Genomic DNA, 288,099 nt, shown 5'->3' with positions numbered 1-288,099 from the left:
TTATTTCTGCTCACTTACCCAGGAACAGACATACACAACGTAAGGATGGGAGAGCTGGAATCCACATACATGGATCCAATCCATTACACTTTTGCACGGAAGAAAAAACAAACACTTCATACCTCTACTCCTGGTAAAGGGACTGAGAACATGCTTGGATGTTTTCCCTACTTTACACAATCATTGGAGAGAGTTTGTACTGAATGTTATAGCACCATTATGCTGCTAGCATCCAATTCTATCTTCTTTTTCGGAGAATTGAGAATGGGTATTTCCTTTTCTAAAGGGACGCGGTGGCTCAGTGGGTTAGGACGCTGAGCTTGTCGATCAGATGGTCGGCAGTTTGGCAGGTCGAATCCCGAGTGCCACGTAACAGAGTGAGCGCCTGTTACTCGTCCCAGCTTCTGCCAACCTAGCAGTTCGAAAGCACGTAAAAATGCAAGTAGAAAAATAGGGACCACTACGGTGGGAAGGTAACAGCGTTCCGTGCGCCTTTGGCGTCTAGTCATGCCGGCCACATGACCACGGAGACGTCCTCGGACAAGCGCTGGCTCTTCGGCTTTGAAACAGAGATGAGCACCGGCCCCTAGAGTCAGAAACAACTAGCACGCATGTGCGAGGGAACCTTTACCTTTACCTTTTTATTTCCTTTTCTGTGTGTAATACTCTGCGGTTTTAATGGGGTATGACAATGAAAGGAATTGGAATATGTTCTTCATGGAACAACTACACACTCTCAACACACATGCAATCTGGGAGACTCCTGGAGTCATTTTTATTGAAGAGGTTTTCATTTTCAGAAGAAACCAGAGACAACGTATACTATTTCTACTGTTTGCCAAAGACTTTTCCCTGTGACATAAATCTTGCACCGGTAATTTCCCAATTAGATTGGTACAATACATCCTGGGTGGATTTTTAAATTGATCAGAAATTTCAGTAGGTTTCTTGTTAGCTCTATGGCCCAGTCAAACTGATGCTTATGACATTAAATGCTTTATGCAGGGCCTTTCCCCACTTAATGGAGTTACGCATGGCACAAACATGTCCTGGCGACATCTTTTTGTTGTTGTTGTTGTTGCTGCCACTTATGAAATCCTATGATCCTATAAGTGCTTCTGCTGTCCTTAACTGAACCAGTCTTGAAATAATATGTAGTAATATTTCCCCTGGGACGCGGTGGCTCAGTGGGTTAGGACGCTGAGCTTGTTGATCAGAAGGTCAGCAGTTTGGCGGGTCGAATCCCGAGTGCCGCATAACAGAGTTGAGCGCCTGTTACTTGTCCCAGCTTCTGCCAGCCTAGCAGTTCGAAAGCACATAAAAATGCAAGTAGAAAAATAGGGACCACTACGGTGGGAAGGTAACAGCGTTCCGTGTGCCTTTGGCGTCTAGTCATGCTGGCCACATGACCACAGAGACGTCCTCGGACAAGCGCTGGCTCTTCGGCTTTGAAATGGAGATGAGCACCGGCCTCTAGAGTTGGAAACGACTAGCACACATGTGCGGGGGAACCTTTACATTTAATATTTCCCCCACAGACAACCTCTGGAATTTACAATCTGTTACTTTTGCCTTGGAAGGAAATCAGATTATTGTCTGGAAGAAAGACCAGAAGCAAGGAATAAGCAACAGAGACCGTTGCTTTCACATTGATTTAGTGTTCTGCTGCTCAGGACCTGAAAGCTGCTGCAGAGATTTCAAGAGAAGTCTTCATAGGTACCTAATGAAGTTCATCTTACTTCTGCCAAGTTATTTCATTAACCGCCCCTCAAAGGCATATTTTACTAAATAACTTACGTTATTTCCCAAATAACTTCTATAAACCAAGAGGAGCGATTTTCTGCATGAAACACACACATATCAATCAGCAAATCACACTCCTGAAAGTAATCCTGATTTGTATAAACTCTGCCACTGAAGAACTGACAACATTGTGTATTACTGAAAGGAACAAAGATTTATAGAAGGAGACCTCTGGTCGAACAACAGCATTTTAATTATAGACAATCTCTAAGCAGCATGCACAAAAGAGGGGGGGGTTCCCCTTCCCCCCCCCCACCCCAAGGACAATAACAACGATTATTAGCCTGTTCTTTTCCCCTCTTGGTCCGTGGTTTAAAAGGAGGCACCAACAATCTAAACCAAATAAAACTGACCTTTGAACCTTTTCTGCTGTACTTTTTCTCATGCCATGATTTCTTTAGTGTGTTACTGATCTGAAGGTTCGTTCTGGGCTACAGCCACTTTCCCAGACAAGGCTGCCTTTCGTCCCCTGACAAATCACTGCGGAGCTGCTTTTGTCCTGCCCTACTTTGATCTCACCTGCCTGTCAGGATAAAAAAAAGAACTCCTGTACAGTCAGAATGCATTACAAACAAATTGGCAACCATTTCATTCCCATACACACCATTTCAGCAAAGATCAAGACCGAGATAGAAATTGTTAACCCTTTCATTGACCCAGAGGGCCAGGAAGCAACATGGGTGCTAAGACAATGATATTAATCAAACCTTCCTTTGAGAGAGAGAAAGGGGGGGGGGAGAGAAAGCAATTTATAGGCAATGCTGAATCAAAGAAACACAAAATATTAAAACCATTTTGGCACTTGATGGAGCTGCAAGCCTAGCAGAAAATAAATTCCTTCTAATTGGGTGACTACTAGGTAATTGGGCATAAACCACGGAAACATAATAGGTATTCCTCAAGATGAATGAAATTAATCCCATTGTAAATAATCGTCGGTGGATTTAGTATTGCAGCTGAATTCATTCCAAGATTCAACCTTGATGATTTTTTTTTCGTTTTCCTTATGTTTGAGAAAAATGTTAACGATTACACTGTGGTTTAATGGTTTCTGTGCTAAAGAACAAAAACCTCATTTGCAAAGATAAGATTTCCTTCCCAAGATATTTTCAGCAATAATAATAATAATAATAATAATAATAATAATAATAATAATAATAATGATAATGATAATGATGATGATGATGATGATGATGATGATGATGATGATGATGATGAAAGGGACCTTGGAGGTCATCTAGTCCAACCCCCTACTCAGGCAGGAAACCCTATACCATTTCAACTTTTATTCATAAAACATGAAACTCATTCAACTGAACACTCAAATTGACTGGCACTAATGGTTGACACGGGTTGCTGCCAGCATCCTAGGTATCAACCAGGTATCTCCTTAAAATGTAAGATGTTCCGAGTAGCGCAGTTTTTTGTAGCTTTGCTGGAGTTATTGCAGGAAGCTGCAATTTCTTGATGTGTTTTGCAAAGTTTTTGGACATAGTTCCCAGTGCCCCGATGACAATGGGTATCACTGTTACACGTTTCATCCATAATCACGCAGTTTCAATGGCCAGGTATTTTGTAATTTTTTTCCCAGTTCTTTTTCTTCGACTCTGGCTTCTCCTGGTACAGTGATATCAATCAACTGTACGTTTCGGTTCTCTATGACTGCGATATCTGGCATGTTGTGTTCCAAATGGCGATCTGTCTATATTCGGAAGTCTCACAAGATCTTCACCCACTCATTCTCAACAACTTTTTCCACCCTATGTTCCCACGACTTTTCGGAAACAGGCAAGTCGTATTTTTTACACAATGCCCAGTGGACTACTTTAGCAACTCGGTCATGTCTAGCTTTGTAATCAGTTTGTGCGATTTTGCTGCACTCACATATTAAATGTGAAACAGTTTCAACTTTGTCATTGCAAAGTCGGCAATTTAGATTGTCAGTAGATTTTTGTATCTTTGCTTTCATGGCATTAGTTTGTAGTGCTTGTTCTTGAGCAGCCAGTATTAAGCCTTCTGTTTCTTTCTTGATGGTTCCCATCTTAAGCCATGCCCATGTCAAGTTGTTATCACATTTTCCTTCAATGTTTTTCAAATGCTGTCCATGCAAAGCTTTGGTTTTCCATCTATTTAATCTGTCATCCAGCTGTTTTTCCTTATATTCTGCCTTTGTTTCTGTTATTTTTATAATGCTCTCTGTTTTCACAGCCTGCAGCAATTTTTCTGTACTTTGATTTACATAGTCATTCAAACTTCGTCTTTCTTCTACAGTTTTGTGAATTTGCAGTAGCCCTCTGTCCCCTATTCTTCTTGGTAGGTACAGCCTGTCGATGTCACTTTGTGGATGTAGAGTGTGGTGCATATTCAAAAGTTTACGCATTTTCTGGTCTAGGTGTTCCAATTCAGCCAAAGTCCAGTTGATAATTCCAGCTGGGTAGCGTATCACTGGGACTGCACATGTATTAATGGCTTTAATTATATTTCCAGCATTCAGCTTTGATTTTAGTATTTTGCGGACTCTCCTGATGTATTCCTTATAATAATAATAATAAAGTTGGAAGGGACCTTGGAGGTCATCTAGGCCAAACCCCTGCTCAGGCAGGAAACCCTATACCATTTCAGACAAATGGCTGTCCAGTGTCTTCTTAAAAACTTTGAGCATTCACCACTTCTGGAGGCAGGTTGTTCCACTGGTTAATTGTTCTAACTGTCAGGAAGTTTCTCCTTAGTTCTAGGTTGCTTCTCTCCTTGATTAGTTTCCATCCGTTGCTTCTTGTCCTGCTTTCAGGCGCTTTGGAGAATAGCTTGACTCCCTCTTCTTTGTGGCGGCCCCTGAGATATTGGAACACTGCTATCATGTCACCCCTAGTCCTTCTCTTCATTAAACTAGACGTACCCAATTCCAGCAACCGTTCCTTATATGTTTTAGTCTCCAGTCCCCTAATCATCTTTGTTGCTCTTCTCTGTACTCTTTCTAGAGTCTTAACATCTTTTTTACATTGTGGTGACCAAAACTGGATGCAGTATTCCAAGTGTGGCCTTACCAAGGCATTGTAAAGTGGTATTAATACTTCACGTGATCTTGATTCTATCCCTCTGTTAATGGAGCCTCACTGGGCATTGAAATAAGGTCCTTGGAAAAGGTGAGAGGTGAGTTCTTTTTTCCCTATATACATGTTTGTGTTTGTATTAGATTACCTGTTTTCCATACAGGTAGTCCTCAACCTACAGTACAACCACAACTGAGCCCAAAGTTCCATTGCTAAGCAAGACAGTTGTTAAGTGAGTTTTGCCCCTTTTTTATGACCTTTCTTTCCACAGTTGTTAAGTGCATCACTGCAGTTGTTAAGTCAGTAAAGTGGTCGTTAGTGAATCTGGCTTCCCCATTGACTTTGCGTGACAGAAAGTTGCAAAAGAGGATCACGTGACCCTGGGACACTGCAACAGTCATAAATGCATGTTGGTTGCCAAGTTTCTGAATTTTGATCACATTACCTTGGGGATGCTGCTATAGTCATAAGCATGAAATATGGTCATAAATCACTTTTTTCAGTGCCGTTGTAACTTTGAATGGTCACTAAATGAATGGTTGTAAGTCAAGGACTATCTGTATATAAGATCTAAGATTCAGTTTTTGGCATCCAAATATCTGAGTATTATAACACTATTCCTTCAACAGCAGAAGAAATTAGATGTCAATCTTCAAAATATTTTTCAGTTATGAATTTTGGGCTTGACCATAGTTTTATATGCTTTCAAATTAACTTACTTGTTATGAGATAAAATTAACTTTATATGCGTGAGCTCTTTAATGAAAATAATAAGATGTGATAAATAAAAAACCTGTAAAAATCCTTCTTAAGAACAATCCCCCATCAGTTATTTTACATTTCATATATAAAATATATGAAGTATATGTATATTAGGTTTGCTGCCATTTTGAAGACTTTTTGTTGTGAGACCTATATGGAATCATTTGTGTAAAAAAAATACTGTTCTTTGATCGCTCTTTGTTTTAAACTATAACTTCCACTTCAAGCCTTGGTAGAAAACAGTCGTGATTGGCATTCTAGTACTCCAAAATAGAGGAACTTAGCTGGAAAGAAAAATATGCATAAAGGATCAAAAATGTGTTCCCTTGATGAAAAATTACCTTAGCATTCCCATATATGTTTTTATACATTATTTGTATTTCTTTCTCACTGAAGAACGATATTATGAACTGCACAATGCCCTGGAAAATACACACTTTTTCTTGAACTGATTGATCATTTCAAGAAGTGCTATTTTAACATATAATAAATCCATATTCTTAATATGGCTGCAGTGATCCCCTGCCTATGTTTTCTGTGTGCAGTATGTTCATTTCTAACATTGACATGAAATATTCCCATGATTAGATTTTATTTTGCTAGAAAATATCAAAGGCATGTTTCTGGCAGAAACCCTTGCCATGTTAAAATTATTCTGCTAAAAAATTGAAAGCCATAAAGTATAATGTAGACTTAAGCATTTTAAGCCAGGGATAAACCTCCCTGAAGGAGTGTCAGCCATTTGATTTAGCATATTTGTTATTTGATTCGTACCTGCACCTGAATATTTAAATCTATGAAAACAGTCAATTCAAATATTGTACGGCAGGAGTCTCCAAACTTTCTGGCTTTGCAGACTGGGGAGGGAATGGTTTTATACAAGCAGCGGGGCCGCGGGCTCACACACCCAGCTCCATTTACATGAGTGGTGTGTGTGTGTGTGTGTGTGTGTGTGTGTGTGTGTGTGTGTGTGTGCATCCACTGCTCATGCAAATGGAGCTTCCCATGCGAGTTCATGCACTGGCCCGCCACTTGCGTGGCTTGGTTCTGGACAGGCCACAGCCCAGGGGTTGCAGACCCCTGTTGTATGGTATACATTTTTTATTTTTTTATTTTCTATACTGTGTTTTTACTGGTGCCCTGATGGTGCAGTGGTTAGAATGCATACTGCAGGATACTTCTGCTGACTTCTGCTGCTAGCAGTTTGGCAGTTCGAGTCTCACCAGCTCAGGGTTGACTCAGCCTTCCATTCTTCTGAGGTAGGTAAAATGACCCAGATTGTTGGAGGCAATATGCTGATTCTGTAAAAAAGAAAAAAAAAACCACTTAGAGAGGGCTGTAAAGAGAGGGCTGTGAAGCGGTATGTAAGTCTAAGTGCTATTGCTATTGCTACTGCTTGTAAGTCACCTAGAGTCGCTGTGAGCAAGTAGGCAGCCATATAACTATCCCAAATAAATAAATAAATGTTAGTAATTTAACACAGCTATTTTTGTTTTCCCCTTTTCTTATTGTATTTTAGATTAAATTATCTTCAATTTTTTATTGCTAGATGTTCCTATTCCTTTAAAAATGGCCATTAAAAGTGCACAAAATGTTAATAAATGATAATAATGAAAATGTTAATAAATGATAATGATTTAAGCCTCTTGGGATATTTACTTGCAGTCTGATAACAGTTAGGATTTTCTCCAGGTTAATGCATTTGGTAAACATTCATCTGTGCTTTATGATTGTGTAATATTGACAGGCACAATATTAGAGAAGATATATGATATCAAAATGCCATAGGGAAAAGAAATTCATTTCCTTAGTTTTGGGCAGCCTCTTTTACACTACCATTTTGATTTTTGAAGCTGAATGCACAATTGTTGATAATTGGCCAATATATTACTGAAATATAGCCCATCCTACGTGTGCCAACAGAGAGGGCCTATTTCAGATTCAGCCATTGAAAGAACTCCAGTTATCAGGATCCAGAAGAAAAGCCTTCTTTGCCACTGCATCTGGCACATTCTATTCTCTAGAGCAGGGGTGTCAAACTGCTGGCCCATGGGCCAGACACATCATGAGGAAACTGCACCCACCTCATTGCCGGCAATGGGGAAAAAGTTCCGATACGTCATGCGACATCGCAAGTTTGACATGTCTGCTCTAGAGTAAGATATGCCTCCACCCTCCTATCTTTCCACAAAAGCCTGAAGACCTGGCTCTGCCAGTTGGCCTGGGGGATCAAATGGGGGCATTCCATACTGGAGGTGGCTGCTACATTGATGGTAGACTCCTCTTTTCCCACTTCCTCTCTGCTCTCCACCCATCCATCTTTTTAGTTATCTTATTGATGAATTTTGTAGGAGATGACCAAGCTGAGCCTGAGGAAAGGGTTAAATGCGGCATCAGTCTTGAGTCCAGACCACCTTGAATTCATTTCTTAACTCTCATTAATTTCCCTTGACTGTTAGTAGTTCAGATTCTTGTAGAGAGCTTAAGCTTGCGGTAAATCTTTATACACATTTGAGCTGCCCGAATCTCCTGATTTCTTCTTGACATATTTCTCCTTGACATATTTCTTCTCATTGTGTTACTTTGACATTGTTTATTTTATTGTTCTATTATTTTACTTTTGTTTGTTTACACTCCTTTTATTTTTCTTCTTTTTTATTATTGTAAACTGCCTAGAGTAGCCCCAAGGCGTGAAAGTTGACAAATAAATTTAACAAATAAATAAATGAATCAATAAATAAATTATTTTGAGAATATCAGTAGATATACAACTTGCAAAGTACAAAGATATGGTCAATGTATTGGTCAGTGGAACCTCTTTTCAACTTGCTTTTCTGGCTCTGCTTCATTACAGTTATTACTTTTAGCAATGAACAGATCTATTTTATGCACTTATCCAATCCTCTCTCCTCCACAGCCTTAAACCTCCATTATTTTTGACCCAAAGCATGATGTATACGATGATGATGATGAGTGATGATGATATCCATTCAGACCTGTCTGACTCTTGGCGATACTATTGGCCAGGCTTCTCCCCATCTCCCAATCTTGCATTGTTTCTTTAAGTTGTTCGATGCTCTGGCTGGTGTCAGCTTTGATGGTGTCCAGCCACCATGTTCTTTGGCAACCTAATTTCCTTTTTTCACTTCTAAACATAATTGCTTTCTACAATGAATTCCCTGCATGACTTGGCCAAAATAAGGGAGACACAGTTTCATGATTTTGCCTTCCAGTGGCATTTCTGGTGTTTTGCCCTCCAGTACTTGCTTGTTAGTCACCTTTGCTGTCCAAGGACTAGGCAGGAACCTTCTCCAACACTACAGCTCGAACAAATCAATTTTCTTCCTGTCTTGCTTTCACAACCATAGGTAGCTACAAGGAACTGAATAGCTGTGTACTGTGTATGGAGAGTAAACTTGAATCTTCCACTGAAAATAAACAAGTAATACTGTTATGCATTTTTAACCAAGGATCATCTGGGAAGTCAAAACAGAAAAAGGACTGTGTGAACTCTATGTTTATCATTATTTGTATATCTGACATAAGTGTAGGAAGGGACTATGAGTAGTTCTTTAAATGCAGTTGATGAATGGGGAAAAAATAACCTATTGCCTTGGACTGCAATTAAAATACTGTCTATAAAGAGGTGAACAATCAAAATAATGTATGAAGAAAAATGAAACTGTTGTCTTAAAAAAAAACCACTTATTCTCCTGTGTTTACACAAATGTATCCTGACAGAACAAATACTATACATGCATTTTTCTAAAGTTTAAATACAAATGCTGTTCAATAATTGGTTGTTTTCAGAGTCCTGCTTGTCTTGGATATCACAAAAGAATACAACAGTAATTAATGATTTTAAAAAGGCCTCATGGCTGTGGAGATTCTCATAGGCAGAAAGAAAAATGTGGATTTGCGTACTCCATATCAAAGAGTTAATTTGGGCTATTTCACCCAATAAGTTATTTTCACAATCAGATGTTTTAGACGGGTGGTCCTTAGAGTGCCTGCTGAAGGCTCTAATTAGTGATCATTTAAAGTACTTAACTAATGTTAACTCCAGAACGCAAAGGATGCTCTTGAGACTGCCCTCTTCATTCCTTTTCATTTTGGAGCTTTGAAGATAATTGATTTGTGAAGACTGCAGAATTCTCTCACAAACCAGAGGCAAATATAGCAAAGAACTAGATTTAGCCATTTAGGCAACTAATGGAGAAAAACTAACTGTTGTTTTTCCTCTCTTTTCATATACTTTTATCAAGTTTAAAGCAGAAAAGAATATGAGTTTTAAACCTACTTGTATGATCACATTAAGAATTGGGAAAAAGGAAAAAGATCCTAGGATAATTCAATAGTATTATGTGAATATGTCTCATTAAACTTAACAGGGTCTACTGTCAACACTGCTAACATTGGGTGGAAATATACCCATTTTTTCTCTATCGCTTTTAGAGTTTGTTGATGCTGGGAGGGGGAATGTGGATGAGAGTCCAGCTAGTCATAAGAATAATACCTCAGCCACGGGAACCCAAGGTTATTAGGTCCAGAGTTGATAGAAATTTGGTGGGCTGGAGAGCGGGGGAGAAAGCCCACGCTCCAAGTTAATTGGGGAATGTGATTTATGACTGTTAATTGGAGGAGGGAATTGTGCTTTGCTACTTTGTGTCAGGGGAGGAGAATTCAGTGTTTGGCTTCAACTATGTAGCGCCGATACTTTGATTCTCAAATAAAAGATTCCTTAAGGAAAACAATCCCTCCAAGTTCTTTTGAAGAGATTCATCTGTCGGAACCATGACTTTAAGCCAAAAACTCCAATTTTTACCTAACAGTCTTGGGGTCCCAAGCCCCAGTCGCTGTCCCTAGAATTGAGGGAAGACCGACAAAGATTTGGGGAATATCTCAGAATGGAGAAGGAAGGAGTGCCTGAAACCAGCCCCCCGGCAGTGGCTGCTACCTCAGAAGGGGGAGCACAAGCCAGCTTGCTGGTGGAGAAGGAATTTTTTTTAGGCCTCTCAGTTGGGAGCAAGACCCAAGCCACAAGGACAGCTGATCTGGTTGTCAGAATGGACCTTACCCAGTGGAAACTCTAGACACCTTGAGATGGCCTTGCCACAATCAAGTGCTTTGAAGACAGCTGAGGTCGAGTTGCAAAGAGGGGCTTCTCACACGTAGTGTTCCCCAGACCCCCAGACCAGTGGAGAACCATGAAATCGACTACCACTGATGACTCGGGTGAGTGGAAGTACCTGTCCGCAGCCCATAGTCAATCAGTGGAGAAGTTGGAAAGATTTGAGGAACTAGAAATGAGAAGTGGAGAACAACCCTCTCATTCCCCATATGCGAGCGATCATGATAATCGGTGAGGCAGCCACCAACTCATGCCAAGGGGAAGCCCCAGTCCCACCTGTGCAGGTCAGGCAGCTTCCCCATCCCCGAAGCCACCAACCATGGCCTCCAGGGAGAGGCAGCTCCAGTCATCGCCTCTCCAAAAACCCTGATTGCCATTGACAAGATAAGAGCCCGATCCGTCACTGGGACAGCCAAACCCCAGATAGACGCATTTACCAGCCACCCAGCCCGGGGCCCATACAGCAATGGGGGATGTCGCAGTCTCCCCAGATGGGAAGCCAGCAGTTGCTGGTGGTGCAGCAACCAAACTAGGGGTGGCCACAGCCCCTGAATGTGCAGCAGCAGATGGAGGCCTTGCAACAACCGGGGGTGATGCAGCTGCCAGGAAGTCTGCAACCGCTGGGAGTACAACAGCAGCAGTGGGGCTGGCTGCTGCCTCCGGATGTGCAGCAACTGCTGAGGGCCCCGCAGCTGATGGAGAACCAGCAACAACTACCTCCGAGGCTGCAGGAAGCCCCACAACAACTGGGGATACCACAACCACCCGCAGGTCAGCATCAGTGGGGTTGGCAGCAGCCCCCGCACATGCAGCAACCACTGGGAGGCCTGCAGCAACTGGAGGTGCCAACACAGCAGCCACTGAGACTGTTGGGGGTTGTATAGCAATTGGGGATGCTGCAGGCACCAGCAATGCAGCAACAGCCATGGGGGTGGCAACAGCCCCTGACGTGCACAACCACTGGGAGGCTTGCAGCAAGTGGGGATGCAGCAGCCACCATGTGGGGGCAGCAACTGGTAGGGGTGCAACATCCACAGTGAGGAGGCCAGCAACCACTGATGGTGCCACCTCTTAGAGCAAGCTTCGATGAGGATCTGGAGAAGCTGATCTTTTTCCTCAACCAGGTGCATTCTCACTTGAACCACTGTGCCTATTTCTACCTGAACCCAGCTGCTATGGTCGACATGGTTGCTTCCAGCTTGGAAGGGGAAGCATCCAAGTGACTGAACAATCTATATAATGAGCAAGCACCCAAGTAGGAGGACCCCCATCTCTTCCTCCTAGGACTGAGAGCAAGGTTCAAGGATCCATCCATTGCCCTCAAAGTGGAGGAGCAAGCCCACAAGATAAAACAAGACATAGGCCTGCACTGGAATACGTACGAGAGTTTTGCAAGATAGCCAGCTGAATAGAGAGGTGGCCCGAGCAATCCCTAGTCCATCACTTCAAGGAGGGACTAGATGACCACCTCTCCCAGGCTTGTATCTATAGAGCAGTTCCTAATCAACTGCAAGAATGGTACCAGGCAGCAGTAAGACTGGACATTCAGCTTGCCTGCTATAAGAAGCAACCCCCATAAGAAGCCGAGCTGAGACCAGATCAACCCAAACAACAGCCACCACCACCCCGAAAGCCTCCAACCACCACAGATACCGACAATCCCAGCCTACCTGCAGGCCCACCAATCAAGTGCTTCAGATGTGGACAACAGGGACATCGAGCAGTGAGTTGCCCAGTCCCTTACCCTTAGCAGCTGAATAGACCAGGACCACCAGCAAGAAAGAAACCAACCCAGCAGCCAACAAAAGAGAAATCCAGCTGGATCGCGCAGGAACCTGTTGTCCAAGCCATGTGCCCCATGCAGGAGAGTGCTGAAATCCCAGCCGGACCTGCTGCCTCTCTACCCTCCTATGACAGCGACAACGAAGGAGAGAACGACCCAATGGTGAGTCGACATGTTCCACCTTTTTCACTACCTGCTAAACTCATAATCCCTAAGACGGGGGCACAGGTAGATTTGAAAGTACTAGCCGACTTGGATGCTCCCGGTGTGTTATTAGCTTATCACTTGCCCTGAAAATGGGCATATGAGCAAATCTGCTCTCCAAACCCGTGAGGTTTGAACAAGCCAATGGCTCCCTAATGAGAGGAGCTTTACTAATGCAATTGACTGAACCCCTATGCTTAGAAATAGGTGAACACTGGGAGTTCATTTGTTTCATGGTGGCTCCGAAAATGACTGAGGCTGTGATCCTAGGACTAGCCTCGTTAGACAAATGGAAACTGTTTATCTGGTGGGAGAAGGGAATGAGGGCTGTGAGGTTAGCTATAGGACCCAAGCTCCCCCTTAACTCGATGGATGTTACAGGAGAACTTAGCCCACCCAATGAGCTAGCGCACATGGCTGCCTTGTCTCAATCAGGTGAACCACTCATCCCGGCAAATACCGGGACCTAGTAGAGGCGTTTAGTGAGAAAGAATGCAACACTCTGCCTCCCCACCAACCAAATGATTGCTCTATTGAACTGTTACTGGGAGCCAAACTCCCATGACCGAGAATGTATGCTATGTCTCCCCTTGAGATGGAGGAGATGCAACAATATGTAGACAAAAACCTAGTGAGGGGATTTATCGAACGGGCCAAGTCGGCCTTGGGAGCCCCGGTGGAAAACAAATACCTCCTCCCCCTCCTGAAGGACTACTAACTCACCTGGCAAAGGGGAGAGTCTTCACTAAGTTGGACTTAAGAGAGGCTTATTACCGGGTGAGGATAAAGGAGGGAGATGAGTGGAAGACTGCTTTTAACTGTCCCATGGGGAGCTACCAATTTAAAGTCATGCCATTTGGACAACAGGGGGCTCCAGCTGTCTTCATGCAGCTGATTAATCAGATACTACATGACCATTTATACAAAGGCGTTTTGGTGTATCTTGATGACATCCTGATATACAGCACGAATATGGCCGACCACGTAAAACTAGTGAGAGAAGTGCTAAAGAAACTGTTGAATGCCAAACTTTATGTTAAACTATCAAAGTGTGAGTTTCACCAGACCTGACTAGATTATCTTGGCTACAGAATTTCCAGTGAGGGCATTGAAATGGACTTGACCAAAGTGAAAGTCGTAATTGAATGGCAGCCCCTAAAGACTCGCAAACAGCTCCAGAGCTTTCTGGGATTCACCAACTTCTACCATCAGTTCATCCCCTCCTTTGCTGAAATTGCCCTACCCCTTATGGAATTACTAAAAACAGGCAAAGAGGAAGGAAAGCTACATCCGGGCCAACCACTAGCATGGACTATGAACTTTTGAGAATTTAAAAAGGCTATTTGCAGTCGAACCGGTCTTAAAGCATCCTTGCCCAGGGAAGCCCTTTGTGATTTAAACCAATACCAGAGACGTAGCTGTTGGAGCTGTGCTACTGCAAAAGAACTAGAGTGGGACCCTACAACCCTGTGCTATACCTCGGAAAAATTCACTGAGTGCAAGAGGAGGTGGGCTGTGTGGGAAAAAGAAGCCTTCACAATCCGTTGGGCTCTATTAAACCACTATCTAGAAGGGAGCAAGGTGCCTTTCGAGGTATGGACTGATCACAAAAACCTAGAAGCACTAAAAACTCCCCGCAAATTGTCCCCAAAACAAGTACAATGAGCACAATACTTTAACCATTTTAATTTCACCCTAAAGTACATACCGGGAGGAAAATACTTCTTAGCTGATGCTTTTTCCAGACTGCCCCAGTACAAAAGCCAGCATGAAGAGATTAATGAGGCAGTTATCTCCAATCCACAAACTGCTTCTCAACTCACGCCATGCAGAGTCCCACCTTTAAGAGCCCCTAATCCCAATGACCCTGGGGCAAAGAAAATAAAACAAGAGGACAAGGACAATCAAACCTCCCTAACATGCATGGATGGTTTGGCTTACAAGGGGGGAAAGCTATATTTGCCAGAGACTCTCTGCCTTAACGTGCTCCGACATGGCCATGACGTAAAGCAGGCTGGGCACTTTGAATATTTAAAAACACTACACCTCATCCACCGGCAATTCTGGTGGCCAGGATTGAAACGGGATGTGGAAAACTATGTCCAGAGATGTGCTGTATGTGCCACCATGAAAAGAATTCCAGGGGAAAACCCTGGGTTATTGCAACTGATGGTGGACCCTTCCCAACCATAGGAAGAAATTGCTATGGATTTTATAGTAGATCTACCTGAAAGTAGGGGAAATATAGTCATCCAGACTGTGATAGATCTGTTTTTAAAGCAGGCTCACTTAATTGCCTGCAAAGGGCTCCCGTCCACCCAACAACTAACCAAGATGTTCCTGAAACACATCTACAGACTGCATGGCACACCTAAATAAATAATCTCTGACGGGGGTGCAGTTCACAGCTAGGTTTTGGAGGAGTTTTCTTAAACTAATTGGCTCATCTCAAGGACTATCATCGGCCTTTCACCCATCTACCAATGGGGCAGCTGAATCTGCGAACTCAATGGTGGAGCAGTATCTCTGATGCTATGTTAGCTACCAACAAAAAAACTGGACTGACTTCCTCCCTTTCACAGAGGTGACTTACAATAACTCTGTTCACAGCAGCACCAGCTTCATGTCTTTTAAAGTGGCCACAGGAAAAGAGCCCAATGCCCAAATATCCCCAAGCACCCTCAGCTTCCCAGACTCTTGATCAATGGGTGAGGGGGTGGGAGGAAGTCTGGAAAACCACGAAAACTGCTTTGAAAAAGGCTTCCAAGACATATGATAAACAGGCAGATAAAAAAGGGCTCCTCAAAGAACATTCCAAGTTGGGGAAAAGGTTTATCTGTCAACTAAATATTTACAGGTTAAGTTGCCTAGTAAGAACTTAGGACCGAAGTACTTAGGACCCCTCCCCATTGTAAAGATCATTAACCCGGTCATGGTGGAATTAAAACTTCCTAGGCTCTTAGGAAAAGTTCACCCTGTTTTCCATTGCAGTCTGTCGAAACCTTTTCAGGGTTCCACCTTAAGACTCCCCCTAAGAAGGCATTCAGACCCCTCGTAGTGGGAGGACAGACTCACTATGAAGTAAAGCATATTCTTGATTCAAGAATTTTTAAAGGAAATTGCAGTACTTAGTGCATTGGAAGGGATATCCGTTGTCTGAGGCTACCTGGGTGAAACCTAGTGATGTAAAAGCTGACAGATTCATTAATAGTTTCTATAAGAAACACCCTAACAAACCAAGAGGCAATCCCTAACCTGTTTACATTACAGGATTTGTCCTTTTTGTAAGGGGGGCCAGATGTCAATGCTGCTAACATCGGATGTTCTTGCTTTGACAACAGATGGAAATATACCCATTTTTTTCTCTATCATTTTTAGAGTTCGTTGATGCTGGGAGGGGGGAATGTGGATGAGAGTCCAGCTAGTCATAACAATAATAACTCAGCCGTGAGAACCCAAGGTTATTAGGTCAAGAGTTGATAAGAGATTTGTAGGGCTGGAGAGCTGGGGAGAAAGCCCACACTTCAAGTTAATTGGGGAATGTGATTTATGAGTGTTAATTGGAGGAGGGAACTGTGCTTTGCTACTTTGTGCCAGGGGAGGGGAATTCAGTTTTTGGCTTCAACTATGTAGTGCCGATACTTTGCTTCTCGAATAAAAGATTCTTTAAGGAAAACAATGCCACGAAGTTCTTTTGAAGAGATTCATTTGTCGGAACCCTGACATTGACTCCGGAATATCATGGACTATTACACTATAAAATAATATATAGGCATCTGGTCTTTATCAATAATCTAACATTCCATACTTGGTCCAAAGTTAAATCATATTGGCATTTAACTAGATTATTTATAATATTAACATTCTCAAATCCAAAGCATATTTTGCATGATTATTAAGAGATTATTTGGGACATGGAATATTTGCTTAAGAATGTTTAACCTTCTTAACCTGGATAATAGTTCAAGAACACAAGTAAACATTTTGGGAATTATTTTGTATTTCTTATGATAAGTATTTTTGAATCCTCCCCCACTGAATTTCTATAAAACTAAACATGTTAATGTTTTGTACAATTAGAATAAATTCAAGTAATATTTTTTTTACTAGCAGGCCACAGCTAATATACATGATAATAAATGTGCAAACTATAATAGATGGTTAAAAAAGTGGATTAAAAAGTGGTGAGCACAAGAGATAGCAATAATGTTTTGTTTGCAAACAGTTCATCTGCAAACTGACAGCTGATTAATTTTGCTCTTATTCAAAGTAAATTTCCTAGAGAATTAAGAAAGTACTTAGTAGCAGTTATTAATTATGATTATCACTATTCTCACCTGTGTGGCCAGAGGACAGTCAGAAATAATTACTCCTACTAAGCGTGGACATTTTTTTTAACAGTCAGATCAATTAATCAGTGAAATAACTTGCCTCCTGGAGATGTGGGTACTCCACTGCTGGAGGTTTTCAAAAATAGACTGGACAATTATTTGACTGAAATGGCGTAGTAGGGTCTCCTACCTGAGCAGGGGTTTAGACTAGAAGACCTCTAGCCCTATGATTCTCAAGTGAGCCATAGTGAGGACTGTTTTTTGGATTTTAATTTTTTTCCATTTTATTAAAATTTTAGAATAATTTAGCAGATGCCTTAATCATTCAGTTTATGATTGACTAAAGAGAAATATATATTTTTAAAAGTAATGGCTTTGTATCTAAGTATCAATAACATCCAGCATTATCTAAGTAGGGCTATATCTTCCTCAACCCTCCAAAAGGGACTTTTACCTCCTCTTAATGCCCCAGATCACCCTGGAGGGGGAAAAATGTAATCATGGATGGTGGATGTCATTTTATCAAGAGACAGACACCACTGCACGTTTAAGATTCCGAATGATGCAGGCAAGTTGTTGAGAGATGTGGTCTAGCGTTGCATGTAGGGATTTGAAGAACTTTAAAAATATATATCTTCAGTAGATGAGTGTTGATGCACTTGAAGCCCTGCATGCAAGTCGAGAAGCTTCTCTTTTTTATCTTTGAGCCTCTTTGATACTGTATATAAAGTGAAAAATGTATAATAGTGGTGAATGGAGCCCTTAGCTGAATATAAAGGTAAAAGTAAAGGTTCCCCCGCACATGCGTGCTAGTCGTTTCCAACTCTAGGGGCCGGTGCTCACCTCCATTTCAAAGCCGAAGAGCCAGCGCTTGTCCGAGGATGTCTCCGTGGTCATGTGGCCGGCATGACTAGACGCCAAAGGCGCACGGAACGCTGTTACCTTCCCACCATAGTGGTCCCTATTTTTCTACTTGCATTTTTTATGTGCTTTCTAACTGCTAGGTTGGCAGAAGCTGGGACGAGTAACAGGTGCTCACTCTGTTACGCGGCACTCGGGATTCAACCCGCCAAACTGCCGACCATCTGATCGACAAGCTCAGCGTCCTAACCCACTGAGCCACTGCATCCCTTCTAGCTGAATATAGGGGCTAGCAATTGCCTAATTTTGCCTGTTCCATAGGAAGCCTAGGCTGTGGGATATGTTTCATGTTACACTGAGGAAATTAGTTTTTAAAATGCTTTCCCTGCTTAGTATATCATTACCACAGAGACAACAGATGAAGAGTGGCATTACAATCAGGGCACAGAAGCTGTGCAATGCAATATGTCATTCTTCCTTATCTTAATTTAACTTGCACCTTAGGAAGGCAGAGGAGGGAGTGTAGGGCTAAGATATGGGGAGATGATATGCATACATAGTACCCTCTAGTGATGCAAATGAAAAAAGGAAAAAAACAAATCAGCCTGTGATTGAAGTTATAAATGAAATTTTACTTACTGAGCAAGAACAAAAGAAGCTAAACCAAGAGGAGAGACAGCAGGTTCAACTCACCAGTGGAATCCTTACACCGAAATTAAATAGCACTCATGGGAAGGGCCCCTGCTTTCAACAGCTTTGCCTAGGACATTCTGAGCCATTAGCAGGCCTAATATACTGCATTACCTTTCCAGTCACTTGTTGCCCCTTTATTTTGATACCTACTTAAAATATCAAAGCTGTGAGAGGCTCAATGAGATATTGAAAGCTGAGCAATGCAGGTTTTATATGACAGCCCCAACCCTTCCCTCTATCTTTTAAAGAGTCCTCTGCCAATGTCATGAGATGAAAAAGAAATCAAACTTCCATGGATGGGACATCAGTGACTGACAAGCGATGGCCAGATCAAAAAGAAGCCTAGGTTAATAAATCAAAGAGTCCAAACAAAAGGCAGAATAGAAAAAGTATTTTGAATCATGTAACCTAAATGTAGCCTGTCACAACTTGGTGTAATTTAAAGCTCTCTGAATAATTCTCATCCCTTGCAAAGCCTGTTTAAATTTCTTTTTTAAAGCTGCAGTTCTTAAAACGGTTACAAATGCTTGCCCACTGAAAATAGTAGCTTTAAATTCCCTTATAAACCAAAATATTACAAGATAGCTAGAAGATTCCCCAGTCATTTCATTCCTCTGCAGTGGATAGAGTAGGCAACCAGCCTGAAGCCATTTGATTACTGAGATATCACAGAAATATAGTTTTGAGGAGGACATCAATGTTCAGTTGAAAGGACATATTATTGCAGAAAAAGCTGCTACCAACCAGATGGACTGGTTGAAACTTCCTAGTAAGACCACACTTAGAATACTGCATCCAGTTTTAATAGGCCTAATGCAAAAAGATGTTGAGATTTTGGAAAGAGTTCAGAGAAGAGCAACAAAGATGATTAGGGGCCTAGAAGCTATAACATAGGAAGAATGATTGAAGGAACTGGGTATACCTAGTCTAGTGAAATGAAGGACCAGGGGTGACATGATAGCAGTTTTGCAATACTTGAAGGACTGCCACAAGGAAGAGGAGGCCAACTTATTTACCAAAACACCTGAAGGCTAAACAAGAAACAATAGTTGGAAACTAAGAAGAGAAGCAACCTAGAACTAAAGAGAAAAATCCAAACGGTGAGAACAATTCGCCAGTGGAACAAATTGCCTTTGGAAGTTGTGGCTGCCCCATCACTGGAGGCTTTCAAGAAGAGACTGGACAGCATTTTGTCAGAAACAGTATAGGTCTCCTGTGTGACTGGGGGGTTGGACTAGATGATCTCCAAGGTGCCTTCCAACTCTGTTACTGTTACTGTTCCAGCTGATACCCAATCATTTTTTTTTTAGTTTGATGAAATTCTTTGATGGTCCTGACATTTTTTACTTGGGTATCCTATTCTAGAAATTGAAAAACAGGTTACCAAACTTATAATAGCAAAATAACTGAATATACTTTCAAATAAATAATTTATTTTATCCAACAATCATTTTATCAGGTGAACATTCAATATAGCTCTTCCATTTTCATTTCGGGCTTTAGGCTTTATCTCTACATGTAAAGGCAAGTGATCCAGTTTTCAAATGCCTAGCATCCTATTTTGTCAACTGCTTTTAAGAGACCAGTGTTTCATTCTCTTTCATGTGGCATATCTCTTGTTTATTCAAAGCTCTGAAAACTGTATTAAATGAACAGCATCAATAGAAGCTCATTGTACAATTACTGAAACAAATCCCTTGAAGTTTTGCTATTCATTGCTCTTGCATAGATGAAGCAATACATCCGAAAGAAAGTTGGGCTTGCAAGAATTGGGTTTAAACAGCAATATTATACCACATTCACTAGGCAGCAATGAAGAGTTACTGTTGGCTTAATTAGTTGATCAGCAGCACTATATAATATGTATTGCCCTGTTCACTGCCCTGAGGAGAAGGGTGGTATACAAATTAAATTAATAAATAAATAATAATAAATAAATATTAAAATGGAAAGAGTATTCTACTCTTATGTGTTACTTTGAGGAATACACAGGTTAAGCAATTTGTACTGCAAAAAATGGCATTGCAATGAATAACATCCATTCACCTAACGTACAGTACTGGCTGTTTAGATAAATGAACTAATTTGATGATGGGGCTCACCATCTCTGATTCATTTATTAATTTATTCTAAATTAATTTATTCTAAATTAATTAAAGAATCATTTTTTGAAATAAAATCAGCTGTAGTCATAATTCTTGGTCATCAGGAGTAAAGGAATTCTTATATTTGTGTTTAATTTTTAAAACAAAGAAATAAAAGGATGGCTGGATTATTTATACAGGTTTCAAACATAACTGCTATTATACATTCTTTCAAAATAAATATATAAAACATGTACAGTATTTCATACAATCCCAGACTTCTTGATATCAGAAGTCATTGGACAAAGTTATGTGACCTTCTTAAATATATTTTAAACTTCCTCTTATGTTCCATGGGATATTTGATTTAGTCTACTAACCTTCTAAATTACTACTGGTCCCATGAAGTCATAGTAGTTCCTATAATATCCCAATCATTTAAGCTTTAGGTCATTACTACATCCAAGCTCCTTATTCTTCTTTTATCCCTAAGGATCCGGGCAATCCAAGATTTTGTTGCCTGAGGCAAAGCAACAATGATTTCTGCCCCCTCATTCAAGATGAATAGTATCCAAAGCCACTCAAATGTATTCTGACATTTCACAAGCAATTCCTTTCCTAGCAATAAAAATATAACAACAAACTTACTGCTTTGCAAGACAGTGAATGAAATCCCGAAGTTGCTTCCTGGGCAATCATCTTGCTCTGCCTAAGTGTAGGCTGGATTTACTCAAGCGTAACCTAATTATGTTTTTGATTTCTATGACTCTCCACCTACCAATTGCAGGTGGTTCTTATGAGTTATTCACATATCTAGTTACCGGTATATAAAATTGGTCCTGAGTTTGCCTCCTTAAATTGCAGTCACTTCTCTTTAGGACTTCACTACTCTTTTCCAGGGACCAGAATTTAGAACCACCTCTTTTTTCTGTCTTTATGGATGCATCTGTTCATATAGGTTCAGGCTGGCCATTCTCTTATAGAAGTTTGTACTAGAGAAAGAAACTGGTTCTTCAAAAAGCAAAAGGCTGTATAATCTCTGTGCATTCACTTGTAGAAATCAAATCAGGACAAATCAGGACAGACTTTATTATTGTGGCTTTATTAAAATGGCTAGGTCCTGTCTTCAATGCAGTGTGCACATCAAACTTTTTTTCTTTACCATATTATCATAAATACACAATGCAGAACCAGCACAATAATAAAGGCAATCCTGATTATGAAACTGGATCATCTGCGCTCTGTGCAAATTCATCCTGTCCTCCTTCAAATCCTAAGAAACCTGAAAGCTGAATGAAGCCTGATTTCTTTTTTTTGCCACAGGAGCGCCATCTTGTGTCTCCATACTAACTACTCTGCTTTGCTTATAGAAATAGTTGCAAAACCTATTTCCTTATTATAATGGAAAGTTAGAGATCTATAATGGAGTTAGAGATACAGTAACTCCATTTCAGTTACCCAGAGTAGAAGCCTTACTGAAAATTGGATGGACAGCAGCCTGTCTCAGACCCCACATTCATTAACTTACATAAGCACTTGGATCTGAATGTTATTTTTAGGAATATAATATAGCTTTATATTGCCTAAGCTTTGTTACATCCAGGATTACATCCAGACTGAAATACTGCTCCTTGATCTAGTATACTTGAGAAGAAATTTTAGCAAGCCAAGATTTATTGCTCTGCCTAATTGAGTCTACAAACCAGGTAGCCAAGTGAACCGTGGAATTGAAACCCAGAACAGCAAAGAGATGAGTCATTTTCAAATAATAATAATAATAATAATAATAATAATAATAATAATAATAATAATAATAATAATAATAATAATAATAATAATAATAATAAAGTTGGAAGGGACCTTGGAGGTCATCTAGTCCAACCCCCTGCTAAGGCAGGAAACCCTATACCATTTCAGACAAATGGCCGTCCAGTCTCTTCTTAAAAGTGTCCAGTGTTGGAGCATTCACCACCTCTGGAGGCAAGTTGTTCCACTGGTTAATTGTTCTAACTGTCAGGAAGTTTCTCCTTAGTTCTAGGTTGCTTCTCTCCTTGACTAGTTTCCATCCGTTGCTTCTTGTCCTGCTTTCAGGTGCTTTGGAGAATAGCTTGACTCCCTCTTCTTTGTGGTAGCCCCTGAGATATTGGAACACTGCTATCATGTCATCCCTCACTCTTCTCTTCGTTAAACTACACATACCCAATTCCAGCAACCATTCCCTATATGTTTTAGCCTCCAGCCCCCTAATCATCTTTGTTGCTCTTCTCTGTACCCTTTCTAGAGTCTCGACATCTTTTTTACATCGTGGTGACCAAAACTGGATGCAGTATTCCAGGTGTGGCCTTACCAAGGCATTGTAAAGTGGTATTAGTACTTCACTTGATCTTGATTTTATCCCTCTGTTAATGCAGCCTAGCACTGTGTTGGCTTTTTTGGCAGCTGCAGCACACTGCTGGCTCATATTGAAGTGAATCAGAGATGAGATCAATCATATCAATCAGAATAGAGCTGGAAAGGACCTTGGAGGTCATCTAGTCCTGCCTCCCTGTTCAAGCAAGAGACCCTATACCAGGGGTCGGCAACCTCGGCTCTTTTATGACTCGTGGACTTCAACTCCCAGAATTCCTGAGCCAGCTCTGCTGGCTCAGGAATTCTGGGAGTTGAAGTCCACGAGTCATAAAAGAGCCGAGGTTGCCGACCCCTGCCCTATACCAATTCAGACAAGTGGCTGTCCAGTCTCTTCTTAAAAACCTCGAGTGATGAAGTATCCACAACATCTGAAGGCAAGCTGTGCCACTGGTTAATTGTCCTCACTGTTAGGAAGTTTCTCCTTAGTTCTAGCTTGCTTCTCTCCTTGATTAGTTTCCATCCGTTGCTTCTTGTCCTGCTTTCAGGTGCTTTGGAAAATAAATTGACCCCCTCCTCCTTGTGGCAGCCTCTCAAATACTGCTATCATGTCTTGTGAATCTTGTGATTGTCCTGGCTCTAGCTTGCCCAGGCTGAATTCAAGGACAGAGAATGGTTCTCTGGGAAACTCTTTCGGGTCCAAGTGCCCATTCTCTTGTCAAACTTAGCAGGGATGTTTCTACCAGGGGAAGAAACTGCTTCTTCAAAAAGAAAAAGTTTTGATAATTCTACATCTATGTAAATTCATGCAGTGTGGGTAGACTGCTCTTAATTTTTGTCCCTCCCAAAGGATATGATGTGCTCCAAAAGGGCAGATGAATACAATCTGCTTAGGAGTAGTAGGTGCGTTAGCTATTTTCTGTTTCCTGTGAGAATGGAAGGCAGAGAATTGAGCTCTGAACCACTTCATAGCTTTAACTAAACATATCCTTAATGCACTTCCAATCAAATTAATGATATGATTTTCATTATTTAGTGCCCAATGTTGTCATTCCTTCTTAGTTGTTAGTTCCTTGTTATTAATTCTAATTCTTACTGTCTCTTAACTGCCCAAGTCCCAAAAGAGAAGGACAGACTTTTTAATATTTTGTTGCTATGTAACATGATATAAAACAACTTGGGAACATCTCCTTTGAGTGCATGCCACTAGAAGGCGAGTCAAAATCCTTTCTGCTGCAGCTGCTGTCCACTAAATCACAAACCTGCTGCAGAAACCTCCTGCTAAACTATGTCAGAAGTTAGAGAGCTGGATTTGTGTGACTAGTAGAAAGAAATCCCTCCAAGGAATGTGATTACTTCTTAAACGACTTCCACTTTTTAAGTAGGACATTAACTGAAAAGAACAGGCAAAACAAAGAGGTTATTTTTTCCATAGTATATTATTGTATAAGCACAGAGATAGATTATGACAATAAATCCAACATTAATTACATCATGACAGAATGCACAATTACATTATTCAGTTACTGAATTAGGTCTAATTAATAAAGAAATAATGAATCAGTGCTAAGAGAAGGTTGTAAATTTCTTGTTTTAATTAGCCCCTTAATCAAATTTGGTAATCCAAACTGCTACTGAAAAACAACTGAGGAATCATTGGATAATGCTTACGTGTGGCATTGCAAAACACATTTAGCGCATAGAAGAGGATATTTGTAGCTCAGAGTTGAAATAAGAGGTCCTTGATGCTCTGTGAGTACGGTTATTTTCCTGGAGATGTTTCATTACCCAACTAGATAACATCATTGCTAGGTGATGTGCTAGCACTAATGATATTAAGTTAGGTAATGAATTGTCTGAAAGGAAACAACCAAGCTCAGACAGCAGCAAGGACCCCACGTGTTTTTACCATTAATATTTTCTCTGATACCCTGTTTCCCCAAAAGTAAGGCCTATCCCAAAAATAAGCCCTAGCTTGATTTTTGGGGGTGGGCCTAATATAAGCCCTTCCCCAAAAACAAGTCCTAAAAATCAAGCTAGGGTGGGGGTATGGAGGTGCCCCACGCACCCCACACCCACTCACCTAGCAGTCAGGCCTCTCCTTGCTAGCCCACTTCTTCTGTGCCCTCTTCTGCAGCCAGGCCTGCATTTCTCAGTCACAGGCCTTTCCGGAAGGCCACTGCGGCAGAGACCTGAGCTATGGATTGAATCCAAAGCTCAGTACTTGGCTGCATAGGCCTTCCAGAAAGGCCTGACTGCAAAATGCAGGCTGGAATGCAGCTGCAGAATGAAGCTGCTCCTTTGGTCAGAATAAGTGGGCCGGCTGGGCGGGGCTGTCGGTGTCAGAGTTGAGTACAAAAGACACCCCTGAAAATAAAACCTGGTGCCTCTTTTGGAGGGGGAAAAAAAGACCTGGTCTTATTTTTGGGGAAACACGGGTAGCAGTAGCCTGAAAAGGTATTCCAGTGGTGTCAAAAGTTCTCTTGAATCCAGAAGAAGTTTAAACAATCATTTCCCCAAAATATGCACATTGAATGGAGCTGATATAATTACTTTCCAACCCTTGAGGTCAAAGGGAAAGATGGGAAAGGAAAACATACCATCCCTTTCTCCATACCTGTTGTCAGAAAGCCAATAGACCTGAAAAAAAGATCACTACAATTGCCAATTCTCCAATTTAAATTGCTTCATGGGTGCTTTAAAAGTTATAGAGTTATTGGATGATATTTGACATTTCTATACAATCTGCTGTCAGAAGATATGCTTTTGAATAAAAATATAATTTTGTTACACCTGGAAAAGCCATTTCTTAGTGATTTGATCTTTAATCTTTCCCCAAAAGATAAGCATAACTGCTATTGGGATAAATATATTCATGTAGTTTTCTTAGCAACAATACCTATATGGTCTGCCATTGTCTTCTGGGATGCTTCTTTAACTTCTCAGTTTAGGTCATAGTTATAGCTTTTTTATAAAAATACTAATTAGATCCATTCGTGCTCAGCTTTTTACTTTTAGCCAAGATCTGGCTAGGCCTGTGATAAAAGTAGGTTCATTGCTAAAAGACATGTTTGTATTTGGAGTCTCAAAGCAGCTCTAATAACCAGGGTCCCTTTCAGATCAGGTTTTTTTTTTTGCTAAACTTTTACCCACTTTGTCTAATGAATTCTATAGAGGGCCTAAACAAAAATGTCCTCCATCCACTGATACTTCTTCCATATCTTTTCTTTACACACACACACACACACACACACACACAGAGAGAGAGAGAGAGAGAGAGAGAGAGAGAGAGAGAGAGAGAGAGAGGCCATTAAGGGGATCATATTAAAGCTACCACCTAAAAACACCCACCCTGCTATCTAAAACTCTTCAGGGACTGGATACCATTCATCATTCTGGTCAAGGAAATGTTCTTGAAAACTGCTTAGAGAGCAAGAGCTCATAGCATTTTCAAAGGCAATTGTGAATATTTCATTCCTGCTTTTCTGAAAGCCAATGAACATTTGTGCTCCTTACTTATCCTTCTAGAAAGAAAAGCCTACATGCCAAGTATTCATTGGAAACATCTACACAGTGGTTGTGTCAATCACTTTCTTGGCCCTTTTCAAGATACAAACAAAATGTTATCAGCAAGGATTGTTTTCACGTAGATGAAAGAGACAGAAGAAAGAAAGATTCCTTTTTTCCTCCCAAAATGGTTCACAAGAGAAGCAATGTCCTCTCTTTTTTTCCTAACTGATCAGCAGATTCTTCCCTTTTGTATTGGTAAAGCCTCACCATTGTTCAGCCACCCTTTGCCTTGTCATCAGTCTTGTCCAACAAGATGCTTGATTTAGTCAAACTGCATGCAAGAATAACTGTGCTATTCCAGCAGTTGCCAGCGCACCAAAGAAAATGCTTCCCATTTCCCCCTTCCCCTCACCTTCAATTCTTTCAGAAAGGCCCATCAGTTATGAGATGGCAGATTCTTCATGCCTTCCTCTTTGCCAAGTCATTGACAACAATTAAGCATCCTCAGATGCCATAAGATGGGATTTTCTCATCTGCTGCCCTCTGTCTGTGTTGGACCAAAGGCCCAGTCGACTCCAAGCAGCTCCAGTGCACAAGCTGGCTAAGGGTCATTGCAAGTATAGTTCAATATATTTGAAAACTACCAGGTTGGGAAAGGTTGAGCTAGCTTTTTTTCTCTATTCTTAACAATCTGCAGTCTCTGTGTTAGGTCAACTGTGACATATCCTAGAGCTATTTTATATCTGGTGCTTTTCTTACATGACATTTATTAAAGAAGGTTTTGGTTAGCTTTGTTGTTACCACATTTAATACCAATTCACACTCTGGTTATTCGCATTTACATTATTTTGTCCTAGGCCATTGTAAAAAAGATAAAGGAGTCCCTGTGGATTTTACTCGGCTAGTCATTGCCGACTGTAGGGCATGGTGCTCATCTCCATTTCAAGGCCAATCACCCAGTGCTGACTGAAGACATTTCTTTGGTCCTGTGGCCTGCATGACATCACAGAGTGCTGTTACCTTCCCATTGTGGAGGTATCTATTTATCTACTTGCATTTGCATGCTTTCAAACTGCTAGGTGGTCAAGAGCTGAGGCAAGGACAGAAGCTCACCCCATCGTGTGGTGCTCAGGTCCAGCACATGGGCTGCCAGTTTTCCAGCTGACGTCAGCATCTTAACTGCTGAACCACTGTGCCACCCTCCATTGTAGGATTTGTTGTTGTTGTTGTTGTTGTTGTTACTGATCATCGCACAGACTGGATTTGGCATTTTTATTTATTTTATTTATTTTATTAAATTTATATACCACCCTATTCCCGGAGGACTCAGGGCGGTGTACAGGGAAGATTAAAACAAACATACAAAAATTAAAATCAGATTAAAACAATTAATTAAATAAAGTCCCCAAAATTTAAAACTATAGCCTAATAAAAATTAAAACCCCTCAGCCTGGTCCAGACAGCTCAAAGAGCCAAGTTTTCAGGTCCCTGTGGAATGAGCGAAGGTCGGGGGCAGTCCTAAGTTCCATGGGGAGCTGGTTCCATAGGGCCATTTGTCTACCTATCGAGTCCTTACCAAGGACCTGGGTTAGGCAGATGTGGATGTTTGATGATATTACAGATATCGTTGCAGGATGGAAGCAGTTCCTAATAAAGCCGCCTTTTGCAATTGACTAATGGCGAATTTGTCAATGCCAATGGTGTTCAAGTGGTGCTCCAGTTGTTTTGGGATTACACCCAAGGTGCCTATTACTATTGGTATTACCCTTGCTTGCCTTTGCCACAGTCTTTCTATTTCTATTTGTAGGTCTTTGTATTTTGTTATCTTCTCCATCTCTTTCTCGTCTATTCTGCTGTCTCCAGGCACTGCCAAGTCCACTATCCAGACATCATCATCATCATCATCATCATCATCATCATCATCATCATCATCATCATCATCATTATTATTATTATTATTATTATTATTATTATTATTATTATTATTATTATTATTATTATTATTATTATTATTATTATTATTATTATGAAAACTTGCTAAACCTTTCTGGAGCTCCCTGCTTGGTTCCCTACTCAAGAGAATTAAAATTCCTAGGTTCAAATCATAGGCATAATTATCAACAAGACATTTTTAATCCAAAAGTAACTGCAGGAAACCAACTAACATCAAAAATTGGTACATCATAATGTGTTATTTTGCTTCCACCACAGTCTCTCTCTCTCTCACACACACACACATGTCTTTCGTTGCCATAAGGTGATCCACTGCAAATAGCCAAAATCCTACTATTTGCCATAGCAGTAACTAGGCACAGCTCCCAATTTTCATTAAAAAAAAAAGCAGGGGAAAAAGACATACGTAATTGCAAGCCGTGTCTTTCAATTAATTCATAGTCTGAACTAAAATAAGTGAGGGAATGAGTGGCGTCATGTATAAATTACTTAGTCTATTTATTGACATAGCCTACATAGATCATAAGGGACGCGGTGGCTTAGTGGTTTAGGATGCTGAGCTTGTCGATCGGAAGGTCGGCAGTTTGGCGGGTCGAATCCCGAGTGCCGTGTAGCAGAGTGAGCGCCTGTTACTCGTCCCAGCTTCTGCCCACCTAGCAGTTCGAAAGCACGTAAAAATGCAAGTAGAAAAATAGGGACCACTCCGGTGGGAAGGTAACAGCGTTCCGTGCGCCTTTGGCGTCTAGTCATGCCGGCCACATGACCACGGAGACGTCCTCGGACAAGCGCTGGCTCTTCGGCTATGAAACGGAGATGAGCACCGGCCCCTAGAGTCGGAAACGACTAGCACGCATGTGCGGGGGAACCTTTACCTTTACCTTTTACATAGATCATAGTGCTTGTATAGTAAAAATAAGGTTGACACTTAAAATACATACAAATGCAATTGTTTCTAAAACAATCATCTGAATGTATTAGAATCAAAATAGTGAATCTTTGGTTGCCAGGCTGGCTTATTATAGGGCAGATCAAGCAACCGTTCAAGATACAACATGATAACCCTTTCTCACATTCTCTCAGTAGAGAAAGATTGTCCTCTAAACAACTGTGTGTAACCAAGTCTGTGCAATATGTGTGTGTAACCAAATCTGTGCAGCAACAAATTTCTGGATATGTAGCTAATGAGTAGGCTAACCTGCTCGCTCAACAGCAAGTCACTGGTGAAGCGGGCACAGCAGCGCCTGCATTTTCTGCATCGCATGAGAAAAGCACGTCTTCCTTCCCCTGTCCTGACCACTTTATATAGAGGGATGATCGAGAGCATCCTGTCATATAGCTTTACAGTCTAGTTTTGAAGCATCACTGCTTCAGACAGGAAGGTGGTGCAGAGAGTGGTGAGGATGGCCAGAAAGATCATTGGCAGTTCCCTCCCTCCCATCCAGGACGCAGCACATAAGTGTTGCTTGAGCAGGGTCTGCAGGATTGTCTGGGACACTGAACATCCTCTTCATGATCTGTTTTCCTTGTTAGCTTCATGGCTTCATGGTATCGTGGTATCCACAGCAGACCATCCAGATTCAGTCACAGTTTTGTTCCCTATAGTATCAACCTAGTGAACTCTCAAGCTTCCTCTTTCTGTTACATATTCAAGATGGACAGTGATTAATATTTATATGTAAGGATGTAGGTATATATACACACAGTATATAGCATGTCTATATGTGTGTTATATATGTGTACACTTTTGAGAGCCGCAACAGAATTTCATTTTTAATGTGTGCCAGTGTGCCCACAGTAAAAAATGACAATAAAGATAATCTTATCTTAATAGTCATGATCTGAACAATCCAATTCCTCTAAAAGTTGGTTGCCAAGTAATCACATGACGGCGGTGTGTGGGTGTGTGGGTGTGTGGGTGTGTGTGTCCAGTTGTCAGACCTCTGGATTGTAAGTGGTTCTGGGGAGATCCATCAAAACTTTGAATAGTTGCTAAGTGACTCATTGCTAAGGTAGGACTACCTGTAGTTGCTACTAGGAACCAAACACCATGCTTGTATCTTGTCCTCTCCATGTTACAGGTGGTCCTCAACTTACGACCACATTTGAGCCCAAAATTTCTGTTGCTAAGCATGACAGTTGTTAAGTGAGTTTTGCCTCATTTTACAACCTCAAGGTTGACTCAGCCTTCCATCCTTCCGAGGTAGGTAAAATGAGGACCCAGATTGTTGGGGGCAATTAAGCTGACTTTGTAATAATGCCGCTTGGGGTGTGTGTGAAAGCCCTAATAAGCAGGCATATACATAGAATGAAGGCTACTGCTAAGCACATTGGTTTGTGCTTTAAATTGTAAGCCGCCCTGAGTCTTCGGAAAAGGGCGGGATATAAATGGGATTAAAATAAAATAAAATAAATAAATAAAGTGAACCTGGTTGCCCCCTCTACTTTGCTTATCAGAAGGCGGCAAAAGGGGAAAATCACACGACCCTGGGACACTGCAACCATCATAAATATGAGCCAGCTGCCAAGCGTCTGAATTTTGATCACGTGACCCTGGGGATGCTGCAATGGTCATAAGTGTGAAAAACGTTCACAAGTCACTTTTTTCAATGCCTTCGTAACCTCGAACGATCACTAAATGAATGGTTGTAAGTCTACAAGGACTACCTGTACTGTGGAGAAAGAACTCATATTCCAGCAATTCATTTTAATCCCCTGTCCATTCGAGAGCTATGAATTATGTATGATTTCCTCTCTGGTTCATTTATATTAAAGAACCTGTCGCCCTTTCGATATTGCTGACTACAACCCCCAGCGTCTCTCACCAATAGCTGTCCTGAGGACAAAGTTTTCCACTCTAATTTACAGCAAAGTCCATCTAAAAACAAGAGGGAGAAAGAAACTGGCTACTGAATAAGGATATGTACCAGGACTCCAGGATCCACCAGGTCCTGATTGGTATATTGTGTGTGTTTTTTTTCCTTTTCTTTCTTTTTACCTCTGCCTCCAGCCCCTTTTTCCATCTGAAGTTGTCCCTTCTTGCTTAAGGAGTTTTACAAATAAACTCGTTGAATATTGCTAATGGTCTTTTGGAGAATGGGTATTTAATTGCATATTTGGCAATTTTCCTTCCTTCTTCCTACTGATGTGGAGTTGTCTGTTTTGTGGAGTGTTTTCCTGAAGTATGAAGTCTTCAAGCAATTTTTTGAAAAGTCTCCAAAGTGTTTTGGTTCCATTTATCCCCCACCCACCAGCTATTTTTAAGTCTTGTTATGATCAAAAATATTCATCTGCGTAATGAATGAATAAAAACATATTCCTAAAATAGAGCAGAAAACCCCTAAAAACTTTATATTAATAACTTCTATCTTCCATCCCCCCCCTCACAACTGGCAGTGCTAAATTTGCAAATTATGACATGAATCATCAATTTTCCATACTTTGTCCCAAATTAAATTTATGCTGTTAAGCAGGATCAATAAAAATCAGGTGTCCTCAAAGAAAAATCACATACCCTGGAACTTTGTCAATAATGGGCTCAAAAAATCTTCTAAATCTGATGGTGTTTTGTTTTGATATTTTAAGTGTGGACAACATTTATCAGGAGCACTGTTTTTATAAATGTTTCGTCTGGGATTATAGGGAAGAACAGGAAGCTTAGGGGAATTCTTTGATGATCGATAAAAGAATTGGTATTCAAAGTAACAAAACAAAGCAAAAAACATTTCCCAATGCCCCTGGGGGAAATCCTGTGACATTTCTACTGACAACCACTGAAGTAATTGCCTTTGTAGCTTTCCAGTACGAAGGCAATTTGCCACTTCATTCTCAATTTGATTGATGAGAATGGAGTCTTACCATTTCTGCCAACTATTATGATTGTTAAATTGTGAACTCTTCGCTGATTCCAAGCTTCTTTCAAAAGAAACTCTACTATGCATGACAAAATGTTTATTCAACAAGATGACACTTAGAATCTCTGAAAGAAAACTCCTGTTTTTGCAAAAGTCACCAAGGTGTCACCCTCAGTGGTGCTGAGGGTGTCTTCTTCCATCTTTGAATGAAATAAAAATCAAAACCCACTTTATAGAGAAAATGTTTCATTACTAGAATTGCGTGCATTTAAAAGTAGCTAAGCAGGAAGGAAGGAAGTTCCTGCACTCCGCTTCGTGATGTAATAATCATCTTGTGGGTTTTAAAACTTCTAAAGTGTTATCTTGCAGCAGAACTAAGTACTGTAGAACTTAGTTGTGCTGCAAGATAACACTTTAGAAGTTTTAAAACCCACAAGGTGATTATTACTTCATGAAGCGGAATGGCAGACTCAAAATATCACTGTTTCATTCTAGTGCAGTGCAGGACCTCCTGTCCACATTTGCAACCTATTTTTTTAAGAAGTCATCCTAGCTAAAGTGCACTGGAGAAATTGTCCTTCTTGACTCATTCAAGTCAAGAAAGTCAAGAAAAATGGACCTAATTGTTAGCATTTTAAAAGCAACTTATATTAAACAGGCATTCTCAATGAAGTCCTTCTTTCCTTGTTTAATGATGGCAACCCTGGATTTTGTAGCTAAGTAATGTGGCCTGTGACATCTCACTTTACAATGTTTTGCTTAGTGATAGCAGTCCTGGTCTTGACTGCCATCATAACCAAGAGGTTCTCTCTCTCTCTCTCTCTCTCTCTCTCTCTCTCTCTCTCTCTCTCTCTCTCTCTGTCTGTCTCTCTCTCTCTCTCTCTCTCTCACACACACACACACACACACACACACACACACATGTAGCTGGCACATAATGTGATCTATTTCTAGGCATATATGTATTTTTCAATAAATTTGGCACAGCTTTATTCAAGATCCTTTTCTCCTTCTGTTCCTAGAAACCTTCTAACTTACACATTTATTTGCAGGAATGTTGCAGAGTCAAATAAAACCTTTATTATGGTCATTGAGCAGCGTAAGGAGAGTGGGCTACAGTCCATTTAAAAGCATGGGAAATACATAAAAGACCAAAAATATGAAAAGTTAGGCAATATAAAAATATATGTATTAAAACAGAAAGTTTGTATAAAGAAGAGTTTTGAAGAATCTAAAAGGAGCGGTAAAAGGATTAGATGTGTGTCGGGGAGCATAAAGATTAGGATGTGGAAAACTTTATCAAATTACAAAGCACATGAATATAAAGAATAGATGCCCAGTGTAGCACAGGTCATTCATCCAATAATTTTTAATTGCTGCTGTGCAGAACGTGTCAACACAGCATATTGTAGCAGGGCTGGTATCTGACAGCAGTCAGAGAATGTAGAAATGTCCTGTATGCCCTAGGTATTTATGCAGAAATGGTGAGAGAGACTAGTACAAATGTCTCTATAATGCAAGCACTGGAGAAGCACATCTCAGCTATCTCAGAGTGCCCAGAGTGACAGGTACGTAGTGTCTCTGAGTAAGGAATATTTCTGTATTGGCCTGCAGGAAGAGCTGAGAGGAGAGTGTGACATCACACAAAAAGAAAGCTCTTCTAGTGTTTAGGTACTTTGAGTTCAGTTCAGTGTCCTATAGGGGAGGCAGAGTACCTGTTGGATTCCCTGGGAATAAAAGTTGGGGTCCTGGCTAGACCCTATTGGCACTCTGTGGCTGCTACACATAGTTTAATGAGTGCTATGGACTGATCATATCCCATATTGAGTAGAAGATCTGGAAAAAAGCCTAAGGATGAGATTTTAGTCGCACAAGCCTGTTCCCATGTGAATTGAAAATCATCAGAGTTAATGGGGCAAGAAGACCAAAGGAAAAATATGCCCAATGGTTAAGCTTACTACTTCCTATTGGGAACAGATAATGTCTGGGCAACTTTGGTTCTGCATATAAGAAAAATATTTTCTAATAATGTCCCAATTTGGTGCAGCAGTACAGAAAAAATAAATAAATGAAGACACTCGTGTGCTAGAAACAAAATAGCTAATTTGCTGAGAAATGTAAAAAGAGAGGAAATGTAAAAAGAGAAACAGAGGAGAGTTAGCTTCTGCAGATCAAGACTCAGGAGGGATTTGAGATATACAGTAGGATTTCAAATATGGCAATTTGTTCTTATATTATAACAGCAAAACCAACCTGTTGGCTTTCTTGGCAGGATTTTTCTATTGCTTCTAAGACCTATACTATCCTTTCCTAAATGCTAAAAGCTGTGCTTTGCTTCTCCATGTGATGAATTGACAACAATTAAAAACAAAAAAGCTTTCTTTCCATGGGCCGTTACTGAATTTAAAAAATTAAATGCACCCTATGTATGAATACTATTTAACATCATTGTAAACTTACATACTGCCCTTCCTTGAGATTTTCCTCTGTAAATAACCATTACTAAAAATATTTGAAATCATTCAGAAGTTATGGTTACTGATTTCTTATGTAATGTATTACCACATTTAAAAATAAACAAAGATCTTTTCCACACAGGACACCACTGAATTATGTCTTATATCTGGATAGTAATTTTCTGTATTGCAATTATTCTAAATACAGAATCTTTAACTTTTTTTGATGTCAGAACAAGGGCAACTGCATACATTGTGGGGTACTTATAGTCATTACTTGTTAATATTTTACAATGATAATTAGTTCAGTCATCAACATATGTCTCCCCATTAAAGAGGGATGCAAGATAAAAGAAAATTGAAATGAATTATATTATTTTATTATCTTGGAAGTTCAATCTACTCTATTAAAATCAAGGGGTATTTTACTAATTGATTTCAAGGAATGGGCATTGCACTTTTTCATTTTCTCATGGGAAAAATCACAACTTTGCTTAAAACGTAGTAAAGGACGACTAGCATCAAGTGATTGGATGTTTGCAGGTCTCACTTCATTTCTGTTCAAGGCATCCACATCATTATTGAAACAGTCTTGTTTTGTCTCCCAGAGCACAAAAGTAACTGCCCCCCCATACACACACACACACACACACACACACGCTAATTGCCACATCAAATGACCAAAAATGGCCTAGTGGAAACCTTCAAATAGCTGTGAAAAAATTCAGGCCATCCATAAATGCTGGGTAACCTTTGCGAGAAATTTCCCATCCCAGATTAGGTTACTTTGGTTTGAGGATGGGGGTGGGTGGGTTATCACACAGGAAGAGTCTGGACGCAGATTAGTTCTGCACCATTGCAATTTCGTAATGCCAGCTTCATCCTCAGGCTTCAACAACACCTTTATTGTATTTTTTTCCATGATGGCCAAGAACACTGGCCGACCTCTGAGACAAAGACGAAAGCAAAGACTCTAGTGTGTTGCTAAAGTGTAGCTTCCCTTGCTTTGGTCATGCACCAGTGATGTGAGTGCCAGGGCTCGGATTCTGAACTCACAGAGAGCCAGAGAAAAAAAGGCAAGCATTTTCGGCTTGTTCAAAGGCCTCTCCTTTGTAAGGGGAATACTAAAGTGGCACAGTCTATATACCTACCAAAGCATGTCAGGAGTCAAAAAAAATCTTAGTGACCTCCTTTGTAGTGACTGCTATTCAGACTGTCTTCCAGACTTGCTATACAATTCTTACTGCTCTGAATTTGTCTTTTGTCAGGGCACCCTATCAGCTCAACTAACGAATGTCCAATTTGGGTCACGACCTAGTGCCTTCAAACTGTTCAAATATAAGTAACCAATCTCTTATCCTTGTCATTTGCTCTTCCTTTCATGAAAAACCCAAAGGTTAGATCTTTTTAGTAGGCACTACTAAGCCTTCCTCTTTTAGCAGTGACCCATGGAAGTGAACTCCACTGTTCACAGGTAAGTCAAGCTATTAGGATTAACTAGGCTTTGAAGAGAGCTATCTCTAAGAACTGTCTGTTGTAATGGTCTGAGCAACAGTAATTTTTCCATCCATGACTGTTTAGAATAGTTGTTGTTGTTTAGATCTATGGCATGCTATTTATATTATTTTACATATTCTGCCTTTCTTCAGAAAACCAAGTGCACAGTGTTCTTCTTCCAGTTTTACTCCACAATGTCTGAACCTGATACTCCCTCATTATATTTAAGTGCCATCTTATGCACTATAGCCTGGATTCATAGTGGACAAGGGTAATAAAACCTTCCCAAAATATACTATTTGAAAGATGGGTGTTTCCATTCCAGGCAACCGGGTGAGGTTCAAGGTGCTGGTTCTTACCTATAAAGCACTACATGGCTTAGGCCTGGGATATTTACAGGACCGTCTGCTGCCAGGAACGACTTCCCATCGCCCTGTGCGCTCACACAGAGAGGGCCTCCTCAGGGTGCCGTCGGCCAGACAATGTTGGCTGGCGACCTCCAGGGGGAGGGCCTTCTCTGTTGGGGCACCTGCCCTTTAGAACCAGCTCCCCCGAGAACTTCGGATGGCCCCAGATCTCCGGTCCTTTCATCGCGACCTAAAGACATACTTTTCCCAACTGGCTGACCTGGACTGAAGACGGGGGTTTTAATTATGTTTTTAATTTTTATTGGTTTTTAGTGGGGCTTTGTAAATTTAATCTCTTTTAAATATTTGTATTTATTGTTCTATTGTTGTTTTATTGTTGTTAGCCACCCTGAGTCCTTCGGGAGATAGGGCAGCATATAAGTCCCATAATTAAATTAAATTAAATTAAATTAAATTAAATTAAATTAAATTAAATTAAATTAAATTAAATTAAATTAAATTAAATTAAATTAAATTAAATTAAATTAAATTAGGAGACATAAATATTTGTCTGTTGAAGTGATTTCAACATCATGTCATGAAACTTAGCTATAAACAAGCTGCAGTGTATGCCTCCCAGCATACACAAAGGACAGCACAGCAGGAGGCTGATGGTGCAGATCAGCAGAGGGGTTGGACAGCTCCGGGCGATAACTGCTCACTCAGGATAAGCCTAATGAGTTAAGCTGTTGACAGCCCCAGGCATGGTCAGCCTGGTGGGAAGCCAGGATCTACACCCATTGTCACCTGCACTGGCAGGAAGCCCAGTTTTGAACTGATTGGATGCCATCCACCTGGGCAGGTACAAATAGACGCCAGGCTCCCCTGTTTCCCCAGTTCGTTCTGTTCAGAATAAACTCATCTTTACCCCCAGCTCTGTGTCCGTCTCTATGTGAAGCACGCGACTTTACACAAGCCACCCTGAAATACAGAATAAATTGAGCATTACACCACCAAAACAATGCTTTATAGTAGAGACATATCACCTTCCTTAGGAGAATGGCAGGGGCAAAGGCTCACCTTTTCTTTGGCATTTTCAGTTAGATATCTACATTAGGCTAGTGGCTATGAAAAATTTAGTACTGCCAGTTATTATGTATATGACCAAGAGTTTTCTGTTGTAGACTGAATTCCTTACCAACAAAGGAAGCAATGATAAAGTGTTTGCTTAAAAGGCCATCTTTACATCCATTTGCTTTATAACATTTTACTTGGTATTCACTTGTCTATATTTAGCCAAGTGTATCAAGATGGTATGGTGCTGAAGCTTCAGAGTCTTTACATGGATTTGTTTATTTTGATCCCTTCCAAGTTGAATGAGATCCCTAAAGCAACCTTTGATTTTTAAAAAAAAACCAGTTTCTGCAAATATGAATAATAAAACATATGTTGGGAATTCGTTGAGTCATTCCTAGAGAGGTGGACTGTTTTTCTGAAATCTGCAATGCTCTTGTGTTAGTCAGTGCATTATTCATATTTGGCAAGGATCCTGATGTCCTTTAACAGAGAAAATATGGCTGAGAAAGTCAAAGCTGTAGGAGTCTTGACAGAGAATGTCCATGCAATTCATCATATTTCAAGCAAGAAGAACTCTATGTAGTCAGATTATCATTTTTATTTCAAAAGTGGACTGCAATTAGCTAAGGGAAGAACACACAACGAAGTACCTCAAAATCTCTCTTGAGCCCATGTTCTTAAATATTTTTATAAATGCCTTCAGCAAGTAGAAGAGATGCTCATCAAATTTGCAGATGACACAAAACTGAAAGGGATTGTTCATTCCAAGGTAGGGTTAAGATTCAAATGGATCTGGACTTAAACAAGGTGGTCTATCCAGCAAAAGGCTATTGAATAGCAAGAAATGTTAGGCTCCACACATAAGTGGGGGGGGATATTGCAAGTACAAAATAGTCTGTGACTTGACAGTAATACTCTTAAGAAGTATCCAAATGTCCTGAAAGATCACAGATTAAACATGACTGTGCAGTATGCTACAGCCACCAAAAAACCAATGTAGGCATAATTTGATTTATAAGGTTGAGGTCACAGGAAGTGAGAGTCCTACTCTTTGCTACACTAGTCAAATTACACTTGGTGTACTGTGTCCAGCTTTGGACATTACAATTCAAGAATAATACTGATAAACTAAGAAAAGTCCTGATAAGAACAGATACTCTCAGGGATCCAGAGGCTAAATTCTATGAAGAATGATTAAAGAAACTGGGCATATGTAACTTAAAGAAGATAATGATAAGGAGAAATATGATAGCCACCTTATAATATAGTACTCAAAGATCTGTCACAGGGAGGAGAATGTGGATTTATTGTCTGTACTGCTCCAGGATATAATATGAACCAATGGGTGGAAGTTTTATAAAAATCCAACTAAAAATAAGGAGGATTTTTGAATATGAGATCTATTAAGTAGTGGAACAATCTCCTAGATTTATGGATGACTCATCAGCGGAGATTTTCAAGCAAAGGTTGGAGATCCATTTGTTTGGGATGATCTGAGGATCCCTGCCCTGGGTAATGGGAGGGGTTCAAGGTCCTTCCAACCCTATGATTTTCTTTTAGTTCAGAACCTGAATAACCTCCCTGTACAATATGTGGATAAATTTGATCGTATGGTGATACAAAGAGTGATACTTTCTCCAGTTAGCTGCAGAGATGCAACAAGATAATATTAGATATGGATAAAGATATGACTTTTTTGCCATGAAATTAACATTGCAGCTATTAAGAAACTAAGTAGAATCTGATCCATTTATTCAGTAAACATTATATGAAGATTCAGTTGGCAAGCAAGTCCAGTACTTGAGCTAACTGTGGAAACTGTGCATTGTGAGATGCCGTTTAACCTCACAAGCTGTTCTTAATTATTTTGGATAACTGTGGGTAATTTATATGACCACTACAAACGTTTCCTATCAGAATACACCCCTTGTATAAGTTCTAATGTGCTTTAATCCTTTAAAGTGCTTAAATGCTAGCTAAGTAGAGGAAATAAGATGACTTATTTTAGGAAATATAAGGAACAACCTAGTACTTAAGAGTGGACCAATCAACATTCTTTATTTAGCCATTTATTAACTTTGCTTAACCAGAATTAATGGCCGGGCAGCAACACCAGTTTGGGAACATATGCAATCTGGTGGCAACTACAGCAATTTAGACATGATTAAAGGCAGGGAATCGGCCTTCCCACTTAAATATACATGTGTATATATAACAAGATAGATGGTATTTGTTTTAAGATCTGAAGTACAGGGTGTGATCTTACCCCCTTTTTCCCAGCCAGCCTCACAACTGAGTGAAAGATTAGTCTGATGGCAACTTCCGTATGGCTGATGAATCAGATGTGGAAATGCCATGTTCACTGATGCTGCCTGTAATCTCAAACTTTTCATTTGTCTAGTCTTGAATTAGGTATTTTGGCAGGAGCTCTTTGCCATTCAGTTACAATTCCCCCCCACCCTTAACAGTTTGTGCCATTCATGCCCTAAAATTATCAAATGCTTACAAATCAAATTGTCTCTGTGAGATTACTGTTCAACTGGAATATATTTTATTTATTTATTAAATTTCTGCACTACCTATCTCACTTAAGTGAGTCTGGGAAGTTTATGATTTCATTATGTGACATTATTCGTGAACTGATATGACAGTTATCTATCCTTCACAAATTCACAGGCAAAAGCAAATACAGGAAATCATGGGGAGGTGGGAAATGAAGGCACGGGGTAATAGATAACTATTTTTTGTTAAATGTACTTTGACTTAGGGTAATATAGTGTATAGCAGAGGTCCTCAACCTTTTGGGCACCAGGGACCGGTTCTATGGAGAGAGGTTTTTCTGTGGACCGGAGGGGGGCACGCTGCCTGCATCTCACAGATGGGGCTTTGCTTGTTTGTGTGGACCAGAGATGTCAAACTCACGGCATCACATGATGTCATGCAACGTGACGGTTTTGCCATTGCTGGCAATGGGGTGGGCACGGCTTCTGCATGATGCATCTGGCCTGCGGACCAGCAGTTTGACACCCTGGTGCGGACCAGTTGCTGGCATCCCGCAGCCCAGTACTGGTCCATGGACTGGGGTTTGGGCAACATTGCTGGAAGATGCTTGTGAAATGCTAGATGAAAACCAAGGCTTGATCCAGCTACCCATTCATCTCCCAAGGAAGAATATTTTTATTTTATTTTAGAAAATTTATATTGCTGCCTACTCACACATGGCAACTGAAGGCGGCTTACACAGATATAAAAACACATAATAATAATAATAATAATAATAATAATAATAATAATAATAATAATAATAAGAAGAAGAAGAAGAAGAAGAAGAAGAAGAAGAAGAAGAAGAAGAAGAAGAAGAAGATAATCCCCCACAACTCCTTCCCCAGCGACAACACACATTTATAGTAGCCATTTAATGGGCTTCATCCTGCTCTGGGTTCCCAGGCCCGCTGTGTTTATATATGTGTGGATATACAGTATATTATATCTCTGTATTGTATCTCAGGGTAATATTCTGGCTAGTGTATGAAATGGCATAGTCCATGGAAATGCCAGATCTTTGTTTTAAAGGTGCCATAACTCCATCAGTTTCATATAATATAGCTATAATATAAACTTGCTTGACAAAAAAGTGATTATTTTTAAAGCACAATAACTTGCAGAATGAAGTATAAAGTAAAACACAAATGAATCAAATCAACTGCTTCAACTGATGCAGAATGCAGCCACATGAGCCATATGTGTGCCCAAAGAAGGGCACATATAACACGTCTATTCCATGAACTCCACTGTATGACAGTTTGCCTCCAGGTCCAATTCAAGGTGTTGGTTGTTACTTATAAAGCCCTACATGTCCTAGGGGCTGATAATCTACAGAACTGGTTTCTCCTCATTACATCAGCCCATCCCACTCATTCAGATAGGGAAGACATGCTGCAGACCACGTCAAAGAATTTTGACTGGCGGGGTCTACGAAGAAGGCCTTTTCTGCCATGGGCCCTGAATTGTGGAATATCTTGCCCTCAGAACTGAGGAAAACCCCCAATCTCTTGGCCTTCTACAAAGGGGTCAAAACATGACTGGGTGGTCTTGTGTGAGGAACACAGGGGCCCACACAACCATGGGACTAGCTGGCCCCATGAGACCCCTCCCACCTGTATTAACAACTGCTAATCCCCCATCTTGGAATGCCTCATCTTTTAAGATATTTATAATGTTTTATCATTTAAAAATTTTTAAACTTAAATTAACCTGATTTAAATGTTTAATTTGTTGATTAAGTTATACATCACTCAGAGCCCCTCTTTGAGGAATATGGGCTGTTAAGAAGTATGCTATATAAATAAACATCAGGTTTGAGGAGGCCATAAAAATAATCCAGTCCCCTCCCTCTGCTTCTCTTATGTTTATGGGTCCTGAGTGATAGGTAGCTTATTCATAGGATATTCATAGTTGGGAGAAACAGCCATCTCTCATCCCTTCTTCACTGATACCACTTTATCCTTCAGTCAAAAGCTAATCCGTAATCATCCTCATCACCATCAGTCTCAATATACTAGAACAAGGAACAAAGAATGCCAACAATGGCTGCTTTATATCAGTTGTCACAGGTCTTGAAATTAACAAAATCTATCACCTGACCAAAGAGAGAAATAAAATGGTTAGTCCAGATCTCTCCTCACTTGATATTATAAACATTTGTTTGGTTGCCCCTATCCCTGAGTCGGAAACCTTGACCTGCAAAGCCACTCATGCCCATAAATTGTTTACTATGGCAACCAAAACCCAAGAATCATGAGGTAGAAATTGCCTTCACACTTTTGAAATTTCGCAAAAGGAAATCCTACCTTTGTTACCATTTTGACTGAGCCACAGCTGACCAGGAAATAAATTGACATGGTTCTCCAACATTGCTGACCTTGTGCAATAAAAGTGGAGTTGCTGTAGTTTGGGGCTCACTGTGAGGTGTCCTCTGTTTCCTTGTCATAGTCACTTCCCCTCACTCCTCTCCACACAGACAACATTTTACATAGAGGTCACATTTTAAATTCCCTTTCAATTGCGTTGTAACAGCACCCAGCAAAAAAAACTACAAGCATTCTCTTGTCCTTTCCCCCAGAGAATTTGAATGAAACCTTTAGCCTACATTTAAGTAATGTAGATCACAGTCCGAGCCTCTATATCTACTGGCTGCCTTACAAAGATACAAGAAGTAGAATTAAGCACAAATTGTATGCAAGGAAAGGTGTATGGATTGATTGCAAGAGTTTTATCTTAAATTCAAACTAAACATACTGTGTTTGCATATCATTATGAGATAATATTGTCTGGTACAAAAGGCAAATGTCCAAGACACTAACGATAATTATAGACATCTTTGGCAAATAGATATTATTTAGTATGAATCATCAGCAATAGTAACTTAAGCTGTTCCTTTTCAAGAAAAATGTGTAATAGCTCCCAGAACTTTAAATATAGGTTAGAACTGTCCATAATTTTTTTAAAAATCCCAGAGTAAATAACTTTTTAATGATATCAAATAGCTTTAAACTTTATCCATTTGTCATTCATTGAAGTTAGATAAATCATACCCTTTGTTACAAATATGCAGTATATTACTAAGCAAGCACATAATTATGAACATAATACACAAGGATGTTACCAAATATTTCATCAGAACTCATAAAATGAAAGTTGGTATGCCTGTTTCAAAGTGATTTTTAAAAACTGAGATAATTGAGGCTGGCCTTATTTAAAACATTTAAATATTTATATTTAAATATTTATATTTAAATATTTAAAATACAGGAATAGTGTATGTCTAATCTAATGAAAAAAGGACTAGGGGAGATGTGATAGCAGTGGTCCTATATTTCAGGGGCTCCTACAAAGATGTGGGGATCAATCTATTTTCCAAAGCACCTGAAGGCAACCATGAAGAGAAACAACCTAGAGCTAAGGAGACATTTCCAACAGTGAGAGCAATCAACCAATGGAATAGCTTGTGGGTGCTCCATCACTAGAGACTTTCAAAAAAAGACTGGACAGCCATTTGTCTGAAATGGTATAGGATCTCCTGCTCGAACAGAGGATTGGACTAGGAGACTTTGAAGGTCCCTTCCAACTCTAGTATTCTATATTTCTCTGTTCTAAAACAAAATGTTCTAACTCTGAACATTGCATTTCATAGCAGATTCATCCACAGAGAGATATCCATATCTTCCACTAATTATTTCACATTAGTCTACTGAATAACAAAACTTAATATCTCATCTGTGGCCTCTCCAGTCAATGATAACTTCTTACAGTGCAATCTTATGCAAATCCATTCAGAAATAAACTCTATTGTGTGTAATAGGATTTGCTTTAGCAGATGGAAGCTAAACACAATAATTCTGTTAACACAGAAGAATCTGTTTGAACAACTTCTGGCCAGACTTCTACTGATCAAGACAGAAGTGTAGGGAAGACAATTTCATTGTTTTATTTATTTTAAGCATTTATTTAGCTGCCTATCTTATATCAAACTTTTTTTTCTGATTTACCATTTTTGCAAGCTGAAATTGATTTCTAGAATGGTCCTCTATTTGGGCCAGTGAGAGAAAAGCCTTAATAATTTTCCCTTCTAGAAAACATATATATGTATTTGTATGTTTGCTCATAAAAGAAGAGAGACATCGCTGTATTGATTGGATATGCAAAGCATGCATACTAAATGTTGTATATCATTCTTAAACTCTAAGTAAAATGCAAATGAATCAAGGTGGCTGTTCTTGAAGCAATGTGTCAATGCAGAAACATTTCACCATTGAGCTGCAATATGGTTTTTGAAAAACAGTTTTCTTTCATCTTCCAGGTTATATGACTTCACAGGACATATAAATACCTACGTGCTAACAATTAACTTAAATGTTACATTTAATGGCAATAAAAAGTAAGGAGTCTTACCTGTGTGAGAATTAACCTACCTTGTATAACAAGGTTTGATGATGGGGACACATGGTGTCATAAACTGATTTAAGTTACATGACCTGATTCTCAGTTAATTATTTTACAATTCATTTATGTTCACCAAATGTTGGAGACATTATTGTCAAAAGGTGCAGTAAACAAAAATGCTTTGATCAGATAAATGATGTGACAGAGCAATTTCACATAAACATTATAATGATAAAATATCTCTGAAAAATCACTACTTAAGAATGAAATAATTAATAATATAGGATGACTTTTTCAACTTAATGGTTTTTGAGAAACAATTTGCTTTTTTCCCAAACAATATTGCCTTCTCTTTCCCTTCTCTCAGCTTTTTTCATCCACTGGACATTAACTGATTTGAAATATAAGTCAAAATATGATCAAGCTAAACATTGGTATCTTATCTTAAGTTTTTTAAGAAGAGACTGAATAGCCATTTGTCTGAAATGGTATAGGGATTCCTGCCTGAGCAGAGGGTTGGACTAGATGACTATTATTATTATTATTATTATTATTATTATTATTATTATTATTATTATTATTATTATTATCATCATCATCATCATCATCATCATCATCATCATCATCATCATCAATATATTTTTCCTATTGATTCAGCATGTTACCAAATCATCACCATAATTATTAGAAAGCATCCAATATGCAATGGCAAAAAATGAGCACAAAGTATTATTGATCCTTACAATGTTATTATGTTATTGACTTGGAGGTTCAGAAAATCACTCAGATTTGCAGCATTTGCATATTAAAACCTTTCCATCAATGTGATTTCTCAGTGGCAAAATTAGGGTGCAATGAGTTCTGAAGGGGAAAATATCTACCACTTCACCACATGTTGTTGTTAGCTACAAAGTCGTGTCCGACCCAGCGTGACCCCATGGACAACGTTCCTCCAGGCCTTCCTGTCCTCTACCATCTTCTGGAGTCCATTCAAGCTCACACCTACTGCTTCAGTGACTCCATCCAGCCACCTCAGTACCGATCTTAAAAAGAAGAGACTATCAGTCTTCCTAATCAGTATTTTCAAGATTCTTAGGCCTAGTAACAAAACTGCATTTTTTTCTTTACTTACACTTTGTTCTTTTTCCAAATTTAACTCGTAACCTTTCCCTGAGAGAGAAAGGGAAGAAAGCAGGGAGGAAAAGAATGCATATGCTTTGGGCAGGATATAAAATACATGTAGAAGTATATTCATTATGCAGATGATATATACCAACATCCAGTCAGCAAAAATCAATAGTAATACTTTTTTTAGTAGCATCCTAAGCAAATTGGGGGGAAGGGGGGGGGAAATAGTGATTTTTGTTGCAAGAACTTTTCAGAAATCTATAAAAGAAACATACAGTGCCACCTTGTGGCACTGATTACATTCAAGTGAGAAATTATTAAGGTGACAATATTTTTTTAAATGAAGATGACTCAAAGTAGCTATATAAGTATTTTGTAGCAGATCAAACACAGTTTTTAGGATTAGCACTGTTCTTGCTTGCAGCTGGGAACTTTAGTTTTAGTGCTTCTAAATCCCAAGATGGTTTATATTCTTACTATGGACTATGGACTTTACAATTCAATACATTTTCCAGAAATAAGTGAAATAAAGGGTGAATTTATTCAACACAACTTAACTTCTCATCATTATGAGAATCCATATCGGCCTCCTCTGCATGCACATACCCATATGGTATATGCATCTCCCAAAGTGCTTTGCTATTCCAGACAGTTCAGCAAATACTGCCCCATACCCATTCAGAGATATGATACTCTAGGTAGAATAAATAATGTTGGCCCCTGAAAAACAAAATCTCTCTGCTATCTCTCCCTGCACTGAGAAACATAATAAGCATTCCAATAATTAAAAGTTAGAACTATAGCAATTATATTTCTGTTTAACTGAATCTGAGCTGTATTAAATTTTATTGCACAACTTTACAGTACAACATTTAGTAAGGTAATCTAAACAAGATCTTTGTTTTCTTGGAAGTAGCCCAGCATGTATGTTCTTATGAGTCTGATTCACTGGTATTTCTTTAAAGCTTAGTCATCTCAGATAATTTAGTCATCTCAGCTAAGAACAGACTTGCAAATCCTGAAATGCATATACAATTTCTTCCTAATTTCTTCCTTTGTTTACCTTGGGGAGATTATACCATATAGAGCAAATAAAACCATTTAATACAAATAAGAATAAATGGTAATACCTTTATGAATCATGAACTGATAATACATTATCTGGGCAAGAATAATAATAGCATGTGAGCTATGCCATTAACCTGCTTATTTAAATTGCTTCTAGATAATAAAAAAAAATATCCTTCTGAAGCACAGAATGATAAGTTTGTGCCATTATACTTCTGTGAGCTGCCGAATTTGAATCATTCAACTAATTACCTGCATGAGGAATACCTGGTGAGAACTGTCAAAAAGGTACAAAGGTATGTGCAAAGTTTCATTCTCTTAAACTCTTCATAAAGTGAGGAATGAGGAAGTACTAAAATTAGGCATTAGCAATAGAAAAAAAAGAAACTCTAAAAATTAGTCCAAATATATTAGAGGTAGAGTTTAGAGTTTAAAATTGGTCTTTGAACTGGATTGAAAGCACTGAGTCATGCTTCATAGTTACAGGTAGTCGCAGTCTCATTTGAAAGGGATGAGCTATATTAAATGTGCTTAATGCAGCTGTACTAATTATGTAAATTAAAATCAGTAAGCAAAAAACACTGGTGTGATACATTTTGTTTGATTTTGAGTAAGCATATTCCTTTGTTTTTATTTAAAAAATAAGAAAAAAAGGCTTTCCTTTTATAAATTAGCCAAAGCAAAATTTACCCAGCCAGGTAAATGAACCAAACTTAAATGATTCATAAAGCTAAGCAAAACTGGCTCTGTTTAATACCTGAAGGGAATTATTTAGAAGGTCTAGTATTGTAGGCTAGTGGCAAAATGTTCTAGAAGATTAAATCGGTAACTTCTGCTCCGGGTGATGCCTCTGCTTTTTTAAAATTTATGGGTCCTGCATGAAAGGTAGCTTATCCGTCACAAGGATATTCATAGTTGAAGAAAGCAGCTGTCTCTCATCCCTTCTACACTGGTACCACTTTATCTTTCAGGTCCAAGCTAATCAAGAATCATCCTCATCACGAGTTTCCATCTAAATCAATATCATTAATTTCCATCCATTGTTTCTTCTCTTGCCTTATTTCCCAAAGCACCAGAGGGCAGGACAGGAAACAATGGTTGGAAACTGACCAAAGAGAGAAGCAACCTGGAATTAAGGGGAAGCTTCCTAACAGTGAAGATAATTAACCAGTGGAACAGCTGGTTCCACTGGTTAATTATTGTGGGTGCTTCATCATTGGAGGTTTTTAAGAAGAGACTGTACAGCCACTTGTCTGAAATGGTGTAAGGTCTCCTGCTTGAGCAGAGGGCTGGACTAGAAGACCTCCAAGTTCTATTCTGATCGACTATCAATCTCAAAATGCTAACAAGCAACAATGTCAACAATGGCTGCTCTATTCCAGTTTCCAGAGGTCCTAAAGTTAGTGAAAAAAGAGGGCCTCCCTACCACTTGAACTCAATAATAAATGAGGGCTGGAAATTTCTTTAGCAGTTTGTAAGAGTCTATACCTGAACTTTAGTCCTGAAGTCAATAGAATAATCTGCTATGTTTAATCATTATTTGAAATAATTTATATTCTCCAAGTTGTACCCTAGCCAAAAGGCAAGGACTTACTCTGCAAATATGATTGTTTTTGACAACAGCTGGTCAAATGCTGCATCAGTTCCATAACAGTAGGAGGCCTGGTTCACTCTCTGACTCAAGGGGATTCCTGCAACTCTAAGCTGTCACCGGATAGGATATTTACAAAATGCTAATGTGGAATATTTAAAAGAGATGGCATGTCTCTGCAATGGTGATGTGTAGCTCAGCTGTACTGAAGCTGAGCACCAGATCAGTCTGCATAAATCCTTCTAGAGTCAAGTGGGAATATCTTTGATTCCTAAGCATGTCCTTGTGTTGATTTCCTTAGCTACCACAGAGATGTAAAAATGAATAGTTCTTGATAGGTGGGCAAAATAAATGCATGAGTACTTTCATACTTATAAATCCTTCCCTGCGGCCTTCACTTCTTGATCTGAAAACACCCAGTGGGAGAAGTTCCCTCATAATGGCTGCCTGTCAAACTTCCTTCTTAGCAACCTAAAGCAGAAAATTGTTAATCCAAAGAGCAAGTCCTTTAGGGATTTGATCAGTAATATCTATTAGAAGGAAGGCTGAAGAATGTCAGCACGTACTTTAGTTTTTGAATAAGAAACCTACATACATGCAGTGCAACAAAACTCTGCTTCATTTTCTTGCACTTTTTAGATATATAAAGATGAGGGTTATCTATTTTCTGAAGGCTACATCTGTGGATTATTTTGACAACTGCTGCTAGATTGCTTTTTAAAGTGAGAAATTACCCTCACAATACCTTTCCATAGCATTTCATAAGCAAATACGGAAGAATAAATCCATGTTTGGATTGTACGTGTTTGGATTGTACAGTTCATGATTGCAATTTTCTTCCATAACACTCATACATATGTATCCTCTCTAGCAAGATCAATAAATTCTAAATAAGAAAAACACAACCTTTTCATCCAGGATCCAGGGCTGCATGCAACTTGTGAAATCCTTTAAGGAGAGACCCAAAATTGTTACCAAACCATAATTTCTAATATGATAGAAAAATTAAAACTGTTAAATTTATGACTGTAGACTAATTGTACTATACTTATTTAATTATAAAGGAGTAGACCTAATTATGATTAAAGCCAATTTCAGTAATAACCACTAAATAATATCACATTTTCTTTAAAAAACAAACATAATTTCTTCTTGTCATGTAGAAACTGCCACCTTGTATTGAAACAAAGCAGAAACATTTATAATTGTGTTTTCTTTCAATTAATTTAACAATAGAGATTGTATTGCTTATCACAGTTTCCTAGACTTTACGGTGAAGGGTCTGAAATGTTTGTGAGGTCTTATTTCCCTGCTACCATCTATACTCAAGGGACTGAAATTCAATGAAGTTTTGAAGAGTATTTGGAGTATAATGAACCCTAAACCAACTCCACTTTGGGGCATGATGTCAGAATTCCTTTGCTGTCATCTCACCTGAAGATGTAGAGCTTCCAATAAACACTGAACTTTTTTCAGATTATTCCTGTTTGATGGCCTTTGCACCAAAAAGCCACGAGCATTTAAATCCAGAGTGAATGGAAAATATAGTGAAGCTAAAAGATTACTCACGTGCCAGCCTTTTTAAGATCTCTCTCAGCTGGCCAAGGTTTATTCAGGTTCCTAAATGTGTTAAGATTTTGGATGTGATTATCAAATGACAGGCTAGGAATACCAAGGGCTCTGCTATTTGAGATGAATACTACTTTAGGATAATGTCTTGTCAACAATGGAATGAAGTAGACTACAACGAGAAATACTAAAGTAAGCTGTTTTCAAAAGACCCTAGATCAGAAGTCCCCAACCTTTTGGGCACCAGGGACTGGTTCCATGGAGAGGGTGTGTGGTTTTGTGTGTGGCCTGCATCCCACAGATGGGGCTTTGCTTGTTTGTGCAGACCGGTTGCTGGCATGCCACAGCCCAGTACTGGTCCATGGGCCAGGGGTTGGGGACCCTTGCCCTAGATCATTGAACATTCAAATGATAACATTATATCTCTAAAGGTTTTTATGAAACTCTGCCCACACAGAATCTATTTCTAACCACAAACACAGCTAGGAACACCAGCTAAATGAACAACTTCACGTGGTCAGTGGAAATAAATGGGAATAGATCAGTCAGCCACAAAACCTCCAAAGCACCATTTCAAGCAAATTACAAACCATACACAGTTCTTTGATTTTAATTCCCAATTCAATGTCTTTGTTTTCTTTTTTTTTCTTTTCCTCTTAATGAAAAGCAGGTGGAGAGAACTAAATCTGAAATGGTGAAGTAGCAGTTAGAAAAAGTGGTCAGTTCCAGCCTCCTGCCATTTTTCTGTTCTAAACTGCTAAGAGAAAGATGCAGAGATTTATTGTCCAATAAAAAGAAGCAACAGTGAGAACTGGACATGGAACCACTGATTGGTTCAAAATTGGGAAAGGAGTCCGGCAAGGCTGTATACTGTCACCCTGCCTATTTAACTTATATGCAGAGCACATCATGAGAAAGGCAGGGCTAGATGAATCAAAAGTTGGAATTAAGATTGCCGGAAGAAATATCAACAACCTAAGATACGCAGATGATACCACTCTAATGGCAGAAAGTGAAGAAGAACTAAAGAGCCTCTTGTTGCGGGTGAAGAAGGAGAGTGCAAAACTTGGGTTGAAACTTAACATTAAGAAAACCAAGATCATGGCATCTGGCCCTCTCAATTCCTGGCAAATAGATGGGGAAGAAATGGAGGTAGTGACAGATTTTATTTTCCTGGGCTCCAAGATCACTGCAGATGGGGACTGTAGCCAAGAAATTAAAAGACGCTTGCTCCTGGGGAGGAAAGCCATGGCAAATCTAGACAGCACACTAAAAAGCAGAGACATCACCCTGTCAACAAAAGTGCGTATAGTCAAGGCTATGGTCTTCCCAGTTGCAATGTATGGCAGTGAAAGTTGGACCATAAGAAAGGCTGAGCGCCAAAGAATTGAGGCCTTTGAACTATGGTGCTGGAGAAGACTCCTGCGAGTCCCTTGGACTGCAAGGCGATCAAACCGGTCAGTCCTAGAGGAGATCAATCCTGACTGCTCTTTAGAAGGCCAGATCCTGAAGCTAAAACTCAAATACTTTGGCCACCTAATGAGAAGGAAGGACTCACTGGAGAAGAGCCTAATGCTGGGAAAGATCGAGGGCAATAGAAGAAGGGGACGACAGAGAATGAGGTGGCTGGATGGAGTCACTGAAGCAGTAGGCGTGAGCTTAAATGGACTCCAGAAGATGGTAGAGGACAGGAAGGCCTGGAGGAATGTTGTCCATAGGGTTGCGATGGGTCGGACATGACTTCGCAGCTAACAACAACAAAAAGAAGAGTATTGTAATGTATATGTACAAACGTTATTAACAAGTTAGAACCGTTTATTCCGCTTATTTCTATGAGGTAAACACCACTGACAGGGAAACACGCGGGAACTTTGACAGCTGTCAAAGTTCCCCGCCAGGGCGCAGGCGCAGCCATTTGACAGCTCGCGGCTGTCAAAACACCAAGCCGGCTCACCATGCGGGAAGACGAACTGTCAAAGACGCGACGGCGGTGATTGGTCTGGCTAGACGCGGCGCCAAAAGAAACGATCCTGATTGGACCACACTGACAGCTGCCGGCTATAAAAGCCGGACAAGTTATTCTGTTATTTGCCTTGTTCTAAAATAAATCCTAGTTAAGTAACCTGTCGTCCCGAGTGGTCCTTCGGCTACTTCACTGGCGACGAAGGTGGGATCGCTCTGGAGCTGAAGTCACGGCCGAGGAAGGGAATTCCCGGCCAAGAGCTGTCACTGGAAGTTTTAACTTCCAAACGGAGCGAGGCCAGGACCGGACGACATGGCCAACTTCGGGCGTGTGAGGGAATTCGATACCCGCCATCCGGAGAGATGGCAGTCCCACCTGAGACAGGTCGAGGGGTTCCTCCTCATCAGTAAAATTACCGACGACAGAGCAAAGGCCGCCGCCCTCCTGTACATCAGCGGGCCCCCGGTATACGACGACGCCGTCGGCTGTTCAGCCCGGTGCCCATCACGGAAGTCTCCTACGCGGACCTGGTCGACCAGCTCAACAAACATTACATGCCAGCTCGCTCAGAGCTGTACTGGCGAGTACAATTCGCCCAGAAGAAGCAGCGACCAGACGAGCCCGCAAACGACTTCATCACCGGGGTCAGGCATGCCGCTCGCAACTGCAGCTTTCCTGACCTGGAAGACCGCATCCGGGACCAAGTGGTAATAGGCTTAAGGGATGAACATCTCCAGAAAAAACTTACGTCAAAGCCCGACATGAGCCTAGCCGAACTTACCTGAGAAATAATGGCCTATGAATACAACCACAAGAAAAGACCGACCACATCAACACTGGAAAGTCCAGCAACCGTATACCACGGAAACGCAACCCTCAGTGACAGCGACGAGTCAGTAGACTTCACAGACGGAGAGGCCCTACAACGCAGGATGGAGCGACGACAACAGCGAAGAAATGACACATCAGACCGCCAAAGAGCCAGAAACCCCCTGCCACCACGACACGATCAACGGGCTTCCTGCGCCAGCTGCGGGGGCAACCATGCCAGGGGAAGCTGCCGGTTCCGAAACGCAAAATGCCACAATTGCGGTAAAACCGGCCACATCAAGCCCGTGTGCCGAAGCCGGCCCTGCGACAACGTGCATGATCTGGAGGCTAACCCCCCAGGTAGGCGAACCGCCCATGTCAACAGGGAAGGAACACCAGGGGACCTAGTGGAAACGATAGATAAGGTGCACAGCCTAAGCCCGAAAGTAAAGATCAGGGTAAAAATTCAAGGAGTCACCTGCAACATGGAGGTGGACTCCGGGTCAGCAGTCTCCTTAATATCGTTTAAAACGTATCAGGAGATATGCCAACGGAGTAATAGGGAAATTCCCCTTAAAAAAACCCAGGACACCTAGCAGACTTCCAAAAAACCCCCATTCCACTAGAAGGAAAGGCTAAGGTCACAGTAGAATACAAAAAATTCAAGGGACCCTTAGAAGTCTTAGTGACTCCAGGGAACCGCACCAACCTAATCGGGCTGAACTGGTTCAGCCCCCTGGGCATCGCCATTACTGGGGTAAACACAGTACAAGCCTTAAGCCTCGAAGCCGTCTGCAACAAGTATGCAGACGTCTTTGATGGCACACTGGGGAAATAAAACCAGCCCTCCCATCTCCTTAAAATTAAACCCAACCATCCAACCAATAAAAATAAGGGCTAGGAGGGTCCCATTCGCTCTCAAAGAAAAAATAGAGAATGAATTAGAACGCCTCGTAAGACTAGGGGTACTGGAGCCTACCGAAGGGGGAAGCTGGGAGACACCAATAGTCACCCCAATGAAACCTAACGGGGAAATTAGATTATGTGCAGACTATAAGGCAACCCTTAACCTAGCTCTAAGCCCCCATGCTTACCCGGTGCCAGCGGTAAGGGACGTCCTCGCTTCCATCCGCTCCGGCGCCATTTTCGCAAAACTTGATCTGACGCAGGCGTACTTGCAACTGCCTGTCACAAATGACACCGCGGAAGCTCAAACAATTGTCACGCACCGCGGAGCTTTTAAAGTGAAAAGACTTCAATTCGGCATATCGGCAGCCCCGGGTATCTTCCAAGGGATCATGGAAAAAACCTTAAAAGGAATACCCGGGGTCTGCCCCTATTTCGACGATGTTCTCATCGCCGGAGAAAACGAAGCAAACTTAGCTGACAGACTGTCAGCTGTGCTGAGCCGGCTCAGAGAAGCCGGTCTCAAACTAAAACGAGAAAAGTGCTCCATCGGAGTCACTACCACAGAGTTCCTAGGGTACAAAATAGACGCCCAGGGCATCCACCCCACCACAGAAAAATTAAAAGCTATTCAAACAGCTCCCAGTCCGAAAAATAAACAAGAACTCCAAGCCTTTTTGGGATTATTAAACTTCTATCATGCCTTCCTTCCCCACAAAGCCACTATAGCCGAGCCTCTCCACAGGCTCCTGGACAAGGGCACTGCCTGGTCCTGGACCAAAACGCATGAAAATAGCTTCCAGTCATTAAAAAATATTATTTGTAACAGTTCAACTGTCACACTCTTTAGAGAAGACACACCAGTATGCATCGCTTGCGATGCATCTCCCTATGGAATTGGGGCGGTGTTAAGTCACCTATACAAGGATGGCACCCAAAGACCCATAGCCTTTTATTCCCGCACACTTTCAAAAGCTGAAAGAAACTACGCGCAAATCGACAGAGAAGCACTAGCAATAGTCGCAGGGGTAAAAAAGTTCCATGACTATCTCTATGGCAGACCCTTTACTATATTCACGGATCACAAACCCCTGCTAGGGATATTCACCTGGGATAAAACAACCCCACAGATTCTATCACCAAGAATACTGCGCTGGTCCACCTTCTTGTCAGCATATTCATACAAATTAATACACAAACCAGGAAAGGAATTAGGACACGCAGACTGCCTCAGCAGGCTGCCTATTCAAAGCAAGGACACTGACCCAGCACCTGCAGGGCTCATTCTGGCAATTTCTCAACTTCCAGACTGCCCCCTTTCCGCCAAAATCATAGCTAAAAATTCAGCTAAGGACAAAGTACTGAGCAGAATTCTTAGGTGGACAACCACAGGATGGCCAACCAAAAATCCACACCCCCAATTCCAGCCATACTATAACAGGAAAAACGAAATGTCATCACACTTGGGATGCCTTCTGTGGGGAAACAGAGTAGTGATACCAGACAAAAACATAGCACAAACACTAGACACCTTACACGAAGGACATCCAGGCATAGTTAAAATGAAAGCTCTAGCCAGGAGTTATGTGTGGTGGCCAGGCATAGATAAGGATATAGAAAAATACGTGGGAGGGTGCTACCCCTGCCAAACAACAAGAAGCGAACCACCCCAAGCCCCAGTACATAGATGGGAAACAACAAAAAACCCATGGTCACGCATACATCTAGATTTTGCAGGACCAATCCAGGGGCAGAGTTTCCTAATTATAGTTGACAGCTACTCAAAATGGCTAGAAGTAATTCCCCTTAGGAAAACCACTTCAGGAGCCACCATACAAGCCCTTAGAAAGATCTTCGCCACCCACGGCCTCCCAGACACCATGGTTTCAGACAATGGACCACAATTCACCTCTCGTGAATTTCAGATGTTCGCTATGAAGAACTGTATTAGGCTGGTCACGTCTGCACCGTTCCACCCATCGACAAACGGGATGGCTGAAATTATGGTGCGCTCAACTAAAGAAGCATTAAAAAAGTTCGTAAAGGGGAACTGGCAGCGTCGACTCAGCCAGTTCCTGATGGCACAACATACAACTCCCTGTACAACAACCGGCAAAACACCAGCGGAGCTAAGATGGGGAAGGAGACTGATAACGCGGCTCGACAGACTACATCCCGACACTTACATTACGGAGCCGGATCACCCCCCCCCACGCCGTACATTTAAACCTGGGCAAATGATCTGGGCACGATCATACACATCCAAAAACAAATGGGTCCAAGGGACTGTATTACAACAAACAGGACCCATTTCCTATTTAATACACACGCCTACTGAAGGCAACCTACGACGGCACATAGATCAGCTCAGGCCAAGACAACCACAACACCACCCAGACCTTCCCCCACCGGACAGCCAAACCCCACCCCCCCTAGACATTATACCTGCACCAGATCAGGAGGAAGGAGAGCAAGAAAACATACCACCACCAGAACAAGACAACGCGCCACCCCCTAGACGTTCCAATAGAAACAGAAGAGCACCAGCATATTTAAGGGACTACGAATGGGCCGGCTCCAACAACCAACAAGGGGGAGGAAACAATCCAGGGGAGGGGTAAGGGGTGTAATGTATATGTACAAACGTTATTAACAAGTTAGAACCGTTTATTCCGCTTATTTCTATGAGGTAAACACCACTGACAGGGAAACACGCGGGAACTTTGACAGCTGTCAAAGTTCCCCGCCAGGGCGCAGGCGCAGCCATTTGACAGCTCGTGGCTGTCAAAACACCAAGCCGGCTCACCATGCGGGAAGACGAACTGTCAAAGACGCAACAGCGGTGATTGGTCCGGCTAGACGCGGTGCCAAAAGAAACGATCCTGATTGGACCACACTGACAGCTGCCGGCTATAAAAGCCGGACAAGTTATTCTGTTATTTGCCTTGTTCTAAAATAAATCCTAGTTAAGTAACCTGTCGTCCCGAGTGGTCCTTCGGCTACTTCAAGTATTTTGTAGAGGAATGCTTTTAAGTTGCCCCAAGAGTCATTTACTAGTTTCCCACTGCGTGTGAGGAAAAAGTTAGGAAAAGGTTTTGTGAATCTATAGTATTTTATTTATTTATTTATTTATTTATTTATTTATTTATTTATTTATTTATTTATTTATTTATTTAATTTGTATACCGCCCTTCTCCCGAAGGACTCAGGGCGGTGAACAGGGCAATACATAATAAAAAGCAAGATACAAAAATTAAAAAATAATTAAACAGCAATGCCCGTAATAAATTAATACAGATTAAAAAGTTAAGATCAATTTATAAAACCCAACCCCATCCCATCAGGCCAGGCCAGCTTGTTCAAAAAGGTAGGTTTTAAGATCGCGCCGGAAGGAGCGGAGATCAGGCGCCATCCGGAGCTCGACCGGAAGATGGTTCCATAAATCCGGCGCACCCACAGAGAACGCCCTCCCCCTGGGGGCCACCAGTCGGCATTCTTTGACCGGTGGCACCCTGAGGAGGCCCTCTCTGTGGGAGCGTACTGGGCGGAGGGAAGTTGATGCCGGCCACAGGTGCTCCCCAAGGTATTCCGGACCCATGCCATGTAGGGCTTTGTAGGTCATTTTGATACTCTTTTTAAGTTTCCTTGAGAAAATTCAGCTGTAGAAAAACAGGATATAATTCATCAATAATGGATACATAAGCAAAGAAATGAAATCTACATTTCCTATTAATTGGAAGAGATCCTTTCCTTTAGATCAGGGGTGTCAAACTGATGGTCCATGGGCCCGATGCGTCACATGCAGGTCACACCCATCCAGGTTCTGCAAAGGCAAACAACGTCACAATACATTATGATACGTCATGTGACATGATCGAGTTTGACACCCATGCATTAGATAACCTCAGAAGTGATCTTGTTAACCAGCACAGGGTCAAAAATCTTGAGAGATATGGAACTTCCTCATTTTTTTTTCAACTGAACTTTGTTTTTTCCCTTGAAGACATTTCTCTTGTCATCCAAGAAGCTTCTTCAGTTCTGAGTCTTGGATGAGAAGTGAAATGACTTCAAGGGAAAAACAAAGAAAGTCCTTTTGGTATTATCAAAGGACTGCATAAAGGAATGAAAGTGAAATATTTAAAAACAAGAATGCTTCCCATTACAAAGCCCTATATTTGGGGAAAGCTCATCCAAATTCCTTAGAAAAAGGAATTTCTAAACTAGAAATTCTAAACTAGAAATCTAAACTAGAGCATAACCAATTCTCTCTTATCAGTTACATCCAGTTTGCTGCTTTTATTCAACTTTTTATTCAACTTTTGAATAACTGGGAAGGTAGGATCAGCCATTAAATAATTTTCTTATCTCTCATATGACAATGATCACTCTCTCCCTAGCAGTTTGCTATTGTTATTTATCTTTATCTTCTAGAATACTGTGAGACAACACTAAGAAAATCAGAAGAAGCTGCCTAGCAAAATCCAAACAGGAGATCAAGATATCCTTTGTAACTACACTAAACTTCATATATGCCCTGAAACCCAAGATCCTCTTCATATCATTAAAAGTATAACTAGCTTATTTGAAATGATGTTTTACAATTTATTTTAGATTCCATAACTGCCCTAGCTGCTTCCCTGTGTTCTTTCTTTTTTTTTCCTTTTTCAAAGCAAACTTCTTTCTCAATCTAGAGATTTGATCATGTTTCAATAGATGATTGAAACCTTCTCATGTGCAAGACTACTACATTGCATTGCAGCTCTTATTAGTTTCAAGGTTTATTAAGTTTTCCTTCTAGGCCTTAGCAAAGAAGATGCAAATATTTTCCGTTCTTTTTTTTCCTGGAGGCTGGAGGAAAGTGTGAACATATTGTATTGGTAGAACTTTCTTGCAGCATAGATTCAAGGTGAATTCAGAATGTTCCCTGAAGGCCAAAAGTTCAGTGGCAGGCAATTCTGTGTGAGGAATCCTTAAAAGAAAGCATTTGTAAAAACATCAGTTTATCGCAAGATTGAAACTGGGTCTATTATTGGGACCAGAGATTTACTCTGCCAAGCTTTTGGACTCATGCTGGAGCCCATCTTCAAAGAACTTCTGTAAGGACCTGCCTCAACTAGATCTCCCAAGAAAGCAGAACTCTTGAAACAGGCATCCTTTCAAAAGGAACTTTTATTGAGAGTTAGTGATGGCAAGAGAGCAAAGCAAGGTCTGAAGATTTGGAGTGCAAAAGGGTACATCAAAAGACAATTCAAAACTCTTCCCCACAATGTCCAACCATCCAGTTGAAATCCAGCCAATCCACAGGTGCCAGAGAGTTATGAGAGCCTGGAGATTTAAGGTCTCTCTCATTTTTGTTTCCCAACAGTCCAAGGCTATGTTTTCTGGAGATAAGGCAGATGTTTTCAGGTTGCATTCCTCTCACCCAGAGGAGGGCGATCTCGTACAGAGCAGAGCAAAGCAAATAATATTCCCCAGGCAACAATATGGCAAGCCCCGAAAATACATGGGCAAAAGCAAGGAAGGTAGAAATGAGAGGAACGAAGGACTCTGACAACTTCTCTCTACTGGAATACTGGAGTTCAGTTCATCTCCTTGTTGTATAAAAACAATGTTTGGGAGTGCGTAGAAAAGAGAATTTTCAGCTCTTTCATACAGGCCTCAACTATTGTATAGTTGTTTTTAATGGAATCACAGAAAGCACATAATGCTGGTAGGAAATTGTTTTTTGTGTCTTAAAGATTAATCATATCTTGCCGCACTTGTCTGTAAAATGAATGTGTTCCTCAGGGAGACATTGCCTTGCAAACTATGCCTTCTAAAGTCATCTGCATTTAGTATGCTGTTTTCCTTTCCATCAACCCACAAATATTCTAACATTGTGCCTTTGAAACACAAGTAGGAAGAGGTACATAAGAACAATAAAATCAGTTCTATGCCAAGAAAGGAGAGACAGAAAAAGCATACAGGTAGTCCTCAACTTATATCATAACTGGTCATTTCATTTCCAGTCTGAAATGGAAGGAAGTTTCATTTCTGATGCAGTCACTAGCCATTGTAGAGTATTCTTCTATCACTGATAGATAAATAAAATGTATCATGGCAGTCATATCTTGTGCCTCAATTGAAATATGTTTATTGTGATGCAAAATCTATATGACATCAAATTAATAAAAATTGGTGGTTTCTCAAAGAACTTCTTGAAGCCCATAGGCAGATATTTATTTGTTGATTTATGAGATTTATGTGGCCACCTATCTTATATACAATAACCTTGGGCACTTTGCAAAACAGCAATAGAATTGCTGTTATAGAATTTCATGGCATATTTTATTTCCTCCTGCTGACAGTATTGCCTCTTTCCAAATTTTTATTTGTTACCTATTACGATCTTTTACAATATAGTTGGCACTAAAGCAGTTTCCTTCTTACATAAGAAGAGGAATTATTGTTTCTGCAAGATGACTCAGCTCTAAGAATTTATTTGTTTATTAAGGAGTCTGCTTGAAACATATAGCATAGTTGAAAAGATGGACTCTTGGTGAATGAAGAATGACTTTCTCATTTTGCAAATTATGTTTCTTAATCATTCTTGCTTTTTCTACAACTCCCTTTGTCCTTAGTAGCAGAAACATAGAATTAGGGGCAGCTATAGGGGAGGTTACTCTATAGTGACAAAAGAGTCTCATAGCACATAGATTTCATGTATGAGATATTAGAACATAAATTAAATATTTTAAAAGCCTATTTTTATATTTGTAATTTCCTGCTCCTTTCTTTGAAAGAAAATGGGATTCATAATATGTTAACCAGGATTATAGTGATCACAATATCATACTTTAATGTATTGTATGATGTGGATGCATTTGACTGATTTAACTCTTCATTGTCAATTCTGTAACACTCTTGAAATATTGCTAGCATGTCATTTTTATGACCATGCAGCTCACCACTTTCATGGAGCATCTCATTGGCTCTACCTCTTAAATCATGTTAGACTTCACACATGCTTGGTGGGTTTTGTGCAGGTATGTACTGTGTTATTAGGGTGTTAGAATGCAGCTTATATTAAAAACTAAGGACTAGGGTTTGTTAACCATCCCCAATTCAAACTACCGTAAGTTCAATATTTAAAGACAGTAATATTTGTTTTTAATTATTTGAAATTTGATGTGATAAAAGTATCAACCACATACTGTAATATCTGCAACTACATTGAATTGTGGCAGAATGGGATGGCATTGATCCTTTGGATGGATCATGTTATTTTTTGCAAAATATTCCCTTTCCACTTCCTTTAAGACCAAGATAGCGGAGATGAAGAAAGAACAAGCAATGTAGAAGCAATTCAGAATCTGTCTTACTCCAACCTAAAAGTGGACTTATTCAAAAACTGTTTAAAAATTAAGATCTTTTTAAAGATGGCAGAATATATCTGGTCACTTACTTTTCTGACCTGGCAGACGTCTTGGTATGACATAACTTTTTCAGGGTATGATATGCACTGTTTGTGCCAGCCCTTAAAAAAAAAATCTGGACATGTGTGTGTGAGAGGGGGGGAGGGAGAGAGAGGGGGGGAGATGGAGAGGAAGAAGAGAGGAAGAAGGAGAGAGAGGGGAAAATGATGGTTGCTTACAGTACTTTATGCTATAATGGAATTATTGCATTATGATCAGTAATCAAATCGTAGGTATCGGTATCAAACCCACTCATAATGAAGAAGACTCTCTCTCTCTCTCTCTCTTTAGTATATTTTATTGATTTTTTAGAATGACAATCTTTAGTGCTTAGTAAACAATGTGTTGTCTGGGTTCATATATTTAATGTGAATAGTAGTTAATTTCCATACCTTCATAATCAACATATTAACTACAAATTTTTTTCCTTGGTCCTCTCTTTTTCCAATAGGTTCTCCTTTTACCAACATTAAGCAAATATCGTTCTTAATACTATCAATACATACAGATTTAAATATAAGCATTTTTCTAATATTTAACAATAACATCAGTATGTCATGTCTTTTCTAATCAGCTTATTTTATAGTTGCATTTGCAAAAAATCATCTTATGTAAATTACTATAGGTCCTGTTTTCAGAACTCTTATTTAAGCTTAGTTTCCTCTTAGTAGCCAAAACATTTCTTGTCAGTTATTGTTTTCTCAAAATTGATTACATTTAAATATCCAAAATATTTCATACATTTAAATCATCCCAATATTTCCCAATGACATTTCTCTTATCATAAAAAAGAAAGAAAGAAAATACTATACTACTTATAGATCACATTTCTCTTATTGTAAAAACCCTTCATTTCCAAGATTTTTTTCCTTGGTCCTCTCTTTTTCCAATAGGTTCTCCTTTTACCAACATTAAGCAAATATCGTTCTTAATACTATCAATACATACAGATTTAAATATAAGCATTTTTCTAATATTTAACAATAACATCAGTATGTCATGTCTTTTCTAATCAGCTTATTTTATAGTTGCATTTGCAAAAAATCATCTTATGTAAATTACTATAGGTCCTGTTTTCAGAACTCTTATTTAAGCTTAGTTTCCTCTTAGTAGCCAAAACATTTCTTGTCAGTTATTGTTTTCTCAAAATTGATTACATTTAAATATCCAAAATATTTCATACATTTAAATCATCCCAATATTTCCCAATGACATTTCTCTTATCATAAAAAAGAAAGAAAGAAAATACTATACTACTTATAGATCACATTTCTCTTATTGTAAAAACCCTTCATTTCCAAGATTTAACTATTCATTTAACCATATTTAGACAAATGTTTGGTCATATGATATTCCATCTGGTATATCAAGTCATCTCTCTTAAATCTAGTTCTCGCCTGTTCTTATTTAAGCTTAGGTTCCCTTCAGTATTCAGAACATTTTTTATCAGTTATAATTTTCTCCAAGTTGATTACAATTGAATATCCAAAACATTTCATTCATTTAAATCAACTCATTATTTTTATATATCCCATATCATAAAGCAATAGTATACTACTTATAAATCACATCTCTCTTACTATAGAACCCATTCGTATCCAAAATTTAACTATTCTTTTAACCGTATTCAAACAAGTGTTTAGTCATGTAGTATTCCATCTGATAAGTCAAATCATCTATTGAATCTGGCTTTCGCCTTCTTCTCTTGCCTAGCAGCTTTCCAAGTCAGTGTGTTCAGCTTGCCATATAATTCTTCCTGTATTTTTATAGCTGTTGTTAAGAATGGGAAAGACAAATTGAGTAAGATGCTTTTGAGGACGAGTTTCACCCATTTATACTCGTTAAGACACTTCCACTTTTCTTCTCCCTCAATTTCTCTTTCCATTTTTTGTCTCCCAGACTCCAGTGGTTCTCCTAACAGTTCTATTGTCCATTTTGTCAAATCTTCTTTCTTGTCTTCAGGTTTGTTTTGATGCTCTGAAAAATGAAACGTCTTTTCCATTTCCAATATTATAGCAAGATCTTGTAAATTTTTCTTTGTCTGTATTAAGTTGTGGCTTTCTTCATTTGTAGCCTCCATCTTTGAAACATTTTTCTCTAGTTTTTGTTCTATTATCTGATTTGTTTGTTCATTCTTTATCACCATTTTCTGAGAATTTTGTAATTGTAATCTTAGACCAAAAATGTGTTCATTTATATCATCAAAGTTAGTTTTAATCTCATTATGATTTGAATCCATTGTCATTTGAATTAGTTGTAACATAGCTTACATTTCCTCCTGGAAAATATTTGTCTTATCTTCAAGTATTTCTTCTGCAGATCTCTGATGTTCCAGACTGGGAATTTTAGAAAAGAATATTACATGTGGTTTCTTACCACTTTCAGTTCTCTATGCAACCTCCATTTTCATCAAACCAACCAGTCTTAAATTCCAAACACTATAGTCTTATATATCTCTTATCTTTATAAACAATCCAAAATGTTCAGTCATTTAAAAACCATCCAGTAATTTCCCCCCTAGAAAAATAGCCAAAAGTTCAAAGTTTTTCTTTCTCTGCAGACTATTCTTAAACTTAAATATCACAGTTCATTAAGTATTTATAATCCAAGAAGATCAGCAATTTTCATAAACAATTGTATTTCTCATTCTGCAATAGATAGTCCAGTGTGTTTTCTTTCTTCTATTCCCAGCTGTTCTCTGTTTGGCTAAGAGTCCTTGAGGATCAAAGGGATAAAAGTACTCTGTTTCTGGGCATCTTGCCAGTTTTTGAGGCAAGATAGCTATAATTCTATACTCTGTTTCACCACTAGAATGTCTGTTTATTTTCCAGCTTTTAAAACAAAATGATTATTTTCTTGTAATTCCGTCAATATTCTTTTAAGTAGAAAATCTTAACCATTTCCATAATTTTCAGTTTTATCCAAATTATAGCTTCACATTAGTCCATTTCAATGTATTTCTGTCTCCCTTAAAAATTAAATTGCCGCTTCCGTCTATGGAAGGGTGGGGTTATAGTCTCCTTCCTTCTCAATTTCAGAGGATTTTTTGCTTCTTAGGGATCTTTTCCAGGAAATCAGTTTCAGAATAGAGAAGAGAAGATCAATATTCTCATTCAGCTCCAACATGCTGCTCACAGTTGTTCTTGGTGCTTTGGGACTTTGAATGCCAGTAGCTTGGGATAGTCACCAGAGTACAGCTAGCCTTTCTCCTGTCGGGTTGGAGGGCTTCCCCTGGATCAAACAGATTGACTGCCATTTTTCTGCAATCATCAGGGTGCCCCTCCTTCACTGCCTCTCTGGGGCGACATTAGATCCATTTAGGGTCCCCAGGTTGGGCAAAACCAGCTGTGGGGTGCAGAGCTCTGCAATCCCTCGGCCACGTGACTATGATGCAAAACTGGAAGTCCTGAAGAAGACTCTCTTATTCAGAGCAAGACACCAAAGAACTGAAGCTGGTAGTCCCAAGGGCACAGGGTATCTTTGCAGTGGGCTGGGGCTAGGAAAAAGACATCATCTATTCTTGCACTGATGAAGTAGTGAGCATCCTGTACTTGTGACAGGCCGAGTGGAAATTGCAGATCTGCCTAGAGACAAATAGCAAAAAGCAAAACTGGATAAAGAGAATGTTGGTAGTTCTCTGAGCGCACCCTAAGACCCCTCAAACAAAACAATGTTTATTTGGGGAAATAATACTTATCTCAGGTACCCTAGATCCCAATATGCCACTCACTTCTTCTCTCAGTAAAGCTGCAACAATGTTTGAAGCCAGAAAGCAGTAGATAATAAGTCCTTTGGTTTTCAGATCTCTCTGTGAAGCAGTCCAAAGGTATGCCAATCAATAGTCCAGTCACTGTAAAGTTTCCATTTTAAAATGTAAAGGCATGACTCAATAAAACCTTCAAATTGAATTCAATCATCAAAAATTCACAGAAATCTACTAAGGAGAATGTGTGTTTTTTAAAGAAAATTTCCCATGGGCTAAGAAATACTTCCAATTTCTTCCACTGTGGGGAGTATTTCAGTTTCTAAAATGTCTGGGGGGAAAAACGCTTTAAGGCTCTGTAAAGTTTTAGTGCTTTAGAAAGCAAGATTGAAATTGTATTTCAGGCTCTAATCTTAAAGACACTAATAGGAGAAAAAAATCTAGTGGAACTCTTTCCATCTTACATTTGGCTACCACATTAGCATTAGATCACTACAGCCTTGTTGTTAAAGTAGGTGTATTCTGTTAAAGACAAAGCAAAGCAAAATTATGCTACTGGAGGTACGGTATGAAATATATTTCCCTTCAACAAATTAGAGGCTTGAATCTACAGTTATGCAGAACATATTGAATTCAGAATGTCTCAAGTTTATCTATTTATTAAACTTAAATGCTGCCCATCACACCTAGTGGTGACTCTAGTCGGCTTACAATCAATAAAAACAACAATATAAAACATTAAAACAATAGTAACACTAAAACTGATTAAAAATTAACAAAGGTGGGAAGGAAGGGAGCAAGATGCACCTCAGAATGACACACTCTCATTGTGATCCCAGGCCAGTCAGCCAGAGCCAGGTTTTGAGACTGTTATGGAAGGCCAAAAGGATGAGTGTGGATCTAACCTTGGGGGGGGGCACAATGTTCCAAAGGGCAGAAATCACAGCAGAAAAGGCTCTCCTCCTGCATCCCGCCTTGATTGACGGAGTCTGCAGCATGCCCTTCTTCTAGCATGGATGAGGCAGGCCAATCCTATTGGGGTAGGACAAGTTTAATATGAAATGTTCTAGCCAGAGCTGTTAGATGGGCAAAAATGTGAGAGGTTCCTAAGGACCAATTTTGAACTCAGTATCAAAGTCTCAAACTTCAAGTATATTTTGAATATTTTTGCATCCCTTTACTTAATCCCCTACATATGTGTGTGTGTGTGTGTGTGTGTGTGTGTGTGTACATATGTATGTATAAATATAAATTTTATAAATTTATATTTTATAAATTTTATAAATATATAAATTTTCTATTGAACTTTACTCCACTAAATGCAAAGGGAGGGGGGGAATTATGTCATTCTACATATTGAGGAATGTTGTTGTCCAAATCATTTTCTTCTTCGTCTTATATAATGAGACTGCTTTACACAACAAAAATACATTGTTGAACATTCTAAAAATATCGTAATCAAATACTGGCAATAATTGAGTACAAAATAATAATACATGTTTAGCTGTTTCTGCTCCTTGGGGACAGTGGAAGAGTTTGAGCACCAGCAAAATGTGGAAAATGGTCACTTATTTGTGCTTTTTATAAAATAAAAAAAATCCCAAAGACTAAAGAGCAGTCCCCAGGGAAGGTGCAAGTCAATGGAAATGGATATGAGCATTTTTCTACAGATAAAGAAAATACGATGCTGTGGGAATTTATTTACATCTGTATTCCATTAGACTCTCAAACTTTTCTTTTAGATAACATGAAAATACAAATTAATGAGTTGGAGTCTATAAATATGGCTCTGTTGTGATTTTGTACTGCTCATTATATTTCAAAGAAGTTAAAAGGTCCACTGTGTAAACATGTTACACCACAAACGCTATAGTATACATGTTCTGAGTTGTACCACTTCCGACTGTAGATGTCTCCCCATGCAAAATAATTCCTTCACAAAGAACAGAAAAGAAACCTATTACAGATGTGTTTTCCTAGCAAATGATATTTTGGACGGGGGGGGGGGGGGAATGTTATTCAGGCATCAGATTAGCACTAGAGTGAGACCTGTATTGGGCTTTGTCTTTTAAGCATGGAATTTGCCTGTTACAACAGCATCTACATCTTCATATTATATGTCAGTTTCAAATCTTTTTCGTACAAGAACTTAGATAGACTGTGGAGCATTGCAACTTCCAATTTTCTCCAATGAAGCTTATTATTTATGTCTGTTTCTGTTCCCAACTCTGGGTTCAATCCAATTTTGGGAAGGAAACAGTGTTGGTAAATTACTTAGGAGCTGGACTTGAAGTATCTTTTTCTTCTTGCTCTGGACCTCTCAGAGATAATAATAATAAAGTTGGAAGGGACCTTGGAGGTCATCTAGTACAACCCGCTACTCAGGCAGGAAACCCTATACCATTCCAGACAAATGGTTGTCCAGTCTCTTCTTAAAAACTTCCAGTGTTGGAGCATTCACAGCTTCTGGAGGCAAGTTGTTCCACTGCTTAATTATTCTAACTGTCAGGAAATGTTTAACTGTCAGGAAAGATGTTTAATAATATGAATGAGAATATCTGTCTGGGGTATTAGGCTAAAATAGGACTTTAGGATACAATTTTTAGTTCTGCGTTCCTCAATGATGAAACTAGGGGCTATAATTTAGATCAACTTTCTTAGAAGACCATGCTGCCTCTTACACTTTTGTCATCATTATGAAAAAGAGTAGGGAGGTTATTCAAATTTTGGAAGTTAATACCAAGTGCTTCTTCTCTTGTTGAATTGATACCAGTGCCTCACTGCCATTAAACCGGGGGGGGGGGGGAGGAGGTGGAGAACAAATTAAGACTTAGTCCATATAAGGAGATGCAATTGATCAATAAACAAACAAATCCAAGGTTTGACTGAAAATACAATTTGTTCTTTGGATGGAGCAGTGGTCCCTCTGCTGGAAAACATACAAAGTTGAGCGTGCTTTTGGTTTGGGGCAGTTCTTATAAGTTCAGATGTTGTCAGGATATTATTATCTAATATCCAGGATATTATTATCTAATACCCAGATTGTTGGGGGCAATTAAGCTGACTTTGTAATAATGCCGCTTGGGGGGTGTATGAAAGCCCTAATAAGCAGGCATATACATAGAATGAAGGCTACTGCTAAGCTTGTAAGCCGCCCTGAGTCTTCGGAGAAGGGCGGGATATAAATGGAATTAAAATAAAATAAAATAAATAAATAAATAATTTCATCTAATGTTTTTGCTGGAGTTCTCAGTGAATATACAGTACATCTACCTAGAGTTATTCATATCTTTATCACTTATAATCTAGATCAACAGAACCCAACCTTTCAGGCACCTGGAACCGGTTCCGTAAAGGGTGGCTTTTTCAGTGGACTGAGGAGGGCGTGGCTTCACGTTCTGCCTGGATTTCATGCATGTGTGGATGGGGCTTCACTCGTTTGCATGGCCCAATTCCTGGCAGGCTGCAGTCTGGTGGACTGGGGGTTGGGGATATTTGATCTAGATTATTTGTCATGCTTTATGTGGCAGGCACAGCTTTTAAATTAAATATTATCAGCTTTTGGAGTAACTTGTGTTTTTTTAAAAAAAAAAAAGAATTGTTTTCACAACAGTATCTTCAAACCTTCAGGAAGCAAGACCTTGTAAATGGTCTGTTTCTTTCTTTCCCTTGTCTGTCAACAGACTTGACAACCCAGGTTTATGTTATTTAATTTATTTCCTAATTCCAGCAATCGATTTCAATCCAGCCCCCTTCAAGTCTATCATCACTCAAATCTGCAGATTACATGACATCGTATATTTCTCCTTTTTACAATACTGCTTTTTGTATTTTTTTAACAGTAATCAAAGATAAAACAAAAGGAAATTAGAAAAAGGAGAAGGAGAAGAAGGGATAGAAAGTACAGAAAATAAAAGAGATAGAAAGAGAAAAAAACAGAAAAAGATATTTAAAGACGTAACTATGATCAGAGCAGTTACAAGCAAGTTTAGTATCTTTCCTCCCCCTTTGAAGTTATGTTACATTACATAGCACACTTCTTCCCATATCTCAAATCTTTTCCATCAGCAAATTCAAAAATCATTAAGACTTTCATCCACTTTCAGCAAAAAGTCCATAGAGTTTCTAGTATTTATAAGAATATATACAATATTCTGACATTCTTACTCCTTAATCTGACATTAAGATGCTGTTTTAAGGCTAATCTTCATCCATAACTTCTATCCATCTCTTCTTCCTCCCATCCCATAATTTATTTAAAAAAACTTTAGCAGGTCTCTCTTTTAAGTCCTATAATAGGCCATTGTCTGGGTGATTTCTTGAATTAATATTTGTGTTGTTGTTGTTAGCTGCGAAGTCGTGTCCGACCCATCGCGACCCTATGAACAACGTTCCTCTAGGCCTTCCTGTCCTCTATCATCTTCTGGAGTCCATTTAAGCTCACGCCTACTGCTTCAGTGACTCCATCCAGCCACCTCATTCTCTGTCGTCCCCTTCTTCTATTGCCCTCAATCTTTCCCAGCATTAGGCTCTTCTCAAATGAGTCCTTCCTTCTCAATAGGTGGCCAAAGTATTTATTTTATTTTTATTTATTTTATTTTTATTACATTTATATCCCGCCCTTCTCCGAAGACTCAGGGCGGCTTACAAGCTTAGCAGTAGCCTTCATTCTATGTATATGCCTGCTTGTTAGGGCTTTCACACACCCCCTAAGCGGCATTATTACAAAGTCAGCTTAATTGCCCCCAACAATCTGGGTCCTCATTTGAGTTTTAGCTTCAGGATCTGGCCTTCTAAAGAGCAGTCAGGGTTGATCTCCTCTAGGACTGACCGTTGTATTTCCTCTCTAATTTTTATCTGTTTTATTTTCCACAACTTCTATTTTGTTTTCCAGGATTTCTACCTTGACTTTAATTTGGTTTGCTATTCCATTCAGTCAAGTAGAGATTCTCTCAACTTATTTTCCATCTCATTTTTTGACTCTCCTTTGAGATCTCTTTTAAATGATTAATTCACATAAGCAGATACTGATGTTATTGCAGCTGTAAATTTCTTTCCCAGTTCCTTGAAGATCCTTTTAAAAGTCTCAGATATAATACTTTTTCCCATCATTTCATGGATTTCACTGCTTTTCTGGTTAAAAGCCATTTCATCGAACAGAAAATAAAAATAAGATTTTTTTTCTTTTTTCACCTTTCTTTGCTTCCTTCTGATACTCCATATTGCTTTAGAGACCAAATTCTGTGTCTTTATAGGCTCCACTCAGCTGTGAACTTGTTGCCGTTCCTGTGTCTCCTAACACTCAGATGCATAGGTTTACTGCAATTCCTGACATCCTTGTAAGGAGAAGCCATCTGGAGCACAATTGGGAAATCTCTCAGTCTCTCCTTGTCTGCAGAGGCTCCATTGGTCTTGGCTTGTCACCCAGTCATCGGTCTTCACCACTAGATAGTCTCCACTGATTCAGAAACATCATAGTCCACCATAGCAATGCTGGAAAAAGTATTTTCGTGTACAATCTCTGTCTTTCTCTCTGTGTCTCTGTGTATACAGTTTTTTGCTAGAATTTTTGTTGCAGATGCCAAGAAAATTAAACAGTGTGTCCTTGTTTTGTCCTTCTTTTTAATTATCTTTGTCTGGCTTTGCCTATTCGGGCAAAATATCTGGTAGCTCTATCTGTGTGGAGCACATCTTTGAAACTTATCAGACATTCTAACTACAGCAAAATGGAGACTATACTGTTGATCATATGCTTATTGAGCCACCATGAGCCATGGTGATGCAGTGGTTTAGAATGCAGTATTGCAGGCTAACTCTTCCCACAGTCTGGAGTTTGATCCTGACTGGTTCAAAGTTGACTCAGCCTTCCATCCTTCTGAAGTTGATAAAATGAGGACCCAGATTGTTGGGGGCAATATGCTGATATTTGTAAACTGCTCAGAGAGGGCTATAAAGCACCATAGGACAGTATATGTCTAATTGCTATTGTTAGTGCTATTGTATATCACCATTCTTGGATAAACCTATCAGTTGTAGGGTTCTTTTACACAAAGCCGGTCATTCTTACTTGAAGCGCCTAAATGGTCTGAGGCAAAGTACCTGATGAATCTTTCTTCCTGGTGTGAAGAAAGGTGCCTGTGATTTGGGTTACCAGATGCCCTAATATACATCTCATCTTTTAGAAAAGTTGGTTTTATCAAGCCACAACTAAGACCAGAGATCTTTTTTTCACTACATTTCCAGGTCAGAGAAACTGTCTTGCTTCCCATTTACCAGATGCTTATGGCTTAGGGCTGTATGGATAACTACTTATTGCTCCCTTCCCAGACCTACACAGTGAGGCCAAGGGCCAAAATACTTTAGCCAGTGTAAGTCTTATAAATTCTAGTTAGGCAGATTCAGATCAAAACAGCTACAGACTAAACTAATGAAGATTCCACAGTACTTGTAATTTAGCAAGAGATTATGTGGAAGTTATATCTGAATATCAGACTGATCTATGATGTCCTTCAGCAACATCTTTTAAACTCTCTTTCCTGCTTAGCATCAGAAGTTAGAAGCTGCTAATTAAACTCTGTGGGTGGTCAGAACAGCTTGTTACATTGGAAGTGCAATAGACAAGATAGCGGCAGGACAAAGAACAAGTGGATTCATGTAAATAACAGAGCACAGCTTGGCCAACTGGCTACATAAAACAAATCTTCATAGAGATAGATAGGTAAAAACTATCTTTATGTATCACCATCACTCCATGTATTGGACATAACAATATATTCATATGGAGCAAAGCAGGCGCTGGCTGAGAAATCAGCCATCAACAGAAGATCAACACTTGCTGCCAAGTCCCCAACCTGTGGGCTACGGCCCACTACCAGGCCATGGTCTATTTGCAACTGGGCTGCATGAGTGGCAGCCTGGTGCATGCACATGCAGCCCTACTCGCATGAGTGGCACACGCCTGCCGCTCACGCAAATAAAGCTGAGGGTGTGCATGCACGCATCTGCCCCTTACACAGAACCATTCCCTCTTCCCTCCCTCCCCCCACACTGGGTAGCCAACCCAGAAAGGTTGGGGAACGCTGCCCTAAAATATATTTCCCATGTATTGTATTTTTGAGAACACCAAAAATATAAAAATGGTTACTACCCTAATCAAATCAAAACTTGAGACTGTAGGAAAACATGCCAAAACACCTTCCTTCCTGTAAAGCTATCGTTCTCTTGCCAAATGAGATCTCTCAGTGCTTCCACGTTTGTTGTCACTTACATATTTTACAGATTAATCGGATAGCTGTGAGTGAGTCAAGTCTCTCCCTAGCAACAATTTCTTTTCTGTTGTTTGTTTCCCAGAATTATGAGTGGGTGCTTCAATATTATCCTAATTAATGCAAGTCTAGACCCATTGTTTAAGGAGTGGGATACACATGACATAAAAAAATGAGAGAAGATGCACTTGTTCCTAGGGCATGCAGTGACGGATATATCCAATTCTGAATTATTGCTGGGACAGGTTATCTACTTTATCAGGGTGCCACCGGTCAGAGAATGTCGTCTGGTGGCCCCCAGGGGGAGGTCCTTCTCTGTGGGTGCCCCGGATTTATGGAATCGGTTGCCGGTCGAGCTCCGGATGGCGCCCGACCTTCGCTCCTTCCGACGCGATCTGAAGACTCTCTTATTCGAACAAGCCGGCCTGGCCTGATGGGGGATGGGTTGGGATTTTATTGTTGTTTTTAATATATCTATTTATTGTTTTAGTTTGGGCATTGTGTTTAATTCTTTTTTAACTTTTGTACCTTTGTATTTTTATATGTTTGCCCTGTTCACCGCCCTGAGTCCCTCGGGAGAAGGACGGTATACAAATAAAATTATTATTATTATTATTATTATTATTATTATTATTATTATTATTATTATTATTATTATTATTATTATTATTATTATTATTATTATTACTTATGCAAAGCAGAGGTCCAGGATTTGCTACTATGTGCCCACACTGTGTGTCCACTTGTACCTCTTGAAAAAGAGCTCATTCTGAATGTTGAAAGGTGTCCCCAAAAAGGGATGTGCCACCTTAAGCAGCAGAAACATTTTTTCCCCAACTCTTCAGATTCACCATTGGATACAATTCAGAATGTACGGGATATTTAAATAAATTCTAAAATCTAGGACAAATCATGTGCCAGTCAGGGCCACAAATAAAAGTATATGAGACTATATATTCCCCCACCTCTCTCTCTCTCTTTTCCCCTTCCTCCCTCTCTCCCTCCTCCTTTCTTCCTCTTCCTTTCCCTCACCCTTGCATCTTCTCTTCCTCCCGCCCCCAGCAGACTTCTAGGTAAAAGTTATATGAGTTACACTGGAAGCTAGACTTCCCAGAACAGGAATGGTAGTGATGTGTCAGGTCTGAGAAACCCAAAGCAAGATAGAGTAACTGTTAAGCCATGGGAAAGGTGGGGAAAGAAAACACAGGATTTAAATATTGCCTTGATTATAAGAAGGAACTGCAGATTTATATTGACACAGAGCAATCAATTGTTTACAATGGCTTAATCCTAGTATGCAATAAAGAACCTTATTTGGCTTTGTTGTGTCTTGTCTGGGTGGCTTCCGCCAAGTTTGAGCCAGGGAAACTGACAAGTGATCTCTTACCAGAAGCCTGAATTGGTTGCCAGTCCGAGGACTTTAAGATTCCACCCCATATTCAACAAATAAAAATGTATCTCTGAAAGGAAGTAAGTAAATAGGAACTAAGTGAAGGTTAGGATTAGATACATTTAAGTAACAGATACAGTTTGGGGTAGTTTATGGCATCAGGCTAGAAACTGGGAGACTGTGAGTTCTAGTCCCTCCTTGGGCACAAAGCCATCTGGGTGATCTTGGGTAAATCACTTTCTTTTAGCTCAGGCAAGGAGGCAATGGCAAACACTTCTGAAAATCCTTGCCAAGAAAATGGCAAGGATTTTTCCAGGTAATTTCTGAGAATTGGACACAATTGAATGGAAGAAGAAAAAAATTAGTATCACAACTGACTGGTAATGTGAATCCTAAATTTAAAAAAGGTTCATGGATAATTTGTCTTGAATACAAGATAATTGTTCATTCAAAGAAAGCTGCCTTGCCTAACTTGGAAGAGTTGTCTTGCTTTTATTTTTTAGGGATACAGATTTGCCAACTCTTGATTTACAAAAGATGAGCTGCAAGCTTGAAGGTCATATATTGTGCCCTCATGGTTTCTCGTTCTTTAATTATACTAATGGTGAATTGGAAAGGAACCTACTCTCTCATTACAATTTACAGCCAAACCATTTCCAACTGTGCCTCAATTAAATTTGCACTTCAATGAATTTCAAGAGAGCTCTGAGCAATGTTCTCGCCATGGAGCATCGCTAATGAGGTCTCTACTCAGGGCTACCATATCTGGATTGCAAAAATCTGGACAACAAAGGTTAGTGCTACTGGATCTCTTTGTTCCCATCTACCACTCAACTGGATGTTTGCAGCTAAGATATGATAGCCCTAATTTATTCCTAAATCGGAATTGTATAATTAGTTGCTTTTCTAAATTATCAGTTCAAAGGGGCTTCAATCTGTGGCTTGTTCCACCATAGAGAAATAGTGAAAGTACAACTGGAAAGTCAAATGGATCACTGAATGCCCACACATAGGAAGACAAATAAATGACTAAAAAAAGGTGCCAGGCTTTGAACTACCGTGTCAGCAATGGACAATCTTGAATAGGATTTCCACCTTGCACAACACCTGCCAGGATTTCCTGTATAAATGGGGCATAGTATCCTTCCCACCCCACATCAAATTGTAGATCACATATGACCTTCTGTAAGCTGAGGGCATATACCAGTCCAGTATCTGAATTTTTTAAAATATAAACTAGACCATCTAACCATTGTGCTTCAATGGTTAAATGGCCTAGACATGGATATTTGAACCTAGATCTTTTTAGCGTTTATATTGTATTGTGTTTTACTAATCTAGGTGAAATGTTAATATACATTGCTAATCCATGTATGCTATGCCATTCACTAAATAAATAATAGAAGGTTCAACACGTTCCTGAAAAGAATTAACTCATTGTTCACTAGATTTCAAAAGTCTTGTACAGGTCTTTGCAAGTTGTACTGGTTTCCTTTTGGCTTAGCTGCTGCTCCAGAGGAAATATAACAAAGGTTGTTCTTTGCAACATTTATCCTGGAGCTACAGGTTGAGCAGTTTTTGGTCTCCTTGTACCATTCTGTTCCTCAAAATGCCTCCTCTCTCCTGATGTCCTGCAATTTCCCAATTTTTCCAGGCATTCTCAGATTCTAAATCTGCCACTCTTCTACACAGGGACAGGTTGACTTTTAAAATCTCCTGGCAACAAGCAAACACAGCATGGGAAGAACAAAGATGGGGCTGGCTGGCTGTCCTGTTTTTTACATCTTCCCATTGAACAGCTGCAAGGAGTAGTGGTTAGCTCAATGAGAGTATACAGTAAACACAGCAGACTGGGTCATGCAGCTGCACAAAAAATGCTGGACTCTTTATTACTTCCATTATTGTGTATCTTTTAACAGTAACAGAAAATGTGCAGAATTCTGTATGGATTTCCTGTGCAACGGGAAGATAAGAAAAGGGGGTGACTCTAGACTATGTCAAGTTTGGGCATGTGGTTATAAACTATGGGAGTCTCAGTCTAAGGATGATTGGCAGCTTTTCCGAATGTACACAGGAAACAGGGAAGGCTCCTGGGATTTTCAACATACTCCCAAAATAGCCACTACTAAACTACTCCTTGTTGCTCTTCCAGCTGATTGGATCTTGTGGTTTCTTGTGTGCCTATTTATAAAAAAATAGGGTAAAGTTTTATAATATTCAACCCCTTATTTACTAATATCACAGATGTTCCATGATACTTCTTGTTTACGTTACTGCATACATAATTAGGAATACTGTTTTCCATACACCACAGTTTACTCTGAAGTATGAAAATAAAAATGTATTTTAATAAATATTCTGTATCAATAGTAAAAAAAAATATCGGCATGGACCATTTACAACATCATGATTTTTTCCCTCCTGTTGTCAGTGCCTTGTAATGAACAGGGAACTAGTATCTACCAGTAGAATAGATTTTTCTCTCCAAATCTGTTCCAGAGGAATAGAAACTTTTATGACAGATACAGAAGGAAAGTAGCATGAAAGAGAATCAAGGCCCATTCTTTTGGAAATCCAGTTATGCAATGTTTAACACAATAAAATTAATATGCTGCCAATTTACATATAGGAGAAAATCTCTGATTCTTAAAAAAAAATCACACTTTCTACCTGAAATGTAGGCATGATGCAAAACAGATTTGCTTACACAGCATTAAAGGCACGGAAAATACGCCACTGCCAAAAAAAGGGGGAAATATTGATTGCTTTTATGATCTACAATGCTGCAATCTATCTGGTTCTTTCACAATGTTACATATTATAGATTTATGATCTTTGAGAAATTACAGTATGAGTTAAGAAGGTGAAGAAAAATGTTGCTTTGGACCAAATAGGAGACTCATATTCAAACTTCATGTTTATTTATTTATTTATTGGTTTGTTTGTTTGTTTTTTCAATTTCTAAAACCAGCCACTCACCATGATCAGTTCAAACTGAAGACAATATAAAGAAGGGGGGGAAAAGACACAAAGATCATATTTAGAAAAAAATATATAAATGAACTATTTATTGATGCTAAAGTCTCACGTTTAAAATTGTTAAAGGGTAGGAAGCGAGCATCTGTGGACTTGCAGCATTCTTAGAACTTTGGTTGGTTTAGGAGAGGGGATAAGGATGTCTAGAGAGACAAAGCAATAAATCTTAATTTATTTTGGAAAAAAAGAATAGGCAGGATTGACTGCCCAAGTTAAGCACATAGCCTAAGGCAGGGGTCCCCCAACCCCCAGGGCTACAGCCCACTATCAGACCTTGACCCCTTTAGCACATGTGAGCAATGAGCAAGCATGTGTGCGCATACTCCATTTGGGCAAGTGGCGGGCGCAGGCACCCACCGCACATGCAAATGGAGCTGCACACTTGCCCGATGCTCACAAAGTACCATTTCTGTCTTCCCCCTCCCAGCCAGTCCGCAAAGCTGGAAAGATTGGGGAATTCTGGCCTAAGGCAACCTCAAATGCTTTGCCTATGGCCATAGTCTTTCCCAATTCATTTCAAAATCATAAGTTTAAAATTCACAGAGAAAAAATTAAAACTTTGCTGGAGCATACAGAAACTCTTAATTGTAGGCAATATTTGTTAAATGTAAAAATGGTAGTGGGTAGCACTCTTCCTAAGAGACCAAGTACAGCCCATAGACCAAGGGCTGAACTGAAGAAATCCTCCTTATTGCTTTCAGATTATTAGAAAGATTTTTAAAAATAGATTTGAAAAGAGGATGGGTTTATCTTTGCCAGGCCTGATATATCAAATGGTTTCCTGTTTCCAGAATAAGTAAGCTATTGTAAAGAGGTGATATTTCAAGGGGATATTGGTTGCCAACTCTTTGGACAAGAATGTTTGACTGAAAAAAAACCCCCACAGAATATTGCCTATCATAAACTTTGCACAGTACCAGACAATAACTCATAGCAGGATGGCATTTAAGAAGCAACATACAGTAGATCTTACAAGTAAATGCATGAAACAAAGCAGCCTTGAGAAGCTGAAAGTGAGAGAAGAACAACAGAAAAGAGAAGAGAGGCTGCATTTTCAATTATTTTCTCCAACCCTCAAATAATTTCTCAGCAATTTGACCCTTGTTGAAAGTCAGATGGAAGGACTGTACTAACCAAACCCCTTTGGTGTAACAGGTTAGGCGTGATTTTGAGACATCCAATGGTGAAAGTACGAAGAAGGATTATCACCTCCCATGCTTTACTCTACAACCCGATACTGTTTTCCATGCTAAAAGAGACACCCCCAACTGGAGCTTTATTGCTTCCATTGGCATGTAAATGCTGCTTTGCCTCACATTTTCTGTCATATCCACAGTGCACTTTCCTCCCCAAATCATTCCTTATTTCTGATTAGCATCTCCAGGAACCTAAATTTAGAAAATAAAACAATTCTTCAGTCATTCTCAAACAGCAGAATAAACAGAGGGTAAATAACTCTGTTGCTATAATATTTGAGTTAATCCCAAGCATTGCTAGGATATTTTCTACATCAAGAAACAAAGCTAGCCACCAGAAAGGAAAACCGACAGTCCTTATGTTAGGCGACATTTTGCTTTTTCAGTGAATTCCATCTGAGTGTGGTATTTGCCTCTCATGCCTTCCTTCATCACGTTGACTTTGCTTTATGGAAGTCGCTGAAATGGAATGAGAATAAACAAAAGGAAGTACTAGTTTGCATAAGCTATAATTAAGAAATAGCTCACAGCTGTCTTAATGTGCTCTTGGCCAGTCCTTAAAAAGCATGCCAGTATAAATTGTGTTGCACCAACTACTGAGCCCTATTCTGCCTCGGTGAGGCCAGTGAGTGGTGCTGCCTCACAGTTTCATGCAAGACAACTTAAGCGAAGTAATAGGTGGAGTACTCCACCTTTGTTTACATTTCCCCACCAAAACCACATCCGAGGATCAACTGCCAACAGGAAAAACAACCAATTGTTCTCTTTTATATGGGAAGGGCTGGGTAAATGTAGGCAGGTGCTTGGGATGTACAGCTTAGGTTGTCCTAGTAACAGGTGACCAATCTCCCTTGAAGCCCAAGTCAAAATGGCTGTGAAAATAGGGCTAATGAGAAGGGAAGGGTGGTGCCTACGGTAGGCCAAATTACCCAATAGGAGCAGAGAAGAATGCAGCCTATTATTAACCACTCCAACAGCAAAAAATGGCGATATGCTTAGGGATAAAAAAAACTTTGTTTCATTTGCATGCAATATGAAATGTTTGATGTGATTACTGACATATCATTTTAAACCAGCAGTTACTAAACTGTTTGCAAACATATCTCCCATAGTCTTACAGTAGGCATCTCCCCTAAATATCCAACGATCAAAGAGAATAATGAAAACAATACAAATAAACTTTGGGAATGGTGATTTTATTTTAACAATATAACTATGAGGTACACCTCATAGTTGGGGAAACTCTTCTCTAAATGAAGGACACAAGCATTATCATATGCAGAGAAAGTACATACTGGCATAGCTTTGTCTGTCCTAATGTAAATGCATAAATACAGCTTTAGAAATAATTGCTAGAACTGGAAAATACATTCCATCATATCAGGAAAATCTGGGACTTGGCAACTTCCGTGCTTCTTCAATGGGCAACTCTCAATGCCTTCTTATTTTCTTTAAAGATTTTGTTCAAAGGTAAGGCCACACTTGGAATACCGCATCCAGTTTTGGTCACCACGATGTAAAAAAGATGTCGAGACTCTAGAAAGAGTACAGAGAAGAGCAACAAAGATGATTGGGGGACTGGAGGCTAAAACATATAGGGAACGGTTGCTGGAATTGGGTATGTCTAGTTTAACGAAGAGAAGGGTGAGGGGTGACATGATAGCAGTGTTCCAATATCTCAGGGGCTGCCACAAAGAAGAGGGAGTCAAGCTATTCTCCAAAGCGCCTGAAAGCAGGACAAGTAGCAATGGATGGAAACTAATCAAGGAGAGAAGCAACCTAGAACTAAGGAGAAACTTCCTGACAGTTAGAACAATTAACCAGTGGAACAACCTGCCACCAGAAGCAGTAAATGCTCCAACACTGGAAGTTTTTAGAAGAAACTGGAGGACCATTTGTCTGAAATGGCATAGGGTTTCCTGCCTGAGCAGGGTGTTGGATTAGATGACCTCCAAGGTCCCTTCCAACTTTACTATTATGATTAAGTTTCCAAATTGTCAGCTTTCCTAGTCTGTCTCATCTCTATAACCATTGCCTTCTGCTGCCATGTTTCCTGTGACCTATACAAATTGTCCTAGGATTCCAGATCAAACAAAAAAGAAACAATAAAAACTTATTCATTTTGATTAGCCAAAATGTAGTACAGGTAGTCCTCAACTTATGACCACAACTGAGCCCAAAATTTTTGTTGCTAAGTGAAAGGTTTGTTAAGTGAGTTTTATGACTTTTCTCACCATAGTTGTTAAGTGAATCACTGCAGTTGTTAAGTCAGTAATCTGGCTGTTAAGTGAATCTGGCTTCCCGGTTAACTTTGCTTGTCAGAAGGTCACAAGTGGTGATCACATGATTCTGGGATACAGCAACAGTCATAAATATGAACCAGTTGCCAAGCTTCTGAATTTTGATCACATGATCATGGGGATGCTGCAAAGGCTATAGCTCTGAAAAATGATCATAAGTCATATTTTTTCAGTACTGTTGTAACTTTGAACAGTCACTAAATGAACTGTTATAAGTCAAGGACTACCTGTACTCAACTGACCACATAACATATTAAAAAGGCACAAGTAAAAAATATGCACCGTACAGTAAAGTATCTCATAGAGTCAATCATTTGAATTCTGAGTAGTTTTACCAATGAAAGGTTAATCCCATTTATTTGCTCTTCTACTTATTACTAGAACAAATGCATGTCCTTAATGGCCAGCGCTTTCATCCACTATCACAGAGCACTATGAAATGTGACAATACAAAAGTAAACTTCACTTAGCAGGCAGAACAACGTTATGCAAGAGACCCTCTTCTGTTGGCAGGGCTGTCAAAAGTTAGCATTTAATTTGACACTTTCTTCCTTTAAAAGGGCTGCCTGCCCAATCCAAATCCGGTTGAAAGATAAAGAGACCTTAAAAAAGAAAGGTTGGGCCGTAAACTTTGCATTTAAAGAGCAGACGTGGCTTCTGGTCACTGTGTTCAATACTAAGGTAAGATTTATTTTTGCTCTCTTTGTAGAATGTTCTTGAAAACCTGTGTCTCTAATGTCAATCAGTGCATTGCCACTCTCTGCAATTAGATGTCCTTCATGACTGACTTAGAAGAACTTGCAGTTTGAGAGGCAGCATCTTTAAACTAGATGAACCTTAGTTTTATTCTTATTCAGTCTGTCCTTTGTGCAAACCTTGCTTATCACAATTTGGGGCTGGAAATCTTCCCACTAGGCATTTGTTCTTTCTTTTCAGAAGACACTACAGCTACAGTTTCATCTATATCATTTATCATTTGGCAATCATTTTTTGCCAAGGAAAATATCTAACAAACAGCCACCCAGGCAGAAAGAGCATAGTTATGACTGCCAATCTCTCTCTCTCTCTCTCTCTCTCTCTCTCTCTCTCTCTCTCTCTCTCTCACACACACACACACACACACACACACACACACACACACACTCACTCTGTGTGTGTGTGTGTGTGTGTGTGTGTGTGCCTATAAAAGTGTATTCCCCACCTTCACTCTAATGTGCTGAACTGCAGAAAACTAAGGCCATGGCATTATGATGAATAATAATAATAAAGATAATACAAAAATAATACAAGTAACAATAAACATTAGTTCACATCCTCAGGGATGCTTCTTCTAAATAAAATGCACTGGCAATTGCCGCAGGAGAGAGACTCCTCTCCCTTTATCCTATATACCAAATGAAGGAACAATTCTTGCCCCTGGTATGGGAGAATTTTAATTAAAGAACTCACACCAAGAACACTGCGGGAATCATCCTTCTTTTCACCGATAAACCAGGCTGCAAGTGTGGTCTGCCTTTAGAGCACTTTAGAGATTTTTTTTCCCCAATCCAACACAGCCTGACAGATGCTAGGGGGGTGGGGGAAAGCCTGACCCTGTCATGCTGATGTAAGAAAAGTGAGCCACATAGTTGTTCTTGCTTAGCAATTTTTCACAAAAGGGATAGCTAGCAAAGCAAAATATTTTGGTTGCTTTTGTGGAGTCCTTGGTGCTCTCTGAGCTTGGTTGTTTCCTTGCAGGCACTCCATTACCCAGCCAGGTAAGATGATGCATTGATGATGTTAGCTCACTGGGTAATGAAATGACAGCAAACAATCAAGTTCAGAAAGCACCAAGGATTCTCTAGTTCGACTCTGAGCTGCAGATATTCTCTTCCGTTGCAACTAGTTGGTTCAGATTGGGGTACTAGACAGCTAAGGTACCACTCTTACTCTTCATTATGCCCGATGTGCTATTTCCATTTGGCTTTCAAGCAAAATGTAAGGAAACCAGGGACCAATAAACTGTGACATTGAGGTATGACCAAATGAGATCTTTCAAAGAATCTCAAGTTTCAAAAAAAAATCTCAAGCTTTTCCCTTCCCTTTCCTCTAATCAAATTCCTACTCTGCTTGCCTGATTTGAAGCAAAGCTTAGTTTCCCATTTTCAGCCATATTTGTAGGACAAAGGCAAGTCATTGTGGTTTGCACTGCAATGAGAATCTATGAAAGAACAGAGAAAATCCGTATCCGAAAGTAAAGAGAGAGCACAAAGCTCTTAAGGCCATTAAAAGGAGTCCCCAAGAATTATTCTTCCTACCACAACATTTTCTAATGTTTTCCTTTATGGAGACCATTTTGTAGTCACCAAAAGCTTTTGATAACCACCACATGTATTAAAAGGGTGAAGTCTCATGAAATAACCACATTATATACCGTATGTTCTTAAGATGGAACATAAAAGGGGGGGGCGTAAAATCCTGCAAGATTTCAAATGAGAACAACTAAAAACTTATAAAATATGATGAGTTCTTGGTATCGGGGAGCACTGGCATTACTCTAAAAGATTACCAGGAGGGAAAACACTTCTATAGCACCTGTTATGTACTGGGCTCTTGTGAAACACCACGTGGGTTGCTGGAGCAGCTAATGGCTCTCCAGCAACCCAGACTACAAGTCTCCTGTGCTGCAATTGGCTATCTCCAGGCGGCAATGGTTGATTCAAACCTATTGGCTGCCGCCTAGGGGCTAGACTATATATTGCAGCTAGTTGCAGACATTTCCCCAGTACAGTTCCAGCACGAAATAAACTATGAGTTACCCTGTACTCTGTTCCGCGTCTTCATTCCTGCACCAAAGAACCCGCTATTTAACAGCACCAATCTGTAGAAGTGATATAACTTGTTAATCAAGGAAAATATACATTTCCGTCAACAACAAAAATCAGCCTACAATAAGATCTTCATAGGCTGTTTTCTCCTCCACCATCTTGCATAGCAAGAAAGAAAATGCATTGCACTCTCTTCAAGAATTTCACATTAAGGACTTCAGAACATGCTGAAAAAGGTTGGCACGTCTTTACGATTTCCACTTTGCTTTGTAGCATTGCCAGATTCATTTGAGCTGATGCTCAGTTGGGAACAGTCCAAACTTTGTTTTGAGCTGCTGAGAAGTCAGTTGTTCTCTTCCAGCCTCCCTCAGCTGAGAGAATCTATTGCTGAACTGTCCCTTGACTTTGGAAAGGATGAGGATTTTTCATGCCATCACACACCTAAAACCTCCCTTTTAGTAAACAGAATTCTTTTAAAAAAATACAAAATAATTGGAAAGGGTCAGTATTTGTGTCGAAAGGAGGAGGGATTGTATTTCAATTAAAAATGTTTCTTTGTTTATCAAGTTTCAGGGCCGGACTCTCCCTGCAAATTCTTGCTGAGCTAAACTGCGCAACTAGTTCTGCCTTTGCATTGTATTTAACATGTATTAAATATATTGGGGAAAGGCGTGTTACACTGTTTTATAATGTTTGCGTGACCAAGATTGGGATAAGTAAGGTGATTATGTTGTGCAAAGAACTGCTGCATGGAACCTGAGGGTGTTTGCTTCATCTCCTAAGGAAAGATTTATTTTCATATTAATGAAGGAGAATATTTGTAGCTCAGGGTTGAAATGAGGGGGGTCCTTGGTGCTCTCCGAGCTTGCTTGTTTTCCTACATGCAAGAAAGCAAGCAAGCTCACAGAGCACCAAGGACCCCTTATTTTCTTATTGTTTGGTTTTCTGTCACAACACAGCAAGAAATCATGCTTTTCAGCAATTTAGCCTTGAAGTTTGGTTCTATAATTTCAGGTGGCTATAAAGAAAAGTAGTTAACAGCTAAATGTGATCCCTGGACCATGGGTTCTGCAATCTGGTTTTAAATTACTGAGAGCTTCTCTGCATTGAAAAGGAGCGCCAGAGCAATGGTTTATGCAATCTCTATTTAAATAAACAAATAAATTATGTGAACACTTGATTCTCACTTATATCCTTTATTGTACATATAACTAGGCAACAAAATCTTATAATTCTTGATGAGTTGTATCTCAAATTTGTCTTGTTCATGGGGAGGTATTACGTGTCTCTTAAGCATACTTACACAGCTGTTTGCCACGTAAATATCCACATAGTCTTTAAAACCAGCCTAACTTGTTTCCTATTCATTACTGTTCCCCTGGAGGTAGAACCATCTTTTATACCTTTTTCAATAATAAGCTAAGTTTTATTTTCCCTTTTGCTATACCGTTGGTTTCTTTGTTAGGATGAATATACTGTAGGTAGTCCCATTGATACTGCCAGAAACTTCACCTCCATTTTTTACTTTATATTTTGCCTATATTTGAAATTCCTTCCTTGATGCCCTTTTCTGTCAAGATTATGAATAATTATTGGGTTGTTATTGTTGGAAGTATAAGTTAGTTGCACCATTCTCCCAAGGACTTTACAACTAAAACCATCACTTGTAAGTATGATTTTTGTAAGCTGCACTTTTAAAATTTAATAATGAATTTCTAAACAATTTATTGTCTCAATGGACACTTCCTAGCACCCAAATTACATCATGATAGCCTATTTAACTTGAAGAGGGAAATTACTTGAAGCAAATATAAATTTTAGGAAACAATTTCTTCCACAAAGTATTGCTTTTGTAATGTTTTCCTTGTGATAACCTCTTCTAATATAGTTATTAAATAACTATGAATATTCCTAGAAATTTCATTAAATGATTGTGTGGCAGAAGAACAATGTTTGGGAGATTACCAGACATTGCAGCCCCCGGTAGCACTATTGGATATATAATGTTCTTCTAGGCTCTAATTTGCTATCATTAACAGTTATAATCAAGCCTTTAAAAGACTATTCTGATATAGTGAATGGGATCTTAGTAGATTTCTGCAAACACGTTTGAACAATATTAGCAATATTTCCTGATCAAATCAAGCCAACCATAATTTTTTCCTAACAAACAGCATCTTTTGGAAAATATGTTATTTACACTACTACTTCTGTGCTGCTTCAAACAGATTTAAGTCCTATAATATATTATCACTACACTGTAGAACAAGCCAATACAAACTTACAAGTCCAAAACACAACAATTCCATTTTATATATATACCATAACTCTCTTATTGCAACCTACATTCTCCTACAATTCTTAGTCCCCATCTCTAGGGGCAAACTGTTTTCTAAGAGGGAAGCCCCAGTAGATAACCAGTTCTCCCACCCCAGCCTCTGGTAACTTTACTGTAATCGTATATTTCAATGGGTAAGTTATCTATGTGAAATCAATGCTGAAATGAGCTGGAAGCCAAACAATTTCTCATCCAATGTAGGGCTTGTGTTGCAGAAGAAAAAATAATGGCCATCACAATGTGAGGGACAAAACTGTGGCTGCCTATTAAGCCTACCATGGATAATTACAACTTTGATAGAACTGCATTCATGCTGCTAGTTAGGACAAGTGGTAATGAGGGACAGTGGCAATAGAATTCAGGCAGGATGTCAGCTGCTCATATATATAAATTGGTGACACTGCTCCAAAGAAAATGTTCTAAATGAAAGCAATTGCTATAAAATAATGTTGTGCAGATTATTAAGAGAAGCTAATGAGTGATGATTCACCTGGATCTCACCTAATGCAAACACATTGTGCTGTGGTTTGCTTAATCATAGCTTAGTGTGTATGGCTAGCATCACATAACATTCTAAGCTATAATGTGTTTTGAAAGACAGAAACAGTTTGGAGCTCTGAAAACTACCCTTTCTGGGGACTAGTAAATTTCCTGCCTGCTAAGAGCCATTAAGCTGTTTTTACTTCCTCTGTATTTACTGTTTTTTCAGATATCATTATAATACTGCTCCCTCTCCTACAGCTGCGTTCATCCACAGACCACTGTAGCAGGAAGGGGAATCCAAATATGAGGAATTGGAGCCATAATATTATGGCCACATTTTCCCATTTTTGTATTCCGTTTCTACTGCACTTTTTTTTTCATCAGCATGGGAAATTCACTGTGGAAGGATCAGGACAGAACACAGTATTTATTCATTCATTCATTCATTCATCAAACAAAAATTACAAATTCTAACAAAATAAGAAAATCAAAATGTGACAAGGACAATAGGCATGCCAGTACACTTATGCATGCCCCCTTAAAGACCCCTTCAATATGGAGTGAGGTCCACAGAAATTAAGTTAGAAATTAATTAAAACTGTGAAAATTAATGGCTGAGACAACTGAATCAGGTGAGATAGTCCAGACATTGACAATTCTGTTATAAAAATTGAATTTTTCACAACTGAGTTTAGAGCGGTTTCCATTAAATTTAAAGTGGTTGTTCGCACGCATTACATTATGATTAAAACTAAAGTCATTTACAGGCCAAGTCTTACTATGTACAATTTTGTATGCAATATCTAAGTTTGATCCCAAGTGTCGCAGTTCTAAACTATCCAAACCAAGAATTTCAAGCCTAGTAGCATAAGGTATTATATTATGGACAGAAGAATGCAAGACTTTTCTTGTAATGTACTTCTGAACTTGCTCTATTGTATTAAAGAGCCAGGTGGCACAGTAGTTATAATGCAGTACCGCAGGCTAACTCACTGCTCACTCCAGGATTCTGAAAGGGCTCAAGGTTGACTCAGCCTTCCATCCTTCCGAGGTCAGTAAAATGAGGACCCAGATTGTTGGGGGCAATAGACTCTGTAAACCACTTAGAGAGGGCTATAAAGCATTGTGAAGTGGTATGTGTCTAAGCGCTATTGCTACTAATGTTCAGTATGTGGTAAGAATTCCAGACAGTTGAACAATATTCTAGGGTTTCTTCTTTAAGTTTACAATTTTCCCAACTCTTGAACAGGTTCTGGTGAACAGGGGTTGGTATGGACTGTATCCTTCTGTGAAAAAAAAAATCCTAACTAGCAGGACTCAAGAAGTATATCTTCTCTATTACAGAACTTGCCCTTTGGAACAGATGATCTCTATGAGATTCGGCTGGCTTTCTTGAAAACCTATCTTTTTTCACAAGAATCCTGGTATGGGCAGGACATTAGATGAATCCTTTCTATAATATTTGGGAACATTAATATGATCGTAGTTGGCATAAACTGTAGTATAGTGTTGTGATTTTGGGGAATTTTATATCTATTGCCTCTCTTGTCTTGTGTTTTATGTCAGCCAACCAGGACTGCTATTCACAAGTTGAGTGATAAACAAAGGAAGGAAGGAAGGAAGGAAGGAAGGAAGGAAGGAAGGAAGGAAGGAAGGAAGGAAGGAAGGAAGGAAGGAAGAAGGAAGGAGATGGCATAGGCAGAAGTTGTTTGATGGTGTTAAAGTTTTTGTCGCAGAATGCAATCTGTTTCAAGTAAAGGTGCCTTTTGCAATTGACTGATTATTTTTATTATATTTTATTCATTAAACATGAACCTCAGTCAACTGAAATTATTGTTATATTTATTATTATTATTATTATTATTATTATTATTATTATTATTATTATTATTATTATTATTATTATTATTATTATTATTATTATTATTGCATGACTGGGTTTTGTCACGGCTTAAACAGGATGAAATTCTGCACCAGTTTCCACATAATCTTTCTTTGTGTTGTGAGAAATTCAATTAGCTGCCACCCCCATTATCACATGGAGCAAGCAGCGACTTGTTTACTTTAACACCAGTTATTCATGGGTGTAATATGATTTTATTTATTTAATACAAAGATTTTTATTTAGTTTTCTAAATGTCATTATTTTCCCACACACTGGATGAGCAGGCTACTTTTTACTGAAATAACAGCTCGAAGGGAGGTGCACTTTTATTTAGTTGTAGCAGGTGCACCTGCAATGTAGGTAGGAAAACTGAGCTGAATAATATGGAAGTAGGACAAACCAGGCTAGGAAGGACAGGAGGAGAAAAGAGTCAGCTGAAAAGCAGTTAAAGACTTGGGGATTTGCTAGCTGGTGCAGAGGTTCAGCCAGCAATGAACTGATTGTATAAAGTCATTGGACATCCCCTAAAAGGATGTTTGTACAGGTAGGTCCCCGACTTACAATCATGTGTTTAGCAATTCTTCAAAATTACAACAGCACTGAAAAAAGTTACTTACAACCAATTCTCGCACTTATGACTGCCCAAATATCTCCACGGTCATTTCATCAAAATTCAGGCACTTGGCAACTAGCATGTATTGACAATGATTGTAGCATCCTGGCTTTATCTGACCATCATTTGCAACTTTCCCAGCCAGCTTCTGACAAGCAAAGTCAATTGGGGGAAGGGTGATTTTCTTAATAATTGCAGGGTCCATTTAACAGGTGCAGCAAAAAAAAGTTGTAAAATCAGGCATGACTGACTTAACAATGGAAATTCTAGTCTCAATTGTGGTCATAAGTTGAGGACCACCTGTAGTCGGTAGGGGGCTCTCTAGAGTTGATGAAAATAAATGCTATGGCAGTCATATTCACCTTGGCAGAATCCTCCATAACCAAAGAATAACCAAAGAAAGCTGAGGAACAAATCAAAATGTATTATCTACAATAATGAATTCAGAAGACTGAGTGAAGGCAGGACTGGAGCAGAGATGGTTCCTTGAAAAGACAAGAATACATCCACATGCTTACAGAAATGATGTTGAAGAGAAAATTTCTCCTCCCAAATAACAGCTCAGAAGGACAAAGCATGAAGAGTGTCTCTGGAATATAGAATCAAAATTGGAAAAGCAAACATGGAGTGGAGAAACAATGGAATCTCTTAGTTGGGAATGGCTGGTCTGCTTCGTGGCCTGGTTTCTACTCAGCTTCAAAATATGAGCCTGGATTCTGAATGTCAAGAAGGAAGAAAGTTGTCGTTTAGAATAGGGCAGAATTGCATAAAGATTCATTCCATGCCCTGAATTTTGGAATGATTATTCAACATTATTGATCTGGAAGGGCCATAGTTCAGGACTGAAGCACAAGTTTTCTTTGCTGTAGTTGTTGGCAGCTCCAGGGAAAAGGAAGAGAAACCTCAGGCAAGGCCAAACTATGCATTCTGGGGCATGAAAATCAATCTTTTTTTTAAAGAGTGACAGTTGTAGGAAGGAATTCCAATTCTGATCATGACCACAGCATATGGGAGAAGAGATCAATATTTTCCTTTGTATAAAAATCTCTGTTCTACTATCCTCAATTGGATGGCTATGTGGTTCAGAAAAAGTTTCTATTGATACCAACGGGAATGTATTTCTAAGCACTGCAAATGTTAGAAGAAGGGGGGAATGGTTTGATTCATGCCTGAGAGTAGAGAAAAATTTCTCCTCCCTGTTTGTGGCAATCCCATCAGAAATAGTATATGCCAATTCCCCCCACTGCCATTGTCATGCCAAACCACATTTGCAATTAATGAAAGACAAATCTTTAAAACATAACTGTCTTTGGTCTGATGTTGTTTGGTTTGGAAATACTACACAAAGGGTCTATTATTTAGATCAGACATGTCAAACTCGCAAGTCACGTGATGTCGCACAACGTATCGGGAGAGTTTTGCCATTGCTGGCAATGGGGTGGGCGCGGCTTCCAGATGATGTGTCCAGCCTGCGGGCCGGCAGTTTGACATCCCTGATTTAGATCAACCAATAGATCAATTATCTTTACAGTTTGTTAACTCACCATGATTTCTTAATTAGATCCATGTTTTTAAGCATGCAGCCACATTTCAGATCATATTATTATGTCCGACCTATGGCAGTTAAAGTAACTAATGATCTACTCATTAAAAATAAAGTTAGTTTGACTCCTGCTGATTACATGTCATTTTCTTGGCAAAAGCATGGGATTTATTTGCTGTTGTTTTCTTACTGACTTTCCCCCCACTTTCCTAAACTAAGCCCATTGGTGTACTCATCAACATCCTAGTAAGGTTTAGTACATGTTGTCTTGTCATCTTGTATGAATCCAGCTCATTCAATAATAGCTCAGGATATCAGGGATCAACATAATGTGTGAACATAGCTTTTGCAGGATGTTTGTTTCTGTGTCATATTAGCTGCTCTGATCAAAACAATATTCTGCCATTATGCCACAAGACTCACTCCAGGTGTCATGACATTGCACACACGTCCAAAAGTGGTGAAGCCTGTGACACAATACTACATTTGCCATTTTAATTAAAGCAAATGGAATCCATTATATGAACCTAATTTCCTCTGAAAGTATTGGCTTCTTTATTATTTTTTAAAGAACATTAGGAGACATATTTCCAGCCACAAAATCTATGCTTCCACACCTCTTCCTCCAATAAAAGAAAACTCAGAAACTTCACACTTTCTGTTGCAGCACTAAGTTTGTGTAATAAACTGTATTTGTTCTTTTGGGCCTTAAAAATTCAGTATCAGGATTTTCTTAACCAGCTTAGTTCCATTCATATACATATGATTTACTAAACATCAAATCCAATAAATGTAGTGGAGGATTTCAGACAGAGATACTAGTGGATAATTCTTCTGAATTTTTTTTAAAAAGGACAAAATACTGCTCAATCATGATCACAGTAAGGAGACTTGGGGTATAATTAACCACTGATATATTGACCATGCAAGAAAGTAATTAGCTGTATTTTTCTTTTCAGTTTTTTAGTTCACAGCTTGATGTTGATGTTTTATACTGTAGGGTATACTATGTTTAACCTAACCAGGGTTATATCAATTTTTTCCCTACAGAAAAAGTTTTATTACCCATCTTTGCTACATATTGCCAGCTATTTTTACCATCAAGTGTATTGTCAGTGGCAAACCTGGGTATTCCACTTCATAATTTGTGAAATGACTCTCAAGGATATTTGCAATAAAAAAGTGTAAAGAATTATTTCTCACATCAAATTAGTGTCGAAGAGAGACTCAAAGTAAATTTAGATATTCCATATATGAAACTAAAAAAAATCACTGTTAATGTTGAATTGTCTTAGGAGAAATGGATTATGTTTTAACATCCTTTTGTTAAGCATCTGAAGTTTGGGTTACACTGTAAGAAACTCTGTGCCTCTTTTGAAGCAAAACAGAGGTTATGAACTTTATCTATAAACTAATCCTTTCAATATTTAGTTCCAAAAACCAGTAGCATTACTCTGGTGAGAAAACTAGTGTGAAAACTACTTCTAATGCAATTAATAAATATTGTGCAGCTATAACAGAAGAATGGCTGGTTATTCTGTGTTATTTGTTCATAGTAGGGCTTTTTGACCAAATAAGGCAATACAGCTTTCCCTTCTGCTTATAATACAGACATGAAATATGATGTTTCAAATGGTTACAAGAAAACACATTTCATCGTTTCTTGTCCATTTCCAAGGTTCTCCCTCTAAGAAGCTGGCAATGATTCTTGGATAGATTTATAGAGATTCCCCCTTGTCTCAATTAAACAATACTTTAATGGAGATCCAAGAGAAAGAATGAAGAATCAACTCAACAATAATTTGCAGTCAGTGATAAAAAGTGGAATTTATTAAAAGCCCCCAAAAATAGCTACTCTGGGAAAAAAAGATAATGATGTCAGTCATGTTTTAATAGTTATCATTTTGAGGCCCAAATGGAAGAGAACATTTCTTAAGCAGTGTAGCAAAGAAATAACTTTTATTCAACACATACGAAGCCTGGATAGACCTGGGTTCTAATAAGAATTGGGATTAGAACTAGAAACAGGACTTTAAACAAAACGAAGTATCAAGACTTTGCCTGGAGTTTGTTCCACTCCTTATGGAGCAATCTGAAGATTCAGACATGCACTGGCAACTTTTGGATGTAACCAATATTCCCTGATTAATAAATCACCGTTCCCACAATTGATTCCTTTCCACTTAATTAAATTCTCATCTTCAAGATTTTTCTTTACAGAGATGCTTATAGATAAGAATTGGTGTAGTAACCTTTAGAAGGAGAAACCTCTATTTGGTGGACAAGGTAAATTAATAATATTTGTATTTTCCAGTACTTCCATCAAGACCATTGGGTATATTAAAAGAGTCTGTTCCAGACAGAACAGATTCAGTATTAATGGCTCTTCTCCCCTAATGGAGGAAGTACATTCAGACTTGCAAAAATCTGTTTCTTTAATCTTATAATAAAAGTAGTATTAGCTTGTGTGTTTGCAGTTTCCAAGTACGTTCCTCCTTGGAGGGCTGATATCAGTCTTGCAAGTCTGAATGTACTTTCCCAGTCCCTCCATTCATGACAATTATGAAGAGTCATGCCTAAAATGCTTTTTCAAAATATATGTCTGCCTGGGATTCAGATTTCTTTAATCAGACCATTGTCTTGGCTACAGCTCTTCCTCCTGTCCCTAAGTGCTATTCCTTCTGCCCATTAAAATAGTCTAATGCTAGGCTGATTCTAGAACTCTGTCACAGGCCTAAATAGCTGCCATTTTGTCTTTCTAATGCTCATAACGTGCTATAATTGTTAAGCAAATCCCTTGTTTGCTATGGGGCAGTTTTTATCAGAAACCTGAAATAAACAGTTTCTGGCAAAACATAATAAAACGCAGTTATGGAACTGTGGGGAACAGCAAATGACTGTACATGTGAGCTGGTCGCTGAGCGCCCAAAATGCAGTCATGTGACCATGGTGGTGGTGGGTCCAAATGGTGGAACTTTGAAACCAAGTCATAAGTCTCCATTTCAGAGATCATCTTAACATTGAACTGTTATAAAGCGACCAGTCGTAAGCTGAGGACTATGACTACCTGGAGGCATGTCAGTTACTGATGTCAGCACTATATATTAAGTTCTTCCTAATGGGGTGAATAGAATCTCTAAATCAAAGGGATGTGTGTGTTCCTAAATGCATCTGTCTCAGTGAAAGTGAGTATAATAGACAAATTCTTTAGTCTAGATACATAAAGACTCTGGTTGGAGCATTTTACCTTAACATAAAAATCACTGTTACTGGAGGCAGAAGAGAAAAAGGGGGGAAGAGTAAGTGTCCCATGTTGGATAGATAGCATGACCCCAAATTTACAACCAATATGCATTTGCTTTCTGTTTATGAACTAGATCTTGATGAAGAAAAGACTGGTCTATAGTATTCTGTCTGGTCAAATTTTGTTGTTGTTGTTAGCTGCGAAGTCGTGTCCGACCCATCGCGACCCTATGGACAACGTTCCTCCAGGCCTTCCTGTCCTCTACCATCTTCTGGAGTCCATTTAAGCTCACGCCTACTGCTTCAGTGACTCCATCCAGCCACCTCATTCTCTGTCGTCCCCTTCTTCTATTGCCCACAATCTTTCCCAGCATTAGGCTCTTCTCCAGTGAGTCCTTCCTTCTCATCAGGTGGCCAAAGTATTTGAGTTTCAATTTCAGGATCTGGCCTTCTAAAGAGCAGTCAGGATTGATCTCCTCTAGGACTGACCGGTTTGATCGCCTTGCAGTCCAAGGGACTCGCAGGAGTCTTCTCCAGCACCATAGTTCAAAGGCCTCAATTCTTTGGCGCTCAGCCTTTCTTATGGTCCAACTTTCACTGCCATACATTGCAACTGGGAAGACCATAGCCTTGACTATACGCACTTTTGTTGACAGGGTGATGTCTCTGCTTTTTAGTGTGCTGTCTAGATTTGCCATGGCTTTCCTCCCCAGGAGCAAGCGTCTTTTAATTTCTTGGCTACAGTCCCCATCTGCAGTGATCTTGGAGCCCAGGAAAATAAAATCTGTCACTACCTCCATTTCTTCCCCATCTATTTGCCAGGAATTGAGAGGGCCGGATGCCATGATCTTGGTTTTCTTAATGTTAAGTTTCAACCCAAGTTTTGCACTCTCCTTCTTCACCCGCAACAAGAGGCTCTTTAGTTCTTCTTCACTTTCTGCCATTAGAGTGGTATCATCTGCGTATCTTAGGTTGTTGATATTTCTTCCGGCAATCTTAATTCCAACTTTTGATTCATCTAACCCTGCCTTTCTCATGATGTGCTCTGCATATAAGTTAAATAGGCAGGGCGACAGTATACAGCCTTGCCGGACTCCTTTCCCAATTTTGAACCAATCAGTGGTTCCGTGTCCAGTTCTCACTGTTGCTTCTTGGCCTGCATATAGGTTTCTCAAGAGACAAATAAGATGGTCTGGTACTCCCATCTCTTTAAGAACTTGCCACAGTTTGTTATGATCCACACAATCAAAGGCTTTAGCATAGTCAATGAAGCAGAAGTAGATGTTTTTCTGGAACTCCCTAGCTTTCTCCATGATCCAGCGTATGTTGGCAATTTGATCTCTAGTTCCTCTGCCTCTTCGAAATCCAGCCTGTACTTCTGGTAGTTCTCGATCCACATACTGCTGAAGTCTAGCTTGTAGGATTTTAAGCATGACTTTACTAGCATGAGAAATTTTAGTGATGGTTTTAAAAGTAGGCCAAATAAAAATTAGGCTGAATAATTTCCCCTATGTACATCATGGATTTGTATGTTTCCTTTTTTTCTTTCCTTTTCCCCCCTTTCCTTTGTTTTTTTATTATTATTATTTAGATTTCTCCCCTCTTTTTAATGTGCCTAGTAAAGCAATAAAAAGAGGAGTGGATGCATAAGAGGGGTTTAAACAATGTGGCAGATGGTGAAAGTGGACAGACGTTTTTCTTCATCTGTCATAATACTAGAATTCAAAGACAGCTAGTGAAATCTGCTGGCAGCACATTTATGACAGAAGAAAACCCAGTTTGTCACCTTACACATCCTTAACTTCTGGAATTCACTATCATGAGGCATAATAATGGCCATTTACTTGGACAGCTTTAGCAAGATATTAAACAAATTCATAGTGTTACATGCTTAAAAGTCTGTGACCACGAATGGTCAAAATATTTCATGTTCCAAGTTGATAAACAGATAAATATTTTCTGGGATTCATTCCTGCATTACCTGCTTATGGACAACGTCTAGAACAGGGGTAGGCAACCTTGACTCTTTTATGACTTGTGGACTTCAACTCCCAAAATTCCTGAGCCAGCTGGCTCAGGAATTCTGGGAGTTGAAGTCCACGAGTCATAAAAGAGCCAAGGTTGCCTACTCCTGGTCTAGAACTATCTGGTTAAATTAAAAGTATCTTCAGCTAAGGACGAATTGGGGTGAACTAAAGACAATATAATGAGGGTTAGGAGACAAAGAGGGACATCATGGGAGACAGAAGAGGATGCTGGTGCATGTTTGTGGCTCGCTTAATTGCAATGGTGGGGGAGGCCCCAAAAGTTACCTTTACAAACTGGCTAAAGCAATCCATTCCTTGACACCTGTGACTTTAAAGAGGGTATTCTACAATGAGCTGGTACAGAAAAATGGGTACTGCACCACTGAACTGTAGTGCCTTTCTATTTGCAAGGCTGAAAAATTGTCTAGCAACCTGAAACTCAACTTAGGGTTGAAGCAAAGTGAGCTTCCTTTACAAATACTGGCATGTGTCACTGACCAATTATGATTTTAAGTATCTCTAATGGTACAAAGGTGTGCTCTGTTCAGAATTCTGAGCCACACCTTTCCTTCATTTTTTTTAATATTCAACTTTTGTTGTTTCATTTCTGCAATAATCCTGTTTCAGAGAGGATTACTTGGAAAGCAACTAGTCGATTTATGATTCTGGAGAATGCATTTTACTCAGAACAGGTAAGTCAGCAAGACAAGTGACCTATTATAATGTCTTCCATGAGTGAAAGTTGTGCTTTAAAAAAACAAACTTGTTTTTGCTTCCTTCTATCATCGGGTATTTCCCTTTAGTATCACTATCCACTTACAGTATTGTCTATGTAAAATCACCATTCATTTACTAAGGGGAAAAGGTATCATTTGTTTTATAGGAAGATTTTTTTAAAGACTAAAGTTTCATTTGGCATTTGCAGAATGTCAATTTAAAGACCTTGCCACAAAACTCTTTAACATACTGTATGTAAGAGCTAAATAACATGAAAACTGGAGCACCATATGTGTGGATGGGAACTATTGGTTATGAAACTGTTCGGGCAGAATTTCAGGATGCCTTAATATAAATCACTAATCAGATATTGACATTTTATTCAATTCCTCATAATGGGGCATGAGGGTGGGGAGAACTCAGTTACAAGAAGAAATGGGTCGTTTTCATGAATAGAAAACATCATAGGAAGGTTTTTATTGCTTTGGTTCTGTTGTTATAATTTATTTTTTTCTGTGTTGTATGCTCTACCCAGAGTCCTTTGCGGTTGGGATGGGTTACAATACTGTTAAATATACAGTTATGTACGTATGCATGTATCAGTGATGGGATTCAGCCAGTTCGCACCAGTTTGGCAAGAACCGGTAGCTAATTTTTTGTTGTCCAGGCCCAGAATGGACTTCCGGAAGCAGCATCCACATAAAGAACTGGTTGTTCACATATTTGAATCCCACCACTGACATGTATGCTTAAGTCTCTAAAAGCCAGCATAATATGCTTCCCGCATATAAACTTAGTTTTATTAAGCACCAGAGTCCGTAATTGTATGGAACTATTTGGATGCATCCAGATTATTTTAGTAGAACTTAACGATATGTCAAAAACAGAAATAATTAAATAACAGGCAACCTTTCCTTTCAAAGATATGCATGTTGCAGAGTACATGAATCCCTGTTTTATTTTACATATGTTGGCCATTTTCAAATTAAACGGATGCAGTTTTCTTATACAGATCTAAATGACTGAAACATAAAAGAAAATAAGGTCACATCAAAAAAAGGAAATAACATTTGTTCCATTAAGATCACAGAGGGTAGTTTTCCCCCCCTGAACCTGTGGCAGGTAGCTTTTCTTGTGGCATTCTGTATCTTTCTTCAAGATGGTTCTGCTGGTTATAATAGTGTGAGGATCATTTTTATTCAGTTTAAAAATAAACCGTGCCATCAACATAACTTCTCCTCCTCTCAAGACTACAGATGGAACATTTTAAAATCATAAACCACCAGCAACTTAAAATGCAAAACATAGATGACATCAGTTTTTTTTTTTACAATTCACAACTAACAGTGGATGTTTGCTTTTGAAATGCGTTTAGGTAACTCTTTGAGGCAAGTAATGATCCCATATTGCAATAAGATGACCTAAATAGTACAAAATACTGTGATGTATAAAATAATCAGTTGTATTATATTTCTCCGCCCCCTCCATCCAAGTGATCAAGAATTAAGTTTCATTTTTCCTTTGAAAGAGTTGAAATAAGGAACAAGCATTCATCTGAGTGAATGACTTAGGATTTGCAATGTATTCGATCTTTTCAAAATTAAAATAGATTGCTTGGCCACTTTTAAAAAGCTTCCTTTGATTTTTCACACAGTGTCAAAATTTAAAATATTGATTCTGTTAGGAACAGATGTCTCCTTTGATTTAGAGGCAAATCCATCTCTCTTTTAAGTTTAGAGTGTACTTAAAAATACAATCCTGTGTGTGCCTGTACAAAAGAAGTCTCACACAATTTATAATAGTTTAAATACAAATAAGTGGATAAAATATTGCAGCCATAAGGAATAACCTGTGGCCCAGTAGACCAGGTTATAGAATCTGTGATAAAAGTTTAACTATGTCAGATAAAAAGTTGCCAATTCCAGATAAATACAAGGGGAACAGAAAGTAGTTAAAAGCTTGCACATGAGAGCAAAATGTACAAGTAGTTGTGTTAATTTTTTTTATGAATAGAATTAATTGTCCTAAGCGGGAACAAAATCTGACACTATTTCTTGGTGCAAAATCAATTTGAGGAAATGGATAGATAATCCTTAAGGTAATCAAATGGAGTGCAACCTAAGAAAATAATTGTAGGACCCAGGCAAAAGAATAAAATAGGGCCACAGCACAACTCCAGAACAATAAATTACAGGATGGCCCTCTGTGTTTATAACAGTACATATTTTTTTCAAAGGAAATAAACATATTTTATTAGTAACACTGGAAATAATAAACAGATCCTGTGGTCATCGCCATGTGTAGCCTTGCATCCTTTCACAGGATGAGGCAGAATGACTGGGATGGTTAGGAAATCATCAAAGTACCGCTGGGACATATGTCCCAAGCAGGACTGTGCCTGTTTCTGGGCCCCCTCCTTGGAGTTAGTGTGCATATGTGGGAGGTAGAAGTGCCGTTTTCAGTGTGCTGGTGTTTAAAGCGATAGGGTGAAATCTGCTACAGGCATGCTCCTCCCATAATACCTGTAGGTCTCCCAAATCTGCTCTAGGCCAATTAAAATAGATTTAGGGAAGGGAGAAGGGATTGTGGGAGATCAAAGTAGCACTCCTGTGGAAACACATGTCTGGTTGTGTGACACTGGAGGCAGCCTAAAGCTATACAGGAAAGTTATCAGTTGTGAGAACAAGGAAGAGGCCAGTTTTTCTCTTTCTCATAGATTTTGGGGTACTGGAGGTGCAGGGATTACAAGATCATGGCATTGCTAGAAAAAGTGTGTCAGGTGTTTTTCAGGATTGGAGGCTTCCAAGTTTGTTTTTCTGCAGTTGTTGTCTGAGTCTCTTTAGAGCAGGGGTCTTCAAACTTGGCCCTTTTATGACTTGTGGACTTCAACTTCCAGAATTCTGACTGAGGAATTCTGGGAGTTGAAGTCCACAAATCATAAAAGGTCCAAGTTTGAAGACCTCTGCTTTAGAGAATAGGTATATTAACCCTATGAAAAATTTAATGTACCTGTGTAATAGCTTCTTAACTCAGGCTGCTATTATATGGCTGAGTGTACTCGGCCAATCATGGAAAGCTCCAAGACCTGTAGAAAGAGGGCAGGAGTCAAAAGTTGAAAAAAGATAGATTAAGATGAGCAAAGGACTGTGGGTTGTGTGAATGTGCTTAACCTGAATTCTCTTTTGTCCATTCCATTCTTATTTTCCCTTGTAGTGATATGTTCTCAACCCCACATATCAATCTTTCCTTTATGAACCCTTTTATTGTTTTGTTCATTTCCAAGAAAGTTGGAGAAAATAGTGCTTGCGGGTGAGGAATTGCCTAACTGTGAAATGATCCAGACTGGTCAGCAGGACACACTTACCACTACAACATTTAACATTGAAAAACTACAAATGTGCACTAAGTTAAGCAAGAGATGCTTCTTACATTATATTTGAAATTGTAAATTGCGACTTTCAGGGCACTTCCATTCTCCTCCTAAAGCAATTTCAAGATGAGCTTTGTTCATCTAAATTTTAGGGATCTCAAAATATTGAGAAGTTGCAGGCACACATGAGCCAATCAGCATTCATCTTTTTTCAACAGACCACCCACCCACCCACCCCCGCCTTACTCTGCCCAGTCTGTCTGGTGGGTTACAATAGACCCTGGAGCAACAGAAATCCTTTTACTTCCACTCCACATAAAGCATTTGACATTTGTAACATACATTATGCATAACTGGTTGCTTGTAAAAAAATAAAAAAGTGGAGGAGGGGAAAAGCTGAGTTTTTGCTAAGAAAAAAACCCTATGCAGCTTACAAAATTGCTTTTTCTTTTAAAATCATCTCGGAAGGTAGGAAGGTGACATTTATTCATTTATTTCAATTGATATGGCCGTTCATCTTAACATCATAACTCTGGGTGGCAAGCATAAAATAAAAATGACGCCCCCATGAGAGCGTGTCAGCATTTGTACAACCATGGTTGCAGGCTGTTTGGACAGCTGAAGTGAGGACAGAGAAATACAGACAGGCATTAGAAAGAAGGGCATAAAGCTAAGAGCTAGGAAGCTAGATGAGGCAACAGTTGCCCTCATTGGGGAAAGGAAAGAGTCCAAGTTCTACCAAACTGCTGTATTGCAAATGAAAAGACCAGCTGTGCTCTGATTTCACATAAACCAGCAAGGAACCAGGAAAAAAAAATAATGGACTTGGCTCTCAGCACCATTTATAAATTGGAGCTCAGAGGATATTTAACTGATTATGAACTTGATGCAAACAGTTTGCCCAGTAGGGAAGAGCTTTTAGGTAGCAAATGGTGGGTGGATCTCGGACTTATTGCTAGGTCTCTTAATGATTTTCAGTAGATCATTGCTGGACTTCTGATTTCCAGTTGTTTTAAAAACAGCAACAACAAAATGATTGTACCTATAAAGTGATAATATCTATCCAACTGCATGCAAACATGATGCTGCTGAAATGAATAAAGCTTGGAAGAATTAGAAGTAGATGTTTGTTTGGAAGGAATAGAAACCATTTTCAATTCAAGTATTCAAAACAAATTCCTGGGCAGTGTCTCATGATTCATGAATTGTAAGTGTATGTTGTTTGTACAAGTCTCTCCAGTTGAGTGCTCTCAGGGTTGTAATACAGCAATAACAACATGGTTTCTTCAATTAACTCATGGCTTCCGCTAGTTCCCCCTGCCTGGACATAATGAAGAAAATTAGTCTAAATAGGGTTATAGCTTTGTAAAACATTTATGTAGTATCAGTGGATAATTTTTTATTACACTGTATGCCAGTGATGATCAACAATTTTGGAAAGCATACCATAAGTCAAATTTTGCATATATGTTAATAGTATTATATATACAAATACAAATTCTGATCCTGCTATGGTATTATCAAGACTACTGGAGCTGGAGATCAGCAGAAGCACTATGATGATTACCTGGTATAGATCCAATGGCCAGTCTCCTCCACCTGAATAAAAGATTGCAGCAACGCTTTCCTGTATAAAAGATTGTGCTTCAAGATGGCAGTTAAAGAAAATATGGTTAATTTGAAAAAGCTAATTTTGATAAAATCCAATCTAAATGAGTAGACAATCCCAGTGCTTTTTTTGTAAAACAAAAAGGTGCCGGAACTCACACACGTCATACAACCCACCTTGCCTACCCTACAAGGTTCCATCCAAAAAAGGTGCCGGAACTCCGTTCTGAGCGTTCTATGAGAAAAAAAGCCCTGGACAATCCCATTTCAGTTTCTTTTTTGAAATGACTAGAAATGACTGATTACTACTAGACCAGGTGAAGCCTGTGTGAATTTTGTAGGAGAAATTCATTCCATGTATAGAAATCAACACTTAGCTCCGTATTCCTTGGTAGTGGTGCCTACATTCGCCTGCAGCCCACTGTGGAGTTATACCCATTTGGTTTCATTGATTATTGGCTTGAGAAACTACTTATTGTGACTTTACTACTTGCTCATATACTTCACACGAACCATGTAAAGTGGAGGGTTTTTTTTAATCAGTTCATATAAAATTAGAGAACAGACCAAAGTCCCCATCACTTTTAACATTATTGCCTCATTGTCCCCTTTAAAATGGTAGGATTAGTGGAAGCATTATCTGATGAAACTGAAAACAATCAGCTTCTCAATAGCTCCCCCTTGTGTTTAAGACAATCCAACATGTTTAACAACTTCTTTCTCTCCAAATCTGGCACTAAGACAAGGAATATATAAATATGTATATATATGTTTGACTTTGTTTTTAATTATTATAAAGAGTATAAAATATAAAACTGGTGGAGCAGTGGGCTAATGCCTCCTTAAGTAACACCAGCTGCCTGCAATTAGTGCAGGTTCGCATCCCACCAGGCTCAAGGTTGACTCAGCCTTCCATCCTTCCGAGGTAGGTAAAATGAGGACCCAGATTGTTGGGGGCAATAAGCTGACTTTGTAATAATGCCGCTTGGGGCGGGGGGGCGAAAGCCCTAATAAGCAGGCATATACGTAGAATGAAGGCTATTGCTAAGCACATTGATTTGTGCTTAGATTGTAAGCCGCCCTGAGTCTTCGGAGAAGGGCGGGATATAAATGGGATTAAAAAATAAATAAATATCATATTAGTTTGCCAGATTTTGTAAAAGACTGCTTTCACTGAAAATCTCAGTCAGAACTCGAAAACCCATCTCCGTGACACTATTGCATAGTCAGATCTTTGAAAGACAGTGTGTGCTAAAGATCCTTAAATTTCTCTGAAGTAGCAGTTCTACTTCAGAGGGAGGGAGGGAGTTTTATAGCCCTGCCCTCCACAAAATTGCTAATCTGAATATCTCTCTCACTGACAGTGGCTCCAGTTAAATCAGCTGTCCACTCTCTCCTCAGCTATTGTCATATCAAAGCAAAAATATTGGGAGATGAAATCATAGGACTCCCACATAATGTGTATTTTGGCACTTAACAAGGAGCATGAGAGAAAGCAATTGCATTCTGGCAGGCAAAAAGATCTGTGAGAGATGGAAGAGAGCATAAACTGTTCATTTCACCCTGTCTTTAGAGGATAGATGGATCTTCCTTAGAAGGCTCCAATTATGGGACTCAGATATTTCCAATGTAATTCTAAATGACAGAAGGGACGGACTTCTTCCACATGTCCCTTCAGAAAATTCTCAGAAATCTTGTTCCAGCTCTTACTGCTCTGGGCAGGTGGTGGCCAGGCCTTCTCCATGGTGATGTCCCGATTGTGGAAAATTCTCTCTCAAAATATTCATTTGTACCTTCTCTGTTAAATTCGAGAATTCTTACTCTTTAAGAATATGAAAAATGCGAATGGCTGGAGGAATTTTCATCTTCCTGAATTATTTGTTGAAGTTCCTGAGCGTTAGTTAACATTTATTACAGTTATAGATCAACATCATAAAATGACTCATAACCCAAAGGAATATATACACATACATAGATGCATTGCAGGACATGAAATAAAAAAAGAGTAAAAGTTACAAAAATTCACAAACACATGTTATACAGGTCAAACTCTTCCATGGTACAGGAGAGGTGTTTGTTTAATTGGGAAGATGAGAAATCTTAACAGTTAGCCTCCATGTAGTGAACAGCAAAAAAAAAAAGCAGAATTTAGCTACCTTGTAGAAACTTCCATGTGCTTCTCCATCTCACAACATTTTCTTCTCATCTATGAGGCTTTGGGACAGCTACCTAAAACAGACCTTGATTCCTTGCCCAGCATAATTTTCACAGAGTTCTCTTTAACAAGATTCATCAAAATAAATGAAATGGGATTACAAGAATTTCAACAACTAAATTATTTCCCATCTGGAGCCAATGTATCTTAGGGCAAAGGCATTCCAATTTTCTTTTTGACAGCCTTCCTATGATCTCATGGGGAGGCAGGTCCCTTCTGTACCAACAGGGAAGCTTGCAGCTGGCTGTTTACATAATGGCAATACTATCAGTCTGGGAACCAACCCTTACATAACCTGATCTTCCAGAACAGTTTCACAGCAGGGGACTAGTAGCTCTGAACTCTAACCCATGTGGAAAGGGTAGCAGAATAAACCCTGTGTGACTATCTCAAGGTCATCCAGTTTAGTCCTGAACTAAATGTCCCTTCGAGTAACTCTGAAGACAAGTTATTGAGTCTCACCAAGCAGAAAACTATCTGATGTAGCTAGCATAAAGTGATAAAGTAACAGTAACTCCATCCCAAATCTTAAAGGGGAGAAAGGAATGGAACTTGAATAATTCTGAGAACTGTTTCAATTCCAAATTGACTGCCACCTCTAATGAAATAAAATATTCAGTTGAGCGACCATTTTCTTCTAATTCAATACCTTTCATCCAGTTTGACTGGTGACTGCTATATCCAGTTGTGTCAAGAAGATGAGAAATCTCAGGTTAAAGATCAGTTTGGACTAGCATCTAAGGTTACTTAATTTCATAGAGGACACAGTAGAAATAATTTCTGCTCCCAATCACACAAAGAGTTAGAGATGCACACTGAGGAAGTCAGATCTTAAAATTTTGAATTTGAGAGTGTGTCAGTCTTGATTAGTATACATCTTTCTTATTGATTGATTGATTGATTTCCTGCCTTAACTATTTCTACAAGTAATGCAAGACAGTGAATATATCCAACACACATTCCTCCTCCTCTTATTTTTTCCCACAACAACAATAACAACCACCTTGTGAGATGAGTTGGGCTGATGAGAGAGAGTTACTGGTCCAAAGTCATCCAGTAGGTTTTCATGGCTAAGACAGGACTAGAACTCATAGCTTCCTGGTTTCTATCCTGCTGTCTTAGCCATTAGACCAACTGGCCTTGTACGTGTGAATAGTGATGGGTATATAATTGTTACCTCTACTGCCAGCAAATACAGAATTGATTAGCAACTTTTTGGATCTCATCGATGACCAGTTTTGCTTTGTTTCCTTCCAGGAAGTAGAGGACTGAAAGATAATTCCCAGGTATTTGAAGGCCTTAGTTTGTTCTCTGAGATTGTTGCTTATTTTCCAGGAGTAGGTGTGGCTGGCCACTCTTTTGGTAAAGACAAATACTTTTGTTTTAATGTAACTCAGTTTTCCTCTCTACATTTACAGCTAGAACTTGTAACTTGTGTTACGTGGAATAGAACTATGTGCCATCAGGGCTTGAGTTAGGAAAAGTATATAAACAATAAATAGAAGGGGCAGTTGTTATTATATTGATGTATTCTCATTGTGCTCCTTTTCATTGCTTTTGGGAATTGAGTAAAGACCACCTTTAAATCAAGAAAGATGACAACCTGAATAGATTTTTCTTTTCACTAGATGGTATAGTACTAGACCAGGGGTAGGCAACCTCGGCTCTTTTATGACTCATGGACTTCAACTCCCAGAATTCCTGAGTCAGCTGACTCAGGAATTCTGGGAGTTGAAGTCCATGAGTCATGAAAGAGCCGAGGTTGCCTACCCCTGTACTAGACCAAGGTCTGTAATAGCTCACCCTGTTTTGAACCCAGCTTGGACCTTATTCAGAAACTTGTCCTGAATCGTGAGTTGGCCAGCTTGCTGAGAATACTTATGAAACTAATTGGAAACATGCAGTAGTTCTTGGTTAATGATCATAAATGAGATTGGCAACTCCATCTCTAAGTGATATGGTCTTTATGGGAAACATCATATGACCATGAAGCACTAATGACTTCATTTCCTTTGTTGTCATTAGCACCAATTTTTGCAGTCATTGAGCATGTGCTCACATGATTGTGACTTGAGATTTTACTGCCAGCTTCTCTACTGACACCACTTGTTGGAAGCCAGCTATGAAGTATGCAAATTGTGTTGTCTTGAGAGACGATAGCGAGACAGCAGGCAGGTTCAAACCATTAGCGTTTATTATTGGGCAGAGGTCCCGGGCGAAACAATGCCGGGGATCTCTCTTATTTATAGTAAACTGGGATAGCAACAATAACTCTCAAAACCAATAAACAGGCAGGAATCTCCCGCCAGAACAGGACGCCCAATAAGCAGGAGGCCGGCTGCGGCTGAGGCGGCTTGTTGCCGGGGCCAGCTGGCAGTTTTGACAGCTTATGTCGTACTGCGCATGCGCGGCTCTGTAGAGTTTGACAGCTGTCAGTGTACTGCGCATGCGCGGTAGTTTGACAGCTGTCAGAGTCGGCCGGTTTGACAGCTGTCATTGCACTGCGCATGCGCGGCAGTTTGACAGCTGTCAGAATTGGCCGCTCGCCGCGTGTGTGGGGGGGAATGCCGCGGCAGCCATTTGACGGCTGTCAAACGGCTGCCGGTGATTCCTTATGAGTGTGAGGGGATGTTTGTGTCTGAATATATAACACCCCTTCCCCCCTTGCCCCTGGAAGTTTATGTGGGGTCAGTTCCTTCAGTCCTGTTGCCGGCCCATTCATAGTCCGCTAAGTACAAGGGAGCCTTCCGTGTTCTGGTGGAGCGACGGAGGTTTGGGCTGGGCTGACTTGTGCTGGGCGGGTCTTCCCTTTCCCCGGTGGGGGGAATGTCAGAGTCAATAGGCTGGGGGTCGTCGGCGGCGTCAGGGAGGAGCGGCGATGGGCTGGGTGGCGTTGGTGGTGCTGGTGGAAATAGTGAAGTGCCCGGTTGGGCTCGGGAACCGTGGTTCTGCGGTGTGCGGTTCCTCAGTTGGTCAGCGTGTCTCCGGATGAGCCTTCCGTCTCCTAGGTCGACGAGGTAGGAGACTGGGCCAGTTTGGTTGGAGATCACGCCTTGCAGCCACTTGTCGCCGGCCCCGAAGTTCTTTGCCCAGATGGGCTGGCCGGGAGGGAAGACCTTTGTGGACGGTGCAATGGTTTGTTCGGCGGCTGCCCTGTCGGGATGCAATCGGTCCAATTTTGTGACTAGGCGGCGGCCCCAACGGAGTTCTGCCGGACACTTGCCGGTGGTGGTACATGGTGTGGAGTGCTGGGCCAGGAGGTATTTTGCCAGTCTGCAGTGCCAATCGCCGGAGATGATTTTTCTTAAGGCATCTTTGGTCGCCTTTACCATGGCCTCTGCGAGGCCGTTCAAGGAGGGGTGAAAAGGCGCGGAGGTGGCGTGCCTAATCAAGTTGGCCTTGATGAAAACCTGGAAGTCAGTGGAAGTGAATTGGGGGCCGTTGTCAGATACGATGACATCAGGCAACCCGTGGGTGGCAAATACCCTCCTCAAACCCCTAATTGTGGCTGCTGAGGTCGTGCTGGTGACCGGGATGACCTCGAGCCACTTTGAAAAGCTATCTACAATTATTAGGAAATTTTGTCCCTGGAAGGGGCCGGCGTAATCGACATGTATTCGGGACCAGGGGGTTTTTGTCACCTCCCACTTGTGGACAGGGGCGTGAGGGAGCAGTGGCCTGGTCTGTTGGCACATGTTGCAGGTTGCGACAAAGTGTTCGATGTCTGCATCGAGTCCTGGCCACCACAGGTAGCTGCGGGCGAGGGATTTCATCTTGACCACCCCTGGGTGGCCTTCGTGAAGGGAGGCTAGGACTTGTTGCCTGTGTGGGGCGGGAACAATGACCCTGCTACCCCAAAGGATGCAGCCGAGGTGGGCTGACAGTTCCAGGCGCCTCTGGAAAAAAGGCTGAAATTCTGGCCCCGGGGATGTGGATTGCCAGCCGCTTTGGACCCAGGTCAGAACCCTGCCTAGGATTTTGTCCTTGGAAGTTGCTGTAGCTATTTCTTTGGCTGAAATTGGATGGTCAGGCAATTCTTGGATGGCCATGATTCGGCCGGCGGGTGCAGGGTCTGGGTCGAGGGTGGGCAAGGGCAGCCTGCTGAGGCCGTCTGCGTGGCCCATTTCCTTGCCTGGTTTGTGCTCAATTTTGAAGGAGTATGCTGCTAGGAATGTTGTCCAGCGGAGCATTCTAGGGGATAGAATTTGCGGGGTCAATTTGTCCCAGGTGAAGAGCCCTAGCAGGGGTTTGTGATCCGTGAAGATTGTAAAGTGGCGGCCGTATAAGTAATCGTGAAATTTCTTCACGCTCGCCACCAGTGCTAGGGCTTCCTTGTCAATTTGCGCGTAATTGCGCTCGGCTTTGGACAGGGTCCTGGAATAATATGCGATGGGCGACTGAGTCCCATCGCTGTGGAGATGGCTGAGGACAGCGCCTATGCCATAGGGGGAAACGTCGCAGGCGACACAGAGAGGCAGTTTGTCTTTGTAATGAGTGACGGTGGACTTGCTAGAAAGAAGTTGTTTTAATTTATTGAAACTATCTTCGTGGGCTTGAGTCCAGAGCCACTGGGCTCCTTTGTCTAAGAGCCTGTGGAGCGGCTCTGCTATGGAGGCTTTGTGGGGGAGGAATGCATGATAGAAATTTATTAATCCCAAAAAAGCTTGTAATTCAGCTTTATTTTTGGGGGGTGGTGCTTCCCTGATAGCCTTGACCTTGGAATCCGTGGGGTGGATTCCATTAGCATCAATTTTGTACCCCAGGAATTCCGTAGAAGGAACTCCGATGGAGCACTTTTCCTTTTTTAGTTTGAGGCCGGCGGTGTGAAATCTTTGAAGCACCTCTCGCAGCCTGTCAGCTAGTATGTCTTCCAATTCCCCTGCGATGAGCACGTCATCGAAATAGGGGCAAACCCCCGGGATTCCCTTAAGAGTCCGCTCCATGGTTTCCTGGAATATTCCAGGTGCTACAGCTATTCCGAACTGCAGGCGGTTCACCTTGAACGCTCCGCGGTGGGTGACTATGGTTTGGGCAATGGCGGTGTGATCTGAGACTGGCAGCTGCAGGAATGCATGAGCCAGGTCCAGTTTGGCGAATATAGTTCCTGCCTGAATGGAGGAAAGCACGTCCCTGACAGCTGGGACTGGGTATGCGTGGGGGTTTAAAGCCCTATTCAGGGTGGCTTTATAGTCCGCGCAGAGGCGGACCTCCCCATTTGGCTTGACGGGGGTGACTATGGGGGTTTCCCAAGTGCCCCCGTCTGTTGGTTCTATGACCCCTAGCCCGATTAGTCTGTCTAGTTCGGTGTCAATTTTGGGTTTGAGGGCGAAGGGAACTTTCCTAGCCTTAATCCTAATGGGCAGGACGTCAGGATTTAATTTTAAATCAATGGGGGGGCCATTGAATTTCCCCAACGACCCGTCGAACACGTCTGCGAATTGTTGGCAGACGGCCTGTAAATGGCGAGGTTGGAAGTGGTTTATGCCTGAAAGTTTTATCCCTAAGGGCTCGAACCAGTCGAGCCCAATGAGACTGGCTCGTTTCCCTGTTGCAATTTGGGCTGTCAATTCCCCCTGAAAATGCTGATAACTAATAGAGAGCCTCGTTTCCCCTTTTAGTTTGATAGGGGCGCCCTGGAAGTCAGCTAAGAGAATTTTTGAGGGGGTAATAGGGAAACGGCACCTGCATTGGTGTGCGATCCCTTGTAGGGTGTCCCAGGACAAAATGGAGACTGAGGAGCCAGAGTCCACCTCCATTTCGCAGGGGATCCCTTGGATCCGGACCTGGATTTTGATTTTAGGGCGGATAAAGCTGGTAGTCAGGGTCCCCTGGGTCGTATTGGTGGTCATGATGGATGACCGGAGGGCATTCCCTGGCAATTTGGGGGAGGTCATATTACCTTCCTGGGCCGCCTCCAGGTCGTGAAGGGTCTCGCGGCCGGAGCTGCGGCAGGCGGAGCGAATGTGGCCAGTTTTGCCACAGCCATGGCACTTGGCGTTACGAAACTTGCAAGATGCCCTGGCATGATTGCCGCCGCAGCTGGCACACTTGGAGCAGTTGGTGGTCTGCCTTTGGCCTCCGGCCGGACGATCTGGCCCCTTTTCTCCCTCCCGACGGGTTTGGAGGTTGGAGGGTCTCGGGCGGATGGCGTCCACATCAGTCTTCTGCTCGGATGTTTCTGGGTCTGTGCTTCTAGGGCAGTCGTGGTGGACTGACCCCGTGAAGGGATTACCAGGTGGCAGTGCGTCTTCCCGATGGCTGTCCTCGTAAGCCATAATTTCTATGGTTAGTTCAGCCAGGTCCATCGTCGGCTTTGTGACGAGCTTTTTCTGAAGCTTCAGGTTCCTCAGACCGACGATGACCTGGTCCCTTATGCGGTCCTCGAGGTCCGGGAACCGACAACGTCGAGCCGCTTGTCGGACCGTAGCTATGAACGCCTTGGCCGACTCGCCTGGTCGCTGATACTGACGGGAGAAGTACAAACGCCAGTACAGCTCGGACCGTCTCGGAGTGAAATGGCGGTTGAGGCGGTCGACCAGTTCGGCATAGGGCACAGAAGCCACCGGAGCAGGGTCGCAAAGCCCTACGGCGACATCGTAGACCACCGGGCCGCTGAGGCAAAGGAGCGCCGCGGCTTTGGGGCGATCCTCGACAATGTTGTTGACGAGGAGGTACCCCTCCACTTGCCCGAGATGTGATTCCCAGCCCTCGGGCTGGGAGACATCAAATTCTCGGACGTGCCCAAGGTTTGACATGCTGTCAGGTCCACGGGTCTGCTTAAAACGGGGTGCGTGGAGGGCTCTCCCGACCAGCAAGTGACTTCAGCGGTGTCAGCTGGTGGGACGGCTTCCCTCCTTCACTTGTGGCTTCAGCTAGTGACTTCAGCTAACAAGCAGACCCGTATCCCATCCTCGTCGCCAGGTGTGTTGTCTTGAGAGACGATAGCGAGACAGCAGGCAGGTTCAAACCATTAGCGTTTATTATTGGGCAGAGGTCCCGGGCGAAACAATGCCGGGGATCTCTCTTATTTATAGTAAACTGGGATAGCAACAATAACTCTCAAAACCAATAAACAGGCAGGAATCTCCCGCCAGAACAGGACGCCCAATAAGCAGGAGGCCGGCTGCGGCTGAGGCGGCTTGTTGCCGGGGCCAGCTGGCAGTTTTGACAGCTTATGTCGTACTGCACATGCGTGGCTCTGTAGAGTTTGACAGCTGTCAGTGTACTGCGCATGCGCGGTAGTTTGACAGCTGTCAGAGTCGGCCGGTTTGACAGCTGTCATTGCACTGCGCATGCGCGGCAGTTTGACAGCTGTCAGAATCGGCCGCTCGCCGCGTGTGTGGGGGGGAATGCCGTGGCAGCCATTTGACGGCTGTCAAACGGCTGCCGGTGATTCCTTATGAGTGTGAGGGGATGTTTGTGTCTGAATATATAACACAAATGGAGACTGTGACTATGGGATGCTGCGACAATCATAAACACTGATTTGTACCCAAGATCAGTCATGTGATCACAGAGATGTGGTGGCAATTATTAATGCGAGAAGCAGCTTTTAAGTTACTTTTTCAACACTGATACAACTTCGCATAGTTACAAGGCAATCATTAAGTGACATCTGCCTATATTTACTTGACTCTTGATCTTTTCACCATGAATGCCGTCTGCTAGCAGCTACGCTATGGCCAGAACAGGCAATGGAATAAGGCTATCCTGCCAGGGAGACAGCAGGTCTAATATGTTCTACTTTCAAAAGCATTTTTTATGTACTATATACATGGGCAAACACAGAAACAACCCAAACTATTTATAGTCACATACACAGCCTTCCTTCATTGTCCTAAGCATGTGTATACAATATATACCTGTATACTCTCCAGTAGCCTCTCTCCCGTTTCTGTCAATGTCCATAATCTTGGGGTAATGAAAACATGAGGAAAAAAATAACTCTCTGCTCCTGTATACCATCTTTGCACTTCTTGTGCAAACTGTGTTCTCTCACTCCTACCTGCCAACAGGTTGTGATTTATCTTGATAAGATGGTGCAAAGAACAGGTCACTCCTGCATATGACCCCTGCAAAGAAAATCATATTGTATATAACACACTGAATAGCTGAGATATGTGCTTGGGTAACTGTGCCACATGTTCACAACTATACGGAATTGCATATGATTTAGGATTAAAAACCAACGTTCTTTTTTATGGAGAATAAGGAGCATATTTTCTTCTCGCTTTGGTGGTACACAATAAATATTTTTTTAAAAAAGCTTTAACTTAACTACCATCAGTTTGAATTGTTTGAGGTATTATTGTTGCTTAGTTCTGCTATTTTCTTTTAATGCTGCATTTTTTTTTAAAAAAAAGTTTATTATGTTACAACATTTATCCTACCTGAGTTGTCAGAAATGCCATCAAAATCAATGAGAGTGAATTTTAATGACTAACTCAAGGTCCATTACTTAATTATGAGCAATTTACTCTGACTCCTGCTCAATGAATTTTGGAAACAACTTGCTAGGAAAGGCAATATAAAATATATATAAAATATGAATGTAACAATGAATTTCTAATAAATATACCTGTTCCAACTTAGTTAATTGGTCATGTTATTAAATACTAGCAAGTATCTTTATTTAAATGGCAGCAAAATGTAGCAGTAAAGGGTTTTGGAAAACAGCTCAGGCATCTGAATTAATCATTTAGAGGCATACAGTCTTTCAGATATGAGACCTTGATCTTCTTTATAGCAGCCTTCTACAAATCTTCTCACAATTGTTAGGCGCATTTACTTATGAAAAACATAATTTTTGATCATCAATTACATTTCTCTGGGATTTTTAATGCAAATTTGATACAACATTGGGCATATTGTTGTAATGGTGCATTGTTTGTGTTTTTAAGGCCAAACTAAAGTACACGTATTTGCTGAATATTCATATATTAAAAGGTTCTTACAACTCAAAAGAACTATTAAAGAGAGAAGACAAAAGATTATAGGCATTAAATATTTATAATGCCTGTAAATCAATAAAACACTAATAGCTGTTTCTCAGCTGAAATACCTTCCTGAAATACTGTACATATTCTATATCATCTTACAAAACATCCATATGAATGTATTCTGGTGGGGGGGAAGGGTGTCAAATGACATCTCACCACTAAGGTCACGACTATGGTATACAATCATCAGTGATGTGGGGAGGAGAAGGAGAAAGACATAGAGCTAGTGTGTCTGAGATCATTCCAGAAGAAGATCCTTGCTGTGGCTTTTTAAAATGGGCCTCTCTTAGTGTTAATTCTAACAGCTAGAAGGGGACCTTGGATATTGCCTTGCATAAACAAGCAGTTATGAATCTTGAGGGTTGAAATTATAAGTATTCTGCAAAGTGGAAAGGTCCAGTTGTTTAGAGGAATATATAACCATTTGTTTCTTTAGTAACTGAAAATAATAGTTCTTTCAGTAGCAAAGGCAGTTATTTGCTAAATAAGCCACAAGATAAATACATGTATAGAATAACTATTGAGAGCTTGACAATGACACAGACAAGACTAACCACGGAAGGCCTATTGAGATTCTCAAACATCCAGATCATGGTTGTCTCAAAGATGCTTCCTTGGATTTTTTTTTTCTTTGAAAACATTTTGCTTCTCATCCAAGAAACTTCTTCAGTTCTAACTGACTTATGGGGTATGGAAGGATGAGAAGCCAAATGTTCTCAAAGAAAAATAAAAGAAAAGTCCAGCTGCCTTTTGGAAAAAGCAACTTTAGGATAATACTAGAAGGGGTGCAAAAATTGGGAAATGTGTTTTGTTTTGAATCTGAAATAAACACCTTGTGTTTTGGAAGTTTAACGAAACTGTTAAAGAGAGCGGTGGTTCAGCAAATCTGCAATCTGTATTATTGTGGAGTCCATAACTGGAGTCTTATAGAAAGAGTAAAGGTAGGATGGTGCATCTCACCTCTTTCTCCTCTTCTCCTCTGCATGACCTGAGAACTGACCTGCCTGGCAATCTTCCTAATAGTTTCCTTTCCCTACCACCCCTTTAGCTCCCAGGTACCAACACTACCACCAGTGATAGTGTCAACGCTGCTAACATTGGATGTTTTTGCATTGACAATAGATGGAAATGTAGCCATTCATTGACAATAGATGGAATGTAGCCATTCAGGACTGCAAGGCGATCAAACCGGTCAGTCCTAGAGGAGATCAATCCTGACTGCTCTTTAGAAGGCCAGATCCTGAAGCTAAAACTCAAATACTTTGGCCACCTAATGAGAAGGAAGGACTCACTGGAGAAGAGCCTAATGCTGGGAAAGATCGAGGGCAATAGAAGAAGGGGACGACAGAGAATGAGGTGGCTGGATGGAGTCACTGAAGCAGTAGGCGTGAGCTTAAATGGACTCCAGAAGATGGTAGAGGACAGGAAGGCCTGGAGGAATGTTGTCCATAGGGTCGCGAGGGGTCGGACACGACTTCGCAGCTAACAACAACAACAACAACAACAAGCCATTTTTCCCCTTTCGCTTTTAGAGTTAGATAACCCTGGGAGGGGGGGATGTGAATGAGAGTCCAGCTAGACATAACAGCTCTAAACTTAGCGTGAGAATCAAGGTTATTGAGCCCAGAGCTGATAAAGACTTAGCGGGCTGGAGAGCTGGAGAGGAAGCCTGCCCTTCATGCCAATTGGGGAATGTGATTTATGACTGTTAATTGGAGGAGGGAATTGTGCTTTGATACTATGTGCCCAGGAATTCAGTTTTTGGCTTTGATTATATAAGTGCCAATATTATGCTACTCGAATAAAAGATCCTTTAAGGTAAACAATGCCTCGAAGTTCTTTTGAAGAGTTTCATCTGTCAGAACCATGACAGATAGCTTTGGATTTTTTTCCTGTTTTCCCTATTCAGCACATCTGGATGGAACACACATTTCAGATCCATGACAAATACTCTTTATTGGATTTGAGCTTATATCAAACGTAGTTCAGTTTCACCTGAAACTGGCTCCTCCATGCATGGAACAGTTTGCGTATGGAACTGTTTGCATGTTCCCACTTGGTTTTGCAATTAGATTGTATCTCTTGTCTCTCTCATACACTACATTTTACTTTATGAGCTGTCCAGCTTTTGAAGATATTAGTAAAGATTAAGATTGCAAAATGATAAAATTATTTCCACCTACGTGGCAGACAGCCAGTGTTTTTGGGTAACCAGGAAGGCATTATTTTCTGCGAAATTTAGGAGGCTCCTGAAGGACTATGAGTCAGAAATAGTTCCTGAGTCACTATTTTCTTTGTTACAACCATGAAGATTAAAAAAAATGGGTGTGGATCTGACCAAGTCACAGTCCTCATTTATAACTCTATCTAAAACACAGATAACCAGAGTGAATTACTAGTTAACTGTGCCTCACCCACAGAAAAAAAGGGAGAGAACTTCCAGGATATTCTAATAAAGCACACAGAATTCTCAAAAATCAGTCTGTGTTCTCTGAATATTTTGGGATGAACTCCAAAAATTCTCAACAGGATGGCTCCTAAATAATATTTCATTGCTAAATTGCATTATCATTTCTATTTTTTAGCACCTATTTGTACATATCATTTTTATACAGTGGGTGAAGGAAGGGACTGGGACCGATATATGCAAGCAATACTTTGATCCAAGTAATAAGTTTACATCAGTAAGTTGAATGATGATTTTAGAAATCTAAGTTTAAATCCATACTCATCTACAAAGTTTCCTGGATGACTTTGAATTAGTCATTTCCATTATTAATGTGTGAAGATAAAAGAGAGAACAAAGACCAACATGATATATTCTACTTCTTTTGGAATGCAATACATATTTGTATTTTTTTTTTGTCCTTTGGGATACAACATACAAATTCATACAATGAAGAAAATTTGATAACTAGAGTAGAAAATGAGGAATATACCCAAATGAGGAATTTTCAAATAATAATATAGATATACAAATATCAGCTATCATATCATCAGCTATGACTGATATAACTTTAATGCTTATTTGTCCTAAATAATAATCCAGAAAATATTAAGATAACTTTTCCCAGTGTTTCCCTATTTTTAAGGTCAGAAGAGGTAAAGTGCTGTAAGATAATGTCAGAGCATGTGAAATTTCTTATACCATATAAATTAAACTACTTTTCCATATGGAAAAGCAAACCAGAAAAGCATATCTAAAGCGTGGCTTGTTAATATATTACAACCCTATGGGTGGGGGTTTTCAATTGTGGACAGCACAAATTCCTGATGGTATTCCTAATAAAGAAACCCTTTCAATACACAAGAGATCACAGATCACAGATGTCCACTGGGTGTGTTTTTAAAAAAAGTCAAGATGGTGACTATAATGGCATGATCAAAGCCCTGCCTGTTTCTTATGTACATTGTGATGCATAAAACAATACCAAAAACAGGCGGGACTTTGATCACAATGTCATGGTTGCTATCTTAATTTTGTTTAACATACCCTGCAGACATCCCTACAAAGGATGAAGTTTAATGAACAGCTTATTTCATCTCAGTGTAATATATGCTCGAAAAATAATTAATTGTGACTGCTGTATATGATTAAATATTTACCCATTCTTGTAGCTGTTTGTTAATTTTTCAGAACTCTGGACAGAATGATATTAGCACTTCACAGTGTACCCTTTAATCACTGTCATTTCTTTTACAGTGGTTCGGTGGTTGGACTTATTATTTTTTGACTCATAAAACAAATCTTTGAAATATTAGATGACATACAAAATACTTCAAAGATAGTTGCAAAACAACACATTATCAGAAAGTCCTCTTTAGAAAAGTGGTGAGTGGGAATATCAAGGAAAGTGTAGGTTATTATTTCAATATACCCTGTAGTCCAATAATGTAGTACTTTGTGTATGTATGTTTTTTTTTAATAATGAAACATTTTTTGTTTTTGTTGTTAGTTGCGAAGTCGTGTCCGACCCATCGCAACCCCATGGACAATGTTCCTCTAGGCCTTCCTGTCCTCTACCATCTTCTGGAGTCCATTTAAGCTCATGCCTACTGCTTCAGTGACTCTATCCAACCACCTCATTCTCTGTCATCCCTTTCTTCTCTTGTCCTCAATCTTTCCCAGCATTAGGCTCTTCTCCAGTGAGTCCTTCCTTCTCATTAGGTGGCCAAAGTATTTGAGTTTCAATTTCAGGATCTGGCCTTCTAAAGAGCAGTCAGGGTTGATCTCCTCTAGGACTGACTGGTTTGATCGCCTTGCAGTCCAAAAGACTCGCAGGAGTCTTCTCCAGCACCATAGTTCAAAGGCCTCAATTCTTTGGCACTCAGCCTTTCTTATGGTCCAACTTTCATAGCCATACATTGCAACTGGGAAGACCATAGCCTTGAGTATATGCACTTTTGTTGACAGGGTGATGTCTCTGCTTTTTAGTGTGCTGTCTAGATTTGCCATAGCTTTCTTCCCCAGGAGCAAGCGTCTTTTAATTTCTTGGCTGCAGTCCCCATCTGCAGTGATCTTGGAGCCCAGGAAAATAAAATATGTCACTACCTCCATTTCTTCCCCATCTATTTGCCAGGAATTGAGAGGACTGGATGCCATGATATTGGTTTTCTTAATGTTAAGTTTTGCACTCTCCTTCTTCACCCGCAACAAGAGGCTCTTTAGTTCCTCTTCACTTTCTGCCATTAGAGTGGTATCATCTGCATATCTTAGGTTGTTGATATTAAATGAAACTTACTTAGATCTTTTCTTGAAGGTTTTTTTTATCCACAGGTCCACTGCCTAAAAAGATAATAATTAGCACCCTAAATATAAATTCTGTAAAATGTATGTTTGTAGCTCCCTTGGAATCATTAGTATATGCCCAACGTTCAGATTAGTGAGAATATCTGTGTTAGATTTAACTAATTTATTAATCTTTCTTACTACGTAGAAAGCTCAAAGTGATATCAGTTTGCAGTGGTGCCATATCAAGGGAAAATTGTATTTCCTTTTAATTTTACTATTGCAGCCGAACTCAGTAGCTACTATTCTCCAAATTTCCAATACAGTTGAAGAGAGACAAAATGACAATAGTATTCTAAAGTATGACTAAGGAAACAAGATTATGTTTGGGACTTAACGATGCTCATACCAGAAGAAAAGCAAAATATGTGCTGGCAAGCATATCCCCATTTTTATCAATTTCCCCTTTATGTTTCAGTGACCTTGTTGTTTCAGAAAGGGCAGTTTTTCAGAGGCTCGGTTGGAATGGTGTAGGGCAGACATGTCAAACACAAGGCCTGGGGGCCAGATCCGGCCTGCGAAGTGGTTTCATGTGGCCCGCGAAGCCATCCTGGAAACAGTGAGGGAACGGCCCCTACTGCTTTGGCCTTGGCCCTGGCCCAGAGACCCTCCTTCTGCCACAGACCCTCAGATCTGTCCCACTCCTGCCCAGGCCCCCATAGGCACCCTTGATGTGAACAATGTAGAGCTGGCCACGCCCACCCAGTAGGCCATACGCACTCTAGCCATGCCCATCCAGTAGGACACGCCCACCCAGGCCACGCCCACCCGGCCCCCTGAGGGCAACCGCAATGCTGATACGGCCCTCAATGAAATTGACTTTGACATGACACCCCTAGTGTAGAGCTTCCTAACTGTGCAGGGGGTTGAACTAGAAGACCTCCAAGGTACCTTCCAACTCTGTTATTCTTTTTCCCCCCCCTGTTATTCTGAAAGTGAAAATGTAAAGGCCATGTTCTAAGAGCAGAACTAAATTCATAAGTCTCAGCTGTAATTTAGCTTCAGAAGGTTTGCAAAGCTTTGGTTTTGTACTAAAACATTTCCCATGTTTGCTTTTGAGCGCAATGGCTTTTAAAGGCTGTTCTTAATAGTTCAATAAATGATGTAAAATGCTTCTCTAAAGTATCTTCATTTACTGCGTGTAATATTTTATTTGCCATGCATTCCATCAGGCAAGGATTTAGACTGACAAAAGGATCCTTTCCTTTGAAAAGGCAGACTTACTTTTGCCTCAGTTCACTTGTACAAGCAGAAAAAAACAAAACCCCACACATACAGAAAAGCCAGGCTCCAATTTATCACACATCTAGAACATTGCATCCTGTACTTAGGTTCTAATAAAGTAAATAATGAGCATTTTGCAAACTTATCTAAATTCATATTTGTACAGTGAACTACAAAATTTATAGTAATTGAAGATGAGCGTTAAAATAAAGCTTAGCTCATTTATCCTTTTGCAAATATTTCATCCTATATATTTTATTGAAAGTGCTTTCGAATACATCTCATGTACAAATTCTTAAAAGCTGTCTTTAATATACAGTTTTACCAAGTACTAAAAGACATCTTAAAAAAAACCTCTGAACATGAAAAGTTAACTGTATATGTGTTCAAGTTCTGTCTTAGCCATGAAACCAGCTGCGTGGGTTTGGGCCAGTCACTGTCTCTCAGCCCAACTCATCTCACGGGGTTGTTGTTGAAAATAGGACGAGGATGGTATGTTGGATATGTTCACCACTTGAGTTATTTGTCAAAATAATAAAGGCAGGATACAAACAAATATAAACTGATTAACTGATAATTATTCATATTCTGGCTCTTTTCTCCATAAGAGAATTACCATGTTGTCAAATATGAACAACTGCAGTAGAAACAAATATTTCTAATACTAACTCTGGTATCGGCTGTTTTAAAGTTTCCTTCTCTGGCTTATTTCTCGGTGCATGTTTTTTCAGTTGTCTTATTTCAGATTTTAGATGAATCCATAATGGAGTGAAATGCTCCTCCACTTCCCATTCTTATGGAAAAAGAAAAGACTGGTGTAGTCAGCACTGTATTTCAGATGAAGATTAAGATTGAGATGGTATCATGTCAAAGAGAAGACCATTCTTATGATCACAAACTGCACAAGGAAAAAAAACTTATTTACACATCCAGAATTTTAAATGTTGCTTTTCGGAGGGGAAGGAAAAAGAAGTAGATTAATTCTGTGTTCTTGATCCACTATGATTAATAATTTTTTTTAAATTCCATTTATATCCCACCCTTCTCCGAAGACTCAGGGCGGCTTACAAACTTAGCAGTAGCCTTCATTCTATGTATATGCCTGCTTATTAGGGCTTTTGCCCCCCCTGCCAAGCGGCATTATTACAAAGTCAGCTTATTGCCCCCAACAATCTGGGTCCTCATTTTACCTACCTCGGAAGGATGGAAGGCTGAGTCAACCTTGAGCCTGGTGGGATGCGAACCTGCACTAATTGCAGGCAGCTGGTGTTACTTAAGGAGGCATTAGCCCACTGCTCCACCAAGGCTTCTTCTGTCCTTTCTTCTGTCCTTTAAATGGAAATGTTCGTATTCCATCTCTCTGTACATGTGTGAATACAAAAGAGGTGTTTTTTCTAGGTTACAACCAATATATTACTTTTCCATTTTATCAGCCATAAAAAATGATGAGTTTCTATACAGTGATTAAGCAAAACAAGTCTTCCCATAAATCTGGATTCAAAAACTGAGCATATTAGAAAAGAAAAGGGGGAAGATATTATATGATATTAGAGATGGATTCATTCAGCAATCAAGAACTTCCTTATTCTAATTGTGTGACAAAGCCGAGATCCCTCTTGCACCCAGCCATGGCACAAGCATCTCCTGGTAGAATCTTTTTTTTTTTGCTGTGTCCATATAATATTGCTTTCATCCCCATGAATCAAAAGTCAAATCCTATGCTAATTCTGTTTGTTCAAGCATGGGTGATGAGGAACAGCCAAACATTTATTTCTCTATTTGTTTGATATCTGTGCCACCCATCTTGCCTAAAAGATCATTTCTCTTCTTGATATCTACATCGAGTCTTCATGACATCTGAACGCCTTTTCCCATCTGAAAATACCATGTTTCCCAGAAAATAAGACCCGGACTTATTTATTTTTTACCTCCAAAAGAGGCACCAGGTCTTATTTTCAGGGGGGGTTGTTGTCTTTTCTACTCACCTCGTAGCAGCAGCACTGACAGCCCTGCCCAGCTGGCCCACATCTTCTGCAGCAAAGGAGCAGCTTCATTCTGCAGCTGAGAATGGAGCTCCGGCCTGCATTTCGCAGTCAGAGGCCTTTCCGGAAGGCCTGTGTAGCTGAGAACTGAGCTATGGATTGATCCTTCCAGCAAGGCAAGTGTCAATCCATGGGAGGCCTGAATGCAATGGTAAACTCCACCCCCACCCCCATCCCTGCCCTAGCTTTTTAGGCATGCCCTTGCCCCAAAACTAAGCTTATTTTGGGGGTAGAGCTTATATTAGGCCCACCCCCAAAACTCAAGATAGGGCTTATTTTCAGGGCGGGTCTTACTTTTGGGGAAACATGGTATTACTTGCTTTAGATTTTTCCATGTTTATGATCAATTGATTGATTTTATATACTACTCCAATCAAAAATGATTTCCAATATTAGCTTCTTTCATTTTGGTACTCTTTATCACTTCTCTTAAAAAAAATAGTAATGGTGGTAATAGAAATTGCATCTATACTAATAATAGTTAAATTATGTCAGACCTATGCATTGCAAGCAATGAATACATTAGATTCACTGGCTGCCAAGATTGATCCATGACAATAGAGCACTGAATCTCTGACTTAACAAAATTTCATTGGTTTTCGTATGAGTGAATTCTGTGTGTGCAGCCCTGTTGACTGTTTAGACCAGTGATGGTGAACCTTTTAGAGACCAAGTGCCCCAAAACTGCCCTGCCCCTGCCCCACCCCCATCCGCAGGGCTACCTACTGCCTCCACGGCCCGCCTCAGATTGTCCAGGTGGCCCTGCAGCGCCATAGTGGCCACACCCTCCACCCACACCCCACAGCATCATCTGTGCATGACGGGACTCAAGGCCGGAGTCTTGTCCCTGCTGCCCGACTGTCATGTCCTTGGCTGCGCTGCTCCATGCAGGATGCGCTCTGGGGCAACTCTCCTCCAGAGGGGCTGCTGGTGAGGAAGGGGCTGCAGGGGGAGGCGGGGCTGAGGCAACGGCACACGGGCCCACAGAGAGGACTTTGAGTGCCGCCTCTGGTACATGTGCCATAGGTTTGCCACCACTGGTTTAGACTTTGAGAGCTCAAGAAGTGCCAATGTATTTAACAAGACCACCTCCTGCAGAGCAGCTTAGCTCTTTATGGAAAATGAGAAAACCAGACTTAAGTCAGGTAAGCAAATAATCAGATATTATTCAAAAAGAGGCAGGGAGATTATTTTTTTGAAGAACCAAAGTTATTTTCTTAAATCAATATCAATCAACCATCCACTTCTAAGTGGCATTTCACTTTGGAAATAGCAAGGACAGCTCAACATTTTACTCCATACAGCTTCTTAGGAACACCTTTTAATTATATTTCACTTGTAACAATCCTTAATGGTAGAGGAATGGAGTATGATCTTAGCTCCCTAAGAACACAGGATATGGTTCAAAACCCAACCTCTCCACTCTCTTGGGCTGGCAGCCTGTGGCTTCCAGTAGCTGAAGTCTTTTGCAGTCTGCTGGCATTGTACATTAGTGACCTTTAATGCGGAATTCTCCCTGGACATATCAGCTGCTGCTATCATTCAGGGGCACCGTTGCTCAAATGCCCAAGGTCAGGTTTTCCTCCCTGCAACCACTTTGTTTAAGGTAGTCTGAGCTTAATTTATTATATTTATCTGTGGATGTCACTCCTTAAGTTTTATGGTACACAAAAAGGCGCCATCACTGTTAGGGATTTCTCTCTCCCTCACTCTCTTTTAATGTTGCAGCCAAACTAGAGTGGAGAGACTCCGTCGTTTGCAGAACAGCCTGACATATTTCAGTTCTTTGAAATTATCAGGATTTTACACAGTGAGGGCAGAAGCATGAAGAAAACCAGGACTGGGCTTACTACACAATTTTGAGAGATTAGGGTAAGGGACACCAGTGCGAAGCACGAGACGAAAACTCGGGTTCAAATTTGGCTATGTATTTGTCTGCAGATTTTGGAAAAAATCATTCTCTCTTAATACTTGCCTATCTCACTAGTGGTGACGAAAATGAGAGGTGGATTGGAGAAAACTATGGATACTACCTATAAATATGGGAGAAAGATATATATATATATATATATATATATATATATATATATATATATATATATATATATATATATATATATATATATATATACATATATACACACACACACACACACACACACATATATATAATACGTATGTTAAAAAATAATTAGAAGCAGGTCTGAAGAAACAAATGTGTAGCAGAAGATAGCATGAAGCTACTTCTGTGTTGAAATATAGTTGGGGATATTGCTTTTAAAAAACAAGCAGACAAAATTAGGGTCCTTTGTTGTACTTGTAAAAACTGCATTACTTAATAAGGACAATATCTCAAAATGCATTTTAAATAAAGAGTATTGTGCTTTTCTTTTGGTTGCTTAAGTGGTTTGGTATTTTTCCCCCACTTGTATTCAGCCATCTGATCCACCTTATTGATTAGCTAAAGTAGATTAAGCCTTAAAGACAGAACACAAAACTCCTAAAAAAAGAAATTATATTGCTTATCCTTTGGCAAAAATAGAACTTGGGATTTTTCAATTGGACATTCCCATCTCCTTCTTTCCCTGTAGCTCCCACGCACTTGGATCTGCTTCAGAAGTCCCCAATTCTCCCCAGATGATTTGATAGTGTTGGGAACTAAGGGAATGTGCTCTGCTGTTTAGTTATTTTATTTAGGCTGTGTATGTATAAGTTTTTAAGAAGAGACTGGACAGCCATTTGTCTGAAATGGTATAGGGTTTCTGCCTGAGCAGAGTTGGACTAGATGACCTCCAAGGTGCCTTCCAACTTTTTATTATTGTTGTTGTTGTTATCCCATATTTATTATTTTTATAAATAACTTGGGCAACGAACATACCTAATATTCCTTCCTCCTCCTATTTCCCTATAACAACAACCCTGTAAGGTGAATTGGGCTGAGAAAGAATGACTGGCCCAAAGTTACTCAATCAGGTTTCATGCCTGTTGTTGTTAGTTGCGAAGTCGTGTCCAACCCATCGCGACCCTATGGACAATGTTCCTCCAGGCCTTCCTGTCCTCTACCATCTTCTGGAGTCCATTTAAGCTCACACCTACTGTTTCAGTGACTCCATCCAGCCACCTCATTCTCTGTCGTCCCCTTCTTCTATTGCCCTCAATCTTTCCCAGCATTAGGCTCTTCTCCAGTGAGTCCTTCCTTCTCATTAGGTGGCCAAAGTATTTGAGTTTTAGCTTCAGGATCTGGCCTTCTAAAGAGCAGTCAGGGTTGATCTCCTCTAGGACTGACCGGTTTGATCGCCTTGCAGTCCAAGGGACTCGCAGGAGTGTTCTCCAGACAGGACTAAAACTCAGACTCCCAGCTTCTAGCCTGGTGCCTTAATTGCTAGCTGTTCTGAGATCCAACCTAGCTGGATTTCACTTTACTTTATAATTTTTGCACTAACAGAATATCCGAAGCTGCCAAAGTTCTCCCTTTATTTTCTCCCTTCAGATTTGCTGAGTTACTCCCTAATGGAAATCGCAAATTGACACCACCACCCTGTCTCCTTTTATTATCCCTCAGCCTCTGAATAAAATTACTAAGATATAATCATTTTTATTTACAGTACCTAGCAAAGCAACAGAAAAACAAGTCCAGCTTTAACATATACTTTATTTTAACATAAAATCCATACTTTAAATTGCTGGGATTCTGAATATCCAAGGATATAACAGTAGTCCTTTTTAAATAGTATAGGCTTAAATATATTCAAAAGTCACAAAACATGTGTTTTTCATCTATTGATCTTTATGGACTGCATGGATGTGAAATGGATGTGAAAAACAGGTCTGATCTTGCACGATTATGGTAATCTGAATTTTTTTTTTAAAAAAAATAAGCAATCATTTAAAGGCTTACTTTGCAAGCATCACATTTACACCCATTTAGAACATTATCATTAAAGCTCATATGAAAAATTCAATCAGGATAAAACTTGCTCACTGACCTTCTACATTGTATCATAGGAAAACGTATTCATCTTTCTTTTTCAGCCCTTCACAGCCGTTTATGTTGGGTTAAACAGCAGCTTAATGCAGATTGCACAGGGGAGAAAATATTAAATCCCATTCCTCATGGGCATCATCTAGATCAGACATGTCAAACTCGTGATGTCACATGTATCGGGACAGTTTTGCCATTGCTGGCAATGGGGTGGGTGTGGCTTCTGGATAACACGTCCAGCCCATGGACCGGCAGTTTGACACCCCTGATCTAGATCATGCCTTTGGTAGCTTTTTTTTTAGAATAAAGAAATTAGTGCGAATTAATATTTTTTAAAAATTGGAGCATTTATTTATATTTTTATCTCACTTTTTTCATATACAGCTCAAAATAGCAAATATTCCAATACTCCTTCCACTTCCTATTTTCTCCACAATAACAACCGTATGAGATGAGTTGGGTTGAGGTATTTTTTTTCTTCCTAGGATTTTTCTGCAAGTGCAGGGTCAGATTAACCCAGCATTGATCCAGTGGTTGCAATAAGAATTGACCAACCAGCTTATGTTTTGAGCCTGGGGTAGTCTGAGTGAGAAAATGACTGGCCCAAAGTCACCCAGCCAGTTTTTCATGCCTAAGGCGGAACTAGAACTCATGGTCTCCTGATTTTAATCCAACACTTTAACCACTACATCAACCTATCTCAGGCTTAATGTGTGGTTTCCACCATCTCAACAAAGTTCACTTTATACTAACAGAAGAGAATAACAGAGTTGGAAGGGACCTTAGAGGTCTTCTAGTCCAACTCCCTGCTCAGGCAGGAAACCCTATACTATTTCCGACAAATGGTTGTCCAATCTCTTCTTTAAAACTTCCAGTGTTGAAGCATTCACAATTCACATAACAGTCAGGAATTTCTCCTTAGTTCTAGGTTGCTTCTCTCCTTGATTAGTTTCCATCCATTGTTTCTTCTCCTGCCATCAGGTGCTTTGGAGAATAGCTTGACTCCCTCTTCTTTCTGGCAGTGTTCCCTCAGTGTTCCTCCTGAGATATTGGAACACAGCTATCATGTCCCCCGTAGTCCTTTTTTCCCCCATTAAACTAGACATACCCAATTCTAGCAACCATTCTTTATATTTTAGCCTCTAGTCTCCTGATCATCTTTGTGCTCTTCTGTGTACTTTCTAGAGTCTCAACATCTTTTATACATCATGGTGACCAAAACTGGATGCAGTATTCCAAGTGTGGCCTTACCAAGGCATTATAAAGTGATAGTAACACTTCATGTGATCTTGATTCTATCCCTCTGTTAATGCAGCCTAGCACTGTGTTGGCTTTTTGGGCAGCTGTAGCACACTGCTGGCTCATATTTAAGTGATTGTCCACTAGGACTCTGAGATCCCTCTCACAGTTACTACTATTGAGCAAGGTACTACTGTACCTGTGCATTTGGTTTTTTTTTGCCTAAATGTAGCCTTTTTTCACCACTGAATTTCATTTTGTTAGATAGCACCCAGTGTTCAAGTCTGTCAAGATCCTTCTGTATCTTAAGCCTATCTTCTGGAGTGTTGGCTATTCCTGCCAGCTTGGTGTCATCTGCAGATCTGATGAGTTTCCCATCTATTCCCTCATCCAAATCATTGATGAAGATGATGAAGAGTACTGGGCCTAAAACAGAGCCTTGCAGTACCCCATTGCTTATTGCCCTCCATGTAGATGCAGTTCCATTGAGGACATGTTGAGTGTGGTTGGTCAGCCAATTACAAATCCATCTGGTGGTGATGCTGTCTAACCCACATTTTTCTATCTTATCAAGTAGTAGGTTGTAGTCTACTTTATCCAATGCCTTACTGAAGTCCAAGTAAATTATGTCCTCTGGTCCACTAATTTTGTCACTTTGTCAAAGAATCTGTGAAACCAAAATACTTAAAACACTCTTCTTGATCATATAATACCTATTGGCTTACCCAAGCTATGAATGTACGATCCCTTATCCCCCCTTTGAGTTGAGTTTCCCTAAAACTAGCAGGCGATTCCAATTTCCTCTTGGAGTTTTGGGGGTCTGCTATAGTTCCTGACAGTTTGAATGCTCTGATAGCCTTTTGTCCTTATTTTGAGGGTTATTCCTCGTACAATGTCTGTGATCATAGGCATTTAGGAAATGTATGGGTGTAACTTCCTTATATAGAAGATTCAGTATACATTCACACATGTTGAAATAGTCCACACTAGTTCTCTGGTTATTCAAACAGGGCTTATTGTAAGGACAAGGTGTTCTGTTTCATTCTTCTCCAACAACCTCCTAAGCTGACTTTGTAATAATGCCGCTTGGGGGGGTGTGTGTGAAAGCCCTAATAAGCAGGCATATACATAGAATGAAGGCTACTGCTAAGCTTGTAAGCCGCCCTGAGTCTTCGGAGAAGGGCGGGATATAAATGGAATTAAATAAATAATAAATAAATAAATACTTACAAGTCCTAGATTTATTTGCTGGCTGAGATTTCCAGGAATTGTTGTTGTCAATGCATCTAAAGGGAATTATGCTGGAAAACATCAAATCTCTATAGTCTTGTTCTGTGCAATGCCATTAGTGCTTTCCTTCAATTTCTCTCACCTCTGTTAATGCCAGAATACTGAGTCTTGAAGAAGCTCTCTTTCCCATGAGACAAAAGGAGTTCCTAAAGTTTCCTCTCTTTCAATGTTACTGGATCCCCTGGATGACCTTTACTGCACTATGATAGTAGGAGCAACTCTGAAATGAATATTAGGTGACTGCGGGTAGAAGCTGCCATTTTAATTTCCTCAAAGCCAGAATAGCATCGTTTCATCAGGGAGGCTGGAGAAGAATCAAAAATTCCATCAGCTACTGTGTTATGCTCTGTAGCCGCTAGGTATCCATGGAATCTTTTTCAAACACTTTCCCTAGCCCAAGGTCCATGCAACTATCAGTACAGATGGGTCACACTGGGATCCTGTAAGGTTAAGCCCATTTATTCAAGGGAGGCAAAGTTGGCACCACAGGCATAGAAGAATATCTAATAAAAGGGGTGTGTGTGGAGGGGGGGGAGAGACCAAACTAAAGGCAAGGCAAATGGAAGCTAAATATGAGAGGAAACTAAGTATAAACTTTAGTGTTATGGAGAAAAAAATAGCAAGGAGGATTCAGTTTTGTTGTGTTTTTTTTTGGTCGACATTCCCCAGATGTTTGGTGTATCTAACAGAAGCATGTAACCAATAATGCAAAGGTTCCTCGAGGCATTTGCCTTTATAGGGTTTCCCAACACTATCAACAGAGAGATTTCTTTGGGCACACTTAAAAACCTCCCTGCAAATCGGATGAATTTTGGCATAAGAAGAAAAGGCTGCGTTGGGTTCCCCGGTCTCTCGGCCACTGAAAACTTCGTGAGGTCCGAGGGTGGATTTCGAGAGAGCCAAGCGCCTCGGGCGAAACTAAGCAAAGTTTCACCCAAAGGCGTTGTCTCTTAAAGTCCTTTAGCCTAATAAGACCGGCGGACTTAAAGAGTCCTCCGGGGCTGGTTTTCGCGATCCGGTACCAGAAAAACAGCCGGCAGCACTCCGCCTCCACCCTCTTTCCCGCCCTCCTTTAAGCAAAGAGTTCGCAACGTTTGCATTGGCGGCTGTCCTAGAAGGGCACGGCTTACAACCATGAGGAGGAAGGCGGCAGTCCAGCCGCACCGACTGAAGCACCAACAGCTCCAGCGCCTGCTCCCTTCTCCAAGTGGTTTCGCCGCTGCTCTTCTTCTTCTTCTTCTTCTTCTTCTCAGGCAGAAGTCACGTGGAGGGCTGTCTCTTGCCCGGTCTCCGTGGTCGCAGGAGCGGCGGGGCTATTTTAAAGTCATTTCTTCTCCTTCTCTCTCTCCCTCTCCCTCTCTCTCCAGTCTCAGTTTCAAACCTCGGGCTCCCAGGCAATAAAGTTACACTCCTATGTGCGTTGTGCGCGCGCACGTGTCCGGGGGAAAGCAGCGGAATCTCGCCTGGCAGGATTTCGCCTTCTGAGGCGAAACGCCCCGTTTTCCCGCTGCCTTTCTCCCCCCCCCTCCCCCGCCCCCTCCCTACCTAAGACTGCCTAAACTGCTTCTTGCAAGTTATGTTTGCTGCCTTGCCACGCGGTTGTGAGCTGCCTTGAATGAAACGCGCCCGGCGGGAGAGAAGGGAGCCAGACTGAGGAGGGGGAAATATATATATATATATATCCAGGACGCGTCTCTTTCTCTACCCCAAGTTTTCAGTTCAGCCGCCTCGAGATGGATGAGGATGGGATTCATCTCCACAGAATTGCCCGCGCGTCATGTAAGTGTTACTCGTTTGCTTTGGGAAGGAAATACAGCTTCAGCCGCAGCACCAGGGACGGAAAACTCTCCCTTTAGCTTTAGTTATTCTTCCCGGGTAGCAAGTGAACAAACAAAACAAAAAAAACCCACCCACCGAACATCTGGACGTTCCTCATAAATGGAATATGATGGCATTGCGCTGTAGTCCTGCCAGTTTTTCCTGAAAGAAAGAGCGAACGCAGCAGCGTTCTTTAACAATGCATTTGGGGTTTTAATATTTGAGAAGCATTAGATGATCAGCTTATTTTTTTTCCCAAGGACGATTCTCTGGGTAATTGTTTCTGTTGCACCTATGGTCCGCAGAAGGAATGTTTTCATATGAATTTATGTTCATTTCTTGCATGGATTTTATTTGAAGATTGATTTTGAAACGCCACCATGCAAATAACAGCTGTCATAAATATAAATGGGATTAACTATATTTCTGCTGATTATTTAGCTTGGTCGCACATTTATTTACTAATGTTTACACAGGCATTATTTGTGGTGTTCAGTGTACAGGGAATTGTGCTCCAACTTCCTTTATAACTGTATAAAATGAACATGCAGCTTAGCTATTGATAATAGGGACTATGCTAGTGTGTGTGTGTGTGTGTGTAACAAATACTGTATATAGGTAAAAATCTGACAATTATTTGTTAAAGAAGTAAAAAGTAATGAGATCATCAGGAATGTCATTTATAATAGGATGGGTAAAATACTTCTGGTTAAGCCAAAATGAGAGGCTATTGAGAAGAATTTTTAAAAGCAGAAGAAAATTGAATCTTAGAAGTGCTTCCATATTCCCCACAACTAATTGATAAAGGTGACACATTCATATCTTAATATCCATTTAATATACCTATGTTTTTCAGAGCTGCACAACAGGTGACAATCATTGTATAGTTCTAGTTTCTTTCCAGGATTTTTCAAAACTCAGTGGTTAAGTTGAGTTTTGTTGAAGTGGTTAAGTTGAAACACTTTAACTGGCCAGCTGAACTGTATACAAATGAAATGTAAATTTAGAATGGCACCGTTTATAAATTCCATGCTTTGTAATCATGAGGCCAAATCTGGCTGTTTGATTCTAAGAATAGAATGGGGAACCCCTTTTCTTCACTTCCTTCTTTAAAATTCCCATGAAGTGCCACCAGTATCCTGAAGCTGTTTATTAAAGCAGCCAAATACTGAATTGGAGTTCAGCCCACATCTAAAAGTATCGTTGTATTCTCATCAAATTTCTCACCAGCCAGAATGTCTCAGGCTAAAGGGGAGGAAAGTGCAGACAAGGGGCACTTAAGAAAATTAGCCTGATATGAATCAGCTGTGGTTTGATCACTGGCACTTTTTGGGGTAGTAGGTATTACTGATTGTCAGTGTGAAAAAGGCCCTTATCAAAGTTTAACACAAGGGATAAAAAAGACAAGTCAGCTAGAATTTAGGACATTAATCATTAATATTTGGGCCAGTGGGTGCAAAGTACTACAAGACAGATTATTATTCATAGGATATATAGGGAACTAGTCATATGCATCTATAGATCTGTACCTCAAATGAGCAAATAAATTATTAAACATTTGTATTTTCATTTGTTCAACTTAGTACTAGTAACCTAGATCACATAGAATTATATTAGTCTGTGTTAAACATGTAGGATATACTCCAAAAGAGAAGAGATGCATTTTTTCTAGCTAATAGAATATGTACATTCTGTAGATTTAGTTCTACAGAATAGTTGTGTAGCATTGACTATTAGCCAAGTTCCATGACATAAAGACCATTAGGGAAAGATCTGTAGATATTAGATTCATTTTAAACAATAGAAAACAACTTAATTGCTTTCTATGAATATTCAGAAATATGGGCTACATAAAAAGATTAAATCCAGAAGTAGGCTTGACCCTTGCTCTGATACTATGAATGTCTTACTCTCTTCCAATCTTTATTATCAATGCTTATTGACTACCTCATCTATATGTCATGGTTCTTATCATAGAAAAAAATCACTTCTCTAATTGCAGAAGGGGCAGGGGAAAGGTTTTTGTGATGCCTTTCCTTATATAAGAGCCTTGGTGGAGCAGTGGGCTAATGCCTCCTTAAGTAACACCAGCTGCCTGCAATTAGTGCAGGTTCGCATCCCACCAGGCTCAAGGTTGACTCAGCCTTCCATCCTTCCGAGGTAGGTAAAATGAGGACCCAGATTGTTGGGGGCAATTAAGCTGACTTTGTAATAATGCCGCTTGGGGGTGTATGAAAGCCCTAATAAGCAGGCATATACATAGAATGAAGGCTACTGCTAAGCTTGTAAGCCGCCCTGAGTCTTCGGAGAAGGGCGGGATATAAATGGAATTAAAATAAAAAAATATATAGTATTTTGAAAAAGCTACAGAGAATATCTGATTAGCTAAAAGTGGGAGGTGCGAATGCATGTCCTTGAAAGTCTCATTCTACTTTTTTTTTGTCTCAAATTGAGAATTGGAATTTTTGTTGTTCTAACCTTGTAACAATACCTCTGGATCATCCATTAGCTGGATAATCGGTAAGAATGAAGAAAGGCAATTTTTGTTCATGGAAGAATCAACACAAAATCTTGAAATGAGCCCATTTTTTGTCTGTATAGGACATAGAAAGAACTAAATTCAGATTTTTAGTATTACTTTTGATAGTGATCACTTATAACCTGGTATCTGAAAACAGAGAAATAATGACTTTCCAGAATTTGTTGGACTATAGGAAATATGGTAATTAATTATGCTAGTTGGCGATGGTAGGTAGCCGGGAGTCTAACAACTGGAAGACTATAGATGCCCTGTTTATTTACTTATTATTAGACCTGTTTGCCACTCACCTTGTCTCTTCCTTGTCAGTATTGGCAATGTTCTGTTTTGTAGGATACACTGTGTTCTGAAAGCATTAGACAACATATGGCACAGATGTCTGAATCTGGTACCTTTGAACTCCCATAATTCCCAGCCAGCAGTCATTGACATCTCCTTTGTAGGACACCAGGTTTGGGAAGGCTAATTTAGTAGGTGGCTGAGCTATAGCTTTGGTCCTGCCATAGAGACATGAAAAACATTGCATTTAGTGGGATTTTTGTAAACCACTTAGATGTATTAAAGGGTCAGAAAATTGTTCTGGAATATGGTTATTCTGTCCCTCTGAGTCACAGGAATTCTCTTTCATGAGTTTGTGGTTTCACTGAAAGGATAAATGAGATGACTACTTTCCTGCTCTGTCATAATCCTTCCCAGTCATAGGCATGTTACCCTGTGAGACAAACATTAATGTTATTTCTAGCTCTAGTTTATGTTGATCCTCCTGTTTCCTAGAGAAGTTTGAGAGTATGTGTGAGATACTGATTGGGGGCAGGCCAGGGAAGCATTAACAAATGTTATCATGTTTCTAAGGAATCTGCATTACTGTATCTGCCGTCAGTTTTTGTGACTTCTAGTCCCTGAATGATAATTCAGAGCAAGGTAAAGGCCTAATTGTGTTTGATGGGCAGGAATGGGAAATGTGCTGAATTTCATTCTTCTCAAAAGTTTTCACAATTCACTTTTTCTACTGTTGAAGAAGAGACGTTAGCCAGTTTGTAACCACGTGTGATTGTAAACTTGGCCAAACTACCATTTTAATAATAATAATAATAATAATAATAATAATAATAAGAAGAAGAAGAAGAAGAAGAAGAAGAAGAAGAAGAACAACAACAACAACAACAACAACAATAATAATAATAATAATAATAATAATAATAATAATGTTGGAAGGGACCTTGGAGGTCATCTAGTCCAACCCCCTGCTCAGGCAGGAAACCCTATACTATTTCGTACAAATGGCTGTCCAGTCTCTTCTTAAAAACTTCCAGTGTTGGAGCATTCACCGCTTCTGGAGCCAGGTTGTTCCACTGGTTAACTGTTCTAACTGTCAGGAAGTTTCTCCTTAGTTCTTCTAAGGAGAAACTAATCAAGGTTGCTTCTCTCCTTGATTAGTTTCCATCTGTTGCTTCTTATTCTGCCTTCAGGCACTTTGGAGAATAGCTTGACTCCCTCTTCTTTGTGGCAGCCCCTGAGATATTGGAACACTGCTATCATGTCACCCCTAGTCCTTCTCTTCATTAAACTAGACATACCCAATTCCAGCAGCCATTCCTTATATGTTTTAGCCTCCAGACCTCTAATCATCCTTGTTGCTCTTCTCTGTACTCTTTCCAGAGTCTCAACATCGTTTTTACATCGTGGTGACCAAAACTGGATGCAGTATTCCAAGTGTGGCCTTACCAAGGCATTGTAAAGTGGTATTAATACTTCACGTGATCTTGATTCTATCCCTCTGTTAATGCAGCCTAGCACTGTGTTGGCTTTTTTGGCAGCTGCAGTACACTGCTGGCTCATATTGAAGTCATTATCCACTAGGTCTCCAAGATCCCTCTCACAGTTAGTACTATTGAGCAAGGTACCCCCTACTATACTTGTACATTTGGTTTTTCTTGCCTAAATGTAGAACCTTACTTTTTTCACCATTGAATTTCATTTTGGTATCAAAGTACTATTACTGCAGTAGACATTGCAGCAATACACTGTAACAGCTCTACCATGTTGTTTTCTCCTATAGCAGACATTAACTTACCCTGAAAATACAGCATACAACATTGTACTCAGGAGAATTTGGGATTTTGGATATATGGCCTGAAATCAAAACAGGTATAGTTTAAATTAATTCATATTCAATAAATTGAGACATAACTAGTAAATTGGATTGAAAATAGAAGTAAAGCTTACACTTTTCCTGTCATGACTGTCGGGGGAACCTTGCAAGGACAGAAAGATGGATTTAAAAAACAACAACATGAATTTAAATCTACCTCCTTACTGCTAAACTTGGGTTTAGAGTATGGGTAGATAATTTTGAACCATAATTCAACATTTCCTTTGGCAATGTTGGCTGGAATTCATGTGAATTGAAATCTAAAATATTACGGCACAGTGTTGCCTACCATTATTTTAAGGCTGTGTGCAAAAAAGTCCAATAATTAATATTCTCATTAGCTGGACAGCTGCTAGAAAAGCTCTGACTTGCTCATAACAGTTATTAAAAGTTTTCTATAAGGGCTTCCTGGTAAGGACCTTTGGCAGGTAGGTTATTCTTGTGAGCAGAACTGGACAGAACCACACTGGAATAGGCAGCCAGGAGACAGATTCACCCAGAGGAAGAAGAGATCAAGGCACTTGCACTCTGGATAGGTGCTCCTTGCAAGGAGACCACGGGAATTAAGTTTCTTGTGCAAGATCTTGAGTTGAGTGGTTTGAAAGACAAAGGATTATCAATCCACCCAGGACTGCTGTGCAACATTTATGGACATATATGAATGGCATAAAAACCTCTCACTTTCTTAAACACCATAACATAGAGGGATATTACAAACAGAAGATAAGAATAAAAATACTTTATGGAATTAAAAAGAGAGAAAAAATACTATCTTAAACTTTTTAATTTAGAAACAAAAAGTTTAAGAACGTTGTGATACCAAGAAGCTACTATGCCCTTTAAATGGTTAAAGGGCATAGTAATTTTAGAAAACAGAAGATTTCTTTTACATATATGGAAGCGCCTTTGAAAACTGTTAAATTAATTAGACAGACTGAACAGACCTTTGTGGGAATGCTGATTGTTTATTTGTAAGGAAAAAAATATAATTGGTGAATTTTACAGAACAAGAAGGTAAGGGTAATATGACTGTGGGACTGTAACTACAGAGAGTTAATTGGGACTAAAGTGTTAAAGATAGAGAAAAGCAAAATAGAACAAAAAGGAGGAACTTCCCTTTTACTTTCACCCTGGTAATTAACATATTTTTACTTTCTCATAGTGGCTGCTATAAAAAAAGCAAAATCAGGAGAAGGAAGGGGGGGTTCAATAGAACAACTTACAGATAAGGGATTTTATTTTTACTAGGTTGCAAAAATGTTGAGTAGTTTTGGCAAGAAGATTACTGTAATGGCTGCCAATAGTTTGGATGTTGTAACAAGAAAGGGTAGCATTTATAGAAATAAAAAGGGATATCATAAAAGAAGAAGAATGAAGAATCTGTAGAACAATTGGCTGAAGATCAAAATTGAATTAATAATGTAAAAGTTTTGGAAAGTAAGAAAAAAGTTATAAATAGAGAGATGGAGAAATAATTGCCAACTTGGCATTACTGGAACTGAGAAAAAAAGAATTTTCTTTAAGATTTAGACCAATTCCAGAAGAACATGGACAGGATATCAGAGAAAGATGGTTAAATCTCTGTCTGATTTTCTGGATTGGGAGGAAGATGACAATGAAACAGAGATCAGTAAGATTTATAGGATTAATACAAGTGTTGCAAAATTAGGAAATGTTCCAAGGTCTGTCCTTGTGCAGTTTTCCAGGAAGAAGACTAGAGATCAATTTTTGTAGCAGCATTTCAATACTAAGTTGAGGTATGATAACACAGATGTAATTCTACCTAAAGAGATTCTAATTAGAATACTGTGTAAGAGAAAAGAGTTTTTTTCTGACAGGCAAACTTAGACAATTCCATTTAGCTGGGACAAGTTGAAAAGGATAATTTTTATTTTTAAACAGCAGAGATTCAAGCAAGAGATTTTTTTGAGAAAATTTAAAGAATTGGAGGAAATGCAAATGCAAATGATAGTGACAAATGTTACAAAAAGATACAAGAAGACACTGAAGATGATACCAAGTTTTTTTTTATTATTATTTTAATCCCATTTATATCCCGCCCTTCTCCGAAGACTCAGGGCGGCTTACAATTTAAGCACAAACCAATGTGCTTAGCAATAGTCTTCATTCTATGTATATGCCTGCTTATTAGGGGTTTTGGGGGGCCTCAAGCGGCATTATTACAAAGTCAGCTTATTGCCCCCAACAATCTGGGTCCTCATTTTACCTACCTCGGAAGGATGGAAGGCTGAGTCAACCTTGAGCCTGGTGGGATGCGAACCTGCACTAATTGCAGGCAGCTGGTGTTACTTGAGGCATTAGCCCACTGCGCCACCAAGGCACCAAGTTGGGTACTACAAATATTGGTATCTGATTTATAAATGTTTAACATAGAATATAAATGGAGGAAGGGACGCGGTGGCTCAGTGGGTTAGGACACTGAGCTTGTCGATCGGAAGGTCGGCAGTTTGGCGGGTCGAATCCCGAGTGCCGCGTAGCAGAGTGAGCGCCTGTTACTCGTCCCAGCTTCTGCCCACCTAGCAGTTCGAAAGCACGTAAAAATGCAAGTAGAAAAATAGGGACCACTACGGTGGGAAGGTAACAGCGTTCTGTGCGCCTTTGGCGTCTAGTCATGCCGGCCACATGACCACGGAGACGTCCTCGGACAAGCGCTGGCTCTTCGGCTTTGAAACGGAGATGAGCACCGGCCCCTAGAGTCGGAAACGACTAGCATGCATGTGCGGGGGAACCTTTACCTTTACCTTTATAAATGGAGGAAATATTCTTTAAAAGAGAAAAAAATATTTGAAAACATTAAAATGAAATGTGATTTGCTTCCCAGATTTGCTTACTGATATGCTTTTCCTAAAATGCATTAAATATTTGGATTGCAAAAAATTGGCTGAAAAATTTATACAGAAACAGAATGTCCTCAACTTATGACTGTTTGTTGAGTGACCTTTCAAAATTATAAAGGTGCTGAATGAAGCAGTTTACATTCCCTGTCCAAGTTATGGCCATTGCAGCATTCTTGTAGTCAAAATTTGGGCCTTTGACAATAATAATAATAATAATAATAATAATAATAATAATAATAATAATAATAATAATAATAATAATAATAATAATAATAATAATATAATAATAATAATAATATAAAGTTGGAAGGGACCTTGGAGGTCATCTAGTCCAACCCCCTGCTCAGGCAGGAAACCCTATATCATTTCGGGCAAATGGCTGTCCAGTCTCTTCCTCCTGCCTTTATGAGTGATTGCAGGGCTGTTCCAGCAGCCCTGGTACCTATTCCCCTCCCAACCTACATCACTGGGTCTCCGCAGGCCTTGGGCCTGCTTCTAGCCTGTTGAGTCCCACACCCATCTCTACACACACCCCATCACCAATCGGCCACTTACATTTTGCGGTACTGAGGATCTCCTGGAAGAAGCTGCTCTGCCATTCAACCTTTCTACACAGTGAAGGCTACGTGACTCCAACCTGGAAGCAGGCACCATTTTGGAGCGGCCTCAAATCATTGAGGCCGCTCCCAAAATGGTACACACCTCTGGGACAGAGCCACATGGCCTTCAAGGAGGCTGAAATGCAGAGTGGCCTGCTCTGTTTCCCCAATACAATAACTGGAGGTTAATGACTGCATTGGTGACAGCAAGAATAGGGGGTTGCAAGTGTTATCATACCTCAACTTAGTATTGAAATGCTGCTACAAAAATTGATCTCTAGTCTTCTTCCTGGAAAACTGCACAAGGACAGACCTTGTAACTGGCACACAGTATGGAATTGCTTGAATGCAACTCTAACCATAGCTGCCATTTGACAAAGAGATGAGAATCCAAGACAACTCTGAAGTTATGAGTCAGCATGACCCTGTCCAGAACCAAAAATGGAACATAATTGATATCAATTGTTTTCTGAATCTACTGTATTGCTCTTCTGTCATGCTGAGAATGAGGGCACTAATGTACATTGACTGTATCTCCAATACATGATCAAGATATACAAGTGAGTATTATCTGAATACTGATTATAGTTAACCCTGTTCTAGTGCATAGCATCTCCTAGTGATTTTGTGTAGATGTTAATCTACACAAAGTGAAAGAGTAGACATGTGGCATTCTATAATAGAGGGCCTTATGGCTTGACCACACTCCAATCGGTATCACTGACTGAAACTGATTTCCAGAGGAAGAAGAAGAATCACTGCAGTATGCCAACTCTCAACCACAGAGGTAGACCAGAATGGTATCATGATTTATAGTACTGAAGAGCTGACAGGTCAAATAGAACCAGATGGGCCTACTCCCTTTATCCCAGTCCTACCAAGGGATATCTACAAAATTAAGCACTGTGGTCTAGTTGCCATATCCAGCCTGAATCCAATTGAAACAGGTTCAAATAATCTTTTTCTCTGGAGTCCTCCATATCTATGGGCCCATCACCTTCTTGACAAAATGGAAAATTAAAAACAGATTGATAGATACCCAAAACACTTGGGTTGAGTGATGTCATTTAAGAATGGGACAAACAATAGCTTCTTTCAAATATAGCAGTACTTTTATGGATGCATTTACTACCACTCTGACCTAGTCACCCATCATCACCCTAGTGGCTTTTACCAATCAATAAGATCGGGGCTTTAGTCCACAGACAGAAGAACTGGTGGTTTGAAAGACTCTGCCTATGTCCTTGAAACAACAATTTTGCAAAATCATCTTTTTTTGGCCTTGCCTAGCTGTTATCTAATTCCAAGTAGACTCAAAATATTTTATCCTCAAGATGCACTGAAAGTTCTTCACAGTGGCTTGGCACATTCTTCCAGTTTATCCTTCCCCTGTCAGTGTCTGAAAAACTCTAAAAATGGAAAGTGGGCAGCAATCAGAGGATTTCATAAGAGCAGACAAATATTGCTGCTTTACCATTATTACCATCACAGTGTAGGTTCTTTTCAAACCCACTCTGTCTTTCACAAGTTTCCACTTTATGTCCTGGACTTTCTCAAGAAATCAATGAGTTTTCCTAGATTAGTAAGCAAGTAAATTCTGCTCTTGCCAGGCATTCAAGTTACCAAGGCCTCAACAAAACTGTACATTAGTTCAGGAAATTCCCCTTTGGATCTGTTGTGGAGTTGTTAGAACCCAGGATGAATCAATCAAATAAGTCCCTTCCTGGTACTGAGGAACGGGCCACAGGTCAGTTTTATAGCAGTGAACTGGCTGTCATGGTTCTGATAGATGAAACTGATAAAAGAATTTCAAGGCAAGAATTCTTCCTTAAAGAACATTTTATTAGGAAACAAAGTATCAGCACTTACATAGTTGAACCCAAAACTGAGATTCCCTCCCCCCCCAGGTACAAAGTAACAAGTTGCAATTCCCCACCCCACAAATGCTGTCATAAATCACATTTTCCAATTAACACAAGCTTTTCTCGCCAGCTCCTCAGCCAGCCAAAACCTTATCAGACCATGTCCTTGAGTTCCCACACTTCTTCATTGTTATGGCTAGCTAAACCCTCAAGCATTTACCCCATCCCCCCTTCTACATCTGAACTCTAAAAGAATAGAAAAGGCACATTGGAAGGAAAAGTAAAAATGGCTGCTGATTCTCAGTTGTCAGAGGGACGACATCCATTGTCACAGCGTTGACGCTGACATGATGAAGGACAGACATTAATATTTCCCATCCTTGTATCACACTATATTCTCTGAATCAAGGAACAGAACCTATATATGGCCAACTTCATTTGTTGAGCTGTCTCTGATCTCTGAACTCGGTCCCAGGAAAGGTACATTGAAGCCATTCAGAACCATAAGCTTTGGAGAGTCCAGTACCAGCCCAGAAATGAGATCAAGTTATGTCAGGAAGGACCCTGCTATGCAGTTGGAAAATGATACAGAAATAGCAGCCCCAACTTCTCCCTTGAGTCCAACTTCAGAAACAGAGCCTTACATCCAGCTATTTTCAGAACCATGGTGAAATGCTGCTTTAGAATACAATGAAAAAGGTTTGTATTTAAAATGACATCACATTCTTTTCCTCTAACTTTCTTTGTAATGAGCTACGTATTTTCTTAGATTAAAAAATTATCCAGTTCTGCTCTGAATTAGAACTTCCAGGATAAGTCTATTGTTTTATTGTCTTTATTCCAATTCTATACTGGGTATGCAGATATCTATTTCCAGCACATATTGAAATGATTAAGTACCTTATATAAACCATTAATCAGTACTGACAAAAGATTAATAACTACTTTAATTTAATTAGACCCCTACTTTTGTCCTTGAAGCTGACAGACATGTATATCATTAACTTTATATATTAATTGGATATCATAATCTTGCAGAGACTGATATGAATTCTGTAGCTTGCTACATGTAAGTTGATAAGTGGGCTTAAATGTGTTAAGACCCCATTTCTTGGGTTTACTGTTAATTGGTAAACTTTATTTTGTATTTATGTATTTATTTTTGTTTATTTTATTGTTTTAAAACATTGTTATTGTTTCTATAGTTTTAGAACTGCAAGCCACAGTCACTTGCCTGAGATGGGCCTCTATATAAAATGAATGAATGAATGAATGAATGAATGAATGAATGAATGAATAAATGAAATCTGCCAGTAATTTTCAAACTCTTCATAAGGCTACTTACAAGCAGAGTAGATTTTCAGCAGAGCTGCTCAGTTAAGATGCCTTGGTTTGCCCAAAAGCTAGATAAAAATGTAGACGAATGTGTGAATTTTGATAGAATGGAAACAGGAAAATAGATGGAGAAATAAGACATACAAATAATAGTAACAAAGTAGTGGGTTGCATGTGATCTGTTGCAAGGAGTTGAAAGAAGCTAAAATGTCTATATATATAAAAATGTATTTTGGTCCACTTTGTGAGTGAGAATTGGGTGTGTCAAGGCAAAGATGGAAATAGAATGCAGTGGGAATATAGAATACCTCTCAGAAGTGCGTGTGTGATGGAACAAGAAAAGTTCAGGAAAGAATGAGAGTAGGTTTACTCAAAGAGTAAAAAAGTACATGGAGATAGTGTGGTCATACAGATAGAATGCCCAAGGGCTGAATTGCAAAGGAAAACTATGAAGGTAGAATTGAATGGATTGAAATGCAAAAGACATCAAAATGTGTGATTGGAAGGAAATTATGAGATTCTCAAAAAAAAGAGACAAACTTTCAACAACAAAAAACAATTATAAAGTGATACGGTAGGAGAATGGGTTTTCAATAATAAAATGGTATGAAAATATAGAATGAGTAGTGTTGGTGTTTCCTCTTCTTTTAATTTTATTCTTTTAATTTCTTTGGTTTATTCTTTCTTATGCTTTTTTTCTGTTTTGCATAACATTGCTTGCCCGAAAAGAAATAGTATGATTGATATGTATTCATTGGGTGTGTGTGTAATATATTCAAATGTTATATTAAAGGCATGTATGCATGGGGACACAGACACACACAGACACACAGACACACACACACACACACACACACACAATAGTACTTGGTAAAATTTATCTCACGCCATCAGTGGACCAGTAATTATTTGAAAATGTACCTGTCCTCCATTATCCAACCCTCGGTTGTATTCAAGCACCAATCTTATTAGTATTTATTTGACTCCGTTAAAATAGAGTTGTGTGTTGTGGTGAGCTATATGTTGATGATGTTGTTCAAAATCCTAAGGCCACACATCCATTTTTCATATGGATGTTAACCAGTAACCAGAGTAAAGGTGTTTGTGGAACCTCACAGCATAACTAACAGGGAGCAGAGACCCAAGTTCCTAATCTGTTTCTGAAATAATACCCTATATATGGGAACCACTACAACCCAAGATGTACTTTTCCTATGCCTATAGTACAGAGATATTTGTATTAGTCTCATTATTGCATAAATATCTAGGGTGCAAAGTACAATTCTGCACCTCTGTTCTCCTCTCAGATGCCAACCCTGCCACAACAATCCGTGTTGCCAGGGTCTGCAGCACTTAAAATATGTCAGGAAATGACCTGTGCCACAAATCAGTTTTAATGAGATCATTACTGTAGTATTCTGTATAAGATTTATTATATCATTATGTAGATTTAGTTTGCTGTGGTTTTTTTATGTTCATTTGTTGTTTTTACCCCTTCTTTTAGATTTATGTAATGTTATTTTTGCATTTTTTTATGTTTTTAAATTTCTTCTACCCTCACCTCTTCATGCTGGTATTTGACTGTAATAAAGGTTGATTTGATTTGAAAGATAAGAAATAAAGTAAGACTATTGTGGAAAATTCAGAACATTGCCCAACACTGAGGAGAAACAAGCAACCATTTATTCAACAGTTAGAGTACCAACTTTACAAGAATAGACTAGAATAGAATACTTTATTGGGCAAGTGTGATTGGACACAAAAAGGAATTGTCTCCAATATATAAGCAGAAAAGATGGGAAGGATAATAGTAATACAGCATACTGCATGGGTAATATCCTTAGACCAGGGGTGTCAAACTCAATTTCATTGAGGGCCGTATCAGCATTGCGGTTGCCCTCAGGGGCCCGGGTGGGTATTGCCAGGGTGGGCGTGGCCTACTGGGTGGGTGTGGCTAGAGTGCGTATGGCCTACTGGGTGGCCGTGGCCAGCTCTACATCGTTTGCATCAAGGGTGCCTATGGGGGCCTGGGCAGGAGTGGGTCAGATCTGAGGGTCTCTGGCAGAAGGAAGGTCTCTGGGCCAGGGCCAAGGCAGTGGGGGCTGTTCCCTCACTGTTTCCAGGATGGCTTCGCGGGCCACATGAAACTACTTCGCGGGCCGGATCCGGCCCCCGGGCCTTGTGTTTGACACGTCTGCCTTAGACAAAAGACTATGGGAATTTAATGTTCAGCAGAGTGATGGCATGAGAGAAAAAACTTTCTTTGTGTCTAGTTGTTTTGGCACAGTGTCCTATACCAGCATCCCAAGGGGAGGAATTGAAACAGTTTATGTCCAGGATGTGTGGGGTTTGTAAAGGAAAGAGGAACCCTGAAAAATTAAAAAGCAAAGATTGTTAGGGAAGCTGAGGGCTAGAGAATAGTAAATCCTAGGAATTTCATTTGTTGAAACTTGAGGAAGCTGGACAGGTCCTTCTTGGTGTTGATTATCTCATTAGGCAAAACTGTCCTTTCAGGATGGCAGTAGAGCAGGAGACAGCCATTATGAAGGAAAAGGATTTTGGGCTGTCCTTTATTATGGATGGAAGGTTGAGTTTTTGACATGTTACCATGTTGCAGTTCCTTTATTAGGACTGTCTTTGAGCTGGACTCTGAGCAAGTGAGTAAGGTTTCTATTCTTTGGTTTAGATAGGACTGCAGGGGACTTTGTCTGGGGCCAGAGAGGATCAAATTGGGTTTGATAGGATTAGGCAAAAAGAGGAGATGGGTTTGACCCTGGTTACATCCAAAAGACAGAGAGAAAGGAGATGCAATGTTTTGTGCAGCATTGTGGAAGATCCATTGGACCCTGATGATCTCCACAATGCATTCTTTGTAACTATAATTCATTTAAATTTTAGATAATATTATTTTGTTGATATTGATAGTTTTAGATACTATTACTTTACCATTATCATATTTAATATAATTTTAGGTTTTACATTATAATTTAATATAAGCTGCATCCAGTGGTGGGATTCAAATATTCACATCTGTGTGGATGCTGTTTCCGGAAGTCCATTCTGGGCCTGGGCAAAAAAACATTAGCTGAACTGGTGCGAACTGGCTGAATCTCACCACTGGCTGTATCCTAGACTTCACTTATAGATGTTAGGTAGTTTAACAATGTATTTTAACTCTGTCTTAAAACTTTATTTGTTTATCATCTGTAACTGGACTGTGATTGTAATCAACTGAACTGAAAGTAAGATACTCTTTCAGAAGCCAGAACCTTAGGTCACAAAGAAAAGATCTTATTCCAAATCAGTATAGTTGAGAAACAAAACCCAGGTGTAACAGAATTAAAATTTTAATGTAAGGACTCAAGCATGCTGAAATAATAAGCTTTCTCAAGAAGTTGATGCTTTGGTGATCTAAGTAAAATGTTACATTGCCTTTTGGAGATCAGTAAAAACTGGCTTCCATGAACTGATCTCCTGGAAATGATTCTTGAGTGCTTTATCCTTATGCTATCCAAATCCTGAAAAGTGTAGTCTTACCAGTACTATGGATACCCAAGATGTATCACACATGATGGAGTCTTCTATTAATGTAAGAACGTACGTTGCAGGAATTGAAATATAGGATAAATTTATAGCAGTATATTGTTCTTTACAGATAGTACTAAGAGCTGCTTTTCTAATTTTATGATTCTGTTTAATCACAATTTCCTGGGCAGTCTATTTTATATTAGCCCTTTCTTTTTACTTGTACTAAACAGTTGTTGCCGACTAGGCTTGGAGCAATTATGGTGAATCTCTGAGAACTAATGATAAGCAAGGGACTCCTAGCTACCTTACTAACAAGTGAATCATTTCCTAGATTTTAATCATATAAACTGTATCTTAAGTATGGCTGTACAAATGCTGCTGCAAAGATTATGGTTTTTTTCTCTTTTTCTAGTGGCTCAAATTTGAACCACAGTTCTCAGAGAGGGAGATTCTTCCTGCTGCTATTCTTCTAAAACACAATTTAAGATTGCATTATTTCCATGTATTAATAATGTCCCCTCGTGTCAGGAAAAATACATTGTCTGTGTTCCCAATTATTTTATATCATTTATATTGCACTGGATCTAGTTTAAGACAATGCCATACATGTCCAAATAAATCTCAAGGGAAGTAGATGTCAAACTGCGCTTGTTAGCTGAATTAGGTTGAATTTATAATAATTGTGAAATTTTATTTATAACTTAAATCCAATTGATTTTAAGCAGGATCAATGAAACTACTGCAACTCCTTAAAGGTGTATGGATCTGAGTTTAGGAACAGGGAAAGAATGCGCAAACCATTAAGAGAGGACTTTCAGCAAAGACCACTCAGTCCTGGGAAAAGGGAAGATATGAGAAAGATCTCAAAGAGCAATATCCTTAGTTTTATCTCATGTAAGATGGATCAGAAAGGGCCCTAATGAACTTTCAAGATTCTGTTACTGTGCTTATTAAAATAAAGGGCTTTCCCAGAATCCCTACCATGACTGTTTCTTGACCTTGGCTACCTAAAGAACTGACAACAATATTGAAAGCTTCCAGAGCTTCTTTTCTCTTTCTTAGGACTGGCTTGCAGCCACCTACTATTTTTATTTTCCAAGAATTACTGCGGGGCTTAGTAAGTACAGATTATGCTACAGGCTGGAGCCATGCTGTATTACAAGCCAGCTTCCTCTGATAGATGCCAATAGGAAAGTGTGTGTGTGTATATATATCTATATATCTATATATCTATATATCTATATCTATCTATCTATCTGTGTGTGTGTGTGTGTGTGTGTGTGTGTTTTCTGAGGTTTTCGCGGGTGTTTGTATGTAGATCTTTGGTCATTCGGGTTTTTCCCCACATAGAATTGAAGGTATAAGAGCAACGTTTCGACAAAATCTCATCCGTCATCCTCAGGCTGGTGGCTTCAGCTTCTGGGAGAAGTGTGTTGTAGTGGCTGTTTGTTCCTCTTTTTTAAACTGCCAGAGGGGGTGTGTTCTGTGGGTGGAGGTGTGCTCTGATTGGGTGGGGGGTTAGCTGTGTTCTGATTGGGTGGGAGTGTGTTTTGAATGGGGGCTGTGTTCTGAGATACCGAAGGCCATCGACAGGCAGTAGTCACAACAGTGACAGCTCATATTTGTGTAATATTTTTTTTAGATTGCTAACAAAGAATTAAAGGGAGACTGATATGCATTTTACATACTGATATGTAAAAACAACTGCCTAATGTGCAATCAGCGCAGGTTCGAATCTCAGAAGGGTATGGCTGACTGATGAAAACAAGTAAGTTTGAAATGCATATCAGTCTCCCTTTAATTCTTTGTTAGCAAGCTAAAAAAAAATTACACAAATATGAGCTGTCACTGTTGTGACTACTGCCTGTCGTTGGCCTTCGGTTAGGCTGAAACAGGAAATAAAGATTTGTCCCATGTTTGGGGCCTAGCAAGTTAATCTAAATAGTTAACAAGCATTTAAAACATATATATATATTACAAGCCAGCTTCCTCTGATAGATGCCAATAGGAAAGTGTGTGTGTGTGTGTGTGTGTGTGTGTGTGTGTGTGTGTGTGTGTGTATGAAGGTGTAGGAGCAACGTTTCAACGGAATCCCATCCGTCATCCTCAGGCTGGTGGTTTCAGCTTCCTTCTTCTGCTTCTCCCAGAAGAAGGAAGCTGAAGCCACCAGCCTGAGGATGACGGATGGGACTCCGTCGAAACGTTGCTCCTACACCTTCAATTCTACGCGGGAAAAAACCCGAATGACCAAAGATCCACATACAAACACCCGCGAAAACCTCAGAAAACAGGCTTCAGCTTCGTTCTTCTGGGAGAGGATAATCTCATATAATCCCATTTATATCCCGCCCTTCTCCGAAGACTCAGAGGGCGGCTTACAATCTAAAGCACAAATCAATGTGCTTAGCAGTAGCCTTCATTCTATGTATATGCCTGCTTATTAGGGCTTTCCCCCCCCCAAGCAGCATTATTACAAAGTCAGCTTATTGCCCCCAACAATCTGGGTCCTCATTTTACCTACCTCGGAAGGATGGAAGGCTGAGTCAACCTTGAGCCTGGTGGGACTTGAACCTGCACTAATTGCAGGCAGCTGGTGTTACTTAAGAAGGCATTAGCCCACTGCTCCACCAAGGCCACTTAGGTACACATTGTCTTCCATATTCTGTGTTAATTATGATATTGATTGAATATGTGCCATCAAGTCATTTTCAACTCCTAATGACCACAAAGATAAATTTTCTCCGTGATGATCTATCCCTAAGCTGTTCTTTCAAGATTCCCAAATTGCCATTATAAATGAATCCATCCACTTTGCTGCTGGTTGTCCTCTTCTTTTTCATTCCACTTTTCCCTGCCTGCATTAGGGCCTTTTCCAGAGAGCTAGTTCTTTGCATAATGTATCTGAAGTAGAATAATTCAAACCTGGTCATTTATGCCTCAAATGAGGATTCTAGGCTGGTCTGTTTGATGATCCATCAGTTTGTTTTCTTGGCTGTCCATGGTCCTCTCAGGAGTCTCCTCCAACTTCAAATTCAAAAGCATCAATACTCTTTCTACCCTGCTTTTGTTAACTTAGAGCAGGGGTGTCAAACTGCTGGCCCGCGGGCTGGTTTCATCATACCGAAGCTGCACCCACCCCATTGCTGGCAATGCAAAAATAATCGCAATACATCGCAACACATCACGTGATGTGGCGAGTTTGACACCCATGACTTAGAGGTTGAAAGCAGCTACCTTTACTTGCAAATATGCTGGTGATGACCTATAAAGCCCTAAATGGCTTGGGTCCGGGATATCTGAGGGAACACCTGCTGCCGGCATCAAGCTCCCTTCGTCCAGTGCGCTCCCACAGGGAGGGTCTCCTCAGGGTGCCACCGGTAAGAGATTGCCGGCGGACGACACCCAGGGATAGGGCCTTCTCAGTGGGTGCGCCTGCCCTTTGGAACCAGCTGCCAGTGGAGCTGAGGACTGCCCCCGACCTCCGTTCATTCCGCCGGGACCTGAAGACCTGGCTCTTCGAGCTCTCTGGCCCAGGCTGAGAATTTTAATTTTAGTTTTAATTTTAATTTTAACTGGGGTTTTACTTATGCAGGAACGAATATAATTTTTTTTTAAATCTGTTTTTAACTTTTGTATCTTTGTTTTTAATCACCCTGTAAACCGCCCTGAGTCCTTCGGGAAAGGGCGGTATATAAATGTAAATAAATAAATAAATAAATAAATAAATAAATAAATAAATAAATAAATAAATAAATAAATATGGGGAGGATATTGTTTTGTATTTTAAGGAGGGCTTAGGGGCTCCAGATGGGTCCTGTGCTTGTTACCTCACTAATCTTGAGAATAAGCAGAGACTCAGCCTAACTTGGAATTTGCGGTGCCTGTGAATTAGAATGTATGTATATCCCACCTCCTGAAAATATATTTAGGCATGTGATGACTGTTAAGGGTTTGCTAGTTTATTGTTTTGCTCTGTAAGGAGTCTGTTTTATATCTGGTTCATGAGGCTCTACTCAATTTTACTCTCCCAAGTGGCATTCATGCCTTTTTCCAGTAGAGAGTTCCTGTTGCTGCATTCTTATAAGAGTAATGCTTTTTCATTTTTTCTTTCTGTAAGGGTGCCAGATAACCTGCCTTTACATAAAACTGCTCCTTTATCTCTTTTGTTACTGCCATCCACTCCAGTTAGCTGCATGATTTCCAAATATTTGTTCAGTTTCTTCAAAATAGAAAAGCTTCATTTTAAAAGCTGATGAGGTTCATAGGTTTTATTATTATCTCCAGTGTGAAAAAGAAGACACGTTTAAGATTCCATTAAAATTTCTAGGGTTTGTATAATGAACTTTTTTTTATGTTTTGTGTTCATCTAATCATGCAATATGTTTAGCTCTAAGAGTTTGAGTTTCAGGGTACTTTGCTCAGAAAACAGACTTTAAAAATAAACTTTAATAATGTTACAATACTTGTAATACAAAATGTTTGGAATCCTATGTCTGGTTCATGCATTATAATAAGCCATTCTATGGTTTTCTTCATATCATATGAAGCCATTCCATGTACCACAGTGCTAAACCAAAACCCAGCCAATCACATTATGGCTTGCTGTATTGACAGTACTTCTATTTTTTTCTTTAAAAAAGTATTTCTGAACTGCTTACATTAAGTTAATCTTTAAGTGGTATGCAAGAACAAGCAGCAAAAAAAGATAGGGCATGCTATAACCATCTTAGTAAAATCATCATCATCATCATTTTAGCCATTGTCTGTCCATTGCAGGATGAAGGCCTCTTCTGCATATTTCTTACCAATACAGTCCTGAGCTTTCTTTTGCCAACTGGGCTTGCAATATATGCTGATGTCATTGATCCATCTTAGTTTAAGTGTCTTTCGTGGATGCTTTTTAACATATGGGATCCATTCTATGGCTGCCTTGCTCCGCTTGCCATCAGTTCTTCTTAGTAATAAAAATATTCATATGTAAAATGAAAAAAAAATCACTGTCTCAGAAGGATGTCTGTCTTCAACAGAAATGAAACCCAGGGAATGTTCATATAAAGTGGAAGAAATAGCATCCCAAAATATATGAGTTTCAGTGATTATGAACTACAGTAAACTAGCTGAGCCATTTTATATTATGGTAATAGGTCAAAGAAACAGCTCAACCTAGGCCAGAAGATATATTAGGGGGGGGGAGAGAGAAGGCTTGCACTCCTGTGATTTCCAGACCTCTCCAGATGCCTTCTTTTTTCCTTTAGATTAATGGAATGCTATTGGTAAAATGAATGGTAATGGACAATTTTGTGATTATAAATTTCAGAAGAAGGAGATCCATAAAAGAATATAGCTCCTAGAACATCCTTTCCAGGACCATAATGTACATGCTAAGAGACCTATTACCACACCATTTGTTTCTGTTATATTCATAAGCAGAGACTAATAATGTGGGGAAAATAAATGCTTTGTTTTTCATGGTTCATGATTTACTAAAGAAAACTTGACTCACACAGAAATTGAAATTAGATGTCCCCCCCATCCAGATAATCTCTCAATCTCTGTTGACACAGATGAAGTTGCTCTGTAGCATTCTTCTGCTTGTAATGCTTTCATAAGATAAGATAAGATAAGATAAGATGATAAGATAAGATAAGATAAGATAACCTTTATTGTCATTTTTTTACTGTGGGCACAACGGCACACATCAAAAATGAAATTTAGTTGCTCTCAAAGTGAAACACATACATGGCACACACCTAAAACATACTATATATAACATATGTATAGATCACCGGGGACCTTTCGTGTGTCAGATTCCAAGCTCAAGTCTTTATGATCCAAAATCATCAAGAATAAAAAGGAATAGCCAGAATATATTCTAAGTCAGGGCCCCCAACCCCTGATCTGTGGACTGGCACTGGGAAGTGGCATGCCAGAAACCGGGCTGCGCAAACAAGCAAAGCACCATCTGTGGGATGCAGGCAGCACATGAAACCATGCCGTCTCTGTTCCGTGGAAAACCTCTCCATGGAACCAGTCCCTGGTGCCCAAAAAGTTGGGGGCCACTATTCTAAGTTACTACCATGGGCTTCCTTTTACCCTATACCCATGAAGTCCTATCACTGTCAAAGAAGAGAGATAGCAGATGCTATGGAGAAGCTGAAAAGGTTAAAAGATAAATTTAGTAACTACCCCTTCATCACCCCATGAGGATTTTGAAAAAAATCAATTATTTTTTTAAAAAGTAAGGTAACTAATAATAGCCCTGATTCTAATTGGTTATTAGGTGGATGGCTATTGACTAGGGCTGAAATTACCATAACACTTCTTGTGAAAGATTTTTGTCTTTAATAGAAATAAAGGGAGTGATTTCTTCAAACTCCAGTAAAGAAGGAATGCCTCTCTTCCCAGCTATGATCCTAAATAAATCTCATCCTTTCATAACTGTAACCTTAAGAAATAAGTTCAGATGGTGCCAATAGGACATTTCTTTTACTATGTCCAAGTATTGTCAAATTGCCACAGAGGATAATTGACTTAAACCCTGCCTCTGTCCACCCCGCAGCCTTATGTTTGCGATTCCATTAAAAATAAAGCTGATCTTGTTTTTAATAGTGTGTTCAGCATCATGTCTACTTTGCTCTTTTTTCATCAGTGAATGTGCTTAATATAGCCATTGGCACAAGAGTTTCTCTTTGACCTAAACAAAGTGAAGGATTTTCTGTAGTCTGTATTTCAGTGTGCAGCCAAAGAAATACAACACTAATTAATGGCAATAAATGTTTATTTTCCATAACTTATGCTCTCCTTATGCCTGAGTTGGACTACAGGCTTTAGAGTTCCCAGCCAGAAGGACCAAGGTATGGGAATGTCAAAAGTTGGAGTTCACAAATGGAGAATGCCAAATTAGGAAACTTTATTTTTTTTAATTAGGTCAAATAGAATAAGCATACCAGTGCTGTAGACTAGGGGTTCTCAAAATGAGAGTTGCAACTTCCTCTAGACAGCTGAGAAGGATGCTCAGCAAACAGCTGAGAAGGATGCTCAAATATTTATGTATTTGCTTGTTGAATTTATATGGCTGGCCATCTCACATGCATGACTGAGTAGGTCGCAGCATTAGAAACAAAATCAGTATAAAAATAAACAAAATTGTAACAACAAAAAATAGTAAAACAGTAAAACCTATTTAAAGGCATGTTTAAAAAATCTGCAATCCAACATGCTAACAATATAAGCACTGCACTTCAGGCCTTTCCAGAAGGCCAGTAAGGACAAGGCTGAAGTGGGTACTATGGCAAAAGCCCTCCTCTTGGGTACTGTCTGATGACATTCCTTACTGGATGGGACACCTAGCACACCCCTTCTCATTGACCTGATAGGTTTGTCCTGTCTTGGAAATATTCATATAACTTTGAATTCTTGTCACATGATGTATAGTGATATATATCTTACATCTCTGGAGTGTCTGGTACAGGATGTGTGTTAGTGATGTTAGTGAATTTGTTTGATGCTAAACTCATATTTGGCATATTCCAGTTGTATCTGTAACATCCTGATTATGTAATATTAGAGTTGCTGTGGAGAAATGGTACAGATTTGTTCTTTATCTCCCATTCTGTAAATTGAAATAAACATAAAAGCATACATGTATCTCTGCTAATTCCAAGACCAGATCATAGGGCTAGTAAACAAGAATATGGCTTTTTCCACATTCCACGCTTAGATAAATTTTAAAGCGAGGTTCTCACCCACCTTTGACCAGCAGGAAAAATGGAAACTTAATGGCATTCTCTTCTTAGAGTAATACCTGAAATCAAATCATATTAATAATTTTATCTAATAGATGCACAATAGAATGCAAAGGTACACAAAATCAGAGCAATAAATCAACATAAAATTAGAAATAAATATAATTAATATGGAGTAGAATTTTTATGTGCTTAATGGAAAGATCATTAACACAAATTAATTGTGAAGGATGTATCAAATATTATGACATATCTGTCTGAAACAATACATGCTGTACTTCACTTCTGGGGTAACTAAATAGTAACTATTTCCACAGGAGAAAAGTAAATTATAAATAAAATAATAATGTAGAATAAATGAAAGCCTAAATTAATTGTTTTAGAAGTTATTTTCTTAATGGTATTTCTAAGAAATAACTGTTAAATACTCATATAGCAGTTCAATCTTGTTTTTGTGAGCTATTTCATACAACGAAGAATTCAAAAGTCTAGGTAACCATGCAGGTTTACAACTGCTGTTCCTGTACTTGTTTTATGAAATCCATAAAAAAACATAATTGACTCCAGCTGATCATGCTCACAGTAAGACTTTTTTTTCAGCTTAAGAAAACTCATGCTTCACAATACATGAAGTATATAATAGGGAACAGGTTTCTCCTTAAATTAATAAGAACTTTTTTCTCATTTTTACTTTTCTCATGTTGCAGTTGCTGCTCTGAAGGAAGGAAGTATCTGAAATTTGCAGTTCTCCAATCAATTTGTAATGATAGGAAAGGAAAAAAATGATCTTACAATTAGGGAAGTTAGTCATAACTAGTTGGCAGATCTCTGGACCCAAGTATAGCTCTTTCAGATGAAATGTCCATAGCATATTGCCCCCAACAATCTGGGTCCTCATTTTACTGACCTCAGAAGAATGAAAGGCTGAGTCAACCTGGAGTCAGTCAGGATCGAACTCCAGACTGTGGTCAAAGTTAGCCTGCTGGAGAACCTCTGATAACCATAAAACTATAGGATAAATGAAAATGGATTACCTTAAATATGGTTTCACTTTTAAAGGTACACAGTTTCAAATATTCTTTTGAGTAGAATAGTTTAGACAGAATTACAGAACAAGACACTGATGTAAAATAGTTATTGAATGGTCCAAAGAAATAGCTTCCCATAGCTTTGATTATCATCTTAATATTATAGAGAACTCAGGAATCTCCTGTATACAGTCAGGGTATTAAAGAATTTTCATCCATCTCCCTTAGAAGTATATACAGCCTTCCTGTGCTCCCTCTGACCTTGTGTGTCTTATGAGATAAATAAGATTTTTTATCCTTTTCATCCATGCATTCCTTTATGGACTGTCTGCAATATAGACCCTTCAGGTTATCTGGTACGAATGGCATGCGCTGTGTCTGTGTAATTCAGTCTGTTAAAATCTCTGTTTAGGCATCTGTTTCTTATGAAATAACTACATTAACATTTTCTTTGCATAACCATAATGTTGGCCGGGGACCTATAGCCGGGTTATCTTTTTTTCCAAAGACAGCTTTTGCAGAGAAACAAATTATTTATTTAAGAATAATTTTGGGGAGTACAGATGAGCTGGAAAAATAACTCATTGAAAATTGAGAAAAATTTCAGTGTGAATTAACTACTGGATATACTGATTATTCCTTCTTCTGAATTTGGTTTGTTTTCCTACTTTCCCTTTCTGTGACAAGTTCCAGGCCAATGCTTTATTGTTTTTTGTTTTCTTTAGGAGGAATGAGAGCTTGAGGATTATGACTTATTTTTAGTTTATGTTATTTATTTAAGTCTTTATATTTCAAATCTCTGCCCCACAATATAGAGTAGCTATAATGGAGTATAATTTTATTTATATCAAACTTTAAATGAATGCTGTGAAACCAGTGTATAGTATCAAGCTTCACATTGTGTAACAAATAGCAACATTGCTTAGTAAATGAAGAGGATTTTAAACCAATACCTTTGTGTATCTATTTTGCTAGTTTTCCCTTCCATCCTAAAGCCAATATCTTAAATGTTGCTACCCACTCAAGATAATCCTTGTTGCACAGTTGGAATAAGTTTCTGCTCAGCTGCTTCCATAAAGTTTTAGCATATACCATTTTAAGGGTGATGATTGTTGGGTCCCTCAGTAAAAATCCAGACCCATCCAGATGCTATCCAGCATGTGAAAAACCTCCTTCATTTGTCAGGCACAATTTTCTGATTATACTACAGACTGCATTTTTATTTTTATTTCTAAAAAAGAACTGAGTTTTCTGTAGGTCAATCAATGGAACTTTTTTTAAAAAAAGTTACTTAAAACTGTTGGTTGACAAGTCAATTGTTCGACCTACTGGCTTCAGGGTGGCAGCAATGAGTTCAGTTTTTTATTGCTTGGCTGCCATCTGGTGGGTGTCAGGATCTGACTAGCCAAGGTTCAGCCACTGGGGGGAGTCCTGTAGAAGAATTGGAAGTTGTGGATTGGTGTGGGACTGAAGACCACCCTAAGAATGTAATATGAGGTTAAGTAGTGATCAAGTAGCTCCTTCCTGGGAACAATAGGAATGGAAAGGAATTCTACCTGGCAGGTTACAAAACTAGAGGAGCTAAGTACTATTATACTTTCAGTTGTACACATTAAATGAGGCATGGGCTGGTCATTTTCAAGGCTTTAATCAGTCAACCAACCCATTCAAAAGGGGAGAAAAAATGGCTGTGGAGACTGGAATTCTGGTGTCCCAAGCAGCCAAAAGTGGACTAAGAAATGGATGAAGAGATGAGCAATCAGTTTGAAGGTTGAAACCCACAAGAAACCAGCAAAATTAGAATCACAGAATTGCCAGCACAGAGGACATCATATCAGGCTGTCCATCAATGTGCTTTCTGCTGCCCACCATATTTTGAGACAGAATATTAGGGTAAACATCACTTTTTGGGTCTGGCCTTTTTACCCATCCTTGAGTGGTCTCAGCTGTAGAAAGACACTGAGCTATATAGATAGAGATATGCAGACTCGTGTTCAGGAAGCAGAAGCCTGGGTGGGTTTGCTTTTAACTAGTTGTTGAAATATTAACAGAAAGGAAGTAAAATTAGGCTTCTTAAGACCTGCATATGCATTTCTGTCGATTTTAGAATAGCACTTCCCTAGTAGAAATCCTGGTAGAATCAGATGGGATTTAGGGCTTTAAAGCATTTTATGTTTTGCACTTCTTAAAATGTGCTTGAATGAAAATATACTCAAAGCTACGAGTCCACGTTTGGTCTTCACAGAGACTCTACGCTCTTCAAGTAACAATCTACTTTCTCTTTTTTTTTCTGTGAAAGATTTTTAAAAGTGGGGGGGACAGTAAATTCCCCAGGCATTCTTAGTTTGTTTGTTTGTTTTAATGTAGAGGAATATTTTCAGCTAACTCCTAGTTATTAATTCTTAACAGGCCACTCTGCGTTAAGAACCAATAGTCTTCCTAATGAAAGCAGGTTAGCACACTTATTTAGGGTTGCACCCAAATTTGAAAAAAAAAATGTTTAGGATTCCTTTTTCCTTAGGTTCACAACTTTAAAAAAAAAGAAATATTTTCTAGAAATTTTCAAGTTTCCATTAACTAAATAACATTACATATGTTAGAGGTATGTAAGTATGGAGGTAAAAGGTATGAACTAATCTTTCAAAATAAGTTCTGTGAACCTTTGAGTTCAGTGCTAAGTAATCAGTATGCAAAAATATACTCTAGGCCTTAACACTTAATAATGTTGCAACCTCCCACAGCATTTTAATGTAAAAAGAGATATGGCTTATTAACAGGCAAGCAGAATGTCTAATCTGTTTTCTAGGGATTTGTGCTGATGTCAGCATGGGAAAAGATTTACGCATTACTTTACTTTACATTTGTTACCCTTATCAATAATGATATTTGGCAAAGGTTTAGGCCTGAGCTTAATGCATTTTACCATGAGAGGTGAGTCAAAGCACTTCATTTGGAAGATGATGTAAGCTAAAGTCAGTCTCTCTCTCTCTCTCTCTCTCTCTCTCCCTCCCTCTCTCTCTCCACACCAACTGAAAGACAAGATTACCATTCATCTTTGACAAAAACATATTTCAAAAAATTGAATCAAAAGATGTTAGGGATAGTACAATTGCAGAAAAAATATTATATGCATGTTGAGTTATGAGAATACAAAGCAACTTGGAACTCTATGTATTAACCATTACTGTATAAAAAATAAAGTACAAGTGAAAGCATATATCATAAATTTGTGATGATTTAAATCTGTCCACTTTTCAATTTTTTAATTTTTTTAATTTATTTTTTAATTTATTTGGAAAATACATTTTTTCAGTAATAAATTATAGAGCATTTGACACATATGCATGGTACCATTATTTCCTGTATCTCTCTGCTGCTATCTAGTGTTTATCCAGATTTGTGCAACCTAGGTTTGTCAGATTTATTACTGTAGATATCCTTCTACGAAGGATATTGATGAAAACAAGCAATTGCTAGATTGCCAGGGAAAAAGCAATGTGCTAGATATTCATAAGAATCAAGATAAAAATTATCACCTGATTTGAAGGCCTGATGCCACGTAATAGCGTTAATTGGGGTCCCAGTTTGTTTTCACTATTGTTTCTTATTATTTTTATTGTTCAATCTGTATACATTCCTTCCTCTGTACACCGCCCCGAGTCCCTCGGGAGAAGGGCGGTTTATAAAAACTAATAAATAAATAAATAAATAAATAAATAAATAAATAACTGCTTTAATGACAGACTGTGCTTAATAGGAGATGGCAATACTTTTGAAGTTGTATTTTAAAAGCAATCCCATTTAGCATTCATTATTTCTTACAAAATACGAGGAGTGTCATGGCAAGAAAAATCTCCTTTTTTTAAAGGGAACAGTTTAAATAAAAGAATATGTTGCAGATACTTAGAAAAATGATTTTAAGCCACCCTACCCCCATTTCTCTATTATTGATACCTGCTAATTCAGGAGCAAGCTGGTGTCCAGAAGACCATTGAGTTCTTGATTCTTGATATGATCAGAAAAAGATGTCCCCCCTCCATCTGTCTCAGGAAGCATCATTCCCTATTCATCTTCAGTAGATTTGATTTCAACTCTTTACATTCACTTCAGCTGTGCTTCAGTTCAGGAGTTAAGATGCTAGATGAAACTAGCAGAAGTTTTGGAAGATGGAATCACCTTCTGTATTTTTGAATAGCACCGTTTGCCACTTTTTACCTTGACCAGGTTTTTAATAAGTTAACATGTTTGGTATCTTTCTCTCTTTACGATTAAGTTTTAGCACCTTTGAAGAGGACTATCATCTGAATAATAGAGAAAAGAAAATACCTAAATACTCTCTGCCATAACCTCACATCTTTGAAATAGTTATTTGTTTCCTTAACTTTGTTTGTTAGTTTCCCTAGCTCTTCATTATTTGTTCATTCCTTCTGTTACTTAATTCCAACAAGGATATATAAGAAGAGGCATCCTTCCATGAAATCCAGGATTCATGAAATCCAGGATTCAGTGTCTCACAGTGGCCAAACGAAGGTGCTTGGAAAGCTGACCAGCCTGGACCAGAGGATAGGAATTCTGCTTTAATGTCTCTTCCCAACAACCAATGTGTTTGGCAAGCTGTCTATGATTCAGGAGGTGGTAAAGAGTGATTGACATTCATAGCCTAATCCCCTTCAACATCTTTAATCTTTTAAAGTCATCCAGTTGGGACACAATTATTAGAAATTCAAACACTGTGAATGAGGAACTTTCCATTATCAATGCCTTCTGTTATGTCTTCCATTTTCTCCTTCATTTCAAACTAAAAAGTTATAATTGTTGTAGCTATTTTTAATAGAGAAGTTGCTCCAAGCACCTAATAATGTCGATTTCATCTTTATTATTTTTTACTGCTGTATAATATGTATAACTTTTTAAAGATGTGGTGACCAGAATTTACGCTATATTCCAAATATGGTCAGACCATAGATTTATATAAGGGTATCATATCAACAGTTATATTTCCAGTTCCTGGTAATTCCAAACATGCACATTGCATTTAAAAAAATAAAATAAAATAAATAGCTACCATGTGTACTATATTGGTATTTTCATAAACCTGTCTACCATGACTGCAACAATTTGCATTAATGTATATACTGCCATATACTTACAGCAAAATCAGAGTAGGTACAATTCAACTTGGAGCCCTCTCTTTTTTTAATCTGAAAGGTATAAGGTAAAACTCAGGAAAGGGGGTTGTCTCATTTTTCCAATTGCAGATATTGAAATTCATACTAGTTTTTCAATGGACATCTTCAATTGAGCCTTGATCTTTTAACTCGGCCTTTAACTCTGTTATGTACAACCATCTTGGCAGTACATTGAATATTGTGCATCCTCTTCACTGTTTTCTTCACTGGCTTAGTTTCTTGGCATAACTTAATGATTTATTTTACGGTATTAAAATGCATTTATCCTCTTCCTGTATCTTAAGTCCCACAAAGAGACAAATGGAATTTTTTAAAAATAGACATATTTAAAATAACAAATATAACAGAAAATATTGGCAGCCACCAATAAATGCAAAATGTTAACGAGGTACATCTTGAGCTGCTGCGGGCAGGAGATTCCAAATGTAAGATGTCATCATTGAAATGGCTAAGCTAAATGTTACCAACCAGTATATTTCTGAAGATAATAACCCTTTCATCTGTCATGAATTTTCAGTTTGTACACAAGATTCAGTAAAAGCAAAAAGCAAAACAAAAAACCAACAACCCTGAATTTTCTGGTTTAGTCTTTCCCAAGCTCGTGTCTCCAGATATGTTGGATTACACTTTGCAGAATTCTCTGATAACATGACTGGATTGCCTGCAGGATATTACTTTGGAGAGATCTGCCCATATCAGACTAATTTTAGTTGAAAACATATTCGGACTTTTTTCTCCTAAATAACAGGTTTATTAATTAATTGATTGATTCTTTGATTTAGACATGCATGCTTTTCACTCTTACTTCTTAACTTCATGTAAAAGTACAGTACAGCTATTTCCGTGTTTTCTATTCTTTTCCTTACAACTACTTTGGAAGACCTCATATTTTATTTTTAACAGAAATGGAGATAAAACAGTGACATATGCTCAAGAAGGATATGCATGTTTGTATAAACAGGGGACTGGAAGTTTGCAGTCTATCCGGAACATGAATAAGATTTGGAGAAGTTTCATTATTTTAGTGCATCTGCTTCCCTGCTTGGTTAGAATGAACTTTTCTAAAGAAAACTAAAAAGCCAGACATTAAAATGATAGAATACAGTACTATATACAATTTATATGTGTTGATTGTGTGCGCCTGCCATGTAGAGTTAAAGAAAGAAAACATTGTAAAGTAGGCTGCCCTGGCCAAAGGTGCCAGCTAATGTGTTAAGTCAATTTTTAGCCCATGTATTCCATCACTTCTCTTACCCTGATTTTCAGGACTTCTGCTGAAAAATCAATTTATGTAAGGATCAATATTCTGAGAATTCAGAATTTGCTTTTAAAACCAAGTGTAGCTCAATATGCATTAATATTCTGAATAGTGATTCTAGATATGTGAAAATGGTTGTGAATAATGTAGACATGAATATTTGTGAATCTTTTTAGGCAATATAGTAAGCAGAGAAGTATATGTTACTAGGTGTACCTAGTATTAGTTGTAGTATGCCTGATTCACAAGAGCTGCACTTGTTTAAAAAGTGCTCAGTTAAATATGGCAATTAGATCAGGCAGTTTTATGGTGGTAAGTCGTGGCTTAGAGGTTAGAATGCAGTATTGCAGGGTAATTCTGCCGACTGCCAGAAGTTTGATCCTGATTGGTTCAAGGTGGACTCAGCCTTCTATCCTTCCAAGGTAAGTAAAAAGAGGACCCAGATTTTAGGGGGCAATATGCTGATTCTGTAAACAGAGAGGGCCGTAAAGCACTATGAAGCAGTATATACGGTAAGTCTAAGTGCTATTGCTATTGTGCAAATGAATAATGTTTGCGATCAATCATTTCACTGATTTTATAACAATTATGCATAGTTTTGTTTCATAATGTTGTAAGATGGGCATACTTATTTTAAATATTAATAGACAATGATAATGTAATTCTTGCATTTGAACAGTCAGCTGGTTTTTTTCTGTTCTGCTTTTATGCTGATATACTTTAACCCAAGTTTTAGCTCAAAGCCAAATACTTAGATCTAGCTTAGAACATAATATCAAACTAAGAATTAAGACTATATGAATGAGTCTTAAGAATCCTTTAGGTTGCATTTTACTCTTCACCGCCTTGCTTTCTATCAAACATAATTTATCCATTTATTGATTTGCATTTGCCTTGTGAATCAGGATTGGAAGGCACTGTTCGATAATTTATAATTCAGATTTTAAGGAACTCAGAATTTGTTCATGTAAAATTGTGAACTGTGGTTTGTTTTAGAACTAAAATGGAGAGAGAAAATAATGAACTACTTGTACAAGGGGAAATGAGTTAAAAAAGGGAAATTACAAATTTAAGAGTGTGTTTACATATCACCAAAATATGATTTTGGTGGGAGATTTAAATTTATTCTCACAGTTTCCTGATCTGTTTATTATAAGAACTGAAAGAATAGCTATTTTTTGTCTTTTCTCTTCTTTACTATACCATAACAATGACTTAACCTAGTATCTGATTAGCGTAGCTATAGATGTTAAAAATAAATTTACTTATGTGTTTCTTGAAGTAGTCCTCAATATTGTGAGGAAAGCTAATTTGTGAAAAGAGAAAAATGAAAAGATTTGCCATTTTCAAATATTTTGCAAATTTTAGTGAAGCCTCTTTTTTCCAGTTTATTTTCTGCCTCAATGGCATGGATAGCAAAATCCTGTTTATTATTATTATTATCATCCTGTTGATTCACTTGAATTCTTTTGAAGTGGAATAGATATGAATATGCCAAGTTCTCTGCTTATTCTAACAATTCCATTCAGATCTTATTTTTCCTGTCTTTAAAAATATGGATTCTTAAAAACTTTATGCTTGGTTACCAAATTGTAGGAGCTTTGTAAGAGAATTTTCACAATTGAGGTCAGTCCCATGAGGAATTTGAAAAACATTTCTCCTCCAGTAAACTTTTCATTTGGCACAGTTTTGTTTTTAATTATAGTACAAAACAACTTCATTTCACAGTCTTCCCATGTTCAGATATTTTCTGTTTACCAGATATGTTATATGTTTAGCTTTTTTTTTCTTTTGTTCAATCGTGTCTAGTTCTTGGAGATTGTCTGAACAAGTCCTTGCAGGTTTTTTGGCAAGGTTTTTCAGGAGTAATTTGCCTCATTCCTAGGAGAAAGTGTTTGGACCAAGGTTACCCAATTGGCTTTGTACCTAAGGTGGGACTAGAATTCACTGAATCCTGGTTCCTGGTCTGGTAGCTTAACCACTACACCAAACTGGCTACATCAAATCCTTATGCACAGTTTAGATGAGGATTGTTATTCCCATAAGATGCAAAACTATTAGGACTTTGAGTACATTTCTCTGTCAGTAATTTTAGAGCAAACAAATTGAACTTACAGGGGAGTGTTTATTCACTATGGTAGTTCCAAGGGTTCTTTTTCAAGAGACAACTGGACTTTCTTGATTTTCTTTGAAGATTTTTCACTTCTCATCCAAGAAGCTTCTTCAGCTCTGACTGGATAGTGGGGAATGGAAGGAATCCACCATCAGTCAGAACTGAAGAAGCTTCTTGAGTGAGAAGCAAAATATCTTCAAAGAAAAACAAGGAAGTCCAGTTGCCTCTTGAAAAAGCACCTTTAGGACAACCATCACCTGGATGACTGAGAATCTCCAAAGATATTCACTCTCCATAGATATTCATTCATTTCAAAATCAATCAAATTTTGATTACACAGTTGTGGGTACAATCAAAAGAGCACCTCCATCATTCCTTGCTAGACTATATAGCTAGCTGCTGTTAGAAACAAAATGCTGTGATTTGTCCCTCCTGATTTCCTGGAGATCTGGTGGGTTTCATCTCATACAATTCCCAGCCAATATGAGAGTTGAATCCAAAACAGCTGACAGGCTATTTAGTTGGCGAAGGTTGATCTAATTAACAAATAGTGTTTCTTATAGATCAGGGGTCTTCAAACTTGGCCCTTTTATGACTTGTGGACTTCAACTCTCAGAATTCCTCAGCCAGGAATTCTGGGAGTTGAAGTCCACAAGTTATGAAAGGACCAAGTTTGAAGACCCCTGTTGTAGATGGTTCAGTGCCATGGAGGAGGTAAAATACTAGTTTATCCTTTGCAGGATTGGTATTTATATTGGAAAATTTGAGATTTTTTTCCTTTACCACCAATATTTTATGGCTGCCTTCACTGTTACATGGGTGCAACTGTTTGATCAGTAGTTTTACTTACCTACTTTAAGAATAACTACTTTATGCATATCAATCAAACATTTTAATTTTAGATGAAACAATCCTATTTTTGTATATATTGATTTGCAAGGCCTTATTGACTTTAGCTTTTGTGCAAAAGGAAGAAAAATGTAAGGAGACTGGTTTTAGTTTAAGAGCTTACTCTTTTGTAATCTGGATAAACAAAAGACTGTAATCTGCAGGGGCTCGAATTTAGGTACTGGAAAGCCATGTTATTTCCTTCAGCAAATAAATCACTGTTCTGTACAATGCACTAGATTTATACAAATATAAAAGGATGTGTATATTAAGAATAAGCAGACCTATCAACAGAGGGAAATCACTGACAGGCCTTAAATATGTCCTATGTACAAGTGATGTCTTTTTGCAGACAAGTCTGTCATACTTGTTCCTTAATAACTTTTGACAAGAGGCAGGCCTTATTACAGTTTTACTGGTAGTTTATCTTTAGGAGATTGTTTAATTTTTTATGGCTACTTTATTATTTTTTAAACAAAGAAAAACTTGCATTTGTGGATAAAGTTGCATTTAAATGAGGCAAGTTGCTGGTTACATTAGGAAAGCAAGCAAAGGACAAAGAGGACATCTGGATATGTGTGTGTGTGTATGTATACACACACACATAGACACACACACTTTAACAAATGTTCCTGAAAGTCCATAGTTTTGTGTTTACTGCCATTGAAATGAAGCAATCTACTCTGCACTCCATAACTGTTCATCCTAATTATATATCCTGGATTGTTTATTGTTCTCTTGTATGTGTTTGTATTTACTTGTTGGAAGGTAGAAAAATACACATTTGCTTTAATGTTTTAATAGAACATTTTTTCATCCATCCTTTAAATTCAGAATTCTCTTCAGATTTTAAAACAGACCTACATTCCCATACTCAGTTTAAGGCAGTCTTCCAGATGTTTGAAATTATAATTTTTACACTACCCGCCAATACAGTTTATGGCTATTCTGGCATGGATTTCTGGAGAGATGCAAGTTGGGAAAGACTATTCAGTGAAAATGGAACATTTTAAGGACCACAAACTTATATAAGAAGTTAATTAGAGCAACTAACATGAGCTCTATATAATGTGAACTAGAAAAAGCAAATTGGAAAAGGTAGGTGATGGACAGAATAGAAAGACACATGTTCCCTCAAGAAAGAAAAGTTTAGAGCCTAATATTTTAGGCCAGTGGATACAATTGGAATTTTGAGAGCATTGTGTGGGTCATTGTTGCCAGGAACATCAAGAGACAGATGTGTATCGTAGATGATTTGGTGCAAGGAGCACCAAGTTCAGACCATGCTACTGATGCTTTTATGTCTCCCCAGTTTCAGAGGCATTTGTTAAGACTGAAAAGTGTGCATTTGTTGGATTGCAACTCTTAAGAATAATTGTTGAAGTGAGCAACTATATAAATTGATTGAATAAACTTTTATAATCCTTTAATCATGTTGTTGTTGTTTGGACAGATATGTTTAAATCTGATGGATATCAGGTTGGCAAACTTCAATTCAGACATTACCATATTGGTGAAGAACTGAAGCAAAATCTTTTGGAAGTCTAAAGAAATTACACGCATAGGTGTAACTTAATAGGAAACAGAAATTATTCTACATCATCTGTGTTTTATTCCCTGATGTTTAAATTCAAGGTGCGTCATAGTCTAAGCATCAAAGTTTTTCCAGCATATGCTTGAAGAAAACTTACAATCTCTTACCTGCTTCAGGATAAAGCCTGGAGTTGAAGGGTCCAGTTATTTATTTATAGAATTTAGAGGCCACCTTACTGAAAAGCAAAGAATCATAAAAATTATGGAACACATCATAGGTGTCCAGAAGGGAAAGCTATACATAACAATGAAAACAATCTACAGGAGCTCAACAGCCACTTTACCTCAAAGTCTGGAAGAACAGCAAGGTTTTCAAAGATTTTTTGGAACATCATTATGGTGGGTGTACTATAAATCTCTGGAGAGATACTACTCCACTTCCAACTTAATGTAATTTCTCTTGTTTCTTCATAGGATATTTAAAAATGTTTGCAAATATTTATAAATAATGCATTACTTGGTACATTTGTATATTAAACGTAATACAGTTTATATTCAATGGGCAATATGATTGGCTTTCTATCAGCTTTCTGCAGTCAAGCTGATTGAGGAGAGCTGTTCTAATCTCTGTTCCTATGTCTTATCTTAACGATGAGGACATTTATAAAATGGTAGCCACGCCAGAGTTCATATATCTTTGTTATTTTTCTTTTCATAAGGCCTTCACATGCTTGCTTATGACTTCCTACTTTTTATTATGTAAAAAAAATTAAGATGCTCAATCATGAATTATAATTCAGAAGTTGTTATTGTTTCTGAGTGACCTCTGAGCAGGATGCTATGCCAACTCATCATTTATATTAGTGGGGAGTCTCTTTTCTCTGTCTTAGGACTCACAGTAGTAATTTCTTGCCGCTGTTTTCCCTACCTAGTGAGCTACACTTATTGAAGTTGCCAAACTAAAGCTAAGGATGGGGAACCTCTAGACTGTAGGCTTAATCAAGCTCACCAGGTTAGTCGTCTTTCTTTCCGGGTCTCAACAAACTTCTTTCTTCTTCTCATCATCAACCATACACTTTGTCCTACTGAAACACGTGACTTGTGAGAACCAATTCCTAACAGGAAAATTGAATGACAACTGAATCACTTAATACAGAGCAAGAATGATGTCTCTTCATTTTGTCACGTACAGATGATGAATAACAAAAGGATTTTTGTCGAGTATATAAATACCGCTTCTTTTAAGGCCTACTTTCTGAGTAATGTGGCTCAGGCTATTTAAATAAGCATAAGAAAGATCACTTCAATATTACTTGAAACCAAGATTGCCAAACAGAGGATGTCGTACTTTGGTCTAAGCTGACTCACTCAAAAAGTCGATCATGCTGGGAATGATCAGCAGAAAAAGGAGAAGGGTCCACCTTAGTACCCATTGGCTAGAAACTATAAAGGATGACACTGAGATGACCATGGCAGATTTGAAGGTGGCAGTGGGAGACAAAGAGGCACAGAGAGTGCTGATCCATAGAGTGGCCAAGGATTGGACATGCCTGAATGGCTGACGATGATGAGGAAAGATCAACTATTAGCATCCTTAGTTACTTTTGATGGAGCAAGCACATACTGTAAGTCCAAACTATACCAATTATTTTACAATATTTGTGATATTTATGGAACATAAAGCAAGTGAGAAAAGGGGAAATGATGGATTTAGTGTTCGCGGATTGAGCAAATTCTTGCCTCTAACAAAATTTCCTGTGTGGTTCCAGAAATTCACTTAATCTTATTGTGCTTCAGTTTACAATAATTGAATGAAAGGTTTATAGTTTACTTCCTTGCATCTACTCTTTGTATAATTTTACCTATTAAGAATACTAAAGAATGTTAAGAATCTGTATACAGTGTGTGTGTGTGTGTGTGTGTGCACGCGCACATTTATAGATAGATAGACAGCAACTACTGGTCGTGATCTCTTTGCCACTGTTGTACTCTAAAAGTAACACTTCAAATGTGTTACTTGATTGAGAAAAATGATTGTGGTAGATATTTTAGAAAGATGTTTTATACATAAGATAATAATTTACTGGTAAGATTTCTTAAGTCTTCAGTGGTAGATAGGGAAGCAACAATGAAAACACTTCTTACTTTTTTTTGTCTAATGTCTGAACTTTCAGTATAGATGACCTTATTAAAAGATTATTTTTGTTAAATGAAGTGATTAATATTCTAAACGTACCAGTTGGAAGTGATAGCTCTTCAGGTATGTAGAATTCTTGAAACTGTCCTAAACTTTGTTGTCTGCTTGCATACATTTCATTACCTGATTAGGTAGCATCTAATGATGCTATCTAGTTGGGTAAGGAAACATCTGCAAGCAAATAACAAAGCTAAGAGAACACCAAGGACTCTTTAGTTCAATCCTGAGCTACAGGATTGATATTACAGATATTATAATCTCTTCAAATATAGGTAGGATAGCAGTCAAGCAATTCAATTATATGTTCTTATTCCCAAGTGAACATTTAAGTTTGATAACACCAAACATTTCAATTTGAATTGATGCCATGGGTGCTTGAACCAAAAGATCAGAGCACGAACATCAAAAGCAATGGGTGACCTGTCATGTGTACGTAGGGCAGATGGCTATGGCCAATGGAATCTGTCAACAGCATGCTATTGATATATGAAACATAATTTGATATAGAGAGCATGAACAGAGTACAGTTTGTCATGCTGTTAACACATAGGAGTCACCGTGTGAGAGTTGGGCAGCCCTATAAATCTGTTTAATAAATAATAAATAAATATATACCTGGGCCATCATCCATCATGTTGTTTGCATGTTCATTGGAATGAGGGAGAACTGTAGACCTCTCAGTTTAACCCAACAATAACCCACCAATGTTACACCACATAAAGTTTGGAGGCAAGTATGTGCAAAGGTAGCTGTCTGTTTACATCTTTACATGTTTCCAACAGGAGTCACAGGTCAACTTTTACATTTGTTTTATGGAACCAATCCCCAAAGCATTTGTAACTGAATTTTTTTCTGTTGGCGATAAGAACGAGGGAGGGAGTGGAGAGAGAGAGAGAGAGAGAGAGAGAGAGAGAGAGAGAGAGAGAGAGAGAGAGAGACTGTCACTGTCAGAAATACCTATCTCTTTCAAGCCAAAGTATAATGGATCTAGAAGAAGAAATAGTTTGGTTTCTCTGCCAGAGGCTGAACTTGCTTGGTTCACAGTTTAGTTCCAGAGTTATCTAAGCAAATTACCAGTAGGGAAAATCTATATATTTTATTATCAGTTTATTTAAATATAGTATTGCTCCAGTGCAAAATAATTATGGATACAAATGTTGAATAGCTTCCTGCACCTATGAAACAGCAAATTATTCAGTTAATTTGTTTTATATATTCATATTACTAAAAGTATGAACTCAAGGAAATAAGCTGATTACTTCTGCAGACCTGGGAATATTTAGAATAAAGTTTCTTCTTTTTTAAGAATTAAGCAAACATTCCTTCTTATAAAATTGTCTAAATCTCCAGTATTTAATTCAAAAGGCTAGTGCATAAGAAGGAGCATTTCTTGAGCTATGTTGGCCCCAAGCCACTCAGTTCTTTAAAAACTAGCACTACAATCTTAAATTGGGCCTAGGGGGAAAAAAGTGACAAGGAAGCCAAAGCAGCTGGGAGAGCACTGACTTAATATCATAATATGGATTAGAGCAGCTCCAGTTAATAATATTACAACTCTATTTTAGACTATCTGAAGTTTCCAAAACTTCCAAAATAGCCCCACATATAACACATGGCAGAAATCCAGCCAAGAGGTTACTAGAGCACATAGAACTGATGTCAGGCTATCCCTGCCTAGAAGGTTTTGCAACTAGCCTTGGTACCCAACTTTTAGGGGGTTGGTCCTGCCTGCTTTTCAAAGTGGGCTTAGATACAACATGCAGAGAGTTACCTTTTTCAATTGGGAGAGGGGGAAAAACATATCCTTGAACTGATCGTCTATGATTTTATTAATTATTGAGCCATTATTATCAAGCTTAGCAAGATCTCTTGAGATAGTTGAGAACAGCTCAACTTCAAAAAGTGACTGTGTTTTATGTAATAGTTTGCTCAAGCAATATTTCCCCCCAGTTTTTTTAAAGCTATAATAAGTGCTGATTCAACAGTACACATCAGCTCCAGTCAGTCTTAATTTAAGAAAAGTTTCAATTAGTGTTCTAGTCATATTTTTTTTACTTGTTCAGTTTGTTATGATTTTTTTTAATGTTGTATCAATTCAACAGGTGTTATAATGAAGGTTGCCCTCTTTTGCAGAGCATTCTATCGTGTGCCTACAAGAAGGTCCCAAATATAGTTCCTCAGAGCATTTCATATAGCAGAGTTGGAGATATGTTGGCAATAGTTGCATGATAGTTAACTTTGTCTGGCAGTCACCCAAACATTGTGCTTCATGGGGAAAAATAATTTGAGAAGCAAGTTATGCATCTCTAATCTTCTCTGCATCTTTTAAAATTCCATCTTCATCAGACCATCTCATTCTTTATGTAAGATTCAGGATTATAGATTACTTGAGGTGTGAAGAGCCTTGAATCACCCTGTTATCCTTACATAGTGACTAAAGGAGAGATGGCAATCTCAAAAAAAAGGCCACTATAGAGTTATTGTTTTAGTGTACCATACTGACAATAGAGAAAAATGCACTGTATTATAATGCATCCCTATTAGACTTTGGTAAGTAAATCAGCACCTATCTAATGTACTGGTGATAACAAAAGTTGGGATTTAAATTATACTTATCCTGGAATTTACTAGAAGATCATTTTTACTTTATAGGTTACAGCTTTATATTAGCGAAATCATATTTTTATGATTTCCAGTTCATTATGTGATAGGCTTGTTCTGCCTTACATCTTACATTGTTAACACTTGTATCAGTAGGGGCTGATAGACTGTCATTGTTTAAAATTTCATAATTCTTATAAAATGGACAGAAGCGACTGAATTCATGTTCTGACTATAACATTATTTACACGGTACGGCTGTGTAGGTGAGTTAGCATGCAGCATATTCCGTGTGGGTCTCTGTTTTGTTCTGTTTATGTGCTACTATTATTTGTTTGTGTGTTGAGGACAATGAATTTGTAATGGGCTGTTTGTGAAACAATTAATTAGACATTCAATTCATTCAGCTGCTACTGCAGTCTAAAGAGTCTGGCAGCATCTATATTGTGACACAGAATCTTTTCTACAGTGCTGATTAGCTGAGCCAACGCCAAGAAGGAACCTGGGCAAAGCACACAAGTGTTCAGAGTAGAGCCGGGGAGCATAAAGGAGAGGAGACAGGGGAGGTCCTTTCAAAGAGCAGAAAACAAAAGACAGGAGGAGAGGCAAACCTGGGCATGTTCCAGCTGGAAAGGAGATGCCACGGAAAGCTCTAGGCTAAGCTGTTTCCCTTTTCTTTAGACCCTGACGGTGGTTCGTTTCATGGGGTGGAGTTTCTCCCAGAAAATTTCAGAGATGCTTCTAGTGAAACAACAATGAGGATGAATGAGAAATACTCCACATTGCCTGCCGAGGAGAAGGGAATCCACATCATCAACATCCGAGCTATTGAAGACATCGGCTATGTTCGGACAGAAAGTACGGTAAGTAGAAGAGCCACTTTCTCACCTGGTCTGTGGATTAAGTGGGCATCCAGGTACTACAGGTTAGCTTCCCTAGTGCTGGCATTGCACAGCTCATAGTACTCTCCTTCCTTCCAAATGCAGGGCTATTTCAAGTGTTAGTCACTAAAAACATGGCATAGCTTTTGGGTCATTTATAAAAAATTAAGAATGAAAAGTTTCTCTTTGGAACAGCATCATTCTGAAGAATCATGTGGGAAAAAAGATAGACACTCTGTGTGTGGGTCTGTCTGTGTCTGTGTACAATTGTTCTGTATACGCGCACACATGTATAAACACACAAATATGTAGGTAAGTATTTTGCATCTAATTGCATTACAGAAATAATACGGAGTTTCTGATTTTTTCCACTTGTATCTTTAAGTGCCCATGTCGTATAACTTTTCAAAGTAAGATTAATCTTACTGATTTTTATATTTATATCAATACAATCCTCAAAGGTATGCGACTGTTTATCAGAATTAAAGTGTTAGTGGTATTTAACCTACACACGTGCAAGTCTAATTTTGAATTTTTAAATTGCTTTAAAGATTGAAAATATCAAAGGCTATGACTTTTATTGGCACATTGATGGTAATAGTGGCAGAGTTTAACCTGTGCACCTCTGCTTATTTTGCAACTTAAGATCAGAAACAAAGTGACAATCTTAACATAATTTTCAAAGCTCAGTGTTTCAACTATTTAAAAGAAAAATCAAATCTATGATTTTAACATATCAAATAGGACAGCAAAAGCTGTTAAGAAATAGCAATTAAAGTATTGGAGCATGCCAGAGGAACCAAGTGCCAAACCTATGGATAGCTACTTAAATTTGAGGGATGATTTTGAATTGCACAGGATTGTTGTTCTGGAAAAAAGCTGGAGGAAGGTGTCCAGTATAGTTCTGAAAAAAAATGAAGACATAAATCTAACAAACAAATACAAATAAAAGAATGAAGTTAATAGGCTTAGAAATCCATATATGTAGAGAAGACAAAGTTATAACAGTACAAATGGCATGGTTAAAAAAACCTTACTAATAAATAGGACAAGGTCTTGTGATTGGGTGAACTAATAAAGTTAAGAATAAAAAAGAAAGTAGGTTAAGAAAATTGGAACCCAATGTTTTGTTTCTTGATAGAGAATAATAATAATAATAATAATAATAATAATAATAATAATAATAATAATAATAATAATAATAATAATAATAATAATAATAATAATATAAGTAGTAGTAGTAGTTGGAAGGGACCTTGGAGGTCATCTAGTCCAACCATTTCATACAAATGGCTGTCCAGTCTCTTCTTAAAAGCTTCCAGTGTTGGAGCATTCACCACTTCTGGAGGCAGGTTGTTCCACTGGTTAATTGTTCCAACTGTCAGGAAGTTTCTCCTTAGTTCTAAGTTGCTTCTCTCCTTGACAAGTTTCCATCTGTTGCTTCTTGTCCTGCCTTCAGGTGCTTTGGAGAATAGCTTGGCTCCCTCTTCTTTGTGGCTGCTCCTGAGATATTGGAACACTACTATCATGTCACTCCTCACCCTTCTCTTCCTTAAACTACACATACCCAATTCCAGCAACCGTTCCCTATATGTTTTAGCCTTCAGCCCCCTAATCATCTTTGTTGCTGTTCTCTGTACTCTTTCTAGAGTCTCAACATCTTTTTTTACATCGTGGTGACCAAAACTGGATGCAGTATTCCAGGTGTGGCCTTACCAAGGCATTGTAAAGTGGTATTAATACTTCACGTAATCTTTTTTTTTAAAAAAATTAATTTTTATACCGCCCTTCTCCCGATACAATACAATAAAATACAATATATAAAAATTAAAAAAATATTAAATACAATAGCCCAATTTAATAAATTACAAAACGTTAAAATACCCCTAAACCCATCAGACCAGGCTATCCCTCTGTTAATGCAGCCTAGCACTGTGTTACCCCCACTTAGAGAAGAAATTAGAAGAACTATGACTTGAAAAGTTCTAGAACCTGAATTGCCTTTCAGAAATGGTGAAGAGTAAAATATTTGTACCCTTTCCATTAATAATTACTTATTGGTTAGAGAATTTATATGGCATTTGGCAGGAATAACTGAATGCATACACATTTAGGCTTTGTATGTTTCTTTATAAGGAGAAAGGTTTTGCTATAAAATTTAACTCTGGGGTTTCCAGTGAAAATTTGAAATCAGTGTAACAATAACATAATGTAATAGTGTAATGACATGGAAATAGTACTTTTAGATGCACATGTTGCAATTAGGTGTGTAATTGCACACTTCCGTGTATCTCTCCTACTATGTAAATATTAAAGAGGAAAGAATATATTCCTGCATCTGCATGATTTGGTCAGAATGGGAGGTCTATGTAAGCAATGGAATTATGGTACCATGGTCATTCATAACTGCGATAGTGTGAGGAGCATTTTGAAAGGGTTGCATTAAGGATTCATTGAGCCAAATATGAAAGCAGCATTTTCATACTGATTCAAAATATCTGGAAGTTCCAATTATACTGTGGTATGCTAGTTAGGGACATAAAAGTTAATAACAATTAATATACTCCATTGTGGGTGGGGTACAATGATTGTTAAATTCTATTTTTATATACCCCTAGACAATTCCGGCAAGTAATGGGGAATTGAATGAAGCAACATAGCTAAAAAGGAACCCCCTTTGCATTCAATAGAATCTTGTGTGTTTATTTAATTTCTTAAATTGCAAAACTATGAATCAAACACAAGATTGATTGAGTGCTTTGAAAGAATATTAGAGGACTTGAAACAGCCATGTTTTTCCAGTGGAGAAATCTGCTAGGTTTCTTACTGTTATAAATAAATAAGTAAACATGACATGAAAGCAATACAAACACATGTAACAAGAAACTAATTAGACATTGTCAGTGATAATGAATGGAAAAGTAAATTGTGTTTATGTGTATGTGTGTGTGTGCGTGTGTGTGCGTGTGTATACAGACAGATAAACAAGCACACACCCTGAATAAAAAGATTGAAATTCTTTAAAAACTGCTCTATATGTCCCCTACCATAAATGTAGACACTACAAAAAGAAGAAATAAAAATATAGCAAAGAAGCAGAGTTGAAATCTTTATTAGATTTAATAGATCAGGGCTTTTCAACCAGTGGTACGGGTACCACCTGTGGTACATTGGCACCTGGCAGGTGGTACGTGACCATCCTAGAAAAGTGGTAGCGGGGGAGGGGAAGGAGCTGAACCAGTGGCAGCACCACACAAGCCTTAGCAAGAGATGGCTGGAGCTGCAGGGCTGTCAGGGCTCAGCAAAAGGGCCAGGATCAGCACTTCTTTGGGGCTGTCAGGGCTCAGTGGAAGCTCCAGGCTCCAGCTGGAGCTCGGCGCTGATCCTGGTGCTTTTGAGCCCAGAAGAAGCACCGATCAGCTGGAATGTTGCAGCATCTCCAGGGTCATATGATTTACATTCAGATGCTTGGCAACTGATTCATATTTATGATGGTCACAGTGTCCCAGGGTCATGTGAAGTGATCAAAACCTGCTGCAACCACCCAGCAGACGGGGGGGGGGGAATAAAAACCAAACACCCTCCACCCCACCCCCTGCTGCCAATCCTCAACAGAAATGCTCACAACAATGAAAACCTCGGACAGGAGGAAGAGTGCAGGCAGGCAGGTGTCTTGCTCGGCTGTGGCTTGGGGAGGGGGCACTTTTTTCAGTGCCATTGTAACTTCAAACAGTCACTAAGCAAACTGTTGTAAGTCGAGGACTACCTGTACTTCATCTTTTTTTTTCCTTTTTTTTTGGTCATCAAGTTTTTGACACCTTGCTAGGTGACTGGTGGTACTTGGATGTTGCCATATCCTAAAAGTGGTACAATGGGTGAAAAGGTTGAAAAGCCTTGTAATAGATCACTAAAAAATTAAATTGTCTATATGCAATTTTCTATAGTGGACCAGCCAATTCTTAAAAACCCAGTTAATTCTATTACTCCAGATTGTAAAGACATTTAGTCACTTTAGCTAGAATTTATATTCTAAAACTTACTAAACTTCTTAAACAAAAACACTTTGCAAATTCAAAAGATCAGGGTATCGTTGTCAAAAAGCACCAAAAAATGGATTAAACTTATTTTTCCCTTAAAAAAGGAAGCATCTTTTTTATGCCTCAGTCCAAGATATAAAAAAATGGTCTCTGGAGAAAGGCCACACATGCAAACTTGGAAGCATTGATAGTTTTCTTTCTTCTTACAGTCCAATAAAGTAATGATTTGAAATACTTTGTTTAATTAAGGATAAGTAGGTTTATAAGTGGCATTCCCAATCTGAAACATCAGCATGAATTTTCACTGCTCAAAGTAACTCAATCTTTTTAGTCATATGGTGATGCTAAGGTATCAAATTTTCCTAATGCAGTGAGTTGCAAAAGTCTTTACAGGTGCATCTATTTATGTAGCACTTGATACGTCAGCATTTTGAAAGCTAACTTCTGTTTAGAAGTTCTGTCCTCTGACCTACATTTTAGTCTGTGAGTTTGAGGGGATAAAATAACAATCCTAAGTGTTGTGATTGTTTTAGGAATTGTAAATCAGATGCACCTCCTTCTATACATCTCTGAGTAAACTTGGTTTATCCACACTAAATGTGCCCTCATGTTATATTAAGCCATGGTTTCCTTAATCATGATCTACAAATAAGCAACAAATACTTTTAATGAAAGATAAATTAGGAGTCATAAGCCTTACATTTTTTACTTAGAAACTTATTTTTTAAAATTATGTATCTTTTGGGGGAAAAAGCAACTTTAATTGCAATACTACTTCCAGTTATCACGAAACTGCAGGGGGTAGAATGACAGTTATATTTCCATTTTAATTTTCCATGAGAAAGAATCACAAATGAAGCAAAAACTGAACCTTGGTCCTTCACTGGCTGAAGTCCATGGACCTTTTTTTGGCTGGGCGATATGACCAGCTGGTTTCTTTCAGTCTCTATTAAAACTGATCTCTTTTTCAGATGATGAAGAAAAGTGACAAATATTTGAATATAACATTAATCTATTTGTCAATAGTTAAAAAGACAAATATCCCTTGTAGAGTAAAGCACGTGATCTCAACCCATGTTTAAGACAGTATTAAACAAAAAAAAATCTCAAAACACTCAACACGATCTGTATCCTTAGTAGAAAATCAGCTAATGATTTTCAGGATGTAATAACTTGAGATCTTAACATACAGAGATTTCACAAAGCCAGTGTACTGTGCAAAACAAATGAGCAAAGTCATCTGTTACGTCAGATGGCTTGTTATTTGTTTGTTCTTTGTTTACCATTTCAGACCCCTGACCCATCAACAAAGTTTTAAATATTAAAGTGCAGTGTTTTGTAAGTTTACTGTCTGGCAAGTTTATTCATGCTCTTTGCTATGCCTTAAAATAATGATTTAATCCTTAACTATTTTCATTTTTAATGTCAACATTTATTTCAATCTCTTTCATTTCATTTACAGCTATTAAATTCATTCTCACAAGATCCAGATGCCAACTGCAAATATGGACTTTTTTTTAGAGATGGGAAAAGAAAAGTGGATTATATTCTGGTTTACCACTACAAGAAATCCTCATTTAGTAGGACACTCACTCGGCGAATCCATTTCAATGATTTGGCGCCTCGAAGTGTTAAGCAAGATAAACCACTTCCAGGAAAAGGAGGGCAGCTTAGCATGGATGAAAGTGCACCTCACATGGATTATCATGAAGATGACAAGAGATTCCGCAGAGAAGAATATGAAAGCAACCTTATGCAGGCTGGTCTTGAGCTGGAAAGAGATGAAGATGTAATTACCCTTGTTCCTTTTATTTTACTGTGCATATAAAAATAATTACTATATTGATTAGTTGCTGAAAAGTGCTTGAGAATTTCAAAGCCTTCATAGATTCCCATGCAATTAAGCATTTTTTTCTAACATACTTGGAAACTAGTCTTTAATATAATGTATCTTTCATGTGGTCCTGGGCATCCATATTTTATATTTATCAAGATACAAGAAGGAACATTTGCATTGCATGGACGCTCTTTATCATATAGAGATAGTTTTCTATGGGATAATATTTGCTGACAGTGCAGTTTTTTCATCTATCTATCTACATCTACATATATGCATATACATATACATACACATATACATACATACATAATATGAATACTATGTTAAAACTCTGCATATAAATGCGAACATATAACCTTTATTCACACAAAATGTTATACATTATGTTTGGTGCATTTATTGACAACTTTATTTATATAATGGACTTCCTCTTAAAAGTGATTGTACAAAAATGCAAATTGAACACTTTTATTAGAGACATTATATTTAAAAAACCTGAATAAGGGCACCTGAATATGACTTTCTCAAGTGACCATTTTAAAATGAAAAATGGATGGATTTCCTTAAGGTGAAATTGATGGGCTTTCCTTAAGCTTTTTTCAGGGTCTTCTATCGAAACATGATGGTAGAATATATATACTATCCAGTTATTGAATGTTATTAGCATTCAGCCAACAATGGACCAGGTGGCAGCAGCTAGAAAAACCTGACTGATCTGGAAAAGGGCAAAAGGGCAAAGTTAGCTAAAGTTTGATGGGAAAATCCCAAGGGAAGCACGAAAAGGTTCCTGACAATTTGTATTTTATTGTCAAAATATGTACATAGACTGGTACATGTAGTTACCAAGAATTAGTCTCAATATCTTTTATGACACTTAGCTCTGTAGCATTTAGACACACAATTTTTTAGAGCCTGAGCAATGATTTTAGAAATTTTGAAAAATTAAGGGTACCTCCTAAACTCCTTAAAGAAATTAGGCAAAATGTGGTATATCAGTTAACAAGAAGAAAAAAGAGCAAAATAATAGTAATAAAGCAGCATTTTTCTCAAATGGCAGGAATTTCTGGTGGTACAACTAAATTCACGTGTCATGTGAGAGATTAAATTATGATGAATAGGATAGAATAGAGCTGCAAGGGACCTTGGAAGTCTTCTAGCAGGAGAACCTATACCGTCTCAGATAGATTCAGTCTCTTTTTAAAAATCTCCAGTGACGGAGCGCCCACGATTTCTGTGGGTAAGCTGTTCTACTGGTTGATTGTCCTCACTGTCAGGAAGTTTCTTCTTAATTCCAGGTTGTTTCTCTCTTTGATCAGTTCAGGCATAATCTGTGTATATCTGGGACAACTAACGGGCAGATGGTGGTTATAATTTTTTTAATAGAATCTTTAATTCAAATATAATGCTTCATAATGATGAGGAATACTGTACTGCTTTTCAATGGAAACCGATATTAACCCCAATATATAAGAAGACACAATCTAATCTAATTTGCAAGGTCATGTTATTCATTTACAATATTTTTATTTTGCCTATCATGTTATGCATATCCCCACATTATATAATATTAACATTTCCTATATAGAATTTAAAATGCAAGTTATGTACTAAAGCAATACAAAAATATATCAAAACATGCATACAAATGTATTAGAGTTAGTCTGCCAGAGTGCCATTGCTAAAATAAATAACAATGTTTTCAGCTTGCTTACAAAAGAAGCATTGGGGATAGAAGGAAGCAGAAACAATACATGTGGTCCATATCCAGATGGAACAGTAAAACGTAGTAGTGATAGTGTCTTGTGCATCATTCATGGTATGTAGTACTATATACCTTTCATAATACATTTAATAAACTTGGGAAAAGAAACAATACTAAATTTACTGAACTTAGATTCTCATATTCCCATTACATTCAGGTTTTGCAACAATTCACTGGGTTATACTGGGTAGAAAATCTAAAAGGTTCTAAATAGGCTATAAAAAGTTATTTAAAATCTTTCTTATATTACATATTCTAAGTTCCGAATTTAAAGAGATAGGAACATAGGAAAGACACACGTAGATCAAATTGTAGACCCAGGTCATCTAATGTCCCAGGCCACACCATAGCCAACTAGATGCATTTGAAAAGCTCAAGGCTGAACTGGAGTATAGAGAACCCCATCATTTCTCAACCACCATGGATATAGTAAATTGTCTATAATTCATGAGGTGGTAAAGAGTCAATCAGTGTGAGTAGCCATTCACAGGTTATTCTTCCATCAATCTCTTCTGTCCACTTTTAAAAGGGCAGAAATTGGCTACCATTACAACTACTGGTAGCCAATTCCACAGTTTGTGCTGTGGTATTCTCTTTTGTTGGTCCTGAAACTGATGGTATTTAATTTTGGTGGATACCTTAAACTTCTAACTTTGTAAGAATGAGGAAAGTTTCCTCTCTGCCTATTATCTCTGGACATGAATTAATTTATATACAATTATCGTGTTCTTACCTTCTTTTTTTCCCTTCTATTCAATTGTGTCTAATTCTCAGAAACTGCCTGGACAAGTCCCTGTAGTTTTCTTGGCAAGGTTTTTCAGAAGTGGTTTTTGCCATTGCCTCCTTCCTAGGGCTGAAGAAAGTGACTGGCCCAAGGTCACTCAGTTAGCTTTGTACCTAAGCCAGGACTAAAACTCATGGTTTCTAGCCTAGAACCACTATACCAACTAGCTATTACTTCAAGCTAAGGAGGCTCAGGCTTTCTTCATAGGAGGACAATTTAACACATTCAGAAAAAAAGTATTTTCTTCTGTTGGTCCTGAATACCCGTGCATTTAGTTTCACCGGGAAACTTTGAATTTGGAGACAAAACCACAACTTACAGTGATGTGATGATATAATATTTTAAGATAGATGACCATTTTTTTAAAATCCCATTTATATCCCGCCCTTCTCCGAAGACTCAGGGCGGCTTACAATCTAAAGCACAAATCAATGTGCTTAGCAATTTTGTTGGAATTACTATTCTATCCGTGCAATGATTTTAGTTCTGAAAGAATAATTCACACAAATAAAGGACAGTATTGCAGACGTCTAATGTGTTCAAATGAATTTACCTTAGCTCATAGTCATTTCAGCCCATGTATGAATCTGTACAATAGAGAGATAAATAGGTGGGGAGAATATGCTTTTATTCAAGGGGCAGAGTTCCAAAACAAACAAGTAGAGAGATTCCCACGGAAGTATATTTTGACTTAACAATATTATTCCCCAAAGGGATGTGTCCCTCTCTGCCAGTGGCCTTTTGCAAGGATAGTTACGCAAGGGTGAAGATGAGTAACTAAAAAACAAGAGTCATATTTACTAAAATAAGATAAAATTAAGGGTTTTGTAAAAATATCCCAGTACACTCTAATCCCAGTAGAATGCCTGTAGAAATACACACTTTTGCAAGTTTTCTCTGAAAATCTGCTTAACGTTGCCAGATTTGTTTTCTTTCCTTTAGGACCCCAACTAATTCAGACTACTATAAATTCTCTTATAATAAACTATGATGCTATTCCTATAGAATTTCCCTATTTTATACAAGCCTTGATATAATCCAAAACAACTAGTCCATTCATGTGGCCATATGCATACAGTGATAATGCTCTGTCAAAAGTTTGGTATGTGTCCAGATGTGACTCTGTGTGTGTGTGTGTGTGTGTGAGAGAGAGAGAGAGAGGGAGGGAGGGAGGGAGGGAGGGAGGGAGGGAGGGAGGGAGAGAGAATCATTCCATCACTGATAGAAATGCCTTTACATTAAATATGTTTGTTGTCATTTCATGATGAAAGCTGTGTCTTTAAAAGCTGTATTACTGGCAAAAATTCAAACACATATTGATGGTTAAGTCCTATGTTCTTAATCCATGATCTTAAGCTTACTCAAACCATATCCCCGAATTAGTGATGTTGATCATATGATCAGGCGTTATATGGAAGATATAAAATGAACCTCATTATTTTGTCCTGTACATCATTGAATTAAATCTTATGGATTGAAAAAAATATTTTAGTTTTAAACATGCAGGGCTGAAAATTTGTTTACCTCTAACACTTAAATCATTCTTAGAAAATGGCATTTAATTAAAATGCTTTCTTTTAAATATAGTTTAAAAAGCTAATGCTGTTGCAGATATAAATCTATCCTACCAGGTTATTTGAGGGATGGTCTCACCCCACTGGGATTGACCTGTCCCACTCATGGAGGCATGCTGTGGGTCTCATCAGCCTGATTATTTCAGCTGGTGGGCTCCAGGAGAAGGGCCTTCTCTGCTGTGGCTGCTGCCCTCTGGGCCTGAAAACGTAGCTCTGCCAGTTGGCTTGGGGCCCCAATGGGGGAACAGCCCAGTAAAGATCGAATAACCACAGATCCCACCTCCTCCCACTCCACCTCCACCCTCCCCACATGTCCTTAGATTTTGAATGTTTTGAATGTTTAATTTTAATTTATTTATATTTCAATGTATATTTATAGACATATTTTAATGACTGTAAACCTCCCAGAGTTACCTTACGGTAAAATAGGCACCCAATAAATGTTATAAATAAATGTAAAGTATAAATAATCTTAGAAGTATGATAAGAACTCCAAAGGTATTTAGAATCACATCTTAATTTCCACAAATTTAGAAAAAGATTATCCCATGTCAAACTTTATTGAAAGGCAGAGAATGAGGAAATTTAAGTTATATTTTCCAACCCAAACCAATAAGTGATTGGTTTCGTAACATACTGTATCTGTTCAACAGTATAAGTTTTCACAGATGAAAGGTGCTGATGGACATTCTGCATCCTTTAAGCAACATATTTGTATTATGTTACATACAGAAATATGGCAGACAATTTTAAACAAAAAGATTCATCTGTATTTAAAATTTCGTAGTAACACTTTCCTATGTTTAAGGAAAACTGTTCAAAAGGACCAGAGACTACTCATGTCATTGTTTCTAAAGATTATAGGAATTCCAAGTTTCTGTGAAAAAGAAATATTGATGCTACTATTTTAACTTCTAACTTCATTCATGGGAACTTTTTAGCAGTTATTCTAAATTAAATGCTGGGCTCCAAAATGCAATTAGGTTGTGATTAGAAATTGGTAGTACAGTATAGCTGTTAAATAAAACATCTTGAATAATAATTGAGATATAAATGAAATAATGCCAGGATAATTAAAACAGAAAACCTTAGGCATATGCATTTCAACAGGAGTAACTCTAATTAACTTGATATTGGAATAATTATCATGCCAGACCTCCCATGTACTAAGGGAAAAGTGAGTAGTAAAGGAGTTTTCATTTTATATTGGGTGAAAGTTATATGAATCTTTGATTAATTCAGTGTGGTATATCTATTTCAAAAAAAAAGTATATTTGGAACACAGTATGTTTGCTGGCCTAATATATCTGCTAGCTAAATTAAAACATCCATCAATAATCAATTATCTATTTTGGTCTAGCTGACTATAAGCATCAAGACTTTCAAATGCATTAGCAGGTTGTTGGTGTAGCTTAGAGATATCCTCTACCTTAGTTCAATTATTTGCAGGACCGTCTGCTACCGGGGACGACTTCCCATCGCCCAGTGCGCTCACACAGAGAGGGCCTCCTCAGGGTGCCGTCGGCCAGACAATGTCGGCTGGCGACCCCCAGGGGGAGGGCCTTCTCTGTGGGAGCACCAGCCCTTTGGAACCAACTCCCCCTTGAGCTTCGGATGGCCCCGGACCTCCGGTCCTTCCGCTGCGACCTCAAAACTTTTCTCTTCCATCAGGCTGACCTGGATTGATGATGGGTTTTTAAATATGTTTTAATTTTTAAATTTTTAACTGTGTAGTTAATTTATTTTGGGGCTGTTATTTAATTCTTTTTTTAAAATTTTTGTACTGTTGTTTTTTTATTGTTGTTAGCCGCCCTGAGTCCTTCGGGAGATAGGGCGGCATATAAGTCCCCAAAATAAATAAATAAATAAATAAATTAACTTGCTCTTGAGTAGCCAAAATCAAGCCTTCAGTTTCTTTTTTTAATGTTTTAGTTGTTTGCTATTGCCAGGTGTTATCTCAATTCACTTTCCCCTTAATCTTTTGTATTGACCATGTAATACCTTTCCTTGCCAGCATTCTATTTGTGTTTTTATTATATTATTTTGATATTTGTGTTTTGTTTCCTGCACATTCAATGAGTTCCAATTTTTAACTTGCATCAATGCTCATTCTTGGCTGTTTTTTTTATGTAATTAGTGCATGCTTTTCTTCTTTGGAAGTTTATTTGACTTGAAGTAAACCTTGCCTCCATTTCTGCAGGCAGGTGTAATATGTCGACATCACTATGGGGATTTAATGTATAATGAATTGATATCAGTTTTCTTGTTTTTCAGTCCAAACTGTCTAGTTCAACTTGCATCTAGTTAGTAATTCTAGCAGTGTATTGTATCACAGGTACGGACCAGGTATTGGTTACTGTTTGTCAGTAGCTTGACTTGGTGCCAGATTTTTGTTTTTACTGCTTATAATTTAAATAGTTTCAATATGGTTTTTATGTTATTTTAATTCTTGATTGGGAGCTGCCCAGAGTTTGATATAAAATAGGCAGCTATATAAATGTTTTAAATTAATTAATTAATTAAAAGGTTTGAAGGTGTTTCTACCATTTAATTTTGTCTTTAGCAATGTTCTTACTCTTTGGAGGTATGCTTTACTAATCACATTTTTAACTTGTCCATGCTTGATGTTATCTAAGCGTAAATGGCCTAGATACTTGTAGGCTCCATCCTGATGGCTGATGATGATTTAGCCATTCAGTATTTAAATTCCATTACTATTCATGATTTTACCTCCATTTATTGCTACTGCACATTTTTCTAGGCCAAATACCATTGTGCTAAACATTCTTATAGTGCTTGTTAATAACTGTATTTCATAAAGCTTCAGATCATTTATATAAAGCAAATATGAGATTTTATTAGTTTTTACAATTCGATAACCAAGATTTGTTTTCTTCAAAAATCACTGAAAATAGGACTATAGCAATCATAAATAATAAGGGAGATAATGGGTCACCATGGAAGATGTTTCTCCTAATATTGACAAGCTTGTCTTTTTCACTTCCAACCATCAATTCTGACTTTCATTGTTCCATTTCTTTTTCTATAAACATTCTAATGTTTTTATTGATATTGGTTGTTTCCAAACATATGATGATTCAATAGTATAACAATGAATCAGTGAATCAAATACCTTTTTATAATCAATCCAGACCTTATGTGAATCACTATCTCAGCCCCAGGAATATGAAAAACCAGTTTTGTAAAACCTTGTTAAGAAAACTGCAGGTATTTCTCCAGGCAGTCACGTGGAATCAAAAGTTGGCTTGAAGGCAATACTAATAATATTTAATAAATAAAGGATTATGACAATGGTTTAAAAAGAAATAACCCACTTCTTTGACTATAATATTAAGAGATTATTTATAATGTTACATTTATTTTATAAATGCTTACATGGAAAGAAGCTTCAGTGAATTCAGTGTGACATATGAGCAGTCATCTTTAATAATGTATTATGACTTTTTAAAATCTCAGTGTATAATTGGAACTGCACAGTGTTAATTGTTAGTTAACTACAATTTATATTTACTGTAACTCATTTTAAATAGTTTGTTTCAAGTCATTTTGATATACCAGTTATACAACTGAATACATATATGCATGTAAGCCCTACTGTATTCTATAGGACTTAATCCCAGGAAAAACTTAGAGCATTAGAGTTCAGTACTGTAATTCTATAATAACTTCAGAGTATAAGTCTGAATCTATAAGACTGAATTGAGTCATTTAATTAAATCATTGAATTCAATGAGATTGTCTTCCAAGTAAGCATGAATCAAATTATATGGTAAGACATTACTCAGCAACATGTGACATCAGAAACATAAGCAAATGTCTGGTGATGTTCACAGGAAAATAAAATGACATATGTGGCAAAAGAATTCCTTGCAATTCTGTGGTTGGCTGTCACTGAAACCTTATTGCTGATCTTAAAAGTAAAAGTAAAAGCTTGTTTCAAGGAAAGCATATATTAAATTGATTAAATTCTCCTTCATGAAGTAAGTTAATACCATACATGTTTTTGAAGCTCTGCCACATTGAGATTGGCAGCTACTTATGTCTCTTGGGTAATGTATTTCTAGTAAGCAGGTGTTCAGGGCAGCAGTACAAAAACAAGTTTTTATGCTTGTGTAAACTACCACAGGAGTAATGGCAATCAAATCGAAGACAGAAAAGAGATCTTAGCTCTGGAACATGTCTACTTAGAAGAGTTAACTTGCACAGACTTTGGTTAATTGTCTCAAAAACAAAAATCTGTAGGATTGTCAAAGTGGATTGCCCAAGAAATCCATTAGCACTAATACGTTGGATGATAAAAGAGCCTGGTGTATCTGAAATGATTAATATTAAAACAGTCATCTTGTCAATTAGACAAGGAATTTGAAGATGTTAATTAATTTGAGCATAAAGTGAAATTTTAATTACAGTGAGTGGAACCCCTGAAAAGGGTAAACAAGTAATAAATTGTAGCCAAATGTTTCTGGTGAATTGTCATATTGCAATGTTCAACTGATAGATTTAGGTTAGTAACTTTTTATAGTAGCAATATTTCATTTGAAAAGAGTACCATTTAATGTTAGTGTTGATTTCGAGAGCTTTATTTAAGACATATTATTTAGACTGGGTTTTGCTTATTTCTGCCAAAATGCGTTACCTGGTCCATATATCTACCATCAGTCTTCCTTTATTTGCCCCATAATCATTATTTTCTCCTTTTAAAGGAAAAAAAACATGCAGCACAATATAAATGAAATTGAACAAATGGTGCTTTTATGTTTATTTGGTTTAAAGGTTTATTTTTTCTGTCTGTTTTTTTAAAGACAAAAATACATGGTCTTGGATTTATAAAAATTCATGCTCCTTGGAATGTTTTGTGCCGTGAAGCAGAGTTTATGAAACTGAAGATGCCCACAAAAAAGGTTAGTTTTAGTATTCTTTAACATCAGGAGGTCTAAACATTTAAATGACATGACATTAACTTCTTTTCATAGTCTCCTCATAAATTAAAATTGTCTGCCTGTAAGAGAACCAGGTTATTTAACTAAACCTCTTGGTACAGTTTGTGACACAATTTATAGAGCAATGTATGAATTGTAATGCTGCAAGATATAAATGTTTATGCATGTTCATTGCACTGCATTGCAGAAATTTGTTCCTTAAAAGATATGTAGACATAGTTGGTGCCATTTTGTAGTTAATCTTATAAATATTTATCACATGCCTTTCCAAAAATCATGCATAAGACAGGCTGCCTGTGTTGCTTTTGATTCAGCTGCAGGGTTTTTTTCTGTTGCCATCAGCCATCCCACTCAGCCCATCCAAGAGTGCTAATTTCACTGATATTAACAATATGCAAGCTGATGCTCTTCAGTCAGAACTGGAATTCTCTCTGACTATTTACCATATTGGATATGATATATAGAATAATAGTCCAGAATATTTGGGAAGTACAAGGTAGCCAGGGGGGTCTTCTGCAATCAAGTGTTTGTTATCTTTTTCTGATCTCACACCACAAATAAAACCACTGTTGTCTTCAATGTGGATGCAAGTTGAGATCTAAAATGTTAGATTTTATGTCGGACCCTCAGCATTCAAGACAGGCTTTAGAATGGCAATTCGACATATGGTACATAAAGAAACAGCACTTGCTTGAGAAAAATTTCAACATGATAAATAAAGCAGATTTAAAAAATATGACTACACTAAAGCAAACAAGGCCATTAGTTATTCTACAGACATAAATCTGTGTAGCTGGCATGCCTTAACTTTGCTAAATTTCTTCTTTCCTAGACATAGTTTATGAAACTACAAGTCTAGAGGATCCTGTGAGAGGATGGGATGGATCATCATAGTAAGAATAAATTTACTGAAATCATGACTAACATATCATCACTTAAGTCCCATTGATTTCAGTGAGTTTACTTAATGCCCTAGTTCAGACATGTCAAACTTGCGACGTCACATAACGCCGCGCGATGTATCAGAACTTTTTCCCCATTGCCGGCAATGGAGTGGGCATGGTTTCCTTGTGACATGTCTGGCCCATTGGCCAGCAGTTTGACACCCCTGCCCTAGTTCAAACATAATAGGTTTGGGGCTTTGTGTAATGAATGAACCTATTTATTATAGCTTTGTGTTACAACTATGACCACTAGGTGCAACAAACTGTTGTTTAAAACATTCTATTCTATGTCTCTACTATGGAAATTTTAATGTATATCTATATCAGGGGTGTCAAACTGCCGGCCCACGGGCCTGATGAGTCATAGCGAAACCACGCCCACCTCATTGCCGGCAATGGAAAAAAAGTCGTGATACATCGTGACACGTCGTGTGATGTTGCGTGTTTGACACCACTGGTCTATATAAATAAGATTATTTCTGTATTTTCAGTCAAATATTTCTTTCATTACAGAAAGTTTGCAAAGTGAATTATTTTAATGGCTATATTATGGTGAAATTATGATTCTATATATAGACATGGATATGTGAATTACAAGAATAAAAGAATGGTAGAATCTAGCTTTAATTTCTAATGAATATTTGAAGTACAATTCTAAAAGCCCATTGTCACCATGGAATATTATATGATTGAATATTAGGCTTTTGAAAGATGTGTCTGTACCTGTTCAGGGTGCAAAATTGAAAAATGGATCAATATTTAATAACATACTAAGTGCAGAACCCAGACACTGGAGGGAAATGTCTCTAATGGAAGAAGAGACAGCCTTACAGTACAAAGTAATTTATTTTAAGTAAAACTAAAATTAAACATTAGGCTTGAATTTTGTAACAGTTTCTGATCAAGTTCTATTTATCATATTATTTATTTTAATTATATTTCCAAATTTAAAGTAACCCATCCATCATTTTTAGAAAATCTGAATTAAACAGATCAGAAGGAATTCTTGGCTAGAAAAATGAAAGTAATATGATCCATACCAGCAAGGACAAGGTGCTGGAAGCAGAACTTTGTATAATGTAATGGGGGCTACATTATAAACAAAAAGATGCTTTGTTTTTGCTCACAGAAAGTTTATATAATATGGAAATTATCCTCCAATTTCTGTTGTTGGAAGCCACTCTGTCGTGATTAGAACTGTAATTGCATAAAATTCGTGTACCTATGATTCCACCTTTATATGACTCTTCATTTCAACATTTGGACACCACTACCCATAATAATTTTTTAATTTTAATTATCCTGTTTAAAGGTTTTACTTCTTTTAAGACTTGGTATGATCTACAAATGATTTAAATGAAGTATGATTTCTTTTTTAAAAAAAACTTCTTTTCAATCCTTAGGTGTATCAAATTCATCAATCTCATGGCCTTTTGAAAAAGATCAATTCTGTAATCCAAAAAATAACAGAACCCATTCAACCTAAAGTAGCAGAACATAAGCATCAGACAGTGAAACGACTTTCCTATCCTTTCTCAAGGGAGAAGCAACACTTGTAAGTCAAAGTTCATTGGTTTTAATTAATGTCATTTACAACAGAATTGGCCCCTGGGAATAGCATTAGGCTCAAATATGTGAATATTAATAGAAATGTGTAGGGTTGTGTTTGAATACAATTTGCAGTAAATTTATCATTTTTCCAAATAAACAGGATCTTGTCTAGGTCATGGAAGATTTTTGTCATGATGAATTTCCTTAAGGACTTATGGAATAATCCTATACTCATGTGCAAGTTAAATCCCACTGAGTTCAAGAAACACCCCAAGTAAACAGATACAGGATTCCAATTCCAGGCTGTAGTTCTGTCTAGACTGATTGGGAAATAAGCCAACTGAATCCAATCAGGCTTACTTCTAAAGACATACAAGTAGCTGGATCCAAATAGTTGAACTCCCAAAGCTAAGACTAATAAAAGAATGATAGATAGCTTATGTGGCTGCTTTTTCTTTTTTCTTTATTAAAAACTCATTAGTGTGTATGCCACACTTTCCCAAAAGTGGTTCAAGAAAGAAAACATCCAAGCGGCATCCCATTCTATGGCCAAGTTGTCTTGTAATAATCTTTACCACAAGCAGAATACAATCCAAATCATGAGAAAATCAACCATAAGTTCAGAAAAGTTGTATTACAAGGAAAAACAGCATGCAGTCAATTAAAGGGTATGAACTTCTACTGAGAAACTAGTGGGCTTCTTTGTGCAGATGTCCAGATAGACTACTGGACTAGATGGGCCAAGGATCTGATCATGCAGGATATTTCTTATGTTCTAATTTGGCCTCCATGTAACAGTATTCAGTTTAGCAATCATTACAGGATATTTCTCATAAAGTCATAAAGAGTGTGACTTTTAGTTTATAGAAATATAGCTATATGTAAAAGGTAAAGGTAAAGGTTCCCCCGCACATGCGTGCTAGTCGTTTCTAACTCTAGGGGCCAGTGCTCATCTCCATTTCAAAGCCGAAGAGCCAGCGCTTGTCCGAGGACGTCTCCGTGGTCATGTGGCCGGCATGACCAGACGCCAAAGGCGCATGGAATGCTGTTACCTTCCCACCATAGTGGTCCCTATTTTTCTACTTGCACTTTTATGTGGTTTTGAACTGCTAGGTTGGCAGAAGCTGGGACGAGTAACAGGCGCTCACTCACCAAAAACTGCCGACCTTCTGATCGACAAGCTCAGTGTCCTAACCCACTGAGCCACCGCATCCCTTATAGCTATATGTACCCCCTTATGATTCTACTGTGCATTTTTTCTTGCGAAGCAATGTTTTGATATCATCCGAATTGTAGGCTCAAGCAACATATCTATACATTATCTAGAAAGCAGCAAGAATAGTTGAGATTAAACATAATATCCTACATGCAATGGGTTGGGCATACATTAATAGCTGAAAGCTTTTGAACTCTGAGGCTTCAAAAGAAGAGTAGCAACTTTCTGAAGACTTTGTTGAAATAAAGTTTTGACCAATCAATATGTTCCTGTTGTATATTGCTTTACATTTATTCATTTTTTTCATTTTTTTCATTTTTTCTTTTCCTTCTCTAATATTTTCATAGGTTTGACCTCTCTGATAAAGACTTCTTTTTTGATAGCAAAACTAGGAGTACCATAGTAAGTATGTATTTCTAAAATATTAGAGTAATACAATGTTCCTCTTTAGCTGTTTTCATGATTTCTATATAATTCTCTATATGAAAAATCTATATCAGAAGTAAATCTGACTCATGCATCTCTCCATCGTATCTTAATTTTTAATCTGATAGAAGAGGAAACTCATTAAACGTGAGTATAGAGTAGAATACTGTTCAGTGTTAATTAAATGTAAATGAAATAAAATAAAATTGAGTTCTTGTCCCAGCCCACTATTCTTTTTGAATTATGACTCTCAATTCAGAAAAAGTTCTCCATATCTACTAGTCAATCTAAAATATACATTTTATATTTTTAATCTTAAAAAAAGAAAAAAAGAAAATAATCAATTGCAAACATAAATAATAATACAAAAAAATAAAACAAACCAAAAATAACTAGAGGAACAAAAATCCAAACCAAACATAGTGTGTTAGTTAATGGCATTATATCGTGGCTGAAGACACACTGACAGCTCTAACTGTGGTTTGTTCCTAGCTCGCCTCTTAACTTTCTACAAGCAGAGTCAAAGGTGAAGCTGCTAGGAAAGGTTAGAAATCATTCCTGCCACTTTTTCTCCCAAGGAGTCCCATACAGAGTACAAGATTCTAGGGATCTTGTAATCTGCAGACATTTGTGTGGCACTGCAGCAACCCTTCTCCAGCCCAAATACACTTGCGGGAGCCTCCTTTGCCTCAGTCTAGTAATCGCCCACCCTCCACCTGCTTGCAAGCTGCCCAGAATTTGCAACTTCCAGCCAGCTTCTTCATTTTATTTTATTGATTTTGTGGGAAGTCAACAAGAAGTAGCAAGTTGAAGTCACACAAGGTTCACACTTAATAAGCCATGATTTTTAGTTAATGATGGCAATGATGACTGCCAGGATTGCCAATGCTGAGCAATGCAAGCGTGTGAAGTCGGCTTTACAACTGTATTGCTTAGCGATGGAATTGTTAAGTCCCAATTACCATTTTGTTAAGTAACCCGTAGTTTATACCAAGTAGAAATACACAGAAAGGCTCAAGAGTGAGATTTTAATATCTACTATCAATATCAAATTGAACTGCAAACAATTGCTGATCATGTGAGTCCAGTGCAAGAGATAGAGTCTAAAGCCTCTATCTTGGGTCACAGAATGGCATTGGAGATACTGTTTGGGATTTGAAAGGCTGCTCTTAAAATTTTTGATTAAGGTTCAGTGGGGCAAATTAGAAAATGAATCCAGTTGTAAAGAAACTGTAATTGACTCTACAGACAATTTAGGAGCTATGGATATGTATTACTACCTCTTGTCCTAAGTTATTTAAGAATGGCAGATGAGCTCCTCTGTGCACTGTAAGCAATATAATCTCCATGAGTTTCCTATTACTGGTAAAGTGAAAAACTATCTCAAAATAGTTGAAGTATGACACTGCCTTAGGCTTGTGACCATCTGCCTTCTATTAATGGGTCTTGGGGCGCAACAAAAAGGCCATGATTTTGGTTTTCTGATACTTAAGTTTGAGCAAGTCTTCCTTACAGTCCTGAGTTAGGGCCCTCAGCACTCTTTGAAAGCCAGTAGGAATCCTTGAGGAGTATCGCTGTATCATCTGCATATAACAGGGCAGAAAATTATCCCCCAAAAAGTTTTAGGAATTGAAAAACTGTGTGGTTGAGCTGGCCTACCTTAAAATTAAAATGAACTTTGATTAAGAATGGGTTTAGTATGGAGTCTTGCTTGATCCTCTTCTATGGTCACTAGTGTTAGTGATAGCCCTGAAAATTAAGCCTTACCTTAAAGGGCATGACTTGAAGGGATCAGAACAGGCAAGATGATGAAAGTGGCACTCTAATCCAATACATGAAGAAGGGATGGTGCTTGGATGCCTTACCTTGCCTGATTTAATTCCCTCTCTCCTCAGGGTTTTTCAGAGTCATGTTGCCACCATCTTTAACAAAGATGTAACCCTTAAGAACTGTAATATAGAGGCTGTACTATTGGAAAGTCTTGCATTCTTAAATTCTGTAAATGCTTCTGAAGTGCCAGCTGTATGATATAGCAGCAACTGCTCTCAGTAAATAAGTAAAAATCTTGCAGAAAGACTAATTTTTTCCTTTATTATCTTTTTAAAACACATTTTGGAAGTTGTGTGTTATGGGTGTTATGTTTACCTTATATACAGCTCTATCATTCATCTCTATTGTATTTTTTCCTGTGTTACTCCACATGAAACATTGTGGAAATTTGATAATGTGCAATGATACTAATAATTCCAGTATTAGTTGTTTACAGAGGGGAACATAGGAAGGGTCCTCAATCTATGGTTGTGCAAATTATTTTAGCCCCTTCCCCTCTTGTTACAAATGTCTCTGCTTTACATCATCACGGTGACTCCCTGAAAACATTGCGATATCATGGCATACCAGTTCAACTGTAAAATGTTTGCCCAGAATTCCTCTTAATAACTCCTGTCTGAACTACTGCTTAACATTAACATTCCTTAGGGCATTCCTGTGCATGCTTCACAAGGAATAAGCTTAGGTGTATTTCATGAATCTTCTGTAGTAAGTGATTTAGGGATGCAACTAAAGGCTTTTTATTTCTCAGATCCTCACCTGAAAATTAAGTGTACTTTTATATGTTTTATATCCCCTCTCTCTCCCTCTCTCTCTCTCTCTCTCTCTCTCTCCTGCGCTGTCTCATATATATGAGCTCACAATTCTGAATATATATAATTGCTACAGTTTCATTAGAAATCACTGCAAACATTTGACAGTTCCTGCCCTGACATAGGCCAACACCAACTTTTAAATGCCTTGGAGAACAGCTCTGAAAGGATGCCAGATTTTGTAGCAGTCTGACTCTTTCTCGGCATTTTGGGTATCTCGCTTTAAAGGGGTAGAGTTTATATTTAACTGGAGTTTATATTTAACATATATTTGCATTATGAAGACGTTCCAATACCCAGAGCTAACTACAAGTTGCTGTGGATTAGTATTCAGCTTGTACTAGATTCCTTTTGTCAGTTTTATAGCACCGAGTCTGTATAAATTGCATAAGGAATGTTATTGCCTTTGTGTACTTCCTCCATCTTCCTCCATATTCTAATCTGTCACCAGTAATCCTATACCAAATACCATAATAAATTCTGCTTCCAACTCGCACTTTTCTTATCTGAAGAACATATAAGGCCCCAAGACTATTTCATTATTCTGTTGCTGGTTTGTTTTGTCCCCTGTTTTCCTCCCATTTATTTTGACAAAAATAGGCCAGCTAATATTATCAACACATGTATTTTATTAAAACCTATGGTTAAAAAGTTTTTTTAGTTTAGCTATGAAGAGTTTAAATGGTTAATGAATGGCAGTTGCTACCATATAGAATTTATGAGAATTGATTTTTCCATAAATCCCTCCACGTTAGGGAAAACACAATTATTTCTTCATAGATTTTATTTCATTTAACTCAGAAAACCCCCTTAGATATATCAAGGAATAGCATATAAATTTCAGGAAGGGAAGGAAAAGGAAGAAAATGTAAATATGTTATTTTAATTTTTTAAGAAAATAGAAAGTGGAGGATGGACAAAGTGTTGCTACTCAGATATTTTGAATTACAATCACAGGTTGTACAGGAGTACAGTCAATCTACAATTGATAATGACACTCCCAGCCCAGCAGGATATAAGATATCTATCAAAAAAAATCTATAGACATCAGGTTTCTTCTGCTTCTTTTGTAAAGCAGGTAGATAGATAGATAGATAGATAGATAGATAGATAGATAGATAGATAGATAGATAGATAGATAGATAGATAGATAGATAGATGATAGATAGATGATAGACAGACAGACAGACAGACACGTATGTATAAAGGCATCTATATACACATATACATACATAGCTATGACCCAATAAGAATAAACTTTTGTCACTGTCTAATGCGACATGTTAACATGTTCATAGTTATACAATTTCATATAATTTTTTACAATTCTGCATTCCAAAAAACCTCTGGGGAATGCAACGCTATCCATTGTTAACTGGGAATTGTTAAAGATACATTAATTGGGTTATGCTATCAATATTGTTTTTGTCCAGAATGCTTTCTCCCCACCCTCCGCAAAATAAAAAGGTAAGGAAAGGTGGTAAGTCTTTTTAATTGGTTTCCATGACTTGGGAACACAGCTGTGTAAGAGCTAATTACTAGGTATGGCTACTATTGTCTTATTCACCACCATCCATAAGACCTAATTAAGCAAAACAAAATAGGAAAAAGATATGATTGTTTCTACAGGCGTGCCTAGCCCTGGAGATTGTATACGCCACTTTGGTGACTCATTAGACTGGAAAGGTCTTGAAGTTTTATAATAATTTTAACATTTATTTCAGAAAGGTTGCAATCATAAATATATGAATGAATTACACATGCCATACGGGGCTTGTACCAACTGTATCTTATTAGTCAATACTTTCATTTATATTGAAAGCAGTTATTACAGGCAGTTGTCCAATGTATACTTGATTCAATTTGCTGTGCCTGGCGAACATGACATTTCCTGGTTACATTATGTTTATACTGAACAAAAGGTATCAGATATTTCCCATATTAGAATTTTAAAAAATGTCCCCCTTTTAAAGTCATTTTTTAAATCCCACTATTATTCTTGAATGTTTGTTTGGAGATATATGCGTTTATATAAGTTGATTCCTTGATGACTGATTTCCATGTTAAGACCAATGATGTATTTTTCAAAATCTTTACTTGATCTTTATTTGATCTTTACTTGTTGAAGGCATACGTTTACTTACCTAAACTCAAAGGGATTTGCTTTGTTGTAATCATGTATTACAAAGATACTAATAAATGTGGCAGACTTTCTGCAGGACAGAATTCACTGCTGATACAAAAGCGCACCACTTGGATTGTCTTGGAAATCAACTAACTTCCCCCAAAATAATATGACTTATTTCTGAAATTATTTCAATTTTTCTTGGAAATAAATTTTTACTGTCCCATCTATTGAACTAGCAATGACTGCAAAGAATGGGGGGAGGGGCAAGATGTAGTTGTAGCAATGCAGCCAAGGCCCTATGTGTGCAAAACATGCACAAGAACCTATTTCAATCACATTCCTGCAAACACCACAGGTAGTCCTTGACTTATGACCAGAATTGGGACTGGAATTTTGGTTGCTAAGCAATGTGGTCATTAAGTAAATCATCATATGACGGGAGACAATTTTATGACCAATTATAACATGGTCATTAAGTGAATTACCACAGGCATTAGGTGAATCCAGCTTCCTTTATTGATTTTGGTTTTTGGAAACTGGTTGGAAAGGCCTCAGATTGTGAGCAAGTGACACAAAAAGCTTGAAACGTTGTAAGTTTTGTAAGCTGATTGCCAAGTGCCCAAACTTGTGGTAACATGGTGTGTGTGTGTGTGTGTGTGTGTGTGTGTGTGTATGTGTTGTGTAACAATCACAGTTTCAAGGACAGGCTGTAAAGTCACTTTTTCTGAAACCATGATAACTTTGAACCATCATTAAACGAACAGTTTAGTTGAGGACTGACCTGTATCTTGCCTTTTTTATTATCCACATACACCCCCAGATGCTCCTGCATCAAAGCTTCAAAGTTAGTCAACTAAGTCTCTCATGTACATATTGCTTCAATCCCTCTTCCTTGATGAAGGTGAGATGATCTCAGAAACTGTGTCAAAAGGAGTAACAGCCCATGCAATGAAGGAAAGACTTCTAAAACTGAGACAGGATAAAAACTAAGTAAACTAGATGATAGATTAGGAGAGGTTTCTAAATGTAGGGCTATCAGATTTGGACTGCAAAAATCTGAATTACCATATTTAGAGTTTTCTAAATCTCTTTGATTCATTTGAATTTTTGTAGTCCAAAGGAACGGATACAAATGAATGAAGGAAACATATTTCTCCACCCAATACTAGCATCTAATCTAATTGATAAATGGGTGATGTTTGCTTTATGTGTTGAGACGAGCACTATCAGCCTCTGAAACCTATAGTCAGAGATAAAAGTCACAACGATGCATAAACTTGTTTTGAATAAGGTTGATAGGATGCTTCCACAATATGAACAAGTAATCAAAGGGATTGGTTTAATAATAAATAATAGCCCATTTAATTACTCACTGATACTGTGGAAACATCCTATTTTCTAACCTTGGGGAAAAGGAGTACCTGATAGTAATGGTATTTCTCGATGTTGTGCAAAATAATTGTTTTTCATAGTAGGACTTTCACATTTTTAATATTTTGCATTGCAGTTGTTAGTCTTTGAAGCGGTATACAAAGAAAATACTATTTCCCATTTCTCAAGGAGCTACTTGTTCTCTGATGTTTATGTAACATTTTTCCTATAGGTTTATGAAATACTGAAAAGAACTACATGCACCAAAGCCAAGTATAGCATGGGTAAGAAAATGTATTTACATTTCAAATTAGTCTATACCCTAGCTTTCAGAATGTTTTTAGTTTATACTTCAAGAGATTGTAAGTTTTTGCACCTTTCCATAAGATGCTGAATGCAATATATAGTAGATGATGACCTGCTTCAAGACGTTTTGTGCAATGATTTTTAGCTCACAATATATGTGCAAGATTTTGATAAATAAAAGAATTTCTTATAGATATAATCATTGTTTGCATGTGTATGTTAATGTAAATTTTATTTATAAGAACCATTGCCCAAGACTGTTGGATTTGGTCCTGTTGTACAAATACATGTGTTGCATTCCTTTCCATGTTTACTTAGAAACAAATGTCATTTGTTTTCACTAAACCTAGAAAGTATGGGAAAAGCTTCTAGATCTAACCTGTAAAATTTACCTGATGGAAGCAAAGATTCATTTATTCTAATACAGTGGCTCTTTGGATTTTTGCAACCCAGATTTTGTGACTGTAATTTAGCTCCCGTATGTGACTTTTCTTTTTAAATTTCAGTATTACATTATTTTAATTTGCACTATGTAAAAGAGCTCTTTATGAGTAGATAATTAAATGAAAACAAGGGAAACTGAATTAATGTGATTTGTATATGAAGGCATGTATAGGCAGAAAAACAGGGATCCACTGTTTGTTTGTTTTTTGAAAACGAAAGGCAACTCAAGTTGATTGTATTAATTCTGGTGTAAAGTATATCATGTCGTCAATCTATATCACTACTGCTTGTATATTTGGATATATATGGACTGATCCTTAAAAGATATTTTGGAACAGTTTATTGTTTAACGTAAAAAGAAGAAATATAATAAAAAATCTTTTAAACTAAGAGCATAATGAATTAACAAAGAAAAAACTTAAATCTGATCTCACACATGCTGAATTTTAATCATATATTTACATCTCATCCAAGAACATTGTGTCAGCTCTATTCCTTGCATTATGAAGAGTTTATTAATTATGTGGCCCCATTAAACAATGTTTTTAATTCAATATATTGTTGTGAGAATGAAGACCATGCAACACTTCAGACTCAGAGCAAAAGGCATTTAAGAACTTGTGGAACCTGTCTGTAGCTCCTTAAAGCAGATGCAACTTTTCCAAGGGCTGCGTGACTGCCCTCTTCAGCTTTAGTATGATCCCAGTAGAAGTCATTTCTGCTTTAAACAGAACATTTAAATATTTCCTGACTGGCTTTCATAATTTCAAGGCATTGTGTTCTGATTTTCTGTATGTACACCAGCTTTTCTTCCATATTAAGTTGCTGTGAACACTTTGCAGGAGATACCTAGAGACATGTCTCTGCATAAATTCATCTGGTATTAGATATGTTATTAAGGGAAGCTGTAGAATTGAATTTTTATTTTATTTATTTATTTGTATCCCTCCTTTATTATTTTGACAAATAACTCAAGGCGGCAGACATATCCAGCACAGCTTTCTCTTCCTCTTTTCCCCACAACAATAATCTTGTGAGGTGGGTTGAACTGAGAGAGAATGACTAGCCCAAAGTCACCTAACTGGTTTTCATGGCTAAGGTGGGACTTGAACTCACAATCTCCTCCTTTTTATCCTGGTGCCTTAACACTAGATCAACTTGGCTTTCCATTGTTGTGTTGATCTATTGCAGTAAAAGCTATAAAGATTTTAATGAGTTGAAGGCAAGTGCTGTGCAGCAATTTAGATTCAAAGGACCAAATGTGTGTATTTGTTGAGAGCACTTTAAGCCAAACACAGTTTTTCTACCATGTAATTAAAGAAAAGGAGATTGTTCCTCTTTTCCTGACAGGTCCTATGTGTGTCCACATATGCTCCAAATTACATTTTATACGTATCACATCGGATTGCTACAGGCATGTGTTGAAGTAGTTTGGTTCATCTAGGTCAGGGGTAGGCAACTTTGGCTCTTTTGTGACTCGTGGACTTCAACTCCCAGAATTCCTGAGTCAGCTGACTCAGGAATTCTGGGAGTTGAAGTCCACGAGTCACAAAAGAGCCAAGGTTGCCTACCCCTGATCTAGGTGTAGGATATCATTCCTCAACCTGGTGCTCTCCAGATTTTTTGGATTATACCCAAATACCACACAGACTATGAAATACGGCAATCATAATTTTGAGTTATGTAATAGATCACTTTCTAAAATCATTGCAGTCATTTACTGAACCTGTTGAATATGGGAATCAACCCATACTTTTTTAACCTTGGATGGTATCTTTGAAAAAGGATATTTTCTGCAGCATGAAAAATCAAGATCAAGGAGTTCATGCCTTTTTAGCACAGAGCTGTTTCGTAGCATTTACCAAGCAGTTTGTGATTATGATTATAAGCTAAGCTAATAGGTATGGTTACATTAATAAAGGAACTCCTTTCTCCAGATTTGTATACAGGAAAAACTCTAATTTTTTAAAAAGTAGCTTGCATGTAAATGGATCTTGCATCTCCTGGAATGTATTTGTATCAAAAAGTATGAATGCTTGCAGTCTGTTAACATAAATAGTAATAGTAATTATTGGTTAGAAGTAATGATAAACTATTTTGAATGCGCCAAGATACAGATGTGAAATGGGGTCTGTAAAGCTCTTTATCTCCAAACTGACCTAAGACACCTCAAGAGTTCTGCTTACAAATAATTAGTATTTTACCCTCAAATGAATGGACTAGCAGCTTCAGTATGGGAGGAGGAAGATTATACATGTTTCCTGCCATTTGTTTGGACTGTTGTTGGTACTTGGACAATCTGTAGGTCAAAATGTAAATGTATGGTTTCAAGCTTTTAAGACTCAGTGGAAGAATTTAGTTATAGCCTCTGTGTGCTGCAGGTAGGATTATTATGCTCATGATGTTTAACAAATGAGCAGGGTTGGCTTTTCTTTTTTTTTTACAAAAGGATCTAGACTTCTGAGAATTACCTTGTTTAAAAAGGGAGCAGCTAAGATCCAGATTTATATTTGCCACTTAGAGTCACAAACGGCAGGATATTCCAGTACGCTTGAGAAAATAAAACTGATTATCTTACGGCTAGATAGTTCTGTATGACTTTGCTATTTTAAATATTATAAACATATATTGGCAGATGATTTAGAGAGAGAAATTCACTTAAGGTTGCTGCTAATGTTGATAATAGACTAGTTTGTGTATGGATTAGTGCTCCTTTTTATATTGCAATTCTGTAAATAATTTCAAAATCAGTTGCGCTGATCATTTCATTTTCTTAAAAAAGCAAAGGCAAAGTTTTGGTATTCCTAGTAATTTTTTTGTGGAATGTCACAATTGTCTGATAGATTATCAGGAGAACATAAATGTCTTCTAGAACATTTGGCAACAATAATGAATAGAAAGCTAACACAAAATACAACTGGAAATGTTACAATGCTGCATTCAGAAGAAATAATTATAGTGAAGTTACTTGTTTGTTAAGACAAATTTTGGGTTTTAAGGAAACTGAAAACATTTTCTCAAAATAGTATTTAACAAACAATAGTATATACCTTTTTGTATTCCTGTCCAGTGCTTTGTTTTATTCTTTTTATATGGTTTTACTGATTAGATTAAAGACAGTGTTCGAAATAGGCTATCAGGAACCTCAAGCATGTATTCCTAGGTAACATAATCCCTTCAAAGTTTGTTAGGATTCCCATATTAGAAAGCTGCTATTTTAATGTTAGCTGCTGTAATGGGAAAAAAAACACATTTAGGAATAAAATAGAGCTCTCAAAAATTTATAGACAGCTGAACTATGATCAGCTTTATCAAGGCACATTCTTCATTCACTACAAAATCTCAGCATCTCCCAGTGTGTCTAATCTTATTTAATTCCAAACTAAAGATGATTCCTCTGAAGGAATAATATACATTTCCCAGAGTCTCCCGTCGCACAAGCCTTGTAATTGCTCAATTATATAACTAATAGACAAATGTGTAAACAGGGAAAGGAGAGGGAAGAAAGAAGGACACTGCCCTTTTAAATAAAAGACGAAAATGTGATAAATATGGTAAGTATGATGCCAAGGCCTTTCCAAGGACTTTCCAAATAGCTTCTCTAATCAAGCTTAAATCTGATTTTAAAACTCTTCTGTGCGAGTGTGTGCGTACGGTTTGCATGAATATGTGAGTGGGGATGTGCTCAATCCAAGCTTTCTCTTTCTTACAATCTCGCCTTTTGCTACTCTTTCAAATCTGTGGGCTTGCTTTTCAAATCCAATTTAAAGACTCAAGGTAGGTAAGTTATTATAATGATTAATTTGAAGTTCATTGGCTTCCTCTCTTGATTTGAAATTCATGATTTCTGATTCTCTCTAGATTTCCTTTTCTAGATATCAACCCCACTTTATAGTCCATACAGTTAAAAGATATGGAATCAAATGAGATTCATGCTTTAATAAAAAAATTAGTGAAGTTTTGAGAGGCAAATCTCCACAAATGGAAAGTGAGGGAATTACTTTAGAGAATTCAATTGTGAGGATATAAATAGATATTTCTTCTTGTTTTTTCAGGGATCACCAGTCTACTTGCCAATAGTGTTTACAATGCTGCATATCCCTTGCATGATGTAAGTAGTCTTGAAATATATTTGGTGTTTCTAGAAGATGATACCAAGAATCCCTAATGCATTAGGTATGAATGACGCTATTCTAAACATCTTCAATATTTCATGAGACCTCATAGCCAGCTGTACACTTAGATTAAAAATTAGCAGTTTGTTTAAGAATCTGCCAACTTGTTATGGATTTAGTCCCAAACTGAATTTCTTTTCATTTTACATGAAACAGAACTTTATAATTGACTCAGCAAATAACCAACTCAGCAAATATTCACTTTGATTTTCTGCCTTCAAGAAGTACCGTGTTTCCCCCAAAATAAGCCCTACCCCCAAAATAAGCCCTAGTTAAGACTCCACCTGTCTCTTCCCTTTCACTCTCCTTTCGAGCCAGACTGCTGGCGCTTTCGGCCCCATGGCCCCCTTTGCAGCTCTGCCCACGGACCCACCACAGCTGCTGAGACGGACCCCTTTCAGCATCTGGCGCCCTTGGGGGGTTTGCCTTGCCACCTGCTTTTCAGCTCCATCACACATTTCTCTGTCACTGCGGACTTGGAGAGCTTGCCGCACCACCGCCCAGATGCCCTCACTTCCCCCAAGCATTTTTCGCTAATTTGATTTTCAGCTCCGTCACATTTCTCCATTGTGTTTCTCCGCTGCTGTGTGCAGGGAAACAAAGGAAGTTTGTGGGACAAAAAAAAAAGTTCAATAAGACCTTCCAACTACTCGCAAAAAAAACCCTTCATGAAGTTGGAAGGTCTGATTGAACTTTTTTTTTTAGTCCCATAAACTTCTTTTGTTTCCCTTCATGTGGCAATGGAGAAACACAGTGGTGGAGAAATGTGATGGAAAAACGTGATGGAGAAGGAGTTGGAAATCAGGTTAGCGAAAAAATGCTTGGGGGAAGCGAGGACATCTGGGCAGTAGTGTGGTAAGCTCTCCAGCTCCACGGCGGCAGAGAAATGTGATGGAGCTGGAAAGCAGGTGGCATGTGGGGCAGATCGGGCGGATCTGCCAAGCCTGACAGTGGCATTGATGTGTGCAATGTGCAACGTGGCATCCTGCCATAAGTGGCCGCAGAACAAGTGGGGTGTCATGGCAAGCCTGGCTAGAGGAGCCTGCAGCACAGTAAGCAGGGCACGTGGGACAGATCCCCCCTCACCTGCCAAACATCATGGCAGTGGCACCATGCTGCCATTAGCAGGCGGAAGTGGCCGTAGAAGAAGTGGGCGGCATCCATGTGGGACACCACCGTGAGTCGAGACAGGTGTGAGAGGAAAAATATAAGGCATCCCCTGAAAATAAGACCTAGTGCCTCTTTTGGAGGCAAAAAAATAAAATAAAAGACCCAGTCTTATTTTAGGGGAAACACGATATATATCCTACCTACCTACCTATCTTCTGATTTAAATATATCTGATATCTTTTTATGCTTATAAAGGTGATAGACTAGGAAGATATGTTAACCATTCAATTTATTTTCTATTCTGGCTACATATTAAATGATGTTTATATTTTTTGCACGCATAGCACTCTTTTGTGACTTTTTATATACAAAATATAATATAAAAATGAAGTTAGTTTTCAATTCTGGCAAATTCTTAGTCATTAATAATATGCATTTATATGGTGGATGTTTTATGATGATAATTTAAAACCCAGAGTCACTTTATAGGGGAGATGGGCAGCATTAAAATTTAAATAAATAAATAAGCAAATAAATAAAATGTTTTCTTTAAAAGTGACAGTTTAGTCAATCTCGTGCTTGAAAAATGAATGTCAATGCAAACTTTAAAAAAATAACTGCTATGGTTTAATAACACAAATCTTATGTTCTTCGGGCTATATCTAGTCAATCATAAGATTTAGAATAAAATATTCCGAAGGAGATATATTTTTCACTCCTTTTGGACCTTTGGATTATTATTAGCTTTTTGTGGGAAACACTGCTAGATACAAATAGAATATATTCCAGCTTTAGGTACTCCTTGTGAAATAACATCATTTTTTCTTTTCTTAAAGGGTGATTATGAAGGTGAATATGTTGAGCCTAATGACAGAAAAGTAAGTTTATTTATTTATTTATTTATTGTATTTATATACCGCCCTTTCCCGAAGGACTCAGGGCGGTTTACAGGGTGATTAAAAACAAAAAATACAAAAGTTAAAAACAATTAAAAAATTATATCAATACTACTATCTACTATATAATATCACTTAGTTCTAATACTATCCATTATCTACACTCTAATATGTTTATCTAATATTTATCCGCTTGATTGGAATCACAAACCATAATTAGGTATTTGATCTGCAGTTTAGACATATAGATTTCCTAACAGAAGTCTTTTTTTTTCTTTCCTGGCGGCATCTTCAGTGTGGAGTTGAAGGGTTGTCTTTCAGTCTTTCCCTGTTGTCTTGAGCCCTTCTCTTCACTTTGTAATCCTGCCAAAAAGTTGATGTAGGGGAGTACAAGCATGTTCAAGTGTCAACTTTAAGAATCATGTGTTGTGATATAGACAATTGCCAATATTTTACAGAAAGGCAGAGATGTTTAGAAGTGCTCTTTTAAACTCTTGTATTAACTATGGCAGGACATCCTCTGTAGATGCAGGCAGACATCAGTTATTGAAGAATTTAAAATCACAGACCAAAAAGAAAAAAAGGAAAACCAACATGCAGTCTATCCCATATGTAAACTTATTCACAGCAAAAACTAAGTATGCCTCTGTAGCGTTCAGCTCCAACGGGTTCTGACCGCCATTGCTGTGGCAAGAATTTGGTCACTTTCTTAGAGACTTCACATTATTGGGTATTTAATATGAATCACATAGTTGCCTGTTGGGACTGATTTGATCATTTGATAGGTGAGGATAGATCATCTCCCAAGGAATGGCTTTTCAAAGGCATGCATGCAACTGTCTGATTTTAGCCATAAGCATTTTGAAGAGGAGTATTATTGAATCTCCTGGTGAATACTATTGAAGGCAGAGCACTTAAGTGTGACAGTGTGAGTACCCACCTCTATAACGGCACAAGCATATCAAAAAGTATGTGGTGAAAGGTGATACCTGAGCTCATAGTAGTAAAGGTACAAGGCTTACTGTAAATCTATCCCTTTGTATATCATTTAGAATCATATCATAGGGCCAGAAGGGACCTTGGAGGTCTTTTAATCCAACCCTTGCCCAAAGCAGGATACCTTATACCATCCCAGATAAATGAGTGTCTAATCTTTTCTTGAAAACCTCCAGTGATGGAGCATTCACAATACCAGAAGGCAAGCTATTCCACTGATTAATTGCTGTCACTGTAAGGAAATTTCTCCTTAGTCCCAGGTTGTATCTGTCTTTAATGAGCTTCCACCTGTTGCTTCTTGTCCTGCCCTCTGGTGCAATCAGCCCTGTTGACTGCCTTTCAAGTACTGGAAGACAGCTATCATTACATCAATATGTCAAATATTTATCATATATATATATATATATATATATATATATATATATATATATATATATATATATATATATATATATGTCAGATGAATAAACATGACACACAAACTAATAAATGTGATTTAAAATAAGCTTCATGAAATAAATATACAAACACATAGATTAATTTATGGCCTCAGACAGCAATGGGCATGATGTTAAGACTCAACATTCTCTGGTTGATCTTACTCCAGGCTTTGGCTAAGCTCGGCATAGATAAGGATTGTGAGGATAAGCACATAACAGACTACACTAGATGCTACCTACTTCTTCAGTGGGGAATTGTGCTAGTACAAGTTGGATTAGAACTTGTTGATAGGTTTGTTTAAGCCAGAACTTTAAATGGGAGAGCCTCAAGTGCATTTGCAACAATAAGAGGAATTCAGAGCAGAGACCTCACGAATTTGGACTAAACTGCTGCTGGCACAACCCTGTTCATAGCAGAACTCCATGTGCTATACAAGCAGAAGAGTTAGCACTTTAGTTTTAAAAGGTTGAAGTGCTGCAGGCACATAATAGTTTCCTTTAGAGCTTGTGTATCTGGTTGTGTTTACTAAGAGGCACAATAATAACTCCCCTAATATTTGGATAATCAGCAATATCCAAGTTGAGTAGTCAAAGCTTTTATGAAAACCGAGATAACTATTTCTAGTTGCACACTTCCTAGAAGCTTCAGTCGTCAAACTTGACATTCTGCACATGCATACTGTCAATCACACAATAAGCGGATGGCAAAAGCAAAAAAGAAACCTGGCCATTTTAATAAAATAGACCTGGAGACTGGTGAATTAAACAAAACTCAAGTAACTTAAGGCCACTTCTCAACAAAACTCAAGTAACTTAAGGCCACTTCTCCTGTCATGGTACTTATCACAACAGTGTCATCCTTACCATTATATGAAATAGTGGTCCCTCATACAAATGATTATTTTTGTTACAAAAGCTAGCGAATTGCTTATTACATTATACACACACACACACACACACACACACACAGACCAAAGGCGCACGGAATGCTGTTACCTTCCCACTGTAGTGGTCCCTATTTTTCTACTTGCATTTTTACGTGCTTTCGAACTGCTAGGTTGGCAGAAGCTGGGACGAGTAACAGGCGCTCACTCTGTTATGCGGCACTCGGAATTCGACCCGCCAAACTGCCGACCTTCTGATCGACAAGCTCAGCGTCTTAGCCCACTGAGCTTCACTAAACTTTCTCCTTTTTGCTGCCATTTTTATCAATACTAATGGAAAAGAAATGGATTTATTTTATTTTTGGGGGGTTGCTTTCCAAGGGAAATCCTGATAAATAAAGTATAGAGCACTGTCACTTGATTTAGTTCTGTGTGAATAAGTGGTGCAAACGGGTGTCCTGTTTTGCAACATATAATTATCTCTACAGCAATCTGCTACCTGGTGTTCAATTCCAAAGAAAGGCAGGTACCCAGGGAAATTGCAGGATGGTGGAGAGGTGCAGAACAGAAAAACAACATCAGGAACACCTGCCATCTCATGACAATAAAATAAGCTCAGATTGCAAAGCACTTGAATAAGAAGGTAGAAATCTGGATCTACTCAAAAACATTGGGAAAAATCATATTTCAATACAAATTTATCTGTTTTTATTCTAAAGGACAAATGGATTTTTTTTTAAAAAAAAAAAGCTTGGCCACCCTTACTATTATGGAAATTTATTGGAGAGGGGATCATTTTCTATTCCACTTCAGTCCAGTCTAGAGGGGTTTTGTCTTAAATATGTGACCATGTGTATTCCTGATCTCATGGTTAGCAACTACACCTTCTTATGGGGGAATGATGCAGACCTGGACCATTTAATGCAGCAGCTTCGTTTGCACATGTTCCAAGTGGCATCAGAACATGTACAGCTACATTAGGTAAAAGATTTCATATAATCATAATCGCCTTTTAAGATCCTAATCCCTAGTCACTTTCCCACACACCCCTCAGAAAATTTATCATATTCCTTTTCCTTTCTTGTTTTCCCTGATTATATTCATCATTCAGGGATTTTTCATGTATCAGTTGTTAATTCCATGTTCCATACCATTTTTCATATTATAGAAAATTCAGTTCAGCTGTCATGAAAGAATGCTGTGAATGAAAATAGAGTTGCTATTGGATAAATACTCCAACATGCATATTGTTATCAGTACAAATGTTTAAATGAAACCAGTTCTAAAAATAAAAGGATTTTTTTTAAATGTATGAGTTATTGAATCTAGAGTTAAGTATGCTGGCCTCAGCTCAGAATTCAAAAGTTATTTGGTGGCATATAAAATTCTGACCATAATCTCTGGAGAAGGACTGGGGGTGGTTATCCATGAAGGAGACTTTGATCTAAGTTCAGAACTGTCGTGCTGGCTCCTCACTTTCTTTAAAAGAGGTACCAATCCTAATGTAAAATTAAGACTTCCTGTAGCCTCTGAAGAATAACATTATCTCAGATGGTTTTACTGGATGTATTTAATCATTAATAGTTAACATAATGTCAAAAACATTCTAAATATATGGCCCAATTTTTTTCTTTTTATGACAATGCACTGAAGAAACTAAATAGCAAAGTAGCGCCTTAATCTAACTTAATTTCTTGGCAAGATTTTGGCAAGGTTTTTCAGAAGTGGTTTGTACTTGGCTGTTTCCTAGAGCTGAGAGAATGTGACTGGCCCAAGGTCATCCAGCTGGTTACACCAAAATGAATCTCATACTAGTTTAGTAACTGCATATGTTCTGGCTCATACAGATTCATGAATAAAAGAATGAGCACATCCTCCAGATCTATCAAGAGTTTTTCTGGTATTTGCATTTTTACCCATCCCAGCTGCATCTCACTACCCTCTGTTTATTAGTTCCTCTATAAATGAATACAAGAATATGACAGTGAGCCAAACCGTAGGCATATTCATTTTTTAATGCAAGCTGTATATATTGGTGGACCATAAAACTAAAATATAATGACACCAAAGACACTGAGAACTATGCAGTAGTGTTGAAATAAGAAATTACTTGCTTCCGGTTTTCATTTTCTGTTTAAATTTCTTTTCTAGCTCCTGTGTGAAGAATGGGCAAGTTACGGAGTATTTTATAAATATCAACCAATTGACTTAGTTAGGTAAGAAACAGTGATAACTCCTTACTTGTCCTTTACTCTAAGAGCATATGTGTTCGTATATGTGCATTAATAGTGGTAGCCTACAGCTTTTGGGTAACAGTTGTGGCCTGCTACAGTACTCAGAAAGCTGTATCTTTCATAGAGCTAGTCATCAGTTTATGAAAAGTGGCCTTTGAAAAAGAAATCCAAAGAAATAAAGCATACTTAAGTTTAGGATAAAAATTCACATTCCATAGGCCATATTATAGTCCCCTGTTTTTCCCCAGATTTACAAGCAATAATCTTAAAACAAGCTCTCCTGAATTTAATCATCTGTAAATGTATTGGGTCTTCTAGTCGCAAAATTCCAGAATAGTTTTCCCAACACAACTGGAGGGTACCAAGTTCAGGAAGACTAGTATACACTGAACAACAGGAAGTGTCTAAAATTGCAGATAGCTCTTTCCCAATGCCACGAAGAGATTCAATCTGGAATTTTTTGTCTGCAGATCTTTTGCTCTACTAATAAAGAAGTTACAATTGATTTGCAGAAGCTCATGTAATAATGGATACACTAAATTACGCCCTTGTAGCACATGTGGCGCTAACTCCCGATAGGCTTCCAGGTACAATTCAAGGTGATGGCTACCACTTATAAAGCCATTCAAGGCACTAGACCAGAAAGGTTGTTTATGGGATCATAAACCCAATATCCAATTTCCTCCTGTCCCACGTTTCACAAAGTGAGTGTGCTCCTGGTTCCCTTTATGAAACAGTGCCAAATATAACTATAGAAATAAAAAGATAAAGCTACTTAATAAGCAAGAGTGGATTACTTACTTGGTTTTTGAACTGGATCTGTTCCAAATGGCATGTGGACATGAATTCTCCAAGAGGAAATGCATTTTGGCTAATCAACAGGATTTATTTTCCCATTCAAAGTCAGCCCTGCTGTCTAATTCATAAATTTAGCCACGATACATTTGTCATGATACATTATATAGTGTTTTCCTCCTATAATTTATTTCAGGAAGTACTTTGGTGAAAAGATTGGACTATACTTTGCCTGGCTGGGAGTTTATACACAAATGCTCATTCCAGCTTCTATTGTGGGAATTATCGTGTTCCTTTATGGTTGTGCAACTGTTGATGAGAATATACCAAGGTAAAATATACATACACAATTAAAGGTAAAATATACATATACAATTATCTGTGCTTTGTACAAAGCCATCATTTTCACTTGTGTTCAGTATGCTGAAAAGTATCCTAAATGATTTTGACTAAAGCTAATGATTTAGGTTCTGTAGCCATACTCTTACAGTATATATATCACAACTTAACAACATTCATTTCTGAAATCAGGATGTTATTGTTACAACCATGAGTTTTGCTTATAAATAATGAGAAGTTAATTGTCAGCATTTCCTCAGGATTTAGTTTTCTTGGTCACAGGGATTTAATTAAGTTTCTGAGATATAACGCTGATTAATGCAAATAAGCACAATCAAAAACTAAATGGTTTATAACATTTATGCTCCAATAAATTCCCACTTCTCAGTATACTCAGAGCCACAAAATGACTTGGGGTGGTGGTGGCAAGTGCTTCTTCTTAACTGTATGAAAACATGGGCATTCACTGTATAGTTTACTGTATAGTGGACCTGTATGTACAGCCTCTCTCATTTATGAGATTTTAGTGTATAGAAACAGAGCACAGTCTGCCATTTTTTTCCAGAATTGTATTGATGTTTTTATGATGTAAAATACAAATGAAAATAAAGAAAATAGGAAAATGGGGAAGGGAAAGAAAGGGAAAAAAAGAAATATAAGGGAAAGTGGGGAAAAACCATTGCTTTCCAACTCTTTTTAGCACAATAAAGCACAAAATACAATTACAGCTTCAACTTTTTACTTTACCAATTTAACAAGTACTAGCCATTTCTATGATAACAAATTATGTTAATCAGCAAAACTCAAAGTCGAAAGTTCATTTTTTTCAGTCTTGACTATAGAGTCCCAAAGTGGTTGCCAAGTAAAAACAAAACTGAACATATTCTTTTCTATAATTAAAATAATCAATTTTGCCATCTCTGCTAGCTCCATCATATTTTCTATCCATTCTTCTGTTGTCAGGACTGACATATCCCTAGTTGCCCTTTTCATGTATAATTTAGTGTTGTGTCTTCAGTATGCTTAGTTGGCATCTATGGAGCCCAAATGATCAACAATAAAAACCCACATATCGGCGATTTCTCTTTCCAAAAACTATTTGCATGATTATTTGTTGCAGTAAAGCTGCGTCATATGAAGTTATCCATTGCTGTTGCTCTGACTACATAAGGAAGCACAGGCCACCAGAATAGTCAAATAGCTTTTATGGGAAGGGACAATGACAGATTAGATAGATAGATAGATAGATAGATAGATAGATAGATAGATAGATAGATAGATAGATGATAGATAGATAGATAGATAGATAGATAGATAGATAGATAGATAGATAGATAGATAGATGATAGATAGATTAGAGAGAAAGAGAGATTGCTGTTTCCTTGCAACATTTTCAGAAGTGGTTTGACACTGCTTTCTTCTTCGGGCTAAGAGAGGGTGACTGGCTCAAAGTCAGCTAGCTTTGCCCCTGAGGCAAGCTTGCTGGAAACCATCATGAAACTCTGTGATCAAAAGTTACAAGCAAACTCTAGGCAGAAAGCCTTAAGATTTTTTTTGTGTTTAACATAGATAGAAAAAGGAGTGGATTAAGTGCTTGCATTCCAAAATTATTGAAAAATATGTGAGGGGAAAGGAATTCTGTTTTCCAATAAACAGAATTCAGGAATACATTATTTTAAATTATTTAATTTTAGCGACTCCTACAATCCAGACTTACTCCCAAAGCTCAGAACAATATAAGTGGTGTTGTTCTGTGATGTTCTGCTGTTACATCTTTTCAATTTTGGGAAACCCTTGTAACAACTACCTTAAAAGAAGAATGGCAAGCTGTGGTCACTGATCCCAGTTTTTGCAGCCCCCAGAGACACCTATGACTGCTAATGTTGAAATGTGGTAGTACAATTCCTGATCATTGTGACACATGGAAACTGTGACATATGTCGTGCAATAAGCTTAACATAAATTTAAAAAGTTTCTTCAAGGTCCCCTGCATCCCACCCAAAAACAAGTCCCACCTTGTTTGCGTAACTACCTAAACCATTGTAGCCAAAAATGTTAACAAAGCCATAAAGTATAAAATTCATAAAGTACACAGTCATACAAATGTCCTAAAATAATAATATATTAATGTAATAGTCATATAGATTTGGAGGAAATACATTGATATGTTCAGTCCTGTTAAAATTTCAGTCTGAGGCCTATATTCAATGTCACAAAAAGTTAAATTCATTAAAATAGAATTACACAACTCTGAAATATGTTTAATTAAAGACTCCCTTTGAAACAAGTTTTTATTCCTGATTATTAATGGACATGTTCCATGTGGTATTAACCAGATTTGGCCCTGCTAAGTTTTTTTTAATGTTAATCATGATCAGATAAGTACCATCTGATAAGGAAAGTGGTATATAAATTCATTAAATAAATAAATTGTTGTAACTGGAAGTGATTTCATGGTGAAAACATCAATTGATGGATTGGATAAACAAAGGCAGTGGACCTACCATTTGGATTTGTCTGGATAAATGACAATTTTTACTTACATTTTATTCATATTGTCTAAAACTTGTTACAAACCATGAGGTTTAGTTTGCTGATGACATAGATAATGTGCATGGCTCAATCCTCCTTATTTCAGACAATATACCTTGTTCAGACATGATGCTCAAAAAAGAAGGAATTCTGGATGAAAACTAAGAACAGCTAGATCTAAACATGAATAATACAAATATAGTAATAATGAATAATACAAATATAGTAATAATTTATGCTGGAAAGGAAAGAGAAGAGAAAGATCAAGGAGAATCCAGGAATGCATGATTCTGCAGCCTGCTTCAAATCACTCTGTCACGGTTGGATAGTGATCCTTTGATACAGTATTAGACCACTATATTTCTGTGATTAGAAGACTGAGACAGTCTTAGTGCACTGTACTATTGCAGTCTCGTGGAGTAATAGAAAATAAAAAACATAGCCCAAGTGATTATATCAATATAAAAGTACTCAGAAGGGCCACAGTGTTAAGTGCAGCAGAATTTACCAGAGTAATAAGCCCAAATGTTTAATCTGGTTTTTCCAATTGTCAGGAATCCCTGATGCCAGTTGGCTCCTGTCCTTTCGAATTTAACTTACATTTATAATGTTCATGCCATGCAGCTTACACTGTTAATACAATGCATCTAGAATGGGGGGGGAGAGTTAAGATTGGATAAATATGCTTAGCATCAAATCATATTCAGTGCATGTATTTCACAACTCAGGGATTCAGTAGAAAGCAAAGGGACAGATATGTTCACCTTTCATTTACTGCTTGCCTTCCCTTAGCATGGAGATGTGTGACCAGAGAAACAATATCACCATGTGCCCCTTATGTGACAGAACATGTAGCTATTGGAAATTGAGCTCTGCTTGTGCCACTGCTCGGGCTAGCCATCTTTTTGATAATCCAGCCACTGTCTTCTTCTCAGTCTTCATGGCTCTCTGGGGTAAGAATGCTTATATAATTTTGGAGTATGCTTGGAGTTTTCATTTGACTTTGAGTTTAACTTTCCTTACATAGAGAACAAGTAGGACAATATGTCATCAACAGTTAATTATCTGTACTGTCCCTTTTTGGTCCTTCTGTTATAAAACTGTCACATTTACATTTATGTTCTGTACTGAAAGTTAAAATTCAGAAGGCTGCTTGGATGAATACAAAGTGAAGCATTTGGCACAAAACTGCTTAGGGATTATATAGCATGTCAACAATATCTATTTGCGGACTTGGTCTTGATCTGATCAGAAGACTGATCATAGTTAAACTACTTAAGTGCATTAATGTTACCAGTAGGATGCTGTTTATATCACTCAAGGTGCCATTTCAATTTTGAAGGCATCTCATGTTTGTGAAGAACCTACATAATTCACATATTGAGAGGCTATAGCAATAGAAAACCATGCAAAATGATTTGTGGAAAACAACAACGTAAGACTTTAGTTTTAAAAAAAAATTAAAATTTTCTTCACTTATGAATTTGGGACCCTTAAATTCTGGTAAAACGTCCTAGTATTTCAGCGGTGGATGCCTGCATATGACTTAGATGTAAGAAGTTCTGGGATGTCGATGTTTGTACATAGTAAAGGCACATTCCAACTCTGCCCATGGCTACTCTGTCATGATGGTTGTTTATTATTTCCAGCATCAAGTCATATGGTTCTGCATACCAATTATGAGGAAGTAGGAGTCGGAAGGTTCTGCAGTACTTTCTGATTTTGTGCTTCTCATATTGGTCTGATTGCTTTCCATGACAGTTCTGCTAGGCCAGTGGTGGCGAACCTTTTTGAGACCGAGTGCCCAAACTGCAACCTGAAACCCACTTATGCATCGCTGGGTGCCGGGGGGTGTGGCCACCGAGTGGGCAATGCTCCAGCGACCTGATGCGGATGTCGGAGGCCTGCAAAATCGGCCATGGGGGGGAGCGAAATCACTCTGCAGCCCTAGATCTGGGCAGCAGAAGCATTTTGCAGGCCTCTGATGCCCGGATCGGGCCTCTGGAGCATCGTAAAATCACCTCACGGCCATGGATGCGAACTCCAGAAGCTTTGAAAATGCTTCTGCTGCCCAGATCAGCTCTGGGGTGGAGCGAAATCGCTCTGCAGCCCTAGATCTGGGCAGCAGAAGCATTTTGCAGGCCTCCAATGTCTGGATCAGGCTGCTGGAGCATCGTAAAATGATCGGCCGGGGGGGCGTGAAATCGCTCCAGAGGCTTACCTGGACTCATGCTGCAGCTGCCTCCACCATCCAGCCCGGATCCGCCCAGCTCTTGCAGCTGCTCCCTGACTCTCAGTGCAGAGAGAAAGAGAGCAAGAGCGTAGAATTTTTAATTTAATTTAATTTAATAATATTTATATACCGCCCTTCTCCCTGAGGACTCAGGGCGGTTCACAGGGCAGAATAAAATACTAAATACAAACGTTAAAACAAGATTAAATAATTGCCCATTTTAAAACAGTTGGAATAAAATTCTAAAACACCAAGTTAAAATTAAAGCACAAAATTAAAAAACCCCACCAATCCCCATCAGGCTAGGCCGGCTTGAACAAACAGAAACGTCTTGAGATCGCGACGAAAGGAGCGAAGATCGGGCGCCATCCGGAGCTCTACCGGTAGCTGGTTCCACAGCTCCGGAGCGCCCACAGAGAAGGATCTCCCCCTGGGGGCCACCAATCGACATTCTCTGATCGGTGGCACCCTGAGGAGGCCCTCTCTGTGGGAACGCACAGGGCGCAGGGAGCTTGATGCCGGCAGCAGATGTTCCCTAAGGTACTCCGGCCCCATGCCATGAAGGGCTTTAAACACTGTTACCAGTACCTTGAATCTCACCCGGAAGACAACTGGCAACCAATGCAGCTCACGGAGCAGCGGTGTAACGTGGGAGTATCGGGAGACTCCCAACACAACTCTCGCGGCTGCATTCTGTACCAGTTGGAGCTTCCGGGTGGTCCTCAAGGGCAGCCCCATGTAGAGAGCGTTGCAGTAGTCCAGACGAGAGGACACGAGCGCATGAGTGACCGTGCACAAATCATCCCGGCTAAGATAGGGCCGCAACTGGCGCACCAGGCGAACCTGGGCGAAGGCCCCCCTAGTCACAGCTCCTATATGGTCTTCCAAGGTGAGCCGTGAATCTAGGAGGACTCCCAAGTTGCGAGCCCTATCTACGGGGGGTAATAGTTCACCCCCCATAGCCAGAGGTGGAACATCCGAATAAACCCGGGATGAAGGTATGCAAAGCCACTCAGTCTTGTCGGGGTTGAGTTGGAGTCTGTTCCTCCCCATCCAGACCCGAACCGCCTCCAGGCACCGGGACATCACGTTGAGGGCATCACTGGGGTGGTTTGGGGTCGAAAAGAAAAGTTGGGTATCATCAGCATACTGATGATACCCAACTCCAAAGCCACGAATGATCTCACCCAGCGGTTTCATGTAGATGTTGAACAGGAGAGGCGAGAGGACCGACCCCTGAGGAACTCCACAAATGAGAGACCTCGCGGTCGACCTCTGTCCTCCTGCCAACACCGACTGCGAACGTCCCTGGAGATAGGAGGAGAACCACTGTAAAACTGTGCCTCCCACTCCCAATCCCCTGAGACGCCGCAGCAAGATACCATGGTCGATGGTATCGAAAGCCGCCGAGAGGTCTAATAGGACTAGGACAGAGGAATATCCCCTGTCCCGAGCCCTCCAGAGATCATTTACCAGCGCGACCAATGCCGTCTCCGTGCTGTGCCCGGGCCTGAAACCCGATTGGTATGGGTCTAGATAATCCGCTTCATCCAGGACCAGAGGGAGCTGATGCGCCACCACACTCTCAACAACCTTCGCAAGAAAGCGAAGGTTGGAGACAGGACGAAAGTTGTTTAATACAGCTGGGTCCAAGGCAGGCTTCTTGAGGAGAGGCCTCACCACCGCCTCTTTCAAGACGGCGGGGAAGCTACCCTCACTCAGAGAAGCCGATATAACTGCCTGGAACCAGCTGCGTGTCCTCTCCCGGGCTGCATAAACCAGCCAGAAGCACGTGGAGAGGGGGCAGGGCAGCCTGGTCCCACCTCCCTCTTGGGTGATGGTGCGCGTGCCTACAGGGACGGCTCCGCGTGCTGCCTGTGGCACGCGTGCTATAGGTTTGCCACCCCTGTGCTAGGCCATCCCTACACCATAACATGGAATTCTTCAGCTGTGTGTTGAGATTGAGTATTGGAGGGGTTTCTGTGAACTACAATCTCAACATGTCTGGAAGTTCCCAAATTGGAGAAAAAAGAGATAAAACTCTGGAGGACATGTTTAATGTAGTTCCTATGCAGAATACTTTCATATAATTATTTATGAATTTTGGTTTGTATTATATTTGTCCATGATGCTTGAAGACATGTTTGATAGCTGTATAATCTTTGCCTTTATGGTTGTGTTTTAGCCTGGTATCATCATATAAATATACAGAAAGTAGTTAATCCTTACAAAGAGAGAGAAGACAGTTCTGGTTGTTTTGAAGGAAGTAGGTTTGTGAAATTATTTCAAATGTTGTCTTTGGATTTTAAGTTTAATATTTCATCTAATATCAGTTGTAGTTAAATGTAGTCTCTCTCTTTGCTTAAATCAGAAGGAAGAGATTATCTCCAGATACTCTTATGGATCCATTTCTGTCTTATTTTCAGCTCTGTTTTGGGTGAAAACTTGCTGGGTTTTTTTAACTCTAATTTTTGCTCCCTAAACCTTTGTCAGTGGTTTGTTTTTTTTAGAGAGGGGCAGTGCAAACTGACTAAAGATAGCAAATGTAATTCTTAAGGGCCAGAAGAGGGAAATATGAGTGATACAATCAGGCAAATGTTCAGATAGCAGAAGGTAGCTGACTAGCAGAAACACTGTAAAACGACTATTTGTCTCTCACCTTGCTCACCAGCAATTATATATACACTGAGCCTAGCTAATTATTGGATGTATTAAACTGAAATATTTCTTATGATGTTCCTCACCAAAAACCAGTACAGGAGGAAAATCTTTCTTCTGTTCTTCTTATTGTGGGACAAATTTTTCTCTTCTCCTTTGACAAATAGTTAAAACTGTGGGTGGACACAAGTCATGTCTTTCTCTTGCTGGAAAGTATCAGTCACAGGAAATGATATAAGGTCTGCAGAGGAGATTACTGGAAATTATTGCCCTCCCTTTTCTGAGGAGGGACGCCTATTCAAGATCACCCCTTATTTGTTTCTAAGATAAACAAGGAGAGAGGGAGAGAGATTTCTCTTTAGATTCTTCACCTGATTACTGTTTTTATGTTTTATATATTCATCTTTCAGAAAAAGCCACTGTAAGATAATTGCTTACAGATGTACGCACCTCAAAATCGAATGTGTCATTCAGGCCTACTTTGGGCATGAGATTTTGCAAAACTTGTATGTAAATCATAGGAGGGAAATTGGGCAAGCTTCTGTTTCACCATATGCACAAAACCAACATCAATGCAGCTCTCTACAATTTTACTTACCTCAGGAATTCTGGTATAAAGTTAGGCCAAGGAAGTAAGTTATAATTTCAGAAAAGGGAATCCACTGCAGAGAATTTCAGCAGAGTGACTCATGCCGGCTCCTACATAGCTCATGGCAGAAATCCATGTCTTCAAATTTGCACTAAGCTGATTGTAAGGAACAGAATCTCTGCATAAAATCATTGTACGAAACACCATTGCCAAATATGGCATATTAAAGCTGAATTTATAAAAATGAAACCAGAAATACTTCTCTATACTATGCACTACAATTTCTACATAGGTGATCTTCACATATTACCTGAAGCACATGTTTTTCCTAAGAAAAGCATCACTGTATGTGAGGCAGCCTTCCTATGCTATTCATGGTCTCCTGTTTCATGTATTTATATACGTTATTAGTCATAGGTATGACTTGGGTTGAAACTTAACATTAAGAAAACCAAGATCATGGCATCCGGCACTCTCAATTCCTGGCAAATAGATGGGGAAGAAATGGAGGTAGTGACAGATTTTATTTTCCTGGGCTCCAAGATCACTGCAGATGGGGACTGTAGCCAAGGAATTAAAAGACGCTTGCTCCTGGGGAGGAAAGCCATGGCAAATCTAGATAGCACACTAAAAAGCAGAGACATCACCCTGTCAACAAAAGTGTGTATAGTCAAGGCTATGGTCTTCCCAGTTGCAATGTATGGCAGTGAAAGCTGGACCATAAAAAAGGCTGAGCACCAAAGAATCTCGGCCTTTGAACTATGGTGCTGGAGAAGACTCCTGCGAGTCCCTTGGACTGCAAGGCAATCAAACCGGTCAGTCCTAGAGGAGATCAGCCCTGACTGCTCTTTAGGAGGCCAGATCCTGAAGCTAAAACTCAAATACTTTGGCCACCTATTGAGAAGGAAGGACTCACTGGAGAAGAGTCTAATGCTGGGAAAGATTGAGGGCAATAGAAGAAGGGGACGACAGAGAATGAGGTGGCTGGATGGAGTCACTGAAGCAGTAGGCATGAGCTTAAATGGACTCCAGAAGATGGTAGAGGACAGGAAGGCCTGGAGGAATGTTGTCCATAGGGTCACGATGGGTCAGACACGACTTTGCAGCTAACAACAACAACAAAAATGACTTGAAAAAGGATGTTTCTGTAACATAGTTATAAGCTCCATTGTGTCCAAATACAATTCAGAAAAAGCTGCTGAAGCCTTGGAAGGCAACTACTACTCATCATAAAGGCAGTGCTGATCCAGTCTGACTCATGCCAATTTACCCTGATCATGTATAGTGGTTTATTATGTCATAAAACCATTGCTGTGGCTAAAAAGACCCTACTGATTACAGATATATTTGCATGTTAATAACTTGATGATACTAAAAGACATTATAATTCTTGTGAAAATGGACTTAATTCTAAATCTGGGAACAAATGTGAACAACATTTTGTGAATTTTTAATGCTGAAATTACCTTAGCACAGACTGTCTCGGCCTTGTACTTTCCATAGTCTTTGGCCTATAATTACCCATTTTGGCCTATAATTATCCATTTTTTTCTATTAGAATTTCAGTACAGAAAGCCTTAGTGACAGTTCAGTAAAAGATTTCATTTTCTATAAACCACCATTTTCCATAAGTTGTAAAGCTAATCAAAGACATATACCCTAGTTGAAAAAATGGTGAGTGGATGTATCTGTAGATTTTTGTAATAATGACAGATGAAAATTCAATGTGATTTAATATCTCTGCTGTAGGGAACGCCAGGGAAGCCCAAAAGGAAAAAAAAAGATGAGTCTGAAAAAAACAACCTATGCCTCTGATTTAGATGAGTTGTTATCATGTAGAGGAGTTTGTCACATTATGTGTAGTTGAAATATATGATAAGGTAAAAGAGAATATCATGGCTTTAAATAGTCTCATTCCCCAACCCAGCCCAGACAAAGAGCTATTCCATTCCTTTAAACTTCCCCACAAACTTTTTTCCTTCAGTATTTAAGTACGTGATGCAATTAAAAGAATAACCCTGTTGCCAAAATAGGTTAGTTTCTAGTTATTGCCTGAAATGATTTGGTAAGCTCCTTTTTCATAAATATATATCAAAACATTTTCCAAAATACATTATCCCATGGGTCAGGGGAACGCAGTCTGCAATCACTACAGTCCCCTGCCTTTAGATACTGTATGTTATCTGGGAATGAAATCCAAGATAGCTGAAGGAAACAAGGTTACCTATTTCTTTTGTTAGTGGTCTCACTTCTTGGCATAGTCTAGTTCCGAGCCTAGAAACGTGTGGCTTCTATGTCTTTCAGAAGTCCTGATCAGACTAGCCAATGTTGTAAAAATCTAGGAAGTCAGCTTGAGAATTCTGTTGGCTATAGGTTCCCCAATCTTAGTCCCTTTTAGTACAGCTATCAGAAGACCAAGATGGTTGAACAAATTCTGGATAAAACATCAACCAATATAAAACAAGAGGCTCCTGACCTTTAATAAATCCATAAAGGGGGGGAGGCTCAGAAGGTGCAATTTGTTAATGTAGGCTACGTACATTGAAATTCCCTCATCAACCCAATTATTAAGAATAGAATAAAACCTCTACATTATTCTCTGTTACAGCTGGTCATCCATCATAGATGAAGGATACATTACAAATCTGGTTGCTGGATGAATTCAGATATTATATCAAGTTAATAATGACAAGGTATTATGCCTGGGACTGCTATTGTCTCAACATCATCATGTAAAACTGTAGAAAATATTATTCGTATTCTGTCTGATTTCAGTCCTATGGCTCTGAGCTATTGGACATCATCCATTCAATCATACAGATATTCACTCAGGCATATAGCCTATTTAGTTGAATGAGGCTTACCCTCAGTAAATGGTTGTAAAGTTACAGCTTCAACATCAGCCTAGTGTTTGGATTTACTTCCAAATAATATGTGCCAAGTCTTTAAAAAAATCCTGTCTTTGCTGTGTACAGATGTACATTTGACATAAGTGTCTAAAACAATGAAATGCTGAAGAAACAATAATTCAGAGGTTGAGCTCAGCACAAATTGATTGATTATTATTATGTGCCATTAATTATTTTGACTCTTAGAAACTGCATAAATATATTTTTTTGCAGGTTGATTTGTCCCTAACCTAGTTCTTCAGGTACTCATAGCTGCTGTAATTAAATTCATCTCCCTTGCCACTGTCATCCTCTTTTCTCTTTTCTTCTACCTTTCCCAGCATTACAGACTTCTCAAGAGAGCTAGGTCTTCACATAATATGCTCAAAATATGATAATTTCAATTTGATGATTGGTGAGAATTCTGATTGATTTGTTGTATGATCCATATGTTTGTTTCCTTACAGCACAGATTTTATAAATACAGTGTTAAATGATATGGAGCAAATACATAGTCTATTCCTAGTTTAGTATATAGAACCCAGTTTGATTCTTTTGAAAACATTTTGCTCCAGCAAAATAATGAATGTCTCAGGCTTGTACTGCAAAACCCCTACATTCTGCAGTTTTTTAAAAAATCTCATGTTATGCTTCAATAGAATATTAACGTGAAGTCATGTGATTTTAATTGTATTAACTTGATAGGGATGCTGTTTTTTTCCTCATTAGCTTTGGGTAATTTTTCCCCTTTAAGTGTTGTGACCAGCAGTACCTTTTACATATTAAGTGTGTCTGCATAGGTGCTAAGTTACTAGTGTATATTACAGAAGTTGTCATCCTGCTGAACATCATTTTAAAGACTGTTGCCTTTTGATTGTGGAATAAAGTTTGCAAATTTATGACTACAACACAGAAGTCAGGAAATGACTTCACAGAAATCCAGTGGCCAAGAGCAGAGACTAGAATCTCATAGTCCCCTATCAGTCTGGCTGACAACAGGATGGTGTGCAGGGCTTGGTCCCAAAAACTGTGGAAATGTGTGCCTCTGTTTCTGTGTGCATGCACACATGCAAAAAAAATGCAAAATGGGAGAGGGAAAATGGTGATGGTAGCTATGAGCCAACTTATAGAAAATGAAAATAGAGCACCAGTTCATGTTCAGTTTTGGATAAAATGAATCAACTATTACTTTTCTCTGTTAAAAATATCAGCTAGCTGGGAGAAAGAACTAAATCATTTGAAGCAGTTTGCTTTGTACCTAGAATCTGCTCCTGAAGAGTTCTGTTTTTTTAATAGATCATATCCTTCCCATTTCTTTTTCCCCCCCCTTTAAATACATTTCCAAAACGTTCCTAATAGACCCACAAACTTTTAGTTTGGCTCTATTTTCTGGAACAAATTGTGAGCCAAGGCATCTGGGCAATGTCCAAGGAAAATGCAGGCACAAGCTTTGTGTAATCAGAGAAATAATACTTCTAAGCTTATTTTGAACAACTGGTACACATAAAGGCATCTCTGTGCTCTGTGTTTAGTGTTTATCATGATGGTTTGGCTTCATACATGATGTGAAGCCTGTCAAAAGCAAAGTACAAATTCACTGTCTTACTAAACTGTCAAGCCCAAGAACAAAACAGTTCTAATTATTATACAGATACTTATTCCCTTGAGTACAGATAGTCCTCATACAGCAAACACAATTGTGTCCAGCAACTCAGTCATTAAGTTAAGTGGTTTCTCTAAGTAGAACAGCAGTTGTGCTTATGAGCTTGCTTCATCTTTCCTTTGCTTTACAAACATGAGAAGGTCATAAATGTGAGGTTTAATCACAAAGTTAGTCTTTCATCACTATCATAATTGTATATTTTGAGATAAAGTGGAGGGCTCGGGACAGGGGATATTCCTCTGTTCTAGTCCTATTAAACCTCTCGGCGGCTTTCGATACCATCGACCATGGTATCTTGCTGCGGCGTCTCAGGGGACTGGGAGTGGGAGGCACAGTCTTACAGTGGTTCTCCTCCTATCTCCAGGGACGTTCGCAGTCGGTGTTGGCAGGAGGGCAGAGGTCGACCGCGAGGTCTCTCATTTGTGGAGTTCCTCAGGGGTCGGTCCTCTCGCCTCTCCTGTTCAACATCTACATGAAACCGCTGGGTGAGATCATTCGTGGCTTTGGAGTTGGGTATCATCAGTACGCTGATGATACCCAACTTTTCCTTTCGACCCCAAACCACCCCAGTGATGCCCTCAACGTGATGTCCCGTTGCCTGGAGGCGGTTCGGGTCTGGATGGGGAGGAACAGACTTCAACTCAACCCCGACAAGACTGAGTGGCTTTGCATATCTTCATCCCGGGTTTATTCGGACATTCCACCTCTGGCTATGGGGGGTGAACTATTACCCCCCGTAGATAGGGCTCGCAACTTGGGAGTCCTCCTAGATTCACGGCTCACCTTGGAAGACCATATAGGAGCTGTGACTAGGGGGGCCTTCGCCCAGGTTCGCCTGGTGCGCCAGTTGCGGCCCTATCTTAGCCGGGATGATTTGTGCACGGTCACTCATGCGCTCGTGTCCTCTCGTCTGGACTACTGCAACGCTCTCTACATGGGGCTGCCCTTGAGGACCACCCGGAAGCTCCAACTGGTACAGAATGCAGCCGCGAGAGTTGTGTTGGGAGTCTCCCGATACTCCCACGTTACACCTCTGCTCCGTGAGCTGCATTGGTTGCCAGTTGTCTTCCGGGTGAGATTCAAGGTACTGGTAACGGTGTTCAAAGCCCTCCATGGCATGGGGCCGGAGTACCTTAGGGAACATCTGCTGCCGGCATCAAGCTCCCTGCGCCCTGTGCGTTCCCACAGAGAGGGCCTCCTCAGGGTGCCACCGATCAGAGAATGTCGATTGGTGGCCCCCAGGGGGAGATCCTTCTCTGTGGGCGCTCCGGAGCTGTGGAATCAGCTACCGGTAGAGCTCCAGATGGCGCCCGATCTTCGCTCCTTTCGTCGCGATCTCAAGACGTTTTTGTTTGTACAAGCCGGCCTAGCCTGATGGGGATCGGTGGGGTTGTTTTATTTTTGGTGTCTTAATTTTATCTTGGGGTTTTTAGAATTGTATTCCTATTGTTTTAACTTGGGCAATCATTTAATCTCTTTTTAATGTTTGTATTTGGTATTTTATTCTGCCCTGTGAACCGCCCTGAGTCCTCAGGGAGAAGGGCGGTATATAAATATTATTAAATTAAATTAAATTAAATTAAACTATAGGTTGAACTAGACGATTAGGATCAAAACTAGATTAAAAGATAGTGCCACATATCTTGCCATAAACATGCTTGTAAAGTTATTAACATAAGTAAAGGAATGGAACAGGAAATGATGCTTCTTACCCCGTCTTCTTTCCTCACTCCCTTCTTTTCAATCTATTGTTTACTAGACCAATTTGTTCCTTTATATTATGGTTAATAAATAAATCATATTACATATTTTATTTTTATTTATTTATTTATTGACTCTTGCTTATTATGGTCACTCATGCCTTGGCCATCTCCCAATTGGATTACTATAATGTGCTGTACATGGGGCAGCCCTTGAAGAGTATCTGGAAATTTCAACTGATGCAAAATGCAGGGGCACAGGCAGTTAGGTGTGTTTCTAGAACAACGCACATTTCAGCTGTGCTCCATGTGCTGTATCAATATATTTCCAGATTCAGTTCAGAACTGCTGGAAGATGAATTATGACATGCACAATAAGCCCCACAAGTTCTAAAGAAACAGGAGGCCAACAGGAGTACTGTGCAATAAATGGTTAAATGGTCAAGGCTATAGCTAAACACCATTCTGAATGCATACGGTATATTTCCCCAATATTGATTGGCAGAGCTAAGGCAAAAAAAATGCTGACCAGTGGGGGATTACAGTCTGGTCTGAACTGGTCAGTCCATCCAGACTTTCTTTGGTGGTGCAGTTACCAGAATGAGAGATAACCAGACAACTGGGAGCATGGAGTAAACAGAATGGAAAAGGCAGGCAGGAAAATAGAATTGCTAAAGAGGGAGGCCTGGAAGCATATTGTCAAGACATTGACAATATCCTGACATTGCAATGGTAAGCAGACATAGAATACTGTCTTATACACCTCAGGCTGTTCCACCTATCAAATCCAAGCAGGACTCTGTCCGATGGCTTGGAAAGCAAATTTTATATTACTGAGTTATCTAGCAGACGTTTCAGACTGTGATCTGAAGGTAAGTTGAAGAATGGTCTAAGAAATGTTACAAGATGCTGCACAGCTTTTGGCCTCCAATTGTTTCACATCTAAGCCATATTTTCCTGCTGCCTGAGGCGTTCCTGTAAGCATGGGGAGTAATGCTGCATTTTTCCTTGTTTTATAAATGGATGGCATTGATAGGAATTTTGATAGAATAGGAGCAGGAAGTGGGGCAGGTAGTTTGTTATTTACAGCATACAATAAGTAGGCATAGAACAACAAAAAATAACTTGCAAACTGTATAGTTACTTCAGAGAAGTTTATACTGTACATCATATTAATATTGTGAAGGAATATTTAAACTTACATACTGGATATATAAAACTGATTAAGAATACCGGATGAGAGCAAAACAGAAATTATTAATACTAAAGAAACCAAATTGCAAACTCTCATTAAGATATATGGAGTTGCCACACAGTTAAGATACATGGAGACCTTGTCTGATTCCTCTGATTTTCCAAGTCTCTGGTGGTTTGTTGAAGACCACAGTACAGTGTGTTGATCATATCTATTCATAGTTACTTCAGAAGTACTTTCATGAGATTGGTTAGCTTTTTTCCATGTACTTATTTTTTTTACATTCATTTACTGTATAGTGTGGGTTTGTCCTATTATTCACATCCATGCCCCAAAGTCATTCTATAATGTTGGGTAGAGTGTTCATTAAACAAGCTGTGTTTATTGTAATTTGTCACCATTTCCTGTTTTATAATTGTTTTCCTGCCGAAAATTAAAATTAAAATTAAAATATAGCTGCTTTCTGGACCCCATTCCAGTTGCCAGCTTCAACTCCTCATGCCCTGTATCTAATAGCCCTAACTGAACTGAAGTGCAATGATTTGTACTTATAAGTTTGCTGAAGCAGATCTCCTAGCAAGAGTTGGAGAAGAGTTTCAGGTACAAATAACCCAAGGCCCCCAAATAATATTGTAGCTTCTGATTCACTGTATTTTTCTTTCAACTGCTCAGTTCCAAAGGGGATTTTTACCCAAGAAAATAAATTTTAAGTAGCTTTTTCAAGGAAACTGGGGGTGGGTGGGTATTCCAAGAATATAAACCATGGTGAGGGTTTTTAGCACGATACTACCTGATTTGTGTAAGATAACTGAATAATCTTCAAAACTGCTGTAAATAAAAAACTTATAGAAGGTGGAGTATTCTACTGAAACACTGCACAGGCTCTTCTCATGTCGTGGCTCAGCAGGAGGTTCACTTAAGCTTCTGATTTTTAGTCCAAATTCTAATATTCACTTTGTTGTTGTTGTTTTTTATCATTAGCTAATTTGTTGGTTGATGGTTTTGGAAAGGCATTCTCCCGCTGGTAATTCCTCATTATAGATATGGAAGGGTATGTTGCAGTTACAAGTTGGTAAACACATCAGGAAATTTCAGACAAATCAAAGCCATGCTTTCCTTGAGTATTTAACCAAAAAGTTAAAGTAGATGAGGGTCAGACATCTGTGAAACAACCATTCGTGTTTCTTTAAGTCAAAAGCATTTGGTAGTGACTGATTCAGATCTAACTGAAACTCTCCAAAGTTTTATTCTTCAGAGGAATAGTTTCTGAGAGTAGACCCAATGAAAAAGCAATGCAGTACTAAGGGTCTCCTATATAAGGCTCTTTTTAGAATGTCCTCTCCAGAGAAACTCTGGTAACACAACTGTATTGATATTTCAAATTATACAAGCCAATTTTATTTCCTTTTGTTTTCATTTCTGTGTCCATTTTTTGTATTATGTTTGCTTTATGGTTTTATGTTGGGATATAGACTTTTTTCTTATTTTGTTTTGTTTGTGGTTTAAATTTTTTGTAACCATCTTAAGGATCTTTGAAGGGCAAATTATAAATGGGATGAATAAAAAAATCAATTTCCTCAGTGTCAGGATCTCAATCCTAATGGACTTCTTCTGTTCCAAAATTGCATTTTAATCTTTAAACAAAACAGAGCACTCTAATTATTGATTTCTCATCCTGTCATTTATTTCTGCCCTTATATTAAAGCCAAATAAGCTATAAACAGCTGTCGTAAAATTGCCTGCAATGTTTTGGATTTTTTTTACATTTGTAGATGTGCAAAAATCTGATGCCTGGGTCATTTTTAAAATTTCTAATAACTTACTCAAATCAATTATTAATATTTTGCATTCTCTTAAAATTGGCAGAGTTATAAGTATTTCACTTTGGGTTGTATATTTCACAGTGCAATGCACAGTGCAGATTAAGATCAGTAGTAGCACCTAAATGATGGATAGAGATAATTTCCTTCTTTCTTTTTTTCTTTCCTTCCAACTATGCAGCTGCTACCTTTATGGAACACTGGAAGAGAAAACAGATGCGTCTGAATTACAAATGGGATCTTACTGGTTTTGAAGAAGAAGAAGTATGTTAATTCTTTTTATACGCTGTTATATTGGTTGTTACGTTAGCTAAATGATCTTTAATTTTCAGCTAGTGACCCATTGGAATGGAAAATCCTGCACATAATCATTTCTAAATTTGGGAAGGGTGTGTTAGTATCAGTCTTGTTACTATGGAAGCCTGAAGCCTTGGCAGGAGAATGAAGGTTACTCCTAGTAATGTGGGCATTAAAACATACATAGCTCGAGAATTTTTCCCTTGGTGGAGAAACTATAAAATGTGAACATATTCCTAATTCATTCAGTTTTGAAGATACAGTTGCCATGATTACAGAAGTTTGCAATTAGCAAATGTGTTTGCTATATGAGTTCAAAATTAAATATTGCTTCTGTGTAGCCTATTGAGTGGAGACTGGAGCTATTAACATATATTTTTTAAAAAGAGACATGTTTGTCTTTACATTTTAAACATGTTTTTTTCTCAGTTCTGTTTGAAATTAAAGATTACCAGATGTTTGTGTTTACAATACCATTTAAATGAAAAGTAGGTTAATGAGCCATTTAGTTCCAATTGTAATATTTTATTTACAAAGTAATGTATTGTCCTGACAAATTTAAAATATCCTATCAGATGTCTAGTTCTGTGTTATCCAATTCAGTATTCAACCAAATAAATGTCTTACTAACTGTAAGTAGAAAACACTGGATATCTTTAGGACACTATGAGTAGTACTGTTATAGGAAAAGAAGACTAGATAGAGTCCAATTTTATTTGGAGACAACATAGCCACAAGGAAAAAGGAAATTGCCAACCTCTCAAGCTATCAACAGAAACTGCTTGTTCTATCATAAGCTCTAACAGTGATGAATAGGCAATCCTGTTTTGCTTATAAAAACCTGTGGCAAAGATGACCTGTCCATTCAGCCTCTCTTCTTACAATATTATTTATGTATTTGTTTTGTATCGAACTTTTATTACTTTATTAGTAACTTAAGGTGGCGAACATACATAATACTCCTTCCTCTTCCTATTTCCCCCACAACAACAACCCTGTGAGGTGGATTGGGTTGAGAGAGAGTGATTGGCTCAAAGTTACTCTCATGCCTACGGTGGGACTCGAATTTACAGTCTCACAGTTTTTAGCCTTGCATCTTAACTACTGCGCCAAATTGGCTATAAGTATAAATCATATATGTCATAGCTAATTATATTGAATTAATATTATTTACTTTTAATGGATTAATAAGTTAATTTTGAATATTTTCATAAAAACATACTGGAGAAAATTAAGCTGTTCACTTTTTAATGATACACATGTATGTGTCGGTAGGAGAGACCTCCCCCTTTTTCAGTGAGGATTATCATGTGCATTTTTAAAGTCACTTTACAAATATATGTAATTAGTTATGAAGAATGTTACTCAATTAATTAAAACATTATTTTTCTCAAGCAGATATATAGTAAATAATACATGTGTCTCATTGCTATATTAAATTTTACAACTGATTTCATAAAGAAGTCTTCACTAGCAATTAATTGGTCTAAGTCTATGGTTTCATTTGATCTTTGACCCAAAGTATTAACACAAATGACATGTTAAAGGTGAAATCTCAGTGCTAGGATGGTATCATAGACACTGTTCTTTTATTTTTGGTATGTTGTCGTTAGCTGTTGGAAGGATTAACTGTATCCTTGTAGTAGGAAATATCTTTTAGGATTATGTTCAGTGTTCCCTGTAGTAGCAGTGACCTGAGATAACTGCTGATAATAGAATGTATTTTATGCTTCACTTAACATATTTATCTTAATTCAGTCATGTGATCAAAGCATTTGAGTATGCACTCAAATCCTATTAAAGAAATGAATCTCTAATATGTCAGAATACTGCCACACAAGTGTTATTTGAAGTTGTTATTCCAATAAAATTATGTAAGAGGACAATGCGCCCCATGCATTCAGTTGCTTGATACCATCAGAGTTCTGGGCCATAATACTATTCAGTCTTTCTGTATGTTGAGTAACTGTGTGTTTTCATGCTGACACTTCAACAAAATAAATACAGAGGAAGACCACCCCATGGATGTACCCCTATGTACCCCCTAATTCTTATACAGTGCCTACATTCACACAAATAAAAATAATTGTATCAAGAATTCAGTTTGGAACAGTGAAGTAATTTTAATTTTTATGTTTTTTGTGTTTTTTATGGTTTCCTGAAGGAGGCAGTCAAGGTTTGGCATTTTTGTTTTGTTTTATTTTTTTTTATAATTTCTCTAACTTTTTCTCTCTCTGGTAGTGAAAGATGCATTATGATCTCCCCTCATTTTCCCCCAGCATCTATCTGTCTTTAGAATTTCCAGTGCAAATTATACTTTCCTCTTTTATAATAATCTCAAATAGGGCTTTTTCATATCCATCTAGTCTCAGTCCAATGCATTTTTAAAAATAATCTCTAAATCTTTCATCTATTTCATTCTTTTCATTTCTGATTCTTTTCCACACATTTTCTCTGTATGTCTGACTAAACTGAAATTACAAATTATTAATCTTAATTAATGAAACTGAAATTTTTGTTAAGACAGATCAAATTAATATATAGAGGAGAATCTCTTAATTGCACATTTAAACTCAGAACAACATAGTGTCAACCTTTTGCCCCGTATATGACAGGCTGACTGTTCAAATAAGGCCTTTTTCCAATGCCCAGAAAGAGCTATTCAGGTTTAAAACAGATTACAAAATAAAACTTCCTTTCAGTTAATAGTTGATAACTTCATGAACATGTCCATGTAGTTTTCTTAGCAACAGTAACTACAGGGTTTGCCTCTGTCTTCTAGAAAGTTTTCGTCAATCTCATGGTCTAGCTCTGTCCAAAAGTTCCCTTGTTACCCATACAAACACTAAACAGGCCTGATCCTGCTTAGCTTCCAAACTTAGACAAGATCAGCCATATGCTGTCACCTGCTAATATTTAAAACATATACGAACAATGCAAACCAACATATTGTGAATCTGAAGTCCTTTGCTGCTATAGAAAATGGGTACAAGGCTATGACACTACCAAAATTACTATGCCTATTGGTGAAAGAACAACTTCAATCTAGCAGCATCTTCACCATTAAAGAGAACACATAGTATTAAGCTATAATATTTTCAGACAGCTAGTGACAAAGGAATACTTTTAAATTAAGTTACAGCAGAACTTTACTCAGATTTGTTGTAATAATTTCAAGTGATATCCAATAGGTCTCATAGTTCGCTGTATGTGTGACTTATTTACAGGATCACCCAAGAGCTGAATATGAAGCAAAAGTATTAGAAAAATCTCTCAAGAAAGAATACAAAAATAAAGAGGTAAGATAGCAAAAAAATATTTTAAAAATTTATGTAATAAAAATTAAGTATATTTTGTTTTAAAAATCATAGCAAGGGGTCTTCACCCTTATACTATCCATTGAAAGTGATTTCTATTTTAATCCTGTTACAGTTACTGAATACAAGGAAATATCAAGAAAAAAGAAATGCAATTAGCTTCAAAAGTGCTATGGAATAATTCAGAGTACTCAGTCATTTATTCAAAGTCAGTGCAATTGTGAAAATACCAGGGACTAACTTAAAAAAAAATATCAATGTGCATAATTACCCTGACTTTGAATAAATGACTGGAGTCACTGAAGCAGTAGGCATGAGCTTAAATGGACTCCAGAAGATGGTAGAGGACAGGAAGTCCTGGAGGAACGTTGTCCATAGGGTCGCGATGGGTTGGACACGACTTCACAGCTAACAACAACAACAAAAAACTCTGTGTTACTCTAATTTTAGAGCCATAATTTAGATTTTTACAGTGAGAATGTAAAAGTATTTAGAATTACCTACCACAAAGAGCCCATCGCTTATGATCCTGGTGAAGGTTCAGGAGCAGCTACCCAATGATACAGTGGGCATCTTCTTTGAACAAGGTGATTATATAACTTTTAGTTATTGAACTGAATTCCTTTTTATAGCACAGGAGCACAAAACACTTGGCAATTATTATTCTGAACCATGTTTCTAAGGTACTAAACTTAATCACATCTAGAAACAGGAGAGAATGTTTCATCAGACAGAAAACAACATAGTCCAATATTTGCTCTTTTAGTAGTTTAATAGGTGACTGCAACAACCTTCTTCAGTCTGGCCCCTCTCCAGATAAATGGACTTCAACTCTCAGATTCGTCAGAAATGGCCAGACTAGCTGAGGATTTCTGGAAACCGAAGTTGATATCTCTCCATCTGGATATCTTCAATTTTCTAAAAGCTAAATTAGAGGAAGCCGCCTATTCAGAAGCATATTGTCTCTGATTAGGATCATGTGAATTTATCTCTTTCAGTTTTTTAGGCACTAGTTTGTTCGGTCCCATTCCTATAAAGGTAAAGGTAAAGGTTCCCCCACACATGCGTGCTAGTCGTTTCCGACTCTAGGGGCCGGTGCTCATCTCCGTTTCAAAGCCGAAGAGCCAGCGCTTGTCCAAGGACGTCTCCGTGGTCATGTGGCCAGCATGACTAGACGCCAAAGGCGCACGGAACGCTGTTACCTTCCCACCGTAGTGGTCCCTATTTTTCTACTTGCATTTTTATGTGCTTTCGAACTGCTAGGTTGGCAGAAGCTGGGACGAGTAACAGGCGCTCACTCTGCTACGTGGCACTCGGGATTCGACCCGCCAAACTGCCATTTGCAAATACTTAAAAAAAAACCTCTGAATGAAAATGTATATTCATGGTTGTGAATAAAGTGTTGGCATATTAAAAAATTGGAAAATTATATGATAATATCCAGAGAATGCAAAATCTGAAGGATTATAGTATAATAATCTGTTCATTCATAGTTTTGGAAAGTGCAAATTAGGTCAAATTTCTCCACCAGTTCTCAATGGTGATAACCATTGTAACTATTAACTGTGGTTGTCCTGAATAGATTTGTCTTGGATTGCTCTGTTGAAATCATCCAAGTTGAGAATCATCATAATTACATTTTCTGATAGGATATGTTATAATTTGGCTCTTTGAGGATAAATGAAATAAAATGTTTTTCAATCTCCCACCAATCTTTCACTCAGCAACCTTGAGTTCTAATTATTTGTTGTTAGTTGCGAAGTCATGTCCGACCCATCGCGACCCTATGGACAATGTTCCTCCAGGCCTTCCTGTCATCTAATAGGTTGAAGCAAAATAGCCATTTTGTCTCCAATTTTCTGTATAACACATGCTTTTATATATTTCTGTTGTTTTCTCCCTTATTGCTATGTAAGATATATCTAATGTTGAAACTTTTCCTCAGTTGCTCTGAGCTTTTAATTATTTTGTTTGCATTTGTCTGAATCTTTTTCAGCCCATAATATCATTTTTAAAATGTGCTAAGCAGAATTTCTATAAATTTCTATAAAGCACTGCAGTGTCAGCAATTTTATTTTAGATTCGGCTTCCTAGATAAAAATACACAGAACTAAATTGGCTATCCCGTGAAGAGTTAGAGGCTTGAAAGAGCAATCAGTAGGATCTACTACTAAGTAAATATAAGGAAGAACCCAGTACAACCAAGACAGGTCAATATTTTTAGACAAAAATGCTATCCAAATGCTCTAGTGTAAATATAGAAAGTTGTGCTGTGTTGTAAAAGGAAAGTTCTTCCAAATAAATAAGAAGGAAGTAGAAAGTAATAGGAAAGCAGCTGAGTTTGTGGGTTTTCCCAGACTACATAGGATGAAATCCAAAAGGATATTTCCAAACAGAGGAATGGGCAACAAACTGGTAAATAAAAATATTTGTGATGTTGAGTAAAAAAAAAAGTAAATACATTATTGACTGAGGTGGACTGGACTGATGCAAATAATCAGGTAGCAAATAAAAATAAAAACAACAGTGGGCAAAAATGTTAAAATAGTTCAATCAATCTTAAAAATTTATATAGAAAATCCTTTTTAAAAAGCCAGTGTTGTTATTGGTTGGGTTGTTCGATTAGAGTATACTAAATTCAGTGTATCTCAAAAAGAATAGGGGGCAGGAAGAGGAAATAGGCTTGTACTAAATAATTTGTTTCACCTGCAAACACAGTCATCCCATTTTTAACCCAGATCACTGCTAAAAAAAATTAAATACTTTCTATTGTTTTTGTGCCATCCAGTCCTTTTTTAACTCTTAGCAATCAGATAGATTTTTTCCCCATGACGATCTAGCATCTGTTTTACATAATAATGTAGATAGAAAATGCTTACAGATATGTAACCACTATTGTTTTTAATTTGCCAGTTAGCTGTGGCTATTTTTCTCTGGTTTTACTTTGACTTTCCTCTTTTATAGTGACTTATATTGTGTCATAAAATTTAACATCTGCACATAGGCATCTTTTATTTGTTTTTAAATTCTACCATGTCCATATTCTATTCAGGGATTGATTGATTTACATATGGGTCAGTGCTTTGTAACAGCCATACTGGATTATCCTTTTCTGTTTCCTTTAAATGCCATCAGAAGGGCCAGCAATTGCCAGAAGAGGCAGCTAACAAATGGCGGCAAAGAGTTAAGAGAGTCATGGCTGGGGTGAAATTGGTACATTTCATTACCATTTGTGGAAACTTTCTGAACTCTGAATATCTATAAAACACAATTTTCTCTTGTTTGTTTATTTTGTAACATTCACATATATGGCTTTCCCCTTCTCCTGTCTTTATCACTCTTGTTGAGATGGGTTTTTGCCTTTGTTTGGAATGACACTGCATGGTTCATCTTTCATACTGGTTGATGTGCAGCTTTTACAACACTGCACATGCCTTATGCTTGACGGGGTTTCCTGGCTTCTTTCTTTCTTTTTTTTAAGAGAGAGAGAGAGAATGAGAAAGAGAAAAAAACATGCATGTGATGCGCATGTAACATTAAGTGCTTATTTTTCTTATAGGAGCCTTATGGAATTGTACATGATCATTTCCTAATCCTTAATTTTACATATAAAGTGATCCTAAAGGCAGTATATAAAACTAAATTGATCACCCAATGACCGTGAACATATTTATTTAGCAAATTTAGATAGCCGCCCATCTCATAAAAAGGGTTTTGAGTGGTATGGAAATATAATAAAAATTAAAAACAGTTGATGATCACATGGAATACTAATACTGTACTCAGAAGTGATTCCTACATATACACAACTACTCGGGTTCCAACTCTTTTCCCTCTTCTCATTGTCATTCATTTAAGTTTACAATAGGATAATGGGATGAAGAAGAGAATCAACAGGGTGCCCGTATTCCCTCCTTTTATAACCCCTTAAAAGTACAGAAGCAAATCTGAATTGATATCAGACAAAACCATGTGGCAGACAACTTCGGTTTAGAAAGCATGAAATCCACTATACTATTACGGTACTTCAGGTTTCATATCATTGGCATCTTTTCTTCTTTGTGACTTTGTAAATACAGTTCCATATGTACATACCCATCATCATATTTTATGTGCTTGCAATCCATGCTCTTTGGCCCATATGTCTTCTGAAAAATACATAATACAATATGTGCCACATTTCATGCTTGCCAGACTCGGGCGTCCCTAAACTTTACTATCCTTGAGAGAACAGCTACTCTGTGTTCACATGGGAAAAGCAGAGAGATGCTGCTAATAATTTGCTTGCATTTACTGTCATTCTGCCATTCCTGTAAGCGATGACTTGGACATAAATTAAGCTTTCAGGAAATATTCTAATAATACTTTATTCTAAATGGAAAATTACATTTTGAAAAACAATTTAAACAATGTCTGAAGGAAAACCGGATCACTTTCTAAAATTAGATTGGGCTAAATATGCTTTGACAGCCTTTCCAGAGAACTGTTTTGAAGGAGCTGCCTAATTTTAAGACTGGGTCTATCCCACGTAAAAAAAATTATGTGTTAGCAAATGTTCCCTTATCCCTTTTCCCTCTACTTGCCCTTGCATTTCCCCCCTACACGAAAGAGCTGAGAAAACTCCACAGTCGATGATGGGTCTGCAAAATGAAAAAGAATAAATAAGAATACCATTGCCCAAATTGTTATTAGTACTACATATAGCCTCATACACAATTTCATTCTGTTTGAAATAATTTGCAAACTGTCTGACCTAGCAGTAGCTTGTTGAAAGGCTCTCAACTGACTGATGCTCTTGTGATGTTTCCTCTTTTTAGACTATTTACTTCTGTTTACATGTCTTTGCACTTTAATTGTGGTCTTGCCTGTCTAAATTTAGATAACAAGCAAGAATCAAAAAGGCAACTTATTTAATTGCTATAATGAATTGCTTTGTGTTATGTCTTTTTTTGTGTGCTAGACTGAAAAAGAAAAACTGACATGGAAAGATCGTTTCCCAGCATACTTCACAAATTTTGTCAGCATTATTTTCATGGTAAGCGGTATCTTGGAAACATTTACAGTTATTTTCTTGGGCCAATCGTCTTCTCAAAAATAGGGAATATTTTCTTAAAGGAAGGAACAAATCTTTTCTTTATCTTCCAGTTTTGGGGTTATATTTAACTTTTCCTAACTTCCCTAACTTTCCCATCTTCTGCGTTGGAAGTGCAAATTTCAGAATTTCCAGTACATTTGCATTGTGCCAGTTTAGGGAGGGTTCCATTAAATGGTGCAAAAATTAAGTAATTGACTTATGTTTTTCATTTAATGCACTTAAACATTTTAGTTTTATAATAACTAATAATAAAGCTTGCAATGTTCTACTTGTATTTTCTTTCTCAGATATCTGTGCCCTACAACTATGCTATTTATCACCATATTTTGAACATCATAATCTCTAAAGAAGAGTTTAGAGTCCACAAAAAAGTTATCACATTACTGAACTTTCACAAGAATTTAAAACTAATTAAGGGGAATAACATGACACGTTATATTGCTATGTTGAATTGACATTAAGTTCCTGGGAAAATCATAAGTCAGATCATCAAACAGTGGGTTTGCAAGAAGGTGATTACTGGAGACCATCAAGGGTTTATTAAAATAGGTTAAGTCAGACTTTAAAAATTATACTGCTTTTTTAAATTAAAAAAAACACAAAACGACTAGATTAGTAGACCAAGAGAATGATGTGGATGTGGTGTACCTAAACTTCATAAGGCATTCGATAAAATTGACCATAACCTCCTTCCTCGTAAAATGGAATAATGTGGGATGGATGGTGCCATCACCATATGAATTTGCAGTTGGTTGCACAACTGTACCCACTGCATGGTCTCTGTTCATTTTTATAAATGAGTTCAGTGAAAGAAGAGATGCTCAGCAAATTTGCAGATGACACAAATCTGGGAGGACTGCTAACATCTCAGAAGACCGGTTGAAAAGACAGGCTCAAGACTTAAACATTTTTCCAACAAATATAGTTCTATATCAAGAAACATAGGATTCTGCATTTAGGTAGGGGGGGAAAAGATGTACGTGTACAAAATAAGCTCAACAGTAGTACTTGGGAGAAAAAGCTGATTTAACATCAGCCAGCAACATGCTGCTGCTGCTGCCAAAAAAGCTAATATAATCTTGGGTGCATCAACAAAAGTATAATGTGAAGATTACAAGAAGTGTAGTGCCATTTTATACTGCATTGGTCATACCACACATAGAATATTTCATTCAGTTTTGATCATCACAATGCAAGAATGATACTGAGGAGCTGGAAGAAGTGTAGTGAAGAGCAAACAAAGATGGTGGGGATCTGCAGTCTTAACCATATGAACATTTAGATATTATTTAGTCTGAAGAAGAAAAGCCTAAAGGATCCTTGATAGGAGCCTTCCAATACTTGAAGGACTGTCACAGGAAGATAGTGTGGTTCTAAGAACAAATAGGTGGAAGCATAATCATGGGTACTCTATCACTAAAGTGTTTCAAGTAAAGATTGGCAACCAATTGGCTGGAATGGTCTGAAGGTGAAGATCCCTGCCTTAGGTAGAACATTGAATTAGGAGAGCTCCAAGTTTCCTTCCTACTCTATAAGTCTATGAATATAATTGCAGGGTTTTTACTAAATGGATAGTTATGAATGAAAGCATAAGTAGAATTCATAATCATTATTTTATGATATTTTCTTTATTATTCTAATTATATTGTGTTTAACTTCATAGCTGGTATTTTTCTTTGGTAGTATAGCATAACTACTAAACTACTATATAGCAATGTTTAGTTTTATCCACATGGAACTGGAATATAACTGTTTCCCTGTAAACCAGATGGGAGCATGCAGCTTTTGTAGTATTACAATTGGCACAAGTGATTGAAACATTTCCATACGAACTATGTCAGGCATAGTAATATTGTGAACCTAATCTTGTGTCCTTTTCAGATTGGACTGACATTTGCTATTGTTTTTGGGGTTATTATATACCGAATCTCCACTGCAGCAGCTTTAGCCATCAGCTCCTCTCCGGGAGGCAGGTCGAATGTTAGAGTGACTGTCACAGCAACTGCAGTAATTATTAATTTGGTGGTGATAATAATCTTGGATGAAGTATATGGCTGCATAGCTAGATGGCTGACTCAAATTGGTAGGTACATATGTTCCCATTATTTGACTTAGAAATATGATTTCATTAAATGATCTGTCTAATGATTTAACTTTGACTTTGCAAGCAAAATTACATAGGAACAAATCTTGAGATAATAACATAAAAGGATTCTTGGCATTAAGGCATTCACATCTTTCAGTAACTAATATTCAGTTTAACTTTAAGTGTGGAAATTATTTAAATTTGTTTATAGTCTTGTCACCTTGGTGAACCAATTTTTTTTAAAAAAAACCCCAAATAAAACGATTTATCTTCATTTCCACTCATCACTTACTTCAAGAGGAATATAAATCAAGAAGTAAAAAATAGAGGGGTCCAGACACTTCTCAATTTATTGAAAGCAGGAAAAAAATCTGAAATACTTTTCTAGTAATCTTGTAATCAAACCAGATTGACATTATACATACCATATTGTAAGGACAACTGTAATGTATAAGCCTGTACAGCAGTTATCAACTTGCAACTATTTGTTTAGCAACTCTTTGAAGTTACAATGGCACTGAAAAAGTGGCTTATGACCATTTTTTACACTTATGATTGTTGCAGCATCCCCGTGATTACTTGATCAAAATTTAGACACTTGGCAATTAGCATGTGTTTATGATGGTTGCAATGTCCCAGGGTCAGATATTGCGACATTCTGACAAGCAAAGTCAATGGGGAGGTCAGATTCACTTAACAATTGTGTTACTAACTTAACAACTGCAGTGATTTACTTAACAATTTTGGCATTTTATGTGTTCGCATAAAATGGGGCAAAATTCACTTAACAACGATCTTGCTTAGGAACAGAAATTTTGGACTCAATTGTGATCCTAAGTCAAGGACTATCTGTATAATATTTAGTAACTTAGATTAATCTTTCAGTCACATTTGCATTAATCTTATTTATCTCAGAGGTACCAAAAACAGACAAAAGTTTTGAAGAACGACTTATCTTCAAGGCCTTCCTTCTGAAATTTGTTAATGCTTACACTCCCATTTTCTACGTTGCTTTCTTCAAGGGCCGGTAAGTTGCATAAATTAAATTATTGCTTCACTAGTATTTTATGCTGTTCCAGAGCCCTTCTTCAAACAAGAACTTTTAGAGGGATTATCACTTCAAACAAGAACTTTTAGAGGGATTATCACTTGGGTTTCCCAGGCTACATCTGCCTCCAAGTATTAAGTTCATAAAGATTAATTGAATCAATTACACTAGCATGGTAATTTCCCAATGTATAGCATTGATTATGTTTCTGTTAGGAGCATTTTTTCTGCACAACAGAAGCATGGTTGGCTTATGGGTGTACATTAAGAAGGGATATTGCTAAATATTGAGGCAAAATACGCTTCCATCAGTTAAAATTTGAGTGTTTACTCAGCAGATAGATATTCATGCTGTTGTAAGTTGTTACCCATAGAAGCATTTATAGAAATAAATGGCAGTCAACTTTACTGTTTAAGATTATCAAGTTGAGGAGTATTCTTGAAAATACCACAGTAGAAAGTTTCCACAAGCAAAGAAAAGGCTTGGGAAAACAGTCTTACCGATACAGACCTTTGCATTGCTTCTCTTGAAATTCCAAGGGCTTTTCGGTTAGCTACTAAAGCAGTGTCCAGAACTACAATCAGATACTGGGAATAGCAAATTCAGCCTTTTTTGAACTCTGTTCATTGACAGAAAGGATTTCATCCAATAAATTAATTAATTGGATTTTCCTTACCTTATCCGCAAGATGTTTAATATTCTTTCCTTTAATCATGTTTATCATTGATAAACCCAGCTGAAAGGCAAATAACGTCTTTGAAAAATGTCACTGATAACTTTTGTGTTGATGAAAGTGAATATATCTCTAGTAGCTAGGTTTGCTTTTCTGTTATTTTTTTCTCTGAAACTAAACTAACCATTCATTGTATAATGTGTATCTGTGTAGAATGTTTTTAGAGGTACATAAAATATTGCAGGAAGTGTCTGAAAGTTTGTGTCTGTAACACAAAGTCTAACCATTATTTCCAAATTGTGTAGATTTGTTGGACGCCCAGGAGATTATGTCTACATTTTTCATTCTTTTCGAATGGAAGAGGTAACAGTACCTTATTTTGTTCATGGGCCTAGAAAACAGCTATGCACACTCTGTTGGGGTATACTGATGTCTCCAGGTTTCTTTATTTTGTTTTTCCTTTTTTAGTGTGCTCCTGGTGGTTGCCTGATGGAATTGTGTATACAACTTAGCATTATAATGTTGGGCAAACAGCTGATTCAGAATAATCTTTTTGAAATTGGCATCCCGTAAGTAGTTAGAAATAAGAAAATATTAACTATCTTCTCAAAGTGCTTGCATATCATCTCTTGATAAATTAAATATATTTTTTTTCGTTTGACATCAATGCAGTGCAAGAAAATGTTAGACTGAGGATATACCAAAGTTTAAAATAGCGTGCATTTGTTTTGTTACTTTATTATTTGTTTTGTTAGTTCAATACATTTTGTTCTTATCTGAAGGACTATTTTTTCCCTGCAATTTATTTCTAAAACAATTAAGCCTATATTAGATTGATTGAGAATATTATAAAGAGGCAAGTAAGGGAATTTTTTTTGCTTTGTTTTATTTGATTTTTCTTGGGGAGAAAGGTGAATTGCCTTAAATTCAATATTCTTTTCCTTATCAGTAAATCTTGCAGTCTGCATGTCAACAGTGGTTTCCCAAAGTATTGTATCACTTAATAAATAAGAATTATGAGCTACAGTGAGGCCAAGTTCAACCAACTTGGTAGATAAATAGAATAGGACAATATACTCAAACTAGTATCAAGTATATAGAATAAAAGTCTTCATGATTACTCAGTGGCCACATTTTTGAACAGTTCTGATCAGGACTGTAGAGGCTGATAGGGATTATAATAGACCAGTAATTAAGACTTCTTGTCTCTTTATTTTTTATTTATTTTTTTATTTTAATTCCATTTATATCCCGCCCTTCTCTGAAGACTCAGGGCAGCTTACAAGCTTAGCAGTAGCCTTCATTCTATGTATATGCCTGCTTGTTAGGGCTTTCACCCCCCCAAGCGGCATTATTACAAAGTCAGCTTAATTGCCCCCAACAATCTGGGTCCTCATTTTACCTACCTCGGAAGGATGGAAGGCTGAGTCAACCTTGAGCCTGGTGGGATGCGAACCTGCACTAATTGCAGGCAGCTGGTGTTACTTAAGGAGGCATTAGCCCACTGCTCCACCAAGGAGACAGTAAATAAATTTGTTTAGTCTTTTTCATTTATTTTGCCAGAATCTTTCAGACATTTGGAGCTCTTATTTTCCCAATAAAACTAAAACGCCTACTGGTCCTGTGAACTAACATAATTTGCTTTAAACAGAAAGGACCTTCAGGAAAAACCCTTTCTTATAGTGGAGATGACATAAAAACATAGATGGGGTGCATATGAAATGTTTTGGGCCTTTTCTCAGGATTCTTCGGATGCCATTTCAGATCCTAGAGAACTCAAAATAGAAGACTGTCATTCAGCTACAAATAATTTGGGGATTTGCTTTACCTCTCAAAGAACTTGATAAAATATTTAAAATGGAAAAGCAGACCTCAACATGTTTTCACAAAATATATAAGACATCTAAAGCAATTACTTTTCCTCATTCTTCTTAGGAAAATGAAAAAATTTATAAGATACTTGAAGCTGAAAAGACAAAGTCCTGTAGATCATGAAGAGTATATGAAGAAAAACCAACGTTATGAAGTAGATTATAATCTGGAACCTTTTGCTGGACTTACTCCAGAATACATGGAAATGAGTAAGTCTTAAACTATTTAAAGTGGGGTTTCCTAGCTGATTACCTGTTCTGCAATGCACCAGAGTTTTATCCATTTCAATATTTTATTATCCATTCAAAATTGGTTTATTTATCAGCCTGACTGTTCCTATGTTTTCCAGTTTTCTATTTCTTTCTTTTTTTGAGTTCTTTTTTAATACAATATATGATTCAATAGCAAAATACATGTTATCCCTTTAAGAAGTTTCTATTATTTGAAGTTTAATACATACAATTTCCAGAGGTATAACCTTGATCAGAAAATTCAGCTCTCACATACTCAATCCAATCCTGAGTGGATTCCAGTAATGCTCTACAAGCAGCCCTTGAAGAGCATCTAGAAGTTTCAAGTGCTGCAAAATGCAGCAGCCTGGGCATTTATTTGTGCCACTAGATTAGTACATGTTACACCTGTGCTCTGAGAGCTGCATTGGCTGCCAGTTTGCTTTTGAGTTCAATTCAAAGTACTGGTTATGAACTTTAAAGCCCTACATGGCATGGGGACGGGTTGTTTGAGGGACTGTCTCTTCCCAGTTACATCTACCCATCTCATCAGGCCTGGCATAAGGAACATATTATGGGTCCCACTTGCTAAGGAGCTTGACCTGAGCAGAACTAGGAAGAGAACCATGGCACCCACTCTTTGGAACATCTTCTCCCCTGAAGTGAGATTGACCCCAATCCTATTGGCCTTCTGAAAATTGGGTTTTGTCATGGGGCCTGGGGGATTCCATAGGAATATGGATCCCACAAAACAGCTGCATCGTGTGTAAGATTTTGATTGAATCTCCCATGTTTTCTGCTTATGGCTTTTAATTGCTCTAATTGTTTTTAATGGTTTTGTTGTTTTGATAATTTTTATTTTTGCTATTTTAATTGTATGGGCTACCCAGAGTCATGTATGCGAGATGGGCAATTATATGAATTAAACAAAATAAATAAATATATAAATAAATTGAGTTTATTTATTAAAGCAAAGACAACAAAGAGGCTTGTAGATGATTAAAAGTAAAAAATGTACTAGGTTTCACCCTTTCATGGACTTACATCCACTACATGAAATACATTATTTTATCTTGTGTTAGGAATTTATGTAGATTCATAGTTAAGTGGAGGTTTGGGTGGGAGAATTGTAAAAAATGAGAGCAGCATGCAGTTTAAATAAAAAATTGTTGTCCAGAAATGCTCACACACAATATGTACAGTTATATAAAACAGCCAGTAGCAAATAGTGTAACAGATCATATATAAGAAATACATATAATTTGTGCATAGTACACATTCACTGATTTGTGGGCAGGTTGTGTTTTGGAAAGCAAATTCTACAGAGTAAAATTCGCAATTGACAGTAGATTCTTTTTAAATTTTCAGTAATCCAGTTTGGATTTGTAACCTTGTTTGTTGCATCCTTCCCATTGGCTCCCTTGTTTGCATTGCTAAACAATATCATCGAGATACGTCTGGATGCAAAGAAATTTGTTACTGAGCTTAGGAGGCCAGTTGCAGTGAGAGCTAAAGATATAGGTAAGTTATTTCATTATTTATACAAATATCTATCATTTATAAATATTGGTTAGAAAACAGAAAATTGAGTGCCCTGATTTGTGCAAGATAGCCACTTTCTGCTAAAGCCGAACCTCCACTGAATACCAGCTAACGTTCTTTATTTGTAGCAGTCTGACCTCAGTAGCTAGGAAAGCTATGTTATTCTTCTCTTGATTTCTGTCCTGCTTTTATTTTTCACTAAAGGAATGCAAGTAATTATAGATATTTGAATAATCAATGTAAACGGCATGAAAAATTAAACAAAACTTTGTTTCTCCTTAAGGGTTACACTTCATGCCAGGAGGCATAGAGAGAAGGGGCCATCTGGACATCTTTAGAAAAAGCATTCTAAATTTCACTATAACTACCAAGGAATCTGTGTTCCTTGGTTCTACTTCCAGCCCCTTCAATAGGCTAGGGACTTAAATGAAAAGGACAAATATACGGTTGTATCAAATGCATCATTTACCAGCAGAACTGAATCATCCTTCTATGTATCCACTAACCAAAAAAGCAGAACTAGAACTCAGAAAAGAGAAGGGGAAAAATGCCAAGAAGTTCCATGTTACCCCATAGAATGGAATGTAGAAATGAGGGAATATAATCTAGAAATAAGCGAACTCACAAACTGAATAGATATTAAAGGAAATATCTTCCACTTCAAACTTTGTACTATGCATTGGTGATGTATGCATTAACAGCCCAGATCCTAGGAAGTAATTATTCCATTCTACTTTGCCCTGGTCAGACCCACGTTTAGAGTATTATATAGTTGTGGGCACCATTGTTCAAAAAAGGCAATGACAAATTGGAGACAGTTCAAAGGAGGCTACAAGATAACGAGTGATTTAGAAACCAAGCCCAATTAGGATTAAATTATTATTCCAATTTAAAAGATATAAATATGTGTATCCTATTAAAGAGACAGCTGAAGAGAGATATGATATCACTTTTCAAATATCTGGGTTGTTACATTGGAGAAGGAGTGGGCATATTACCTACTGTCCAAAAAACAGAAACAGAACCAATGAGCTAAGGCTACAAGAAAGGAGATTCAGGCTAGATATGAAGAGAAAACTCTTGACTATACAAGTTATCAGTCAGTTAAAAAGACTCCAATATGACATGGTGAAATGTCCTGTTTAAATGGTTTTGAAACAGAAGCGGGACATTCATCTGTTCAGAGATGCTTTCGTAGAACCTGCACTTAACAGAGGACTGAACTAAATCAGGAGTTTTCAAACTTTTTCAGGCTGTGGGGAAAAATACTGGAACCTCTGATCAAAGGAAAAAGTTATAAGGTTAGAAAACTAGCTGTATTCAAGTATAATTTTATTTTTGCCTCTACTGTCGCCTTGCCTATTTAACTTATATGCAGAGCACATCATGAGAAAGGCAGGGCTAAATGAATCAAAAGTTGGAATTAAGATTGCCGGAAGAAACATCAACAACCTAAGATATGCAGATGATACCACTCTAATGGCAGAAAGTGAAGAAGAACTAAAGAGCCTCTTGTTGCGGGTGAAGAAGGAGAGTGCAAAACTTGGGTTGAAACTAAACATTAAGAAAACCAAGATCATGGCATCCGGCCCTCTCAATTTCTGGCAAATAGATGGGGAAGAAATGGAGGTAGTGACAGATTTTATTTTCCTGGGCTCCAAGATCACTGCAGATGGGGACTGTAGCCAAGAAATTAAAAAACGCTTGCTCCTTGGGAGGAAAGCCATGGCAAATCTAGACAGCACACTAAAAAGCAGAGACATCACCCTGTCAACAAAAGTGCGTATAGTCAAGGCTATGGTCTTCCCAGTTGCAATGTATGGCAGTGAAAGCTGGACCATAAGAAAGGCTGAGCGCCAAAGAATTGAAGCCTTTGAACTGTGGTGCTGGAGAGGACTCCTGCGAGTTCCTTGGACTGCAAGGCGATCAAACCGGTCAGTCCTAGAGGAGATCAACCCTGACTGCTCTTTAGAAGGCCAGATCCTGAAGCTAAAACTCAAATACTTTGGCCACCTAATGAGAAGGAAGGACTCACTGGAGAAGAGCCTAATGCTGGGAAAGATTGAGGGCAATAGAAGAAGGGGACGACAGAGAATGAGGTGGCTGGATGGAGTCATTGAAGCAGTAGGCGTGAGCTTAGATGGACTCCAGAAGATGGTAGAGGACAGGAAGGCCTGGAGGAACATTGTCCATAGGGTCGCGATGGGTCGGACACGACTTCGCAACTAACAACAACTCTCTCACAGAACCCCGAATTCTCTTGCAACTTTAGGGGTTCTGTGAAACAAGGTTTGAAAACCTCTGGCCTAGATGTCCTTGAGAGTTCCTTCCAAATCTGTGATTCTATTATCAGTGTTTGTGATAAATACTCTTGAATAGCTTGCTTGTTTTTCCCCCCCAGGAATATGGTATAATATCCTCAGAGGGGTAGGAAAATTGGCTGTGATTATAAATGTAAGTATTTTTTTTTCTGTAAATAGTATTTGACGACAAAATTCTCATTTCTATTCAACTATTTTAAAGGTTTGCTCTGATATTGAGTAGGAAAGTGTGAATGTGCCTGGAAAAGCAGCCATAAAGATGGGCTGACACTTGGGCTAACCTCAGCTCCATTTCCCAGATGGCTCTACCTCCATCTTTTATTTTTCCTCCCAGATGGCTCCAGCTTCCTCTCTTTTATTAAGAGGCCCATCTTTTCTATCCATTTCCTCCTTTTACTTTACCCGTTGACTTCATTTCCTATTTCCTGTATGGTCTAGAGCAGCTCTGTGGCAATATGTCTGCAAGATCTGCTGATTCTTCACTATCTGTCCGTTGTGTTTCCGGACTGTAGCTTTCTCACTTCTGAATGCCAACATTAATTCTTCTCTTCTTTTGCTCCCAGGCTTGTTAAGCATGGCATTCTTTGTCCTTTTTTCTATTAGGTCAAAAGAGAAAGTTGGAATTGGGTTTTGGGTGTTGATGTCATAAAGACATTCCCTAAAAAGTGAGCAACTAGCAGGAACCTAATCTGTAGCTCTGAGATCACCCCACAGAAAATGACAGAGAAGCAAAATGGCCAAATTTTGGCCGCACAATTTTCAGCTAAAAAAAAAGAAAAAAAGGAGAAAATGAAACTATGTCTGGTCCCAATAAAGACTCCCAAATTACCTTAAGCATCACTGGAAAACCTGCAGCCCGGCAGTCTGGCCCACAGGTTAAGAAAAAGTTGTGTACTCTAAAGCCAAAGAAAATAGTGCAATTCTATGGATCCGTATGGGAAAAAATTCACCGTAATTCTAAATATTAAGCTTTCTACTGTCTTCTGAGATGGCACCTGCCCTGCGAACAGCAGCTAAACATTTCATGTAAGATTTATTTTAATTGTGAAGGGCAAAAATATTAAATTGCTGGATCCAAATCAGTTCCACTGCATCAGGTGTTTGTGCATTTGATAAAACATCTAAATGGAGCATTTGCACAAAAATTTCAAAACAATGAATGCAAAGTGATTCAAAATTGCTCCCAAAGTGCAGGATAACGAAGCAACATCAGTCTCCCTGACAGTATTTGTTTATTGATAGTAGACAAGAAAAGGCATGTGTGAATGGCAACATGGCAAACTTTGTGCTGTTATCTGAAAGAATTTTGCAGTTCAAAAGATGTCAGTGTTGAAATGCCTATAACCGTTTTTCCACCTGATGTTAGCTTCCCAGTCAATTGCAGCTACTCATTCTCAATTTGCTGCACTTTTAGAGCTTGAATATCAAACCACCAAGGTGCAAAGAAAGCCATTAGCCTGCAGATCCGATGATATGGTTTGAACCATCCTGATTCATGGTGGCCCTTGCTGGGGGAGGAAACAATTGAGTCTGCTTATGTAATTAAGCAAGTGTGGCCTGAATATCTGCGCTCATTCTTTACTTTTATGGCTTAGGCATTTGTGATCTCATTCACATCTGACTTCATTCCACGCCTCGTGTACCTGTATATGTACAGTGAGAGTGGCACCATGCATGGCTTCGTGAACCATACACTATCCTATTTTAATGTCAGCGATTTTCAAGAAGCAACTGCTCCAAAAGATGATATGGAGCTTGGCTATCCAGTGAAAATATGCAGGTATATAATGTCATTTCTTTGAAACAGCTTTCCCTAGACCTCGCCTAGGATATTTATTTGTCATGCATCTCATCAAGTCTCTTTTAATTTTTGGTGTGTTTATTCTAGGCAGCATATACTGGAAAGAGCCATGTTTCTGTACATAAGGCTGCTTTTCCCCCCTCTGCTTCTATGCCAACACCATTCCCCCAACCAACTGCCACGTCAAAGGCACAAAATGTAGAACCCTGCTTTTGAAAAGAGAAATTATTCTCCTTGATAGTTTTATGAGCTACTGTAATTGTCTAGACCAGGAGTCTCCAAACTTGGCAACTTTTAAGACTTGAGGACTTCAACTCCCAGAATTCCTCAGCTAGCATGATTGGCTGAGGAATTCTGGAAGGTGAAATCCACAAGTCTTAAAAGTTGCCAGGTTTGGAGACCTGTCATCTAGAACCACAAAAGTACCTCTCTGTAAGGCTCCATTATAATTAGTTTGGATCTATTCTCTGCCAACATATATCTATTTCTCTCACAAACATACACATACATACACAAATTAAAATAAAGCCATCCTAAATCACCTCATTAATGAATCAAGCGTATTAGCAGACATGAATATTTAAAAATCCTGTAGCCATATACTCCTTAGTCTAATATTCTTTTGACCCTTTCTAGACTGAGACAGCTTGCTTAATATAATTTCACATTGTTCTCAAATATGTTATGCAAAACACATAGAGCATCCTATCTCTGACAAAATGCATGGAAATACAACAATTCACTAACATGTTATTATGATAAAGCAAAAGAAATGAGGATAACAATATTTTCAATATATCAGCAGTAACTCAATGTAGCAACTGACACACTGACTTCAGTTAGAGATGAAGATAGATACAGAGAGAGAGAGAGAGAGAGAGAGAGAGAGAGAGAGAGAGAGAGAGAGAGAGATAGTGTTTGATATGAACTCTAATTATTCTCAGAACCTTCTGATTCTCAATTCTAATCTTGTTTTTTTTTAGATACAAAGATTATAGAGAACCTCCATGGTCTGAAAATAAATATGACATTGCAAAAGATTTTTGGGCTGTGCTTGCAGCAAGATTAGCATTCGTAATAGTGTTTCAGGTAAAGTACAATCAAAATTTGTCTTTTTCCTAGAAATAAATAATTTATCCACAATAAAATGAATGCATGAAAAAGTGTTTTTAGGAGAGTATGATATCTAACAGTATTTGAAAAATATGTCCATATCACATTTGTTTAGGAGGTGTCAACAACTTTTTCAAATTCCAGATACTCTTACACAAAAAGCATTTTCAGTAAGTAAAAATTATATTGTAAATTTTATGAGAATACTGCACTTCAAGATTTGTACTGTGGCAGAAATCGTTGCATTGCACAGAGAGACTCTACAGAATACCAGCAACTCAGTGAAGAATCAGCTGTTTCCTTTTGTTTTCTCTTGTAACAGTATGTGGGAATGATCTTCCTCAGCCAGTGTGCCTGGCTGAGGAATTCTGGGAGTTGAAGTCCATGAGTCATAAAAGGGCCGAGTTTGAAGACCCCTGATCTCGAATGATGAGAAGAGATGCTGCCTAGGGAATGATCAAATAAAAAAGGGGGAGAAGCTGCCCCTGAATAATGGGCAGAGAAAAGAAACATGGAAGGGATCCACCCTGACATCAGGTGGTAAAAAGAGATGGCGGGAAATTTATGCTTTCAGAGCTGCAAGATTCTGTGAATGTAGCTTTACAATAAAGTAGAATTGTCATGTTTCCTATCTAGTCTATTTGGTGCCCAACCTCTGTTTTTGTTGTTGTCACAAAGGTCATCTAAGTTAAGTAGCTCATTCTCTTGTCTGGCTGAGCAGAAGGTTAACATTTGTCCTCAGCATCATTGGTTGTGTGGCTGGGCAGCAAGGTGAAGCCAGCACTGCCAAAATTGAGAGCCCCATGGGTAATAAGAAAGGTTATCTGGGGATGCTCACTATGGTATCACTTGCTGTGCAACACAGGCCATTTTTCTATCATCAATATAGTATCTGTTGGATGGCTACCCGGACTTCTCACCTCCTGCTTACAACAGGGTGTTCTTCTCTGCAATGCCACCATTATCCCCGGGCTTTACTGCGTTCCAAATGGCATGTGTCCTTGTACAGCTTAGGCTTAGTTATGCTTCAGCTCCTTCAGTACTTTTTCTTTTTTTTTTACAAAAGGAATCATATTATGAAATGTTGCCACTCGTCACTCTAATTTTATATACCTTTCCTATCAATTCAACCCTCTTAGCCTTTTCCTACTAAGTGATGTTATTGATAAATAAAACAAAACTACAGTATAGTTGTTGAGAGACGATTAAAACCATAGAATACAATGGTTAGTATATTTCATTGCCCATAAGTGAGATTAGCAGAAACAAATTGTGTTAGGTTTGAAGTATTCCCACTTTTATTCGATCTGGGAATGAAACTTGCCCACCTGTGTGGTTACTTAATTCAGTTTGATTTCTTGTCCTTGTTTTTAAATTTCCTATTAGTTTTGGAGGAGAGAGAAATCTTTATCTTAGCTCCCTGCCTGATATAATAATAATAATAATAATAATAATAATAATAATAATAATAATAATAATAATAATAATAATAATAATAATAATAATAATAATAATAATTAGTAGTAGTAGTAGTAGTAGTAGTAGTAGTTGGAAGGGACCTTGGAGGTCATCTAGTCCAACCCCCTGCTCAGGCAGGAAACCCTATACCATTTCAGGCAAATGGCTGTCCAGTCTCTTCTTAAAAACCTCCAGTGTTGGAGCATTCACCACCTCTGGAGGCAGGTTGTTCCACCGGTTAATTGTTCTAACTGTCAGGAAGTTTCTCCTTAGTTCTAGGTTGCTTCTCTCCTTGACTAGTTTCCATCCATTGCTTCTTATCCTGCTTTCAGGTGCTTTGGAGAATAGCTTGACTCCCTCTTCTTTGTGGCAGCCCCTGAGATATTGGAACACTGCTATCATGTCACCCCTCACTCTTCTCTTCGTTAAACTACACATACCCAATTCCAGCAACCGTTCCCTATTTATATGTGTACTATTGGGGAATCATTTACAGAACCTTGCAGAATTTGCAATCCCCTCTTAGGATGCTTCCTCGGGATAATTATATGGCAGATAGGAAGATATTTTAAAGTCAGGTATTCCCCATTTTAAAGAAACTTCCCTCCTCTTCTCTCTTGCTGGGATGCATCTAATATAGCTGGAATGCCCTCTCAAGGATTGCATTTCAGGAATATATTCCTAGATACACAGAATGTTATGGGATTTATTTCTGAGTAGACTTATAGGGTTGCATTCAAGAAGAGCTGCTGTGATACTTTTTTTTAATCTTTGAATCTTCCTACACAAAGTGTTTACTTCATTTATCTATAATTGCATTAGCTCTCAGATAAAAAAAAATCATAGTTGACTGTTATGCTTTTCACAAGCTTTTAGTATAACTTTAGTAATATTTTACATTAAAAAGTTGTTTACAGCAAAGCAGATTAATTTTAGAGTTGACATCAGGCAATTCCATTCACTGTTGCTTTGTCAGTGATTAAGTACATTATGAAGATAAATCATGTATTAATTTCATGAAGCAGTGTATAGTTAATGCTCATTATCTTTCAGTTCTAATCTTGGGATCAGTTCGACTACTGTGGAACATATTTTCAAGCTTCACAGCTATATAGTTTATTTAGATTGGGATTATGTATATATTTGGGACACAATTTCTAGTTAAAGTTAAGTGCTCCTTAAATTCTGTTGAATTTCTATGAGACAAATCCATGTGCATTCATATATACATATTCATTACACTGTCCCATTTCAGGGTAAACTGTTATACAGAGTATAGAAAAAGATGTAAAAAATAGTAGGGTTGAAATAAGAAAAAGGAAAGGAAATATATTTGAAATAACTCACTAGACTTTTCCACCCACTTTAGTTTTGCAAATCATTCTTGTTTCTGCCTTGCTGTACATCACTTCATATATAGTTGTCAAGTATTTCAAGAATGATAGATTCAGGAAACATGGCCCATTTGGACATCTGGAATTATATTTTATTTTAGTAGGTTAATGTAACAGAATCTTGTCAAATGCTGCTACCTTCATCTTTGATATATAAATGTTTGGATCCTCACTGTTTCATACAATCTATCAGATACTCTCTGCCAAGTATATTGGCAAGATATATTGGCAAGCCAACTTATTCTCCTGTATTTTTGTACAATATTTACTGTTTCTTCAGGTTTTTTGCCCAAGAAAACAATTGTGGCATTTTCCCCAGTCATTAGACATAGATATTAAAGAAATTTTATAGCCACTCTATATGCAAACCACATTTGTATATTAATGTTTCTTCCTTTATACAATCTTACACCTACAGCCTTACCAATTTTCACCACTCAAAACATTTATGACTTCTTTTTCATTATTTTTCTCTAACACTAACATTTATACCATTTGTTTCAATTGTGTTCTTCAACATGTCACTAGCATTTCCATAAAAAATCTCTAAAATTCTCCTTGTAGCATTCTATCCATTCAATTCTATCCCAATTCATTTCACTGCTTTTATATTTAGCTCCATTTGCCCTGCTGAAGGTTTTGTTCTTTTTGCCCAAATTTCAAAACGTTTTCATATCCATCAAAATTAATTTGTATTTTCTCATCCTCTTTTAATTTAAACCATTCCTTGCTGCTTTACTACTTTCTTTACAATTATCATTTTCTCTCTCTCTCTCTCTCTCTCTCTCTCTCTCTCTCTCTATATATATATATATATATATATATATATATATATATATATATATATATATATATATATTAGACTGTATCTTTCTTTCCAATTCTTTGTAGCGATTACTGACGTATGCATTATTTTCTCTTCAGCCTTTTTCACTTTGTTGTTCCATCAAGTATCTTCCTATCAGCTTTCCTCTAGTTACTTTGCGGCACTCGGTAACTTCTAATTCAAGAAGCTTCTATGTCCTCGATCCTTTCATCCACTTTCAATTGGAGCTTGGTCTGTCTTTTAATATTTCTTTTTACACACGTCTTGATTTTTTTTTCCTAGAGTCATTCCACCATCATTCACATTTCTTTCATTTCTTCATCTGTCCTTAACTACCAAAAAAGGATTCATTCTTCATTCTTCTCTACGAAGATGCCACTTTGGGTTTCCCCGCAAGAAGCCTTTTTTTTTTTAAGAAAAGAGATGGTGATGAGGCCAAATTGGTGAACTTATGGTAAAATAACATCTTTCAACCTGGGTGAGCCTACCCTCAAATCCAAGGAGGAGCTAGAATGAGAAGGTCGTGTCTGCCATTGATTTACATATATATGCAACTGAAAGAAAGAATCAAGTTAGATAAAAAGAATCATGGGTTTGATTTTGTTAAAAATGAATTGGAAAGCCTACTGCAAGGTAGTGTTGAACATATTGCTAAAGTTTACAAAATATTATTGAATTTAAATTGGAAAATTGTATGATTCAGTGGGCAAGGAATTTGGGGTATAATATAATGCTTGAACAATGGGAAAATATGTGGAATAAAGGATTAAAATTTACATTAAATTATAATCTAAAAGAAAACTTTTACAAGATGATGTAAAATTGGTACATAACACCAGACAAGTTATCAAAAAATGTATAAAGGTATTTCAAATGACGGTTGGAAATGTAAAGGCAAGAGGGGATGTTTTACCATTTATGGTGGATGTGTGATAAAGCAAGAAAATATTGGAGTAGGATTCATATGTTAATACAGAAAATTCATAAATATAGAAACAAGGATTCATCCCACATTCATATAATTTGTCATTGTTTCTTTCACTAAGGCTCACTAAGGTTAGTATTTCCTACTAACACTAAGAACACACGGGTCTCTATTGGCACATTTATTCAGCATACCAGAGTGCAGTCAAAGCCATTTTCCCTCAGATAGAAAATTTTCTGTGCAAACTAGAGATTGTAGCTAGAGGCTGTCTTGCAAGCCAACATGTTGTTTACAATGCTCGACTTAATGACAGTTCACTTGGTAATAGTTATGATAGGTACTGAAAAAGCAACTTACAGGATCCAATCTGGGTCAGCCACCGGGACCAGAGGTTTAGTCTTCCAAGCTTTTGGACTTGTGCTGGAGCCCATCCTCAGGGAACTTGTCCAAAAGCTCAAAAGACAAAACCTTTGGTCCTGGTGACTGAGCCCAATTAGATCCTGCAGCATTATCCTTGGACACGTATATTCGCCTTCATTCGTAAGCAACTTACAACCTGTATTCAGAATTCTGACATTTGTGGTGGGGCCCTGCCCTCCCCATGGTTATGTGATCACATTTTGGGTGCTCAGCAACCAACCCACATTTATGGCCATTTGTAGCATCCCAAGCTCATGTGGCTATAATTTACATTTTTTCCAGGAATAGATGTTTACTTCCAATTTCCAGCAAAAAAAACACCTCATAATAAACAATGGTTTGTTTAACAACCATGGAATTCACTTTATTTATTTATTTATTTATTTATTATTTTTATTTGTATACCGCCATTCTCCCGAAGGACTCAGGGCGGTGAACAGGGCAAACATATAAAAATACTAGATACAAAAGTTAAAAAGAATTAAACACAATGCCCAAGCTAAAACAATAAATAAATATATTAAGAACAACAATAAAATCCCAACCCATCCCCCATCAGGCCAGGCCGGCTTGTTCGAATAAATAAGTCTTCAGATCGCGTCGGAAGGAGCGAAGGTCGGGCGCCATCCGGAGCTCAACCGGCAACCAATTCCATAAATCCGGGGTGCCCACAGAGAAGGACCTCCCCCTGGGGGCCACCAGACGACATTCTCTGACCGGTGGCACCCTGAGGAGGCCCTCTCTGTGGGAGCGCACAGGGCGGAGGGAAGTTGATGCTGGCATTCACTTTACAACCACCATGTTTGCTTAATAACTGCTGCAAAAAAGGTTGTAAAATTGGTATGGTTGTGTGATCACCGAGTTTATGACTGTCACAACTTATGACCAAAATTTCTGGCTCAGTTATGGTTATAAATTGAGGACTACTGTACAATTATGGTTATACTGGTAAATTGAGGACTACTGATCTCTGGAATTAAGCCTATGTCTATGCATTGTACTGATGCATACTTAGGAATCACAAATATAGATGAATCTTTAATAAGCTACATATAAATTCTGTAAAAAAAACTTTTTAGCCAGGCCATAATTTTGACTTGATTAATATTGTCTCTTTCATTTTTATTTTTCAGAATTTGGTTATGTTTATGAGTGACTTTGTTGACTGGATTATTCCAGACATTCCCAAGGACATTAGTCAGCAGATTCACAAGGAAAAAGTTCTCATGGTAGAAGTTTTCATGAAAGAAGAGCAAGGAAAGCTGCAGCTGCTAGAAAACTGGAGGGACAAGGATCAAAGGAGAGGTGAAAACTGTAACAGTCACAGTCCCAGGTCATCAATGAGCCATAGAGGGAGTGTGTCTTCCTGTCACTCATGCCATGTTGAGGTATAGAAGAAGACATTGTTTTACGCTGGGGCATTCCATTCATAAAGCAGCCAATATTTACATGATAGAACTTCATACTTTAACAACCTGGTGCATGTTTAAGCATATGTGACAGTTTTGCTTTTATCTATGTGAGAAATAATGTTCTTACGAACAGGGAGGACCATATTCTATTTCTGACAAGTTTTCTTTTTTATTTTCTTTCCTTTTTTGCACAAAAATAATGCAGGGATTTTTTTATATACATAAATAGATAGGTAACTTGCATAGTTAGCTTAGAGCTATCACTGTTTTATTTTTTAAAAGGAAATAGGATTCTGTAGACTCTTCTCTCAGAATTTTATATTAGCGTATTTATTAAAATAGGATAAAATGTATGAACCAAACTACAAGTATTGGAATAGTAATAAATTCCCCATTCCTGAGAAGCTACATCTGGGGTCTTGCAATATGCTAATAATAACAATAATAATAAATATACTGGGGAATGCTTTTTGCAAGGCTGTGGCAACAAAGTTCTGACTTGAATCTGCCGACTTTTTTACAAGCAGAAATCCTGTTGAGTTTCCTTGATGATATGCTGAATACCCTGCATTTTCTCCCAAGTGAATGCAGGAGCAAAAGTATTTTGTTTTCCATTTGAGATTCTTGCCTCAGTTCATCACCTCCACCTTCATTTCATTTACTCTAGTGAAAAGAATGGTCAGACTCAAATCACTGTAATCTTAGTCTCAACACTAACGAAAGCAAATCACTCTATTGTCTTTCATATCTTCTTCTATGAGAGATGAACTATTTGTGCAAGGGCATTTAGTTTAGTAATTCAAAGTGTCTAGTGCACATTCCAGAGGGGACACCCAAAAGAAGAATATTAGCATCAGGACAATTTCCCCAAACACTGAGGGACCTTTGAAGAAAAAGTGTCCTAAGTCAAGAGCACGCATGCATGCAAACACGCACGCACACACAAAATACTAGCAAATTGTACTGCTCACCACTTACCTAGAATCTTTGTTGCTGAAGGAACATATTAAATATATGTGCTCCCAATTATGGTTCTATGTCACCTCTGCTCAGTAATGCCACAATACTATATTTAAGGACATTACATCTTTCTAAAACAATGTGATCCTGTCACTTCACTGATGAGAGGGCTATTGTAGCTCATAATGTCTTATATATTAGGTAATTTGGCCCAGCAGCTCATTTCTAAATATTATTCCTTTCCATATCTACAACTTCTCTGCCTTTGGCAAGTCTGATTCATTTGTCTTGCTCTCTTTCACATTGAAATGGTCAAAGAATTTATTTGAGCACCATTCCAGTGAAATATGGGCCTTTTTCCTCTCTTAGTAGATATATATTATAGAGGTTATAAGGTTTGAGTATCATGGAGCCAGTACAGAGATGTGCAATTTTGTCCTTTCATAATACTAGAGTCGTTTTATGAAAATTGGATCACGATTCTTCAGAACAGAAAAAAGTAAATATGGTGCCATACAATTCACAAGTACCAAATTATGTCCTTAAAAAGAGATTATATCATTTACTGAGAATAGATTAACAAATGAAAAGTAGAATATTAATTAGTTGGTGCAATTGTTCAGAGGCAGCACAGGAAATTAATGTAGCAGATATACAACCATGTAAAGTTATTACTTTTATGCAACGCTAGTAAATTGCATGGAAGTATCTTGAAGGTGCTAGGTGTATCTACTAGTGATAACATTAAATTATAGTGACAGTAGATAAGTGGCATTTTATTCTTGTTTCTTTTTACGTTATATTTTTTAAAAGATATTCATATAAGATTAAAAATAAGAAAGTGAAAAGGGTTAGCAGAATTAAGAAGCATTTCAGTAAGCTTCAAAGGAAAGTTCTCCTATGCCCATCACTAGTCACTGGGCATCCAAAAATGACCATGAAAAGTTGAATAGTATGGACTTCTAATGGACCCCAGCTTTATTTTTCCTCTTCAAATAGCTAAATATTTTAATTAGCACTAAGCCTGCTTTGGAAGGGTAATGGAGGAGCAGTTTATAATCCTTGCAATCTTAGAAAGCAATAGAACAATTCAAGGAGAAGGAAGGTAGAAATGAATGTTATAGAAAACCAGCAAGCCAAATTGGTGAATAGGAAAAAACTAATACATTACAGATTTTGATATAACAAAGTTTTTCCTGGAAATTCATGGAACCTATGAATAGCAATCCAATTACTGTGTGTCATTGAATCCTAAGACTTGCCACAACATCATATTGTAATGCAGTTCTGTGCATATCAAAGTCCTTAAAGCCAATTTTCACTTTAAAAGTTGCCTTTATATCAGCAAACCAAGGTAGAAGAAGGAATGCACAGGGCCTTACCTGTTGATATGGATGGCAAGTATGAACAAATCTATACATGGCTCTCATCAGGTCTGAAGGTCATGTTTGTACATTTCATAGTTTGTCCTTGTCTCTTTAAAATAGTTCCAACTGGGAACCTGTATGATTTTCATTATGTATAAAAGTATATATCATGGACAAATATATAAAAGATGTTCAACCTTCATTGTCTTCCTGATAAAAATCAGCATGCAGTATTTGCTTCTTTATTCATGTTGAAGGCCCAGCAGTATCATTAGACTCTTGACAGCAAGCGCCTGATTTGAAAAATGAAGGAATAGGAAAAATAAATTAATTGTCTCTACGCAATCTTCACATACTTCGGTTCTGCCAAACTTTTGAAGACAAACAGCATTGTTGACAGGGTCTAGGCAGCCAAGGAACATGACAACATTCCTTCCAAGGTAATCCAAGAGACAGATCTGGATTATAAGCTCAAAACCTGGAAGACCTTTGCCAAGATTCAGTTACAATTAGTATATCAATCCTTTTACTTAGGATAAAAAGCAGAGCATTCTTGGAGTCACACTCAATGTCTAGTGATGGTTTTGACCCTATGTGGCTTTGTTGCAGCAGTACTGAAGTGGATTGCCATTGCCATCTTCTGGGATGATTTTTGAATTTGGGCTTTTTCAACATTCAAGTCTAGGTTGTAGCCCTAGTATTTGTGGACACTCTCCCATCAAGGAACTGATTGACCACGTACCTAGAAGCAGGGTAATTAACTGCTGAAAACATATGGTTTAAAGAGAGATAAGCCAATGAAGGTTTGAAATCAAAATCAGAATTATAGGTACCGGCACAATGTGTGTGTTCCTTGACAATCCATCTATTCAGTCTTACCTACATTGTCCAAAAGGTAAAACCTGCGCAAGAGTCTAATACTTTAGCCATGCAGATTTCATGAATGCATGATTTTACATAACAGTTTGCCTCATTATAAGGACATCATAAAATATACCAAATTAGTCATGTAGTATAGATGACTAATCTAGTTTGATAATATATTGCAAGTAAGCCTACTGTGTGGTTTATTCAAAAAGCAAATGCCCAAGACTGTTATATTTCAATTTTAAAAATTTGTTGCAAATTTATTTAATGTAAAATCACAATTTTGTCATATTTATTAGTTTTAATATAAATTATAAATGAATTCAGTTCTTTTTAAATATAATTTATCCAAGATTCTCTGTAAGTGAAAATGTATTATGTTAATGAAATTTTGTCCAAACATAATACTCTTGCCAAAAATTATTCTAAATAAAGGGCTTATCTTTTGTTTATAACTGCTTCTTGTAAACTGAACTGCAGGAATGTCATTTATTTTAAAATCATATTAGTCTTTTATTATAAAGGTAATTAGCCTTATCTTTTTTGACATAGAATCCATGGAAGAAAATATTTGATATAATCCAATAAATGTGTTTTAGCTATGCTAAGAGCCTTATACAAAGTAAAACAATTTATGTTTATAAATTGACCTATATGCATGAATTTGATTTAAATATGCAAGCATTCAACGAATTTCAGATGCCAAAGTGTCCTATCCAAAGATACTTTGGATACATTTCTTTTTGTTACTTGATGCAGATGGAGGTTTGTTTCCTCTTGCAATAGTTAAAAAATGTTTTGTATTAGATGTGATGCCACACAGTAGGATTTAAAGCTTAATCTGTTCCAACCTTCAGTAAGTTCATATATTTCCTAATGTAAATAAACATTTATGCATACAGATATAGATCCATAACTTACAGTTTCTGTCACTGCATTTTGAGCGCCTGTTCAATCTCCCCTAGCACCAAACATACTCATAGACTCACTAATCACAATATCAGGATAAGTTTATTTTCAACAAAAGCCAATTTTGCACCAATTGTATAATTATGAATTCAATTACCCAACTTTTTTGAAGCAATTTATAAAAAAAAGTACTACTGAGAATTATTAATTACAATAATTAACCCAAAAATTTTTTTAGCAGAGCAGACTACTGAATAATAGTAGCACTTAGAATTTGAAAGGGAAAGGGTTCATAAGAGCCTGCAAAGCATGCATGTAGCCCTTATCCGCAAAATCTACTTCTCCAATAAATTTTGAATTGCATTGCAATGGTAGTGGGCAACTACCCAATCCCAGGAAAGACATAGCTGCTTTAAGAAGTTACAGATGTGGGTACATAAGCATTCACACTTTTTGTGTCCTTCATATCTGAAGCACTGTTGCAGCTCTTATGAATGTTCTTTGAACAGGAAAGATGAAAATCAGAAGTCGCTCTTATCAGGAATTTTGTCACAAATTCTGTTTGTAAATACAGCTTTATGCAACATTACAGCAGCTAAGAACATTCAGTATTAAGATAGAGGCTGGTTTCATTTTCCTTAATTAGCCAAAACAAAATTTAAAAACATTGAGGAAAACAAGTTACAATTGTAAACAGATTGTGGTTGTAAATGGGCATGACTATAAGGGAATCAAGAAAATAATAAGGTAGGATGTAATTTACTTCTTTTCAAAATCACCAGTTAATCCTTCTCTAGTTTTTCTATTACTGTTAGTCTTCCTAGCTAATATATATTCAGGTATAATTTATACTGAACTATTATATCTCAATTAGTTTTACTAGAAATTAGGAAAAATGTACTGTACAAAAAATGTTAAGTTCATTTCATAGGTTATGAACATGAAGTTGACATAGATAGCCCAAATTAGTCAGGGGGAGAGTCTGAAACTAAAAGAAACGTAAAATATAATCTTAAAATGTTGTCATAATACTGACATTCCTATAAATATAAGAACTATATACTTAGAAATGTTCATTTTTTTGAGATCATAAAAAATAATGACTGCTTATGATTGTTTTATAGTTTATTTTGTACTGCATTTTTTGAAAAAAGGTTTTGTATATAATGCTGTATCTGGAAAATTATATAATGTTCCTTTTCATGGACTCTTTTTTTAAAGAAAAGTAAATGCATACTAAAGCTCTCTAGTTTTTTGTTGAATATTTATTTGTATAACTAATATTCGTTTAAACTTTCTCACAAAATGCCATTCTGTGCCATTCTGCATTCATTTGAAGAAGAGAGAATGGTGTGGAAGTTAAGACATGTAATATGTCAATTGAAAAAGGTTTTATGTTTCAGTATTTCAATAAGTGTTGAGAACACTTACTTCTGAGACAGCTTGGAAGAGAAAATCTCTGGTCCTGGTGATCGACTCAAATTCGATTTCGCACCATTGTCCTGGGACACGCATTCACTGTTACTTCTTTTCATCTGGAAGATCTTCCTATATACAATGATTTTCAAAATTGAGGTTTGGGGTGCTTCCAGATAAGGCTTTCCTTGTCTGATCTTTGCCCAGAATTGAATGGGTGGTCCAAGCAATATTTTTCATATATAATTATTCTATATTTCGTCACTTCTTCCATCTAATTCCTTTTCATAAAAACAATTCAGATTGGAAGTAGTAAGAATCATTAACGGTGAGTGACACTTGTCAGGGGGAAATAGTTTGTGATGAATAAAAGAGAATGAGACATCATCTAATCAAGTAAGCATAATAGAGTTTTATGCAGTAGAAATTGGTGTCGAGTCCCATAATTATTATTATCAAATTTATTTGCCTCCTATCTCACCATGAAGTACTCTAGGCGGCTCACCACTATAAAAAAACCCCAAAGAAATAAAGAGAAAGTTTAAACAAGTGAAAGTAAAATAATAGAACAAGGAAACAAATAAGGAAAAAGAAAACAGAAAATACATCAATATGACTGGTTAAAAGGGGGGGGGTTATGTGGGGAGCAGAGAGGGGGAGTCTGCTGTCAATTTAGCAGCCACTTCCTAAGTTGAATTCACCCATTGGATCCTCAGGTCAATTTGCAGAGCCAATTACAGAGAGATAGGATGTTGGGGTTAGATCTTACCCTGGAGGGCTAAAGGATGGACGCTGCGGCAGAAAAAGCAAGTAATTTCCCCATCTAGCAAGATAGAAATGAGCCAATATATCTGGAGAGCCACGTGCTGATAAATTTAACTAACTGTACCACCACCTTACTTGAAATGCTATTGCTATAACCATGATGAACATGAACATGGCAATATATACAGTAGAGTTCCTGGAATTTTACTAAAAATGTATCACAAGTACCAAACACACACACACACAACAGAAAGGCAGTGTTCAGGCTCTTTCAGATTGCCATGATTTCACAGACAGAGATATGAATCCAGTCTTTTGGGTTCATACCCATTCAGAATTTACTGCTGTGTTTAGCCTTATTTTATAACTTTGCGGAATATACAGAAGCTATTTTTCTTCCATATAACTTTCTTAAGTTAACGCAATACATACAGGGTTTGTCTATATTGTATCACTGTTTTCTTGATCACCAGTTTGCTTTGATTTAGTCTAACATACATACATACATACATACATAACTGCTCCTTCTACTTTAATGCATTCCTCTAGAAAGCCTGCAGCACCTAACCTCAAGATGTTTTAAAAGTCTTTGAAAATTTGGCTTTACTCCCAGGCCTGGTTGTAAGGTTGAGTCCCTGTCAGTTTTTCCTTGGCGTGTTCTGTTTGTTGCTTCCAGACATTCATGATCTTTTCGTCTTGTTTTATTGCTCTTACTTTTTAAAAATTGTAAGGTGCCTAACAGCAGCAGCAGAAAAATATACTGAAATCAGCTCCACTTACATGCAGTGGTTCCAAAAGAAGATCATACTGTCAAGCCGCCCTCTGCTGTGACATAGAATGGTATTATCTCTATTAGAGTATCAAGTGTAGCAAATCCTGAACTCCATGCAGGGACCCCGGAGCCGGTTAACACTGCAAGTAGCTCTTCACCCCACCTAGAAAAATAAAGCATCAAATCTATAGCTTTCTAAATTCAGAACATATAATCTATTTTGCTCTATAGCTATTTTATAGATAAGGGTTAGAAAAACATAGGAAACTGTCTCATACAAAAATCTTCCACTGAGTAGCCAAGCTCCTTGCACAAACCTCCTTGTAAAACCAGACAAACTGGTTTGAACTGAGATTAAAACTGAATTTATTAAACGGGAAAGATGAGAGTTATTGGTTGTTGATAAAGCAATTGTTAAACAGGATTGAAAATAGAATATGGCTGAAAAAATCTTGCTGAAACATTTGATTTAACATCTATTTGCCCCTGCATGTTTATATGTACACACACAAACATAAGATGTAAGAATTCAAATCTCAGATCTGGAAAAATATAACAATAGATATGCATAAACAAGAAATGTTTGCATATACAATACATGTAATGGACTACATATAGTCCCAATAAAAAGATTTTGCAAGATTTGAATGGCTTCAAATTTTAAACTGTAACTTCATGCCATTTGCTAAACACGGTTTACAAAGGGAACTTAGCACTTGGCCACTTCTATGGAAGGGACAAATGTTTGCACAAACATCTCTAGATTGGTTCAAACCAAAATATACAATTTAGAGCTGATAGTGCAATAATAATGTATTGAATGGCTGGGATAAATAAGGAAAATAAATATATTCAGCATTTTCCCCCATTGCTTTATTATTAAAGGTTTATTTTATGAAGAGGAAAGCATAAAGACATTTGCTCAGTGAAAAGATAATGATTAGATTGCAAGATTTATTATTAATAAAAAAGAAAATATTTTGAGACTCCTACTTTACAATGACTTAATCTATGTGACTAGTTTCAATATTTTCAATTAAGTACGGAATTAAAAGAATTGGAGAAATAAGGGGGGGGGACTTAACACGTGACTGAATTTAAAATCATATATGTAACCCAAGTATCTTCTGGGAATCTGGGTCTTATTTATAAATTGCTGAAGAAGTATGATCCAGAAACTGGATAAGTCAAAGATCATATGATTATTGGATACAGAATGTAAATGCAGTAATAATCATGCAACATTGGGAATTTCAGTTGAAGAAGATTAAATTCACACTGAATATTATTATACTGAGAACAAATTGATGTAAGCTGTATGATTTGTTACACCCAAAACATAGTTTTAGCAATAACATGGTTGAACTTACCTGCAACAAGAAAACTTCTCAAATTGCATAACAAAGAAATACTGTTGCTACACTAACTTCATGGCTGACCTTGGATTGGGGTGCTGGCTGGAATGGATGGGATTTTGAAGCCCAAAGCATCTGGATGAAGAGCATCAGGTTGCCTACTCTGAACTAATTTACCTCTTTTTATGGCTGACCAGATGCAGTGCTCTTTAAAATAGATAAAAGTTAATGAAGAGAAAAGAAAATCAGCTATACTGATCTAAATGTTACCTGTCATGAGGTAAGGCGGAATGTACAAAGTAAAGCTAAGCAATAAAAGTTACTCATTTGGCTTATCTAGTGTTGTAACTTTCACCTAGTAATGCATTCCCATGCCAATGCTTCAAAGTTGTGTGTATAGTCATACTGCACTATTGGTAATATTAGTAGGTGACATGTATATTTTGAGAATTTGGCAAATGGCAATACATGCTTGGCATGCATTTTGTATACAGGATGCTTATATTTGAGCTTCAATATGAAAGATGGAATTGCTAAAACAGCAATAATTTCCATTTTAAAAGGTAGGGAGAATGGGACAGACGTATACCATTAATTTTAATGTATTAACCTGGATAAGTATGAATAATCATGACGTCATATCCTGTACAATGTATTGATAGAACTGAAGATAACACACACTCTGGGAATGGGCAGGGCTTATACACAGAATGTTAACAAAGCAAAATTGTTTGCTCTTCCTAAGACCGGGAGATGACTCATGACAGGGAAAACATACCAAGTCAGAATAAGAATTTGACCACATAACAGCATACAGCAGAACCAACCATGTATTCAGAATTAGGGTTTTTTTTCCAGACTTTTAGTTCAGTAGTAACTGATTTCTTTACATATATTACTATACCTGGGGAAATACGGGTGCCTGTGGCTTCCTCCTTTGTTGTTTTGCACAAAGGGAAGATTAAAGCAGCAGCCAGTACATAAATCTCAGCATATCTCAATTTATTACTGAGGATTTTATCATTTAAACTTGCATTTGTGTTTGTCTGTCTCATACATGAGTGTGTGTGTGTGTGTGTGTGTGTGTGTGTGTGTGTGTGATATTCCTGTCATTTCTAACTTGATGAGCTCCCTCTCCTGGATTTCAGCAGATACCACTTTATATAAGGACAGACTACTTTTCTTGCAAACCAGACTTGCTTTCACCGTTTAAAATCCCCTTCATTATATCCAGTTTACTTTCTCCAGCAATGCAAGTGCTCTTCAACAAGTACATCTTACATACTCTTGTCAGATGAAGCAGCCTTAGGTGCATTGCTTCTTAAATTATTTATCCTTATATATAGTTTCTGGCTGAGCTGCCCAGCAATGCCAGTGGGAGGAATTCTGTAAATTGCAATTCTTCAACATCTGGAACATGACCAGTTTCCCATTTGGGGGAAGGGTATTCATTTTGATCTGAGCTGAATTTGGAATCTGGAGTCAAATGTTCTTTCTTCATCCACTGTATTCTAACAATCCTTTAGAGTCAAATTATAATAAATATTTACAAGCTAAGATAAGGGTAGGTAAATACTATGGAGATCAATTTGAATTTAGCCTAAAAGAGACTTAACTGAAATACTGGAAATCTGGTAAATAAGCAGCTAAAGTAGCATCAAAACGATATCGTGGAAATTATATCAGATAATTAGATCATGGCCTATTAGCCCAGAAACTTATCACCATTGGACTGGCACTCACTGTGAAAGTCTGCACCAGTACTTTCCTTCTAGGACAGGGGTCGGCAACCTGAAAAAGCAAAAGAGTCACTGGGAACCGGTTCCATCAGACATAAAAAAAAGTGGGAACCGCGCGCGTGCATCCACACATGCGCATGCGCATAAAACAAAATGTTTTGCGCATGCACAAAATGTTTTATGCGCGTGCGTGAATACACGCACGCGGTTCCACTTTTTTTATGTGGACGCACCTGCACGCCAGCGGCGACGGGTCTCCGTGGTGACGGGCGCTGGGTTGCAGTGCTGCCTTCAGCCCGGGCGTCGCCGGAGCCACCCCCGGAACCTCCAAACTGCCGCCCGAACACCCGTTTGGAGACGTGCTGGTGCGAGCGCACCTCTGCCCGTTCGGAGAGGTGCACGCGCACCGGGCGACTGGGAGCCGCGGGTTGCCGACCCGTGTTCTAGGAGAACAGGAATATAATAGCCACAGCATAATTTGTAGAGATAATTCTTCATGCAACTGAGAAGATGCCTGCAATAGCCTCATTGTTTTTTGTTTTGAAATATGCTTGGGGATCCTGTGTTAATACCTACTACATTTCTAATGTAGAATGAATTAGGATTACACATCTTGGATGGTAACAATTGTTAGTACCTCGAGGTCCTATGATACTATCGCAAATACTGAAATAAATATTGAATAAACAAACCTAACCTAAAAAAATACCTGGTTTATACTTTGACACTACAAGGTTTTTGAAGTTCCTTGACTGACAAGGGTTCCCTTGTGTTCTTAAGTCCAAGGGGGATGTCAAGGGAGCCCCAGGGCTGCGAGCTAGACCAGTTGTGGTTCAACCTCACCAACTTGAATTTGTATGCTGGCTGCAGAATTCTGAGAGTTGAAGTCCACAAAACTTCAGCTTGCTGGGGTTGACAAGCAGTGTGCTAGACTATGAAATTCAGAAAACCAGAAAGACTCCAATGGCACCATTACCATCCTGATGCTGTATACTGCTGATACTGATGGTACATGTGTGGGTCCACGGTCCCCAAGAATTAAGCTCAGCTTAAGAAAACTTCAACCTTTGCCTTGTGTTCTGGCTGAGAATACTAGAAGCTCCCAAAGAGTGGCATTTTGTACCCAATACTACCATCACCATTTCCTCCTCAAAACTCACCTGGAAACATCTGTCGAGCTCCAGTAAAGGCAGAGCTGAATCTTTAAGTAAAAATCAACGCAAAGTAAGAACTAAGACAAACAGTGAATTCTTTGAAGATTCATTACAGTAACTGATGAATTAATGCGGGCTCTTTAATAAAACAGAAATACTTTTAGATCAGGCAGGTGATATCAGCCCTCTTTAAAACATGCTAATGCTAGGTAAGGTAAAGGTAAAGGTTCCCCCGTACACGCGTGCTAGTTGTTTCCAACTCTAGGGGCCGGTGCTCATCTCCGTTTCAATGCCGAAGAGCCAGCTCTTGTCCGAGGACATCTCCATGGTCATGTGGCCGTCATGACTAGACACCAAAGGCGCATGGAACGCTGTTACCTTCCCACCGTAGTGATCTGTATTTTTCTTACGTGCTTTCGAACTACTAGGTTGGCAGAAGCTGGGACGAGTAACAGGCGCTCACTCTGCTATGCGGCACTCGGGATTCGACCCGCCAAACTGCCGACCTTCTGATCAACAAGCTCAGCGTCCTAACCCACTGAGCCACCACTATTATATAGCTATTAAAAGCAATCAATTTATCTCCACTCTTCTGTACGCCTGCAACGCCTTCAACACCTACAGAATCAAACAGTGCGCAGATTTAACATGTTGGTGGTAAAAGATGGGCAGCACTGCCACCATCCAGAGAGACCCCTTCAGAAAGTTCCGGAGCAGAGAAGCGTCCTCCGGGCAACCTCTTCCTTTTGTGAAGGCAAAGTCAGGGAAGCAGGAAGCAAGTTGCAAGGTTTTGCTTTTTCTTTTTAAAAATCCAGATTTTTAAAAGAGCATATCTCTGGATCGCGCAAAAGCTTAGCTGGAACACTTTAAGAAAAGTCAAAAAATATATCATTAAGGATCGAACCGGATGCATTGTGAAAATAGAAATCTGCAGGCTAGTTGGCTGGAGGGAAAGACGCATTTCGCCTGAAGAAATAGACAGGGAGACGTTTTTCAAGATCTTGTAGTTTTCGTTTTAGGATTCTGCTTTGCCAAGAGTTCTGATAATTAGAAGTCCCGTACTTCGGAAAAGAGGAAATTGGCATTAAAGAGAGAATGTTTGTTTTTATAACTGTGCCTGAAGTTTGACTCTCAACAAAACCTTCTGAACCTTCCCTGTATTCTTTATAGGTTTCCGGGAATGGATCCCTTTTTGGATTTGCTGAATTCATTTTCAAGGGCCCGCGGAGCTTGAAGATCTTAAATTTCTTTACCGGAGCTATATTGACAAAAAAAACCTTGAGGGTGTGAACAGTGTGAGCTCTTCGTCATTCTCATGGAACAGGAAAAAATTGCATCCAACGATGTAGGGTTTTTGAGACAGCTGCTCAAAACCCTGAAAAGAGAAGATCTACTAACCCAACTGGAGCAGTATGTCAAAACAGAAGATGGTGATCCAGGTCGTCAACCAGATGATGAACAGAAATGTAGGTTGCTCTTTTTTTCTTTTTGATCTGGAAAAAAAGGTCCTTTGGTCCTTGAGGGGCAGGACTGCAATCCTCCACACACTGGTTTGCAATGCATAGTTACAAGATTTACTTTTTGGTAAATATTCAGGCCATTAGGGTTGGTCTATAGGTGCTATAAGACACTTTGGGATTATTTTTGTGAAATAATTAGAGTTATAGAAATACTCCGTGGAGGTCTAAGGTGTCTTGTTCAAAAGGCAAGTTGCTTCTATCCAGGCAAGCTGCTCCAGATTAACTGTTGGTTCTTGGCATCAAGAAACTCTGGGAGCAATAGATTTCAGCTTTTGAAAGGAGCAACCACCAGTATATGGGCATTCCTTGAAAGAAGGGCGGTATATAAACCCAATAAAATAAATGTAGCGACCATTGAGAGTTATGATGGATCTCCCTGGGGGCACTTACGACTTGAGTTAGACAGTCCAATGGTCACTGCCCCCCTGCAGTCATGTGATCATACCAGGTGCTCATCGACCAGGCTGCATTGTCCCATGGTCATATTACCACATTTTACGACAGTTTTACTGAAAAACGGCATTTACTTCCAGTTTTTGGCAAAACCTTGCCCATTGCAAACTATTGCTTTCCTTAACAACACATCTGGGCTGCAGAAATGAATGATCATTAGATGGCAGCAAAGTGCAACAAAACATTTAATATTATGCTTTCACATAATAGTTTACAATTTTTTTGTAGCCAAATTTGCAAAGTTCTGCTTCAATTATAAGATTTTCCTAATTTTGCCTGCCTTTACGTTTGCTGTTTCTATAAAGATGTAGACAGTTTCTTCATGAGCTTATTAAGATGAACACAAGGAATGTGCCTGTATGTGATAACCCTATCCATGGATACTGATGTAGCCATGAGTATTTTCCAGTAAATTAGCATACAATGGCCTGTAACAGCTGAAACTTTAATAGTGAAATAAATAAAAAGAAACAATACTGATTTCTTTCAAGCTACGGTAACATATGCTAATAGTTAACAGTGGGACATGGTCTCAAGCTGTTTCCTCATGAAAACATAAGTCATTTACGTGAGGGACAGTGTAGAAATCTGATAAATCAATACAAATAAACCTAGGAAGCAACTTTGCTCCACTAAATTGATGTACCAAACTTTGCATAATCCCACATGGGATAGAGTTGCGGGTTCCAAGTAGAGTGAAATGGGTACAAATCTTGAAGTGGTTGTGTTATTCCTTCAATTATCCGAAGAATCCTGTAAAATATCAAACAAATGGCCAACGTTTTTGGACTTACCCACTTTGGACCACACTGGAGAAACAAAAAGATTCTCTGGGGCTTTGACTCACGTTATAACTTCCAACCTGGGACTTTGTGCAGTTATCAAATGTTCCAGGACCCTGCTTTATGTCTGTATAGCTTAGATCAAACAGCATACTGTATTTTATGTGCAGCATGCTATATTCGGTATCTCAATGTCTTCATTTTATCCAAAGCAATCTTACCACTGCCTCCTCCCAATTAATAATGTTTTTTGAGTCAGATTTTTAAAAAAACACAGCTGCGTTATAATTACATTTATGATAACCTGTAATTGGACTTAGGAGTGTCTTTGGAGATGAGCCAAAAAAAGGAAAAAAAGGAAGACAGCAGCCACAACCATGAAATCAATGTTCTGCTCCTATTTACATGCATTGCACAAAGGTAATAAAAAGGAATGAATTTTTGACCTCATGCTCATGTTGTCTTGACTATTTTGACCTTCTCTCACCAGGGATATCCCTGACTGGACTTGGTAATACAAAACCAGCCCCTTGGAATTGTGCTTCCACAGCCAAATATTTCCACTGAAAATTTTAAAACAAACGAAGTTATGGAGCCTCAGGCAATGTGTGTTTCTTCTGCAAAAGCCACATCCCTCCATGCTAGCACAGACAAGTATAATCCTTGCCAACTGCTTTGTGTTTTTTTAAAAAAGAGCAACACAGAATTTTGGAAATTTGGAAATACAGAATAAGCCAGGTAAGAATTTAAAAAAAAACTAATAAAAAACTCCTTGAATATATGATGTAATACCATTGAGAAAACTTTTAAAAAAATAAAACAATTCAATATTTTTACCCAAAAGGCACTTGAACGAACAAAAGCAAACTATTAGGATCTACTTAATATCACTAATGAAATTAAAATATCCTTGTATAAAGAAAGTATGGGCTAGAAGGGTCTACAAGGCTGTTCTATTAATTTTCCATCAGTACGTTCAAGTACTAAAGTCTTAAAAGTTACTTCAGCAAGGTCCCACTCCCCATCTGCAGGAAAAGGGAGCTGTACAGCAACTGTAGATTCTTCCCTTTCATCCACTGTCCCCATCTGTGTAGATTCCTGAAATCTTAGGTGGGGGGATTTCTTTTTCTCCTGATGCTCTCAGGCCCAGTGCTGGGATTCTCTGTGGAAAACAGTTCTTATTTCTTACTGCAAAACTAGAACAATTGAGTGGCTCTTTTTTTTCTTCTAAGTTTCCAGAGCAGAAATGTTAGCCTTTAAGTATATCAAGTATTTAACATCTTGGGAGGCTTCCGGTTGGCACACGCATGGTGCTTCCGGACATGCAGGAAGAGTCCGCTCTCTGCCTTCCGATCTTTCTTTTTTGGAGGACCCTGAAAAGGGTCAAAAAACACCCTGGAGGGGTGACTACTGCGAGGAGGCCCTCCCTGTGATCATGGAAGGGTGACAGCCCTCCACTTGAATCCGGAGCAGCTCCTTTGGCCTGAAGAAGAGACCTGCCATGAAGATGGCCAATCATTAAGCCACTCCCTGCCGAAAGCCAGAAGCACTACCTTAGCACTAAGAAGCAATCTGGAGGACCTGGGTGAGACTTTACCTTTCTCATTCCCCTAATCACCTTCCTGTGAAAGTTTTCCGAAAATTGCCGCCCCCTCCTTTGAAAGAAAGGCGATTATATACTTGGGGAACAAATTTTAAAGCCTTAAAGCCTTAAAAGAAAATCAAGTAATTCTGCAAAGAAATTAAGCAATTTTATCTCTACTTACTAAAAAGCTCCTATTTTTGGTGGGGATCTACTACCCTATTTTCTCTTTAAGCTGTGAATTAAGGAAAAAAATATGGACTAATGCTATAAAAGTTTTATATTAATTTGGGGGGGGAAATTATGCTATTGACGACATCTTGTGGTGAAACTTGGTACAGCAAGTATTTTTTTTCTACTGTGAAAGCTGACTGAATAACAGAGCTGTCCTTGACATCACTTTTAAAGATAAGTGTGAGAACACCTGGCACTGAAAACAACTCTTTTGGAGGTGGATAACCTTTGACTCTTATTACACTAGCCTCCATGGAAGATTTAGCTGCAAACAACAATGAAATGGATGGATATATCCCACCACTTAACTACAAACTGATACTAGACATGATTTTGGCAATGACAGAGCAAATTAAAGCCAAACTGCAAGAAAAATCCGACAATTTAAAGCCACCAAATCAAACTATGACCTTAAATGAGGAACTGACAATCCAAAAACAAATAGAAGTGGAAACTAACACTAAAATAGGAGACTTCAAAGAACAACAAATGCAACCTACAGAGAACCTTAATGTCCACATTTCAATGTTAACTACAAAACTTACAACTCAAAAAGCAATAGCACCTGAAAAAAGCAACATTAAGAGTGAAGACATTAAAGGCCTTCAAATATACTATATTGAGAATTCAGCTAATCAAATGACAACCACAACACCAGCTACTACTTTCTACCTAACCCAGATGGAATTGGAAGAAGAAAAAGACCTGACTGATCTAATGACAACTATATTACATCAATCATCAAAAACTGAACTGTTAAAGCAAAACTTCAATGGTTACAAAGGGGACACTTTCTTTGCAAAACTGACATTTGGATGGTCTGCCTGGATTCAAATAAGGGGTATAGGAAGAAAGGGAGATACATTTGAGAATTTAAAGATGCCAAAAGGGAAGCCTGATTGGCACAAAAGGAAGGCAAGAGTTAGATTTAAAAAACTGAACTTGTTTCTTTTTTGGGATTCCTAAGGATAGAGTTTTAAAATATCTTTTAATGGATTAAGGGGAATCTCTAAACAAAATCTAACTGATTTTACATTTAGATTTTAGATCTGTAAGGGAAAACAAAATTAAGCTTCTAGAATATAATTCGAAACTATATTATAGAATTTGGAATGATATAATGAAAGATAGTATTTTAACAATTGATGAATGGTTAAGACGACATATAGAATATATTAGTTGTAATGATATAGACAGAAACTCATCTTGTATTTAACTTTTAAAGGAAAGTTGGTAATTACAATCGATATATATTATAGAATTTGGAAAGATATAACATATTTTGTTATAAGTGGTGAATTGTTAAGATAATAAATAGACGTTATTGGAAAAAATAAGAATGTTTTTAAATGAACAATGTAAGTTTTGTAGACAGGATAATTACTCTTTATTGAAATAGGGAAATGTGGGTTACCCAAAAAGTAAGCTTTCTTCTATTTATTAAAGGCTACTCTAGATTATTTTATTGCAATTAGGTAAAACCTAAGAGCAGGATATGTATTACTGAAAATATATTGAAAACTCTTTTAATTGACTAGGTCACAATTTAGGTCACAATTAGAAATGTATTAATTTGACTATGTTATAACTAAGGGAAGCGGAGAAGGAATTTTTGTTGATGTAACCTGAGCTATGTACAAATAACTTATTTGATATTGTCTACTTTTGATTACCCAACCACCGTATTGTTTCATAAATATATGAATGTAAATAGTATAAAATTAATAAAACTTATAATAATAAAAAATTATTTAACATCTTGGCACTGTGATCTCAATCCAAGAACTTTCATCTCCTTCAAAGCACTTTTTTTCATATCCCCAATAATTATATACGAAAGAGGGATACATTCATGCCTTTTTTAAAACTACGAGCCTCACTGGTTGCATCATAAAAGCTCATGTTTTATTTAACTGATGCAATTAGGATATTGTTACTCTTTTACTCATATTTCCTCGTATAGCCATCTAGTACCAATGGGCCATCTCTCCCATTCAGGAGTCTGACTGCCAATTCCAGTTTTCATGGGGTCTTTGAGCAAGATCCGCTACTCTTCACTCGAGTCTCTCATCACCTCTTTATCAGCATTGGCAGCTTCCACACATCCTTGCTGCATTTTGAGCTGCAAGGATAAGATCAGTGTCCAAATAAAAAATACCAAATAAATAATATATAGTATTTCTTGCTAAGAACTAATTTTGGCTGTGTCTAAATAACTATTTGCTTATAGCCCTAAAGAACATACATTCTATGAAGAATTCTTGGGACCCTTTTTGGAGATGCATTCTGATCAAACAAAGCTTTAATTGGGCCTATTATGCATGAACACCTTCATGGTGTGCAACACCATAATCATAGAATCACAGGGCTGGAAGAGGCCTTGGAAGTCTTCCATTCAACCCTCTGCCCTTGGCTGGAGTTCTTATTCACCCTGGATAAATGATTGCCCAATCTTTTCTTGTAAACCACCAGAGATGGAACTGTCACAGCTCCAGGAGGCAAGCTGTTCCACTGATTATTTGTTCTGTCAGGAAATTTCTCCTTAATTCCAGGCTGCATCTCTCTCTGACTAGTCTCCTCCCATTGCTGCAGAAGGAAGCTGCTCCTTTGTCCCTAGAGGTGGACCTGCTGGGTGGGGCTGTCGGCGCTGGAGGTAAGACATCCCCTGAAAATAAGACCTGGTGCCTCTTTTGGAGGTGGAAAAAAAGACCGTGTCTTATTTTTGGGGAAATACAGTATTAATGTTGGCTAATGTTAAGCTTTAGAGTTATTGATTGTAGTTTAGACAGAATTCCTGACATTTTGCCAGCAACAGCAGCTGGCATTTTCAGAGGCAAGGTTGTCCACTATGTAAATGTATTTTATACATCTGCCCTGTTCACCGCTCTGAGTCCTTCGGGAGAAGGGCGGTATATAAATAAAATTATTATTATTATTATTAATAATAATAATAATAATAATAATAATAATAAAAAAAAATCACAAGCAACTTCACTGCCCTGAGTCCTTCGGGAGAAGGGCGGTATATAAATAAAATTAATAATAATAATAATAATAATAATAATAATAATAATAATAATAATAATAATAATAATAATAAATCACAAGCAACTGAATTTGGTTGGGCTCCTGTATTTATAGCTACGTATCTGACAATTTATTGGTCTTTAGTCAAGCTAGTTTCCAGTTGGTGCAGGTTGGTGAGAGCTGGTCTCTGATTGGTTGGATATGCCTGAACGTGATTGAAGCTCAATATCGAGCAGATTCGACTGTAAAAGCTTCTACTGGAAAATTATTACCGTATGTTCTCTAACATTGGCATAAAATATAGCTATTATTTTGTACAAAAGTAAAAATATGTTTACTATCTTCTTATACATTTACATTAGCATGTATTTGGTTCTATTTAGATTTTATAGTTTTGTCTGAATTGTTTTCATCAGTTTATTATTTTTTATTGTTATTTCCACTCTTCCTAAAGACAAGGATGTCCCCATCTAAAAGAAAAAACTGTCTACCAGACTTTAAAAATGCTGAAGTTGAACGCAATGTTAAAACATATACTGTATGCAGTTTAATTAATATGTATCCATTCCTTGGTACTTGGTGCATGAAAGCCATGTGGTAACTGGGATCTCAAGGGGGGCTAATTTTGCACAAAGCTATGGCCTAAAATACACTGCATCCACTGAGCCATTTTAAGTCACTCAGTTTTCTGTTTCATCACTCATTTCTTTTTCTTTTTTTCTCTTCTGAAAGACTTCTGGCTTTCATGTGTTCTCTCATGCTGCTAATGCCTGGGATACCTTCTCTTGGTTTGTTAAATTTTTATTTCTTTAGTAGAAGTACTATACTCCCACCCCTTCATTTTCTCTTCTAATCCATACCAAAGCCCCCTGGCACCCTAGATAGTACTTAGCATAATACAATCTATATTTGCTACTTAGCAAGCAGTAGCAGCAGGGATTTATACAAATATCCTGTTCCTGGATTCAATAAAAGTTTAGGATGAGGATTGGGATTTATTAAATTTATATGCCGCCCTTCTCCCTCAGGACTCAGGGCGGCTAGTTTATTTTCCCCAAAGAGCAAAGGTTAAAGAAAAAATGTGTTTGTGAATAATAAAACTATTAGTTGAAAGCTAGCTACTACATTTACTCAGAAATATGTCCACTTTGCTTCTCGCATTCCACTTTCCTACAGTGATACATATGAATTGTCAATACTTTTTTGGGAATTCTTTAAGACTTGATTGACAAAGTTGCTCCATTTGTGCATTCACCAGGATGAACAAATTCATCGGTGAGGACTCCCTTGGGATCGTTGAAGACGGGAAGGGGAGGGGGGGAAATGTGGCCTTCAATTACTACTGCACACGTGTTGAGTGGAGGACCTCCGTGTTTGACGGACCTACTCCCAGCTATGCCCTCACGGGGCTGTTCTTTTTCTCTTGTTCCCTCAGAGAGAGACCGCGGCCAGCTTCGTCTTCCAGCTCTCAGGAGGAGACAAAAGCCTTCCCGCCGGTGCCCTGAAACCAACTCCTCGCCCCCCACAAAAAAAACCCCACTCGGGCTTCGCTGACGGAGTAACCTCCCCTCCCTCTTCCAGGGCGAGACGAAGGCCCCGCCGCGCTGCATTGTGGTCCACGCCGTTGTAGGTTGCAGGCGCGGAGGCTGCCGGGAATCCCAGGAGGCGGCGGCCCAACTCCGAGCGGCGGCGGCGGCCCGGGGCTCGGCTGGAAGCAGGCAGCGATCGCCTCCCGGAGCTCCTCGCCTTCCCCGCAGCGCTCTCCCGGGCCCGCCTCGCAGAGAAGGCCGAAGTTGCGAGCCAGAAGCGGAGCGCAGAAGTCCGCACTGGCGCTCCGGCTCCCCTGAGGCCTCGAGAGAAGCAGCCCTCGAGCTTGGAAAGCCGCGCAGCTTCCCGGCGAGGGGGGAAAGCCGGGAGAGCGGATCCCCTCGGGGCTCTTCAGCCCAGTCCTGCAACTTTTCCCCGCTTGCTGCTCCCTTGACTCCCCTCCTGCCTGGCGAAGGTGGCGGTGCGGAGAGCTCCTGCCTCCCCGTGGAAGAGCGGAGGGATAATGGGTGGCAGCCCCATCCCACGGCTGGTCTTCGGGGCTCGGCTCTTCTTCTGAAGCTCGCCTTTCGCCGCAGCCTCCCCCTCCCCGCCCCCCGGAGAGAGGAAGTATAAATGCCCGGGGAAGACACGGAAACTGAGAGGCGGAAGAGAGGAGTGTCTGCTTGTGCCTCCGGGGGAACCGCGGTAGCCTCGGCTGCTGTCGTCTTTTTTGTGGTCGAAGTAACGCCGTCGTGACCTAAAGGAAGATTTCTACATGGTGCCCAATTTGCCGGCCCAAAGACGCTGAGAAAGCATTCGGTCTTTTTGCACATAACCTCTCGCCTTCGAAAAAGACTTGTGGACCGGCCTTTGAATAAGGGAGCTTAGTTCCGTAACAACGTTGTTTTAACCGTTTGCTTAGTGCGGACAACTAGATTAATTGATCCTCCTCTTGGCTTAGGGTTTGTTAGGAAGATTACTTATTGCCTTGTGTGACTATCCAAGGTGCGGATTATTTAATGAATGAACATTGTAGTCGGGGTGGATGGCTGCTCTACTATTTCAATTGCTATTGGAAATCATTATGCAAACTTGCTGATAAAAGCTGATATCTCTTGACAAATCTCTTTTATCAAACAAGGTAAGTGGATCAATTGAAGCTTGCACAATAAACACTTTTTATGATCACGAGGTGTGATGGATTACTAGAATACAATAACCAAGGAGTCCATTCTGAGCATGTTAGTTCAGTGCTGTTTACGTGGTTTAATTTAAAATGACTAAACTCATTCTCATTTGATTATGTAGCTTGTAAAATATTAGAACTAAAATTGGAATGGAGAGAATTGTTTTATGTTTAGCTCAATAGTTACAAACTTGTAAAGAGGAAAAAAGTTTGAAACGAATTTGGTGGCCTTTAATAAAGAGGAACTGTTTCCCTTTTTTATGACTCACTTCAAGAAACTTACTAAAGCTTTTTCTAATGCTGAACCAAAGAGTTTAGAACCCTATACGTCTTAATTCAAGCTCTGAAAGTTATAGAATCACAGAAAAGCTTATAATTTATTAATAACATCCAGCATTTACTTGGTATGGAAGAATTCAGGTTCAAAGCTATGTTTATTCAGGTCTTAATTATTTATTTGTGATAATACTTGATAATTACTCACAATACTTGTGATAATTTGTTCTTTTGAACTTTTTAAATATAGTATTTCCTAAGAAGTTCCTTTTTCTTAGCTAATAGCACCCAATTTCAGACAGGCACTTGTACTATTTCTGTATCTATATTTCTTTAAAAAGAAATTGTGTGACCATGTCCAACCCCAAACCTAGAGAAATGGAAGTAGATAGTAAAAATTTAAAAATTAATTAAAGCAGTTATGTCTTCTAGATACCCATTTTGTTCCAATAGACTATGATGGTTTATTAATAGTCACATGAACAAATAAGTTTGCTTTATTCCTGTTGTGTCTTTTGCTGAATGCATTCATTTCAAATTAGTCTATCTGCAATAATCAATGCTGCTAATGCATTTTCTGTACTAGCAATTATTAATGCAAATTAGAATGTTGGTACTTACCCATAAACATATGCTGGAATCAGATAAAGGTCTATCCCTATACTTTTCTTTAGCAACTACTAAGGTAAGTTAGAATTTCAAACGATTACCCATGTCAAGTGAACTTTAGCATGGGCAATTATAGATAAGTTTTATCAAGTCATATTTTGTGCACATGTTTAATACATGTCTAATACATGTGTAGCCTTGAGAACACCAGTCAGATGGAGGTGCACCAAAGAGAAAAGGGCAGAGACGATATATAAAAAGGGAGAGAAGAGAGGATATAAAAGAAGGAGGGGGAGAGAAGAGAGGATATAAAAGGAGGGGTAATAAATTTGTTAAATGAGTTTTGCCCCATTTTATGACATTGCCACATTTGTTAAGTGATTCACTGTAGTTGTTAAATTAGTAACACGGTTGTTAAGTGAATCTGGTTTCCACATTGACTTTGCTTGTCAAAAGGTTGCAAAAGGGGATCACATGACCCTGGGACAATGTGACCATCATAAATATGAATCAGTTGCCAAGCATCCGAATGTAAATCACATGACCCTGGGGATGCTGCAATGGCCATAAGTGTGAAAAATGATCATAAATCACTTTTTTTGGTGCCATTGTAACACCATCCAGAGCAACCCCTTGAGAAAAAATCAGGTCAGAGGAGCTTCCTCTGGGCAGCCTTTTTCTCTTGTGACGCCTGGAATTGGCAAAGTCAGGGAAGCAGGAAGCAAGTCCCAAGGTTTTGCTTTTTCTTTTTAAAAATCCAGATTTTTAAATGAGCATATCTCAGGATCACGCAAAGGCTTAGCTGGAACACTTTAAGAAAAGTTAAAAAAAATATTATTAAGGATCGAACCGGATGCATTGTGAAAATAGAAATCTGCAGGCTAGTTGGCTGGAGGGAAAGATGCGTTTCACCTGAAGAATTAGATGTGGAGATGTTTTTCAAGATCTTGTACTTTTCATTTTAGGATTCTGCTTGGCCAGGAGTTCTGATAACTAGAAGTTGCATATTTCGGAAAAGAGGAAATCGGCATTAAAGAGAGAGAGAATGTTTGGTTTTTTAACTATGCCTGAAGTTTGACTCTCAACAAAACCTTCTGAACCTTCCCTGTATTCTTTCTAGGTTTCTGGAAATGGATCCCTTTTTGGATTTGCTGAACTCAATTTCAAGGGCCTTGTCGCCCGCAGAGCTTGAAGATCTTAAATTTCTTTGCCGGAGCCACATTGGTAAAAAAAAACTTGAGGCTGTGAGCCGTGGCAATGAGCTCTTCGCGATTCTCCTGGAACAGGAAAAAATTGCGTCCAATGATGTAGGGGCTTTGAGACAGCTGCTCAAAACCTTGAAAAGAGAAGATCTTCTAACCCAACTGGAGCAGTATGTCAAAACAGAAGATGGTGATCCAGGTCGTCAGCCAGATGATGAACAGAAATGTAGGTTGCTCTTTTTTTTCTTTTTGATCTGAAAAAAAAGTTCCTTTGATCCTTGAAAGGCAGGATGGCAATCCTTCACACACTGGTTTGCAATGCATCCCGCTAGTTATGAGGGGATTTACTTTTTGGTAAATCTTCAAGGCCATTAAGGTTGATCTACAGGTGCTATAAGACACTTTTTGGTTATTTTTGTGAAATGATTACGGTAAGAGTTATAGGAATACTCCGTGGAAGTCTAAGGTGTCTTGTTCAAAAGGCAAGTTGCTTCTATCCAGGCAAGGTGCTCCAGATTAACTGTTGGTTCTTGGCATCTCATCCCACCTTCCTTTGCCCAGAGATCTTTTTCCCCTCAGACAACTTCAGGGAAGAAGAGAGACATATGAGACAGATGATTTCTAAGTAACTGCAGCCCTTGCATCTTGCCCAGTCCTACCCAGCAGTTTTATATTAAAAAAATGTAACTGAAAACTCTGGGAGCAACTACCGGTATATGAGCATTCCTTGACTTAATGTAGGCTATGTAGTGACCATTGATAGTTATAATGGATCTCCCTGGGGGCACTTACGACTCGAGTTAGAAGTTCCGATGGTCACTGCCCTCCTGCAGTCATGTGATCACACCAGGTGCTCATCAACCAGGTCTTATTACCACATTTTACGACAATTTTACTGAAAAACGGCATTTACTTCCAGTTTTTGGCAAAACCGGGCACATTGCAAACCATTGCTGTCCTTATCAACTGGAGCATTTGCTTAATGGGTGCCACAGAAAAAGTCATAAAATCAGATCAATCACATGAGTGACCCAACTTACAACTGACATTAATTTTGACTACTCATAACTCAAGGACCACCTGTAATAAATTTAAAATTATTATTAATCTGTAGTAGTTCTTTAATGAATCTCACTTGTTTAATTTGGACTAATCTCCCAGGAGGGTGCCAAGTCAGGAAACATAATTGAAGGGTGTTGATTAAGAACAAAATTTCTGAGATTCCCAGAAAGCTTGTAGAAGAGGACATGACTTATTGTTAGCTGCGAAGTCGTGTCCGACCCATCGCAACACCATGAACAACATTCCTCCAGGCCTTCCTGTCCTCTACCATCTTCTGGAGTCCATTTAAGCTCACACCTCCTGCTTCAGTGACTCCATCCAGCCACCTCATTCTCTGTCGTCCCCTTCTTCTATTACCCTCAATCTTTCCCAGCATTAGGCTCTTCTCCAGTGAGTCCTTCCTTATTAGGTGGTCAAAGTATTTGAGTTTCAACTTCAGGATCTGGCCTTCTAAAGAGCAGTCAGGGTTGATCTCCTCTAGGACTGACTGGTTTGATCGCCTTGCAGTCCAAGGAACTCGCAGATTTCTTCTCCAGCACAATAGTTCAAAGGCCTAGATTCTTTGTCGCTCGGCCTTTCTTATAGTCCAACTTTCACTGCCATACATTGCAACTGGGAAGACCATAGCCTTGGCTATACGCACTTTTGTTGGCAGGGTGATGTCTGCTTTTTAGTGTGCTGTCTAGATTTGCCATGGCTTTCCTCCCCAGGAGCAAGCGTCTTTTAATTTCTTGGCTGCAGTCCCTGTCTGCGGTGATCTTGGAGCCCAGGAAAATAAAATCTGTTGCTACCTCCATTTCTTCACATCTATTTGCCAGGAATTGAGAGGGTTGGATGCCATGATCTTGGTTTTCTTAATGTTAAGTTTCAAGCCAACTTTTGCACTCTCCTTCACCCGGAACAAGAGGCTCTTTAGTTCCTCTTCACTTTCTGCCATTAGAGTGGTATCATCTGCATATCTTAGGTTGTTGATATTTCTCCCGGCAATCTTAATTCCAACTTTTGATTCATCTAGCCCTGCCTTTCTCATGATGTGCTCTGCATATAAGTTAAATAGGCAGGGCGACAGTATACAGCCTTGCCGGACTCCTTTCCCAATTTTGAACCAATCAGTGGTTCCGTGTCCAGTTCTCACTGTTGCTTCTTGACCCACATATAGGTTTCTCAAGAGAAAAATAAGATGGTGCAGTACTCCCATCTCTTTAAGAACTTGCCAGAGTTTGTTGTGATCCACACAATCAAATGCTTTAGCAAAGTCAGTGAAGCAGAAGTAGATGTTTTTCTGGAACTCTCTAGCTTTCTCCATGATCCAGCGTATGGTGGCAATTTGATGTCTAGTTCCTCTGCCTCTTCGAAATCCTGCCTGTACCTCTAGTAGTTCTCGATCCACATACTGCTGGAGTCTAGCTTGTAGGATTTTAAGCATAACTTTACTAGCATGAGAAATGAGTGCAATGCTGCGATAGTTTGAACATTCTTTGGCACTGCCTTTCTTTGGAATTGGAATGTCAACTGATCTTTTCCAATCCTGTGGCCACTGTTGAGTTTTCCAAATTTGCTGGCAAATTGAGTGTAGCACTTTTACTGCATCGTCTTTTAAGATTTTGAATAGCTCAGCTGGAATACTGTCACCTCCACTAGCTTTGTTGTTGCTCAGCTTTTCTAAGACCCAATTCACTTCACATTCTAGGATGTCTGGCTCGAGGTCAGTGACCACCTCATTGTGATTATCAGGGACGTTAAGCTCATTCTTGTATAGTTCTGTGTAATTTTGCCACCTCTTCTTAATCTCTTCTGCCTCTGTTAGGTCCCTGCCGTTTTGGTCCTTTATCGTGCCCATTTTTGCATTAAACGTTCCCTTCATCTCTCCAATTTTCTTGAAAAGATACTTTTTTAAGTTTAAGCCTAAACTTTGCAACAAGAAGCTCATGGTCTGAGCCACAGTCAGCTCCTGGTCTTGTTTTTACTGACTGTATAGAGCTTCTCCATCTTTGGCTGCTCTGTGTTGACCGTCTGGTGAGGTCCATGTGTAGAGCCGTCTCTTGGGTTGTTGGAAAAGAGTGTTCTCTTGACAAAAGCGTATTCTCTTGACAAAATTCTATCAGCCTGTGCCCTGCTTCATTTTGTACTCCAAGGCCAAACCTGCCTGTTATTCCGCTTATCTTTTGGCTTCCTACTTTAGCATTCCAATCCCCCATGATGATAAGGACATCATTTTTTGGTGTCAGTTCTATAAGGTGCTGTAGGGCTTCATAGAACCGGTCAATTTCATCCTCTTCAGCATCGGTGGTTGGGGCATATACTTGGACTACTGTGATATTGAATGGTTTGCCTTGGATTCGAATTGAGATCATTCTGTCATTTTGAGGATTGTATCCCAGTATTGCTTTTCCTACTCTTTTATTGACTATGAAGGCTACTCCATTTCTTCTGAGGGATTCTTGCCCACAGTAGTATACCTGATGGTCATCTGAATTAAATTCACCCATTCCTGTCCATTTTAGTTCGCTGATACCTAAGATGTTGATGTTCAGTCTTGTCATCTCTTGTTTGACCACGTCCAGTTTGCCTTGATTCATGGATCTTACATTCCAGGTTCCTATGGAGAAAAAATCTTTGCAGCATCGGACTTTCCTTTCACCACCAGACACATCCACAGCTAAGTGTCCTTTCGGCTTTGGCCCAGTCGCTTCATTCTTTCTGGTGCTACTAGTACTAGCCCTCTGCTCTTCCCTAGTAGCATATTGGACGCCTTCCGACTTGACGGGCTCATCTTCCAGCGTCATATCGTTTTGCCTTTTGGTACTGTCCATAGGGTTTTCATGGTAAAGATACTGGAGTGGGTTGCCATTTCCTTCTCCAGTGGATCATGTTTTGTCAGAATTCTCTGCTATGACCTGTCCGTCTTGGGTGGCCCTGCACGGCATAGCTCATAGCTTTATTGAATTATGCAAGCCCCTTCGCCACTACAAGGCAGTAATCCATGAAGGGGAGGACATGACTAGCCCCATATTAATGCTTCTGATATCCATGCCCCACTCAAGGGAGCCAGTTTTGTCTTAAGACATTTATATGGTGATGTGGCCTTCATGACTATAGCCAGATGTACACAAAATGCTGTTATGTTACCAACAAAGTGGTACCTATTTATCTACTTGCATTTCCATGCTTTTGAACTGCAAGGTGGGCAGGAACTGGAGCAAGTAATTTGGGTTATAGTTATTGATATTTACTATATTAGAAATTAAAACTGAGAACTTTAAAAATATGTATTTATTTGAATTCACAGACCCCCTGAAAAGGTGTTGGAGATTCCTAGGGATCCCCAGAACACACTTTAAAAACTGCTGTCTTAGAATACGACACTGAGACTGTCAAAAATTAAGCAGAATTTGTATATCATACTTCATTTGGATGGTAATGGGTAGGATGGACCTTATTCCAATCTGAGTAAATATTGAACCCTAAGCAGCTAATGTTTCAGAGAAAGACAAGGAAGGGATAAAACTGATGCATAATAGATGATGCAGAGGTGTCCCACAGCAATTCATCGATTTGATTTGCATTATGCTTTTCTTTCTAGATAAACTGAAGAGAGCTTTTGAAATCATATGTGAACATGTTGGAAGGAACTGGAAAATGCTCGCTCGAAAACTTGGAATTTCAGATGCCAAGATGGATAAGATTGTGGCTGCTAATCCCTACAATTTGGAAGAGCAACTGATGCAGTCCCTTGTAGAATGGCAAAAATCAAAAGGAAAGGAAGCAAAGGTGGAGGATATAATAAAAGCTCTCAGGGACTGTCGAATGAATCTAGCAGCAGATTATGTTGAAGAAGCTGTGAAAGAAACTGAAACTCAGTAGGATCAGTCAGAAGAGACACGACTGGCATTGAACTAAAAATTCACAAGAGAAGATTAGGGGTGCCACATCTGGGCTGCAGAAATGAATGATCATTAGATGGCAGCAAAGTGACATAGAAAATGTTTGACATTTTGTTTTTACATAATAGTTTACAAAATTTTTGTAGCCAAATTTGCAAAGTTCTGCTTCAATCAAAAGATTTTCCTAATTTCGCTTTCCTTTACGTTTGCTGTTTCTATATAGACATAGTTTATTCATGAGCCTATTAAGATGAACACAAGGGATGTGCCTGTATGTGATAATCCTATCCATGGATACTGACTTAGCCATGGGCTGTATTTTCCAGTAACTCAGCATAAAATGGCCTGTAACAGCTTAAATTTCAATTGTGGAAAGTAATAATAAAAAGAAATAATACTGACTCCTTTCAAACTACAGTAGCATATGCTAATAGTTAACAGTGGGACACGACCTTAAGCTGTTTCCTCATGAAAACATAAGTCATTTAGGTGAGAGACTGTAGAAATCTGATGAATCAATACAAATAAACCTAGAAAGCAACTTTGCTCCACTAAATTGATGTACCAAACTTTGCATAATCCCAAATGGGATAGAGTTGGGGCCTCCCAATAGAGTGAAATGAGTACAAATCTTCAAGTGGTTGTGTTATTCCTTCAATTATCCGAAGAATCCTGTAAAATACCAAACAAATGGCCAACGTTTTTGGCCTTAACCACTTTAGATCACACTGGAGCAACAAAAAGATTCTCTGGGGCTTTGACTCATGTTATAACTTCCAACCTGGGACTTTCTCTGTGCAGTTATCAAATGTTCCAGGACCCTGCTTTATGTCTGTATACCTTAGATCAAACAGCATACTGTATTTTATGTGCCGCATGCTATATTCGGTATCTCAATGTCTTCATTTTATACAAAAGCAATCTTACAACTGCCTTTTCCCAATTAGTAATGTTCTTTGAGTCAGATTTAAAAAAACACAGTTGCATTATAATTACATTTATGATCACCTGTAATTGGACTTAGGACTGTCTTTGGAGGTGAACCAAAAAAAGGAAGATAGCAGCCACAAACATGGAGTTCTGCCCCTATTTACATGCATTGCACATAGGTAATAAAAAGGGGTTAATTTTTTACCTCATGGTCATGTTGTCTTGACCATTTTGACCTCCTCTCACCAGGGGTATCCCTGATTGTACTTGGTAATACAAAACCAGCCCCTTCGAATTGTGCTTCCACAGCTAAATATTTCCATTGAAAATTTTAAAACAAACTTAAGGAGCCTCAGGCAATGTGTGTTTCTTCTGCCAAAGCCACATCTCTCCATGCTAGCACAGACAGGTATAACCCTTGCCAACTGTTTTGTGGTTTTTTTTTAAAGAGCAATACAAAATCTTGGAAATTTAGAAATACAGGATAAGCCAGGTAAGAATTTTTTTATAAAACTAATAAACTCATTGAATATATCATGTAACCCCATGGAGAAACCTCCTTTAAAAAAATCAATTATATTCAACATTTTTACCCAAAAGGCACTTGAACAGACAAAAGTAAAGTATTAGGATCTACTTAATATCACTAAAGAAATTAAAATATATTTGTATAAAGAAAATTATGGGCTAGAAGGGTCTACAAGGCTGTTCTATTAATTTTCCAGCTGTACTTTCAAGTACTAAAGTCTTAAAAATTACTTCAGCAAGGTCCCACTCCCCATCTGCAGGAAAAGAGCTACTTCTACCCTCCTACAAGATTTAGAACTAACCCATTTCCAAACTGGCAAAAGCTGAGAAATGCCCAACAGTAGCTGTAGTGCAACAGATCTGCGGGGAGGGTCCATGTTGGGAAAACTAGGTGCTGGCTTTAGGTCCTAGTCCAAGTAAAAACATAGTAGGAGGTACCTGAAATATAAAATACATCATTTGTATGTGGTTGCCATAGCATCATGAGACCAAGTTTGGATATTCTGGTATTGTTTGAGAGCCTGGATGGGGAAATAGTTGAGATGGCAGACTAATAATAGGGTGATCCTAATCTGGAATGACTTTCATCCCAATATCCCAAAGGGACTTTCATCCCTTTGAAGACTGGAGATGGAGGTTGCTCTGTGCCCCTGCTTTGAGCGCCTAGAGAAAAGGTAGCATATAAAATGAACAAATCATCATTATTATAATTTATTCAATTTCTAGGCTGCCTGATCAGTTACAGGAACCACCTCTTCATACAGCTTCTGAGAACTAAACAAGAGATTCAGAATTATTAGACTAAGCTAAAATGGCACTAATTAACAACTGAAAACTTCTGTCACCCAGGAGGATGAATGAAGCTTGGATGTCCACACAAAAATGCACTTATTTCCAGTATTGTTGACTGTAGTTCTAAGCCTGCACTGCTCACCTTTCTTAGGGAGAAGCTTGGCAATATTTTCACAGTCATGATATGTTCTTCCAGTAAGAACAGGAAGCAATTTCTCCAGTTATACTATAGCAATTTAAATCACAGAAATTCTACCAAGAGGAAAAAGTCACAGTTCTGAACTGGAAGGCTGGAATCCTTTCAAAAAAAACCTGTCACAACCCACACCTACGGTAACTGAATATCTGCAATAGGAAACTAATTTAAAAATCCCTATATGATGGAACACTACTAATTATTTATTGCCACTGCCGCCTTCTATACCTCTCACATTTCAATGGATGGGGTTTTTTTATATTGTGTTATGTTACACAAAATTCCTGCTTAAACCAGTTTTTATGTAATTAGACAATTAACATACTTTAGCTCCTCATTGTGCTCCCCTCCTTTTCTTAAGGCAAAGCTTTGATTGCTAATGAAGCACACAGAAATCCAAACATGGCAAAGTATCTTTCCATGTTTTGTGACAGCCCAGATACAAAGAGCTCTAAGTTGTAAACCTTCCCCCACATCCATATATTGAAAAATACATCGTTTATGTATGTCCAAGTATTTTAAATACACTTCAGGTATAGGTTTCTGATTCTATCTGATTGGTGTAGTGGAGCATTAGCAATGACATTTTAAAGGCCTGGGATTATTTATTTATTCATTGCATTTATGTCTTGTTTTTTCTCTTGAGAAATCAAGTCAGCTTTACATGGGGGGGGGGTCTCCTCAAATTGTATCCAAACAAGGTACAAAGTGAGGTTGGCTGAGAGAGAATGACTAATAAAAAATCATCCCACTGAGCTCCACAATTTAGTTAGCCTTAAAATTTTACAATGTGTTAACCACTGTACATTATTGTCTCTCCATAGAGCAGGGGTCTTCAAACTTGGCCCTTTTATGACTTGTGGACTACAACTCCCAGAATTCCTCAGCCAGCGTGCCTGGCTGAGGAATTCTGAGAGTTGAAGTCCACAAGTCATAAAAGGGCCAAGTTTGAAGACCCCTGACATAGAGTAATGGCATTCATTTTGGGTGCAATTCAACAATCCACCACTTGACCTCCTTTCAAATAAGACTACATTTTCTTACAGACCCATCAAAAACTCCACTGTGAATCTGAAATCTCTTTCAGAGCAAATCTGATAAGTACGTGAAGGACTGTAGAGGGAGGACTCACTATCCCATTCCAGTTCCTCTGAGAGAAACAATTTCAGAAGTGAAAAAAACAATACACTGATAAAAACCATAATACATGTAATACATTTATTAATACTGTCAGAGCATGCACAGTCTTATTGCACTGAGGCCACAGTTGGCATACTGCATCCACAGTTGGTCACCACGAAGTAAAAAAGATGTTGAGATTCTAGAAAGAGTAAAGAGAAGAGCAACAAAGATGATTAGGGGACTGGAGGCTAAAACATAAGGAACGGTTGCTGGAATTGGGTATGTCCAGTTTAATGAAGAAAAGGACGAGGGGGGAAACATGATAGCAGTGTTCCAATATCTCAGGGGCTGCCACAAAGAAGAGGGAGTCAAGCTATTCTCCAAAGTGCCCAAAGGCAGGACAAGAAGCAAGGGATGGAAACTAATTAAGGAGAGAAACAACCTAGAACTAAGGGGAAACTTCCTGACAGTTAGAACAATTAACCAGTGGAACAACCTGCCTCCAGAAGCTGTGAATGTTCCAGCACAGGAAGTCTTTAAGGAAAGACTGGACAGCGATTTGTCCGAAATGGTATAGGGTTTCCTGCCTGAGCAGGGGGTTGGACTAGATATCCTCCAAGGTTCCTTCCAAATATTATTATTATTATTATTATTATTATTATTATTATTATTATTATTATTATTATTATTATTATTATTATTCAGTAAACAGTGGTTTGTATTAAATTGTGGTTTATATTACACTATATCTACAAATATACACTAGAAAAAAATACATGCACGTGGTAATTCAGCAAACTCTAACATACAGCAATTACAGCAGGAAACAGATAAGAAAGACTCCAGCAATGCCTTCCCTTTTATACTCAGACTCTTAAAGAGATACACACACCTGCTGAGTCTTTCCTATTATTGCGCCATCCACCTTACATTACATTACATTATTACATAAGGTGTTTAGCTATTAAATTATTATCCTGACAAATACATTTATTACATCATCGTAAATATTTATTTAGGTAGTGTGATTAAATTTCGGGGTGCATTGATGTTTGACTCTGCTTCAAGTCTAATTGTCTCAGATCTGTGATATTTAAACTAAATGCTGTGCTTTTATAACACTTTTCACCGAAAAGAAGGTAATAACATTCCAGTCCTTATTTACTGTGACCGTTGTAGCTCTGAAAAGATGCACTTTGGGATTTTTAAAATGACAAGCAATATGTAAATATTTTAAATAAATAAATAATAGTTATTCAATAATTAAAAGAAATATTAAATATAGAATTCAACAAACACACCACCATTGTATCCATAAATTGTGTAGGTTGTAATTAGTTTAAATTTATACATATACTATATACTTATAACTTCTGCTTGTAAGTCTCATTGGGGAGGTCCTAGGGGAAAAAGGGTGTCAACTTTAGTGGGGAGGAAGACTATGATCTATTCTGTAGGGAGACAAAGACAATGAATATGGCTCGGATCATGGCTTAATTTCCCTTCACGTACTGCATGTAAATGAAAATATTGGCAGTGAGGTCGGCTCCCCCTAATGGTGCCACTGGATACTGCCCAGCTGCTAGGGAGCTGCTGAGCTGAACACAGCACAATACAGCACTATCCTTTACTGCATCCATGCCTGGGTATTCTGAAACAGATCCTATTGGGCTGAAACCAATGGTACTCTTCGGTTTTTGAAAAACACTTAACAAAAACAAATACTACTGCAAATACACCAATTGCAGTGAGGCAAATAGCTTTGCAAGAGCTCACTCATCTTGTCCCTACTTAAAAGGAGCCTTCTAGTCAGTGGTGGGATTCAAATATGTGAACAACTGGTTCCCTGTGTGGATGCCGCTTCCGGAACTCCATTCTGGGTCTGGGCAACAAAAAATTAGCCAAGGGTTCTGCCAAAGTGGTGCGAACGGGCTGAATCCCACCACTGCTTCCAGTCATCTAAATATTACAATTAGATTTAAAATAAAATGATTTACTATATACTGAAGATTGGATCTTCGTTTTTCAACTGTAACTTGTAACTGCACTTGTCAACAATACCACATTTCAGAACCAGAGATTTAAAAAGAATACTCCTGCCTCCACGTTATCCTAAAAAAGTAAGAGGAACACTCTGAAATGCTCCATAATTATTCCACAACCTGCTAGAATCTGGTGGCATTAATTTGACTCTCCAAAATATACTGATCAAAATCAAATTAGTGCAGGCTTCTGTCTCTTTTTATGATTTGATATGATTGTTGTTGTTAGCTGCGAAGTCGTGTCCGACCCATCGCGACCCTATGGACAATGTTCCTCCAGGTCTTCCTGTCCTCTACCATCTTCTGGAGTCCATTTAAGCTCACGCCTACTGCTTCAGTGACTCCATCCAGGCACCTCATTCTGTCGTACCCTTCTTCTATTGCCCTCAATCTTTCCCAGCATTAGGCTCTTCTCCAGTGAGTCCTTCCTTCTCATTAGGTGGCCAAAGTATTTGAATTTTAGCTTCAGGATCTGGCCTTCTAAAGAGCAGTCAGGGTTGATCTCCTCTAGGACTGACCGGTTTGATCGCCTTGCAGTCCAAGGGACTCGCAGGAGTCTTCTCCAGCACCATAGTTCAAAGGCCTCAATTCTTTGGCGCTCAGCCTTTCTTATGGTCCAACTTTCACTGCCATACATTGCAACTGGGAAGACCATAGCCTTGACTATACGCACTTTTGTTGACAGGGTGATGTCTCTGCTTTTTAGTGTGCTGTCTAGATTTGTCATGGCTTTCCTCCCGAGGAGCAAGCGTCTTTTAATTTCTTGGCTACAGTCCCCATCTGCAGTGATCTTGGAGCCCAGGAAAATAAAATCTGTCACTACCTCCATTTCTTCCCCATCTATTTGCCAGGAATTGAGAGGGCCGTATGCCATGATCTTTGACATGATAAAGGTAAAGGTAAAGGTTCCCCCGCACATGCGTGCTAGTCGTTTCCGACTCTAGGGGCCGGTGCTCATCTCCATTTCAAAGCCGGAGAGCCAGCGCTTGTCCGAGGACATCTCCGTGGTCATGTGGCCGGCATGACTAGACACCAAAGGCGCACGGAACGCTGTTACCTTCCCACCGGAGCGGTCCCTATATTTCTACTTGCATTTTTACGTGCTTTCGAACTGCTAGGTTGGCAGAAGCTGGGACGAGTAACAGGCGCTCACTCTGTTACGCGGCACTCGGGATTCGACCCGCCAAACTGCCGACCTTCTGATCGACAAGCTCAGCGTCCTAACCCACTGAGCCACCGCGTCCCTTATATACATGATAGAAGTTAATAAAAGCTGTTTTGTGAGATGGGCAGCTATTTTAATTTGACAAATAAATAAATAAAACACTTACTTGCTATTATAAAATGCTTCTGGATCTGCTTGTACCTATGTACTGTTTCTAGCCAGAGATCCATATTGCTTCCACCTTGTTGACTTTCTGCAAATTATTAATGACCTGGTTGTCCTCCCATATCTTGAGCTAGGTTGACCCTGTTTGGTTTTTGGTTCTGATCAGTTGTATTGTTTCTTAGATATGTAGGTTGATCTCTTTTAAATTCCATTTACATTTTTAAATTGTAAGATGACCAGTGTCCCTACAGAGTCAGGCAGCTTCAAAACTGAAATAATTAATTTCTCCAGTAATTAATAGTGGCATATAGAGAATAAGAAAGATGAACTCTGAATTTTGCAGGAGTCATGAGCGGGTAAAATTTACACAAGTAAAATGTCCTGTAAAATTATAAAAAAAAGCCTTTTGTTATAGACTTTAGTAATCGTATATCCTGCTGTTTCCTGTACACTTCCTTTTTGGTTTTCAGGACATCCGACAGTTCCTTATTCACCCTGCTGGCTTTTTTATGAGCTCTCTTTATCTTGCCTTTGGATCACAATAGCCTGAAGTTGTTCCTTCTGATATCATCTTGTTCTGAACAGCAACAGTAGATTCATCCCTTTCATCCACTGTCCCCATGTGTGTAGATTTCTGAAATCTCGGGGTGGGGTGTAATTTCTTCTTCTCCTGATGCTCTCAGGCCCATATGTAGGTTGATTTCTTACAATTTTTAAATTCTAAGACACCCAGAGTCGGTATGGAGTCAGTCAGCTTCAAAACTGAAATAACTAATTAATTTTTCCAGTAATTAATATTGGCATATAAAGGCTAAGAAAGATGAACTCTTTTTGAATTTTGCCGGAGTCGTGAACAAGTAAATGTACACAAGTAAAATTTCAAGTGGAATTATAACAAAAGCCTTTCCTCATAGATTTTGGTAATTGTATGTCTTACTGTTTCCTGTATAC

General features: G+C 38.4%; 2 protein-coding genes across 6 annotated transcripts; both read left to right on the top strand.

Annotated features, from left to right (window-relative positions):
* Positions 1 to 83,043: 83,043 nt before the first annotated feature.
* ANO1 (anoctamin 1) lies at positions 83,044 to 256,902 on the top strand. Of its 5 annotated transcripts, XM_081312902.1 has the most exons (27): positions 83,044 to 83,103; positions 168,398 to 168,579; positions 174,097 to 174,423; positions 183,418 to 183,516; positions 185,903 to 186,054; positions 187,614 to 187,668; positions 194,066 to 194,117; positions 198,072 to 198,137; positions 198,639 to 198,694; positions 200,705 to 200,746; positions 205,236 to 205,300; positions 206,310 to 206,444; positions 209,777 to 209,937; positions 223,912 to 223,994; positions 227,255 to 227,326; positions 232,305 to 232,379; positions 234,321 to 234,522; positions 235,441 to 235,552; positions 236,552 to 236,609; positions 236,715 to 236,815; positions 238,182 to 238,327; positions 239,717 to 239,869; positions 242,292 to 242,344; positions 243,807 to 243,991; positions 244,996 to 245,101; positions 245,241 to 245,295; positions 251,282 to 251,545. In XM_081312902.1, exons 1-27 carry the CDS (start codon positions 83,046 to 83,048, stop codon positions 251,302 to 251,304), a joined length of 2,874 nt encoding a protein of 957 aa, XP_081169028.1. In that variant the 5' UTR covers positions 83,044 to 83,045; the 3' UTR covers positions 251,305 to 251,545. The 5 variants fall into 5 exon arrangements, with proteins under 5 accessions (XP_081169028.1, XP_081169026.1, XP_081169024.1 ...); XM_081312898.1 differs by lacking the exon at positions 245,241 to 245,295 and having other exon boundaries at positions 83,049 to 83,103; positions 251,282 to 256,902; XM_081312901.1 differs by lacking the exons at positions 83,044 to 83,103; positions 245,241 to 245,295 and adding an exon at positions 95,547 to 95,691 and having other exon boundaries at positions 251,282 to 256,902.
* A 16,067-nt stretch (positions 256,903 to 272,969) lies between these two features.
* On the top strand, positions 272,970 to 280,837 carry FADD (Fas associated via death domain). The gene is made up of 3 exons (XM_081313296.1): positions 272,970 to 273,130; positions 275,181 to 275,488; positions 279,908 to 280,837. Exons 2-3 carry the CDS (start codon positions 275,191 to 275,193, stop codon positions 280,186 to 280,188), a joined length of 579 nt encoding a protein of 192 aa, XP_081169422.1. The 5' UTR covers positions 272,970 to 273,130; positions 275,181 to 275,190; the 3' UTR covers positions 280,189 to 280,837.
* Positions 280,838 to 288,099: the final 7,262 nt, after the last annotated feature.

This window comes from Vipera berus (genome assembly GCF_964194415.1).
Source record: "Vipera berus genome assembly, chromosome: 1".
Classification (NCBI taxonomy): Eukaryota; Metazoa; Chordata; class Lepidosauria; order Squamata; family Viperidae; genus Vipera; species Vipera berus.
Note: the sequence above shows the minus strand (reverse complement) of the source record. Positions and strands in the feature narration are given on the sequence as shown.

What these genes read in the sequence shown, in the direction of transcription:
- FADD (XM_081313296.1), top strand. Translation starts at nt 275,191, where the DNA reads ATGGATCCCTTTTTGGATTTGCTGAACTCAATTTCAAGGGCCTTGTCG. An exon ending in GCCAGATGATGAACAGAAAT is followed by an intron (nt 275,489 to 279,907) that starts GTAGGTTGCTCT and finishes TTTTCTTTCTAG; the next exon opens with ATAAACTGAAGAGAGCTTTT.
- ANO1 (XM_081312899.1), top strand. Translation starts at nt 128,208, where the DNA reads ATGGATGAGGATGGGATTCATCTCCACAGAATTGCCCGCGCGTCAT. An exon ending in TCAAGGGAGAAGCAACACTT is followed by an intron (nt 186,055 to 187,613) that starts GTAAGTCAAAGT and finishes ATATTTTCATAG; the next exon opens with GTTTGACCTCTCTGATAAAG. An exon ending in TAGATGGCTGACTCAAATTG is followed by an intron (nt 234,523 to 235,440) that starts GTAGGTACATAT and finishes TATTTATCTCAG; the next exon opens with AGGTACCAAAAACAGACAAA.